The following is a 243,793-nucleotide window of genomic DNA, read 5'->3' as shown; positions in this document are numbered from 1 at the left end:
GAAGCCTAGCTTTAGAAATGAAGGAAAGAAAAATTTTCATAGAGCAAGATTCTGAAGCAAAAGGGCATATCAGAAATATCTTAATTTCACTTTCCATCGAGTAAGTATTAAAGTGTTAAGATAAAATGAGGTATATGTCCTCAAATTCTAATTATTTGAAATACTTGAAATGCTTCTCGCATCCCTTTCAGATTCTTAGCCATTTTTTTTTGCTGAAAGAAATTGATATGGAAACATTCGCGGGAGTCCAAGTTATGTGAATACTTTTTAAGGGAGATAATCCTAATCGTACATCCATTTACGTAAGTATAGGAGAGTTCGCCAATCTCATTAGTGATGTCATATTCACTAAATTTGCATATCATTAACTGTCAAATTGGTTGGCAAATAAACAACTAAATAAACATTTGACAATTTCATGCTTGTAATTCCAATTTTCAAAACTTCATAACTTTGTTATTTTATATCCTATTTTGGTTCTGTAAGATGATCCATTTAGCTAAAGCAATGCATATTTTGTATGTGAAGTTGTTCATTTGCTTTTGTTACTTTGTACGTATGATTTTAGTTACTTTATGTTCTTTGTTGTGTATGTATGTTTTCCATGTCTGGTCTTTGTCCCTGGATTACATTCTTTTGATTACCGCTATAACTTTGGTTCCCTTGATTACTCTTTATAACTCTTTTACTTTAAAAATAAATTTGTAATGATATTTATATGTAAACCTCTATTTTTTTTTTTATAAAATTATTATTAAAATTTTATGCTCATAAAGTCTATTTACTGAATATTTATTTGAAAGTTCCATGAATAAAAAGAGTTTTATTTGCAGTTTAGGAAACCAAAAGAATTATTAAATTATCTTTAAAAATAAAAAAGAAAATAGTTATGACGATTTAAAGCTGATGCCCATGTCACTCAATGTGTTTTTTGCCAACCAAAACCAAATCACAGGTAAGTGATGCCATCACGAAGAACTCTCCTATTATTATCTCATCAAATTAGAATTTGATAACATTTTTTGTATATTTTAGTAGACTTTCGCAGTCAAAGTATGCTTAATACTTGTGTAATTAGTCGTCGGCCAAAAGTATATTCCAATATCTTAAAGTAGTGCTCTAAATACCAGTACATATAAAATTCAGACAATGCCTAAATGGTACAGGTGATTCATGGTGTAGAAAATCCACGGAAGAAAGAGTAATCAAGTGAACCAGGATTATAGCGGTAATCAAAAGAATGTAATCCAGGGACAAAGACCAGACATGAAAAACAGATATACTCAACAAAGAACATAAAGTAATTAAAATCATACATACAAAATAACAAAAGCAAATGAGCAACTAAGACTCCACTAAAAACTGGAAGCAAGGACCAGGTGCAAACAATGCTTTTTCAATCTTCAGATACTATATTTGTAGAGAACATAAGTCTTTTTTGTATTGATATCAGTACTTTTGAGAAAATCGTATGTTTATCTCCAACTGAAACCTACCAAATAAAGCAAATCAAGAACAATAACTCTTGCAAAGTGCTTATTTCATGTTTAGTCTATTTAAATTTTATCTCAAAAGCGCAACACCCAAATATCAAACCAGGACTGGTTATGTGGTCTGTATCTTATTTTTAATAAGAAATAAAGGTGAATTTGGTGGGTTTTTGACAAGCATGAATCACCACCTGTCTGATTTTGTAAAGACTGCTACTTAAGAACACAAATATAATAAATAAAACTTATCTAGGATATAAAACCACTTTCATAAAACTTTGTATATAAATATTCATCTTCCGGCATATGTTCCTGTCTTTCATCTATATTTAAATAGTTGTCAGTCTCAAAAACTTTTTCCATTGTTAGTTTTCAGGTTGTCAATAGCTCATGCATTCAACCGTTTCCATCGCTCTATTCCAGAATCATGGTCATAAACATCTTCAACATTAATGACGTTGTGATCGATGATATATTTAGTCAATGGTACTTGACACCGCCATGATTACTGTTCCCTTGTATTTGGAACAATGCCATCCTCTCATATAACGATAAATTAATGATCGTGGCTAGATAACACATATTACTGTATAACAAAGGGTCTAGATATTTTACATTAAGCATACATCCACCAGTTGTATTTTCCAAAACCCTAATTTTGATTGTTATTGTTGACGCAGTCTGTATTTTAAAAGACATCAACAGGATTTGTAAGTGTCATTCTAGTTTCATTTTTCTTACCGAATTTCTGATGTAGAACGTATTGAAATTCGAAGACCGATCTGTATTTTATTGTTTACTTCCGGGATCTTGAAACGCTGTAGTACAACGCAAAATCTTCTATTTTACGCTTTTTATTAACACTTTTATCATGTGGAAATAGATATTTGTCATTTTTATTGGTATTTTTACATGAAAATATGTTTTGCTTTTATATACTGAATCCAACAGTCTGAAAATGACAAATGACAAATCTCTATGCATTTGAATACTAGACTAATACCCATTCACGTGAAACCAGGGAGTCACACGACGAGACTTGCAAACCCTATTACCGGTGCATCTGGTCCATGCTCCCAGCTCTTTTACCTATGTGTCTGCGTACATTGTTTTTACTCGACATTCAGTCCTATTGACGCCTCCTTATCTGAAATCCTGAATCCACCCATGTAAGCTTCATAGGGTATGTGACTCTCGTCATGTGATTCCGTGGTTTCACGAGAACAGGTCCTAATCTCCCATTCAAATGCATGAATCATTTAAAGTGCGTTGAGTATTAAAAGCAAAACATATTTTTGTGTAAAAATACCGATAAAGAAATGACATATATCTATCACTACATGCTAAAAGTGTTAGGAAAAGCAATAAACTGAAAATTTTCATGTTATGCAGCGTTTCGAGATCCCTAAAGTAAACAATGAAAAGCAGATCCGTCGTCGAAATTTAATGTCTACTACATCGAGAATTCTAATAACAAAAATGAAACTAGAACGAGACAAACATCCCAGAACCACTTTGGCTTTGTTATCTAAAAATGTAGCAAAAGGGAAACAATTCATATCATTGAGTGTTATTGACACAGTCTATATTCCATACACCTTTAAAATGTTTTATATTTTTTATTCATTTTTATGGACTGTGTAATCTTCTGTTAAGTGTGGCTTAAATAGTTGTACAGTAAATTGGTTATTTTTAATGGAACAAAATGAAACATGAAATTAGTTAAACATTCAGAGTGTATACATGATAATAAAAACATTATGAACCCATTGTGACCTAACGAATAAGGTATTGTGGTCTTACTATTTAAACTTAAACCCTTTCGATGAACCTAACATATTTGGGACTTCTAAAACTTGGCTATAAGCTACGTTTTACAGCGGCTACTCCGTTTTTATCTTTTTTCTGTGTCAATGTCTAAAATAGTGGTTTCTTACAATATTTTCCTAATTTCCTGGAAATCAGAGGTAATTTCTATTAACCCCTTTCACAACAAGGATGTAAATTCCATTAAATTAAGTTTTATCTCTCATCTTTAAAGCCGAACCAACAAAATTACTCCATACTTCATCATCTATAGCCATTATCTTACATTCCTTTTCTTCATCTATTGCATCCAAAAATTGTTAATTACAAAAGGATACTATAGGACTGAAGGTTTGACGACATCAAGGCTGAACCCCGGAATGTTCCTGTCAAAGTTCTCCGTTTAAAAATGGTCCATCGGTTCATGTCATAACGGGAGATTTATGTGTCGTAGATAATTAGTCTATTTGCAGGTTTCTAACTTAAGTAAGAGCCATCAACTGGATTTACAACCTCTTAATTCTCATGGATGCTCCCTATGCACTTTCTTAAAAAAAATAAATATCTTGAAAAATCTCGATTCAGCTATTTTATCGATATACACCAACATTTAGACCTCCGAATTCTGAACACTTAATTCTTCAATCTCCACTCCACACTTGCCTTCTACAGGACACGTCACGACAGACCGCTCGACCTAATATAAGAGACTGACACAGTAGGACGAGTCATAACTAAACTATACGATGAACGCGATGCCGTTATTTCTAAATTTAAAATTTAACATTTCACTAGTACAAGCGTATAAAGTGTCTACAATACAAGTACAATACCGCAAAATTATGAATTACGGCGTGGCCATCTCTACCGTGAGAACGGACTTGTTTACAGTGTCATTGTTCCCGTCGTTCATTTGTAAGCAGATTTGACATCATATCATTAACCCAATGGGTGTTTTTAATGCAGCAGAGGACGTTTACACCACTATTGCACCATGCCCTTATTGTAGTTATAACCTGGTTTACTATTTTATTTGTTTTAGTTTTAGTTGATTAGCGTTCTGTCTGTTTTCCTGGTCATACGTAACACTACGATCAAGAATATCCTGTTCCTCATTCTTGCCATCGTCTTGTGTATTTACGCTTTGAAATACTAACCCCATTATCCGTGCAATTCATTTAATTTGAAAAGTAGATAATGTAATACACATATTCAAAGAAATTCGCAATTGAAGTAGGTGAATACTTATTTAATGGCCATTTTTCTAGATAATATTTACCAATCGTCTCAGAGAAATTTGAATAACTCTGTATTGACACAAAAGGGTGACGGCTGGCAAATCAGAACTAATTTTTCCATGCAGACGCAACTGATATGAAGAAGATGATCCCTAATAGTTCATAAACCATAGTTTTATGTTTGAATTTTTTTCACCCTACGAATGATGTAACTTACAGTTTGTACTCTGTGACCCTTTTCACAAAAAATCGTAAGAGTAAAATTAGTCGTAAGTTATGACGTCACAATACTTTGATTTACTACGACGTAATAACTAACGACTAATTTTGCACTTACGATTTTTTGTGAATAGGGCCACTGGTGGCAAAAAATAGAACACTGGATATGCTGCCGATTGAGTTAATGCAACATTTATTAAAATAATAAAAATGTCATTAGATATGACGGTTATTTACTGAGGTAGACCTAGAGTAAGGGACAACATTCTTAAAAAAATCACTGGAACGTTTGTTTTCATCATTTTACATCAATTTCATGTAAGCATCTATGTAACTTGGATTAACTTTATTCAGCTTCAAATAAAAGCTTGAAAGGCGTTGGTAAAATTGATTATGATACAAACATACCACTGATTTCAAGAGTTAAGTCCCTTACCTGAGGTCTACCACCTTAAAAAAAACCCCAAATTGTCTATAAAGAGATTGCTCCAATTTATCGAAAACTAACATGTTCTTCAAATTTATACATGAAGCCGACTGCAAAACAAAAAGTAAGTAACTTTATGAATGATTCGACACGTATAACGGTCAAAGTAAATTACTAAAAATATAGTCTAACATCTGAAGTTTATAGTTCCACAAGTAAGACAGCCGCAAAGTAGTTATGGAATGAATTGCCATATCCTGGCACATTTTCACCTTGAAATCCTGAAAATGTTCTCACCCAAACCATATCTCCCTTTTCTAGAAGAACAGGCAGTGCTTTACTTTCAGACGAATAGCTGCTGTGTACCCCGGTGTCAAGAATGGCTAAAGTATTGCCGTTGTGGACAAGCTCCAATACAACGCGTTTTCCAGGGTTAGAAAAAACTTTGGTCGAAATCAAGTACACCCCTCTGACCGGCGCGATTAGGTGACCGTGTCGAGAATCATACGCATTTCCAATATTCAATTGCACGTTATCATATTCAATGGCCTGGTGAACACCCACACTAGCTATAGCCTTTGATAGACTGGCTCTGAATGCTACTATTGTTTTTGTAGAACCTGTAATAAAATTTGGTATGAATAGACAAAATTACCGTTTATTCCTGTACATATATTAAAAAAATAAAACTGAATACCATTTAAAACATATCAACAGTGAGAAAGTAATGAGAGAGGAAACCAAACCAAGCATTAGAATGAGTACAAAGAATGAAGTCTCAGAGAAGGTAAAGCGATCTTGAATTTTGTGATACTGTAATTTAAAGTAAACAATCTATGATACGATCTTTTCAAAATCGAGACTGAGAGCCCTGAACCGACGCAATTTTGCAAAGGAATTTTTCATTGTGGATGTCAGCTTTTGTTGTTTATTTAATTTTTGATTCACGGATTTATCAGAGCTTCGTATTCTTTCAATGGAAATTAGGAAACTAGGTTTGTGGTTTGACCGAAAAATAAGAAATCCACGAAAAAACTTTTCCTCCACAGTACCTGGTTTGCAACAAGTCAAGCCATTTAGACTAATTTCTACCGTACATTTAAAAGATACACAAAAACTCTAACCTTCGACCAGCAGCCGCTTAGCATGTTCTTTTTTTACCATCGGTACATTTATAGCCCCATCAAGCACTTGGTATTTCTGTGACGTAGCGTTGCCGTCGGGTATACACCCACATGTCGAGGACAACATATCTCTTATATTGTGGTTTTCCTCCTCCAGTTTTCTGTTTTTCTCTTGTAAAAACTTCACGTTTCTTTCTAAGGCATCTACAAAAATGATTGGTATAAATGCCAAATTATAAATATAAAAACCCGTAAATGCAAAGAATGGCGTGTTTGGAAAAAAACCCCAAAACTTGTAATTGAGATAATCTGGTATTGTAATTTGTATATTTACATTAAATAGATGTTTTTTCTTTCTCTCAGATAACTTTCACAAACCTAAAATTAAGGCAGTATATGTATTAGAAATGACGATCGACCTTACATCATACTTTAGTACTCAATGTGACATTGTCCATTAAACAGATTTCTTAAAGGTTTCTTACGTAAATGACCATTTTTGCAATAAAATGTAATAAACAAATGCCTTACATGGATGATAATGCCATCAATACGAAAGTCAATTTAACAATGAAAGCGGTATGTCGTAGGCTATGAACATGAAACATATATAACGATTACGTCACGTGCGATTTAGACTTCCGTAACTTAAAATTTCATGATCTCTGTTAGAAATGTTGGTAATTTGCTCAATCTAAAGGTAGATTGTATGTGATTTCAAAAGAATATTCGTCGCTATCAAAGAGTAATCAAGGAATCTAAGATTTTAGTGGAAATCAAGAGAATATTATCCAGGGACAACCAAGCAAAGAAAACAGACAAACACAACAAAGAACATAAAATAACCAAAATGATACGTACAAAGGTACAAAAAGTAAATGAGCAACGCTGGCTCCACTTAAAACTGGGAGCATGGACCAGATGCACCGATAGGGTAAGTTTCCTGTGCTTTTCTAGAAATATCCCCCTTGTTGCTCATAAAAAGTCAAGTCCCAGGTAGACGAAAGATATGAAAACATACATAGGTGCTGAAGGGAAGTTGCCACAGATGAAAGAAAATTTGAAAATACGGAATGAGAAGTCATCGCGTTTTTCCTATAGTTTGATCAATAGTTTCCTTTATTAACGATCTCTAAGTTTATGTCAAGATATGAGGCTGAATTCACAGTGTCTGTAGTATCGTTTATCTCAAGTTATACGATGTATGGAATCCCCGAAAATAGGATTGTTGAACGAATACACGTGATCAATATGGCGAAAACTGAGATCAAAGGATATGCCTAAATGATGTGCCTTCCTGAGGTCATGGATTTCACCGTATTCGTCGTATTTTTTTCAGTGAAGAAGGAAATCCTAGATCTTTATGCAGTCTTGTAGAATAAATCAAAATATTACTGTTCAGAAGATTTTGAAGAAAAGTGAAAAGCTTTAAATCATCTTCTTCCATTTCTTAACTGCTGTTTTCCTATATCATTTAAAACTCTAAAATATCTAAACTTCTAAATTTGAACAACAAAGGTAAAACGTTTTATATTATGATTCAATTTTTTTGATAACATCCAAAATTAAAAATTTCCTCCAATCAACTAATTATAAAGTTCATCCAAAATCTTTTCTTGATTACTTCTTAGTTTATTCATGGTGTGTAACCATTTCTTAGTCTGTTTCCATTATAATGATCATGCCGTCTCCGCCTATTTGGACACTGTATAAAACTATAAATTTCGCTTACTCACCGAGACGTTGGAATATGCTGGTAATGTCCAGGTCATGGCCATTATATCCAATAATGCCATCTGTAGGTAGATATCCAGATTCTACGACTTCAAACACAAATAACAGGACAAACACGACGAATATTTCTCTCATAGTGGAGACCATTCTCAATGTATTTGTCACTTTGTTATCTTTAGTCTAAATTATAGACATACGTGGACAATTCGGAAACTATTGAACGAGTGATCATATGGTAGTTCTAGTGTTAGTCTTTAGTAGTTAAGTGAAATTCATTTTACGTATGTATAGCTTGTTACAATAAATACCTCAACTGTAATTAATTATTGTATATGTAAATAAGAAATAAAACACAATCACATGTAAAGTAAATGAAATAATGTCCATATATATTTTGAGTTTTTGTTACCATTTTCTATGGAACGTCTGAGATACCGACCACTAGTATATAATCTACTTGTATTTTAATAATACTTTCCAGAAATTATATCAGATTTTATACAGTTTTGACAAGTATATTGTCTTCATGTATTTACAATATTCATGTATTTTAAATGACCGATGGGTTGCGCTATGGTTAGCGTGCTGCACTTCGGTCGCCGTACGGGAATCAATTCATATAAAGCAGTATTGATGTAGACAAGGCCGATATCTCTCATACCGCGCTATAGTGCATGATGCTATATGTAGTGAAGTAAAATAACTGTTTTATTACAAATATTTGTTATATTATCACAGTGTGAAATCATGTCATTTTAAAATTGCACCGTTGTGTTTTACTTACACGGTCTCAGGGTTACATTATGCATGTTGAAGTAGAAAACAAGATGGTGGTCGTTCCGACGATAGATGCATTCTCTAGATTAAGGAGATAGACCTAAGGTAAGGGATATAACTCTTACAAATCATTGGAACGTTTGTATTCAGCATTTTACATCAATCTCATTTGAGCATCAGAGTGACTACGGTTAATTACATTTTCAATGAAAGCTTGATAAGCTTTGGTGAAATTGAATATGATACAAGCATATCACTGATTTCAAGAGTTATGTCCCGTACCCAAAGTCTACCTCCTTAAATCGATTCTATTTTTTTTATGATTCAAAAATTACAATACAACACATTTACATCAAACAATAAACGGAAAGATTGATTATTTCTTTTAATATTTTGATATCTTTGTAAATCGAAGATGCAGGTGTTCTCGAGTGGAAATAAAATATTAAGTACAAATCCGTATAAAATTCAGACACTGCCAAAAGTGAGTGATGGTACAGAAAAAATACACACCGAAAAAAACCCGATGCTTTTTCATTCACGTACGACATTTTTTTTAGTATAGTCACTTCTGTGTACAGATCTGTATATTGGAAAAAATCATAAACTTATCTCCCATTTCAATCAATTGAATCAAGAACGATAATTCATATAAAGTGCCAATTAAATGTTCAATCCATAATTTTTTAATATGAGAAACGCAACAACCGAATGAAAGTCTAAGACTAGTTAATTGTCTTTATCTGTTTCTGAATAAAAAAAGCGAATTGTCTGTGCTGTTTTTTTTCATATATTAATTACATTCTGTCTGATTTTTAGAGAGACTTCTACTAAAAACGGAAATTTCTCCTAAGGTCAGTGGTAGACCTACTACCGTTTAACGTCCACAAAACTGAGCAAACCATGACATTTAATGTGCAATATCGTGAAATACGGTATTGATCGAAATATATTATTTCTTAAACGTATGGAATGTACTAAAATCATTTATAGAGGACGAAGTCCATAAAACGATAATAAACACGAATTTAAGATATAAAATTAAAGCACTGAGAGCCTGTTTTCAGTCTGGAACAACTCGGTCCACAAACAAGTCATAATACCGATAGGGCCGTTGTTGGTTAAAACTTGGGTTAATGACCATTCATACCATTATAAATATTGTTCTCTTGCATTTTGAACAATGCAATTCTCTCATATTACGACCAAATAATTATTTCATTCAGATAACATAAATTACTGGATCACAAAGTTATGCGCATCACACCTAACGTTGTCTTTTCTGTAATGTTAGAATGTAAATGACCATTCACACCATTATAATAATTATTCTCTTGTATTTTGATCAATGTAATTCTCTCATATTACGACAAAACAATTATTTCATTCAGATAACACAAATTACTGGATCACAAAGTTATGCGCATCGCACCCACCGGTTGTCTTTTCTGTAATGTTAGAATATAAAATCGTGAATCTTGGTTTGTATTACCACTCCCCACATCCAAGAATTAGTCGAAAAATCTACTCATACCAAATTAATTTATATTACGCAGATTGAAGTTTCATCTTTTTATTTGAACTTAATTTTTTCATTCTCTAGATTAAATCGTTTCTATTTTTTTATGATTCAAAAGTTATAATACAACACATTTTACATAAAACAATACACGATAAGATTGATTATTTCTTTTGATATTTTGATATCTTTATAAATCGAAGTTGCAGATGTTCTCGAGTGGAAATAACATATTAAGTACAACTCCATATGAAATTCAGACACTGCCAAAAGTGAGTGATGGTGCAGAATTTTTTTTTTTATGTATAGTCATTTCTGTGTACAGATCTGTATATTGGAGAAAACCATAAGTTTATATCCTTTTTCAATAGGGTTTGTAAGTCTCGTTCTATTTTCCTTCCGAAATTTTAGATGTAGAACGTATTGAAATCCGAAGGCCGGTCTGCATTTTATTGTTCACTTCCGGGAAATGAAAACGCTGTATCACTATGCAAAATCTTCTATTTCTATGCTTTTCTTAACATTTTTATACAATAGAACTAGATATTTGTCATTTTTTATCAGTATTTTTTCACAAATAATATATTTTGCTTTTAACATTGAACTCAATGCTATGTTAATGACGAATCACCAACTGAATGTAGAATAAGCTTGATTCGCATCTGAACATATGGAACACCTCGGCCCATCATACCCTAGTATACTTGCATTCGGTCATCATCGATAGAGCCACTGTAGCTTAAAACTTCGTCCTCTTGTAGATTAAACCTGTCAAATATTTGTTTTATTTTCATAATGTGAATGTCTACACAAAGAGTGGGGTCACTTTTTTATTTAAAAAAAAATCAGCAACTTAATCTTTACCCAATATTATTTCAAATGATTTTCTATATACAGTTAAGTTTCTTTTTCGATAAATATGTATGTTAAGCATGAAAAAAAGTCTTATATCAGGTATTCCTGATATAACAAATCGCCAATAAGATTAAATTAGGATCGATACGATCAAAGAGGTAAAGACACACAAATAAATCGTATTCAACGGAGACTTAAACAACCAAGAATATATAAGCAAAAACAATTAGAAACAAAAACAAAGAGATACAAAAGGCTATCGTCAAAATTATAAAGAAGTCTTAAATTGATTTTTTAACGAACCACCATATCAACAACTGTATCTTTAGACTATTGGTGGTTGTCCAACAGGTTAATTTATGATATAAATGACTATCCTATCATCAGCAACGAGCAGTATTGGATTAATATTTTATCAAAATTTTCATACAAAAAGGGAGAATCCTAGATCTTCCACTGCAAATGAGCCAGCGGATATTATATAAGTCCTCGTTCTCTTTGGTCTACTCAAGGGTCATCTTCATCATTAACATTATTGTGATATGAAAGAACTCGGCCCACAAACAAGTTACCATACCCAAATCTACTAAAAATGTTGGTTCAAACTTCGTCCTCTTGTAGGTTAAAACTGTCAAATATTTGATTTATTTTCATGATGTGAATGTCTGACTACAAAAAAACTTTGAGGTAATGTTTTTTATTTTTGAAAAATCAAGAAAATAATCCTTATTCCAAATGATGTTATATATACAATTTAAGTTTTTTTAAAAATAAAAGTGCATGTTAAAGCATTTTTGAAAAAAAGTATTAGGTATTCCTTATTTAATAAATCATCAATAAGATTAAATTAAGATCGATACGACATAAAAATGGAGACCCCTAGATCTTCCACTGCAAATGAGTAAGCAGATATTATATTAAGCATCATCCTCTTTGGTCTTCTTAAGCATCATCTTCACCATCAACGTTATTGTGATAGATGATACACTGGGTTAATGACACTTCAGACCGTTATGATTATTGTTCCCTCGTATTTTGTACAATGCCATTCTTTCAAAATAATTACTTTATCTAGAAATTTAATAAATTATGGGATGACAAAAGTCTTTGCATATTTCATATAAAAGTAGCATCTACCAGTTGTCATTTCTCTAATGTAATTATGTAAAATCGTGAATCTTAGTTTGTATAACAAGAATTAGTCGGAAAATGTACTTTCACCAAAATGATTATTTTGGACAGACTGAAATTACTTCTTTCTTATTTGTACTGAATTTTTATTATCTTTACTGATTATTGTTTCGTAGTAAACTGTTTTATTTTATTCCTGATAAAATTTGACTTAAAAAGTAACGCAGTAACTTAACTATTCTCCCGTGAATGAGTATTCAAAACGAGATTTGTTTACATATATCCTGTGTGTTAATCTGGTAAATCTGAAAGTCTTAATCTTTCTAAAAAAGCTTTATTTCTTAAGCCATTTAAACATTAAAGTCGTACTATTTTTTATGGAGAGAAACTACATCAAGAGCTCAGTGCATTTTAGAGAAATTGATTTGATCTCAGTAAAATAAATAACAGAAAACAAATTCAGTGATTGGAAACATCATTAATTCTACGACATTATAAATCTGGATTAAAATCGAAACCTTTAACTAAATATTCATTGCATACCGAGTAAAAACATATGTCTTAATAAAAAATCCTAAAAAATATTGAAGCATGTCTCCTGCAAACGTATCTTAGATGCCGAAATGTCTAATAGCAAAACAAATGAAACCACGAAGAACAAACATCATCACAAGTGCTATAATTGTGACCCTAATAAAACTATATAATACCCACAACAGTTTGTCTGTTATAACACTTGTTCACAACTAATTAATACAACCCCGTCTTCCCAGTTACTAAATCTATTCTGCTTTATGTTATCACTCACGTTGCTATTGAATGAACTCCACCATCTGTCGGAGTCATCTTGCTGAGTTATGTAATTAAAGAAAAAATCGGTGTTGTATCTCGCATCAGAACTTATATGTGAAGCATTCTTTAACTCATTGAACAGTCAGCATAGTGGGAATTAAAGAGGGCGAACGATTTATTTAAGCGTATGGAAGGTAGGTTATCATTAATTAACGTTGTACAGTGAAACAGTTCTAAACCGAACCCCGAATATACCTGAAAAAATGTCGTAACCAGACACTTTTTATTCCTTTTTTTCTCTTTAAATAGATTTTGAATTCGGGTAAACTGAACAACCGTCTAAACAAAACAACTTCAATAGTCAAAAGGGGTTCGGTTTAGACAGGTTTTACTGTATGAGTAATGTTAACATTAATGTTCTATAGATATTGGTTCACATCTTTTTTTATTATAAGTTCATAGAATCTATCAATATTGTCAGTTTTCTTCGAATTTGGTAACCTCTGAATTGTCACGGTTAAATAGTACATCAAACATTGGGAATTACTCTGCAAGCTTACAAACCCATATTATAACAAGTATGATTGACAATTAAAACACCCTTAAGTTGGCATTTATGTGAAAATTCCAAAAATAATGTCTTAAGAGCACAAAGTTCTAAAGCAGAATGAATCGATATAATCTAAATACTTTATTTCATCTAATGAAGTATAAAAGCGGAAGAATAGAGCAAACATTTTCTCTTTTCTCTAAATTTTTTTTTAGCCAAAATTAAAATTTTGATATGAAGTCTATAGCAATAGCGTCTAAAATCGAATCCTGAGAAGTTTAATGAGTGTAGAAGGATTAAAGAGAAAAGGGTTCCTAGGCTTTTAGTTACTTTTTGTCAAACGTTTGAATGAATATAAGAGTTTTTCAACCACCGAAGTCCTCCTGGATAATTTGCTGGCGTCTATAAAAATTACGATTTCATTGGTCCCATTTCACCATTGTTGATTGCCTACATCTGGTCATTCAATGTTTTATTAGACTTCTTACTTACATTAATGGCGGTCATTTTGTTCTTAATGAGAAGACTTTGTTTTCGTGCATATAAAAGCAGAGTCAAATCTCATAGCGACCATATGTATTCAGCAATTACCTGTCTTAAAAGACTATAATTATAATATCCGTATGTAGTATATGAAATTACCCTGTATTTGACTGTATGATAAAAAAAATATGTATTAAATATTTGAAAGGAAAATGTTAAACTGCATGCTAATTTCTTTAAAGTCGATTATGAAACATAACGTTGAGGAAAAAAGTCATCGGTTGAATATATACTCCAGAGAAAATATCAACAAAAAGTCCTGAACATAAGCCACAAAGCCAAACATACTGCAATCATCGCTTAATTACGTATCAAATAAATAGAAATATCTGTTTTTTTTTCAAAACGAACCGTTACTTTAATAGACTGTCCATTTAGAAACCAAACAGTTCCTGTGATATGGATGGCGCATGTTAAATTTTATTTAACATAAGTGTTTGTCCAAGGTAATGTTTATAACATATACATGTCCAACAGTACAAAGACTTTTTTTAAAAATCGACAATGGATGGCTCAAAAAATTATTTTACAGTTCCCTAACAATCAAATGTAGCACAAAATGAAATAGTTTTATCCCCTTTTTAATGATTGTCAATGCTTTCTATGTAATTTATTTCTCTTTAACTGTTGCATTAATCAAAAAACCAACATTCAACTTTGATGCATTTGCAAAATTAAATAGATGAAATTTTTTGGAAAACAACATTTTTCATGTGCCACCAACTGCTGGTTTTTACGTGGACTTCCCTTTCATAAGTACTTACTCTCTGAAATTCTTGATTATGACACAACACTGGTTGTTCAATGTCAGGAAAATGATATATCCTATGGATGAAAAGTGCAGACCAATCAAATAGTCTTTTTTTTGTAAAGAAAATACAATTATAACGCAACCACACAAGTTCTTAAAGGTTTTTAGTGAATGATTATGAAGAATTTAACTTGCAGTTAATTTTAAAATGATTTAATCGTTCACGCCTGTTAAATTTCTTCACTTTATTTCGAAGATGAGTTATTGTATTCGATTTGAATTCATCTTTCAAAATATGATATAATTGTTGTATGATGGACAAAACTTTATGTATAATGAACTACATCTTTTTGGATTACTTGAAAGTGTTGGAAAATTTATCAAACCACTAAGTATTATTGTGTCGGCTGTATTTCGCGGAGCCTTCAGTACTATCACAGATGAATGAATTCACAAGTGTCTTCCACTTTTCGAGCTACATAATAACATTTCACAGCTGTATGCAAACAAAGACAAAAACTACAAAAAACACGAAATGTTATTTTAAATTGAACTCAAACGTTACCAGGCGTTATTGCAATAACATAGACATTGAAAATAACTGATATGACCATCCGCAGCAGTTTATTGACCGATAAAAACACAAAAATGTCTCCAGCAACGCATTATCTGTCTACCAGAAATACATTTTGTCTACCACAACAGTGAAAAATGTTGCATCAGTCATATTTTGTCAATCTAAACAAAACAACATAGAACATTATCAATAACAACACAACAACAATAATGAGCGACCAAATAAAAACAAAACAAGATCAAATAACAGAAAGAATACCGACTACACAGAAATATCTTAAACCGGAAGTCTGACAGCATCTGGGAGTTTCTGTAATTGTTAAATAAAATATTTGTAAGGCCTGATTTTTAACCTGAAGGCTGACTGATAAAAATACATTTTCTTTATGTAAATTTTTGTTTTGTGTCGGTTTCAACTACGAAATTATATTTTTGTAAAAAAACTTCATATCATTCTGAACCATATGACACATTAATCACTTCGTACTTTAAACAGTTTCATGACATAGCATACTATTGAACTATTTCATGACATAACATTATATTAAAATGTTGCATGACATAACATACTGTAATTAATTTTGAAATGAACAATCTTTTCTCTCATCAATAAAAGACAAGTGCCTTCTTTAACGACGTTTTTCTCCTCAATATGAATTAGAATTTCCCGCTTAACTTTTTTTTGCGAGACAAAACGTTAAACTAATCATTAAGGGGATCCTGTACATTCATTTAAAGTCAAACTGAGTATAACAGTTGAATGGTCTACATGATAATATAAATACATTTCATGAAAAAAATGTAAAATTACATGTTTATTTTATCATCAAACGTTTGATGAAATATTGTTTCATCGTACGGTAATGAAGTTAAAAAAATCAAACTTTTCTATATAGCCTCTAATCCTGTATGTGTTGATAATTCACTTTGAATATGAATCTAACTTTGTTATTGCTGATTGTATATTTTCATTCAAAATGATATCAAATTCCTTACAAAACAAACGCAATCAATTGAATTCTTATCGGAAAATTGATTGCTGTAATAAAAATGATAATTTCTGTATGATCCAAAAAACTTCATTGGTGATTACATTGTTAACTACTAAGGATATGTCTTCGTTTAATTTTCAATCTTTCAAGAGTAATCAAGGGAACCAAGGTTATAGCGGTAATCAAAGAGTGATCAAGGGAACCAAGGTTATAGCGGTAATCAAAGAGTAATCAAGGGAAGCAAGGTTATAGCGGTAATCAAAGAGTAATCAAGGGAACCAAGGTTATAGCGGTAATCAAAGAGTGATCAAGGGAACCAATGTTATAGCGGTATTCAAAGAGTGATCAACGTAACCAAGGTTATAGCGGTAATCAAAGAGTGATCAAGGGAACCAAGGTTATAGCGGTAATCAAAGAGTAATTAAGGGAACCAAGGTTATAGCGGTAATCAAAAGAATGTAATCCAGGGACAAAGACCAGACATGGAAAACAGACATACACAACAAAGAACATGAAGTAACTAAAATCATACATACAAAGTAACAAAAGTAAATGAGCAACTCGGACTCCACTAAAAATTAGGAGCATGGACCAGGTGCACCGGTAGTGTGAACATAAATGTAAAGAATTCATTTTCAGTTGATGCAGGCGAAAAAAAATAATGGATTTTTTATAGGATCCTAAATATATCTTTTGTATTTTTCCTTTCAATATTGAAGATCAATATTTGAATTCACCGTTTCTCTTTGATTTGGGTTGGAAGTTGGTGTCTTCCACTCAGCAAATGACACTTAGGCCCTCCCCTGATGAGGGCAAAATTTTGGGCCTGTGTTTTTTATTTACTAGTATTAGGTTGTATTTGTATTTAGTTTCTTTTTTTAAAATGTGGTCTTTTCCCTAACTTTTATTAGTATCTTCTGCACTGTTTTGACTACTAATTTTACCCCACAATGCCATGTTGCATGTTTATAATGTTATACCTCGGTAGTAATCAACGTGGGATTTAGCGCTAAAAAACCTGGTTTAACCTACATCTCCGTTGGAGAATGTCGTCAGGATCAATGTGGCCGTTTCTAACTTTCAGGTTTTTACCTTGAAAATGCTATTTTTTTATACGGACTTTTCTTTTTGACTATTCCTTTTGACTATTGCTTAGAGATTATCCGTTCGGAAATTTTGTTATTACTGTATGTTTGATAGAAAGTTTAAATCTCTGTAAATTGTCTGGTAAACTACATTTGTTTTGTACCTGAGCATATTTCTCTCAGATGATTTTGATTTAAGCAAGAGTATGCTAATTATAATCTCTTGGGTTAACTAAATTACTCTCTGTAAAAATAGTAAACGAGCTGTCGTCATTGTAAAACCTACTCTAAAATACTAAATATAGTAGGCAGTATACGTGCAATAAAGTGTGGTATATATATACCTTACTCAATGTTGACGTGGGACGCTTAAATGTCCGGAGTTTTTCATTTCTCAAATACTAATAGTCTTTAATTTTCATGTTATATTACCATCAGTGTTTGTCTTTAAACACAAAATATTAAGTGTTTTTTTACCAGCTCGTACACAAGACCAGTTAATGAACCTTATATTTTATAATTAAAAATTACAGGAAATTTATTGTTAATATTAATTGAAGGCTTCGGGCAACAGCTTTGATACTTTTTACAGAATTTATGTTTACAATTAAGGAACTTCCTTTTTCCTTTTCTGGTGAAATTTAATTTGTTTTTTAAATGTTGATGGAGAATGCCACATGAACAACATCTTTACAGAAGATGTACTCTTCAGAGACACCCGTTAAAAATTCTGACGGGAATCGAAAAGTTTAAGAAAATCCAAGGTGTTGTATATTCTAAGTAATATTGGAGAGTGATATAATTACTAATTACCCGACTGAAATCTTGAGTGAATGGTTTATAGAGCTTATGATATGTGACATATCACAATGTTAAACCCAGATTTCACCCACCATTTCGTTTGAAATGCCTGTACCAAATCAGGACCATTGCGATACCAGCTGCTCCAATGGTGTAATGTAACGAGAATAGGTATGGTGTTTATGTCAAACAGATATATAAAAAAAATATAACGTTATATCTATTTTCCCAGATTTATTTTGAACTTGACTTGATTAAGGATTTAATGAGTGTCGGTTATTTTGTTGTTACTATTATTTATGTGACAAATTGGACGATTTGTGGTTAGGTGTAGTTAGATCTTAAGTAGCATTCCAGCTACGAATCATGCAAAAAGTGATACATGGGTGAAAAGCCTACATATTTTTGTTTTTGATATTTTGTTTAAAATGCTTCAGTAAACAGAAATTAACATTTCGTCTTTCCTATAAACCGTGCTCATATGAGATAGAAATTGTATAGAATGCACTGTAAAATTCAAAATTAAGGAGATAACTCTGTAAATGACACTTAAATACAATAGAATCTATTAGATTTTTAATGTTGATTATCTCTTAAGAGCAGGTCGATTTGAATGAATAATCACACATTTCATAATATAGACTCATAAAACAACTTAATTACAAAAATAAAAATATGTAGCCTTTTTGGGGTGTATCACATTTTTCAGATTTTGCATGATTCTTACAAAGACAGCTTCTTAATACTGACAGAACCTTTTGAGAAGTACAGTGAAACCAGTGTTAACCGAACTGAAAAACATTTTTGAAGTATTTCAATCTCAGTTGAAATGCATTTTGTACCATGATAAACCGAACACCTGTCTAATTGAACCAATTTTTAAGTCTAAAAGGTGTTCAGTTTCAGACACGTTTCACTTATCAATGACGCTAAAAACTTACAGATAAAGGACTTTATTTCATTACTACATGAAAGGAGGTATAAGTAACCCAAAGAGCAAATTAAACAGATATAATCGGAGTTGATCACTGACTTCAAGTATTTCAGTACATGACTGCAATGACGATGTCTTTAAAAGAGTTATTCCATGTCTGTTTTCCATGTCTGGTCTTTGTCCCTGGATTACATTCTTTTGATTGTCGCTATAACCTTGGTTCCCTTGATTACTCTTTCAATAAGAATATATAACAGATAAAGACATCGATCGATTTTTACTAAAAGAACTTAGCTCAATCATTTAAAAATTGTTTTTATAATTAAACTATATACATGAATGCCTGGATTTTCCAGTTACTATTCCAGTGCTATTTCTATGACATTTTGAAATTGATTGAAGATCGTATTGCGTTTTTGAAAGACAATTTCCCTTGCAGACTTTCTAAGAAAAAATATAGATGCTACGTTACAATTTCTCAAATTATTCGGTCTAAAAAGTCATAGTTACTAGTATCTTTCGTCGTAAATTGAATGGTAGCAGTAACTACATATATAATAATGTTATTGGTTGTGTAATTTAACTGATTTTCTGACTACTACATGTTTAAATGCGATCATTACGGCCGAACATAGTGAATGCCGTCTTGGTCGAACATAGTGCATGCCTCCTTGGTCGAACATAGTGCATGCCTCCTTATACTATTTTTTGTTTGAAGTCAACAACTACACACACATTTCAATTCGCTTCTTATAGGTTTTTAATGGGATAATAGTATATATTTTATATTATTAAAGTTGTAATTGATAGTTTTTGACTGGTATTTAACGTGTGAACATTAAACATATGCCCCCATGTCCAATGTAATTACAATTGAAAATATTCCATGGTAAGTCGTATAACGACTGTTGGGAATCAAAGTCACTTAAATGTTTCTTTTTACCAAAAACGATATTTATTTTGTTTTATCTGGTTTTGGAATAGCATGCCAACAGCTTTAAGGAAAAAAAAAAAAACTATGGTTATATACTAATACAGTAAAACCTGTCTAAACCAGGCACCTTTTGAACCTTAAACTTGATTCGGTTTTAGCAGGAGTTCGATTTACCATGGTTTAAAACACACGTAACTTGATGTAATGATAATTTAAAAAGTGGCTGGGTCAGACAGATTCTCGGATATCAGTGTTTGGATGAAATTGAATACGATACAAAGAAATCACTGATTTCAAGGGTTATGTCCCTTACCATAGGTCTACCTCCTTAATACATAATTATAAAGTAGATAAGATAACAGAATTTGTTGTTAAAGTCATTTGTATTTAATTGAAATATGGATATGACTTCATGTTAGAACCCGGAAATTGTCAAACCACAATCAGTCGAGTTTAAAAACGTCAGTTATTGGAAAGGACACCGCACATACCGAATAGAAGAACTTGGGCATATTTAGATATACCATGAAAGAAAATAGAGAGAAAAAACAAATAAGTAATATGATATGCCATATGCACTAAGTAAGTAGTGAATGTTTCTTAAATTACAAATAGAACGTATTTACTAAAGTGCAGCGTGCTGAGATTCTTCAAAAGTTGATTTTTAAAAGAACGAATTGATAAGATAATGTGACTGATATCCATCACGAAAGTTTTTAACTGAGAGTGACACGTTTTACCGCGTTGTGGTGTATTCATATGTAGTTTCCGAGAAAAAAAATCAAACAAAACAAACAACAAAAAAGCCAAACAAAATATTAAAAAACACGAACAAAACCACACACACACACACACACACACACACACACACACACACACACACACACACACACACACACAAACAAGCAAAAACAAACAAAAAAAAAAACATAAAAAAAAACCAAACCAAAACAAAACAAAACAAAATATGTCAAAACAAAATAAATAGTTTTCTCTGGAATGTATCTATTTAATTTAGAGTAACGTAAATATTACGATGTCATGTCGTATCCCTCAGTGCACATAAGTCAAACATAATAAAAATAGTTCTAAAATACAAATGTGTCACTGGATGCTTGATATGTTGATTAATGTTACATTCGCGTTATTTCTTGACATTTTTCTGAGGAAGGAACTATGTATACGTGCTAAATATCACATATTTGATAAAAAACGTACTGCGGCTAACAAGCTAATAATTTGTAAACATCGTTATGGTGTATCCATCAGCACCATGAAAACTGATTTATTCAATGGGTCATAGTTTTCCTTTCCTCGTTTTTCTACCCCGGACTTGACTTTTTGGGGGCAACTCGGCGGGTGTTTCTAGAAAAGCAGTGGACGCTTACCTTACCGGTGCACCTGGTCCATGCTCCCAGTTTTTAGTGGAGTCCGAGTTGCTCATTTACTTTCGTTACTTTGTATGTATGATTTTAGTTACTTTATGTTCTTTGTTGTGTATGTCTGTTTTCCATGTCTGGCCTTTGTCCCTGGATAAAATACTTTTGATAACCTTGGTTCCCTTGATTACTCTTAAACATGTGATTCGTGGAATTACGATACCCATTTTTTAAGTTCGATACAGTAATGACATGTCTTGTCGGTTCTGTTATATCTTTATGGCTTCTGATGATTCTGAAATAGCTTCTGCAACTAACAGCCATTTTTATCAAAGAGTACTTATATCTTTTCTGAAAATACTTTGGCAAAGATTCCAAAGAGCACACCAAGTCAGATATGATCTATTACCGTGCACTAGAACGATAAAGAGCATTCGTGGTATGATGACGAGCAAATTATCACCAAACAAAAAGGAAAATTACAAAATTAATGGAATGAATTCAGTCGTTAACCTATTTTATTAAGTCTGATATGCCATGATCTACTCTTGGTTAAAATGAAAAATCGTTTACTCCATTTGCAAATTTATCTGGTTCATAATTCAAAGTTTTATACCCCTTTTTTCAGTTTGGTCCAATTAATCATCATTCATTTTCCGGTAGATTGCTAATTCTATGTTTTCCACTTATGAATTTGTATTTTGATCAAGGACTGAATGTACACTGAAGAGCATTCTCTGTATGAATCAAAATCATTTGGAATCCTCAAATTTTCAAATTTCAAAAAAAAGGTCTATACGAGATATTTACTACGGAAATTTTAATTTTTGCCAAACTGTTTGCATGAAAGCTAACATTTATGATCTACTCTCACCAACCCAAAGTAAAGTTTGCTGTTTTTCATTCAAGGTACACCAAGAAAGTACGAATAATTGAGTAGTTATTTATTATAACAATACAAACAAAAACAAACAAACACATAACAAAACAAACATAACAATACAACAATATCAAAATAAAAGAAAAATATATATTAATATACAAATAAACAAACAAAAACAAACCAAATAAAAAAAATAACAGGAAAGACATAAAAACAAATGATTTTACAAGTTTACTTACGTTAAGTTAGACTTAGTTAGATAGTGATCTGATATCATATCTTGAAATTCTTTTTCACGTTTGTCGTGAAGTTTGGTCAATAGTTTTCCTTTACCATTGATTTCTAAGTGTAGGTCAAGATATGAGGCTGACTTCACAGTGTCTGTAGTATCCTTTATCTCAAGTTATTTGGGGTAGATGCGATGTATCAAATCCCAAAAATTAGGATTGTTTAAAGATAATACGGAAACTGAGATTAAAGGATCTAGCTAAACGATATTCTTTCTTTCGTATCAGATCAGCTATAAAGTCAGCCTCATACGAGTGAAGGAATAGGTAAGCAAGTAGAGGAGCACAATTTGTTTCCATTGGAATGCCGACCGTTTGTTGAAAAACGCGTCCACCACATTGGACAAATATGTTGTCGATTAAAAATTCCAGCATTTTGTAAACATCTTCTTCTGTATATTTGCAAGATGCTTTGGAATTATTTCTTGCAAAGTATGAGGAATCTCTACCAAGAACTAAATATTTGTATCTAGGTGTTTTTTGGAAAAACAACGACGTATAATGTTTTCAAGTCGGGATTTTAACTGAGTATGGGGAATAGACGTATACAGTTTTGAAAATTCATAGATTTTAATGCTATTATATTCTGATAATAGTCTTGAACTGACTGTCTCCAGAAGATCTTTCGAATTTTTCAGGATCCACATTGAATTATTACCACTACGGGAGTAACAAGTGTTACGGTATGACTGGAAACCCTCTTTGACAGTTGTAAGTGTAGAAATCAAAAGTTTTGAAAGAGGTTTGGTGGTACATGTTGCAGATCCAGCTATGTAACATTGTTTGTATGGATTCTTGTGGAGTTTAGGAATCCAGTACATAGACGGTAAATTACAGTCATCGTCCTTGGTAGAGAGACCAAAAGAGGATAGCACAGATTCATGGTTTCCCACAATCTCTTCTTTGGAGAGTGTGGTAGCAGTATAGGTCTTATCACTGCTATTATATTCTACGGCTACCTCTACAATTATCAAGTGTCAGTATCTATGAATCAGGCAGTGAGTAAAACATGGTATGAAAAAACCACCATTTTGAAAGTTTAATTTGACTATTTACACCATTAGAATCAAGAAAAAAAGGCAAGATCCTGCATATCATTTCGGTGAACTGAGTTATGATTTCTTTGAAATGCACTGAAAATTAATATTTCAAGGGCAGATAAATCTGTCAAAAACCTCATTTTTCCCACATTCTATCGAAAGATTTCTGAGCAGATACAGTGATACAGAGATCAAATAATGGTCTTTTCAAATGGAGATATCATCATTGACTGCCATTTTGTTGTCAGATAATTAGGGTTTTGACATCAATGTTTCTGATGTTTTTTTCATTTTGCCTGATTCTTACAAAACTAAACTTACACTTACACATAATTGCAACAAATTTAAAGGGAGGTAATTTCTTTCATCTTTCAAAGGCGTTCATTATAAATTAAGGAGCATCTAAAGGGAACTTAAGTTTTTATAATATCATAAGGAAAAGAGGACGGTGACCTCCCAATTTTCATTGTCAATAAATTGTCCTTTATATTCCTTTATAAGAAGTTCTATATAAATACTCTATATATATTCCAGTTTTATAATAGTTTGCGAAATATTCTCTACTTAATTCATATAAAATGTTGAACAAGGCTCAAATATCTCGAATACAAATTCGTTGACCTATGTTTTTTACACTGAAAATCAAGGTAATCTAGAGAAAAACTAGGAAAATAAATCTACCCGAAATATGCAGTATAATTTGCTTAAAGTTGAATTATTTCATAATATGTCATGACTTCGCTGATTTCAAACATTGGACTTTTCAAATGCGGTACATTGCGAAATTCAGATTTATTGCAAAATCACAAATTTTACTCGTCTTCGTTTCAAATAAGAATACAATTGAAGTTGCGTGAACAAATAATATCTGGATTTGCTAAATGTTAATTTTTTGTTATAATAATTTATCGTTAACATTATATGAAAATAAAATATAACACACTATATGTTCTGTTATAGAAATAATTATCTTCTGGATGAAACCTGATGTTCATTAATATTAAAATGATACATGTGTTTGTTACCACAAAAATTCAGTAATAATGAAACTGTATTTTTTGAATTTAAGAACCCTAGGTCGATACCGCTGCTGGTAGACCTGAGGTCCCAGGGAATATTCATCAACCCAGTGGTCAGACTTGTTTGACCCCGAATCATATCATATTTCATCTACCATATTTATGAAATCTTGCATTATTCCAAATTTAAGATAACGTAAAGCATTGAGTCTTCATTCTTGCATTGCGTATGGTATAACCTCTCGGTGATGTATTTGGCTTCTTCTTTCGATAAATTTGGTTTTGATACTTCGTGTATACAACTAATATTTTGATTATGATCTTCTTACATATTTGATTTTAATGTTGCTTGAAACACGTGTACAGCATATCGAAATTTACAATATATAAAACTGGTATTTTTTGTATTTAATTATCAACATTACTTCACCCATGTCAATCATGCAACCAGGGATCTACAGACTCGGGTTGACCATTAGTATGGATAACATTAATTGCCAGATAATCCAGAATGTCACATGCATCGATGAAATAAAGACGGAAGGTATCTTACAAGATCAATAATGTATTTGAAACCGGGCAATTAGGCTGACAAATCATCAATTCAAATATTTGTGTTATTCTTTCATGATGTAGTCATGATATAAACAGATGTCTTGCAACCACTTATCTTACTTACTTCCTGTTTCTGCAGGCTAACTACTGTTTCGGTTTCTGTTCTATTGACCTTCGAATAATGATAATAAACTTAAACTGGAATTCGAAAATAAACGTTGTTTCACTTGATTGTTCGGAAATTAAAGAAATGGCAGAAGTTCATGATAACGAAAGCGAGTTGTGCTTAATTGACGAGCAAGTTTATTATGACAAGTAAAAGCGTTCTTAGTATTCCAAAGCATCATTTAACTTTACAATTATACCACTTCAACTCATCGAAAACTACTTTAGCAGTCTCATGTACGAGCTTCGCGTGGGTAACTAATATAATTGGGCATGGGTGTAAATTCCTTCGACACAGTGCTGTAAGGCATGCCATTACTGACATTGATTATATAAGAGAGTTTCTGTGGGGTATCATTTGTCATATATTCATAGAGCAGTTCAGTTCAATTTATACTTTTTACAATAACAGATTCTTTAATAAAAGTATCAAATTAAACTTATATGACAGCAAATAATGACAAAATGGAAAAATCGTAAAATTAAAATCCAATATGAACCTCATCTTGATTTAAGGTAGCAGTCTTTCTAAAAATCAGACAGAAGATGATTCATGCATGTCAAAAAACCCATCGAATTCAGTTTTATTTCTTGTTTAGAAACAGTTACTGATCAAATAACCAGTCTTATTTTTTCATTTAGTTGTTGCGCTTTTAGATAGAATTCATTTAGATTCTTAATGAAATTGGAAATCATTACTGTACATCTTAAATGTATAGAAATTTCATATTGACCTGAGAAACTTTCGTCAAAGCGAAACGCTACACCTCTATCTATTGAAGTTTGAAATGTTGTTAAAACACCTGCTATACAAAACGTTTCAAAGACCCACATGTCATTTGATCGGAACTCATCGGTCATCATAAAAAAATCTTACTTCCGGTTGTGATAAAACTAGGTATTTTCGCAGGATTTGTTTTACCAATCAAATTACAAATATTGAGAATATTGTTTTAATAAATTTCATTCAAAAGGAAACTTACTAAATTCTTCGCTTTTCCTTGATTTGCCAGTTCATTTGCTATTCAGACTAATGAATATGAAAACAGTAATTTCGTAATTATCCTTATTTGCCACATTAATATGTCCTAGCATCAAAGCTAGATCATAGATGGTCTATGGCTGGATTGATGTCCATTTTTAGCTTAAACAGATTACTCCCATAAACGATAAATATTGGTCTCATTAGACCTTTTTCACATTCCCGACACTGATTTTGTTTTTTTTTTAATTTTGAGCAAGGGAAGTAGCTCCCCAACTCGACAAAGTAGTTTACTGCCAGATTGGACAGAAGTATACTTTAAATTAACATTTTTGACTTATTTGAGCTGTTGTAAGTACCTGGATACTTTAAAAAAACTTATTTTTAACCATTTAACTACTTACCAAAGTGCAAAAAGTAATCAAGGAAACCAACGTTCTAGCGATAATCAAAAGAATGTAATCCAGCAACAAAGACCAGACATAGAAAACAAGAAAGTTAAAGTAACCAGAATAATACATATAAAGTAACAAAAGTAAATGAGCAACTCGGATCACTGAAACCTGAGAGCATGGACCAGGGGCACCGGTAGGGTCAGCGTCTTCTGCCTTTTCTGGAAATACCCACCGAGTTGCTCATAAAAAGGAAAATGTTTGCTATAGTTCCTATCCCCAATGAAACCAGCAACAGAATAATGGTTACGTCCCTTTGAAAAACTTGCTGCAATGGCTTCCATTACGTAAATGTGATAAAGGATCATTAGGTAAAAAAAACCAAAAAACAAAAAACAAAAAACAAAACAAAAAAACAAAACAAAACAAAAAAAAACAAAAACAAAAACAAAAAAACAAAACGCTTATCTATTGGTGATGCAGTTGACTTAAGTGCAGTCGTCGTCGATCACAAGCAATGGGAATTTAAGTATAAGTCTTTGTAAGAATCAGTAAAAAGGGGAAAAATCAGAAATGTATATATATATATATATATTTATATAAAACGATCTGAGCATGTAAATTCCCTCAAGGATAATTTCTCTATTTGAAATGTTTTCTGCGTCACTGGATTTGTTCAGAAATGTTTCAATGGAATGCTAGAAAAAATAGGTTTTTGACAAAGTTATTTGCTCTAAAAATGGTCATATTCAGGGCATTTTCATGAAATTATATCTCAGTTCACAAAAATGATATCAAAACTCTTTTCCTTTTACCTTGACTCTGATGGGGCAAATACTCAAAATGGTGTGTTTTCGCAGACCATACTTCACCATCTGGCTAATTCTTAGAGGGACGGACACATACTCATCTTCTCAGCTGTTTATTAGCTATGGCATGTTTTAAAAAGAAATAAAGCATCAGACGTTGGTTTTACAAAAAGTCGTAAGTGGGAAATTGATCGTAAATCATGACGTCACAATGCTATTTTAGTTTATGACGTCATTACCTACGATCAACTTTACACTAACATCTTTTTGTGAAATCGAGACCAGGATAACATATGCAAATACCATATAATTTTGCAGCACGCAAAAGTTCTGAATCGAAGTAAGTCATTTTGTAGATGTACAATGTATTTATACTGTGAACGTTGATTTTTTTCTCCCGGCGGGTAAATTGGCGATTTGCTGTGGCAAACAATTCGCCTGTATTTATTTCGCTGACAAACATCCTAACGTCAAAAGACAAGCCAAGGAAATTTTCCCTTCGTGTTATTTTTGCGGATATTTCTTGACTGTGAATATTGCAAAGGTTTCCCAACGCAAAACTGTACACGCCTTCATTACTACGCTACAATACCCTAGGTAGTCATATATTTGTATATGAATAAATTGTGGTTTGTTCTAAGCTTCATCTCTTACACTTACACGTTGTAAAATCGAACATTAAAGTTTAATTTTCGCTTGTTTAAGAGCACACGTATATTAGTATTTTTATTCTTTTATGTTACTCCATAAATTAGAGAAGAAATATTTTTGTTGCACTTCTTTCGAAACTCATATTGCATTACTGTAATGACTCATCATGATGACAGCCTAATACAATTACCATATTAAACAAATCATTGACATTATTTGCAGGAATAGGCAATATTCATTAACACCTATATAACATTGTTACTTTAAACAGAACAGAATTGTTTTGTTCTCTTAACATTAACATCAAAATTCCAAATTGATGTATTTATGACCTATCCAACATGTTTAAAGATTATTTCTTTTTCATTTAGTCTGCCTAATCAAATTTCCGGTATTTATCAAAATACTTAACTTCTATTTACAACTGATACAGAACGTCTCAATCAAATGCCAAGAATAACATTTTTTTACCACTGTCGTACTAGAGAAATGTTAGTTATCAAAGCTAATGCGAAATTTGAAAGATCGTAATTGAATAGTACGGAAAGAAGATTTATTAAGCTGTAAATATTGATAAAACGGACACTTGAATATCCAGAAATAATTCAACAGTAAAAACAGGTTGGCATGTATGTTTATTGTTTATTTGTCTTGTACTTCAATTTGCCATCTATATTTCAATTCGATTAACATCTGTAGTCTGTTTCCTAAATCTTGTTTTCTCTGAAGCAATTAGAACTTTACATGAATAGTTTTTAAGGGTACTTTAGCTATATGCATAACATCCTAATACTTTAAGAATACAGTTCTGTTCACTATAATGCATTATACAGGACGAAATGCTACTAACGGTAATAAATTTATTTTTGTAATTAAGTTGTTTTATGGGTCTATACTGTGAAATGTGTAATTATTCACTCAAATCTGCCTGCTCTTAGGAGATAATCCGCATTGAAAATCAAGTAGATTCTATTGTATTTGAGTGCCATTTACAGAGTTATCTCCCTTAATTTTGAAATGTTCAGTGCATTCTATATAATTTTTATCTCCATAGAGCACGGGTTATATGAAAAACCACATGTTAATTTCTGTTTACTATGACATTTCAAACAAAATATCAAAAATAAAAATATGTAGGCTTTTTACCCATGAATCACATTTTGCATGATCCTTAGCTGGAGTACTATTGAATGAGTAGTATTGAATGCTTAAAATGATCGAATGATTGAAAAAAAGTACTTCACATCTGGAAATCAAACTTTAAAAAAAAGTCGGTAATATGTTTTTTTTAAATTAATACCAGGTTAGATTTTAAAAAAAATCACCTACCATAAATATATCAGAATGAAGTATAAATGATGAAAGTTGTGGTGTATTTATAGTTGTTTTAGGAATGCAATATGTTTAAAGCTCAGCATTACTTTTTTAAAGAATTCTTCTGAACTAAAATACAAGTTTAATGAACAACTTTGACCTGCAATTAAGCATTCATGTTTAATAAATTAGTTAGAAGAAATAATTCGTTGACTCTTGATAAACTTTCAATAGATCTTTATCAGAATGTCAGTTTAAGATAAACAAACACGTTTTTTTTTTATCTGAAATGCAAGTATATTTTGCTACGATTTGGATTGAAAGTTGAGGCTTAATTGGTAATTAACTAGCTATTCAAAATTGTGATAATGTCTGACTTCAATGTGGAAGAAGATCCTCCAGATATTATTGTGTTTGTAATGTCTTAATAAAACTATGTACAAAACGATATTTCATCATAATTCAATTTAAGAATTAATACGGATTCTGATTGGATATAAACATGGTCCATCATCTCATAGACAAATGTTGTACTAACTGTGATGCCAATAACTTTTTGAAATGATTTACTCGTTGCAATGTAATACTTTAGATTAAATCATAGGGAATTAGTTATAATTTTTTTCGGTCCATTTGAAATAACCTCAATGCTCGTGGTGCACAATTGAAAATAACCCACTACGCAGCTTATTTAGTTTGTACCCAGTGATTGCGATTATTTCTTCATAGACCATAACATTCGTTCTATAAAAGTACCAATTTTTGAATATCCTTAAGGAGGTAGACCTAGGGTTAGGGACACAACTCTTAAAAATAATTAGAACGTTTGTATTCAGCATTTTACATCAATTTATGTAAGCATCTAATTAACTTGGATTCATTTTATTCTGTTTCAAAAGAAAGCTTGAGAGGCTTTGACGAAAATGAATATAATACAAACATATCACTGATTTCATGAGTTATGTCCTTTTCCCTAGGTCTACCTCCTTAAGTATCAGTCGTAGTTTTTTGTTCTTTTAAATCATTCAGTTCTTTGATAAAACCTATTATTTTATATGATAATGAAGTGTTGTTTATGGACGGCTATTTTTCTATATTGAAACCAATTCAAAGATTTAGGGTCAAAGGTATAATATTTGACAAGTTTCAATTAGCAGACAATGTACTGTATATTAGGTTTTATTAAAGAATTTTGGGGTAAGGAAAAGCTGAAAGTAACTTTGCAAATAAAGCTGAGTTTGGTACGTCCCCTAGAGGCCTCTATAAACAAACTCAAGTAAATACTTATATTCCAGAATAAATTTACTATACATAAACCCCTTGGTAAAAGATGCATTCAATTTGAAAACGAAAATTAGCAGGGATGGCTAGTACACTTGGCCAGCTGTGGGCCCGCAATGACAAATGAAATTAATCTAGATTAAAAAAATGACCTTGAGAATGTTGACACAATTTTTCAGGAGGTAAAATAAATTAATAAAACGTGAGCAAAAGAAGCTTATAAAAACCTTATAATGCACTTACTTTAGAAAAAAAAGAAAATTGATGTCACTCCATAGTTACACTTGTACAGTAAATTGAATACAGATTTAGATCAAGCAGACTATTTGAAACTAAGTACATGCATAATTGTAATAGCCGTAGATCATTAACAGAATTTGAAACCTGCCACCACAGTTAAGCGATTGAGTGTAGATGCTATAAAAAGATACCCTGCGAAGGTAGTACAATGCAATATACGCATTTCTGAAAGATATGAGAACCATTCCTTCCTCGACCATAAAGTCAAAGTATAACTACTAAGAGAATTTATCAAAAACCAGGCAGTGGGTGCAGATGAATAATTTTGCTTTCAAAATATTTTCACCTATTTCATATCACAAATGCATCCTTTCTCAAAGTTGAATGTTGGGTTGATTAACTGCTGTGATTGAAGAGAAATAAATTACATGGAGAGCATTGGATTTTATTGAAAAAAATGGAGATAACTCTTTAATTTGAGCAAAATTTAGATGTTTGATGAGGGAACTTAAAAACCATTTTCCGAGCCATCTATTGTCGATTTAAAACAAACTTTATACTATTTGACATACATATGATATATATATATATATATATATATATATAAGGGTCTGAAAAATTCCCAACGATGTTAGAACTGTCAAATTTTTGTCGTTCCCTCCGCGGGACTCGAACTCTTACCGCTATGACATCTATGGCAACACCGCCTGCACTAAGTCCAGCGCCCTAGACCACTCTATAGCCTAGCTGGCCGAGTTTTCGTTATCTTCCCTGTATCAATTTGATCCGATGGAGCAGTGTAGAGAATAGAGTCGTCACATTCGGAGACGTTGTATATATATATATATTAAATTGGAACAAAAACAGTCAGTGGGATTAAATTTACCACGTGTCATGCACATCATAGAATCTACTTGATGTTACGTGGACAATTTCTTAATAATAACGATAACATTTTTGACACACTTGAAAATAAATTCCATATGGAAGTTTTATGCAGTCTTATAGATCTTACAACACAATCTTTGGAGTTGAACACGTTGGACATGTATATAATAGTTTGATTTGTTCATATTTATTAGGTTGTGGATTTTGTGGTTACAAAATTGTTGATGATTTGTGTTTGCTTTGATCAAGTAAAGTGGAATTCAGTTCATCACAGATAACTCGAGTCCAGTCATGTCCAAAAAAAAAAAAAAAACAATAAACAAGATAAGCAATTAAGTCGTTTTCTTTAGATCAGTTTAGATTTGTTCTGATCAATTTTGTTGTCTGATACTGTGAGATCGACAATTTCGTTGTACGATACTGTGAGATCGCATCAATATGATATTGGTAGTAGCCTCTCTTTACTTTTATTTCTTAACTTCGATTCTAATTATAGCATTCGTCAAAAGTTTGTTCAGTGGATTCATCTGCATCATGAATCACCTCAACCATTGGCATTACCAGAATTTATATTGATTTGTACTTAAATGAAAAAAAGTCATTTCGAAATTCAATTGAATAAAGCAGATGCTTTTGTCTAAGTTTTTGTTTAATTTTGATTACCTCATGTTATGTTCAGTATGTCACATTTAGTAGTGAATGTACCCAGACTCGCATTGTCAAAGATATAAACAGAGGCAATTATAGAAGTCTAATTTAGAAGATGTTAGACATAAATATATATCCCCGCTTTTAAAGCAAACATCAGCCTTACTTACGCTAGGCTGCCTGGTCTTGAATTAAAAGCCCACTGCTTTTAGACAAAATCAAGTTAAAGAATTAAATACAAAGAAAAAGCAAAATTATTGCAATAAAAGTTCTCACAGCGCAACTGAAACTGGAACTCTTTATAGTTGTATAATTGTATAATTTATAACTTAGAATTTTTTGCAGTTACTTTTAGTAGGTCATTTAGTTCGTCAGAGACAAACAATTCTTCTTCATCAGGATTGGTGAGATCATTTAACCAGCTGTTGCATATTAAATGTTTTTTTGTTAAAATGCGTAAACTGCAATTGCGAACGCTTTATATAAAGTAAATTGGAAATTCGTGTAAATTTGTTTAAACTTTCTCAGCCATGCATAACGCTACAATGTGCTAGTTGCAGAACGAAGTCGTTAAATTAATCTGTGTCAACAACGGCATAGTTTATTTTGTGGAGTGGAGTTTTGGAGTGGGGTCTTTTGAATTTTGATTTGATCTTAGGGTTTGAATTCAATATTTGACCTGGGATATATTATAAAATATACGAGGATTACATATAGCTTGTTGGAACTTTATATAGAAATATCTATCTTTGTATTATATTCTGTAACAAACTTCATGTATTTGCTTAGGAAGTTAATGACTGATTCTGAGGCGGTTCTAAACACGTTGAAAAGGAGGGGTGCTAACTGGGGTACCTCAGAAAAAGTTGGGTGCAAGGATATTATTTGTCATTTTTTTGGTCAAATTTACACATGAAAATGACACATTTTCCAAAAAAAGAGTGGTTTCAACCCCTTTCACTCTCCCCTGGATTCGCTACAGCTGATTAAAAAAAAATAATAAAACACACACACACACAATACCAAAGTACCACTCGAAAATTCTACCCTTGGAAGCCACTCCGCATCTCCAGTCCACGATTCTACTCCATAAAATGAACAATGCCGTCAACAACGTCAGGTAGGCATTTTGCTTTTCAATCTGCAACACAATATTTTATATCACATTAAAAGACCTCTAATGTTTAAAATTTTAAGAATAGGAAAAAAAAAAAACACTGAAGGGTGTATATCTTTAAACATTACTTAAAATATCAATCAACTTAGATTGGGAAGTTGTTATTCATTCTGGCATGAAAAAATGTGATTTAATTTTTGTACTTACACTTCATGAACTTAAAGTTTTTTTCATACATGACTACAACCGGTGGATGAGAGAAATCTAAGCAGTTTGAAAAGGTAAAATAAACTATGGTAACTTCTAGGATAATGTGCTAAATAGCAACTCAGTCGACCATCGCAAAATAACGAAAAGGTTGGTAAAGTACGAACGTCATAATTAAATAGATTTATTTAAGAACTACATACAGTTAATTTATTGAGATATGTACCAATAGATTTAAAATTCGGACAACTTGGCGGTTAGTGGTGCAGGAAAAACCCACCAACGATAGCTGCAATTTTGAGGTTTTAATATGATATATGTTTACGTATGACAATCCCGTCTAGCTTAGATCTGTATTTTAGAGAAAACTGTATATGCATTTCTAACATATATCAACCAAACATGAAAGAGTAGTCTCGCAAAGTGGTGCCGATTTCAGGTATAACTATATATAACTTGATCTCAAAAGTGCATTTATCGAATGACAGATAAGTTGCGTAATCTAATTTGTAACTCTCTCTCTCTCTCTCTCTGTTAGTAAGGAATATGAGTTTGGTGGGTCTTAGACATCAAATCTTTTCTGATTTTTTAAAGACTGCAACTCAATAATTTCTGCAATCTATTTTGTTGGTGCTGAGTTATACATTGAGTTCCAACTGAAGAATACATTATGTTTCAATCAGACTATTCCAACCACCTGCGCGAAATAGTTGTTTGCATTATATAATGTTTTAATATGGAATTACAGAAATTATCGAAACCTTCTTGCCTTTAGTAATGTGAACCGATTCAAATACTAGATTTGTTTGTACAGACAAATTATTTTCATTTATCTAATTACATTTTTACAATTCAATCTGATCGAGCGATCATGACAAAACCCAAATGTATTTTGTTATGTAATTTTCGGACTAAGACAAAAAGCTTCATATTTCAGTCAGTGGCGAATAATTTGGTGTCTTATGATTATGATATACCACTTTGTTAACCTGTCAACTTATTTTCATTTTGCGCTAAGATGGTGACTTCTTTTATGCAGAGGTGCTCTTACCAACACATGCACAAAATAGTCTGAAAAATAAAAAAAGATACTATTTTCAACAAATGTTTTGATAAATGATGTATGATTTATGGTGATTTTTTGTTGCCTTAATCTACGTTTGTCGATTTGGGATGTTTGTACACTATTTCCAAGTTTTCTGCTGCGCTTGAAGTATGATACTTGGTTGGAAATTATTTTCGCCCTAATATTAAAAAGGTTTTGACAATGGTGGTCATTTATGCGTGTTCGCGTCGTTATCTGACTTTTAAGTTTATTTTGAAGAAGTGTCATCGTTCTTGTGCCGTGGATTGTATTACTTTTGTTATCGGGCCTTTCCGAGGCTACTTGAATATGTGTTTGTACTTATTGAAGACCTTTTGGTGATCTATATAAGTATTTACTACTTTTATAAAGGTAATAAGATTCGATACGTTTCACCATACCTGTTTCTTTTTCTATAATTACTAAATCACTACATAACTGTACATAATTTGAACAATACATCCGTAACTAACTCACATAATAATAAAGAGTCTTGTCAAACCACGAAATTTTAAATATTTTTCTGTCTAAGAATCAGGTAGAAAATGTGGCATATGAAGAAAAAATCCACAGAAATGTGTTTTACATTATCCTAGTATTTATACCTCACAACCTCCAGAAAAAACAATCATAGTGTTTGTAAAGTTTTTGATAGGTAAAATTTGATTGAAAAGCACAGTTGAAAAAAAGGTTGGAAAATTTCCCCGCACAAATTTCGTACATAAGCAGTAAAAATATCTATGACACAAATGATTCAGGATAAATTTAAATAGCTTTTTGTTTCTAAATGTATTGATTATATTTAAGAAAAAAACAAACAGTGATAAAAATGCCCATTGCCAGAGTCTTATACAGAATAGTATTTAAGCTTTCAAATATCAATCCATTTTCTTTATTAATCAAATTATTCGAATTCAAACACAAAGTATTTTAAATTAAAATCAACATACAATTACACATGCTATCTTCACAAGTTCTACAGGGTAATCTGATTGAACGATTTCGTAACGATAAAAATTTGAAATCCAACATCAAAGACCAACAGTACTTTGTTAAAATGCATGATATCAAAGTACAGTCATACAAACAAGATATTGGTATTTAAGATTGTGTGATTTTTCGTTTTTATTCATATATCATTCTACATCCCCGCACAATATTTAACCAATCCATCATAGTTCGTTCGTTTTATTGTCCTCAGTGGAAAGAGAAATTACTCTAATATTTAGAAATAACTACAGTTAAATTCTCCATCGCTATGCTCTTCCGAATTTAAAATATTTCATTCTAAATTCATATACATGACAACTACCCATATTTCTACTACATTTGTTGTATTTCAATATCCAAATTCATTTATATTTTGTGACATTCAACCATATCTATTTTCCATCCTTCAACCATTGCCATATTCTAAACTTAATAACGTTTCTATTTCATTAGAGCAAAGAGTATTACACTATGATTAGGTTTAGTTGCTCACAGTAACTTTTCTTATTTTTTCTTGCGATAAAACACATTTATTATTTAAATACACCCAACAACAATCTATTCAATAAGGTTATACACATCATATAACCTTATATTACATTATATATTTAAAAATAAATAAATAAATAAATAAAGTATATGACAGTTGTCTCAAATGTGACATTGTATCAATGTGACCAAATACCGCCAAAATTTTCTTCATGCTTAATTGTGTATGTCAGACACGCAATACTAATTTGCATATCCGCATCTAACTTACAAACTTGTATATCAAGTTTAAACTATAACATAGCAGGACTATATATATAACGGGAATACCCCTTATTCAAACATAACGGTATATATTTGATACAAATAAAGTAGACTTTGTCTGTCAAATCTCTTACATTATACAAGTAGCAGTTTTGTACAACATGTACATGATTGGGTGAATGATAGAGCACTGACATTATCAAATACAGTCCCCTTTGTTTTTTTTCCAATTCTGTTTTTGTTTTGCTTTGCAATTGATTCTCACAAATCGTCTCGAGAACACGGTATAAGAACCCAATGCAAATATACGAATATACAGGAGAACAGTACCTCCTTTTTTTTAAACCCTCAAGGACTTGGTATGTTCAAAGATAAAATTAAAAATAAGTGAGAAAAGCAACTTTTTAATCGACCTGATATCGTGAACCAGATTGAAAGTAATGATTTGTATATATACCAGTGGAATGTTGTGGTCAAAATATAGATTGAACATTTTTTTTTCTAAAAATCGGGTAATGATAAGCTTTATATATTTATAAAACACTTACATGATTGATTTACATTTGTACTTATTGCTGGAATTTGTTGGCTTATGACACATGGAATTGCACATCATTTTCATTTTTCTGTACATTCGACTCTCATTACTGTCTTTCTTACATTTACAGGTGTCTTCCAATCAATGATAACTTACTAACAATCTCCCTCACACTACATTCATTCATAGGAACATCAAACACTCCAAGTGTAGTATTAGAAAGACCATTAAATTGGTGTCAACTAACATACCCTTTATTTTTCCCACTTTTATTGCTATCTTAAATGACCCATATTCATTTATGTCAACGTACAACACAACGTACATTTCTAACGTCGGTTGGACACTTATCTACGGACTGAATCGGCAATTTTACATTATCACCTATATTAAGGACATGGAAAACAAACAAAGAACATAAAGTAACTAAAATTATACATACAAAGTAACAAAAGCAAATGAGCATGAACCAGGTGCACCGGTAGGGTAAGTAAGAGTGAATTGGTTAGCCCATAAGGTAAAATTTAGGGAACGATTAATCATATAAACTAAGTTATATTGGTTACGGTGAGCCATATATAAATTTAGGCTGCGCCTCAGTCCAATATAGCATACTTTGGAGATTAATCTGATATATTATCACTAATGCAGTGATATGTTAGGTGGGTTTTTCTTTGAGTAAACAACAAATTCCTCTTGGATATCTCGAATGCTATATTCTATTGAAATGTTTTTAAACCAGAATACTTTTTCCAGTATCATATCTTTTTTTTTCCAATTTAATTTTATAAAAAAAACCACACAAGGTCGAATTTACGCTCATTAATAACTCTAGATTTTTTAGTTGCGCTATTGCTTCATATTGTGTCAAGTTGACAAACTGATATTTCAGGATCAATTGCATTTTTCACTCCATTTAGTATGTAATTTATATCATACTCCTTTTTATTTGCTTATGTCCCTTTCTTTACAAATGGAAAAGTTATTTACAGTGACTTTCCTACAACCATGACACTCTTTTATTACCAATCTGCTGAACATTATAAAGGATTGACAAAGTATTGGGACATTTAAACTGACCAATTGCTATTGAACGAGTTGATTAGTACTCAACTATGAATCTTTTCACAGCCAGCTCCTAGTTATTTAAATCTGAAGCAGCTACCTGGGCTATTCTATTTTTCCTTGGTGAGGGGAGTTAAAATTTAATAAATTACATTTTGTTTTGTATTTTGCTGACAAGGTTGAAAAACATGATTTAGAATAGTATATAAAAGTATTTACATTATTTTAACTGCATTGCACAGAAGTCTTTAATACATTATCATAAAAATGAGACCTCAATATTGATATTTATCCCCTCCTTCATAAAACTGGAATAGGCCTACCAACGTGCCCTTTTAATGGAAATTATGTGATTCATACCATAGTTATGGAACAAGTGTTATATCATATGCTAACAGTTTGAGGGTCACGTGAATTACAATTTTTGAAATAGCGCTACGAGTTTATTTTGACTACGAATATGCTTAAAAGTGAATTAAGTGCTTTATTAATTGTGAAGGATTTCCTTTGGAATTATGATGTTCCGGATAAACTGCACTGGTTTTCATTGTTTGGGATCAAGTATCATGTTAATAATGATTTAATTTGTGTTATAATTTGGATTTTAGAGCATTGAGTTTGATAGCATTATAATTTGGGATGATAAGTGCAATGATTTTCAATGAAATTTAAGGTTTGTAATAAGTGTTATTGACATTGAAACTTTGTTTTGGATTAAGTGCAGTTCATGGAATCTATAGCTTTGGATTTAAATGCTGTTTTCCTTGAAACTTTTGTGGATTATTAAAGTGCAATGATTTTCATTACCGTAAAATGTAGTTTGGGATCTAGTGCAATGGTTATTTTTAAATTAAAGATTTGGATTAATTGTTTTTTTCACTGGACGTACACCTTGGAATTACATGCAATGATGTAACTAAAATTACACAGAAAATATTTTTTAGTTTTATTTACATTGTAATTTTTGTTCTGGATTAAGTGCTATGATTTACAGCTCTGATTTGAGTATTTCATGTGAAAAAAATGATTTTATTGGAATTATGCTTATGGCTGAAGTGCATTAAATTTCATCAGAACTATATATATTATATACTTTTTGTACATGTATATTTTAAATAGTATGATAACATGTGCAAGAAATTTATACGAATCCGAACTATTGTTAAAGTAGATACTTTGAAGGAGTCTATTTCAATGCATATATTTAAAAAAACGGTATTCAATGGATTCAGCTTTGAGATGTGACAATTCAAATAAATAGTAGCATAACATTGTAACTTCAATTTATTGTTCATTCCATGAAAGTGTTACAATTTTACTTTAATGTGCCATTTCATACTTGCTATCCACTCAGGGACCTGTGGGTTTAAAACTTTTTTTCTTGGAAAAATATAAACAATATTCACAACCAATAGTTTTCCACATTAGTACTTTTCCTGTGTTAGCAAGTACAAAAAAAAAAAAAAAAAAAAAAAAAAAAAAAAACTCAATTAAATTCCCTCAAAACACATTGTATAATAATATTCACAAGCTGAGAAAACTTGATGTGAAAATGATGTGAAACATAGCCAGTATTAACTGCCTTACACCTGACCAGGTAAATTCTCATGGGTGAGTGGCTACCTATTCATCAACCAACTCTTTCAATACCAACTAGTCAGTTTAAATGTCCCAATAGCTTTATCATTGTTCAGCAGAAACAAAAGAGCGTCATGGTTATTGGAAAGTCACCGTAAAAAAGTCCTATTAAATCAAGGATAATAACATAATTACCGAACTGATAATTTTAAGACGGAGTCCTTATAAAAACCAAAAAGTCGGTTGCAAATGAAAATTTAAAAAAAAAAAGTTTACCAATGTCATATCGCAAATGCATCTTTTCGCAAAGTTAAAAGTTGGTTTTATATCACCTTCAACGATTAAAGAGAAATAAATTTCCTAGAAAGCATTGAAATTCGTAGTAAAAAGGGAGATAACTCATTAATTTAAGCAACAGTTGGTTGCTTTGTGAGGGAAGTTTTCAGTCAAAATCTGAGTCGTCCATTGTCGTTTTAAAACCGCTATTTGACAAACATATATACATATTCATTACATTGGAGCAAAAATTCAGTGGGATGAAATTTACAATGTGTTACGCATTTCATAGGATCTGCCCGATGTTTTTATGGGCAATCTCTTAATATGGAAATAGCCAAAATGTGTAGTAAAAAGAAAGAAATTAATATAACCAATCGCAATATTAAGGAGGTAGACCTAAGGTAAGGGACACAACTCTTACAAATCATTGTAACATTTGTGTTCAGACTCTTTATATTAATCCCATGTAAGCATCGAAGCAACTTGGATTGATTACATTCTGCACAAATGAAAGCTTGAAAGGCATTGGTGAAATTGAATATGATACAAACATATCACTGATATCAAGAGGTATTTCCCTTACCCTAGGTCTACCTCACAATGTGACAACCACAATTCTTTTTACCATTGACAGCTACGTGTACATTTAGCATGTGCTTGGAGCATATGGAATTCCCCCTTAAACAATATAATCATCTTTGTCGTCCTGTATACCTGAATAATTCATAGCACTTAAGTACCTATCAAAAACTTAAAACCAATCCTATTAGAAGCAAGATAAGAAGTCTTCCAGAGGAAGTTTGAAATGATTTACCAGTTGTTTCAGCTACAATTTGAAGCATCTATTTCTAGGTATTCATGTTTGACAATATATTGTTTATACACCCATCAACCTAGTTCATATAGAATATCCTTATCAATGAACAAAATCAAAACCGTTAAGCCGTTCTTAATAAATAGCTAATTGTCTACCAATATAAATACGAACAGAAGTGATTTCTGCTATCTTTTTTCACTCATATGTCAAGTCATAATGTTCATCTTAAAGGAGAAAAGATCAATCTTTGCATCTGTATACAATGCCACTACTATTCTAGATTTACCATATGACGTTATGATCTTAATCGAATGATTTGTGCATAGTTATGTAATATTTTTTTTCTCAGAAAGCAGGTAATTGAGATACGGAAACGAACAACCGAACCGCCTAACGTTAGATGAGAAACTTATCGATATTAACAAACTTTAGAATCATTATAAAATATATTGATATGTCTCCAAATAAATATCTTCTGACAATTTATGATTGATCATCTGTATACATTATCAGGTTTTTATTGTCCAGGGATCACTCCGTTCGTGTTACATAAACTTTATCACTATAGGTTAATCACAACTATAAAGGATATTTCTATGAGGGAATATACTAAAACATACACGGGCACGGTAAGTTATTTTCTTATTAGCAGCCCATTTGTTACTGAGATTGCTACACATTTGAACTATATATACGCTTGACGAGAGCAAAGTCACCGATTCGGCTAATTAGATCCGATTCATGGCGAGATGCAGAATGAAAACTAACTTTTTTATTCAAATTATTCAGGTTAAATGCGATTAATTATTGATATTTTAATTCATCAAATAATTTTCTGTGATCTGTTTGATGTTGAATGGTTGATATGGCCATACGTATAGTAATTAATAATTATACTGTAACAAACCTGAAAGGCATCGGATGTTGTTTCTGTCAAGAAACATAATGTCAGCTAAAGACGTCTGGTCAAGATAATTTCTAAAAATTCAAAAATATTTGAAAATATCAGACGATTTCACACAAAAATTAATTAATATTTTGAATGTACTTAATTGGAAGAAAATTTAAACAGAAAATGAAAACTACAAATATGGTCATATTTATTAAAGACAATCTAAACCTGTTCAAAAATGAAATAAGCATAACAGAATGAATGATGCCGTTCTATGTAAAAAATACAAAAATATGATTTTTCTCTGAAGAAGTCATACATTCGAATTAAAAAAAATCATGTTGTCTTGACAATATCCATCAACTTATGAAATTAAATCATATCATGTTTCATAAGATAAAACAATATCAGTATTGACTACTTGTCGATAAGATATTTTTATCATTTCTATAATTAAATGCATCACAATATATTGGCATGTACACATACTTCAGGGCTTGCTGTATAGTCTTAAGTCACACAGGAATGAATGATATCATTATTTAATGGTTCGATGCAACTTTAGAAAAGCAGAGGATGCCTACCCCACCGGTGCATCTGGTCCATAATCCCAGTTTTTAGTGGAGTTCAAGTTGCTCACTTGCTTTTGTTACTTTGTATGTATGATTTTAGTTATTTTATGTTCGTTGTTGTGTATGTCTGTTTTCCATGTCTGGTCTTTGTCCCTGGATTACATTATTTTGATTACCGCTATAACCTTGGATCCCTTGATTACTCTTAAACATAAGGCATACTCATGCTAACAGCCTCTCTGTATCAACGTGTAAGCAAAAGATACAAACTTACACTGTCAATGTAACCTTTACTATTCACATGCAGTATTGATCTAAGTGAAGACTGAAGGCGAAGCCTGTGGGGTGCTACTAAACTAATCCTTTAATAACAAAATGTTTATATAGAAAATAAAGTATGTCCAATGGAATATGAAAGCCTGTGAGAAATTATTGGTCCATGTTTTCTGTGAGGATCAAGAGTAAATTATACATCTTAGTAAAATAACCAAATGTTGTAAAGTCGTAACAATAAAATGGTACCGGCTGTTATTGAAATTACCTATATCAACTCAGCTCAAAGAGGAATGAACTGAATCAATCTTGTATATCTTTTTAAATTAACTCCAGTATCATTTTGTAGCTATTATTAACATGAAGGGCAATAAAACCTTGTATTATGCATCTGTATGTGTATTGCTGATATTTTCACTGTACCGTTCTGCGTTGCAATGTTTTATTCACAGATAGAAAAGCAAACTTAAATTTAACAGAAACTGTTGTTCTTCGAGTGTTTCTAGAAAAGCAGAGGACGCTTACCCTACCGGTGCACCTGGTCCAGACTCCCATTTTTAATGGAGTCCGAGTTGCCCATTTGCTTTTGTTACTTTGTATGTACAATTTTAGTTACCTTATGTTCTTTGTTATGTATGCCTGTTTTCCATGTCTGGTCTTGGTCCCTAGATTATATTCTTTTGATTACTGCTATAACCTTGGTTCCCTTGATTACTCTTGTAAACAATATATATTACCACATATTTCTCAATATGCATGCTTCTAAAGTTGAACAATATTTAATTGATATTTGATTGACAATAACGCCAAAATAATTCATTACAAGGTGTTACAATTATAATTCACCTCCTAAGATGTGATTGATCCCGTGTCAGCTTGTCGTGATAATAAATATAACTTAACCAATGATTAACCCTTCCTTGTTCACCGCGTAACCGAATTATTTGTAGACAATATTTCAAATGAAGTAAATATATCATTAAATGTTTGTCTGTAACCTTTGTTACTGTAAAAGTACTATTGTTCGTGGGGAACCAATTTTCGTGGTTTTCGTGGGTAGACCAAACCACAAAATTTGTTTACCAACGAAAGAAGATTCTCATTGATGTGTATACTGAAAACCTCAAAACCACAAATTCAACAATCAGACATGTGTTTCTGTTTATCGTAGGTAAGCTTCCAAAGGACCAAACAATTAAAGCCTTTGTTGAAATAAAAAAAAATGCTTAATTTAGGACCATGTGGATCCAAAACTAGATTTTTAAAACACACGGTTCAATTATATCATATAATTTTTTAAATGAAATTACACCCATTGGTAAACTAATTCATGACCCTAATAATCAATAGCAATATTTGTATGTGAGATTGAATTTGGTGATTCAATTTCGTATAGATCAAGGCATCTTAATTAAGTATTTACCTCAAAACGATTTAAATGTTCAGCAACTTTATGATTAGTTATTTCAAAAGATTGAAAACCATTACCTTAACCGGGCTACATTTATATGAACTTAATAGCATGGGCCTTGTGGTATAATTTTATAGAAATGTGTATACTATTATCAATATTATTGGGGCGGAAAACAGCAAAAAGTTTATTCCCAACCGCTTTTTGTGTTCATATTCCCGAATTTTGTGGTTCATTAACCATCAAATGGAAGCTCAGTCCAACTTTTGTAGTATGATACCTTGTGATGCAGTTTCTTATAGACTCTAAGACTTTAACTTGGAGTTTTTCGCAAAAAACAAGTCAAATGTTGATTATTGGCATTCACCTTTTAAAGTCCTTATTTCCAAACAGTTTGTGTCATAATCATGTATCTTATGGCAGCTTCTGTTTCATAAACATCAATATACTTCAATACAAGTCTACTATTTAGCGGACACCTTATGTATATAGCCGTCGACGACAACGACGACAACGTCTTAATATCATGCGTCCTGATCGATACACAATATCATGCGTCCTGATCGATACACAATATCATGCGTCCTGATCGATACACAATATCATGCGTCCTGATCGATACACAATATTATTCACACGCAATATTCTTATAATGATTCAAAACGCATGAACTTATTCAATGTCTACTCATTGCATGCAGTAATACCTGGCTAAACCAAACCCCTTTCGTATTGAAAATCTTGAGCTAAAGGTCGGTGTACGGATTATACAGGTTCAAATGCACTAAAATTGATATATAGCTAACTTTAAAAGATGTCTGGTTTAGACAGGTTTCCAGTTTTTTCAGGTGTCGGTTTAAACAGGTATCGATGTATTTGCTCTAAGTGTCTAAGTAAACGAAAATATTGCAGAAATTAACTAAGTATAATTTTGTACCAGACACAATGATTAGGGGAAATCCCTAGATATGATAGGTTAAGTTGCTTGTTAACTACTATTTAGCAGCTTGTATCAAAGCCATCGTTCATCACTCACTGTTATCGCTAATAAATACAACATAATTTGTACGTTTAAACCTCCAGCTGTAGATTTTATCATTATCTTTTTTGATTAATTGTGTTTACGTTAAAAGGTTTTTTTAAACGATCTTATTTTAATGCGTACTAATCGTGGTTGTTCTAAAAAAGATAGAAATAGTTTAATTTATGAAATACGTACAGTTCCAACATTCAATAAAAAAGGAAAAGGATGCAAAATATATCGAAAGATGATAAACAGTTACTGTAGATTAAAGGAACTGACTCTATGATATGTTGACATATCAATTTTAACTTGAAAAAATCCAACAATACTGTATATATCGGAAGTCAACTCGATAAGAAAGAAAGAATCCCCTGCTTCTAAAACTCTTGCCAAACAGTTTTTAGAGCTACATGAATACCTGGCAAGTTACTGTTAAGTTTACGAAGAATATTAAACAGATCATAGATCATTATCGCAAGATGGTGCCACGGTATGGCTAATATATATATCATGTTAGCAAGAACTTCCTAGTTGTATAATTTAGTGTTGAAATGTCTATAACATTTATCAATTTTGAATCATAAACAAACTACAGTTATTTCTTTGTCAGAAATTTTACAAGTTCTCGAAAGATGTTTGAGTTGTGCTGCTTCGAAATTTAAATCCGATGATAAATATCTCTGTATGGTTCTGTGTAAGTTTGATAATATCTGTAGTTTATTGCTATTTTACTGCATACTTTATACATCGTTTTTAAAAAAGTATGATTTAAACATGAACATTCATCACATAAGTGTGGTTCTTGAAAAAAATGATGTTATGACATAAAGCTGGCTATAAATATTATCTACATGGAAAACGCAAACAAAAACGTACAATTTACTTTGGAAGACTTTTATATAGTCGCATTAAGTAATTCAGATTCAGTGGATGAAAAAAAAAAACGCAATGCGAGACCTGCATTTTATTGATCATTAAAATTCTAGAAGAGCAGATGACGCTTACCCTACCGGTGCACCTGGTCCACGTTCCCAGTTTTTAGTGAGTTGCTCATTTACTTTTGTTACTTTGTATGTATGATTTTAGTTACTTTATGTTCTTTGTTGTGTATGTCTGTTTTCCATGTCTGGTCTTTGTCCCTGGATTACATTCGTTTCATTACCGCTATAACCTTGGTTCCCTTGATTACTCTCTCTAATACTTGCTATTACCTGTCGATGCCTGTATTAAAGGAAAACAACTATGATTATAACTAGAAGCAGGTTATTTATGATACTTTCAAAAACAAAAAACGAAAGTAACATAGAAAACAATACTAAAACGAACTCCGAATTCATTCAGACACTTTAGAAGAAATATACAATACGGACACAACAATAAACTAGATGTTCGGATCAGGTGCAACGGTGGGCAAAGTGTCTGCTGTTTTTCTACACAAGACCACGGAATTATCATATGATGTCAAATTTTGGTTAAAGTAAAATTCGAACCAACCTGTTTTCATTTCCTCTTTCGTCTACTCTGGACTTGACTTTTTATTAGCAACTCCATGCTCCCAGTTTTTAGTTTTTGTTACTTTGTACGAAATATTTTGATTATTCTGTATTCTTTGTTGTGTGTGTCTGTTTTCGATGTCTGATCTTTGTCCCTGGATTATATTCATTTGATTTCCGCTAGAATCTTGGTTCCTTGATTACTCTCCATTGAATGAAGTATTGATCGATGTAAGATTCTGGCACTCCTTCATGCTGGAGTTAGTCACAATAAAAGGAGCTAAAAAATATGGACTGCAGCATTATAATTCACTTAAGAAAAACTAAGTCAATGCTGAAATTAAAAAAAATTAAAGAAATTTATAACAAGAATGGATAAGGTTAACATGTCAAAGAGACAACAATCCCACCGGAATGAAAAATGTCAGCTCTATGCCACCGAAATGTCTTCAATGAACGACGAAGAAACCCTCACATCGCAAGGCAGGCTGCAGCTTTCCCCAAAATAACTCTACTTTGATAACTTGAAATCTGGCAGTTCCAGATATTTTTTTATTGTATTGTAAAGTAAATGTCCACCGAGTTCTTTAAAAGAAAATCAAACACCATTTAAACCATGAACAGAACTACTGAATCCCCTATTTCATAATAATGAATCCAGATGAGTCTAATAACCAGTAATTTAACCCTTTATATAAAAAAGTGTTATTGACAATTTCCAACGTAGCACAAGAAAGAAGAAAGAAGTTTTACCAAAAAGGGAGGATTAGACTTAGATAAGGAAGTCTGCATTATCATCCCATACAGCAATTTGTCCGACAGAATGAAAAAAAAGCCTGAAATTTGATATAATGAAAATATGAAATTTGTTCCTACGCAGAATGAGTAATTCATTGTGAAATCTGAAGAACAACATATTTTATGCTTATCTTTGTCTTCAAGACAAACTGTATTCTCTTGTTATATTGGAATTATCTTGTGATGCTATTATTCTAAACTTAATAAACTGAATTATGAGACGGATAAATCTCTTTTTCTGTGAGATAAGTACAGCCTACTACCGAGTATCTTAGGTTTGTAAAATCATTAAAAAGGGCGATAGCTGGAATGGGTGAGATATGAGAAGTAAACGTTTGTCTATTTAATAAAATCAGCGTAGAGGATCTAGATACTGTTAATATTTGTTTAAAAGTTTTTTCTTGTTTTTGTGAATTGCATATTTTAATTTTAAATAAATTTAGAGGCTACTTTCACTTTGAATTCACTCCCCTGACCCATATCTGCGGGACTGTCTGATACCTATTCCGGTTTGACTGAACGTCTGTCCTCAGCCAAGCACGCGATGCTCAGTATTATTAAATTGGTAATTGGTTTGAAAATGGTCAAAAAGACTTTTAACATATATCTGTAGGACAGATTTATATGTGTAGATTATAAGACCCATGATTTTAGGTTAATAATTCATTTGTTTAAAGTTTGTGTTCTTATACTTATAATTTACATTTCGGTCAGTAACGGCATCAATACAACATTATATATTTTACTTTGGGGTCACTGATATCTAACGTTTTAAGTAGCAGCCTGTCTAAAAATCTGACAGAAGATGATTCATGCATGTCAAAACCCCAACAAATTCAGTTTTATTTCTTGTTTAAAAACAGTTACTGGTCGCATAACCAGTCTTAGTTTTTCATTTGGTTGTTGCGCTTTTAAAATGAAAATTATATAGATTGCACATGAAATTTGCACTTTGCAAGAGTTATCGTTATTGATTTGGCTTGATTGGGTTAATTTTAGTTGGAGATAAATGTGTGCTTTTCTAAAAAGTGCAACTCTGGATGCAGAAAAGATTGTTTTTATGTGGAAGTATAGCATATGTAGACTGAAAAAGCATCATTTGTTTGGTGGGTTTTTCTTGACCATGAATCACTTTACCATTGGCAGGGTCAATACGTAAACATTGAATATCACATCATAAATTTGAATATTGCTATAATTTAGTAGTTTTATGTGTTTAAATACTTTAAATATTTTCACTGAAATATTATTATGTAGTGCTTGTTAAGCAACCTCTGAACAGCGTTTGCGTCTGACGGTAATGTTGCTACAAGATTTAAGTCATCACTACAGAAGTTTTATGGTCGTCATCATGAACTCGTGGATCGTTATGGTGTATCCATCAGCACCATGAAAACCAATTTATTCAACGGGTCATAGTTTTCCTTTCCTCGTTTGTCTACCCCGGACTTGACTTTTTATGAGCAACTCGGCGGATGTTTCTAGAAAAGCAGAGGACGCTTACCCTACCGGTGCACCTGGTCCATGCTCCCAGTTATTAGTGGAGTCCTAGTTTCTCATTTACTTTTGTTACTTTGTATGTATGATTTTAGTTACTTAATGTTTTTTTTGTGTACGTCTGTTTTGTCTGTTTTCCATGTCTGGTCTTTGTCCCTGGATTACATTCTTTTGATTACCGCTATAACTTTGGTTCCCTTGATTACTCTTTCGCAACTTACTCAAGATGTCTTCGCTGATAATGAATTTTATTTTGCAATTACAGGATTAAAAGAGTGTTTCATACAACTTTTTTTTTTAATTTCAAGCGTCGTTTGATTATCATTACATTAAAAAAGGGTAGAAGGCCTTTCACTTTAGCTTAAAATGGGAGTGAAAGCCTGCTGCTGCTTGGAACTTAATTTTTAGCTGTACAAAACAAACTTGTGCTTCGAATATGTCAATATATTTTCGAACTGCTTAACTTCAAAATTTGCATTTAACACACTCTTAACACGGGATATCCTGCATTTTTTGTTTGACTTGGCCTTTGATTGGTACTGATCGAATAGCGGCTCAACAAGCCTTATCCACGCCTTTGGCTTAAAGTTCCATATAGAAATTGATTCTGACCATATTTCAACATTTATACATATAAAATGAAATTCGGAAAAAAGTTACTGCTAATCTGTATTGTTTATATACTGTCTAGACCTTTAATAATTACGGAAATTTAAGAATGCTATATTGACTGTTTACTGAGTGGTTTTCTTTGAAAATGGAATAATCTTTTGCTGATTCAGTCAGAAATGTTTTATTGAAAGCAAAAAGAACTTATTCTATTAGAAACGAATAACGTTGTTTTCGGCAATGTGTTTGGCACAATATGAATTTCTTCTTTAAACTTGCTATTTTCATTTATTGGCAGACATGGTTCACTGACATTTTTGACATTTATAAACCTTTAGTGCCAAATAATTGGTATATAATTTAGAAACCTGATGTCATACTTGTCAAAACCGAGGCTAAGCTATTTTAAGAATTGGCAAAGAAAGATTTGAGTGGGACCTAATTAGAATACAACTGGTAATACGAAAAAAGCATGTAATATGATCAATATTTACGTATGTTTAATATCACCAAAAGATGGTAAAATTTACATTCAATATTTCGGATAACCGATATCCTTCTTCAGCATAAAGCTCATAAAATTCAAGATCAAAACAGATTCAGAAGCTGAATCACGTACGCTGTGGGTGATTGTACCTTTATCAAAGGCACACATAAGCAAATGATAAGGAACCTGAATGAAAATAACAAAGGGGATCTTTTAATCAAAATTAAAAATAAGAATTAACTGTGGAAAACAATTTAAAAAGTCAAAATATAGTAGTTCGGCGTATTGCTGTGTCAGCCTTAGACCAAGACATAAAAATGGATTATCAAAATATAAATTTCATAAAACGAGTTTTCATATTATAAGAGAGAAAAGTATAGCTTTTGGATTCACTATACTCTTCAGGATATTACCTTCACAACTTAAATGTGATGGAAATACTTTTACTTGTAACTTGTTATTTTATCTTGAAATTGACGCGCCTTCCTCACAAAGTGCAAGACATATTTGATTAAAGTTCATAGGAACTGTATGTACCAAGTCAGGATCATTGCACTTGTTTCCAACTATCCGAGTTTTAGCTTGATATTGCGATTTGTTGAAGAGAATCTTCTTTCTGGCTATTGTTTTGACTATTGTCTATAGTTGCTTAATCAGTTCATAAATGTTGCTGAAGAAATTATTTTTTTATGTCATAGGCAAAAGTAACCACATGTTAATAGGCATAATTTACTACGACCACATTATAATACAGTTATGGATAGTGTTATCAGAATCATAATTCTGCTGTAGGTATCAGTCTTGTATTACGCATTCCTGAGAGGGTGTACGTCAAAACATGGAGGGTACAAAATATAGTGCGTTTCCTTCTTGCCTTTTCCTGTTTTTGGTTCGAGGCAAATGACTGTCACTTTTCATTACAAGTACAGGGTAAATATCAATCTATAACACACAAAAATTTTCATGAAAAATAATGCTTCAGAAAAGGGGTCTATTGTATGAACTCAAAATAAAAGTGAAAGTAGAAAAGTCTATTTTAGTTTAACCTGTCCTGGTGTACCAAAGTTCGTGCCTTTTTATTCTGAAATGGACCAAATATTATTTTTGACATTTCCATAATTGATTTTTGATTCGTCGAAAAACATGGTCGCCGTTACTAAAAATAGAACATAGGGGTCAGACAGTAGTTTTACGCATATATCTCCAAAACCGATAAGTTTAGCCAAATTCTTTCAATAGTTGAAATGATCCATATTATTAGGACTACAAAAGTCTTTAGGGATAAAAATCGTCAGATGACTCCTTGTAAGAGTTATTGCCCTTGAAAGGGGAAAAATGACTTTTTTAAACAATTTTCAGTCAATATCGTGAAAACTATGATCGATTAAAAGAAACTTTTAATTGTTGAAAAGATCTTATGATAAGTCCTACCAAAGACTTCTTGAGTCAAAATTGTTGGACAACTTCTTGTTAAATTTATTTATTGCCTTTGAAAGGCAAAATTCAACCAGGTAAGCGATTCAGGCTCCTGGGAGCCTCTTGTTTTTTTCTACTTATACTGTTTTAACATGAAAGATCTTAAAAAGTTTTCACAACCGTTTGAAATCCTTTTTATTTTTAACAGAGCAAAGAACACACTTAAAGCTACCTTAGAGCAAAAGAGATACATCAATCTAATTAAAGACCCCAAGTATTTTGATTGAATTGCGACTTTACTATCAGTATATTATCTTGCCAACTTACATAATATTTATGTTGACTATAAAATATGCATATGTGTCCTGAAAAGCTTGTTTGTTCATATTTGAAATAACAGCTTATTTTTTGAACGACACCATAGAGATTTGTGTACTGCTTTAAGAGATGAAAGCTCTTGCTTTTCTGTATGTCTAATACAAAAGTGCATTAAGTTAAATTTCCAACGAATCATAACACGGATTAAATCAAAATCTTTGATATCAAGACGTGGCAGATGAGACTCGTTCACAGTCGTATATCTATGTATACAGTTTTTTTTAATTAAATGGTTCACGGTAGGTGGAGAGGGAAAATTATTGCAGTGTCATCCTTTGAAAATCAGCAATATCAGTAAATCTAAATGCTTGTAGAAAATGAAATCGACGTATATATAATACGTGAACATGTGATCTTTAACTGACCTAGAGTTGTCAACATTAATCCTAGACAATTAATATCCCTATTATGAAAACAAATCATAGCTTGAATCTCATTGAACGCAAATTAATAGGATAATACGTAGTAATTGCAAACATTTTTCATTCACATCAAGCATGAACTATTTGTCAATATGGCATTCTATGTTTTGCATAAGTTAATAGTTGACAAACATTTCATTGAATTTAAATGTCCATTACATGAATTTAATTTAAAAAGCTTATATCAATGGTATAATCGATGCAGAATAAGATTTAATATCATGACAATTCATTTATAGGATACACTAAAGCTAAAAGAAGGTTAAAACTTTGTGCATAACTTTCATTAATGAAAAAATAAAGAGTAATAAAATAACTAGTTACACAAAGTTGCATAAAAAAAGAGGATACACTCAGTGCGTTCAACGTGATTGCAATTTCTTTGTATTAAAGTAATTTCAGAAAGTAGACACATGAGTACATGTACATGTACATGGTATGAAGTGAAAGACATCAATTGAAAAGAAAACAGAAAATAAAAATAGTAAACCTGTAAGCACTCTTAGAAAATGAAGATGATGGTCAAACTATACGTGGACATGTGCTATTTAACTGACACCAATACGTCTACAGTAATCCTAGACAATATATATATATTTCAGAAACAGAGAAGAGGCGAAGGTTATGTTATTTAGTATACATGTAATACAATTTAAGAACGAAATATTCACAGGAATTTCGATTTTAGTCAGTAGTCAAAGGGAAATAACTCGCATAGTAAGAGCAACGACGTCGTTTTTCCCGAAATCCGCCAGGGGCGTTCATTTACGCAACTCCTACATTAAGCAAAATAAGATGTCGTTTTATATATATTTTTCCTAATATAACTCTTGATTGTTGGAGTTCATATTGCAGGCATCTTTTTGTGTGTCGTCTATTTATCTTATCTTCAGTTTTATGCATAAAATTCTAATTTTACTATGTTGAGTTCATTGTGTAAGTACATGGTCTGTGTTTCCAGTTTCCACTTTTTTGTAATATTGACGTCTTTTATTTCGATGATTCGATTTTTTTGGCCGATATTAAGAACGAAACCACATTGTATGAGAAGAAGTTTATATTAATGTTTAAAAAAAAGAAATTAAAAAAGTGTACCAATTAGAAAAACCTTCTGAGAGAATGAATAAAGTTTTAAAGCGTGTCTTTTACTATGAGGTATATCTATATACATTTTCACTCACTCTAAGTATATTTCTGCAAAATATCGATGAAAGCCTTGTTGTAGTAATATAGGGTAACAACAAAATTACAGAAATCATAAACTCTAGGCAATAATAAAAGGAATAGATAAAGGGAAAGTCAGTATAACAGATGGAAAGATGTGGATAGAAACTAGTAAGTTAAAAACCAAAAACGAAATGGTCCAGACTTGGTACATGTATTTCCGATAAGATTGGTGGGTTAAAGAGTAATCAAGGGAACCAAGATTCTAGCGGAACTCAAAAGAATGCAATCCATGAACAAAAACCAGACATGGAGAACAGACACACACAACAAAACTGGGAGTATGGACCAGGTGCACCGGTAAGATAAGCATCACCTTTTTTCTAGAAACACCCACCGAGTTGCTCATAAAAAAGTCAAGTCCAGGTAGACTAAATAGGAAAGGAAGAATATGACCAGGTTTTATCGCACGCTACATCATCTGCTGTAACTATTAGAAAAATACTGACAGTAAGTTGTTTCTTATCGATCCTAAATAAATTGGAATGATTTAAATATCCTTGTTTAACATCCTTGTTACATCATCAATATTAGGATGAATTACTCTATATTAAACAAGAATTTAAGTTGCATACATTACTTCTCTATTAGATATGCAGTCTTGATTGGCATTTGTTGTACAGTTTCTCCATCAGTTGATTACATTGTATCAGCACTGTATTATGAATTATTTTATTTGTCGTCTAATTACACAACAAGGTACCGTTGTCATTTCTTTTATAAATCCTTTATGTTGTAATTTTAGTGAATAAAGCCTAGTCGTAAGCAAATATGCATTATGGACAAATGTATATTATTATTATATTATTTCTATTATTTTTTCTGGCAATGTGGAAAAAAAACATGCGCTACTCAGTTGTAACAAATTGATTGTGAAAAGAAAAAAGTGAAAAATATTTAAAAAATGAAGTAAAAAATAAAAATATAAATTCCACTTATCGCAATAGGAAATTTGGTACAAATAGGTTGTTTGTTTGTCTGTTAACCGAGGAATAAACTGATCTTAAAGCCCAGTGCAATATTTTATTTTGTCTTTAAATTTCTTTTTGTCCACAAAGCAGATTATTTAAAAGTGTATATATATTTAGTTTTGACACAAAAGATGTAGACATATTAAGGAGCTCTATTTCTGTTTTCCATAAGGAATTGTTAACTGATATAGTTCACTGGAAATGCATACATCTTTCCGTATTGCAAAGATTAATTGAGCCTCCTTGTCTTCTCTAAATTGACAAGAAAATAGGATTTTAAAATTCGATAATACTTAAATAATTTCTTTCTTCAAAACTGCAATACGTAAGCGTTTTAAACGTCATTTATATATAAAAAGCATCATTCGATTACATCTAAATAAACAGCAGTTTACACTTCTAACTGTCATTTTTATAGCTTGTTTGATAATAAATGTCATTGAAGGCGAGGACGTTTCCGTATTTAAAGGGGAAAATCAATTTATTATTAATTGTAATATCACATGAACCATTGTAACATTATCTTCATTTTCTAACTTTAGGTTAAAACTATTAAAAGGTTTTTCAGTAGTAATCTTTGTAATAATCATGCAAATTCTGTTACATGTGATACATCCAAAAACAAAGGCTGCACATTTTTATTCTTGTTATTCAGTTGCTTAATAAGTGTTTATGATGAAATATATAATCATTCCAATCTGTCTGCTCTAAGATGATAATCCAAATAAAAAATCCATATGAATTCTACAGTATATAAATAATTTTATAATTTTATTCCCTATGAACTGGTGGTATATGAAAAGCTACATGTAAAGTTTTGTTCACTAAAATATTTTAAACACAATATCAAAACTGAAAATATGTAGGCTTTCCAACCATAAATTACATTTTGCATGATTCTTAGCTGGAGTGGTACAAAAATATGTAGTCGTTTACATCATTACAGAAGCCCCCCTACTAAAAAAATAGTAATACGCTCCCGTAGGAAGCGTAAATGGCTGCATTATCAACAGAGCCCTGCATACATATGGGCAGAAAAAGCATCAATTTCCGGTTTGTGCATGTAAAATCGGGAGGTTGAAAATAGTTTAATGCAGCTTCATTTTCATATACTTGGTAAATGCAAAAACCACGAAAATTACGTAAACAACACCGGACAATTCGACCCCAAGACATTTCGGACCATGAATACCCACATTTTATTATGAAAGATCCATATTTCGCATAACAAAAATTATGAAAGGAATTAAGTGTTTGAATTCATTTGTTTCTTGGGGAACGTTTACGGTTCCACTTTCCTCGTATTAGCAATACAAAAATAAAATATGAAAACAAACACAACTTTCAGTCAAGTGACAAGCTTATGGAAGCTTTAACTGATATATCCCTATGCACTTAAACCAAATAACATTTGAAGCCAAACGGCACTTTTCTTCATCGTATCATTATATATATATATATATAGCAGTGATTTATCGAATGTTCCTTGTGTTAAAAACTTCGATTAGTCACTCTCGGACTCTCGGAAGAAGACAGGCCAGATAACTTCATCGAATATCCCAGCCGAGATTGCCAAAAAATGAGCAGTGCAGGGGAAATAAAGCATATTGCCTATTTATATAAGGCGTCGGGAGATTGTATTATGATAATTAATTGAGAAGAATGGATTACCAAAATATGATCACGAGTCCCGAAGAACGCTTTTAGCTGTATTTAACAAATGTACGTGCGCGTTCAAATTAATTTTTTAAGCGTTATTTACGCAAGTAAATGTATTTTTGTTATTCACGATAACCAATTGATTATCCCTTTATATATAAATTTTTCCAAAATTTTCTGCTCTTTCCAAAATAAATTAAAATTTGGAACGGCGATCGATATTCGTCATATGACGTTTTGCGGTAGAAGTGCCGCGGTACTAAATATAGGATATCATTACAAAATCGCCATATATTCACGTTTTTTGCCGGGAAATATATATGTGGTATTTCATACTTGCATTCAGTCGTGATTTTCAAATGTCTCCATATTTATAAAACGCGATTACAAGTTTTGTTACGTGCCAGAAATACAAGTGCTAATATTGTGAGAGAGAAATCAAATGTGTATTATTAGAAATGGTTTGAAAGCATCGGTTGTCTAAAAATCGTTTGACTACAGTTTTATGTGTAGACCCTTGCAACTACATTTGCGTTAAAAAAGCAGCCTTACTTATTATAATCAATGGGCATAGAAGGTCGAGTATTTTGTTATATATCTGGCATAGCATTGTGGGAAACCCTGAATGGATTCTGTAGTACTTAAATAGTATTATTAATCTGAATCAGCACGAAAACTGGGCTATGCAGGAAATACAAATAGTCAAGAAAAAACAACACTGAACATATAAGTAAAGATTGGATATATTTTCACAAATTGGTAACATGTTGTAATACTATTATGTTTGCCATGTACTTGAAATAGCGTGTGACCACCTGTAAAAAGTGATTAAGAACAGTTCGTTAGTGTTAATGAAGACTGAGTGTGATTTATTAGCTTAATGCCATTACATTTAGTCACAAAATGTTTTGGCATTTAGACTAATTAATCTCAGTGTATTGAAGCCCTGTTCGTTAAAACATTTCAGCGTATTTCATTGGCATCTAAAATGTGCATGCCACTAATTTTTACTACTATAATATCTATTGTCTTCATCTATTATATTTTAAGAAATATTTCATGAACTGCATATGCAGGTGCTATTCTAGATACAATTTTCAGAACGGTATTACAGTGTCAAATAAAATGGAAAATAACACTTACAGGGTAGAATAGGCTATGAACCTATTGCGATCTTAATACAACAACGGCAAAGTATACATTAAGTATATAAGGTTCTACGTATTTGTATTTGTTGATGCAGTTTGTTGTGTAAGTACCTTTTACTTGTAACGTGATTTGTTACAAGCTCTCCGATTTGTTGGTTATCTGTGAGCAAACTAGATTATTTTGTATAACATGGCTTAGTACCATGACTCATTAACTTTGATTGGTCCGCGCTCCGTGATTCAAATAATCCCAAACAAAATTACGTTTTATTACGAATAAATTAAATTTGGACTGTCATTCATTAGAAATGAAATCATAGGTGCTTCTAATTTTTGAACAGTTGTCAGGCTGCCCAGTGGTGTTAAAGTTTCCTCGTCGTTCCTATGCGTGGCCCTGAACTGACATTTGTCATCCCGAGGGTTTTTGTCTGTTTCTTTGAAACATTCACCATTTCCATTCTCGCTATATTACATTTCGTATAACTTTAACTTTTGTAAAAAAAATAGGAACATCCCTTAATTATTTCTTTTAGTGCTGCATAGACCAAATGGTCTTTCATCTTATCAATTTTAAATGTTGAATTTAACCATACATAGTTATTTTATTTCATTTGGAAACAAAGTACACAACTATAGGTTTTGATTGTCGTATATCCGACAGAAATCGGAGATCAGCATTTTGTATATGTAGTTCACTCTTTATAATTAATGATACAGCAGCTATAAAAAGCATATTATCTATCCAGGATATATTTTTTCATGTCACTAACCGTTTCTTCAAGTTTTTTGTTGTAAACAAGTGCACAAGTGCAAAAGTCAGGTTTTGGAATCTGTATGGTATTGCTGAATGACTTGCTTACCAAACTTAAGCAATATGCAACTGTTCAAAGCGTCCTGTGATGTTAAATTTGTGAATCATTGTTTACGAATTTTCGACGTTGAATGTCAGTCATCGATATATTTAATAATAAAAGATTATTTGTTTACACGTTAATGATAAATGTACTACATTAAAAGGACATTTATGAGACAACGCTTCGATAAAAATAGTTGAAACAATCTAAAGTATTTTAATCTCTTTTGTGACTGATAATATACGACATAATGTTGTTATTAGTTTTTACACAATTTAGCTGACATAATAAGTCTAAATTAGATATAACAAATTAATATACTTTCATCGTGTCATATTTTCTTTCCTTTTCGTTTACATCGTACTTGACTTTTTATGAGCAACTCAACGAGTGTTTCTAGAAAAGCAGAGGGTGCTTACCCTACCGGTACAGCTGGTCCATGTTCCCAGTTTTTAGTTGAGTCCGAGTTGCCCATTTGCTTTTGTTACTTTGTATGTATTATTTTAGTTACTTAATGATCTTTGTTGTGTATATCTGTTCTTCATGTTTGGTCTTTGTCCCTGAATTACATTCTTTTGTTTTGATTTCCGCTAGAACCTTGGTTGCCTTGATTACTCTTTCAATGAAATCTTTAATATGCAGTGATCATGAAAACTACATTATCAACAACGATATATTGAAACGCCGTATGATATGATACAAATCAAAATACATTTAACTAGATATAACTCAGATCAACAAATTATCAAATTATAACGTTGATTACATTTTGTTTCTTTAAAGCACAGGACGCTTACCTTACCGGTGCACCTGGTCCATGCTCCCAGTTTTTAGTGGAGTCCGAGTTGCTCATTTACTTTTGTTGCTTTGTGTGTGTGATTTTAGTTACTTTATGTTCTTTGTTGTGTATGTCTGTTTTCCATGTCTGGTCTTTGTCCCTGGAGTGCATTCTTTTGATTACCGCTATAACCTTGATTCTATTGATTACTCTTTAACGAAATGGTCTGTCTTAATGAATAATGAAACAATCTTTTTGCTAATGTTAGTTATTATTTAGCATTATGACTAAGCAATCCCTTCTCGAATGAAAGATCCCAAAAATAACGTAAAACGTTGTATATGGTATAATTTTTGGTTAAATATAGTTACTAAAAAACGTTGCAATATCTCTTAGAAAAAAAAGAAATATAGAAAATAAACAAACTTTCCGGTATGTATTCATATGAGAAAAAAACGCGCTTATCTAAGCTACCTGCTTTGTTTGTGTTTGGCACAATAACCATTGTTTATTCCGGTGGGTCAGTTGTCTCTTTGACATATTCTTGTTATAGACTCCGAACGTAACGCTGACTTTTAACGATATTCAAATAATAACAAATTTACCGAACACTAATCCGATCCATTATCTAGTCAAGTCCAAATAAAATCTAACGAAATAGATATTAAACCTGCAGAGTAGCTGGTAACGCAATGATCCTGACTTGGTAAGGCATTTCAAATGAAAAAGTGGGTTAAATCTAGGTTTTACAGCGCGCAAAACCTCCCTCTTCTATCATTATCGATTACTATATGTGTAATAAAAGTGTTATTATCTTTCATATAACGATATTGTACGTATGTCTATATATCTTAGAACCTGACCATTTCATTTATATGAATTTCAGTAAATCTTCTCATTTGACTGCTAGCCATGCACCATAAGAATTCAACAAAGAGTTCATAGCGAAACAGTTTTCTTAAATTTGTTCTTTACTATTCATCAAAGGGTTTGAAGGCAAGCAAAGGTAGACAAATCCTGTGACACTCAAAAGTTATTAGTTCTCATGAAATAACGATTTTCCATGAAGGAGAAAAAAGATAATGGTATTCTAATTTTGCTTAGTCATGTATCGGAAATGCAATAATCTCTTTATAAAGAGTAGTTCAGTATGACATCTGGCATTAGATAGATATCTTCCAATAACAATATCATTGATATAATCCTCTCGTTAATTACGATTGTATCAGTCTGACAATTACATTGCATTATAGAATACAATGACCTAACATGTAAACAACACCATATCTCCTTCGAATGAAGTCTTTGTACGATACATGTAGTACATAAGTGCATTTATTGTCTATGGACAACTATAGCAAATGCCTTATTTGACATCATTTGGAAGAGATTTTATCATCATTAGACCGTCTTTACCGAGGTGCGATGTTTTTGATAAAAAGGTAAGATTAAAAGTTTCATTCTGAACTAATTATTTTATTTTCCTTTGGCTTAGAAATAGATGCAAACAAGTGTCAGTTTGTCTACCGAATGATTTAGCGTTTCGTAATTTATTTCGTGTCTCTTTTATTAGATTTTTGATTTATGATGAAACGTTCAAGTAATGTATGCAAATATTAACAAATACTTTAGCTTTAAAAACCTTATTCAATTGTCTTGGTCACCATCAGCCCATTTGTCAATCAATATCCGTGGAAAACGCGTATATAAAAATACTACGACAAAAATACCTTTACATAACCTGTGTAGAATACAAACCAGCATCGTTAACCGAAATTATGGAAAAATAAAATGCCAGAACCATTGCACAGGTTTCAAACTTTCAAGTGTTTCCATTAATATTGTTATGCGCACTCTATTTTTTTTTACTATTCCCTTTAACTATTGCTTAAAGTTTATCAGTTCGGTACATTCTACATATAATTCTTGTTTTTTGCGTTTCTTAATAAGTTAATTTCGAAATTTTGATGTTTAGAGTGTTTTTATACGACCAGAAACAGCTTACCGTCATACAAAATATGTATAATGGTATGATGGTGTCGTCACCTGTTTAATTGTTGTTCGCGGATACTTCGTTTTCGTTTGAAAACTGTTAATAGATAAATCACAATGAAAGTTTGCAAAAAGGTTTGAAATTTTAAAAAAAGAAGTTTGGTATTGCTTTTGTTGGTAACTGCTCTAACAACCTTTGGAAAAATGGGCCAAAAAAGGGACATAAAGAAGGAATAAGATAGTTTTACAATTCCACGTAAATAAATGCAATTATACCACAAAGTTACAAACCACATAATTAATCGACTGGAATCGACTATTGGCGTTGTGATTTGATATGTTAGTAAAAACAGGTATTTTTTTGAATAACAAAGAGGGTCTTATTCTACAAAATAGTACTATGAAGTTCAACCCCACAAAAGGAAGATTAATTAGCATAAAGGATAATGGCTGTATCTAATTGCAATGTCGTGCCAATACTTGATCCAACTATTCAGGGTTTAATCTCTGCTGTCGTATCAAGTTGTACCTTGCGATGCTGTTGATAGTTATTAAAATGCCGGTTCAAGTTCTATTTTTTTCTCGATAGGACAACGCGTCGGTAAATACCGAAATGACAAAATGAAATACCGTAGCTAAGCCCCGTTCTTTAAATGGATACCGTATTAGTGGTTTTACCCGCGGTTATTTAATTTTCGCTTTATTCGCAAATATAAAATCACGCGAAATATTTCGTATTTTGAGAGCAGTATTATTAAAAATAAACAAATAAAATTTTACTGCCATTTAATAATTGTTTTATCCTCAGTGGCATTTCATGGTTTCAACAAATCATAATAAGCTTCTTATTTTTCTCTCAAAACGCGCCATCGTAATTCCTAAATTACAACTTCTGTCACCTGTGTGTGGTCGAGCGTCAAATACACAATAATGGATGTGTCAACCTGTCCTCGGACCAATTGTCATTTGATTATCAAATAACAAAAGCTCAATTACAAAGGTGAAAACAATTGTCAACTAATCCTTTAAGGCTAAAAACCACTAATTCCACTTCCCATAGGCTTCTATGCTAATTTCACAATATTCAATGGCTTCTCTGGACTTTACCTTAACTTTAACCTGCAGAGGACTATATATCAGCATGATTCTACATATGTCAGCTCACAATCCTCAGAATGGCATGTGGGGTTAGCAGACTTGCAGTGCAGTACTGGTCACCGGAAGTGAAGTGTCTATAAATAGCATGGGAAATCCCAGTGTTTTCACAAGATAGGGGAATATTTAGAAATCATGATGGAGATTAGGCTTCACATCACAAGAAGCAAAATGCACCTATAAAATGTACAGAAATGTTTTTCCTTTCAGAAACTGTTTAAATTTTTTAAATAAGATGAGAACTTTTTTCACAGCACTATGAGGAACAGGGGTAATTTCTGTGTAGGACTATTTTTGCGTACGTTCCAAATGCTCATTGGTTGAATTGGTGGTCTGTAACCTAAAGGGGTCACTTTTTGTCTTAGAAAAAATAAATAACTATACAGATATCTTCCTACACACATACTGAATGCATTTGTAAAGTTTCAGTGAAATGTGACAAGCACTTTTTTAAATATTTGATTTTTAAATATAGGGTAACCAAGTTGCGCGAGCAAAAAAGTGACAATATTCTACCATACTTAAATGCATTAAATATTTGCAAAGAACTTTTTCTGACTTTTCAAATAAAAAAAATCAATCACAACTTGTTTTTTAACAATATTAATAAAGAGATAGATTTAAAAGTAATCATTTTCTGAGAAATTGGTCTATTTTTAAAAATTTATTTCTGACATGCCTCCCCCTTTTTCTTGATCACATGTCAAAAATCCTAAATCTTTAAATTTTCACAAAAGGTGATATATTTGGCTTTAAATTTGTAAATACAGTGTTTTCACATTAAAACATGACCAGTAAAGGGCACCTAAAGCAAAAAAGTACTCAATAATGGATTTTCCATGTTGCCATAGGGGAATGCTTATTTGGCCTTAACCGCAGTAATGAAAGTGAGTTTTTCCTCATTTCTAACCTAATTTTTGCTCAAATTTACACAAAACTTGATTTCAAGTGCTGATTACCACAATATTTAAGTAAATATAGCCCTCAAAGTTAAATATTTGACATTTTTACTAAATTTTCTACACTTTTCACAAAATAGGACATAAAATTCAGCCAAAAAGACCAATTTTCCATAATTTGGACCTATAACTTAAAAAAATGCACATTTTGAAGGATTTTTGTAGTGTATTCCTCTCATAGCAAAGTTAACAAGATCTTCAAGTAGTTTAAAGCTATTCCAAGAAACTTGTCATTTTGCCATGGCCTCAGCTTAAGGCTAAAAACCACTAATTCCACTTCCCATAGGCTTCTATGCTAATTTCACAATATTCAATGGCTTCTCTGGACTTTACCTTAACTTTAACCTGCAGAGGACTATATATCAGCATGATTCTACATATGTCAGCTCACAATCCTCAGAATGGCATGTGGGGTTAGCAGACTTGCAGTGCAGTACTGGTCACCGGAAGTGAAGTGTCTATAAATAGCATGGGAAATCCCAGTGTTTTCACAAGATAGGGGAATATTTAGAAATCATGATGGAGATTAGGCTTCACATCACAAGAAGCAAAATGCACCTATAAAATGTACAGAAATGTTTTTCCTTTCAGAAACTGTTTAAATTTTTTAAATAAGATGAGAACTTTTTTCACAGCACTATGAGGAACAGGGGTAATTTCTGTGTAGGACTATTTTTGCGTACGTTCCAAATGCTCATTGGTTGCATTGGTGGTCTGTAACCTTAATCCACTTGATGAATTGTTTCCAGATGTAAACAATTAATACACTAGCTTGGCAAATTTAAACATTTTTTTTATAAACGGTCAGAGTTGAGACCATTATTTTAGTGAAACCCCTGGTTGTATACGAACAGGAAATATATACATTTTAGCTGACTCGTTGAATCAGGGACATACAATATGAACGATTACAATACATTGCAGTAATCCTATCAATAAATGGCTTTAAAAACTTTTACTGAAAATATTAATAATGAATAGATACTCATTTTCCACACCTCAGTGTGGATTTCTGTTGGCGATTTTTTCTCATTAGTTCTTTTCGTCGATCACCGGAGAATTCGGTATTCATTGAACTGCGTTTTCCGCGAAAATTAGATTACGCTAATAAAAAAGGCACTCAGTTTTTAAAGAAAAAAACGAAAATTTTCCACACTCATTTTGTCTATATGATGTATTTCGAAGTATTCCACAGGGAGCGACAGTTTGATGTATTATTGATTGAACTTTATGGTGTGTTAGTTCAGTTTGATTTTTACCTGGCTCTAAAAGGGATGGTTAACCCCACCGCGCTGTCCACAGCCAGGAGTTGTTTTTATTGACCTTGAATTACCAATAAGTTTATAACATTATATCTACCCACGTCATTTGGACCAATTTAAAAATGAGTCGATTGATTAAGGTTGGCTTAGTCATTGAAAAAAAAAAACAAAACAAATCAACAAAATATTTATTACAATATCAATATGTATAAAATACTTCTTGACATATCTTAGTTAAAAGATATTGAATTCAATTATTATTGCTGTTCGATGACACCCACGTCAATCTTCGTTTTTTTTTTTGGTTACATATTTAAAGATCCACCAAACTTCAATTAACAATGACATAAATATTATCATGGGATATTTAGTTTGAAAAGTTGAAACATTATTTTAGTCGTAAAGTCCGAACATACCAGAAAAATGGCAAAGTCAGAGTAGCTAAAATGAGAAAACAAATATCTTGTACAGATTGTACAAAAGAAAAAAAAACGCAACTAAAATAGTATTCAAAGCTTAAAGATAAAAAAAGGAGCGCCAAGTTTTTTTTTATACTAATCCGTTTTGTTTGTGTCTTTATGCTTGAACTCCTGGTTACAAACCGTTGTTTAAACGTTATTCTTTGTCAACATTATGAAATTGCAATGACAACTTGCAGAAGAAATCATATTATTTGCTATTCTGTTAATTTCCATTTTCGATAAATAAGACATAGTTAATTATAATATTTCCCAAATATTAGCATCATCCGTACATACATAATCTTTGATACATAACCACACCACCCATAATATAATTAGATGTCTCGAAATGTCCATTTCATATAATATAGTTGTCACTCAAAATAAGAATATATAGTCCCCAGACCAGTTAATAATATTCATAAGTTCGTATTTTATTGTCCAAGCTACGACTATTCTGACATTAACAGCTAATGAAAATATTAACTACTATATCACAACCGTAACAAGATATAATGTCATGGAGTATGATTAAGTAGTAGTCTTTGTAAGAATCATACAGAATCTGAAAAATGTGATACTCCCCATAAAGGCTACTTATTTTTATTTTTTTAAATTAAGTTGTTTTATGGGTCTATATTGAAATTTGTTATTATTCATTCCAACCTGTCTGCTCTTAGAAGATAATCAACATTGCAAATCCAATAGATTCAGTTGTATTTGAGTGTCATTAACCGAGTGATCTCCCTTTATTTGAAAATTTACGGTGCATGTACCATTTTTATCTCCTACGATCACTGGTTATATGACAAACCGAATGTAAATTTCTGTTTACTATGGCAAATCAAATAAAATATCAAAAACAAAAAATATGTATGTTTTTCACCCATGAATCTTATTTTGCATGATTCTTAGCTGGAGTGCTACTTAAAATTAACCATACATTATCAATAACTATATATCTATTGAAATTACTGTTTAACTTGGCTTTGTTCAGTTGATACTTTTCTCTTGTTAATTCTATATATTTTCAACTATAAGAAAACATTCGGATATTATTTATATCATTAGATAGTGTAAACGTATTTATTTTCGTGGTGTATTAATTTTCGCTATTTTCGAGGTGCGCAGAAAATGCAAAAATACTACCTGCGAAATTATTATAAAACGTTTATCGTTTTTTTGTAACCGCAATTGTTAATACCCGCTAAGATTTGACAGAATCCGTCGTGAAATTTAGAAACCGCGAAAATGAATTGTTTACAGTAATTGACATGATATTGTTTATTTGTAATATTTCCCATTTGTTTTTTTTATTTTGCTTTGCGACTTAAATAACAAGCAAACTCCCACTTTGTGTTAATGTTATAATAGCAATTTTCATATCATCAATCCGTTTTAGATATGTATGTGAATACAATATGCGTAGTTTTGGTTTGTTTGTTTGTTTTGTTTACAGTTTTTACAACTTAATAAGTCATCATTTTAACTAGAGACTTTATTTGAGCCATTTAGAACAAAAATTAATAACACATGGTCAAATTGTTTTTGAAAAGGGCAGTTAATTTTTGTTTTTATTGTAACGATTGACTGATTGATTAACTGATTTTGGCCTTTTATTAGATATTTCACGCATTTAAGGACAAAAACTTTTTGCCAAATCGAATAGACTCTATGCTGAAGTAGTCTGACATGCTGATCTGATTTATTAGAGACGCGAAATAAAGCAAACAAAAACTCAAATACAAAAAAACAAAAAGGAATGATACAAATGCATAATGTTTCAGGACGTAATCAATCAACGCACGACACTACCATTGGGAAAGGAAGCATAGTAAACATTTTCTTGGCAACTTTAACAATTAACTCTGTGGTAAATGGTTTATAACAAATTATTATTTAAAAGTATTCAAGTACTTACCACAGCTACAGTAAATAAAATATTTTAATTGGGCGTCTACTGCTGTCCATATGTCGGGTGAAAAAGTTACTTTTTTTTATCGAACTTAAAGTCTACCAATAATAGACAACACCTTTTTTTTTTATTGAAAATGTATAATATCATAAAAAAAATCCCAGTATGCAAAAAATAAACCATCATAAACAAAACATCATTAAAATTTGTTTAATATGTGCTATAATGTCACATTTAAAGAAAATATTCAATTATTCAGATAAAAATAAAAACAAAATTTTCCCGGAAGCATAGATATGTCATCTGTGAACAGTACAAAGTGGGGATCGAAGATCTATGAGGGTTTTTAAAAGTCAAATTGTGGGACTTGTCCGGTTCGATTAAGATCATAGATTATATACCGACATTTCAGTGTTATAAAATTCAAAACGCTAAATCTCTGAGGTTCAATCCTTGTATTTCAATGAGTAAAATTTTTAAATTGCTGAATTGAGTTTCATATTTCGATAATTTTGTTTTTTTAAGACTTCTAGTATCCAAGTTATTTTTAGAAATAGATTTTCCTATGTATTTGATTTTTATGCCGTTGATCAGAGGTTACTCTTTGAAACATTCATACTTCATTCTGGAATTTGTCATATTAATATGGGTGGTATTTTTGTATTTTTGAACAACAATTATGTTAAAATGATAATCTTTATTTTCATGTTTGTGTTATCAAAAAATTCGGTTGTTTCTATTTTTGTAATGATTTAAAATAGAAACATGATATACATTGCGGATTCTAAGGAAAGAGTGCAATGTTTAATGATTAATGTTGTAAATGGGGAGTTTTTACAATTCAAGAGTTACATATTGAAATTTGTCGAAGTTGAAAATAATAATTATTATGAAAATTATTTCTACGTTTAAACTCAGGATAATCTTTTTTTAATAACATATTAATCATTTAATTCATATGCTACAAAAAAAAATCAGGATTATTTGTGGAGACGTGATGTATTGACAAAACGAAAGATTATCTATTGTTCGTGTTTATTCAACGATATGAAGGGGATAAAAAGACGAACACAATATCATTCTGTTGTTTTTCGGAAATGGGATAAAAATGAAGATATCGGAGAATTTTTGTAATTATGGTCATCAAAAGTATTTTGAAGACAATGAATGAATGTAAATACCTCAAATTATGATCTCAACGTTTTCAAATTTGTTTTTCTTGCAAAATATGTCTTTGTAACTTTGAAATTCTATGACGCAAATGTAATAATTCAATGCCCAAGAGAAGGATAAAGATTACTACCTTACGTATTTGGAATGTTTGACATTGGTTTATTTCAATACAAAAACTCATTAAAGTAATATGCACGCAACGAAGATGAAAGGAGACGGGAAAACAGGAAAGGGTGGAAGATTAGTTCCTGGCTATGAAGACAAAATAAATTATATTTAACAATGATACAAGACATAAAAGCCCTGCCTTCTAATTGATGAATTGACTGATTTGACCAATAAATGAACTATTGATTGATTGTAATGTTCTTCTTATATTAGAGATACAAGTTGCTATTGAGATATTGTGATATAAGAGGGTGGATGCTTGACTTATTTCTTTAAGCGGTAGGATCTATTTAAATTTTTTAAAAAATGTTTTACTACTGATTCGTTTTTAACTCGTTGATTGGTTCACTTACGATAAAAAAAAGCTAAAATTATATTCAGTTTTGTTGTAAAGCACGAAACAGTTTGTTTGAAATTAAAAGTTTGCAATACTTATAAAATTGAATAAAGTATCTCGGACCTTTAATCATGGAAAACATTACGATTGTGATCTTTATAAATTTTGTAGATCTTTCTTGTATATATTTATTATTAAGATTATCCAATCTTAGAAAAAATACAAAACAGGCTTCGATTTCACAAAAAGTCGTTAGTGTAAAGTTGATCGCAAGTAATGACATCGCAACTAAAAATAGCATTGTGACGTCATAATTTACGATCAAAATCACACTTACGACTTTTTGTGAAATTGACACCAGGATGATTTACAAACTCCTTAACTTGCAGGAATATTACACATATTGCAGAACGTTCAATATGAGAGTCACAGAAATATCAAACATTTATACACAGGGGAGAGGTCAGAAAGTTATGTGAGGGGTTTCTAGGCTATGTTTTTATATCAATGGGAGATAGGTCCAACATACGGGACTTACTTGACCCGCCCCTGATTGTGTTCTACATTCTGCAGCAAAACATTGTTTAATGTAGTTTTGACAGTTTTCAGCTAACCTTTAAAGGTGGACTTAAAACATTTACTTCAGAAGTAAGACAATTACATTGTCAATAGACATTTCATATTGAGAATTTACTTTTAACTTAGGCTTACAGCAACTAGATGGACATATTTAAGAGTAATTTTGGGGAATTTTCCACAAAAATATATTATTTATGTAATTTCGTTGTTTATGATATAGCCATGCCATTTAATTTAAAAAAAAAATTTCATGTATATTTTATCTATATCTCCATTTTTAAAAGGAAGGAAAAAGAAACATCATTACAGAGCCCATATCGTTTTTTTGAGTACAGCATAGCGCACATACATTTTAATTTTATTCCACTATCCATTTAGAATTATGTAAGAGTAATCAAGGGAACCAATATTCTACCAGAAATCAAAAGAATGTAATCCAGGGACAAAAACCAGACATGGAAACTAGACAAACACAACAAAGAACATAAAATAACCAAAATAATACACACAAGGTTACAAAAGTAAATGAGCAACTCGGACGTCACTTAAAACTGGGAGCATGGCTAGTTGCACCGGTATTGTAAGCGGCCATTGGTTTTCTAGAAACACCCGCCGAATTGTTCATAAAACGATAGTACAGGGTAGACGGAAGATGAAAGGGAAACTTTGACACGCCTAACAAATAAATTTTAATGATGCAAATGGAAACACCGTAACGATTTACGAATTCATGGTGACTTCAATCTTGTAGCAACATAACTATGCTCCAGAAGCATGATTGTAAAAGGTCCAACGCGAAAAATATCTGCGTAGTTACGGCAAGCTCTGGCATATGAAAACAAATAAAATTATGTGTACCTTTAACTTTGCCAAGCGTGTGGATCGAAGAGACCACGTGGTTATTTATATGATAAGAGTTACTAAATCATTTTCTAATTGTAACTCAATTCATGACCAAATAGCAACAGATTATAACGAATTTGTAATAAAAGTAATTAGAAGCCTTTTGGTATAATTGTTGTATCATTGTTAAAGAAATAACGAAATAATATAGTTACCAATCTATTTATTAAACACTTAGGTAAATTAATGCTTTTGACTAACTATATAACCAAGTATTAGGTCCATATATTTTATTACAAAGTATGGGACGTGCATATTTAGCTACCGGAGGTAAAAACGGTACAAAGACGTTTCTGTCGCATTTATGCAATTCATTACATACGTAATATGCCTTGAAAGTCTAGTCAGGTGGCCCTTCAATTTTTATCAGATTGGTCCACAGTCCCTAGCGTCCATTCAAAACCATAAAAAGAGCATTGTTATAGAGAAAAAACTAAAATCCTATCAATTCATACCTCATATGCGTTAGTACGATGAGAAAATACGAAGCCTAAATATTTTTATACTAATATATCGAGTAAATCGAGTACGAGACTTACAAGGCCTATATACAAGTATTCAAACGATTGTTAGATTGAGTACTGATGCATTAATCTACTCAATTTGTCGGAGCACGTATTCATTTGAATGTCATCGCGACATTTCTGTGTTCTGATAACACTATCTATAAATTAATCAGCTTGTCTGGCGAATTAGTATAGTAGTCAGTTGATTTCGAGCATCAATAAACATCAATCTTTCAATACTTTATGCATAGTCAATATTTATATATCCATCATTTGAAAGAAATTGTAGTAAGTATCGTCTCTTATTAAAGTCACACCACATCGAGAAAAACAGTTAACAACAGGGGATTATTAGGTTGGTCTTCCCTTAATAGTTGTTTTTCATATTTACGGAATGCAAGCCATCTTAGCAAGTTTTTCAAAGGGACGTAACCCACCAACAACCGACAACCTGGTTGCCGGTCTCATTGGGGAAAAAGAACAACAGTAAACAACTTTCTTTGAAAGTTAAACTATTTACACTTCGGTAAGTAGCTAAATGGTTTAAAGTTAATTATTCAAATGTAACCAAGTACTTAGTACGTTAATATATTTAGATCCTAGCTGTTGGGTACAGTAAAGCTTAACTATCAATTCTGCTAAACAGAGCAGGTGTTTTGATTTGAATGGAAATAATAAACCTATATAGAGTACAAAATTTTAGACGATCTCGTAAAAGTTATATTGACATTTTTGATTGGAGATTTTCCAGCGTTTTTTATAGAGTGACAATGTCCCTGTTTTGCATGTATGTAAACCAATGTTCATTCCCATAGGATATTTACAATATTTGCTTTGTCATATTTTCCATATTTAAGTTAAACTACACAGGCAAATATTTTCCGCGTGAAGTTCATGTTAATCGAGCTTCACATATGTTTATGTGAACTTCATATAAAATATGAAATTCACGTGAACACTAGATTCTTCCAAATTTCACGCATACTCTGTGACGAAGTTTATTTGCTCAATTCGTTTGAAAATCATGCCTATGTCCATGTCTATGTACACATAAGTAAACACGTTGGCTTCTTATATCATTTGTCAATTGTTGTTTTTTTTAACAAAAGAGATGGACTTATTTACCATTTAAACACTAAAATTTCAATTGCATTTTCCGAGCAGGGCCGATGGCTCATAATGTTCAATATTTGATGAAAAATAATTCTTTATGGAAAAATCCTCTTTGTCTTTACAGCACATTGATTCAACAATATACATTTTTCAGACTTAGGTATGATTCTGTCTAATAATCAGGCAGGGATATAGGAGATAAAAATTGTATAGAATGCACTGTAGAATTCAAAAGTAAGGGAGATAACTCTGTGAATAACACACAAATACAATATAATCTATTGGAATTTTAATGTTGATTATCTCCTAAAAGCAGGCAGACTTGAATGAATAATTAAACATTTCATAATATGACCCATAAAACAACCTGATTACAAAAATAAAAATATGTAGCCTTTTTTGGGATGTATCACTTTTTTCAGATTTTGCATTATTCTTACAAAGACAGCTACTTAATAATTCGAGATAACTTTGTTAAGTATAGCAGAGATCTACAGTTCCAATCACTCGGTGTTTTTGCTTTAAATTAACTGTTGCTATTTTCCTTCGATTGTTTCTCCTTGATTAAATTGCTAATCATTTCTATCTTAAAGACTCCTTAGTAAGTTATACCTGTTGCACACCATTTTTAGGGTATCTTTTGCAATGCGTATGTGATTAAGCATAAAAATAAAGTCAATACAATGAGTTAAGTACCAGTCCATATAAAATTCAGACAATGGCTATGGTAAGGTGATTTATGGTGTAGAAAAAAACCCATGGATCAGATGATGCTTTTTTGCTCTACACATGATACATTTTTATGTGGCAATAGTCCTTTCTGTATTTAGATCTGTACTTTTGAGAAAACTGCACTTTAAACTCCCTCTAAAATCAACCAAATCAAGAACGATAACCCTTGCAAAGTGCTAAATTCATGTAAAATCTATATAAATTTTATCCCGAAAGTGCAACCCCCAAATGAGACTGATTATGTGGTCTGTAACTGATTCTGAACAGGAAACAAATATAAAGTTGGTGGGTTTTTGAAATGCATGAATCACCTCCTGTCTGATTGTTATAAAGACTGATACTTAATTGTTGATTGACATTTTTCTTGCTTTAAAATATATTAGGTCTATGGTTTTGTATTTATGTAGTGTTTTTGCATAAAGATGATGATATATGAAATCATATCGCATATCTTTAAAATTTTAGTTTTCAGTTCCACCATTATTACTTTTCTTTAGGTTTGGAAGAACTTGATTGTCCTAAAGTTAGAAAAAAATAAGGAATGGCTGTTCTATTTTTTCGGTCTATGTGTAAATGACCTAAATCACGTGATGCACACTAAATAACCTGCGTACATGTAGTACTGACAAAAATATAATAGCTATTCCTTATAATTGAATTTTAGAATCACAATTTCACATTATAAATCTTGGTCTATGGGAAGATGTTAAAAAATTGTTATCCAATCAGAAAGCGTGTTTCATCTGAAATTAAATTATTTAGTTATACTTTCTGCAAAGCACGATAAAAGCACAATGCAAAGATGTTATGATATAAATCCTTCCGTCGATTTACATGAAACGGGGATTAAAACTAAAACTCCTCCATTAATATAGTACAAGAGATGTTATATCATGCAAATAAGTAAAAAGAAGTTTTTGGTCATGAAACCTAATCATGTGGTAAAATATTCACAAACGTTTTAATCATTTAACGAATATGATACATTTCATCGCACAATTGAAAAAAAACTTCCTAGCCTACCGGTCATCCGAAACACACTGAGCCGATATGAAACGTAATTTACATCTATGCCAGTCCAGTCAACGCTGATCTAGAGGGGAATTTATAACGTCATTTTACTGAAGGTCAGTTCTGTCATTATCAGTTAGGTTGTTAATGGTAATGAACTAATTATTTCTACTAGTGTCTAATATAGTTTTTACAAAAAGTGCTAAAATGGTTGTTATCGAGGTATAATGTTTTATATCTGACAATGTCACCGGAAACAAAGTCCCTAAGCGACATTTTTCATCGGTCAAATAACGTGTCTTTGTATGAAAACCTCGAAAATGTGTGTTAAAAAGCGTATGTTTGACGTATGATGCTTGTAACAAGATACTTCACGATGCTACACGAACAGCCAATATGTAGACTCATTTATTGGCGAATACAGTGCAACAATATACAAAAAACCTGAGATATAAGGAATATTTCATAATCAATTAGCTATATCTTTAATGACATTATTCCGTTTTGGAGAACAAGTTTTTATCTAAAATATCCAAATTAAAGATTTATTTAACAACAATTTTGTATACAGCATAACAAGAAAGAAAATGCTATTTTTAAATCAACTGAAGTAAAGTAGATGTTTGCATAGGATGTTTTTAATCAGTGTAGTTGATGAAATTGATATTAAATATATATGTATATCGAGAATCGACCAATAAAATGAATTAATGTGCGGGCGCGTATGTCGTAGTGATTTTGTCCGCTGCATTATTTGTAAGCTGGATTCGCGATGGTAATCAGGTGTCGAATTCACAAAAAAATCGTAAGAGTAAAGTTGATCGTAAGAAGTGACGTCACAACCTCAAATAGTATTGTGACGTCATAATTTACAATCAATTTCACACTTACGACTTTTTGTAAATTCCAGCACAGGATTCCACATTACAATAAATATTTTTTCCTGACAAAGAAAAAAATCATAGTACCCAATAAAGTGAAAAAAAACCGATCTTTTTAAACAGGAAGTAGATGGCCTTCCAATCTGAAGAGGGCTTGCATGCTACCATTTAACATTACCAAATATCAAATCACTTCACTAAAAGTTAAAAAAACAACACGCAATTAAGTAGCATGTAGTGTTGTTAAGTAGCACTCCAGCTATGAACCATACAAAATGTGATACAAGGTTGGAAAGCATACATATTTTTATTTTTGATATTATTTTTAAATGCCTAAGTAGACAAAATATATTGTGTAGCTTTTTATAGAACCCTTGTTTATAAGAAATAAACATTATATAGAATTTACTGTAAAATTCAATATTAAGGGAGAGAACTCTGTAAATGACACCGAAATACAATAGAAACTTTTTGATTTTCAATGAGGATAATAAGAGCAGACAGATTGGAATTGATAATTATACAATTTGTCATACAGACTGATAGAGCATCTTAATAATGAAAATGAGAATATGTAATCTTTTTTTGTGTGTATCATATACTACATAATTTGCATGATTCATACGAAGAAGCCTTCGTTAATTACAACAAAAAGACATGTTTGCGTACGCGTTATTGCAAACTATTCAATTAAAATAAAAATTAGTACGTCTTCCAAATAAACAGTTAATTATTATCTAAAAGAAAGAAACATCAAAATGATACTTGCAAGTAAACATTGTCATTACTATGATGTAATAATGTCAACCGAATAAGCCTTGATTGTCTGGTACCCATTACAGCTTTTAGCGAAGTTCCGGTCCGGATAAGACTTTACTGCAAAATGAAGGATGAATATTAATAATTCATCAAATTCTTCAAGCGGAAAGATCTTAAAGTATCTTTGATGGTTTTCCTTTCATACATTGCGGTCATCAATGTACCTCAAGTATCAATTCAGTACTAATATTTACATATATGTCTAAATATAACACAACTAATACGAGTCGAATTAGTGTCCATCAGTGATCCTTGATTTTGATTAAATATCAATTATAATGAAACAGTACTACAGAATTAAACTACTAATAACCTTGACCCTTTTGAATTTCTTTGGTCTTGTACTTTACACGTTATACTATGTCATCTTACAAGTATACTTATTTGGCAGATATTAAGAAGGAGGTAATCGATGACCCATACGCCACAATATCTTACTCATGTTAATTCCAATTAATTAAATTTTCAGACAAGTACTGGACGGTAAAGGCGGTCAAAGTACAACTAAAAGGATGTGAAAAGGTCAGTAAATATTTTTGCATTTGTATTTGTGATGGTTGATAACTTATTTGGCATTTTTTATATGATGGTACTGGTTTTATTTCATTTTTATTTTAGAAAGGCGATAACTATTTTTGCGTTTAACTTGCAAGTAATCAAGCAATAAATAGTGGGCAAAACAGTTATTTTTACACTCAAAAAATCATATTTTTCGTCAGTGTTATTGCAGGCATATTAATTGGATTATTAACTGAAAGAATAAATAACCACACTATGATCACGAGTGCCGAAGAACGCTAAGATGTAACAAGTGAACAGGTTTAAGAGTTCTCTGCAGTGTATTTCGGTTTATCACGATAACCACTTGCTATCCTTCCTAATAATGTTGTCAATAAGTTATTTGTTTTTAAAGAGTAACCAAGGAAACCAAGGTTATAGCGGTAATCAAAAGAATGTAATCCAGGGACAAAGACCTGACATGGAAAACAGACATACACAACAAAGAACATGAAATAACTAAGATCATACATACAAAGTAACAAAAGCAAATGAGCAACTCGGACTCCACTAAAAACTTGGAGCACGGACCAGGTGCACCGGTAGGGTAAGCGTCCTCTGCTTTTCTAGAAACACCCGCATTTTATTTATGTTTTCTGATTGGCGGATTGAAATTTAAAATCACCACTTACGTGTGATAATTTTAACGCTACATAACAAAAGTGTCGTTATATTTTTGCGATAAAAATTCAGAAGTAAAATTAAGGTTATTACACGTGGAACATTATATGTTTCACTGCTATTTACATAATAAACGAGTATTCACCGATAAACTATCTACAAGAGGTTTTATTAAAATGCAAGTCTCGTTCTAGTTTCATTTTCTTTACCGGAGTTTCCAATGTAGAACGTATTGAAAACCGAAGACCGATCTGCATTTTATTGTTTACTTCCGGGTACTCGAACCGCTGTATAACATTGCAAAATCTTATATTTTCTGTTTTTTTTATTAATACCTTTATCATGTAGAAATAGATATTTGTTCTTTTTTACTGGTATTTTTTACACAAAAAGATGTTTTGCCCTTAATACTGATCTCCATGCTCTCTAATGACAAATTCCAATGCTTTTGAATGCATGGTAGGCTAGGACATATTCTCTTGAAATCACGGGGTCACATGACGAGACTTACATATCTTATTACACGTACACGAAACATTCGTTTTCTGTGATCTTGCAAAATCATACAGACATATGTATTTTCTAAAAACATATAGTGTTTGAGCTGTAAAAATAAAATGTTAAAATTATTTCAAATGATTTTGCGACATAGAAATAAGTATGATGAAATATAAAGATTATTTTTAAAAAGCTCCTTCAAGGGGAGATACATGGCGAGAAAATTATGTCAAAGGAGAGATAATTGGAAGGAAAATGTTCTACTGAAATGTATAGGGTATTCAAGTTTTGAAATATGAAATAATGTCAGTTTGGCGTTCTTCATATAAAATTGTAAGAAATTTTATCTACCATGTTTTAAGAAGTTTGCGAAATATTGACATTTACCTAGATGATTTATATAAACTGTGGTAAACTTTTGGCTTGAATAAAGCTCAGTTATCTCAAGATCAAGTTTGGTGACAATTTTTTTCCCTTGAAAGTTTAAAGTATGCTTATTCAGGGTCATCTTTGAGAAAAAAAAACAAGGAAAATTAATCTACTGCTAACATTAGGTATGATTTACTTTAATTCATTAAGATTTTTATGTTGTTTATTTTTCAATCTAATATGACGTGCTTCAAAGCCCTTTGAGAAAAACCATGGGAAAAAGGTGATTAACAAATGACCGACATTTCGTGCAATACAGAGGCTGCTGTGTCTATTGAAAAATAAAGAAACTTGTCATATTAGAATCGAAATAAATCACTGAAACTCCTTTTATCATTATTTTTCCATCGGCTGGCCATTTATGCCTTTATTAAACCTCTCCTATCGCTCGGGTTAAAACAGTGCGACATAAAGTGTCAGCTCGTGGTAAAACAATGATAAAATGGAGTTACCGTGATTCATTTCCCAATTTTACAAACATTTGCAAAAATATAATAAGCTACGAGACAAAAATAATAGTAATTTAAATGTTGGTACAAGTAAGTATTCAATAAGCGAGTTACAAGTCTGGCAAGCAGGACAAATGCATATTGTCATATCTCAATATAAATAATCTATGCAATGCGAGTAAACGTAATTGATATGATAAAGTCATCCACATCAAAAGTTCGGAATACCTCTTTAATATCCATTAAGTCATCGAGATTGTTTCCCAAATATTGGCTAAGTAGTGATTTAACTGATACGAAAATTTTACTTTAGGAATGTGGAAATACTAAAAATGGGGTTGACTTAAACCAGTATTGTGAAGCACAACACATGTTTAGCCTTTGCAATTGATCTGTCTACTAAATCTAAAGGTCCATCTGCGTTATGTAAATGTCTTGAAGGAATAAGCCTACGACGAACTAAGCAGAACTAATTTAAACACGCACAAGAATGATACAACAAAATAAATTGTCAACATAAATATTGTTCAGTTTCCATATTGTCATAGAGACATTTGTGTAATTTTAATTTACTGTCATACATCATAAGGAGTAGACCAAAGAATAGCTCAGTGAAATGAAATTTATCACAAATAGAGGTATTTTTTCCCATTATAAAACATGATTAATCTATTTATCAAATGTTGTCTAGACTATTTCAACTACTAGGAAATAAGCATTTTGATGCCAAATTCGAATTAAAATTCAATAGTTGCACGTTTGCTCGAGTATATTTAAACTTGCAAGTTGTTCAAGGAACTTGAGTTTTCAAATATACTGGATTGATTGATTGATTATTGGGGTTTAACGTCCGAGCAGCAATATTTCAGCTATATTCAGACGAAGATATACTTGAAGTGGAATGTGAAATCGTGTTTTCTAATATATATTGGTAAAGTTAGTTTCTAACAAAGTACTCAACTAAGGTTAAAGATAAATTATAATTGTTGTATAATTTTCATTTAAAAATGTATTAAAAATTATTGATCAAAATATCAATATATTTTAGCAGTTTTAAAAATTCATATTTATGGTCAAAACGAAAATCGAAATATCATGTCCTTAATGTTCAAACATTGTTCCATTTCGTGGACAATGTCAAGATGAATTACGCCGCTTTTAATATGTCTTTGATTAATATGTTTTTGAAGATATAAACTTTATTATTCTCTTCGTCACATTTATTAACCGTATTATTATAAGTAATATACGATGCATTATCATGAATATAATATTATGTCATGTTGCAACAATGACAAAAAAAAAAAAAAAAAAAACCCTTCGCACATTATAAGCGTCATTATCATACGTAAAGTGTAACACAATTATGTGCGACGCTTTGAAGGGGATACAAGAATACCCTTCAAATTGGTGATGACATTTATAAACTCGAACAAACAGTGAAACCTGAATGAGTCGAATACCTGTCTAAACCAGACACTTTTAAAAGTTCCTTTATATCAATCAATTATTATGTATTTTGAACATTTAAAAACAGATTTCTTTCTGGGCCGAACACCCTTTAAAGCCCAAAAAGGGTTGGTTTGGACAGATTTGACTATAAAATATTTGTTCCAAAAAATGTTTAAACTAAAGCGTAAATATTTGATGTATTTATTAAAAATGAATTTAATAGAAATAAAATGAATACAGTTTAGACAAGAGTGGGAATAAGCGATATGTCCAAAACACGGCGGCTTGATCGCTGTCTCTTTTAATTTATGATAAGTACCACAAGTTTTTTTTAATTGTCTAATAGATTAAAGGCAGAGCACAATAATGTCCAAACTTTACAATACCAGACGTACGTAAATCTCAAATGTGTTGTCTAAGAGGGCGTGGGTGACACACATGACAAATTTTGATTTTAAAAATATTCATCAAAATTTCATATCGCAATTGTATCCAATCTCAAAGTTGAAATTATATAAAAACATTGTAATTCATTGAAAAGGGGAGGTAACGCTTTCATTTTGTGCAAAATGTATTTGCTTTCTCAGTAGGAAACTTTAAAATCATTTTCTGAGCCGTACGTTGTCGATTGAAAAAACATTTTGTAATATAAACATACATATGATATAAACATCACATTGGAACAAAACATTCTGTAAAATAAAATTTACAATGTGCCATCAATATCACAGGAACTGCCTGGTTTCTACATGGACAGTCTTCTAAACATTTGCTCCGGTGCAAGTTTAAATCAAATGTAACATTGTTCTAGACACAAACCTATATACGGTGATCAAACTTCGTTTTTGGTGCTGATGATCGATTAAAGGTTTAAACATAGATAATGTTTTTGGAACTTTTTGTGGTGAGTAAAGTTTTTAAAACAAACAGTGCTTTTGTTTTGAAATTCTCCGAAAGAATATAAAATCTATAATGACTTTTATTAGTGCGTGTATTTATTTTCGCGTGGTATTTTGGAATCGAGATTGTCTACCGTTATGCTTCACGATTTTGTCCTCATTATCCTGTTTTGTACGATCCACCAAAGGAATGTGTTCAATAAAAATAGAAGATTTCATTACTGCTAGTACAATTGTAGATCGGTGATATTTCTTTGGATATTCATAAAAATATTCAAGCTTTAGAAACACAACCTGCAAGACACTGAAAAGCAAGAAATTCCAAAGCTCCACGAAGCTGCATAACGACGTGTAAAAGTATTTCCTTCGTACCGGCGATGCAATGTTCTTGCACATTTCTGCATATTTTCATATTGATGTCCACAGCGTCCAGAGTGAGTTTCGAAAACCACTCACTCTTCAGAGTTGTAAAAATCTATTTGTGATATTCTTATGTTTTCTAGTCACAAATTCATTTGTAAAGCCAGTGATATCAATTATTTTCAAACGAGAGAAGAACAACTACTTACACTGAATTTCAGTTGTCTAGATCATGATAATGTTTGCGCATACTCGTTGACCATTATATATGTTAAAAAGTAATGTTGATCGAGCACCAAACGTATTTATGCAAAGTTCACATAAACAAAGCATTTCATTGAGCATCTGGAACACAGACAATAATAATTTATATGAAAAAGTCAAACAATTGCCGAATTTTTCGTAAACTATTCCATTTATTAGTTTGATGGTGATTGGCATTTATTTGATATATTCAGATTCAATGTATGCACCGTTTCCAACATAAAAAACCTTTGACTTTTGATTTTTACTTCTATAAAGACATCCCAGTAATTTAAGTTCATAAGATCTAAAGAAGCAAACAACCATCAAATAGAACATGTAAATTCTTGAAAGGAAAATTGAAATTTATTCCATGTGGCATTTACGCACATTTAACGGTTATTATAAAATATATAGGACGTTCCATTATAAAAGGTATGTTAAAAATAAACGCATTCATAATAGCATCATGATTGTTGGACTGCGATTTATGAATTGATAGGCAATGGATGTTTATTAAGTTAGTAATTTTTTTTGTAGTATTTGTATTTAATGTTTATAACTGAGGTTCGGCTTTTTAGTGGAGTAACTATAAAAAACCACCACTTCCAATTAAATCCTCTGGTCTAATGTTAGTAGTTGGTAGTGCCAGTAATTGTACAAAACAAGATTAGGAGCACAAAATCCCACCGGAAAACTTCTTTGCAAATGCATATTCATTGAGGAAACAAAATTTTATTTGTGACATGAAATGTACAATCCTTGAAACGTTCACGTTTCCCATTTTAGCGTTCGTGCATCGTTTATCGTGTGTTTACACATCATTTTGCGTTCGTTAAACGCACAATAAACGCACAATAGAAGCGTTCGTTTAAACGGACGATAGGAGCGTTCGTTTAAACGCACGCTGGGAGCGTTCGTTTGTACGCACGATTGGAGCGTTCGTTTAAACGCACAACACGAGCGTTCGCTTAAACGCACGATTGAAGCGTTCGTTTATTTTTGTACTTTGATTATTTCCTTGATTCAATTGATATTTTTTATATTTTTTGTTATCATCAATTTGTATATTTTCATTAATTCAATTTCCTATTTTTACTTTCGTCATTATTTGTTAATATTATTATCGTTTATCGTCGTCTAACGTGCGTTTAAACGCTCGCTGTAAGCTTTCGTGTATCGTGCGTTTAAACGCACTCTGTTAGCGTTCGTTTATCGTGCATTTAAACGCACGTGGCAAGCGTTCGTTTATTGTGCGTTTAAACACACGATAGAAGCGTTTGTTTATCGTGCGTTCGGTGAGTGTTTAGGTATCGTGCGTGTGGGAAACCTTAACGTCTCAAGGAGTGTAATTTATTTCGATATATTCCAAATCAGGTAGTTAAAGGTAGTCCTACTCAATTATCTGTCTTTTTATTAAGTACAAGATATACCAATCATATTTACTGCAAATTTTGATCTGCTGTACACGTGGAGTAACTTCCCATCAGCAGCTATAAAATAACAAAATGTATCTAAATCCATTAATTATTTGTAAACTGGATGTTATTGTTCATGACGTTTTGTTGTATAAAACGCTGAAGTATATCCACTTTATCGTTGTATAGACAGCTAAATGTGCCACATATAATAATCGTATGGTGCTCGAATCAAATGAAAATCATATGGTAATGAAATGAAAAACATATGGTATTCAACATATGATACTCATGTGATAATCATATGATTCTCATATGACAATTTGCAAAATTTGAAAAAAATATGATAATCATGTGTTTGTGAAAAACATACATGTATGATTATCATATGATAGTCATGCGATACTCATAGTGTAATTGAAACATAAGGTTATCATATTATGCTCGATTCATATGACAATCATATGATGCATACCATGTGATTCTCATTTGCCTGTGAAATATATATATATATATACAACGTCTCAGAATGTGACAACTCTTTTTATCTAGCCTAGCTGGCCGAGTGGTCTAGGGCGCTGGACTTAGTGCAGGCGGTGTTGCCATAGATGTCACAGCGCTACGAGTTCGAGTCCCGCGGAGTGAACGACCAAAAATTTGCTTCGCAAATTTGACAGTTCCAACATCGTTGGGAATTTTTAAGACCCAATATATATATATGTATATTCTTTGCATCGCAATGTTTCTTTCAAACATATTGTTACTTTCGTGCCCAGTAAAATAAATTTCAATAATTCACACTGTGAAATAAATTCGGTAATTTTACTCTCGGACTTTCTCCCGCCAAAACGTCACAATTTTGATATCAATCACCAGTCACAAAATTGAAAATTCATGTTGAAAATATCGATAAAATTGGAAGAAAATCAATATAATAAATAGGATATTCAATTTGTTATCGTGAAGAACCAAAACATTATCACTCGTGCCAAGAACGCTTGGGGATTTAACTCGTGCTCGGAACAAGTTCTGCACACTGGTTAAATCTAGGAGTTCTTCGGCACTCGTGATAATATTTCAATTATTCAATCTTTCCAATTAATTATCGTATTATTCTTACACCTTCTTATTTGGATTCACAATTCAGATATAATCGGTAAGAAATAAATGAAATATTCGTATATTGGAAAATCTGAATATGGAAGCTAAAATACGTATTTGATAGAGGGAAATGTTTACAGATTTTTGCAACATTAATATCTCTTTTATTCTATACGTCATAATATCAACCAAATTTTGTCGGATAAAGATGTCGTTATCGTAGATGGAAAATAACCGAAAAAAGTTTAATAATTGAAATAAGACTCAAAGACAGATAGATAACTCAACTGTATATGTAATTTTGAAATACAGGTAAATATTACTTCCGTCGATTGTACTACAGATTTTTTGCACTAAATTACTTTTCAAATGGTCCTCATTAACACTTCGGATTATATGTCATAATGAATATATGGAATAGATATCCTCTGTTTTAAACTGTAGTCCAGTCGCGAAAATTAACTATTTGAAGAGATAATTTAAGTACAGCTATTTAAAGCAATAATTAATTTGTACTCCATTAGCAAAATTCGTATATATAAAGTTCAAGTTCATGTTTTAAGGCTGGTGGTGAATAGTGCCATGACATTCACAATTAAAATAAAAGCGCAAGGGAAATTAACAAATCGACGAGACATGTTTGCACCAATCAGTCAGTCTGATTGCAGGTTGAAGCAATACACTTCATCACGTTCTCAATATTAACCTTTATATATTGCGCCTTAAATGTTAAAATAATTTAACTACTGAGAAAAAGAATGGACCATGATAAAAATTTTCCCTCTGTAGATGACTTTGTCTTCGGGGATTTTATACATCGCATCTACCTCAAAGAACTTGACATGAAGAACAAAACTGATACTTTGCGGTAACGTCATATATTGAACTACACTAAGAGATCGATTGAAATAGAAATCTCATGACCAAAATTTTCAACACTCGCAAAAACTTCTCATTCCGTATTGTCAAAATTCTTTTCATCTGTGGCAACATCCCTTCAGTACCTGCGTATGGAGTTGTCATATCACAACTCATACCTTATGCTAAAAACTGACGGCACCAGGGATTTTGGAAAGGGGGTTCCAGATGAGACAGATCATTATAAGTTCTTATTGTCTTTTTTTGTGCACGAAATTAACAAATATTTCCATCAAAACGATTTAAACCTCCGGAATCCTCTTTTCATACCCAACTGAAATTCCGTCTATTTACGTGCAAGAATGTGCTTTGCAAATTTTCGCTGACAAGTACTAAGAACATCAGAGATTTGATAACACAGCTAAGTGTTATATAGCGGTCCTTTCCAGTATTTCAAATAACAGCCGGAACCATACAAAGATGGAATTGTCATTCTGCCGTTGAAAGAGTAATCAAGGGAACCAAGGCCATAGCGGTAATAAAAAAAATGTAATCCAGGGACAAAGACCAGAAATGGAAAACAGACATACAAAACAAAGAACATAAAGTAACTAAAATCATACATACAAAGTAACAAAAGTAAATGAGCAACTCGGACACCACTAAAAACTGGGAGCATGGACCAGGTGCACCGGTAGGGTAAGCGTCCTCTGCTTTTCTAGAAACATCCGCCGAGTTGCTCATAAAAAGTCAAGTCCGGGGTAGACAAACGATTAAAGGAAATATATGACCCGTTGAATAAATCAGTTTTCATGGTGCTGATTGATACACCATAACGATCCACGAGTTCATGATAACGACCATAAAACTTCTGTAGTGATGACTTCAATCTTGTAGCAACATAACCATGTTAAGCCTATTTGTTAGAGTTCTAGAGCGATACAAAAAGCCTGCGTAGTTTCGGCTAGGATAACAATAGGAAAACGATAGGAAAATCTTTTTATTGCTACATATTTTCATCTTGTAAATATATTTCCAAATAATTTCTTGAATCGCTATAGGCATTCCAATACTGTTGATTTAACACTCATTTTTTTCGTAGTAAACATTGTGAATTACGTCAAACGTCAGTAACCCATTACCTTTCATTACCTTTAATTAAATAATCACTCATCAAGTCTGGTTAGAATTGTTAATTGACACTTGAAGGTTACAAAAGTTGCCATAACTGTTGGTTATTATTTCTGTTTCCCCTGCTAAACATTCTGCTTTCTACTTGCTTATCGTTTCTATTTTGGAAACATGCACTCGAGTGAAAGCTCGGTTCTTGTATAGCTTTTAAGTGTTGGTATAACCGGAAATCTCCTTACTTATAGAATTATCATTTTAAATCATATCATACGTTTATAGCCTATACAATTACCTATTGACTCAAGTGAAAACAAATAATATGGATGAATCAAGTATGTAGCCCAAAATATTACTGATAATAACAGTAAATAAATAAACAAATAAGTGAAAGACTTCAGTCAAATGCATCACATGTCAATGAAATTGGATACAATATATTACCGACGTTTTGTTTTAAGTTAGACTGTAACTGACACCTACGTCTCATAGTACATATCGTCAACAGTGATATTTGATGTGACTTTTATTGAGTTTATCGAATTTTGTTCGTGCTGTATATCAGTCGATATTTCTAAATTAGCAACTCAGATAGTTCAACAAATACTTATTCAGGATAAAATATAGTTTGAAATTGAAATTTCTGTTATTAAATAAAGCTTATAGTGGCCAAAATTGGTCAAAGGCGAAAAGAAGGAGGGCAGCCCCCCCTCGCCCCCCCCCCGAAAAAAAATATCTTCTCGATATGTAGGGTGTCTTTTAGAAGAGAAAATATTATAGATTTGGTGGTTCTTAATTGGGTTAAACGTTGCAAGACAGCTCCGATACAACGCAGTTAAGGACGAAGGAAAATCAATTACACTTTTAAAATAAGTACAGGCTTGATAACAACAATATAATAAAGAAGAAAGTAAGATTAAGAAGGAAAAGAAAGTAAAACAATTAAAGTTCCACAGTGTATATTGATAATATCTAAAATAATGAAAGTAATGTTTTTTTTTCAAATTTACATACAAGCCCGTGGCATTTAGGGTTTTTGGGTTACAATGTAATAAAATAATGGTAATAACAAAATTACCGGACACTAATTTGATCCATTATAAAGTCAAGTCCAAACTAAATATGAGAAAATAGATATTACATCACCGGAACAGCTGGTAACGCAATAGTCCTGCCTAGATACAGGCATTTTAAATGAAATGGTGGGTTAAAAGGAAAGTTTCAGGTCAAATTTTAAAACGTATAAAGACGCACCAGTTTATTGGCTTGTCAGCATAAGTTCTTTTTGTTTTTCCAGATAGGCTGATAACTATCTGTATTAACCTGTTTTAACAGTTCAAGAGCATTCTATCATCACATTTTCTGGATTATATTATAATCGTTCTTATAATAGTCATTATCATTAACCTCGGGTAAGATTCAGATTCAATATAAATATACGTAATCTATTATGAGAAAGAAAAATAACACTTATTTAGAAAGCAAACAAGAGATTGCCTCTTGTTGCCTGTTTGAAATTTGTTGATTTGTACAAGTGGTCGGTTTTGTGAGTTATTATGTGTTTATCAATGAGAAAAAAATATGAAGTAGGCTTTGATAACCGGGCGCCGTGAGCGTCAAAATATTTGATTTTTTATATTAACACTTATAAAAATCTCAAGCTATATACTTCTCAGTTTTATTTGGCGGATTCATACTTTGTACAAATTCCTGAAATAAAACAGTTTTCCACGGTTAACAGGTATATTTTACACAAGTTCTGATATTAACTAATCCAATCCAACCAACACAACGTATCGATTTGCATCAATTAAAAAAAAACAAACAAAACAAACAAACAAACAAACAATCGAACAATCCAACGAACAAAAATGATTGTCTTAGAACAGTATGCTTCGATTTGAACAGTACTCTCGGAGCTGTTTGCCGAAAGCGGGGTTATCTTAGTGCATCCAACTTTTTCCGAAGTTTTAAAATCCCGAAAAATGGCATTTTTATCTTTTCTTGGAACTTTCGTTTTTCCTTTTTACCGAATCGCATCGACTATTGATTATAAATATCACTATGGTCCATCTAACAAATGTTATAATAATGCACACGTACATTGTTGGGCCACCTTACTCGTTGGCTTGCTTTAACAAACATGCATTTGTTGTCTCTCTGACATATACACTACACCTATTCTTGTTATATTTTTTTACTTTTCTCAATTTCCCGATATCCACTTGGATATCTTTTTTTTGTGAATTTCGCCGAAATCGATATGCATATAAAACTGTTTAAAATAAAAAAACATGTTCAAAAGTGCCTTTACCGCAAAGTTCGTGCATGTTGAACATATGCCTGTGTTCTCAAAAAAGAAAAGTTTCAGTCTCATGAAGGTTCTGTTTAATGCAATTGTTTTTACAGAAAACGTCACATTTAAGTCGGACGCAAATAAAAAGAAGCTTCATAAATTTTTTTACTGTAACATGAAATATCAAGTATAGATTTTGGCCTTGTCTGTAAATATCTGAATCACGGAAATCTAGGTAACACATTTTGATATTAATCGAACGATACGTTTTGGAGTCGCATCAATCATGCAATAAACATGGGGTATTTTCATTTAAAAGTTTAAATTCAATAAAACCTGTTTGCGTCAAACATTAATATTGAAATCAGTTTCTGAGATACCAAACGTAAGAAAAACTAACATATGGTTATTTTCAATACAGACATTAAACAAAGATTGTCAAGTAAAATCCTGTCGAACCCAAACCTTTTTATACCTTGAAATTGGTTTAGTTTAGACAGGTTTTCGATTTATCAGGTATCATTGTCTATTTAAATTAAAATAAAAAAAAACCTTTGGAAGTGTCAGGGTCAACGTCTATTATAATTCATATGGAGAACTTTCGGAAAGTGTGTGGTTTAAACAAGTTTTCAGATTTTTTAGGGTTTGTTTGGACAGGTTTTAATTTATTTTCCGATGTAACTTGTTTACCTTTACATACATTTACAAACGACAGACGACACTTGTTTAAAAAATCCTTTTGTTGAAGACATGTTGATAGTGTGATCATGGTCACCAGTTAAGTAACCTTTTATCACGATTGAGATGATCACTGATGTGATTGTAAATAGATTCGACGAGTGCACAATGGGTTTCCATTTATTTTAGAAGAAAACATCTCCCTTTAAACCAATTTTATCGTACAATTTCAAATAGAACTTTCAAACAAACATATTTAATTTAAGGTTTAATTTAAATGCAGGTGCTTGATTATCGTTTCTTCTGTGCTAACCAAGTAATTTAACGCCAATGATTGTGCTATTTAATAAGTATAAATGGTGCTGTTGACGACAAAACCCTTTCTCCCGGTATCGTGAAATACAGTACGATTTGAAATATAAGAAATCATGGGAATTCCAGTCGGTCACATGACCGCTGACCATTTCCTTTGCTTTTAATATGACATGCAGTATACAATCTCTTCACTAGCATTTAAGATAACGCATTTGTCTACGCCGGACTTGACTTTTTATGATGCACCTGGTCCATGCTCACAGTTTTTAGTGGAGTCCGAGTTGCTCATTTGCTTTTGGTACTTTGTATGTATGATTTTAGTTACTTCATGTTCTTTGTTATGTATGTCTGTTTTTCCATATCTGGTCTGTGTCCCTGGATTACATTCTTTTAATTACCGTTATAACCTTGGTTCCCTTGATTATTCTTTCCATATTAAGAATGGGAACTATACAAACGTTTTTACATGATTTATCTGTCAATAAATGTCAAGCTTTAAGATCAACGTTAAAAACTGGACGTCATATCAAATCACAAAGGTCATGCATTGTTCATTGAAGATCAACACAACCTTAAATGACTTTTCAAGTAATACTTTACCTGAAAACATGTCTGAAAGGATGTAAAAGCGCATCGAGAGTCCTATTTGTCAACACAATTGCATGTACAACAATATTACCTGTACTTTGATACAACGCTGCATCATTATATGATTTACATACCTCGTTAGTTCTAATCAACACTTAAGAACTTTCGGTTCGGTTCAATGACTTATTAAAAAAAAAAACAATGTGGAGTTTACCCTATTAACATTAAATATTTGAAAAATTGTATAGGCATGCTATTTGTATTTTTCCCATGATATTAAAACTTTATTCTCGAACGGATGAAAACGGGTACATTTTCAAACATCAAAGCAGTCATAATTATCAAGCCACTGATTACGTCTACACGTATTTGTTGTTGTATTCTTCAAAATGTCACGCAAAAGACGAATGGAAGCATAACAATTTCCTGTGGTTGGGGTTTTAATTGCTTTATAACATATCATGGAAAGATAACTCAAATGTACTAAAACGGTTATTCCAACGTTAATTGCGATTAAGGTCGCGTTAATTTGTAATCTGCTATATACGTGGCCTTTAAAATGTTTTTCTTTTGTTTCTGATAAAGATAAAAAGTCGTTAAGAGCTTCTAAAGAGTGTATCAACAGGTTCAACTGTTTTTGATTACCAATTCGTTTTAGTTGTTATCGTACTTAATAACAATAGATATTTTTTTTATCTTACTCGATTGCATTATCTATTACATTTCTAAGTTTGGTAAATTGCTAATGAAGCAATGATTTGTAAATTACATCAAAATTAAGATTTGTTTGCATTGAATTTATATCTAATTAGAAGAAGAAACACTTTGAATTTTCTGTATTAGAAATACATGGTGTTTGTAGGACATATGATTATCTAAAAAATGTTTTTGGTTCATTATTGTTAACGTGATGCATATTACGTTATTTATTAATTCAACAGGCCCTGTAATTAGGGGGTAGAACTAGGGTAAGGGACAAAACTCTTGAAATCAGTGATATGGTTGTATCATATTCACTTTCACTAAAGCCTATCAACCTTTTATTTGAAACAGAATATAATCAATCCAAGTTATTTTGATGCTTACATGAGATTGATATAAAATGCAGAATACAAAACTTCCAATGATTTCCAAGAGCTGTGTCCCTTACTCTAGGTCTACCCCCAATTTCTAGATCATTCAATAAATATTGCAAGTAGTATGAAGGTTATTCCAATTCTTTGTTTTATATTGCATAGCAAAGTAAGATTGGGCATTGTCTTTCAAATTCGAATAAACATGTAATTCAAATATTTATTGATAAAAACATTATCAATAACCATAGCAAATTATCAGGACTTGTAGTTATTTCAGCGTAAAATATTTGTACTTATTCATATTTTGAATTTCAATACAAATTTTGATATCTCACAAGAACTATGCTGAATTCCATTCAGATGATCACGTTTTGAAATATTCAGGCTTAAATTACATTTAATTGTTTTTATGAAATAACCGAAACTGTACAAGATCTTAATTGCCCTACTGCTTTAACTGTACGAATGACCATACGTCTGTACGAATATCATGAATGGCATTGATTAGAAAATATCCATTCGCAATGTACATCTGGCAGTCAATCGAATATTTTACTTAATGTTAATCCTTGTATCATTTGGAATTCAGTTTCGAACTGGACAGGCTTTCAAAGGTTATTCCCGATAGGTCTTCGACAGTGGATACGGTGTTCAGTATGTTTCTTAAATGATTATGTCACTAATTAAGAAGCCTTGGAGAAAAGTCAATACATTTACGGTAGTTTATCAATGATAAATGGCAACACAGTTGATGTAATCATCTGCGAGGTTATTGTAGTAACAAGGTAAGAGAAATTATAGTATTTTTACTTTTACGAAACGGAGGTTTCTAGTAGCATGAATGGAATACAAATTAGAATTTAAAACAAATATTTAAAAGCATAATTTAAATCGATTTCCTGATTCGACGATCTAGACAATTTAATGCTTAAAACTATTAATTTCAATAACATTTAAAAATATTCATGTTTTTTTTTGCCTGAGATATTTTATAGTAATACCATTTTCTATTAAAGAAAAAAAGATACATCATACAAGTATATTATCATAAAAAGGCAACGAATGCTATGATTCCTCTGTATCGTATTTGATCTTTCGTGATTAGCTTTGTGTTTTTGAAATATTTGATTTGGTGTTATTTCAATTTTTGTTGTAACATCATTCATGTGCTAATAATATTTTCTTCTCATCACTTCAGTGCTCATTTTATGATTATGATTTAAAAGAACTTCTTACTATAAACACTGCACACACTTTAATAACTAAGTATACTTGAGAGGTTTATTATATATACCCTTCGAACATGTAGGTGCATCTTACGAACATGTAGGTGCATTTTAGCTTCTATTAGACAGGAACATAACACGCCAATGGCCATAAGCCTAAAAACCTATCGTTTTATACAAAAATATAACTAGGATGGTGAATATGTCAAAGAGATAACAACAACAGCGGGATGAAAAATTTCAACTCTAAAAGAGACTCGTTTACCGTGGCATCATTTTTCTTTTCATTTTTACTACCTGAATATGACGTTGTATAATCAAATCGGCGAATGCTTCAAGGAAAGCTTAGGGAGCTTACTTTTACCGTTCACCTGGTCCATGCTCCCAGTTTTTAGTTAAGTCCGGGTTAATAATTTACCTCTGTTATCATGTGCCTGTTATGTTTGCTATTTTATGTTCTTTGCTCTGTTCTGTTCTTGGCTATTTCCGTTTTCTATTTCTGATTGTTGTCTTTGGATTGTATTCTTGTTGTTTAATGTTATAATTCTGGTTTCCTTGATTTCCGTTTCGAAATTCCTAGATTGTATTTTATTGGCTTACGTTAACAAAGATGTTTTTTATTGGCTCTAACCAATAAAGACAAAAGAAAAGGTACGCGTTTCTTTTGCTTAGATAGCTTTATGTTCTTTCCCAGGAGCCTTAAATTATGTAATGTTTTGTTTAACAATTTCACTTTCTTTTACGTTTTGTCAGATTTTTATCTCTTGACGTGCTATAACATAAGCTTAAAATATTTTAAGTTTTACATATTTCTAATTGGTTTTCAATTAGCTCTCTTCAAACAATAATTTTTAAATCACAAATGAAACTATTCTAAGCCACTTGCACGAATGTATTAGCTGTAAGGCGGAGAAAAATTTTGACGTTCGAAACAATGTTCCAATTTTTAACATTGTTTTTACGTTGGTACAATAATTAAGTGTGTCTTTTATTCTCTATGGAGAAATTACAGAAAGTTACTTGTTTTTGATAACAGGCTTCAGATACCATGCTATAAACTTCAGTAATTTTACCAAGTTTGTATCAGTTAAAATATTAGGAAATTGAAATTAAAAAAAAAAGAAATACAGAATTGAAAATTGACATTATAAAAGGGACACCGGCATATGTTGTTTTGACTTAAAGGGAACTTAGTTAGTGATTTTATGTTTCCGTCTTTTGTTGTCATTTCTATTGCTTTCTACAAATCTGGTTCAAACTAATTTCTTTTTGCCCTCTTCTAATATGGTTTAGTGATATTTGCACTTTTGTTTTTTTTTGGCCAAATTAGGCCATCTTCTCGAAGTCAATATATCAGAGGCATATCACATGGAAGTTTTCATTGTTACAATTAACACTGAATCCATGCCGTGACTGGTTCTGTTACATCCTTCCTGTTGTAGTTATCGACAGCATCGGCGAACAACAAAATGATTATATTTCCCTAAACATCATTTGTTCATTAAATAAGGAAGATTTTTTATAGAATAAGATTACATGTATGAAAAATGGGTCATTGGTATTTCAATGAATTTTCAGTTTATGATTTTGTATTCTGAATCGTTTGTAAGACCGATTATATATTTGGATGAGAATTCCACATGTATATTTGAATGCATTTAAAACAAGCGTTCTAATATGAGTAACACAGTGAGTGTTTCTAGAGTTGCAGAGGACGCTTGCCCTACCGGTGCACCTGGTTCATGCTCCAAGTTTTTCTTGTCCGTCCCTCATTTCTTTTGATTTTGAATCGTTGTTTCCTTGATTAGTCTTACAAAACCCATCGAAGAGAAAACATACCATAAAATATCCTAGTAGTCTTATAGCAACTTGACATTTTAATAGTAAAATTATCAAAGACTGTTTACAGTTAATAATAAAACTAGTATTTTACGATCTTTTACCGATTTTTCTAACAAACTCTGTATTTGGTCACTCTAGATGTTTAAAAGGCACGTATCTGTTGCAACCAAATTCACTTTAAATTAAAATGTCTGCTTACAATTACAAATATCCATTATTTGCAAAAGTCAGCCGTGTAAATACAAATATTGTGCTATTATTTCAATGAGGGAATAGCTAAAAATTAAAAAAAAAAGAAATAAAACTGAGCAAAAAAAAATAAGAATAAAACATTAAAAATGTAAAGATATGTACGTTATAAAAGTAAATAATGATAATAATAATAATAATGATAATAATAATAATAATAATAATAATAATAATAGTAATGAAAATGCTATATCCAGGGCTTATCTGCCTAACCTCATTGCATTTTTATGTATTGTTATCGTAGATTTTATTACTTTTACTGTCGGAGTCTTTTAGAGTTGAAAAGAGTAATCAAAGGAACAAAGGTTTTCAAAAGAATGTAAACCAGGGATAAAGACCAGACATGGAAAACAGACATACACAACAAAGAACATAAAGTAACTCAAATAATACATACAAAGTAACAAAAGCAAATGAGCAACTGGAGTCTACAAAACAAAACTGGGAGCATGGAGAAGTTGCACCGGTAGGGTGAGCGTCCTCTGCTTTCTAGAAACACCCGCCGAGTGTGTTTACTTTGCTGAAGACCTTTTCGTGATATCTGTATGTATTCACTGTTTTGTATTTAGGTTATCGCTGTTACTTTTGTTGCGTTTCAAAATGTCCGTTATTTATCTATCAACTCAACAAGGTTTTCTTTCAGATTTCAAAGAAAGTTTTAATCTGTTTTAAATATATTAGTATTATATAACATTGGAAAGACCCTTCTTGACAACTAGTTTTTTTATCATGTGACCCTGACATTTTTCTGATCATTTTGTGATAGTTGAGTTGAGTTCTCCATAATAAAAATTTTAAAAATGACGTCGCAGACAAAACGATACTCATATCTAAACAGTCTAAAAACAAAGCAACGAAACAAGTTTTAAGTACTTTTCTGTCTAACAAACAGACAAAATGTGTATAAAGTGTGGTATATAAATAAAAAAATACACAGAGATGCTATTGCATTGTCCAAGTATTTATACCTAATAACCTCTAGTAATAACCATCAAAGTGTTTGACAAAATTGCATTTTTATGATGTTTTTAGGTGAAATTTAGTTGAATTGTATTATGAAAAATGGCTGACAAATTTTTCCACTTATTTTCCCTGAACAAGCAGTCAAAAATATCTAAGTCACAGATGCTTCAGGGTAGATTCAGAAAGTTGTTTTCTAGAAATATTGAATATGTTTGAGGTCAAAAATGACCGAAGTGAGAAAAATAATGTACCACTCATTGCCTGATTCTTACCACAGAATTGAAATTAACGGATACTTACAGCATGACCTGGGTACTGGTAGTGAAAGCGTCTTTGATATTTTGTAAGACAGCATTTAGTTCCGTCAAATCTTTCTGTTTACTAAATATAAATGAATTTTTATTGACATTTTATGTAAAAAATGAATTACAATAACATATAAGGTCTTTGTAAAGTGTCAAGCATGATGTTCCAATAATTTAGGCACAGTTATTTGTATTTACATATATATACTAAAATAGATACAGACATATTGCGCGTTTTTTTTTTTTTTTTTTTAATTTTGGCTTTTGGCAAACATGAACAAATGAAAATCCTTCTGGAATCCCTCTGGCACCCCTTTTCACATACATTCTCTGGATCAACTCCTGTGGTAGCGTATGTTAATACGTACGCAATAAAAGTAATAAACATGTTTGTAAAAATTACATACTCTCTACATCGTGTTAACCACACATCTGCTAGATCGGACAGATAACGGTACTTAACAAAACATTTATATAGGTTTCTGTTAACAAAAATTAAATTTAATATTGTCTCCTTAATCAAATATAATAAATTTATTCATATAATGCATCAAATTTATTGAAAAAAGTGTCAAGGTAAAATAGCAAACATTGTTAAGATATTAGGCATTATTGTTCATTATTTGTGAATGTAAAATTGACATGATACGTTCCTATTTTCGTAAGAGGTAGGTTTGTATACTCAAAATTGTTATTTTATCAAATTGTGTAGCTTTGTAATTGAAAATATAAACATACCGGGTAAACCTCTGAACTAATTTTGAACATCTACAGTGACAGTGACCCTGCACGGTCTTGTTTATTTATGTATACAGGGAAAATTACATCAACATTACATGAAATCAACGTGACTTCACATGAAATTCATTTAACAGAAAATTACATGAAAACACGTGACGACTCAATTCACATGAATTTCACTTGAAATCTGTTGCAAGGTTAACTTGCTCATTCGACTGAAAATCGTCTGAAGTTTATGAAAATCAGGTAAAACAGGTTTGCCTGTGTAATTGACGATGAACAACTTTATGTAATAAATTAAGATTAAAATATATATTTTTTTGTTGATGCATTATAAGCATTTGTTAAAACACTATATCGTTTACCCTATGTCTCAAACCTTATATCACACCTCTAGACATATATCGCATAACTAGTTTCACACTTCTAGACCTATATCGCACCACTCCACAGCCCATACTTGAAGAATTGTTAAAATGTATGATATAATAACATGGAATGTCAAAACCAGTATCACAAGCAATATCATCCCTCGACCTATATCATCGCAGCTTCTAAGGAGATGAGGGAGTCTCGGGTTGATGCAGCATATGATACAGATTTTGACATGTAATATTCAGTATATATTCGTTACCTTATATATTGTATACACTATATCGTACCCTTTCATCTATAATGCATACCCTGTATCACACCTCAAGACATATATCGTATACCCTATTTCACACCTCTACTCGAAACACAATTTATTTATAGTTACAATATATTATATATAAGAAATGAAATATTAAATTATGTATTACATGCTGTATCATCCCTCGACCTATATCAACCTCGGTCCTGTTGTGCTTGGTGTGATACAAGAGTCTCGGGTTAATATGCATATGGTACAGATTTGGCTTGTTATAATCAGTGTATCTCCGCTTCCCTCTCGAGAATGTTCTCAAATGAGTACATTCTTTATCAAATAATTTTTCAATTGAATAAGGTTAAAGATCAAACACATCTAAATCTAACATATTAAAACCATTTTCAGTGATGTTTGTTATTTTTTTCTTTCTTTAACTTTATATCTTTAGACCAAACGATATAGCATGATATAGCACTACATTTTATATCTGTAGTTCATTAATCGTAATGAATTGCCTTTTGATCCTGACCTGCCCCGCACTGACATAAATTTCCATTATATTATTCAATACAAGAGCAAATTAACGGATTTCTTTGATCAATGTTGTTCATTCCGGTAAGTCTAATTACTATGTTAAAAACTTTGAATTTAACTCATTAACAAGTATCACTAAAGTTTACGTAAATGTGATAAATTATTGGACCGTTTTTAAAAGCACGCTTAATTTTCTATTGGATAATATCATTTTATTCAATGTAAGCCTCTGAATATGCGACATTTTGACTTATAGTCACTAAGCGAAATATCACAAATTTGATATTTGCGTAAATGCAGTGAAAACCGAAAAATAAGCCAAGAATTCATAAAAGTAAAGTTTTGAGGGTACTGAACTTACCATACTAATCTTTGTGGACAGATTAATAATAGATATCATGAATCGCAGCATGATCGTGAACGGAAGATAAAAAGGATCTTGAAATTTTTTTTCGACAATTTCAGAATTTCTAAACTTAAACAAACAAAGGAAAGATCTGTCAATATGATAACCATATATAGAGGATAAATGGATAGCTAAGAAAGTGATTTTAAAGTTTCCGAACCAACCAACAAAATTTTGATCAAATGAAATAGCTATCTCCCTTTCTTCAATAAATTTCATTGCTTTCTACGTAATTTATTTCTCATTAATCATTGAAATTAATCAAGTACCAACATTCAACTTTGAAAATGTTTGCATTTATGATATGAAAAGGGTGAAAATTGTTTGAAAACAAATTTTTCATGTTCCACCTATCGCCTGATTTTTGCATGAGCACCCTCTTATAATGTAAACTCCTATGTATTTCTATTGCCTGATTGGTTCATGTCAGATACGTTTCTGATTCTTTGTTTGTATTACGGAAATTTTCGTCTTTTAGTGCATAGTGAATTACTTGTCCATCATCTTTTTCAAACTGATGATGTACACTGATTGTTATTTGGCGTGTACAGTGTTTAAAAAAAACCAATCATGTCACTAATTAAATGTCACTAATTAATAGAAAAATTGTGTTAACTATCTTGACATTTACCATCAGTTATGTTTAACATACGCATACTGGTTTGACTTTAATGTAGGAATTGTGACAGTTATTACCATTTTATATAAAAAAAAAGTGTTATATACCATCGGTTTTCAATTCGCGGTATATTTCACATCCGTTTTGCAAAGGATTCTGATTACAGAGGCATCTAATTACAAAGAACGATCAAACACGGTTAATTCTATTTTTTAATATTTTCATGTAATATATACTTGTTTTTTTCCTTCATCGGAATGATTTTTTCAAAATCAAAATAATTTTCCTGGTTTTTATGTACTGTAATTATAAAAAAAGGATCACCAAATATTCAAAGCTAGCTAGATATCTTGTTATTGTTGTTATAATTGTAATTCAGAATATGTATTAAGCATTTACTACAAAACATCCGATTACTACTCAACACAATTTATTCCATTTTCCATCCGCTTAAGAAAAATGACTTACCCGTTAAATGTTCATTATACAGCTTCTTTTTGAATTTCAAATGTTTTAATGAAGAAAGAAATTAGACTAAACGGAGCATTTATTACCATTTTATCATTTCTGATTGATAGCCTTTAGTTGTAAGATTCATAAAAAATGTATCGACTCCATGCGGAACTGTCGCTTGTGATACACTGATTGTGTTATCGACTTGCTTGACGATGTGTTGTTCCAGTCTTTAGCATGATCATCATGGACCTGATAATAAGATAACTCAACCTATTACTACATGTAATAACAATTAACATTATCGCAACGGGAGTTCTTTTGATGATTGAATGAATGTTTTTTTTTTTCATGAACACCAATCTTTATGCACTAAAATCCACGAATACATGTGCAATACATTTTTGTATTATAAACCTGCGATATCATGTAATGTTTAAGACAATAATCATGATCAAAATCTACTTATTAGGACAAAATGGCTGTAAATATCGTGTTATAAACGTATTAATTAGAGATTGAAACACGTATACATTTGTTTATATACAATGAAACCTGTCCAACGGAACCTTTATTAAAGCAAAACCCTGTCTATACGAGACACAGTTGAAGTCCTTTCCTCTCAGTTTAAATATATTTTGAACCTGGGTAAAAGCGAACACCTGTCCAAAACAAACAAATTCTACAGTACAAAAAAAGGTTCGGTTTAGACAGGTTTCACTTCACTTTACAATTACGTATAATGAGAAAAATTATATAATGCATCAACAAATTACATTTTCTCATAGAAATGATATGCTGCAAAAGTGACGACTACTGCAAATCATCATTTTTTTTTTGTCTTCTTAGTCGTTTCTACTTTTTATTTACTTTGGCGCGAATTTTCAAATTCGCCACACAATTCATGTAATAATGTTCTTCGAAAAAAATATTCACAATAATTCATTTTTTGTGCATTTTTATTGCGAAAACAAAAGTGCCACGATCCATATTTAAAGTAACATATTTATAAATCAATGGAGCACTTCAGAAATATTTCTAAATTGAATCTTCCGGAGACTGAAGGAATTATTTGGTTTAGGGAGCTGTTCAGTTTGTAAATGTTAAAAATGTATTGACATTGATATGAACATACTTCACAACATTTCTTGTTTTAGCAAATCGCCAGTTTATGTAGGATCGTTTTAGAAGGTTGTACTGTAGTTAGAATTAAAATAAGTTTATACCGAAAACGTACCAATTACGCGTGATTACAAAAGTTCAAAGTTTGTAATCGAACTATTAAGCTCAAATAATTTGCCCAAGGTAACCAGTAAACAAGTCGTCGAACATATTACAAAAAAACTTGAAATTGAGATTGAAGTTTTTGTACAAAAAGTATAACGTAGCTCACTAATCAGGATGAAAATGGCTTAATGCTCCAGTGTCAGGAGAGGAAATTATTTCATATTGGAATTTCAAAAACAGCGTTATACTTACAGGATTTTCTTTCACATATAATGAACTGTCACCTTTGTCAAAATGAAATCCAATTCTAAATAACGGAATTTAGTATTTAAAATTAATTGAGTTCATGACATATTTGCTTTATATCTGAGTAGGTTTTCATCTGACATGACATAATGTTCAGGCGAAAACGTTTTGCCCTTGAAAAAAGACACCGTGATCTCCATTTGCTTCTACCATTCTATTAAGAATATTTATAACTTTTATCGTCTACTGAGGAAATTACTTGGTTGCTCCAAAGATTGTGAAGCAGAATACACTGGTCGACTGTCATTGTTCCTGAATTATCATCGATGACAATAAACTATTTAAGATGCAGTCTTTCTACAAATCAGACAGAAGATTCAAGCATGTCAAAAACCCATCGATATTCAGTTTTATTTCTTGTTCAGAAACAGTAACTTATCACATGACCAGTCTTAGTTTTTCATTTAGTTTTCGCGCTTTTGATATAAAAATTATATAGAATTTTACAAGAGTTATTGATCTTGATTTGGATTGATTTGTTTAATATTAGTGGGAGATAAATGTATGATTTTCTAAAAAGTTCATATCTGAATAGGAAAATGGTCGTTATGTGAAAGTAAAGCATATGTAGACTGAAAAAGCATCGTTTATTTGGTGGCTTTTTTCTACACCATGAATCACTTTATAATTGGTAGCGTCTGAATTGTATATGGACTGGTACTTCATTAGCGTAAATGATATAAAACAAAGATGAATATATATATATATAGAAGGGTCTAAAAAATTCCCAACGATGTTAGAACTGTCAAATTTGCGAAGCAAATTTTTGTCGTTCCCTCCGCGGGACTCGAACTCGTACCGCTGTGACATCAACACCGCCTGCCCTAAGTCCAGCGCTCTAGACCACTCGGCCAGACAAAATATAGCTTTAGCTGGCCGGGTGATTCCTCCTCGTATGATTAATCTAGGGCTGTAACTTAGTACACGATGTATGGTAGTACGGGACAGTTCATCTAGGTGTTATTATGTAGGATAGAGGATCAAATTAATGATGCATGTCACAACCAATCAATATTATACAACATCTCAGAATGTGACGACTCTATTCTCTATGATTTCTAAATACACATGTATCTTGTGAAAAGACTGGGATTTCCAAAACTACTTATAGACCCTTCACTTCCGGTGGCCAGTGATGCACTGCAAGTCTGTTAACCCCATACTTTATTCTGGGGATTTTGAGGTGACACTTGTCGAATCATGCCGATATATAGTCTTCTGGAATTTTTATTATTGAAATGAACAGCAATTTGATGAATATTTGTCAGAGTTTTCAATTTTGCGTTACATGTATAACCAAACTGATCATAGTGCAGAAAAAAGTTATGCGTTTCTTATTATTGTTAGTACGTATAAAATATTTCATTGATAAAATTGTACTCCTTCCTCTATAAACAGCAACTTTTTTGAATGGAAGTAAGATACCTATTCTCGTGAATTCACATTGACACGTCACACGTCACCTTTTATGTTTTTATATTGTTACTGATGTTTGAAAGAAGGATGTAGCCGGTATAAGCCTTTATTTAACTTTCTGATTTAGTGGCTTTATAGTAGATAAACGATCATTACCATAAATACAAAGATCATACAATAAATACTGTTTTTTCACAAAATAACTTATTCTGAATAAGGTAATACATTCTGACTTGAGTTCAAAATATGTAGTCAATTATCAGTCTAAATTACTAGAATCAGCAATTGCGTATTAGTTCGTAATCCTATTATGACGTCATAACTTATGACTAATTTAACACTTACGATTGTTTATGAAAAGGACTGCTGGTTCCGGGGGGGGAACATTGATAAGGAACTACAACATAAACGTAAATATCTAGGTAATTTGCAATTATAATAATGTTTTTATTTTGTCAAACCATGAGCAAAACTTCAACAAAGGACGTGTTGTTTATAATAAGAAAGGAATAAACATGAGTATTTAAAAGTACAAACGAATCACATTTAAAATCTTATTGACACAAATATTGCAGTAAATCGTAATTGATATTTCTCGTATATATCTATACATGTATGGAGATGTTGATTACAGTCTGTGCACTTTTATCCTCCAATTATTCGGCAGGGTGCCCTTAGACTATCATTTTAGTATAAGACTTGGTAAGAATCAGGAAGCGATTGAAATATGGTATGGAGTATCCCACCACTTTGACAACGCAATTTGCCTTTTTTCACAAATTGATTCAAAGAATAAGTACAGGTTTACCAAAATCAATTTATAAATAGTTTTAAACATTAAAATGTACTATAAATGAACATTTATGCAGCCAATAACTGTTTCCAAACGTCAACTTTTTAACGTTCTGATGAAATAATTTAAAACATTTTCAGATGCATAGATAAAATAACGATCATATCGAATTTAGGGGATTTCTTGGTGAAAAGCTACTGACTGATTGGTAGGATAATGACGTGCATGTTTCATATTTTTCAAAATGTGTCTGATTCTTACAAAATGTTGTACTTATATTTTTATGTTTTGTCAGTAACAACAATCAATTACGCAAAATTGCCAAACAAATGCTGATTTTACGCGTTTATTCGTGTCTTTGGTATTTTTCTATTAGCAAACATAAGACATAACATGACTTAATTTCCTTATTAAATTATGTTTATCGTATTTATTAATAAATAGATCAAATGTACTTTTGATACTAACGAAAAAAGAAGCGCGAGTTAAACGTGGAATAGTAAAACATCAATTTTCCGACGGCAATTTTGATGTCAACCGATATCAGTGAAAAGATGACAAAGGCTGAGGCCACTGTCCATGAAATATTATTTACTTTCGATCGCTCGAAATAGTTTCTTTCCTGTTACACTTGAACGTAACCGAGATAAAACTATCTGAGTGAAGATTTATCTACGGAAAATTACTGTTTGTTAGTTTTTTTTTATTTCGTGGTTCAACACTACCTACAAAGGCCACAAAAATTATCAACGAATAAAAACGAATCCAAAGTACTTTCCATTATAACATATAGTGATTTAATATGTACGGATTAACAAGAATAGATATATAACATTCTTTTAAAAAGTATTTGTCCTATCTTTCCTGTAAACGTTGATCAGACTTTTTTGTATGAATGAATGATTTTACCATTATATGTATTACTGACAAAACATTGTATTGGCCAAGTTCATGGTTGAAAGTTGTATTTTAAATAAATAGAACAGTATCAGTTGTAAAATCTCTTGCCTTATTTCAAATGCATATATTCGTGAGCTGATTACCATGTATTGTACATTTGCCGAAAATTGCAATCTAAATATGATTGATATTTTTGAATTTTTAGACCACTGGGACGATGCGTGTACTAATAAACTATCGGCCCGAAGAAATTAGGGAATTCATCATTCAAACTATAAATATCATATATTATTTAATGAAAGAGTAATCAAGGAAATCAAGATTCAAGCTGAAATCAAAAGAATGTAATCCATGGACAAAGACCAGACATGAAAAACATATTATAAAGAACATATAATAACCAAACTTAAAGATATAAAAAAATAAAAATAAATGGGCTTCTCGGAATCCAGTAAAAATGGAAGCACGGACCAGTTGCATTGCAAGGCTATCGTCCTCTGAAAATTGCACTAAATTCGAAACCTTCAAAACGCAGTCTTTTTTACTTGTATAAAACACGGGACTTCAATAATTTAGTTACATTGTACTTTGGTAGAACTTATCGTGGTTGATCTGGATTCCTATTTTGATATATTTTGGTTTTGAGATTCTTATTCACTTTCAAATTAGAATCTCCCTACGTATTTTGGTTTTAATACTGTTGATGGAAAGTTACTCCTTGAAACATATATGCAACGTACCAAAAACAATATTCAAATTGTTGGTGTTTTTATTTAATTTTGGCTACATTCATCATACGCCTATATTGTTATTGCAACAATAAAAATAATCCGTGATATTCTATTGAATCAAAAATATTTTATGGCGCCTGGATGTCAATTCATCTTGTCCCTCGTGAAAATAATTGGAGCATTTTCACAGTTCAATTTAAAACCGAATATGCAGAAGTTGTTGTATCAATTGTTTACTGGAATATTCTTCATCACACAAGCTGCAACAGGGTAGATTAAAATGAATTTTCCTTTTATCAGCAGTTAAAACATCAACATAAGAATCTGATATTGCCAGAAAATCTCCAATACTTTGATTGTGGAGAACATTAATTAGCTTGTGAAATGACTGTCTTTAATATATAAATATATCTATATCTGGCATTAGGTCAAAATTGTACTCTTTGACAGTGTTATTCCAACTATATCTTACTGAACCTAAAACAAGTTTACACTCGCTCATAGTGAAGCCATTAAGACTGTCTTAGACAATGCAGAAATCGGCATGTTGCTTTATTATCATTTTTAAATTTTTTTACATTTTTTTATTGTGAATTCACATTAATTCTTTCTAAAGGATACATGTTAACTGTGTTTTTAAGACAATAGCACGTCTACTGTATATCTGTATTGAGGTGATTTAATTTCACACACACTCTTTTACAGTGAAACCTGTCTAAACCGAACGCTAAAAATGCGAAAACCTGTACAAAAAGACATTTGTAAAAGTTCATTACATCAATTTTATTGCATTTTGAACTTGGTTAAGCGCACAACTGTCTAAACCTAACCATTTTAAAAGTTCAAAAGAGGTTAGGAATATACAGATATAACTATAATAAATACATTTTGTATAATAGTGTAACTTGTTTGCAGTAGATTTCCGTAAAGTGTGGATTCTTGATCGCGAAATAAGTAAACATAAGTAGATTGGACAATAATCAAAGCGTACAATAGAAAAAGGTACGGATATGGTGAAGTACAACAATTTAACCTTCGTATAACCTAAATACAAAATAGTAAATACTTTCATGGATCACCAAAAAAGGGGCTCCAACACATTAAAAGCTCTGAGAGGCTCTGAGTAGGGTTTATAAGTCTTGTCACATGACGCTGATAATTCACGATAATAGGTCCTAACTTCAAAGCGTAGTATGTGGTTGTTTATAGAGAAAAGAATGGTTAGGGGTTTTGAATGTTTCCAACAGTAAAAATCCCGACCAGTTTCCAACCCCTATTACAGTATAGTACATCCAATATTGCGAATGATATAATTTTAATTATGAAGATGTCTTCTAATTATGACATATTGTTTAATTGTTTTTCTGATGATCGATCACAGTATAGTGTGGTTGATCGCCGGTTGAGTCACGCCAATAACGTTTAAACTTGTTGGCGCTACTACTTTGCCGAAAACGCAGCATAAAGGAGATAGAATGAGGAACTAGAATAATGTAGTCAAATATGATTACATTAGTATCTGTGGGCGTTGCTTCTGTGATCTAAATGTCTGACTAGTACAAAGCATGACCTGTTACCTGTTCGGTTGGTCAAACGTTCTTGCATTAAATATTTACTCTACCACATTACTTATTAATCAATCAATCAATTTCATACATGCATGTAGGAGATAGGTTTTACATGTTGGAAATAAGGAATCCATTATTAAATTTGCTCAGTCGTGATACTATTTTGTTTCTTTTTATCTGTTCTATGATTTATCGATGACTGATTATCACACATATTCTCTGCTCTCTATATCACGACAACCGTTCCTCTAATGCACTTTTAATATTGTCTTCGATAGAACCTTTCAGTGATGGATTTGGCTTCCTCCTTCGATAGATTTAGTTATGAGTACTTCTTGTCTACACCTAATATTTTGATTATGATCTTCCTACATATTTGATTTTAATGCTGCTGATGAGAGGTTACTCCTTGAAACACGAGTACAGCATATCGAAATTTACAATACATAAAACTGGTATTTTTTTGCATTCGATAACAATTCATCTTTAAGGTTTTTTTTTTCATTTTATGAGGTTAACACGTTTCTTTTTAGTTATTGCTTTATTTAATGGTAGCATCGACACAATATCACGTTACGCTAATGGAAGGCGCAGTCAACTTTTGCCCTCGATTGTTCATTGGGGATTTAGCTTAAATACATGGAACAGATGAAATTGGCTTTCCTTTTTAGTCTTGTTTTGTTCTAAATGCTTTCACGATTTCATGGCTTGCTCTAGGGCGTGTAGACACTTTGAAGGAAGACATAAGCTACAAATTGCATTTGCCACTTACATTTTGAAATGTAACACTGGTGTCTATTGTCAATGAAACACGCTATATACTGCACTTCTTGTAGACGGTGACTTAACAAAGAGACAAAGAGAGAATTAGTAGTCATACGATGGTTAAACAAAAACAAAGTTGTCACTCAACTACCAGACTATAGCAAACATCAACTGAAAATGAGGGGTTAATATCTTTACGATCCAAGAATAATTTTTGTATAAAGTCAAGTTATTTAGTCTGAAAATATAATATAAAGTAGACAATGGAGCGTTTTGAGTTTTAAGTTATAAAACGGTATAGCAAACTCATAAATATATACTCTGAAAGCAGACCTGATTTACTAGACACTTCAGCTTTTCTGTCAACGGTCCATACCATTTTTAGTAACGTTTGTATGCTGGTATTATCACACAAAAGCTGTGATATGTATTTCGATTGACTGATTGATTGGTTAATTAAGGTTAAACATCCTGTTGAAGATATTTCATGCATTTCAGGACAAGAACTACTTACAAATCCAAAAGATCCCGCTTTGCTTTAGCCCGACACGCTGAGCCGGTTTTTTTTTATTGTGCTTGCGCACAGGAATAACACCCCGCAAGTAGGCCGTCACCCTACACCGAGCTATCCAGTCGTCACTTTATTCTCTTAAATGCCGCTTTCTTGTTGGAGAAGCAGGAATTACCAATTTGAAATTGACCGGAAATAGAATCCGAGACCTGCACCTGAGAAGGGCACGCTACCTTAAAAACATCGATTGGGTTTTTGATGAGATAACAACTTTTTTCTTTAAATACAGAAGGATTATGAATGTTTTGTTAATGAAATTTGTATTAATTACATGTTTATCCTCATATTCAATTAATTTTTCGTCATTTCAAAGATTATGATAAGGTATTACTGGAATACAAATAATGAGTATTTCGTAGTTTTTTTATGCAACGATCTCGAGATGTAATTACGTACCAATCTATTTAACATTCTGACGTTGTCTATGGTAGAGGTGATTCATTGGTTGGAAAAAAACGCTCAAAACAAACAATTCTATTCGATTTACGTATGTTGCTTTTTTATTTAAGTAACAATAGTTCTTTTTGTGTTCAGTTCGGTAGAACAGACAGAATTATACATTCATCTCCCAATAATACCAACCAAATTAAGAACAATTACTATGCATATTTGGAAAAATATATATGGGATCAAAAGGGAACACCCTAAAAATTCCCAGTCCGATTTTGAATTTTTCTCTATTGAATCTTTATGAAAGTTCCTGCCTGCATTTCTCAATCTGATTTCAGATATACCGTACGGTTTTTAATTGGAAGGATCCAAAGGATAAATTTGTGTTCCAATTTTGAACTTTTTTGTAAATGGATTCTTCTTTTCGGAAGTCAATATCAATGTCAATATCAGTATTGGAATATTTCTAACCGTTTTTGAGTAACAAGGGTTCAATGGGGCCAGGCACCTCATTTATGGAAGACTGTATTTTAAAAAATTTTCATCTGATTTCATGACTTTTTTTTGTAAATGGATCCCCTTTGCAGGGATTTAAGAAGTATGCTTTGCAAATTTACTCTATCATTAACTGTTTTTGAGATAACGCGGTACAAAATGACCCATGAAATCACTCTGAAAGCGAAATTCTTTCCCTTAATTGAATGTCAAAATATTGTGCAATTCTGCATCCAAACCAGTCATTGTTTTCATAAAGTCCCTATGTTATAGTGACAAAAATTGATATTGTGTCCACATTTGCCCAAAGTGAACAGAGTTCAACTAAATTGTTGCGGTCGTATCTTGCAGCGCTCAGCAAAGCTTTTTATATTTAAATTTGAGAGCCTTCATCCCGATCTTCTGAAAGCCGGTTTCAAACAATTTACATTTTCCAAGATCAATGTAAAAACTCATTTCCGGGTAAGTACATCATATAGTTCGTGATGGGCAAATAAATTTCTTTCACACTCTTAAACGTAAAAAAAAATCTGAAAATGTTTGACTGTTTTTCATTTCGATCAAATCTTTATAATGATCAATGATGACGTCAGAATTGCACAAATGGATCTTTTATTCTTGATGGGACATTAGTTAGGTATAGACAAATTCTTCTTGTAATTTTTACGTATCCATATCACTCTGTTATTGCAGATAAATTGTCATATACAGGGAAATATTCATCGACCGCGGAAAATTAACACGCTGTACGGTGATTATATAATTCATTTCTTTACACCTTCGGAATCAAGCATGTTACTAGAATGAAAATCCGATCAAATATTGCATTCAATATGATAAATCAGCAAGTCGCCAATATGTAGAATGGCCATTATGAGTAAATAATGGGGTTGTTTAATTGGTAGTAATATAATTAAATTTGTATGTGGTCGGTATGTTTATCTTTTTCTATTGCTGATATGTAAATTAGTTTCTGTAATGCTGCAGGTTTTCCAGTGCTTTTGTAGAGAATATTTCGTATTCTGGGTACGTGTACAGGAATATTGATTCTTTGTTATTTCTGGCATTTTATCATTTAAAAAAAATTATTTCAAACACTGTCTTGGTTGAAAATTTTGTAAGGGAAGATAAATGTTCAATACATCTGTCTGTATTACTCCAATATCCGATACTCCTTAAACTCGTACCCGCTAGTATAAGATTCTAGTACACACTGGAACTTTTGAAACGAAAGCTTCATCGAAAACATTTTAGGAATATTCTATGACAACAATGCTAAGTAGTCATAACTGTCAAAAAGTAATCTCGAATTTTATTTGTTGTCATTTTTTGATAGATACAATTTCCTTGTTAGATCAAGGCCTGCTTTCATAAAGAATCTTAAATCGTCCTATCCTCAAATCCTTCCTGAACTCAAAATTCGACCAATCAGATCACTTGAAATTGAGGATATTTTTTTTTGTATTTCATATACTTTCCTCAATATCTGGTCGTTGTTCAGGATAGTTAGGTAGAGCCCAGGTGGATTATTTACCTTCAGGCTACATTACATGTTTTTTTATTTTGCTACAATTACCCCTTTGGTGCATGTACGCAACTATAATCCTTAAGATTTAATTTGCGTTCTTGAGTATTTGCTGAAACCTAATTGGCCTTTGTTTTCCTAAAAAATACAACGGACGAAATAGGAATTAACACTTGTTAAATATTGACACTCATTTTTCTTTAATTCAGATTCATTGCCGTAGTTTGAGAACATATTTACCACACGATCCAAAAAGGGGGTATTTGCGATTTGTTCATAAAAAATTGCCCTTCCTGTGTTGCTGACATAGTTTCGTTCATGGAACTATTTTATGCGGTCTGTAGTGTTACTGCAATTTACTAAAACTAAAGATCTATTCGCAAAACTTGATATTAAAACCACCATTTTTCTTTTTTCAACTTTCAGTTTAAGTCTTTACAAACTGGAGGTCTATTAACTGTTTGAAACTTACCAATGTGTTTTAAACAATTCATGAAGTACTTATTTCTATTTCATTAAGGAGAAAGACCTAGGGTAATGGACACACTCTTACAAATCATTGGAATGTTTGTATTCAGCATTTTACATAAATCTTATGGAAGCATCAAAGTAACTTGAACTTATTTCATTCTGTTTCAAATGAAAGACGGATAGGCTTTCGTGAAATTGAATATGATACAAACATGTCACTGATTTCACATGTTTCTAGTGTTATGTCCCTTACCCTAGGTCTACCTCATTAAATGGAAATAACATTTTGTATGTACGAATTAAAAATATTCTTAAATAATTGTTTTATTAGTAAATTACGCAGCACTGAATGATTTCGGACGTGTGACGTTCGAAATTCACTCTAGAAGCTTTATACACTCCTCTCAGAAAATACATTCGGTAAAACGATTTTACGCTACGTGATAAGATTTTCAGACAATGTTTGATTTGGATAATGTCCGAGAATTTGGAAAACTTGTCTGTTGTGTAAGAGAGAAAATAAACGCAACGTGGAGTATGGTAACTTACCATCACTATCCTAGAAATTTGAATTCCAGACAAAATGATAGATACAGAGATAATTTAATTTCTTCTTTAATATGATATATATTGCTATAAGCATATGTCACGTATCATAATCATAAAGATCTAATTTACAAACACTTAAGTAGCAGTCTTTCTGAAAATCAGGCAGAAGGTGATTCATGCATGTCAATAACCCACCAAATTCAGTTTTATTTCTTGTTCATAAACAGTAATTGATCACGTAACCAGTCTCAGTTTTTCATTTGGTTGTTGCGCTTTTGAGATAAGAATTGTATAGATTGTATATGAAATTTGCACTTTGCAAGAGTTATCGTTCTTGATTTGGCTTCATTTGGTTGCTTTTTGTGGGAGATAAATGTATGATTTTCTCAAAAGTGCAAATCTGAATGCAGAAAAGGTTGTTGTTATGTGACAATATAGCATATATAGACTAAAAAAGCATCATTTGTTTGGTGGGTTTTTCTTGACCATGAATCACTTTTTGAGTTTAAACAGTATTTTATTTAATATAAAGCTGAAATGGATTGGGCAGCAGTCTAAACCTAAATAAAGATCTCCATGAAACAAGGTACAGAATTACAATTATCAATATAACACAATATTTGATATATGAATTATTAATCAATAGACATGTGGCAGCAGGCCATGGCCATTTTGGACAATAGATTTTAGAGTAACATTTGTAAACACAAGTAGTGCAATAGAATATAAATGATTTGAATTATTTTTGATTATTTGTCACTATATGAAATGACCTATTGCCACTGCCTTTTATTACATGGAAACTGTAAATTTCTGAATTAAAGTACCTAGGTAAGTACATAGGCCAACAACAGTTATCATCATCAGTATATTAATAGTGTAAATATTGTGAGATAGAGAGAACAAAACAAAAGAAAGAAGAAAGGAAGTTTCAAATGAAATGAAAAGGACCAAATACAAGAGAGGGAAAAATATAGATATTACTGACACTAGAAATGTAAATAATAAACTATTTGGCAATAGCAGGAAATTCTCATTTTGATGTAAATTGTAAATGGAAATAAAAAGAACAAAGATGCAAAGTATATACAAATAGTAGGCATAGTTGATGTTTTGAGAAAAAGGTTTACAAAGTCACAATATCATTTAACTAGATAAAAGAGTGTCAAACAAATCTATTTGAATCTCTTTACCATTGGTAGTGTCTGAATTTTATGTAGACTGGTACTTAAGTAACTAAGACAAAACTGAAACCGGAACACAGAATCGAAAAATTCCAATGTGTCGGTTATAGTTATAAGGAAATGATTCACATCATAAATCCAATAGTTCTATTGTAAAGTGTCTTTTATAGAGTTATCTCCCTTCAATTTTGAATTATATAGTACACTCTTTATAATTTATATCTCCTAAAATCAGAGTTTACGTGAAAAGACATATATTAATTTCTGTATACTATAACATTTGATAAAAATATCAAAAATAAAATGTGTAGGTTTCACAGACATTACTCACATTTTGCATGATTCCTAGCAGAAGGGCTACTTAAATTCTTATACTCATAAATTCATGACAATATGTATTAATCGTTAGTGTTATCTACTGTCGTATGCTTTATAATCACGTCCGTACTGATTTAAAAGAACCTATACAGTACCTGAACCGATCCGTGCAACAAAAATTGCGATCGGTCATCGATCAGTTTCAGGTCAGTCATCGATCATTCAAGCATATCCATTAAACTGGTGATCGTATTACGTGACTACAGAGCGGTCAATGCATTTTACGGTTTTTGTTGTTTTCCTTGTGAATTTTGCACATATTTACATAACGCAATATATTTGAACATCAATTTATACTTTTATTTTACATTTCTTTTATTAAAAACATATATTACGTCACTTTGCATAATAAAACTGTGATCAAATCGGTCACCGGTCATCGGTCATTGATCAGTCAGCGGTCAATCAGTCACGGTCATCGATCCGTCAAATCGTTGCGCGGATCGGTTCTAGGACTATATACTCAACTAATTATCTTATAGTTGACCAGTCACAATCTGTTTGACACTACCATATTTATGCTTTGCGACGATCAGTATTTTTTTTTTATATCTCACAATTTATAAAATAGAAAAAAATATACAAAAGATATAAGATGGGACCAATTCTAAAAAGAAGTTATGGTTGCTTTATAAACTGTTTATGACTAGCAATGAAAAGGTCATAAGTTGACTGAAAATTCTGCACTTTAATATTCTCTAATAACAACTTTATCGATATCGTTGTACAATCCTTCAGACTTATAATATAGTTTTTGTTTGTTTGTTTTGTATCGTCATGACTGGACGATCCGATACCTTCTAAATTAACTGGTTGGTAGATTCCTTTTTTGGTATTTACTGAAATGTGTAACCAATATTAACTAAGTAAACTTTGGTCATGTTGACAAAAATCATCTGAAAAAACTGATTCAAAAGCACACGGGGAAGTTTCCAATCGATTTCCTGTACCCGATGCAGGTAGAAAAAAACTGTGATCACTAGTGCATTGTTCAAGTATTATATTGCCAAATAGACTATGGTGCGTCAAACGCGTGATACTATAGGTTAAATTATACCTCACCGTTACAAAACTAAGTTACTTAGCGTTTTATTAAATAACCTTCTTGATCACTTTAGATACATTGATCACTATATAAACTCTCCTGTATTATGAACGGATGTTTAATACGCTGAAGTTAATGCTAGTACAACGTACGCTGTGGATTATTGGGATTTTATACATTTCATGAAGCAAAGAGTTTGTATTGTTTTTTTGTTAATAATATTTTTTTATTTTTGTATATAAATCATCTAATATGTTTTATTTTATATCATTCTGTCTATCATTTAATTGAGGCTGATATACGTAGTAATGAAATCTGACTGGCTCCTATTTAATTATTTCTTAAAGCCTTTTAACACAATGTTTTGTTTGACTTTGAATGTCATTTAAAGAATGTTGTAAAATGTATGACATTATTACATTTCATAAGAATTGGATTTTGAAATGTATGATATAGAATTTCATACATTAACCCTACATTAGTGACTTTGAATTAAACTAGGATAACTCTCTGTCGTAGAACATAATTTTAATCTATTTAATCATGGGAACGTTTGTATTCAGCATTTTACATCAATCTTATGGAAGTCAAAGTATCAAAGTAACTGGAACTTTTTTCATTCTGTTTCAAATGAAAGCTTGATAGGCTTTGGTGTAATTGAATATGATACAAACATGTCACTGATTTCACATGTCATTAAAGCGGTATTTGAAAATGTGGCTATCAGTCCTGCTATATCATATCTCTTGTCTAAATAGTGTAATTAAATGTTTGATTGTTTTATGCCATAGCTGAACCCAAGTTCATTTCAAAGTGAATGGCAATACGTATAGTAAAACTCTATCTTTGGTTGGTTACTATGGTTTTACATAAATATGATGTCTTATGATGCTTACTGATTTACAAAATTGAGAATTTGCATACCATATTTCATAGGTTCTTAACATACGTAATCAATTTACGTATCTTTTAAGCTAGACATAAACTACTATTATAATGATAAAAATAAGAATTTTTATGTATTTTCCTGTACCATACTAAAAAAGAAATGGATATAAACAATCATCAATCGTTGTCTGTTGGACACAAATTAACTAGGTTACACTGAAGAACGTTAATATGTCACTATTAATCATATGCAATAGTCTGTATATACCACTAATTGGAATATTTACCACAATATTTTGTTTACAGATTTCTACATAGTAAGATCTAATATCCGTTGATCCGCTTTAATCTGTAAACAAATGAACATCTCAAAGATCACATTTCTTTGGTTATTTCTGTAACTTGATCCATTTTAAAAGATCATTAGGAACAGCTTTACAATTAACGGTCAACTTTTATAGAATGTAACTAAAGCGTGAAACATTTGATTTTTTAGTGCAAATAGGTAAGCTGTAAGTTAAATATTTTCGACATATCACAAAGTGTGATTTTAGTTCTTCTCCTGACGTCTACTTCTTAAATCAATTGTAATTTGCCTTATGTTTAGATTAATTTGATTCGTGGATTTTATCGGTGTTTTAAATAAATTACTTTTAAATATATGATTAGATATGTTACATTTCGTCCTCTTTTTACTTAGCATCTTCGGGTAAACATAATTCTCATATGGTTTCCTTACTAACACTGCCCCATCGTCTAAATGTACATGTAAGCAAATAAATGGGAACATTCAAGTTAAATGTCCAGTTTATATTAAATCGTACGATAGTAAACTCACTATACATAATATATCAAGAAAAAATTTGAATATCGTTCTCTTTATATAAATAAATGTTTTAACTTTTAAGTTTGTAACATCAGACCTAGTCTGTAGATAATTACCCTGTGTTAGATATTTGAAATATTTTAACATTTTTTTATATTGATTGTCATTTAAACAAAAAAAATAAATAAACACAAGGCCACTTCAATGGTGGTTTAAGACTGAATGGTAAAAAGATAGTTTCATATTCGGTAATTTTATACTCAAACAAACACAATGTTAAGACTACTAATATTTCCCTAACTTTTAGTCCTCTGTATGGTCTAGTTACTTGATATATTGACAAATCCCCATAAATAAAGATGAAGTGAGTATCAACTTCAGCCTTCTGTTAAATACTTGATTCAATTTAAAAAAATTTACAATATTAATTTGAATTAATGTTAAAAGTATGCATCAGCATTTGACGACATATCTCTAGGCATACTAAAGATAATATGTATATATAATATATTTATATAAGACCTTTTTTGTACAAGTGGCTACTTTAATCTTCTTAGAGCTACAAGCTAAATTGTTTGTTTGTTTGTTTGTTGGGGTTTAACGTCCAAGAAGCAATATTTCAGCTATATTCAGACGATGAACATGAAATGGATGATAAAATGAACATGAAATGAAAAAAAAAGGATGGGACACAAGGACAATAGGGTCGACAAATTTTGATTGCCACTGGAAAAAGGGGGGATGGATAAGGTCGGGCAATTTAGCCTCCTGTGGCGGAGCGCAAAGGTTCCTACTCCTATCGAATACCACAGCAGGGTTCTTCAACGTGCGAGGAACGTGTCATCTTTACCAACACGGTGCATCACTATGGTTTGCGGTCAGATTTCCGTATTATAGCCTGACAACCCCAGCATGTAACACGCCAGGGGTACCCCATTCCACCACCTGGGGCACACATCCCAGTTGCTCTGTGGGCAGAGCGCCTAGCCCCCGGCTAGGTTTCTGAGCACTATTTAGTCGCCTTATACGACAAGCTTAGAGCTGCTGCAGGCCTATTCTTTTAACACCCGGACCTGCACGGGGCCAAGCTAAATTGACTGATTGCTCGGTTAACGATTTAAATCGTTTTACTTTGTTTTTGATTAGAGGTCAAAGAATTATCACCATGTTTGATTAATGGAAATTCAAATTACTATTTTGTAATCGTATCGAACACCTTAATCAAATTTTAATCATGTTGTTATAAAAATCGTTGACTTTCAGTGAATGTTTGTCTCAAAACCTGTTATAAGATTAGACCATAGTAAGATGAGTCCTTATGGTTTGTCCAAGAGTTTAATATATGTTATTTTTGAATCATTGATTTAAGTACTTCTCTGTCTAAGAATTAGGCAATATGGTTTTAAGGTGTGGCATATGAAGAAACAAACAAAACGCAGGAAAATGCTTTTAAGATGACATTATCAAGAATTAAGCAGTGGGTTAAGCATGATATAAAAAAACCGTGTAAGTCCCTGTAAGAATCAGGTAGAATCAGTTGAAACATGGTATATGACTATTTGCACCATCGGAATCAAGTTGATGCATTGACTTATAATTTCATTGAAATGCACGGAAAATGACAATTTCAAGGGTAGATAACTCTGTCAAAAAACTTCATTTTTCTTATATTCTATTGGAATTTTTTCTTAGCAAAGCCAGTGATGCAGAGATTAAATAATTGTCTATTTAAATAGAGAAAGTATCCTTGAGTGACATTACATTGTCAGATTGATGCGTTTTTGACATGCATGTTTCTGATTTTTCCCATTTTGCCTGATTCTTAAAAATACTCAAACATAAACATTAATAAAACATGACATATGTATGATCCATTGATACCCACTGGTCAGTTTTGAGAAATTTAAAACTATAAATAAAATGTTTTTCTTGACCGTAGTAAATATCTGATACTACCGAGTTAACTACTTTATGTATAACATGCCATTAGGCAAAATAAATTGTGTGTTTCCTGGTATCCCACCCTTTTTTGTCAGCAATAAAATTGTACCCTAAGTTTTTTTTACATTTACATTTAAAAAAACTGTCAAAGTCAGAATGTTTCTCCCATAGACTCGATGTAAAAAAAAATTAGAAAAAAAATCCCCACCTACGTAAATTATCAAAGGTGTAACAGGAAAAACACAAAATATTTATTTAGCCTTATCAGTTTTAAATGACATCTGTATCCTCATTAGTGGACATCGTCCCGTAAAACCCTCATTATCAATATTATGTTTCTTTAACAGCGAATCCAGTTATTGTCATTTTTACCATTATAACTGTTATCATTTTACAGAGACAAAATTGGGTCACTACATTAGATGTCCAAACAATTTATGTCAATAGATAGTAACAGTTAAGCATTAGTTAGAAAAAAAACATTTGATTCTTTATTTTTTTCTGTTTGATACCTTGTATTTTTTAGAATTTCCTTTAGAATTAAAAAAAAAAGTAATTGTATGCAAGAAGTACTAAATACAAAACTATCAAAACCGATAGAATCTATTAATCTTTGTGATAATTCTTTATGTTTAAGTATCAGTATTTCTACAAATCAGACAGGATTCATGCATGTCAAAAACTCACCAATTTCAGTTTTATTTCTTGTTAAGAAACAGTAACACAAAACCAGTATTAGTTTTTCATTTAGTTGTTGCACTTTTGAGATAAAAATTACATAGATTGTACCCGATATTTGCACTTTGTAAGAGTTATCGTTCTTGATTTGGCTTCATTTGGTTTGTTCTAGTTATAGTCTAGTTCTAGAAAAATAAATGATTTTCTAAAAAGTGCACATCTGAATGCAGAAGAGATTGTTGTCATGTGAAAGTATAGCATGTGTAGACTGAAAATGCATTGTTTGGTGGGTTTTCTTTACCATAAATCACTTTACCATTGATAGTGTCTGAATTTTATGAGGACTGATACTTAAGGAAAACTTATGTTCATACTAATGATCACTAATATGAAATATAAATACGTATACTCACTTATACTTATCGGTGACGACTCTAATTATCCCAATATAAAACCAAATGAGATAGATATAGAACTATGACGATAATTATTTACACATTACAAAAAGGTATAAGAAAATGAAGTTGATTCGAATTTACAATCTATTGTTTGCTATAGAACTGTAATATAGTAATTAACGTTTTCTTTTCAATTGCAAATTTTGTATGTTTCAGGGACTAGTTATGGATTAGGTATTGAAGCCACAGATAGAATCGAATAATCAGGAGAATTGTTTACGGAATCGTTATGTATGGATTACTAATCGGGTCAGTGTCGAATTACATCAAAGATACGTACGGGGAGGATAAATGGAATGAAATTAGAAAACGAGCAAATATCGGGCACTGTGATTTTGCAACACACGAGAGATATTCAGAAAGAATAATTCCGGATATAGCACATGCGGCTTCCGCAATTTTAAATGTGCCTGCTGATGATCTGATGTATAATTTTGGAGTCTGTTTTGTTGCGTTTGTAGGTCAATATGGATATGATCGAATTTTAAAGGTGTTAGGTAGACACTTACGTGATTTTCTAAATGGTCTCGATAATTTACATGAATATCTTCGGTTTAGTTATCAGAAATTACGACCTCCTTCATTTTACTGTGAAAACGAAACTCGAAATGGGTTAACGCTTCATTATAGAAGTAAACGGAGGGGTTTCTTACATTATGTCAGAGGTCAAATTAGACAAGTAGGAAAGCAGTTCTACAACACGGAAGTAAATATTGAAGTTTTACTCGAGGAAGATGATGACATCACAATTCACGTCGTTTTCCAGCTCCATTTTGACAATACTGCATTTGTGGAAACAATGGAAAACGAAAAGCGTATCATACACACAATGGCCATGCAACTCCGATCAGACTTCGTCTTCGATTTATTTCCTTTTCACATTGTATTTGACCGCAATCTGACCATTAAAAATATAGGTAATGGTCTGCTTGCAGTACTACCGTCCATACTTGGTCGTCGTGTAAACAGAATGTTTGCACTTGTACGCCCTCTAGTGGAGTTTAAGTGGGAGAGCGTAAGTATGAATCAAGTCAGTATCTTTATCCAATTATATATTTTATTGATATAGATAGTTTTTGATATGTACATGGTGGATTTTGAATGTTTTCAGTAGTTACTGAAGGAAAATGGTGAAAGTGCGTTATATTGACGCTTTTACCAGAATTGTCATAATGTAAAAATGCTGCATTTTTCTGTGACGTCATAGCTTATGACTATTTTACATTTAGCTGTTTTTGTGAGAAAAAAACCTACTTATTCTCAACTGTTTTTCTTTCAAAAGTTAATAGTCATCATAAACAATGAATGTCTGAAAGAGTAATAAAGGTAACCAAGATTCTAGCGGTAATCAAACGAATATAATCCAGGGACAAAGACCAGATATGGAAAACAGATATACACAAAAAAGAACATAAAGTCACTAAAATAATACATACAAAGTAACAAAAGCAAATGAGGAACTCGGACTCCACTGAAAACTGGGAGCATGGACCAGGAAACACCCACCGAGTTGCTCATAAAAAGACCGAAAAAAATCTGAAAAAATGGATATTTGAAAGATCATAAAATAAAGCTCTGTGTGGTGTACTGTATCAATCAGGGTCTAAGCTATTTGGATAAAACCATGCATGCTATATTTCGCAGTTACATTGTTTTCGTACAAATGCAATAATATTGTAACTTTGACATCAGTTTTCAACGCTTTTGTAATCATTGTTGCCCCATTGATTAATTTGGTTTTTGCATATATAGAAGATTTTTCAAGTCACAGAGTCTATAATTTTCTGCAGAAAAAAACAGCAAATAACTATTGTATTGGTACAAAACATTCATCCCGAAAGAAGTTCCCTTCAAGGATTTGTTGTTATCCATAAAAAGATAGTAATTTAAAAGCCTAAAGTGATATGGAAAGACCTATAAAGCACATATAATTGATTGATACAAATTCAGAGACCAAAGTACGCAATCCAGTTACTTAATTGCAGTGCGGCCAGGTAATTAGATGAACACAGAACCCCCGAAAATAATACATTTAGAAAACAAATAAATATTATCTATTTTTGGTTTTAAGTATTAGTGATGACAAAGTCCAAGATTTTTTTTTATTTATTTTTTTTACGAAAGTGAGTTATATATCAATTCACCCAACCAACTAGAGACGTTTTATTGGTTCCTAAATAACAAAGAGTACGTCCTTGTATCGTTCCTTCTTCTAAAACCATTTTCAATTTTTAGAAAATCAGATATATACGACAGTTTGGTATGTTCGTTCATATGTCCTATCGTATGTTCTTTTTGAAGTGTATCAACGCACTTTCTAATAGTAAATTCCCAATTTCATGATACAAATACGACTTCATGTCATAGATTAGGAAATATACTACCTTACTGCTTGATCAATGATGTAACAAACTACGTCAGATCCAATTATTTTGCAGTAAGATTAGTTGAAAGCTCTCAGACCATTCTACCGGAACCCGTCTTTGTATATTAGTATAAATCTGGTTGACAAATGTACTACATGTCATAAGTTGAGATTTATCAAACTATGTGAGGTGCGTAGTTCGTCTCTTATCGACTAAGATTTCTATAATAATTGACACATTCCCATTTATTGGTGATGTTAAATTTCATATCTAAGCCTACTCTTTTCAGTATAAGCTATAATTGGATTGCTCTTATATGTATAAAAATTTACCAAACTGATAGGCAAACTAAGAGCAATTGTAAAACGGATTATATATCGCGCTAAATCTCCTGCTTTCATAACGGTTTATTATTTCCGATTAATTGCATTACAAATAGGTAGTACGAAACTGCTATTGAGAAGTTAAAACCAGTTGTCAAAACATTACAGAAGAGTGCCTTTAAATTTGCAGATTTAGTACCTTGCTTCATGTTGAAATCAAGTCCATAATAACGCAAGAGTACAAAGAATATATTGAAAAAAATATGTTTACTTCTCTTGCCTTTTGATAGAACATGCATATCCTCTGATATTTGATTACGGACATGCTAAATATGTCCTCATAGCCGTAGGGAGCAAAAACTTATTCGTACTGTTTTTGATATAAGGACACGAGGCCTTACCGCGAAGATGTGAAAATTATTGGTACGGCATACCGTTACTGTTAAAAGTATTGGTACGGTCGGAGCAGTACCAACCTTACTGGTTCCTACGGCCATGCAAGGAATAATAAGTAGTACACTCTGTAATAATTTTTTTTAAACGATGGTTATAGAATGGTAAAGATTATAAATTAACAATACACTACATTTTAGTGTATATATATAGAGTGATGTCAATGGCAATATATTTAGAGTGAAGTTAAAAAGATTCTGCAGTTACAAAAACAAAAAAAAAAAATAGACTGTTTTATTCAGATTGAAAACATAAGAAATAAACATGCAATCATTGATTTCATTTTTCATAAATTAACAACTCCTAACTTACCTGAACATCTCGATGTTTTCGAGTTAAAGCGTAATCAAGGGAACCAAGGTTATAGCGGTAATCAAAAGAATGTAATCCATGGACAAAGACCAGACATGGAAAACAGACATACACAACAAAGAACATAAAGTAACTAAAATCATACATACAAAGTAACAAAAGGAAAGGAGCAACTCGGACTCCACTAAAAACTGGGAGCATGGATCAGGTGCAATGGTAGGGTAAGCGTCCTCTGCTTTTCTAGAAACACCCGCCAAGTTGCTCATAAAAAGTCAAGTCCGGGGTAGACAAACGAGGAAAGAAAAACTATGACCCATTGAATAAATCAGTTTTCATGGTGCTGATGGATACACCATAACGATCCACGAGTTCATGATGACGACCATGAAACTTCTGTAATGATGACTTCAATCTTGTAGCAAGATAATCCTGTTCCAGAAGCCTATTTGTTAGAGTTTTAGCGCGATACAAAAAGTCTGCGTAGTTTCGGCAAGCTCTGGCAATAACGTATGAGTTGTGATATGAACACTCCATACGCAGGTGCTGAAGGGATGTTGCCACAGATGAAAGGAAAGTTGTTTTAAAACATATCTATAACTTACTAGGGTATGTAAATGTCATTAAGTAGGACGTTCACAATGAGATGATCTGTTTGTTCTTAAATCAAATTGCAAATTTGGTTTATCATTTTGGCAATCCGTATTTCATTCAAGTCATGTTCGTCAAAGTGTAGAGCCCGTGTGAAAACTGGTATTAAAAAAAATAGACCCGGAGCAGTGTTTTGCTTGTCGTAAGAAGCAACTTTAAAAATGAAATCTGTTCGGGTCGGATGTTAAAGACCCTATCTTTAGTGTGCTGTTAGAGTATGTTCCTATAGGTCACTACAATTATCAAATTTGAGGCACCTACCCACTTCAATATTTTCAAGTGGTGGTCAAAACATTGCTTTTTTGTTAATTCCCAATCCTCAATATTTCATTTTCTGTTTTCCATCATTCTACTTGTTCTTGTTCTGATGATGCAAAAGCTGTTTGCAAATGGACGTTAAAAGACAACAATCAATCAAGAAAAGAGGAGATTTTCGTTCTTTTAATTTTGTGTTGTTCTCCGGTGTGAATACCATATTGGTATAACAAATTATAGCGAAAAGATGAGAGTGTAAGTCGCAGAATTAAATTGCCGCAAAGTTGAATTACATCCTTCGACATCTGCAACAACGCGTTGGTTCACAGTGTGTGAACTAATTACGAGGTTCATGTCGATGTCCGTTCACATGTCGTTTTTCTCAAACTACCTCTAGGATTTTGCCTTAGATACCAACATCCACAAATCTCGTTTGAATATTGCAAGATATTCACCAACACATTCGTTAAACAATGTGTGAAAGTATGATTTCCCAGTTTGTATTGATTCCGAAATTTAAAAATTTTAATTAATGGTATCAATGGTATCATCTTGAAAAATATAGACACAGTTAATTGGATGCACAATTTTGTTCCTTTCATTATCATTTTACTTCAGTAGTCAACTGTAGTGAACTAATTGTAACGTTCTGCGATGAAAAATGAATAGAAAACAAAGCCATTATTAGTCTCTTTATATTCTAAAAATTAAGTAGCACTCCAGCTAAAAATCATGAAAAATGTGATTCATGAGTAAAAAGCCTACATATTTTTATTTTTGATATTTTGTTTGAATTGCCGTAGTAAACACAAATTAACATTCATTTTTCATATAACCCGTGTTCTTAGGAGATAAAAATTATATAGAATGTAACCTTTTTTGGGGTGTATCACATTTTTCAGATTTCGCATGATTCTTACAAAGACAGTTACTTAAAATCGAGAACAAAAAGGTAAAAAAAGAAAGATATCCATTCTTTAGACTTTTAAAACAATCTTAACAGGCATATTTTACGATATTTAGTGAATAAATATGTAAGTAATAACGATAAAATGATACTTAGAAAGCGATATTGTCTGTTTACATAAAGAGGTATTAGACGGTGTAAATTCTACATGAAATCTAATTTCAATAGTGAAATCAACGATAGGTCAAAGATATTGAAATATATACCATGATAAACATGTTGGGTGGGATCTATGAAATATGACGTTAAACGTTACATTTACGTTTTAAGTAGCACTCCAGCTAAGGATCATGCAAAATGTGATTCATGAGTAGAAAGCCTACATACTTTTATTTTTGATATTTTGTTTGAAATGTCATACTAAACAGAAATAAACATGTGGTTTTTCATATAACCCGTGCTCTTAGGAGATAAAATTTGTATAGAATGCACTGTAGATTTCAAAATTCAGGGAGATAACTCCGTAAATGACGCTCAAATACAATAGAATCTACTGGATTTTCACTGTTGATTATCTCCTAAGAACAGGCTGATTTGAATGAATAATTACCCATTTCATAATATAGACCCATAAAACAACTTGATTACAAAAATAAAAATATGTAGCCTTTTTTTGGGTGTACCACATTTTTCAAATTTTGCAGGATTCTTACAAACACAGTTACTTAAATCGTCAAATATTTTTTCTCGTGAATTCAGTGTATAAAAGATTAAATCCTTTCTGTTGTCTTCGTGTAAAAATATGAATTAATGTAATTTTAAGAATCGAGAATCTAGCTATCATTTTACTTAAGTCAGATTTTTGTTTTTAAATCTTCGAATCGGAAAAATGTAAGATCACAATAACAACTTTATGCAAATCACTTTATTTTTCTGTGCAAAAAAGCTGACCTTTTTAGTGTTTAAATTCTCATAATATACGACATCTAATTTTATCAAAACAAAAATATTATCACACGTAAATTGTATATTTCCTCCACGTTTGTTTTTGTATAAAATTTGTGTGGATCGTTTTTAGCTCCATATGAACTATTGTCATCACTTTGCGTCTGTTGTTTGTCTTCGTTACCTTTTCTTTATAAATCTTCTTCTCTGAAACTATTCAGTGCATTCTTACCAATTTTTTGCACCAGCATTTACGAGATATCTACTCAAAAATGAATGAATAAAACAAATCAAGCGTAAATTATTGCTGCTGTTGCTATATTTAGACCACAGGGGTAAAGTCATGTCTACTATTTACACATGTATTTAAAAATATACTGGGTTATAAATGGGGACTCCTGCTTTTACGTAAAAAGCTCTACAAAAGGCCCAAATTGAATATCTATTCTTTATTCGAATAATTGCCCTTACAAGACCGCAAATGACCGATTTTTTGGTTTTCAGTTGATAACTTATAATCGAAAAGGAAAGAAATTCAATCGATGAAATGATCCTTTAGCTGGACCATTTAAAGTACCAAATAATTCACGTTGTACAATATGCCTTATTATAGAGTTATTCCACTTAAAAGAAAATGAGTACTATAAGACAGATTGTTTTACCAGGTTTAATGAATCAGGTTCCCTAGACCCTTAAGTTCTGATTACTATTTAGTTTTTCTTGCGATAGACGTTTTTATCTAGAATGGTTGTCTCGTTTATCACTATAGTGTTCACGACATCTTCTTTCAATAAAACTACAGAATTGTATAGAAACTAAAACATATAAACACTAAATGGCGAAAACATTTTATTGCCTTTTTTTCTCTTTGTGTTAGTAAGACTTTAATTATCTCAAATCCCATTACGAGGTGCAAGTTGTTTGTCCAGTATTCTGATTCACGACGATGATTTGTTGAAACAAATTATTTCCTAGAGAATGTTAAGCAACTTCTGTTACGTACATAATATCAAGCTTTGATGAGAATGAATAATAACTGGGAATGATAATTTCCGATAAAACAGTAGCGTGAATGATATCTGGATTAAAGTATAGAATATAATTTATTTTGATACTAGTATAATAAACTTAATGGATGGTTACATTTTAAGACAGAATTATGACTTTCGTGGATCGTTATGGTGTATCCATCAGCACCATTAAAACTGATTTATTCAACTGGTCATAGTTTACCTTTCCTCGTTTGTCTACCCCGGACTTGACTTTTTATTAGCAACTCGGGGGTGTTTCTAGAAAAGCAGAGGACGCTTAACTTACCGGTGTACCTGGTCCATGCTCCCAGTTTTTAGTGGAGTCCGATTTGCTCGTTTACTTTTGTTACTTTGTATGTATGATTTTAGTTACTTTATGTTCTTTGTTGTGTATGTCTGTTTTCCATGTCTGGTCTTTGTCCCTGGATTACATTCTTTTGATTACCGCTATAACCTTGGTTCCCTTGATTACTCTTCCGTCTATGTAATGTTCCACCTTCTATAGTTGTCGTACGTTGTAGTATTATGACGCAAATTTTCAATATTAAGTTCTGCCAAAGCCAATGACTTATGATTACCTATTCATTATAATTCACCCATTTGCAATCATCAATAGTCGTAAATGAAAGTTACAATATATTAGTAAAATAAGGTTCATTACAGGGTTATCTGCTCATGTAATGTTCATTTTCAGTGTATTTCACAACAGAGATGCTCGTAAATACCAATAAAAACCCACCTTCCCCTTCAGACTTCTAATAGAGTGTTGTGGTTTGCAGCATTCCAAATATATGTCATTGGTATATATACAAAGTTTATAGTACTATTTTTCTTCCAACTTTTAGTAGCACTAAACGCATCACCATCATCGAGACCAACGTCTGAATTTTAGTACTCGTTAAGTAATACACGACACAACAAGGACTCAGAAAAACTTATTATTACGTAAAAGCCTCATTTAAGGAAATCAGTTTCTAGTGAAGGTTTTTATCAAAGGGGATTTTTGGATTGATATATATCGCTTCAAAATTAAAGCCAGCCCTTATATAGGATAATCGGAAAATATTTCGTTTTTATTGCTATCCTATTTTATTCTGTTCTACTAGTTCCAGCTTACTCAATTTACTCAGCCGACCCATGCTCCGAACAGCGTCTGACGTTCGAAATTCACTCTAGACGCTGCCACCGGCCCTCCCAGAAAATGCAAGAATCTTACAAAGTCGGGAAAAAGAAAAAAAAGTGAAAAAGTGAATAATTTTACGCAAGGTTTTCCGATTGTCAAACGACCGAGAATTTCGAAAGGCCTGTCTGCAGCGATTAGTAAGAGAGGAAAAGCACATCTGCCGCTGTGTGGCGAATGCATTTCTTTCTGATTTACTACTATCTCTCCGCTTGTTTATTAGACTGGTTTCCGATCGCAATATTCAGTATGTTACACAAACACTCGTGAGAGTGTATAGCTAGTAGCTTATACCTCGGGCGTAGTCCGGGGAATTATGATACTTGCCTACATAGTCCCCCAATAAATTGACTAAACTGTTGAACTGGCTAATTAGTAGATGATATAGTTATGATATTGTCGTTAAATTGATAAAGATAGCGTTTTATATTTAGGTCGTTCAAAGGGTCTTTACATGGTAAATAACACCCTATATTTAAAAACATTCGGCATGACACGGATTGTGTCGTTATTGTATGACATACTGAATCGTAGTTCGCAACACTGCATGAGAAAATTGGTATATATAGTTGATACGGTGAGAGCATGTTTTTTGCAGATTAAAACTAGTCCGGAGCTGGTATGTCATATATTGCTATTAGCCTTTTGGTTTTACATTTGTGTGACGCTTAATCAGTCTCTTTTTGTCTATTTTAACTGAGGCTCAGACATTTGCCTTGATTTGATATTTTTCATCCCCGTGTGGTTGTTGTCTCTTTGACATATACACCATATCCATTCTTGGGTTATATCTGCAATGTAAGATGTGAAAGAGTAATCAAGGGAATAAAGGTTATAGCGGATCTAAAGAATGTAATCCAGAGACAAAGACCAGACTAGAAAACAGACATACACAACAAGGAACATAAAGTAACTAAAATCATACATACAAAGTAACAAACGCAAATGAACAACTCGGACTCCACTGAAAACTGGGAGCATGGACCAGGTGCACCGGTAGGGTAAAACATTCACAAGGCATGATAATTATAAATTTGTTTGGACGATTTTCAGTTTTTCCAGGTTTTGCCATTTGTTTTATTTCAAAATCCATATTTCTTCTTAACGTTACCTAAGGTTTCAATCTCCGAAACAGAGGTTGGTAGCTCCTTTGTCCCTGTGTTTGTTTGACGGAGGAGATACAAGGACCTCTGTTTCGGAGATTGCCAAGCTTTATTCCTGCTCCTTTTTGTGTTCTATTTGTGCTTACTTTACTACAGATTTTTGCCAAAGAATATATTTTGTTTTGAAGCAGTTCTTGCTTGATTTATATATGATCTTTCACCTCAGTCCTTCTTTGATGATGTTCACTGGTGGTATTCGCATTTTACTTTTTAAGTGTGGGATGTGGCTAAAGAATTAAGGAAGTAGACCTAGGGTAAGGGACACAAATCTTACAAATCACTGGAATGTTTGTATTTACCATTTTACATCAATCTCATGTAAGCATCAATGTAACTTGGATTAATTTCATTTTGTTTCAAAGAAACGCTTGAAAGGCTTTAGTGAAATTGAATATAATACAAACATATCATTGGTTTCAAGAGTAATGTCCCTTACCCTAGGTCTACCTCATTAAGTGTAAGCTTTTGTAAGAATTGGGTAAAATGGAAAAAATCAGACACATTCATGTCTAAAACCTACCTAATAATATAATTTCACTCAAGGATGCTTTCTCTATCTCAATAGACCATTATTCGATCCCTGTATCACTGGATGTACTCAACGTTTCAATAGAATGTTAAAAATTGAGGTTATTGACGAAGTTATCTGCCAACAAAATGCATTCCAATGAGAGTTATCAAGGGAACCAAGATTCAGGCCGAAATCAAAAGAATATAATCAGGAGACAAAGACCAGAAATGGAAAACAAACAATCGCAACAAAGAAAATAAAGTAAATAACCTAATACATATAAAGTACTATGAGTAAATGAACAACTCGGACTACACTATTAACTAGGAGCATAGACAAGGTGCACCGATAGGGTCCTGTGTGTTTCTGGAAACAACTGCCGAGTTGCTCATAAAAAGTTAACTCGGGTTAGACGAAAGAGGAAAGATAAACTATGACACGTCGAACAAATCAGTTTTCATGGTGCAGATGAATGAACCGTAACGATCCACGAAAATTCATGATAACGACCATAAAACTTCTGTAATGATGACTTCAATCTTGTAGCAACATAACCCTGCTCCTGAAGCCTAATTGCAAGAAGTCTAGTGCGATACAAAAAGTCTGCATAGTTACGACAAGCTCTGGCATAACGTATGAGTTGTGATATGAAAACTGCATACGCACGTGTTGAAGGGATGTTGCCACAGATAAAACTGACTCAATTTATCAAAATGATATGGAAAATCTTGTCTTTTTTACTTGAATCTGATAGTGCGAATACTCGATTAAAATTTTCCAAACGGTGGGATTTTGCATACCATGTTTTACCCACTGCCTGACTTTACAGAGTTAAAGATCGCTAACCGATTACACTGTGTAGTGACCATCTCATTAAAGAGCGTTTGCGTCTTTCCCTTTTGTATATAATTAAATTCATCATGGGTAAATGATATTGATATGTTGATTGTATGCTCAGTTGTGATAGATACGTCCTTTTTTGTTAAAGATATGGTTGACTAAAATACAGTTTCACACTAGTTTTATCACACTGTAAAAAGAAAATGTAATTAGCACTCCAGAGAAAAAAAAACAATGTAACACAGCTTATTGTTGTGGCGAATTAATTTTATGTGAAACCGAATACTTTATTCTATATTATATGAAGATAAACCAAAAAAAATAATTGGCTTTAGATTTTGGAATATTGAAAAAAAGAATTGGGTTGTTAACATTCTAGTCAGAGTTCAAAAGATTGTCCATATATTTTATGTAATTTTTTTTGCTTGTATAATTGAATGCATAATATGTACTAGAGGAAAATATATGGCATACTTTATATCATTATGATTTCTTAAAATACCTTAATGTGAGCTGTTTCAAAAGATAGAGTAAAAAATTACAAGTTTTCAGAGATTTTGGTGCAAAACCAAAAACTACGTGTAAATCTATGTGCAAACCAAGAACAGCAAATGTAGATGCTTCCATTCACATTCTGATCCCTGTGAAATACAAATATCGGCCTTTCTCTCGCCATAACGAATAACACGAATATCGATCCGCCGAAAACAAAATAATATGTTTTTTTTTAAATGGCAACAAATTATTGAGAAAAGCTAAACTACAAAGTGGATAGTCAAAATATAACAACGTGTGCAAAGAATATATATAAATATATATATTTTCCAATTGAATTAGCGTTTTTCGACATAGTAATGAAACAATAAATGATATACGCCTTGTATTTACGCCAATACATCTTTCTGTCATGTAATAAACGGATCTTAAGGCCAGCTAGTAGCTTTATTTCTCTTATATGCTTCGTTTCTGCATCATCCAAATTTCTTGTTCTATCGATTTTATAAAACAGAAAACGACTTTGCTGAACTTGACATAATACAGGTGCAGTCTAGTGTGTTTTGCATGTTGCAAGTGTCCACTTAGGCTACATTTTAATTTTTGGGAGGATACAATGTGTTATCTCCTCAAATCAGGAGTCGCTTCAAAATTATTTTGTGTCATCATTAACGGTGATGTCGTCATTTTGAGTATCTACCGTTAGCTGATGAATGACTTCTAGTAAATTAAAAATGCATTTATATAACAAAACGTAACTTCACATTATGGTTTGCAGAAACAAAGCCCATATTTGCAATCTATATTAGAATTCGGAGAATATTGTCAAGCTAAGTGAAATAAATTTCGCTAAAAATTGCCAAATAGGCGTTTTTTTATTGATCCACAATTCATTATGTTCATAGCAGGACAGTCTGTTTATCTATACGTTATATGAATATGTGAATATTTTTTTCCTGTAAGTTCTTTTGACATATAAACGCTGCTTTGTTTTTTCGTTTTGATAAAGATCCAAAGGCTGATCTGTATGCTGTCTTTTGCATTAACCGGTACGAGCCAAATTTTTCTAAACTATTCCGGTTCGTATTATTTCTCGTCTGAGACGAAGCACTGGATACTGGATACTGGATTCTACTTCTGGTTCGTCTGGTTCGTTGTCTGAGACAAACCACTGAGTACGACCCAACAATGGAACACGAATCTGTTCTCAAGTAGAATCTTCAATACCACATTGATGTACAGTAAAACCTCTCTAAACTAAATTCCTTTCAGACTGTAGAATTTGGTCGGTTTGGACAAGTGTACGGTATATCCAGTAACACATATAAACCGGCACAATGGGACTTCAAAAGTTGTCTAGTGTTGACAGGTTTTCGGTTAATTCAGGGGCCTGTTTAAACAGGTTTCACTATATTTGATTCTCAGGGAAACTATTTAGGATACATCGGGATAAAATGTGATTGTATCGGGTTGAGCTGACATTGTTCATCCCGGTGGGGTTGTTGTCTCTTTGACATATTCACTATATCCATGCTTTGTCATATCTGTCAATCAACAGTATTATTGAACTTGTTCAAATCACATGAATTTTTAATTATTTTAATCAGTTAAAATCGTGTATCATAATTTGATGCATACACTTCATACAATTTCATTTGTAACAACACTATTGGTAATTATATCATACGCACGTGAACACGTAATCTTACTTATCCGTTTCATGCTACTGGTTTCTTATAAATATCGTTTGTGGCACAGTTAATTAAACATATTTAAATGTCTCCATGAAATGAAGAAATTGAATTAACGATATAAAATAAAGTGTTTAGTACCATGTCGCCATGGATAACTAATTACTAAACCATGTCAGCTTTCATACATGTTATACATCTCAAGTACATGTAACTACTACAGATAATGAGATATAAACAAGAAGCGCACATATGCATCTTTTAAACAAGTGATATACATGTATATAATAGTATTACATTTGGGAGTTTCCATTTAAACAAAGTCTTTTTGAAGTGAAACTCACTATCTGAATGGGAAATTCTAAAAATATTCTACAGAGAAATGCAATGAAACGATTATGTTTGCTCGGTGTATGCAATACCATGTTTGATGGAACACTTTAAACAGAATCGTCCTCTGCCATGGACCTCAGACAATATCTCTTAAAAGTGTTATATAAATCATAATATCGCATGCACAGAGCTGCCATAATGTATGATATTACAACAATCATTATATGACTTTTTCACCCATCATACTATTTATGGTTAACAATAAAAAGTAAATTAAAATTTTGAATTGAAACATTTTATTAAAGATAATGCATATTTGTTTTCCAGATACAAACTCATACCAATAATGTGTTCGAGTTATTATCAGTGTTCAGTGTGACCAGGAGAAATGTCAGCGTCACTACCAAAGACAGCTTGAGTGTCATCAATGGAAGAGGTAATGTATGAATTTCGTCAGTGTCTAACCTTGGCGAATATGGAGGAGCATTGCGCCCCTCATATATCTGGGGTGGCCTTTGGTCCTCGAGAAGAAATAGGCAAAAGATTTCGGTTTTATTTCGATTATTGTTTATCTACACTAACTTCCCAATTAAAGCTAAGCAATACCATATCACATTCATTATTTCACTTGAAATATTCAGTATGTTCTTTTGGTTATAGCAAAATGTGAAACAAAGCTTTATTTCTATAATTGTTCCCCTCTCCAAACATTTCCAGAATGGTATATTGACTATACATCCCATATAACCATGGTGGAACCGGGTTTTGTGAGATTCGAGCTCTCCTTTTTCCTGTGTGTACTATTTGGTTCTTTTATATTGTACATTTTGATCTCTGGATGGTACTGTAATTGTCAGGTCAAAGTATACTCTCCTCTTTTACACCTGCAGTATTAATAATTTTTCTACAGTTACGATAAGAAACCTTCTGTTTCATCTAAGTTTTTTTTTTACTTTTACAGTTATAATCTTTAATTTAAAACATTTTTTCTTTTGCTATTTCGTCGAATTTGTAGTAAAAAATCGGTATATGTTTATTGTAAAGCAGATGACGTTTATCCTAACGGTGTACCTGGGCCATGCTCCTAGTTTTTAATGAAGCCCAAGTTGATCAATTTCTTTTTTTTTTTGCATTGTACGTATTATTTTGATTCTTTAATGTTCTTTGTTGTGCGTGTCTGGTCTTTATCCCTTGGTTACATTCTTTTAATTTCCGCTAGAATCTTGCTTTCCTTGATTACTCCTTCATCTAAAATCTGGTTGTTGAATTACATTTGATGTTTTTTTTTTTCAAAGTTCCGAACTCCACTAAGTCTTTACTACAAAATTGTATTAAAAGTCATTGATAATTTCGGAGTCTACAGCATCTTTCTGTCGTTGAGTCTTGTGGTCGATGACTTTTCAAAATATTTCATTTTTCTTAAATCGTGATATAGATTCCCTGATTAAAAGGCTATAAACCCATATGTAAAGACAAACTTCCATTTAAATGCTTGCTGGTCCATTTCCTATTAATATAAGTGTAGTTTTCCAAGGATTTGGTAAGGTCTTTCAAATTGAATTTGAATTTCATGTTTTCACAAATAGCATGTCATGCTTTTTAAATAGGTTTTATGCTATTACATTTATTTTGAAAAAAGATGTGTGCGTATATACGGGAAGAGTTATATAGATTTATGAGATATAGTTGTAACAAATCTACACAAAGTTGTAAGACTCCAGAAAAAATTGCTGAAACTGATTCTAATGTATTGTCTATTGTTACTGTATATATATAGAAATCGTCACTGAAGTACAAAGTGCAAAAGGAAATATTTTCTTGACTTGTTCACAGAAACAAAAACAAAACGCGCTAACAACACCATCATTTTAAGTATTAAATTGTTATACGGCCACAGAATTGTATTATGTAATGATGTTTGTCGTTGTCGTTGTCGTCGTCGGTGTTGTTATTTCTTCCGTCGCCTTGCGATAAATATAGTTTTAGCGAACCAAGTGTCATGGAATTTTTTACATATTGTTACTGGCTCCTTGAAGAAATTTGCTTTTTAAAATGGGGTAAATAACCTTTACTGTTCTGTGACCAAAACGTTCCAAATGGGTGTTTATTCAAAATTGTGGGGCAAAGTTTGGACCACACCTTGAAAAATGAAACCTTTTCTTTAATTTCTGGTTTGATTTTGAAATTTGTTATTTATTAGATGCTTCATGCATCCCTGCCTACGTTTTTAGTCAGATTTCAGATATATCTTGCAGTTTAAAAAAAAAAGAGTTATGAAGGACCAAATTTGGTCACGCCCCAAAACTGATTTTTTTAAATAATTGGTGCGATTTAATTTTTTTATTGAATTCCTAATGAAAATCCCTACCTAAAAGCAGGAGCTTTAAGACGTATGTTTAGCAATTATTTTTTACTGTTTTTGAGATAATGAGCTACAAAGTAATCCGTAAATGCACTCTGAAGTAGAATTTTGTACTTAAATTGAATTTCAAAGTATTGTACAACATTGTATCTAAATGAGTTATTGTGTCCATAATGAGCTGTAAGTCCCAGTTTAGTGTGTCATAAACTAATGTTGTGTCCACACTTGCCCCAAGTAATAGCGTTCAACACCTGCGGTCGTACGATCGTAGTTTATTCTACAATATATTTCAATATATTGTAGTGACTATGATGTAGTAAGCGATCTTTATATCATATCTCTTTAAACTGATGATCACAGTTTTAAACTATATTTAAGTTGAAAGCTTTTTTGTAAAAATCATGCAAAATAGGAAAAATCAGAAACATGCATATCAAAACTCAACTGATCTGACAATATAGTTTCACTCAAAGATGCATTTTGTATTTGAAAAGACTATTATTTACTCTGTGCATCATTGGTTCGAAAAAATAGGTTTTGACAGAGTTATCTTTCCTTGAAATGTACAATGATATAACTCAATTTACCAGAGTGATATGGAAAATATTTTCTTTTGTCCCTGATTCCGATGGTGCCAACAGTCATATTAAACTTTCAAAATGGTGGGTTTTTCGTACCATGTTCCACCCACTGCCTGAGACTGACACTTAATATCTGACTAATACCTATGGTTTCTAGCAGACATTTCGCATGATTGACTGCGCATTCTAAAAATAAAATTTAACATAGTTCGTTGCCTTATTTGCCATCTTTATGGCAGGTTGTCGGAAAGTATTTCTTTGTCGTTTTTTGCTAAATTTAATGGAAATCAATTAGATGTTTTTTTGTTTCAGATGCTATGTTAACACATGGAAATTCCGCTATGAACTCGTGATTCATGTATTAATGTATATTTGTTTAACTCAGAGCTTTCATGTTTTAAGCAATAAGGAGCTAAAAGCACGAACAATATTACTTTTAAAAGCATACGCTCACTTCCTTTTTCCTTAGTCTTTTTAGGAAATGTGGTTTTTGCAGTGGTAATTGCGTTAAAAAAGATTCTTAAAGAAGTCAACAAATAAATAGATGAATAAGTAATGAATAAATAATATTAACAAACAAATTTCTGTAAAAGGTGGCTATGACTGATTAAGGTACGTTATAAGCAAAAAATACCAATAACCGTCCATTTTTTGTCTGTTGTAACTTGGAATAATAATTCAAACATGCTAGGTAAAGTTGTCATTTTACTATTTGCAAATATGTGTGGCCTTCAAGAAGTAGTTTGACGAATCAGTTGGTGAACAAAGCTGGCAACATAAACTTAGCGTGAAAATAAATAAATACTTTGGCAAATGGATCAATTGCACCGGAAAAGTATTTTCCACTTTCTTAAGTAGTTAGACCTAGTGTAAGGGACATACTTCACAAAGTCAGGGATATGTTTGTATCATATTCAATTTCACCAAAGCCTTTCAAGCTTTCATTTGAAACAGAATAAAATTAATCCAAGTTACTTTGATGCTTACATGAGGTTGATGTAAAATACATGTTCCAATGATTTGTAAGAGTTGTGTCCCTTACCTTAGGTCTACCTTCTTAATAGAAACAACTTGACTACTATAGCGGAAATATTGCACTTAGCAAATTGAGTATGTCATCATTGTTAAGGTTGAAACATCAATATGATTGACAAATTGCAGATGGTTGCTGTAGATTTTTTAAAATATACCTTACGTATTGATATAACACTACTGGCTGCTATCGAATAAATGCGATGAAATGAAATATTGGAAACATTGCTGCAAGATAATTAAATTAAAATGACAAGAAATGAAAAAAAATGTGTTATATTACAATTTAAACAAGAACAGCAATGTCAGCGAGTGAAGTGGGAAAAGTATATTTTTTTTATTATTTCACTGCAAAAGTGCAAACAACATCGGAATAATCTACTTATACGTACACAACTATTTAAAAGCATAAAAATATATTTAATGATAAATCCATGTTCCAATAACACTTTAATCAAGTGGTAATGTCTGAAATAAAAACACAGCTAGTAGAGTATAAATTGTATCCCGTCGCAAAACAAAGATAGAATTTCTGTATTTAAAATTATTTCATAAAGGATAAATAAAGCATGAACGACATATCTAACCGTGTCATAATCTCAGAATGAAACGGTAATCTATAAATACCAAGAAACTAAAATAGGCATAAAATAAGCACCTAAGCGTCAAGACTTGTACTATTTATTACTATAATAGTAGTGATGTTACATAATATATATATATATGACAAATTTATCATCAATGCATTGTAGCTGCTTAACCTAGTCCAATAACTTTGATCTCAGTAATATGGTTTTTTTATTCAAAGGAAATTCTGTTCTCAGGAAACGATCCCCTTTTATCAATATCAATTTTAATTTCCTGCTACTTCTGTATCGAATAAAAATTTGGTATTTCCAGTAATTATGTTCTTGGTATAAAGGAAAAATTTTAGTACAACTACTTTTATGTCAAAGATACTGGATTCATATATGTTTCCAAGTACATAACTATATCATCAGTGTAATATGAAATTGATTTCTGGTGGTGATTGTTTTCGTTACAATGATTTGTTCAACTCACATACACAGCCAAATGTGCCATATATGAGAATCATATAGTGCTCGATTCATATCATTATCATATGGCAATCATATGACAATCATATGATATTTAACATGTGGTGGTCTTATGATTACCATATGATTCTCATATGATAATATAGGCTTAAAAACATATGATAATCATATGTTTGTGAAAAACATGTGATTATCATATGATAACCATGCGATAATCATATGTTAACTGAAACATATGATTATCATATGGTGCTCGATTCATATGATAATCATATGATACAAACCATCTGATTCTCATGTGTGGCACATTTGCCTGTGTATATCAATACTTAATGGAAACAAATATGAGATTAAAATTAAAAAAGGAAAAAAGATTTAACAATTGAACGATTACACAGTTACTGTATTAGAATGATCTGCGAAAAAAATTATATTAAGGTGAAAACGAAAAATATTTGAACTAAAAATTGGTTTGGTTTAGGCAGGTTTTCAGATTATTTTTAGGGTTTGTTTTAGACAGGTATTCGATTTACCATGGTTCATAATACATTTTAATTGATATAACGAGACTTGAAATGTATCTGCTTTAAACAGGTTCTCGGAGTTTTCATAGTTTGGTTTAGACAGGTTTCGCTAAAATAGCAAAAGTACTCCGTACAACCTATGTCAGTGGTTTAGATATTTACTGCAGTTCGGTATTTACGTGTTGTAAAAACCTGAATTGCGGACAATTTACAAGAAAATTGAAACTTTCTATCCGACAAAAACATTCACATGTTGATAAATTCTACAAGTAAAGATTATGTGAGCATTTCTCATAGTGATTTGTCGAGTTTTTTCTTGTTTTGATTATAATTAAAAAATGTCCGCTTTTTCAAGTATTATATATATATATGTCTTCTAAACACATTTGCCGTTGTAAACGGCTAATAACGACACAAAACCAAACTCCTGAATTTGATAAAAAAATTATTACGTAGGAATCCAGCTAAGGATTATGCAAAATGTGATTCATGAGTAAAAAGCCTACATATTTTTATTTTTGATATTTTGTTTGAAATGTCATACTAAACAGAAATTAACATTCAGTTTTTCATATAATCCGTGTTCTTAGGAGATAAACATTATATAGAATGTACTGTAGATTTCAAAATTAAGGGGAGATAACTCTGTAAATGACACTCAAATACAATAGAATCTACTGGATTTTCAATGTTGATTATCTCCTAAGAGCAGGCAGATTTGAATGAATAATTACACATTTCATAGTATAGACCCATAAAACAACCTAATTACAAAAATAAAAATATGTAGCCTTTTTTGGGGTGTATCACATTTTTCAGATTTTGCATGATTCTTACAAAGACAGCTACTTAAAAGCTATTTGTGTAGTAAATTCATTTTAACATGAACTGCTTGTTAAAATGCATGTATTTGTCTTGTCTCTTATTAAAAGCAATTTACATAGGTAGATATACTTTAAAGTAGGACGAAGAAAGAAGCAGAATTTAATAAAATTTCTTTGTAACTACAACTATTTAAATTGGTAAAGGTTTTGAAAAATTAAGATTAGGACAATTGTAACTTAAAATTGGCTCTAAGATATATATATAGTATTCAAATCACAAGAAGCCATCTTTATGTGCATTTTGCGCTGTCAAGGTATTTCCATCGGTAATACCGGAACTCGTATTTAATCATTATGTAACTAATAATTATGAGACGAAGGGGGTTACTGAAAAGAGTTTAATAGTATGATGACATGTTGTGGTCTCTTATTTCTTTCTTCTATCAAGTGTGTTAAATCATTATGTAAATATGATTTAATTAAAAATGTAAAGACGAAACAAATTATAATGAATAATAAAGATCATATTATCTTAAAATACAGAATTCTAATAACTTCATTACAGCTATGTTAAATTAAGATTAACAACAGTTTTATTAGAACAAAGTTTAGGTTTATCTTTAAAACTTCAATTGAATAATGCAATTTTGCAATTTTTTCCGTTCCATCATTTTCGATTTAACAAAAATTTTTAAAAAGTTTTAGAAAAGTTTTGGAAGTTTATTTTTACCATACCCTGCCTATAATCCGTACTTTTATATACAGCTGATGATGGATCAGATGACTTTAATGACGATGAAGATGGTAACTGTCTCCACTTGAAAGGACAGATGGTCTATGTCAAGGAATGGGACCAAATAATGTTTCTCGGTTTACCTGTGTGAGTTTACATTACTATATTGTCATGAATAGAGTCAAAATAGGTTTTTGGGTACCATATGTGTATTTTATGTAACATTCCCCATTATTTCCCACAAAATTTCACGATTAAACATCTCCGTACACAAACCCTATATATAAGCATAATACTGTGTAGCGGGTAATTTACGCGGAGTGTTAATTTTGCGGAATTTATTTTCGTGGTCTGTCTGAAACGCCACAATGAACTTTATGCACTTCTTAGCATCCGCCAAAATCAAAAACGCAAATTGTTTTTGTATTTATTTAACATCAAAATCGCTATATTTTATGCCAGCCAACATAACCCGCCATACGGTAATGATACTCCCACACTGTAAATATCCTCTCTAATATACAAACATTTCCTTTTAATCTTGCTTCAACTGTGCAAAGTTTATATAATCTAAATGCAATTGTTGTGATTGTTGATACTCTTTGATATCTGCAATCACTGACGGTAAATGTAAGAGAAATAAGGAGCAACAAAGATGAAGCTTTAATCTTTCGAACTTATAGCATTATCTATAAAATACCTTTCTCTTCAGTTCGTTGCTCTTAAAGATCATTTTATAAATAATACATCTATTTGATATATTACTTTATAAATAATATATCAAACAGATATCAATCTATTTTTGTTCTGTAAGAGGCCTTTTATAAGTAGCGAAAAGGGCACTATCATTTTGTATAATAATGTGAATAGGGTTTATAGTTTTCCACCGAGAAACCTATTTTTACATTCGCTATTTCATTGGTATAAAAAACAAAAGGTATGTTCCGCTTGTTGTAATTTGTTACATATTTCTCTGTTTTGAGGGTGAATACTTATCTGATGAAAGGTTAATCCTTTCAACACGTTTACAGCATAACGAAATTTGAATTATATATGAACGGTATTTCTGATTTCATAAATTGCCCCTAGATGTCATTTTGCAATATGTGCCAATAAAATAAATTGTGATAAAAAGAAAATAACGCATCTTATTTGTGATTCTATGTAAATGCAACTGACAGTAGTACATACTAGTGTAACTGGCAGCAGTACATACAAATGTAACTGACAGCAGTACATACTAGTGTAACTGACAGCAGTATATAAGAGAGTAACTGACAGCAGTACATACAAATGTAACTGTCAGCAGTACAAACAAATGTAACTGACACAGTGTATACAATTGTAACTGACAGTAGTACCTACAAATGTAACTGACAGCATTACATACTAATGCAACTGACAGCAGTACATACTAGCGTAACTGACAGCAGTTCATACTAGTGTAACTGACAGCAGTACATAGTAGTATAACTGATAGCAGTAAAACAAATGTAACTGACAGCAGTACATACTAGTGTAGCTGACAGCAGTATGTACTAGAGTAACTGACAGCAGTACAAACAATTGTAACGGACAGCAGTATATACTAGTGTAACTGACAGCAGTACCTACAAATGTAACCGACAACGGTACATACTAGTACAGGGAAACATGCCTTAACCGAACCCTGAATAATCAAGAAACTTGTCTCAACCAGACACTATTTAAAGAGGTAGGCCTAGGATAAGGGACGTAAATGAAATTAGTGATATGTTTGTATCATATTCAATTTTACCAAAGCATATCAAGCTTTCATGTGAAACAGAATGAAATCAGTCCAAGTTATTATGATACTTACATGAGATAAATGTAAGATGCTGAATACAGACGTTCCAATGATTTGTAAGAGTTGTGTCCCTTACTCTAGGTCTACCTCCTTAAATTCCCTGTATATATTGAACCTTGGTCATCACAACGAATATCAAAACCGAACGTCTTCTAAAGTCCAAAAATAACTTGGTTTAGTCAGATTTCATTGTTACTCCTCTTGTCCAGCGCTACTCGTCCCTGACGGAGGCTTTTTGTATATCTCATATCATTTGTAATTTATTTGAATTAAGTTCCTTTTTCACCTTTCCAATGTTTCTACTTTGTCTCATTCCTTATTCTTACAATTCATCTGTCAATGAGATTGTTTTTAAAACAGTAAAACAGTAAAAGGCCTTTTCAATAAAGTTGATTCATGTCTGTGTTGTCCTTTTTTTCAGTTTGGATTAAGATATTTCAGTCTGTTTTACGCTGTTGCTTGTTTGTTTGTTTGTTTACATTGCCGTTACATTTTCTTGTTATGAAATATGCTGAAGCCGTGTATTATTTAATTGCAGTCTACAGAACTTAGATTCCATGTTTAAGACTGGGCTTTATATCAATGACCTCAGTATGCACGATTCCAGTCGTGATTTGGTTCTAGCAGGCACCCAACAATCAGCAGAATTAAAACTGGCTCTTGACCAGGTAAGTGACACCGGTGAAAGCGTTTTAAGCTTTAGGTGAGAAATAGCAAATAATGATAAAGGTAAAGTAGAATTCTAAATCAATTCAGTCTTAACAATATTTGTATAAGTTATTAAAGATAATCCGTCTACTTGAAAATGTCAACCCTGAGGCCTGGGATTTAGAAAAAAAATAATGTTTTCCAGTAATTTAGATAATCCATTTGAAGGAGAATGTCATCACGATCCCATGTACTACCGTGAATCTAGTAACAGTAAATGTGTAACGATGTTTAAGGTCTTTCACTTTCAATTTTAAACCCTTTATGCAAAAAGAGCAATAAATTCTCCTTGAATAAAATTTTAAGCCATAATAAACATTTAAAGGCTGAAAGGAATGTGTTTAATCAACGTGATTGATTCTAAAATCAGATGTTAAGGTACCATAAATGCACCAACTTTATTTCCCATTAGTAGGATATTGGATACGTTATGCAACTTTGTGTCTTCTTAACTCCCTGGAGGCTCTTAAATGTAAGAATCAGCAAGATCAATTCCCTACTATAAACATATTGAAAAGGCAGTAAGTGCTTACCCTATGGAAACCATGCGTGTTATTGACTCAAGCTTACATCAGAAAGTGAAACTGTATTGATGACTAAAACATGTCGTTTTCATATGAAGTTGAATCATCAGAAAATGTTGCTTTAACTTGAATAATTTTTTTTTTTTTATCTTAATGGAGTAACAAGTTGATGAATTGCAATAAAATGAGCTTTTGAAGAAGGACCCTCAAGCAAGGAAAACTAATTTTTGCACTTTTTGAGATCAATTTTCAAATTTTTATTTGCGGGTTGAATTATCGGTGAGTTATTGCAGTATAGTTTACTAAAAAACGGGTTGATTTTCGCGGTTTCTGTCACGAGAATAAATTTTCGCGAATTTAAAACACGATTACCTCTTCATAGTGTTTATAATCAGTTTTGCAGGTACCATGTTTCGCTCTTATATGTCTACCGCAAAATTACGAAAATTTACATATTTACAGTACTAAATATAAACGGGTATTTATAAAATGATCTTGATTACTCGAAGATCATTTTATGAATTTACAAATAAATTTGAGAAAAAAAAAACAAACAAATTGGTTTGTGTAAAGTAACGACAAACAAAACAATAATGACAGTAACCGAATTATCTACATTATACTACCAACAATTTACCAACATTAGGCTCATACATTTATTTTTTACTGTAACTGTACTGTTGCATTGAATGTTGAAAGAAAGAAAAGGTGTGTTCTGGAATAAGTAGCGTCATTTTCATCATTCTATTATATAAAAGTCACCTTGCAATTTTTTTTGTCTTTTTTTTTGCATGAAAATAAAATCTATTTTGGTTTTCAAATGAGCAGCAACGAAACTTATGTTTTAGGCATTATTAAGACAGTTGTTACAATTTCAGCTTTTAATTATAATCAGAATTAATGTTACTACATTGAATTGCCCACTTAATTAATTAACTAATTAAATTAATTAATTACTGTTCTGGTCTATTTTAGGAGCAGAAGAAAAGTAAAATCCTGGAAGAAAGTATGAAAAAATTAGATGCAGAAATGAAACGTACAGATTCCCTTCTTTACCAGATGATACCCAAACAAGTGGCGGACAGACTCAGACGTGGAGAACCAGCAATAACAACATGCCAAGTATGTTTTATCTCTCATTATAGATGACTGTCTCTTTCACTTCCTCTCCGGAAAAGTTCTTTAATCATATCGAGGTCCATTGGTGTCAGCAGGCGTAAGACCAAGAGCGGGTGACGTTGTAATGGGATTCAAGGGAACAGAAATTTGATTACTTCTAGGAATTTTTAAATGATGCATATATTATTGAAGCATTTCAAATATCATAATGTTCGGAGATGTATTTCCACAAAACTATCACTGTTCTCATAGACTTCGATTCTGATATCCTTTATTTGTCGATATAAAACCGTAAATCAGTTTCCACCAGACTCGATGTAAATGGCGAATGTAAAAGTCATCTATTCTACTTGGTAACGGCATATATCTTATAAGGACAATAAGACGTAATACGTCAGTAGTAAAACAGCTTTGTCAATGGCGGATTAATGGGGTTCCAGGAGTTGTCACCCATTTTTGTTGCCGAAGTTTGTTCATTTATTCAAAAATATGACAAACATGGAGAAAATAATAGCCTAAACACCTTTTTCGAAATCTTTGGATGTGCGTCTGAGTATTTAAGATTCAAAGATTCGTAGTCAAGTTTACAGAAGGATAAAGGGGCATAACCGACATGTGGTGATATTGAACAAGTATAAGGAAAGTACTAAAGTAAAAAAGGCAAAAGAAAATTTATGTGCATTGAACATACTACTTGAAACCCCAAAAATCGAAATGGGGAGCCAAAATCCACTATCGAAATGTTCTACCAAGTGCAAAAGAAGTAATAAAGCTTCGGTTCTATTGCCATTTGAATGTCGGTATACTGCTAATTTTGGTGGATAATTTATGATATAAATCGGGTAGACTGATTACGGCACTGGAGGAAAACCTCGGGGAACTTGATTCACATTCAGTGGATCGACCAAGTGGTTGCTAAGTATAAAAGAACAATTAATATTTATATTGCGAATTTCGGATTGTAAGATGGGCGTTGAACTACAAATTTTACTCATTATATTTTAAGTTTTTTTGGTTCATATTCCATCCTATTTCATTGACAAAAAATGCAGTGAAATCTGACATTACCATCAGTAACGAAACACTTTTTGACTTTACAATTTCGTTGCATTAGAAAAGTGTTTGGTTTCCCAAGGTTCAAAGTACATTTCAAATGATGTAAAGAGACATTAAGTAGGTAGACCTAGGGTAAGACACATGACTCGTAAAAATCAATGGAACGTTTGCATTGAGCATTTCACATCAATATTATGTAAGCATCTAATTTACTTGGATTGGTTTTATTCAGCTTCAAATGAAACCTTGAGAGGCTTTGGTGAAATTGAATATGATACAAACATATCACTGATTTCAAGAGTAATATCCCTTACCATAGGTCTACCTACTTAAAAGTGTCTGATTTAAACAGTTTTGTCTTCTTGGGTTAGATTAGACAGGCTACACTGCATTAGTTAATATGTTTTACTAGGTTTTTGAGAACGTGACGATACTGTTTAGCGATGTGGTAGGATTTACGTCAATCTGTAGTCGCATTTCTCCGATGGAAGTAGTATCAATGTTGAACGCCATGTACACATGTTTTGACCAGCTAAGCGAGCGTCATGGCGTTTATAAGGTGAGTTACTAAAGGAATAATCAATTGGAAAGAGTAATTAAGAAAATTTTTTGACCATGAGTGCCGAAAAACGCCCACATTTAACTCATATGCGGAACATGTTCAACGCACGAGTTAAATTTTTGTGCGTTCTTTTTCTAATTTAGTTATGCACGATAACCAATTGATTATCATATTTAATATATAGATCTTTTCCATATTCTAATATGACTTCCTTAACAGATTTTGAGACCATAACTGTGGTCGATTTTCGACTGCTATATGAGCAGCACGCAACTTATTGGGCGCGGCTTGTGTGTGTGTGTAAATATCAGCGTAAATGGTCAGCCCGTGGTAAAACAAATATAAAATGGAGTTTCCGAAAAAAAAAATTTCTTAAATTTATCGCTATTTCAATGTAACTTTTAATGTTTGTGATTTGCGGATTGATATTCGTGTGAAATATCGATTTTTTTGTATTCAAAGAATATTCGATAAATCATTGATTTCTATATAATAAATAATAAATGACGTCGTGAATATTTATAACAAAAATGTAACCGTAGCTACAGTTCTACAAGAAAGTAGTGAAGTTCATACGTAATAAAGAAACGCACAAAGATTCACATACACACAATATAACATAAAAAAACACAAACATTTAACAATAATTTAAAGAGAAAAATAAATCAAAACAAAATATGCAAAAATGCAAATATACACCTAACAACCAATATCAATTTTGTTTCAAATGCATGAGTTGTTTCATCATTTTAAGCATTTAACAGAAATACCAATAAGGTTTTCACCTTTTGCAATTTGCTTCACGAAATAAGAAGTAAAAACAAAATATAAAAAAAGCCTCATAAATACATTAATACATTTGCTCCGCATTACCAATTACATACTGCAATTTACTGCATATTGAATGATGGTATTTAAGTGGCATTCTGTTCAAGAATTAGTCAATGGGCGGCACATAATTTTTTTCCGAATTTAATCATTTTTTGCTTAAAATATATTCAGTATCTCTAGAAACAATAGAAAAGCCTATTTGATTTTTTTCCTCAAGCATCTGTGATGTAGATATTTTTGACTGTTTATATAGAGAAAAAGTGCGGGAAAATTTTCCTGTCATTTTTTCATACTGCATTTCAAACAAACTTGATGAATCAATATCTGAAGATGGCAAACGTTACATGTACTTGTATTATTATTTGTTGTTATAAGATAAAAACAAAACTTAAAATCTCTGCGTTCATTTTCTTTATGTGCAACACCTTATACACATTTTGCCTGATTCCTATACAGAAAAGTACTTTATTATTTACTTAAAAAGTACAATGACATTAATAGCATTTAATGTATTCACCACGACCATCGTTGCACAATTCTCAAATGAAATACAATATCTATAGTGAAAGGGAAACGTATTAGCCAAGCAATATCAATACAGATAAAATATACGTAGGAAATGAAATCTAAATTGTTCTATATTGTTTCTTTGGTAAATTTTTCTTTTGGGACTTGCCTTATTAAGGAAAAGGAAAAAATAGTAAAAGCTTTTGATTCGTTTTTTTTTACAATCGCTAATGAATGTGTTCAGATTTAGATGTCTTTAGAGTTTAGAATGAAGGATGAATAGTTAGGTCAGAAAATTTTTTTTCTCACGGAATGGTAAAACACAATTCAGGCAAAATGTACAAGATAAATTAGAAATATAAGCACCTTATTTGCACATCAAATAAAACACGAATCATTATATCGTTCTAACTAATGGACCGACTTGCATTTGTATCAGCTTTCTGCGAATTTCTTTGAATATATCAACTATGAAGTGTCAGACGAAAAACGAAGTAATTCAGATTTAACTGATCATTGTTTTATCAGGTCGAAACCATAGGCGATGCTTACATGGTGGTATCGGGTGCACCGGAAGTATGTGATGATCATGCGTCAAGAATACTCGATATGGCACTAGATATGATCGATTCCATTGTCGATCTAACAGACCCTTCTACTGGTGGATCTATGAAAATAAGAATAGGTAAAACAAAAAGCAATAAGGTTTAAATATCGTATCTTTCTTTTTTCTTACATGAAAACTCTTAATATAATGTTTTCTTCCTTTTAAATTATTCCTTTATTAAATTTTGTTAAAGGTGTTGAAGAGCATTTGTTTTTCTTTGTGTTTTCGTCCTTTTCAAGATAATTTCACGAATAAATAATTATCAAAAGTTTCTTAAGTCAATGTAAGACTAGAAACAAGTATACTTTAAATTAAAACTATTTGTGGTTGATGAAATAAAAGAGTAAAAGAGTAATCAAGGGAATTACGATTTAAGCGGAAGTCAAAAGAATGTAACCCAGGGACAAAACAAGACGAAATCTGAAAACTAAAAGGATACTTAATTAATCGTAGTGGATAGCCAAACTATTATCAAGAGTTCAAATCTTCACACGTTCTCGGTATGAGTGATTAGAATTTTTTGTTATTCACAATGACCAATTGATTATCATATTTATCATACAGGTTTTCTCTTTTATGTATTGCTATTTTCAACATAAATTAAGGCTCTTTTATGATTAAAGAGTAATCAAGGGAACCAAGGTTATAGCGGTAATCAAAAGAATGTAATCCAGGGACAAAGACCAGACAAGGAAAACAGACATACACAACAAAGAACATAAAGTAACTAAAATAATACATACAAAGTAACAAAAGTAAATGAGCAACCTATAGGTAAATATGAATGTTAATGCTTTTCTTGTGTTGAATACTTGTATATAATTTAGTTTTGAATCTTGATCTTCCTAAGTGTTTGGTTCTAAAGCTGCTCATTAGTGTTACTCCTTAATGTACAACGTACCGGAATTTGCAATGCAAGATATATAATTGGTATTTCATATTTATTAGGTTGTCATACCGGTAATGCAGTAGCAGGTGTTGTTGGAATAAAGATGCCACGTTACTGCTTATTCGGAGACACAGTTAACACTGCGTCTAGAATGGAAACAAACGGAGAAGTAATTAACCTATACATTCATAACAAATAACTGTTTTTTTTATAATCGTTTTCAATTTCACAAATGGCAATACAAATACCGACGCGTCAATAATGGGACAATTCAGATGCAACAAAACCCAAGTAAATGGTCTGAACATGAAAATAAGAAACGATCTTTATACACGATGCACCTAAGACGAAAAGAATAAATTAGATTATAAATCAAATGAAGATAAGAAAAACAGACACAAAAAAACTAAAACACCATCAATATGAACATCCTAAAATGAGATCAGGTGCTCCGGAAGAGTAAGCATGGCCAGTTCCGCCAGCGGGACCCGCCACTTTGTAAGAGAGTATAATCCCGTTATAGTCTGGCAAAAATATATTGCACCTCTCCGACACGAGTCACAAAGAAGTATCATAAAAAACAACAATATTGAAGGTAAAACAAGAAGAAATCCGAAAACTAAAAGGATAATTAATTGGTAGAAGTGGATAGCCAAACTATTATCAAGAGTTTAAATCTTAATGTTCTTGATATGAGTGATTACATTTTTGTAATTCACAATGATCAAATTGCATATACTTTTGATCTTAGTGTTTCTCTTTTTACAGAGCATGAAAATACATTTGAGCGAACCAGTACATAAATTTGTTAGGGGCCAGACGTATATATTTCGGGAACGGGGCACAGTCACAGTAAAGGTATGTAGGCATAAGATCTCTATGCTAAGTTCCCCAAAAACAAACTGTCAAGGTATATAAGTTTGTAGGATATATTTTAGGTGTAGTTTCAGAAGGAATAACTTAAGAGCAAGATAAGAACAAGTAATATAAGAAAAATGTAGGAAAATTGCATCCATTAACGGAAAAAATTTTAAGGAGAGTAAAATTGTGATTTATTTTAGAAAATAAAGAGACAATTGAGAATGTGTATGCAAAATAATTTATAAAATAACTTTATAATTTATCGATATTTTCAAAATGTATTTTAATTCTGTGATTTTCGGATTGATATCAAAGTTGTGACGTTTTGGCGGGAGAAAACCCGAGATTGAAATTACGGAATTTATTTCACAGTGTGAATTACCGAAATTTATTACACTGAGAACATTCGATAAAACACTGTTATCTATATATAATAAAGTATCTTTTATCTTGACTTATTACCTTTTGTATATCCATTCCAGTATTCTTATGAGGAATTTTCCCTCAAATTATCTGTTTTTTTTTCATTTAATACACTTTTTTTTACAATACATAGGGTAAGGGTACTATTAAGACGTATTGGTTAATTGGAAAAGATTCCAAAGTGAATGAAGTACTGGATAGTGAAAAATCATTCACGCGTAACGACAACGTTCCTATGTGTCCTATGACATCTATTGTAATGGAAGAGATGGCCCGAAGGTCATCGTCACCCGATATCAAATTACATGGAGGTTTGAACATGCGGGCACTGTACTCACCCGTATCTTTTGAAGATGTAACACGGAACCGGACACCTTTGAACTTTAATGATGACCAGAATTCAAGACAAAGCAGCAGAGAAACATCACCTAAAAAGAGTCTATTATCCCAGGAACAATCTACGAATAAAAATGGAATTATGAACATTCAGGCAAGCCCTGACAAGCGTTCGAACAACACAATCAATTATACAAAAGTAAACAATTTGAACGAGAACAATTTAAATGGAAACCTTAGAAACGGAATCATATCTGACAAGGTGGCAAGTAAAACACCGCTCGAGGGAAAAAGGGACTCAAACTTAAAAATTGAAAGTAACTTGAAGAAAAGTGGGAACAAGGACAAAACGGACCAGAGCAGTACATGTTGTATTGTATGAAGTCTCTTCAGGGAATCCCTCCAAGCTAAAATAGTGGACCAAATAAATCATGTATTACTCATCAAAATTTGAAATCTCTGGGAGAACTATGTTGATCGTCCGTCCCTCGATCTATCTTTACACGGGATGAATTGTGACATATTTTTTCATATGTTTAAAAAGATATGGAAACATTTGTTTATGACTAGTATGGAAATATTTGTTTTGTGCATATTAAAATTCTCACTCCATACTTTTTTCAAAATTCATTCAACGTTCTAAACTCTTTTCATCATATCGTTACCATAACGTTTGAACTTATATTTTCTTTGGTGAATTATTGTGCTAGTCCTTACATATGTTTTTCATGGTAGTTCTAAACATATGAGAAACATATGTCAAGCATATGTTGCAATTTTCCATGTGTATCTTATGTACATTTATCGACACATTTTTTGAACCTCAGAAGTCGTGTTTAACGTCAAGAATGTTCTATCTGGGTTATTCAATGGCTACTCCGAAAATCCTTTTTCACAAATAATGTAAATGTTGAAATTATTCTCTTAATTATATCATTTATACGTATGTAATCATTAAAACAAACTCGGCTACGAATATTCATTCCGCAAAATCACTAAAGTTCTATTATCAGAAACCTAATCATTTGTCACGAGATTCGCCCAATGATTTTGTATAATATTCTACTTATTGAATTTATTAGCAGATTGAATAAACATTTATGGCTGTCCAAACGATAAACAAACTGCAAGTATTTATATCAGCACTTTTTAGCTTTACTGGATACGAGAAAATCATTCAAATAATAACAATATTAAAACAAACTGTCGGCACCAGTCTTAATAAACATCAGACAGGGGGTGATTCATGCATGTCAAACACCTACCAAATTCACTTTAATTTCGTTTTTCTAAACAATTACAGATCTCATAACCAGTCTTGTTTTTCATTCGGTTTTTGAATTTTCAAATATAAAAATATAAATTGTGTATGTAATTTGTATTTTGCAAGAGTTGTCGTTCTTGATTTGGTTGATAATACGATTTTCTCAAAAACAAATATGGTTAAAAAACCAAATATAATGTAAAAACCTAATATGTTTTTTTTCCTCACAGATCTATATATTCTATATACTAATTTTGTAGAAGTGGGGCATATGTAGAATGATAAAGCATTTTTGTTTGGAGTTTTTTTTTCCTGAACAATGAATCTCCTTGGCAGTGTCTGAATTTTATATGGACTGCCACTTAATTACTACAATGTTTCTTACTAGTCACTTCATTGTTTTGCCACTGTCTTTCAGATTGTTCTGATATTAAGGGGACAAATGCTTTAAGTACTATTCTGTGTAAGAATCAGGCAATGGGTGGCACATCATTTTCTCCAATTTAGTCATTTTTGCCTAAAATATATTCAGTACATCTAGAAAACAACCAAAAAGCTATTTAAGTTTATCCTGAAGCATCTGTGATGTAGATAATTTTAGACTGCTTTTATAGGGAAAGAGTGCGGTAAAATTTTTCCGCCATATTTGCATAGTGCATTTCAACTCAATTTGACCTACTAATGTCTTTAAAAGACAAATTTTACAAACACTTTGATGGTTATTTCTGGTGCTTATCAGGTATAATTAATTGGATTCCAAAAACATCTCAGCGTTTTTTCTTCATGTGCCGTACATTTTGCCCAATTCCAACGGAGAAGTACTTAATTACATTTGGTGTCTGTATCTGAAGAAGGTTATTTTTCAAGTATACTTGTACCCATAGATCTTCCTATATTAAGAGAACACGTCACCACTAATGTTGCTGTCATAAATACCAGAATACAAGCTATAATGGTAAAACATGGCTGAACCTAACCACACTTTCATACAACTAGATATATAACGTATATATATATATAGTATAGACAAAAGTATTCAATGGAAGAAAATATTTGACCTTAATTTTAAGTATTTTAGATTTGTATTTACATTTTAGAAAAAAATAGCCTGTGTCTGTCTTTGTGTGTTACTTTGTATGTTACTTATTAGCCTCTTTTTTATTGTATGGCAAAATACTCTTTTCAAATAATGCGTGCATACCTTGCGGAAAATAAAGTATGCAATATTCATAAAATAATGTAATTTGCTGCAAAACTATGCATGTCTAGTTGTCAACATAATAAACATGCATGTTTGTGATAATTATTTCATTTCAGACAAAAAGATTTTTTAATCATCTCATAGACTTAATTAAATATTTGACCGTGACATGATCGACCTTTTTTTAATGATTTACTCGTTAAACGTTGATACTAAAACTGAATTATATAGAATGGCCGTTATATTTTTCTGTTTCTTGAAATAACCTTAATGTCGTGGTGCATACTTAAAAATAACCAGCTTTGCAGGTTTTTTAGTGTGTTCCTCGTCATCATGAACACGTGGATCGTTATGGATGGTGTATCCATCTGCGCCATGAAAACTGATTTATTCAACGGGTCATAGTTTTCCTTTCATCGTTTGTCTACCCCGGACTTGACTTTTTATGAGCAACTCACCGGGTATTTCTAGTAAAGCAGAAGACGCTTACCCAAACGGTTCACCTGGTCCATGCTCCCAGTTTTTAGTTGTCCAAGTTGCTCATTTGCTTTTGTTACTTTGTATGCATGATTTTGATTACTTTATGTTCTTTTTTGTGTGTGTCTGTTTTCCATGTCTGGTCTTTGTCCCTGGATTACATTCTTTTGATTACCGCTGTAACCTTGGTTCCCTTAATTACTCTTCCACGTGATTATGGTTATTTCTTCATAGACAGAAAAAATGTAACAGTTTTATTACACTGAGTATCCACATAAATACTTGTAAATAATGTGTTCCTTCCTTCATTGAAAGCCTTTAATTAGTATATAAAAATGGAGTATTTTTTTTTGGGGATTTTAACAGTCTTATTTCTTGTGTTGTCATAAGATAAACGTATTTCATGAAATTTTAATATAAATCAATAATTCTCCTATAATCGTGCAATAATACTACAGCATTGTATATCATTCTCCTGAAACAATTCGGCTATATGTCGATAAATTGATGGATATTATGATCATTGTTTTCTATTGTCATTCATAAAATATGCAAATTTTCATATGTTATTTTTTTCTACTTAATATCCGGTGTTTTGCACTTAAATTCCACGCACTATGAAGTTGATGTCGTTATATGTACTATTCAACGCATGCTATGAATTCTTTTCATAAGCAGTCGATTTCATAAAGTTCATAAGTGGAAAAATAGTCTTTATTTGTGATGTAATTATAGAAAATAGTACTGCGAGATCATAACTTACGATATATTTTCTACTTCGACCACTGATATTTGTAATGTAATTTGAAGATAATTTTATATATATTAAATACGAGAAAACATTTACTATTGCGGTTGTCAATCGTAATCTACCTCTCCGAAATTTCAAATACTCCACGCTAATTATAATTTTGGATATTTGCATCTTTATAATGTTTATAATTTGCTTGATTTGAGAGGGCGTTCATGCAAAATCCAAGTACTGGGTTGAACACAACAAATTTTGTTTAAGAAGATGTATCACAAATGCATACTTTATCAAAGTTTAATGTTGGTTTGTGACTAAATAGTAATAAATTACATACTTGTTAAAAACATAAGATTTAATCGAAAAAGGGAGATAATTCTTTATTTCGTGCAAGAATTGGTTGCTTTTTAAGTGAACTTTAAAATCATTTTCTGAGCCATCCAATGTGGATTTACAATATTCTTTGACATACATACTTTTCGTATGATATATACATTGCAATTAGTAGGAACAATTTTATGTTGTGCCACTCATGTCTATTTTTTACATGGACAGCGTCTTAATTATTTTAGTGGCCCAAACGTAAACGTTCAGAAAAGACCGAGTGACTTATCTATATCATACTTTTGTTTACAATATTTTTTTTATATTACAAATAACATCTAATTGGTTGTGTTTTCTAATTGTAAAAATAAAGTTGGTCGAAACTAAACTTCAATCGATCTGTAAACTTTCGTTATGTAATTGTTGATAAGCATTGCCTTAATATTAATTATGTGTCTTGTTGCATTTTTAACATTTTATTGCATCTACCATTTCACTTTGTTGTATACATTTCGTTAAAGGTCATTCAATCGCGAATTGAATATGTTATTAAACTGATTTAGAATTATATCTTTAGCCTGATTATTCTTTTCATGAACAACTCGGTGGGTGATTCTAGAAAATCAGAGGACGCTTACCCTATCGTGCACCTAGTCCATGTTCTGAGTTTTCAGTGGAGTCCGAATTACCTAGTTACTTTTGTTACTTTGTATGTATTTTTTTGGTTATCAAATGTTTTTGTCGTATGTGTGTGTGTTTTTCCCTGTCTGGTCTTCGTCCCTGGACGACGTTCTTTTGATTTCCACTAGAATCATTGTTTCATTGATTAAAATCCACATCAGAACTTCCAGCAAAAACAACACACACACACGGTGAGTCATTTTCCTTAATAAATGTTGATTTCTTTCTCGTTTCGACTACTACATGGTTACATTTTTTGTGCATTGAAATCTTTTTGGTTATTGATTTGTATGCAGGGTTTTGAATGCACGAAAAGGGTATTACAAATGTGTCAACATCGAAGACCAGGACTTCAGACAGTTTGATATATACATACACAAAAAAAGTAGCATTAAATCTAGAGGAAAATTAGGATATGTCAGATTTAAAAGACATGATCAATACTTGAAAACAGACGATTGGCAATATTTACGTAATTGGTATTTTTGACTTGTGAAGATTGATGTATAACCTAAATAGAAAGTAGTAAATAATTTCAAAGATCATCAAGCGGTCTTCATACCAATTGTCAACACACCTTTATGTAAGCTCTGAAAGCCCCCGACAACAAAAGTAAAAAATCCACGGTAAGCGAACGATGATCAATTAAGAAGTAATATAAAGACACAAAGACGCGTTAGTGACCAAAATCTGTGGACATGCGCATGCAATCTGCGGTGGGGTTAAACTATAGTTTCAGAAACCCTTAACCATTTTCTTTAATGTTGGGTAAAAACTGAAATAACAAATATACACTATAAAACTCACTCAATAATACATTAAATTAACTGAATAAAATATCTCTTGGTTCCCTTGGTTACTCTTTTTCAATATATTGCTTATAGACAAAATGAGATATCCACTTAAATCATGCTCGCAGTTACTGAAAGTCAACTCAGAACACTTTGAAAAGAGACAATACTACCAGGATGCCTCAATTCCAGTGGACTGGATTTGGAATACTAACGTCAAATATTCGATGTACTTATAAGGTTATAGCGGTAATCAAAAGAATGTAATCCAGGGACAAAGACCAGACATGGAAAACAGACATACACAACAAAGAACATAAAGTAACTAAAATCATACATACAAAGTAACAAAAGTAAATGAGCAACTCGGACTCCACAAAAAACAGGGAGCATGGACCAGGTGCACCGGTAGGGTAAGCGTCCTCTGTTTTTCTAGAAACACCCGCTGAGTTAGAAAAATTAGAAAAAGTTTTCATAAGTTTTTGATATCGATTCCCCTGAAACAAACATTAAAATCTGACACTCCATCACGGAAAAAAACGAACAAAACAGTCAAGTTCTAATAGTTCTGGTAGTGAAATGTGAATACCACAGCAGTGTGCTTCATGAATATTACAATCTAGGAAAACTTTTGCCACATTAAATTTTCATATTGAAAACAACAATGAATACCAATATCACTTTGTAAACTATGACACGTGATAGAGCTATGTACTTACACACCAATATCACTTGGTAAACTATGACACGTGATCGAGCTATGTACTTACACACCAATATCACTTGGTAAACTATGACACGTGATCGAGCTATGTACTTACACACCAATATCACTTGGTAAACTATGACACGTGATCGAGCTATGTACTTACACACCAATATCACTTGGTAAACTATGACACGTGATCAAGCTATGTACTTACACAAGATTTTATTTTGAACAATCATTTCACTCGTAAACTTTGTATGTATGTGTACTGGCATTATTAATTTGTGTGTATAGTTTTCCAACTAATTCGTCATGTCTTTTGAGATTGTTGATAATATTCACCATTAAATCAAAGAGAAGAATAAAATCCAAATAACAAAGACATAATGAAGTATAGAGAATGCCATTTTTATTAACTAAACGTATATTACAGTGAAACCTCCTCCAACTCGTGGATTGTTATGGTGTATCCATCTGCACCATGAAAACTGATTTGCTCAACGTGTCATAGTTTCCCTTTCCTCTTTCGACTACCCTGGAGTCTGAGATGCTCAGTTGTTTTTGTTACTTTGTATGTATTATTTTAATTACTATATGTTCTTTGTTGTGTATGTCTGTTTTATATGTCTGGGGTCTTTGTCCATGGATTACTTTCTTTTGATTACCGCTAGAATCTTGGTCACCTTGATTACTTTCTTTTGATTACCGCTAGAATCTTGGTCACCTTGATTACAGTTGTCTAAACCAAACCAATATTTTTAAGTCTGAAAGAGGTTTGGTGTCACTGTGCTTAAAATGAAAAATAAGCAATTTTTTTCCAAAAAGTGTTTTATGTTGCAGTTCAAAATTTTTCTACCCATATTTCTTAGTTTTTTCTAATAACAAATGGTTAAGAAGTACTCCAGTTAAGAATCATGCAATATGTGATTCATGGTTGGAAAGCCTGCATATTTTTTGTTCTTGATATTTTGTTTAAAATGTTAAAGTCAACAGGAATTTACATTTAGCATTTCATATAAACCCTGCGCATATGAGATGTGCTATAGAATTCAAAATTAAGGAGGATAACTCTGAAAATGACAATGAAATACAATATAATCTATTTGGTATTTGATGTGAATTATCTCTTAAGAACAGTCAGATTAGAATATATACATTTGATCATACCAACCCAAAAACAACTCAATAACAAAAATAAAATGTGTACTTTTTTGAAGTGTATAACATAGTACAGAATTTGCATGATTCTTAAAAATACTGTAGCTTAAAAAGAAGGAACGTTGGTACTACAGGCTTTCAAGCTACAGTTTTTAAAGAATAAGGGCATATTTTAGGGCAATATTCTGTAAAAATAAAGGTATTTTTTAGAATTTTAAGGACTTCTTTGACAGATGATAATGTCTTCTTATCAATATAAAACAGCATCTCCACATAGGTGATTTCAGGATAGAAAAGTGAAGTGAGGCACAAAATATTTTTGATGAATTTTTTTCCTAAAATCTAAATTTTGAGCTAAAAAATTTTCCTCTTTTTGAGGGGAAGGGAGGCATTTTGCATCTACCTATACGAGTTCATAGCTTGTTCAAAATTTGAAAAATTTGTAGAATTTTCAAAGAAAATTTAGTGTTTTTTTTTGTTTTGTTTTGTTTTTTTTTTTAAGGATTTTGAGACTAAATATGGAAAATAAGGGTTGTTGTAAAAAAAAAAAGGAAAATAAATAACACATAAGCCCCTGAAAGCCTGGTACTATTACACAGATTCTAACTTCCATTATTAGTTTAACATATAATGAATAAATTCACTCAAATCATGAGATGCTTTTTCATTATAAATTCTTCACTATTCATTTCTATGACAAAAAACACAAAGAACCAAAAATCAACGAAATCGTCACTACCATATATCATCTTGTACCCTGTATCTATAGCTAAAAAAACAATTGCTTGGTTGTTGCACTAGTCATATCCCCCATTGGTAAGAGGCTTATGACATATGCCCCCTTAATACCATCCTACATTTGAAATTGATGCATCCAGTGGCTACTGAGAATTTTGTGACCAAAGTTTCCGGAATATGATATAGTGCATAATGGGCAAGTCCTTCAAAACAGGAAGTTGATATCAAACAGCAACCAAAATCTCTTATAAAGGCATATAAAAATTTGAAATTAATCTATCTGATAAGTGTTGGGTAGACTGCTAACAAATTATGACGGACAGAGAGCTGGATGGACAGAATGATGGAAGGACAAGATGATTCTAACAGGACATCCAGTTAATGAGGGCAGCAAAAGTAAGAACAGGTAGCATCAAGTGAAATTTACTTGAACTGTATAACATGTAGTTAACATCATATATATATCATACTACTAAATACTCCATAGACATAAATTTCAACTAATCCTTTCAAATTAGTACATTATTCAAATGTTAGTCTCTGCAATAATTAGGCAGAGGATGAAACACTGTACCAAACTCACCACTTTGACAGTATAATTTGACTATATGTACACTCAAAATCAAGAAATAAAGATACAATTTATTTTGTAAATGTACTTTCATTTCACTGAAATATACTGCAAAAAGAATATTTCAAGGGTAGATAAATCTGCAAAACAAAAAAATCCTCAATTTTCTAAAATCCCAATGTAAAATTTCCAGCATACGTAGGTGTGCAGAGATCGAAAATAGAAGACTTCTTAGTATTACAAAGTCAGATTGGTGAGTTTTTGACATGTGCATGTGTCAGATTTTTACCCATTTTACCTGGTACTCACAAAAACTTAAAAAAAAAAAAAAAAATAATTATTACAATTATGATTTGAATTCGTGTACATTATTCAATTTATATACAGTTATGGCATGTGTAGTGACCACATATAATTGCACATCTATTGATCGTTGAACACCTGTTATACTGAAACTTCTACTCGGCAAACTGGACATGTAGCATTCTCCTACAAATAAATAGCAATTAATTTACACAAAAAAAAAAAAACAAAAAAACCCGAAATTTTCTGTAGAAAAACTTTTCTTTCTGTTTGAGTGATTGTTCAAGATGTCATAGTTTTCTTTTTTTCTCTTTTGGCTACCCCAAACTTTACTTTTTATGAACAACCAAGCAGATGTTTCTAGAAAAGCAGAGGATGTTGATTCTACTGGTGCACCTGGTTCATGCTCTAAGTTTTTAGTGGAGTCTGAGTTGCTCATTTGCTTTTGTTACTTGTATGTATGATTTTAGTTCCTTAATGTTCTTTGTTGTGTTTGTCTGTTTTCCATGTCAGGTCTTTGTCCCTGGATTGCATTCTTTTGATTACTGCTATAACCTTGGTTCCTTTGATCTCTCCTGTAATTAAGCGGCTGTCCCTGGATTACATTCTTTTGACTTTTGATTCCCTTGATTACACTTTCTAAAGTGAAAATATTAAATACAGCATTTGATTGAGAAATGTGCTCTAAAATAGGCAACACCAGTTTTATTGTAAGCATGGGCAGCTAAGAAATGTCAAAACTATGCATTTACAATAAAAATTCACTTGTGTAACACACAGACAAAATTTTATGAAGCCAACAAAAATAAATGTGGACATGGAAGAAATCAGAAGTATATGGTAAAAAAAACATTACAGTAAATATATGAAGAAAAACTGAATTTTGTGGTATTGCAAAAAAATCATGTCTAAACACATACACTGAAATTGATTGAACAGCTAAGCAATCAACACCAGCCAGCAGTTTTTTTTATAAACTTTTGATTTGGTAAGAATTATGACCCTGATATATGAAACAATAGCAATCTCATCATTTTAATCACCACTGTCTTATACTATATAAAGTTTAATTTTTAACTTTTGACCATAGTTATGTAATACATGTGTATAACTTAAACTTCGGAGCAGACTACACTTTTTGAATGGCGAAGTCTTTAATGAACAAGTATAAATTATCAAAAAAATAGTTTTGAAAGCAAAACTTCAGGCCAAAATAAAAAAAAAAAAAAAAAAATCCTTTAAATTTAATGATTCCAAATCCAAATTAAGATTTAATCCTTTATCAAAACTCCTGGGGTAAGGGACACAACTGTTACAAATCATTGGAACGTTTGTATTCACCACTTTACATCAATCTTATGTACGCATCAAAGTAACTCGGGCTGATTTCATTCTGTTTTAAAGGAAAGCTTGAAAGTCTTTTGTGAAATTGAATATGATACAAACATATCACTGATTTAAAGAGTTATTTCCCTTACTATAGGTCTACCTCCTTAAGTTCAGAATTATTTGAATTGTGGATGTCACAGTATCAAAAGGGTAGGTCTAGTTCATATTAAATTTAGTCCTGAAAATAAAGTTTGTCAAATCACTATTGATGATGCATTATTTTAAAAAATGTGCACCTACTTTGTTTGGAATACTTTTTTTACATTAAATGCATGTGTAACATGAAAACCGATGTGCTAAATGCACATAAAATGTGTACATTTGACCTTTGTTGATGGAATCAGTGAATAATCCTTGATTTCTTGACATATTTCAATACAGGAAATATTAGCCAGTTGTATCAACAACTTGATTATTTCAACAATGAATGTCTATTGTACCAAAGACAACTATTGACAAAATACTTAGTCAAAGCATGTGGCCAATATTTCAAGATTAAAAAAAAACTATGGTAATCCTCCCAATTTCATCATAAATCATTGAAAACTGCATAGTAACAGTAATTTGTGATGTCATTTTGACACTTTTAAAAGTGACATAATAGCTTGTAACTATTTTTGTATATAAGTTGTAAGTGTTATAAGTCATCTTTTTAAAACAAAGATATGCAAAAGAACATTTAAGTGGTAAAGCCTGAATTTCACTTAATAACAGGGCTGAAAATGGGTAAAAACACATATACCCAATAGTATATTTAAAATAATGTATGTTGCTTTAAGGATGTAGACCTAGAGTAAGGCAAACAACTCTTGAAATCAGTGATATATTTGTATCATACTCAATTTCACCAATGCCTATCAAGCTTTCATTTGAAACAGAATGAAATCAATCCAAGTTACTTTGATGCTTGCATGAGATTGATGTAAAATGCTGAATACAAATGTTCCAATGATTTTTAAGAGTTGTGTCCCTTACGCTAGGTCTACCTCCTTAAGAGACCCGAACAATAATAAAGCTTACTACAAATTAAATTAATTTATTTAAGAAATAAATCACAAAAACTCCAATTTATCCTTGCTTCACCACAGGCTGTCCATTTATGTTGCATTGTATTACTCCTAGCAATACTGAGGTTAAACAACGAAAAAATGGAGTTTTCCTGATTTATTTTGATTCTAATTTGACTAGTCTCTTCATATTTTTTGATAGACGCAGCCTGTGTGCTGCAAGAAATGTTGGTCATGTGTTTAACACTTTTTTTACCATGGCTGTGGTCTACAAAACATTGAAGTACATCATATTATTATGTAGTATAACTTACAATAATCCATTTGTCTATACAGGGAGTATGGAACTCATGAAAGCAAGGTAGTATCCTCAGGATCTCCTTGTCTTCAAACTCAGACATACAGATGTGACATTCTTTAGCCTCCTCCCCGGGAATTGTCTGGTACTTTCTCTCTGGTAACTTGGTTACTTGGTTCTTAGATAAACCACGCTTTTTAACCTCTCCCATCATTTCTGCTAAGTTCAGTAATTCCTAAAATAACAAAAAGCATAATAAAAAAAAATTTCTGAAAATTTCTGTATAAATCAAAATCTAACTGGATATAGTATATGCTTCCCAACACTCCACTTTGAGGATTGATGATTAAAGCAGTATGAATCATCTCTTTCCCCATCAGCTTCTACTAGTAGAAAACTTTCTTTTTGTCTACCTACGGTAAACTGTAAACATTTCCATGCAGTTTTATTCTCGAGGTAAGAGCTTTAATTTGAAAATTAAGGAGCTAGGCCTAAGGTAAGGGACATAACCCATGATGTCAGTGATATGTTTGTATCATATTCAATTTCACCACAGTCTGTCAAGCTTTTCTTTGAAACCAAATGAAATCAGTCCAGATTACTTTGATGCTTATATGATATTGATGTAAAATGCTGAATACAAACGTTCCAATGATTTTTATGAGTTCCTTAAACATCTTTCTTGAAAAAAACATAAACATAATATTTGGGATGAGATCACAAACTTAAAACTGTGGGAAAAAACTTCCTGGGAAAGTAGATTGATCACAGAAATCAGGGGAAAAAAAGACAACACAAAAACTTCCTGGTTTACAATAGTACATCTTTACTCGAAGCTGCATTAATTATAACACCTCTGGTCATACCAGTACAATTATTAGATCATTAAATCTAGTTCATTTCTTTAATTTCTTCGGTTTTTTTTTCTTTCCAACAGCAATCAGTGTTCTAGGATTTTTCAGAAATTAAGGTTTCCTCGGGAAAAAAAAATATAAAATCAACTTTCCCACAGTCAATGACTGCTTTCCTAACAAAACAAATCCTTACAGCATATTAAGTTTTCAACTTGCCACAGGAAGTACCTAACTTTCCCTGACCCAAATTTCACTTGCCCCAGGTAACAGGAAATAAGAAACACTGAGCCATAATCATTCTTGATTCTACAAAGACTTCAAGCTGACAAAAAAAATGTGGAAATTCACAAAATTGGAAGTAAACATACTTTAAAAATGAAATACGAGAGTAATATCCATATTTGAAATGAGGAAGAAAATCATGTCTGCATACTTAATGAAGCATAGGTGAGGACTACTTTTATAGAGTATACCTCATAATCCTGGCCGTCTCCTGGAGTGGAAACTGAAGGGAAAAATCTCCTTCCTCTTCTGTTTCTACCTGCAGCCTGTACAAATATACAATACAAACATAAGCACATTATGGATGCAAAAATTATTAAAGTTATTTTATACAAAGATGTCAATTTTCAAAATGTGCAAAATTAAACTTGTCTACCAGTGGTTAATTTGTAGAATTCTTTTTGCCTACTATTCTGAATGAATGGAAAATTTCAATATACTTACGTATATAATTTTGTATTTTGACTACCTTGCTCAGTAAAAAAAAAAACAGGAATTTGACAATGTGGGCACATACTGTAAACATGTTAATTTTTGCAGATTCTGTCGAATGAACACATTCTAAGGTATTTATTTTCATGGTATCAGTTAAGATTAGTGATATATAGTGTTAAAAAATTCATTTCATGGGTTTCTGTCCACTGCAAAAATAGCAAAAAATATTACAAGAAAATACCTTTCCAGTAATTTATTGCCTATTGAAGATGCATTGACATTTTTTTTATCTTAGAAGTTTCCAAAGATGCAAAAAGTGAGCTAAAATAATAATAGAGAAAAGTGAGTTATCTCCCTTTGACGATGAAAATTGAAAATGCATTTCATATAATTCTTATCTTGAATTACTGACACATGAAAAAGAAATGAATGCCAAATCTGCATTTCAGAAACATTTTGAGTAAGATTTCATGGAAAAACTTGTATCTTTTTTTTTTCACCATGATTCTTCTTATAGAGAATAGCACTTACATGTAAAATTGTGTAGTTTGACCTTTGACCTATACCTTACAATTACAATGTTATTACTTACAGTGCTACTTCTATCAATGATACTCATTAGGTGAGCCTCCATCCGATCTGAAACAAGTAAATATATAACAGTGTACAAGATGTTCACAATACTTCTATACACTCCTTTCATTTGTGGATATCAATTTTTTGGGATTGTCAATAATTCTAGAGTTTGTGGGGTTTTTTTTAATTTGAAGATTTCATTTGAGCACTAAGTTCTTACTTAAAGGTACATTTGGGATTTTTAGCCACTACTAGTCTACATTTTCATTAATCTTCTTGAATTATCCCTTAGATAAAAAAAAATCATTAAAACAATGATACTTGGTGCCCAACTCATAATGGCCCATCCCGAGTATTCTGAACAAACAGAACTACTATACTCTATTGGCATATACTTGAGTATGTAATTTCTGTTAAAATCACTCATCTGTATTTTATTATGAGGGAGGCATTCTTCCTTATTATAGCTAGATTGCTAATTTGAAGAAGGCATTAGCCTTAAATGTGAGGGAAGAAAAAAAGCAGGTTCCCAACAAGGTTATCAAACAGTGTCTGGTTTTATCACAACTAAAGTAGGTTTTTTTTTAAATATCCCAGGAGTTCTGATGAAATAACAAACACATCTTTGAAACGTTTTGTCTAGACAGTGGTTTTGACTATATTCAAAGCTTCAATAGATAATGATGTGGAGTTTTGTTTTGAAGAAAGGTTCTAAAGCAGTCAATATGGTGAATTTTTAGATAAATTTCAATACATTTAAAATTGAGCTTACTCGTTTATAAAATGCAGCATATTAATAAAGAATAGATACTTACATTCATCCTTAACGAAACTGAGATTTTTAACACTTGTAAGAGAAATTCATTGTTTTTTTCAATAATTCTGCTGTCCTTAACTAATCTTAACCTTACTACAGAGAGCAGAGAAAAAAAAACTAAATCAAGAGTATGCTGCAGGGGAAGCAGTTTCTCCCATGAAAACTCAGAAAATGTAAAATGGCAGAAAAATTTGCAGAAATTCAATCACTGCTCGATGGTTAATAAGACATGTGGATTTTTAATCATTGGCTTAAAATGGGAGAAAATCGAGTTCTGATTTGCTACATACTTAAGGCCTCAAGGCTACTGTTCAATCTCTGTCTCCTTGTAACTCTAGTTCTTGACCTGACACGAGGTGGAGTCACCATACTTGCTCTTAACATCTAAAAAAAAGCATACTAAAATTACTATTAGGTTTAGAAGTGACACCATGTGCCCTGAATTTCATGTTTACATTTGGAACAGATACATACCTATATGATCATCCGATTGATTGATTATAATTTTTATGATTGATGGACTGATTGTAATTTTAAGTCCATTGTCATTGACAGGTAAAATAAGGTTTGAGACAAGACAATTCTACAGAACAACATGCTGTCAAACTTAGACACACTATTTTGATGCTAAGTCAATGGTACAATACTCTATCACATGATTCATATCACGTTTATACATGCCATATATACCCCGTTCCATATATTATTACTCATGGTTAAGCCTATACTGTGAAAGTCTTTTAATTCGTTTTAATTACAAATTTTCATGGATTAGGGAAGAAACACAAGTTCATGGATCCTTAAATTTGTGATTTTGAGGTTTTCAGGATACACATCAATGGAAATCTTTTTATTGGTAACTTAATTTCGTGGTTTGGCCTACCCACGAAAACCACGAAAACTGGTACCTCACAAACAAAAGTACTTTCACAGTGTATCATCATTATCCTGTGGTAGATTTCTCCAATAAGGTAAGACTAAAAGTACGCAAAAGTTACGATATCGCAACAGGTTATTGCATTGTGTAAGTTGTGACTCAAATAATTACAATGAGATTTTTCAGTTAATCTTCTGTTGAGGTACCTAAATTCATGGTATATATTTTGGGAGGTTTGTCAAATCTTAACAAGAGAATTAAGAATTTGTGGGTTTAAATTTAGGGTAGCTAAAATTAATTACAATTACTTGAATCTCAGGCACTCTTTTGGGGGTCCTCATTACCCATTTTTATTAAAATATCATTAAAAACCAACTCCTCCCTCATAGTTTTTTCATGAGCAATGTATATAGTACTGTCATCACTTTCTTTGCGTTTGGGGGGGGGGGCAATAATAAGAAAATGCCCCCTCCCTCCTTCTTTATTTGTTATCACAAAAAATGGTCTGAAAACCAAAGAATTCAAATGTCCTTAAATGGAAATTTTATATTTCTACAAGAATTGCCCCATGAACAATATTTCTAAAACAGTGCTACAAATTACTTCCAAAATGAAATTTCTTCAATACAAACAATATTACTGACGAAGGGTGTAAGATATAACTGCACATAACAGTTGCTATAACTTTTAGATTGATATCTGTACCTCCAATGTTCCTGAACTTTCTTCTGGATGGTTAAGATAAGCTTCTATATCTAAAATAATGAATACAAGGTAAAAACAAGTAATTTACATGTAGTAATCCTTAACTTTTAAAGATTATTTTCAGTATATATTAAAGACACAAGTTTTGATTCATTGAAAACTACCTTTAGAAGAACTCCATTTTATTTTGCTAAAACATTTTAAATTATTTTGATTGCTTTTTTTTTTAAACATAAAAATGAAGCAACTTTGTCACACTGAAATCTTTCAAAAATATAAACCAAAATGACTTTACTTCATATCCTTATATTACAGAATATACAATTACCAAGTTGAGTTTAGAATTCATATAAAGAATGGCAAATAATTTAATACAGTGAGCTACCACAAGACGGTATAGAACTCAATAGAAAAAAAAACTAAAATGTTTATGGAATGTTATCCATGCATGCAGTAGTTGAACCATGGAAGGAATCAAGTGTTGGACCCTTTTTCTGTTGGAAAATTTGGTTAATTATGTGTAAAATTAGTGAAAAATAATTAGTAAATGTAGACTGGAAATATCGTTTTTTAACTTATGGATCAGAATACTCCCTTTCAGGATCCATCCCCGGTATGTACATTGTATGTGTGTCATCTGAATGTGAAGGACATTTATTAAGACCCTAGTAATAATTCTGCATTTTAGATGGGATAACAACATTTTTAAGATATCAAAATTACCCTCTAAACCAAACATTCTAGCCCTGGTCTGTTGACTTCTCTCATTTTCAGTGTCATTTACTAGTGTACTGCTATCTCCTGTGGCGCCATCTGTAGAATACTCAGAAGGAGGCTGATTCTCCATGTTGTGTAATGACAGGGCAAATTCCATGTCCATCTCTTCCTGTGATATACAGCAGTAAAAGTGACCAATTTTTTTACAATTAATTATGTACTGTGATGTTTCATGAAAGTTTGTCAAAACCTACTATGATAAAAACATTTTGAAGATGCCTTCCTTTAAAGTTTAAAAAAAATATACATGTACTGTCACAATTCATTACTATTTAAAGAAAGAAAAAAAATATGAAGTTGCAAATGTTCTGCTACATGGTACATGTATACCCCCATTTACTCATATAGCATCAAAAATGGGAAAGTCCCACGAATTACCACCCATTAATCGAGTGGGATTTAATGCATAAATTTAATCTTTATTTCAACTAATCTTATGTGGCTAGTACCTTAACACTTAAATAGTACACACTAAAAATGTTGGTATAATCAATACTTTTTTTGTGGGCACAGGTTTTACACCAACACACATGTAATTGTTGAACAAACATAAAGGTAAACTGGGCATGTAGGATAGTTGACTTCTAGAAGAATAGAATGAGGTAATTCTTTTTTGGAGAATGGAAAGAAGTAATTACCTGTTTGGAGAAAAAAATGAGGTGATTACCTCTTGAAGAAAGAAATGAGGCAATTACATCTTTGAGAAAGAAATGAGGTGATTACTTCTTGGAGAAAAAAAAAATGAGGTGATTACCTCTTGGAGAAAAGAAATGAGGTAAGTACTTCTTGGAGAAAGAAATGAGGTGTTTACTTCTTAGAGAAAGGAATGAGGTCATTACCTCTTAGAGAAAAGAAATGAGGTCATTACCTCTTGGAAAAAGAAATGAGGTCTTGAGAAATCATTAGAAAGGAATGTGGTAATTACCTCTTAAAGAAAAGAATAGAATAACTATACCTGCAGTCTTCTAGCATAGTCTTCATCAGATTGTTGTTGAGTGATTTGCTGAGCAGTATCCCTAGACCTGGGAGTCAATAATGAGGTAGCAGTGGTAAAATCTGTACCATGAGTGGATACTCTCTCTCGACTCATGTTCCTTACTCTGGAATGTCTTCCTGTAAAAAATCCTGGTAGTTTTAAACAGCAAAAGTATAAGTATTTACATTAGAAAATCTGTCAGTCACATTCTCTCAGAGTCTACATGTATTTACATTTAGTTTGGAGTAAAAATTTTCTTGTACAAATACATGTATAATCATTGTAAGCACAAACCTGATATATAACCACAGCAAGATACAAAATGTATCTATGTCATAAAACAGTACATACAACTTTAAACAGACACTGAAGCCTTAGGAGATACTTAACTATACAGTGTAGATCTTTTAGTGATGTCAATGTAGTATTTTTTCACAGAAATACACTACTGTCAAGTAAAATTTTAATTTCTCCGCTCTTCACAGTGGAGTCACCCATGCCCTCCACAAATAAATTGCTCCATTTCATTACTTTTCAGTATGTTTTTCTGTCCATAACTGAGAAACATTATTAAACTACTACATGTAGAACCATTAAATATACTTTGGTATAAAGAAATGAATAGTAAACTACAGACAATTTTTGAAATGGTGACTCCACTGTGGAGAGAGACTGGAGACACTGTGACTCCACTCATAATATCTCCACTGTGGAGAGTGGAGACACTGTGACTCCACTAATAATATCTCCACTGTTGAGAGTATACACATATACTAATATTTTTGTGAGATTTAAAGACACACATGTACATTTCAATATTACAAACATGTATATACTTTTTACAGACAATCTTCTCTGAATACTGTGAAAGCGCTTTTATTTGTGCCCAAACTTTAATGGAATTTTAAATTAATTTTGTTATTTTGTAGATTCTAAATTCATTTTTGATTGCAATATACATGTATGGAATTGTACATGGCTTAGGGACAGGGCAAAATGTGTGGATTTGTCCTGCCCCTGCAATAGCAGGATAAAATATTCAAAGCATCAAAGATGTAACATGTACATGTATATTCTTACCCTTGTGGCTTCTAGAAGTCCTTGATCTACTCAACATGTATGGTGACAAGGATATTGGGTCTCGAGGTGATACAACGGTCTGAATGTGATCCACAGGGACAACTTCCTCTGGTCTCTCTTGTCTTGTTCTCCGCTCCCCAAGTCTTCCTCTTCGTACAGAATTAGGAACTGGTACTCTTGGGCTGATAAATGGACCACGGACTGCGCCAATTGAATCAGGTGATGGAATAGCCTGATCAAATTCTATGTCCATGCTATCATCAAAATTAATGCCATCAATGTTAGGATCTGGGGAAGTAGTACTGGAAATGCATATTACAGAATCATCATCCCTGGATTCCGGAAATTTTGAATTTGACCACCTATGATGAGAGTTTGCAGTAGATGCTCCTGAGTTTTTCTGTAGGTTTGATTCTTGTCTGGTATGAGTTGGTTTTCCAGAATCAGAATTTTTCATACCTCGGATACCATGTGAAGTTGATGCTCCAGAGTTTTTCTGTATGTTTGAGTCTGGCCTTGTCTGAATCAGTTTTCCAGAATAAGAATGTTTCATACCCTGAATATGATGAGAATCCAAACTACTTTGCCCTGAAGTTGAACCTGATTCTGATTTTTTATTAAACTTAGGAGAGTTGAAATATTTGTTCTTTCCATTGTTTTGGGGATTTTGTGAATTATTTCCTCTTGGACTTTTGCAGAGAAGTTTATCCATGGAACCATTTGTTTTTTGTGAATTATTTCCTCTTGGACTTTTGCAAAGAAATTTATCCATGGCACCAATTTCTTCTTCAAAGCTTACATGAGCAGAAGTTGGAGAATTGTCTTTTGTACTTTTCCCCTGAGAATTTCTAAAGCTAAAAAGTTTTTTCTTTGATGATGAATTATCAAGAAGTTCTTTTAGTGGAACGCTGTCATTAGTGTTATCAGAATCTGATTCAGAGTTAGAATCTGACGGCCAGCGTAAAGTATCAAATTTGAATTTTTTATTTAATGGCTGATCATTGCTTATTCTACTTGAAAATAAATCATGCTTGGATGGTGATGGCAGCTCTGTATACTCCTCTGAAGACAAACTATCAGAACTTTCAAAGTATCTGTTCAAGTTCTTGTTTCTTGCTGTTTTGGCTTGTTTTGTGATATTATCAGAGAAATACAGACCATTTGTTCTTATTGTATTACTCCTGTTACTTAATGCATCCTTTGCTTCTTCTCGAACTACATCACTTTTTTCCACAGTTTGACCAAACACTTGATTATTAATTCTTTGTGAATCATCCCTTGGTTCTGAAGCACCAAATAACATAACAGAACAACTGTCTTTCGACTTTTTTCCTCTATCAGGCACTGATTCTAGACCATCCTTGTACAAAAATTCAGCGACATTATAAATATCTCTAGAGTCAGAATCGCTACTTTTGTTTCTATGAGATTCAAAAGTTTTTTTACCTACTAAATCTATCAGGCCTTTTGAATCTACTCGTTGATTCTTGCCCAAAAGATAATCAAACAGAGCAGGGTTGTTGTCTTTCAGTCCGTATTTTCTTGTTTTTAATGAATTAACTGAACTCTTACCTAATAAATTACTATCAAAATATTTTATATCATGCCTGTTGCTTTCTTTTTGTGCACTACTACTCGGCAAGTTGGAATTATTTTCATGTAGATTGTCTTCTTCTGTCCTTATTTTTCTCCTGATACCATTGAGTGCATTGATTTGTTGTGAAGTTCTATCTTTTCTTCCAACAAATCTTGAAAACACTGGACTGGAAAATGTAAAAAAAAAATTATAAAAAATGTCACAGTGGCAAAAACAGCAGTGCCAATAGACTTGTAAAGTCATGAACCTTGCAAAAAAATACATAAATTACATGCTGTTCAAAGAAAGTGTAGTTAGTGATTGTGTCGGGCAGTTTAAAATTTGCAATATGTTCACTAGTGATTGTTCATTTTCTTATTTGGTATTGGGACCATTAATTTTTTTTATTTGTATTTTTAAATTTTGATGTTTCATTAGCATGTAAAAGTATTGACTGTAGCACATTTTCAACAAAGCGGGCTAGCACTTCATGTCCAAAATGTTGCGACAAGTAGATATATACATAGAAAGTATACAATACATAGTGATCAATGAAAGTAGTCCACTTAATTGGCTTATATAAATAATGTGTTTCATCGCCTCATGAAATATCATGTGTAAAGCTAATTATCCAATGAGATTATTATATTGTAATGACATGCACAGTAAATGTTACTATTGAAGAAGGAGTATTAAGGGAACCAAGGTTATAGCGGTAATCAAAAGAATGTAATCCAGGGCAAAGACCAGACATGGAAAACAGACATACACAACAAAGAACATAAAGTAACTAAAATCATACATACAAAGTGACAAAAGTAAATGAGCAACTCGGACTCCAGTAAAAACTGGGAGCATGGACCAGGTGCACCGGTAGGGTAAGCATCCTCTGCTTTTCTAGAAACACCCGCCGAGTTGCTCATAAAAAGTCAAGTCCAGGGTAGACAAACGAGGGAAGGAAAACTATGACCCGTTGAATAAATCAGTTCTATGGTGCTGATGGATACACCATAAGGATCCACGAGTTCATGATGACGACCATAAAACTTCTGTAGTGATGACTTCAATCTTGTAGCAACATAACCCTGTTTCAGAAGCCTATTTGTCAGAGTTCTAGCGCGATACAAGAAGTCTGCGTAGTCCCAGCAAGCTCTGGCATAACGTATGAGTTGTGATATGAACACTCCATACGCAGGAGCCGAAGGGATGTTGCCACAGATGAAGGTTAATAAATGCATATTTAAGTAATAAAATTCCTTTCTATTCTTTTTTTCTAAACTTGATTTAAAACAATTGTAATTTACATGCATTGAATAAATGTAAAAAAGAATGTTCAGGTGTCAGAAACTAATATGGAGTAGGCATTGCAAGCACAGTGTTTTGATGAGAATGTATTACATGTATGTTTTTAAAATGGCACATGCAGAGCAGAACAGAGCATGCATGAGGAGTACATTGTACTTAGTCAGCAGATATCACTGAATATTCATACACATGTATACAATGAATATATTTGAAATAAAATTGCTCATTAAAATAAATAAAATATTTATGTGTGTTTGAACCATAAATGCATTTGATCATTTTATCTAAAAGAAATTAGTATTTTCATATTTTCTGTCTTTGGAACTGAGTTTGGAACATGGTAAAAGTGATGACAATGATTGCAATGTAACATTGTCATAAAGTAAACATTGTAAATGTATTTACTTCCAATCCTCTTTTGCTATTTAAGTTATATTTTTAGATATCCAAGACATTGTTCAAGTTCTTAACATAATTATATGAGAGACTTATTGTTAATTTGCATTTTTTCTGTGACATGTCACTTCCGGCTGATGATTATTTGTTCTCAACATTCTGCATCCTGCTAACTAGCACATGGATGTTGTCGTAGAGCTCTCTGCTCTCCCTGCAGATTTGCTGAGCTGTGCTCACTATTACGAATTGTTAATGATGACCTTATTTCCAACACTAACTACAAAATGTATATCCTCACAATGAACAGACATACACTGTACAAATCATAATTTAGATTGAACTATGGTCATGAAGGTTTGCTAGTGACTTTTACCTTGGTGTATCTGGAATAACTATAACATCATCATGTACCAAAGGTTGCCCAGCAGCCTGTGGTTTAGATACTGTATATGTCCTGTTGAAATGTCTTGTTTGAGCTGACTGATCATCTGGCTCAGCTTCCATTATAACTGAAAATACAATTGACAAACATGCATTGCAGAAAAGTAACAGTGATTTTTCAAAGTGATAGCATTAAGGTTATAATTGACCTGTCTCTGGATATAAGTTGACCATGAATATCATACTCAAATTTTATAAATGAAAAATTAAGATTGAAGTCTTTATTGATACATACAGGTGTAATGTAGCAGTCCGTCAGAGCCTGTTTCAAGCAGAAGACAAGTTTGGTTGAAACAGAGATTACAGACCTCGAAAGTGGGACCAGTCGACCAGCCAATGCTGGTAAAAATATGCAACAAGAACAAATTAAACACTGTTTCAATCTACTGCATTGTCATTTAGGAGAAAGTTTGGTAAGGACCACTTTTGGCCTCATAATTTGTGCTTAATCAAATATTTGATTAAAGCTGATTTCTAGGTAGTAGTAGTATAGTGAAATGGTTGCATACACTGAATACAAGGAGGTTTGATGAGATTTATGACGCTGTTCCAGAAATAACCGTATGAATTTAAGAACTTTTATAAAAACCTTTTAATATTTCTGCAATTTTTAAGATGGTTTATGAGTGAACTTAGAGGGCGACTTCACTTTGCATTCTGTGTCATCTGAGGGCAAGGTAAATAACATCATGACTTTCGCTGGGGCATTTTTTAATTGGACGTTTGTGAAGGGAGGCAATCCTAAATAAAAATCAGCCTCCCAAGACAGTCTAATTATTTGTAATCCCTTTTAGAACTGGAGGTGTTCAAAACAAAAAGAAATAAAAATCCTTTAGCGTGGAATTCCAAGAAGTATTAAATTATTTGGATAAAGTGTTGACAAACCATCCACTGATCAAGAGCAGAGGGACAGGTTTATGGAGTGAATTGACAAGTGCGTTGTTGTATAAATTCTTATAGTCGCGTGATTTACTGGAAAGCAAGATAAAAGTCAAACCTAGCTGTGGTCGCAGAAATAGGGGAAAAGGGGACAATTGTTCTTACAATATTGATGAAACTTTCTCTTTCAGATTCAATTTTCTTCAAACTTCAAATAGACAATGACAAAGTGCAAAATTGACTAAGATGAAAATATTTATCATTTCCGGTTTTGTTTCCGAGTGCAGTGCGTGCTTGGTTACGATTTTTTTTTTAGATATTTGGCAATTTACTGTGGTAACGAACGGATTCACAATTCTTCTAAATTATCAACCCCTCTATACATATTCAAATAATATCGAAAGTGGGTAATTTTTAAAACGGGTCTCAAATACGTCTACTTGTAAAAATAATATATATATATGATAATGGTGATATAAACTCAAGCCATTCAAGGTGAATTACAAACTGCTTGTCAAACCATCACACGTCTAACTAAATTTGTGTATCTGTTCATTTAAATCACATTTGATTCCTCTGTTATTCTTGATATTTCTTTGAAGAAACCGCCATTTAATTGATTGACACGTAAGTCACGCCCACCAAGTTTGTCTTCCTGGATACATATCAACAAATTGATAATTGCCTCTTTCATTATAGGTTAAATGTGTATCCTGCTATGGTGATATGAACTTGAATTATAGACCTAACATAGCAACTTGAGAAGGGTGCTTCCTGTCACCCCTGGGAATTATTTACTGAATGGGGTTTACCTTATAGTCAATTAAGGTAAGTTAACTGGTATCAGTCAGACATACTAGATCTAATCTAATAAGATAATTGAATGATAAATCAAAAAAGTAATGACCAGTTTGATTTGTGTATAATAATTCAATTCTGCTATTGTTTATTCATGAGGTCATTAATACATTTAAATAACTCAGGAAATATGCACATTTCTGAATTTGATATTGTTTGCACAATGACAGTTGCTACACTGTATGTCTTAAACATGTTGATTTGGTCATATTTATTCGTTCTTAAGTTTTAGCTGGATGTCATGTGTAGGATGTAGTCCAAATGCTTCTGCATCTTGTATATAATACATGTATTACATTATGTTTGCATACATGATTATTTATGTGCAGTACCAGGGATGAAGTTGCATTATAGTATCAATGACCTCAGTACATAGAAATGGAGAGATTCTGCACCCACCCTTAAATTAAGATCTGCACACCCTCCTAGCCTCCCTGTATAATTCTGTGTTCATAATTTCAATGTTCATTTACTTTGATGAAATATTAATCAACAGTGCCACCAAAGTCTTCCCTATATCGAATAAACTTGAGCATTACATGTAGCTTGGTTAGTTAGGAGGAGGAAGACCATATTTCAACATTTGGATGTGGAGTTTATACATAACAGTAAAAATGTGCTCATAGACAAAATAATTTTTTATCCTATTTATTAATTTGTGGAGCTACATGTACTTCAGGGTCCCTCTGTGATTGATTTTTTAAAACATGTCTCTCAAATTGAAGATGTCATCTCCCTACAAATGCTGTGGGAAAAAAATAGTACACATCTTTTTCTTACAAAGCTGTCCCAATATATATAGGGTCAATAGTGTAACTTCATGGTAAATTTACAATGTATGTCCATCATTAAATTCAAATTTTGTCATCATTGAACTGCCATGCAGTATCTTAGATTTGTATTTCTGTTTTCAGCTAATTGAGCAAACTTGAGCAAATTTGGTCCTTAGTTGTCAAACACATTTTCCTTTCCTGAATAAAAATGGTCCATTTTATCACTGAATACCATGAAAATCATTGCAAAATATCAAAAATATGCAGGAAAGAAAGTTACAGAAAAAAAAAAATAGACAAAGATCCTGATGTTACATTTGAATTTTAATGTCTACTCCTGCAATTGCACCAAACTGTATAAAATTCAATACAACAAAAATCTTATTTGTACATGTACTTACACATAACAAATATACACTGTACAGTGTCCCACTAAGATCTTTTTTCACATCTGTTGGCTAAAATTGAGAAAAAAGAGTACAAAGATTGAGTACAATGAATGTAGTTTAACATGCATGCATAGAGTCCATCAATGTACATTTGTAGCCAGTTATTCTTTTAAATCAAAAGTTGGATAATTTTGATGGTCATTCATTTTACGAAGGTTCTGTGCATTTTTTTCTGTGACTTTCTATCATTCAATCAGCATGCTTAGCAGTTGTTGTTGATGAAAAATAGGAGTATGAAAGAAGCCACATCAGTTATAGAGGGATTTGTAGAAGTTTTTATCACTGTGTGAGATCCATTGTAGCATATCAAGTATAATTCTTTGTAAGAATCTGGCAATGGTTTTCTCAATTTGTTTTTTTTGTCTCAAATATATGGAATACATGCAGGAATCAACAAAAAGCTTTTTGAATTATTTTAATTGTGGTTACCATCTATGACGTATATATTTCTTTACTACTTAAGGATAAAAGTGCATTGTAAATTTTCCAGCCATTTTTCTATATAGCACATTTCAACTAAACTTGATCTATCAAAGTCTTAAAAGGGCAAACTTTACATACACTTTGATGGTTATTTTTGGAGGGTATAATGTATAAATACTAGGTTAATGCCACAAAATATCTGTTTTTTTCTTCTTCATGTGTCACACCTTATAAACATTGTGCCTGATTCTTAAACAGAGTGATACATAATGAGGTCTATACCTTCATTATCAAAGAATAATTCCTTGTTCATGTGTAATGCACCTTTGATTCACTTTATCATTAGATAAGTATGTTTTTATAATGTCAGTTAAGTTTATACTGTAATCATATGTATTGAATACACATTCAAATACATATTAGAATTTGCTTAGTGTTCTAACCTGGTCCCAGTGCCACAAAAAGGAGAAAATATTTAAGTCTGAGAATATTCTTAACATCCATAGTACATGTAACTCCAATCAAAGTCTTTGAAATGGACGACATCACAAACAGTTAAGAATATTCTCGGACTTATGTAATTTTTCAAGTTTTGTGGCACTGGGGCCTGATGCCCATTAACCAAATTAACCAAAAATTTATCTATGCTTGTGCCTACATGTATTGATTAAATTACACATATAGCTTACAGAAATGTAGAATAGACCTAATTTTTAGTGGAGTCCAAGTTGCTTATTTGCTAATTTGTATGTATGATTTTAATTACTTTATGTTTTTGGTTGTGTATGTCTGTTTTCCATGTCTGGTCTTTGTCCCTGGATTGCATTCTTTTGATTTCCACTATAACTCGGTTCCCTTGATCACTCTTTCAATGTTTTTAAAACAAGCACACTGACCAATCATTTTTTTGACTTATATTGTTCTAGCATGAAAGATCTTAAAAGATTTTACAACCCCTTTGAAATCCTTGTTATTCTTAAATAATTTAATTTCAGAAGTAACATGCTTTCTGATTGGATAACAAAATTTATCCATCACCTTATTGACAAATTTTGTATTATGACTGTGATGTCATCAACTTTTTTAAATGGTTTACTCTTTGAATTTTTTGTTTTTTCTTTTATGGGTTTTGCTGTGTCATTAAAGTTTTCAGTTAAAATTTAAGTAGCACTCCAGCTAAGAATCATGCAAAATGTGATTCATGGGTAAAAAGCCTACATATTTTAATTTTTGATATTTTGTTTGAATTGCCATAGTAAACAGAAATTAACTTTCAGTTTTTCATATAGTCCGTGTTCTTAGGAGATAAAAATTATATAGAATGCACTGTATATTTCAAAATTAAGGGAGATAACTCTGTAAATGACGCTCAAATACAACAGAATCTAATGGATTTTCAATGTTTATTATGTCCTAAGAGCAGGCAGATTTGAATGAATAATTACACATTTCATAGTATAGACCCATAAAACAACTTAATTACAAAAATAAAAATATGTAGCCTTTTTTAGGGTGTATCACATTTTTCAGATTTTGCATGATTCTTACAAAGACAGCTACTTAACCTTTTATTGACAAAATAGTTTGACTCGTGGTTTGACTTAACTTAGAAAACCACAAAATTTGGTTTCCTACAAAATATAGTTCTGTCGAACATGTATGTATTTTGCAAGGTACATTGTAATGATTTTCTTAGAAAATTTTGACCTGAATTGGAATAACATCTTAGTTGGTTTATCATCTTGTATATTTAATGGTACATGTACATGTATGTATCAAATGCCTGCTCTCCCCTTTTTTGTCTATGATGAAATTGCCTATACTAAGTATGAGAACACTTGATTCATACAGGTTGGCCAGGACAAGTAAAAATTGCAATTCAGACAAGTGAAAGTTAAATAATACTTGCCTGAAGGACAACCAAATTTGACATATTTTTCAACATGCATTAACTTTAAGACAACCTCGTATTCATTTTGAGCAAGTAAAATTTTCATCAACTTGACCATTAGAGGAAGCTTCATAAGTGTTGACCTCATACCCGGGGTACTGGAACACATGAATTGTAAACAACTGAAAAGTAGTCATCATTTCATGAGTTCTACTACATAAGGACATTAGATACCTGTACATATATACAAAGTGTAGGGGATGACCTCAAATGATCTACAAATCAAGACTATGAGATAACTGAATGGGTCATTATTGCATGTTTACTATACTGTGAAAGTACTTTAATTCGTGGATACCAGTTTTCGTGGATTAGGAAAGAAACACAAGATCATGAATTCTTGAATTTGTTGTTTTGTTGTTTTCAGTATACACATCAAAAGAAATCTCCTTTTCCTTGGGAACAAAATTTCTTGGTTTGGCCTTCCCATGAAAAACAATTAACTTTCATTATTATCTTCTTTTTGACATAGAATATTAAATGTATTGCATAAAGTAGAGCTTCCATAAACCCATTGACAGTCAGTACATTATTTAGTTATTAACAAGTCTATATAAAGTAAGTATGTGTCACTGTAGAAAATGCTTCATCAAGTAATTACCCGAAAGTAAAATCCTTAGGATGAGCTTAAATTTCTGTATTTTGTTATGTGAGCATGGAATCAATAGAATATTATATAACCCAATGTGACCTAAAAAAACTATGGAATGGGAACTTTAAAACATAACCAGAAAATCTTACAGAGTTTAATTATAAATTACAAGTGTCCGACTGTTGAAAGATATATAGTAGTGGACAAAATTAATTGACAATATCTGAACAGCATCTGTTGTTTTGTTCCTATTTTGGTCATCGGGCCATGATATTTTTTAGGGTAAAAGTATCAGAATTTTTAATAGTGGTCTCGACCTGATCATGTTAAGCTACTGAATCAGTGTGTTACATGCAGAGAGTGTCATGTGGGTCCTTAGAGATCGTTCTGTCAAAGTGATAAAAAAGGGTAAAGAATTCCTATATTGATTTGGTGTAAGAAAGTTCATTAAATTACCTTGTAACTGCTATATATTATTTTATATTGAAATCATTGTTTATGCATATTCTTGTGAATTTGTTTTATATAAATAACTATAACAAGGCCATTTAAAGAAAGATTTGTTAGAAATCAATACCAAGTCAGCCTTAAGTATTCATGTTAGATAATCAAACATCAAAAGGTTTTAAATCCTATCTCATATAAAATTCTTATGAAAATTTGCATTTCTAAAGACTTAATTCAGTATATTTTGTTTTTATGCATAGTGTTAAAGTTCTGGACAATATGCTATAAGTCTTTGTCAATTTGGATAAAATTGAGGGCTCATTATCACAAGTTTGGCACTAACAGATCTTTACAGTTGGTGGACAAAAAATAAAAGGGGGTTTTAATGAGTTTGGAAGTTTAAAATCCAAGGACAGCACTACTTTGACGTCGATCTGTTTGTCTTATGGTTACTAGCAGGGATTAACAAGCCTCCAGTCGCATTGAATGGAAAGGTTTGTCACTTCACGGCTAATGTGAATCTAAAAAGGAATTATTATCCACTGTTTGCTCACTGTACCATTTAATAGCACTTTTTTCATGTATACCATACTTTTTCTATAGAGGATAAGTTTATGCTTGTAAAATCTCAAAATTTGATGGAGGACTTCATTGCAAAATATGCTGTTTTAATTTATGGAAAGCAATTCTAATCAAAAGTAAGTTAAGCTTCAATACTGATGAGAGTTTTCAAAAATCTTCCTCGGTTTAGTAATAGAGTGATGGGGATTTCCTATTTGTTTCATATTCAAGGATATTAGCTATGGTTGCTTTCACACACCTGTAAAAACTTCTATGATAGGTTATCGATATCACGATTTTGCAATATTTTTTCTGTAATATTTTGATGTGGTTAAATAGTAGTTTTCATAGTTTACATGTTAACATTTTCCTCATCTACATAGATGAAACAAACATGCCGGTACTTATTTTTTCCAACAAATTATTTACATGTGTCTTTGTCTACAGCAACACATCATGTCAAATTAATTATAAAGCTGACAAGTTGTTCAGTACATTTCATTTGCTTAAAACAAAAAATCATCCCCTGAGTACTCAAGGGAACCAAGGTTATAGTGAATAAAAGAGTGTAATCCAGGGACAAAGACCAGACATGGAAAACAGACATACAGAACAAAGAACATAAAGTAACTAAAATCATACATACACAATAACAAAAGCAAATGAACAACTCGAACTCCACTAAAAACTGGGAACATGGACCAGGTGCACTGGTAGGGTAAGTGTCCTGAAAGAAATGAAACAGAAAAAGGCAATCAAATATACTCTAATCATACTTATGTCAGTAGATCCCTTTTTTTCACCATGGGTGGTTCTCACATTGTTTTGCCTTTATTAAAATTTGGGTTATATTGAAAGTTGCCACGCTCAAAGGCCTTTAAAAAAGGCTGTATACTGTAAGTGTATTAATTTTCCCTGATTCTGTCAAGTGACCACATTTGTGATTATCAATCTTCTAGGTTTAAAAAAAAATGATTAGTGTTAATATTGTTAAAAAACAATTTCATAAGTACCATTTTTTGCACTTTTCAGTCCATTGCAAAGATAGCAAAAATTAGTACCGACCACGAAAATTATATGTTTATAGTATATGAATTTCATGAATAGTAATAAAAAAACTGATCATGATATTTTTAACATATTTACATCACAAAAAAGTACAATTCCAGTAAATTTGGTCAAGAATGGTATTAAAAACTACAAGCTGTAATTTTTAGTAAGTTTCATCATGTATAGCCTTAATGTCACTGCATGATTCAATACTGTCTTGCAGCAGTTTAAAAATCTTACGGTTAAACCTAAGCTGGTTACCTTTATAAAGTAACCTTGTGTGTAGTAAGTGTATTTTAACTTATTGTTAGTCATAAGATTTTAACTGGTTTTAAATTGACTGATTAAGTACCAGGATTAATATCTGTAGTTAATTTTATTGAACCTGGAGACCAAGAGTTATCCTTCTTGACTTGGAATTCAATTGATGTACTTGGTCTTTTCTTAATGTGACTTAAGAAAAATACAAAGCTGTTAATACAATGGGTAACTTGGCATTTAATTTAAAAGTTCCTTTCAGAAATCACAATGTAAATGTCCATCAGAAAAAAGAAAACATATTGTGATATAGTGCTAACCCGAATAATCCAGCCATTATATTACGCTCCCTACAACCGCTCTCTTAGTAGAAGAGAAATGGATACGGAGAGGGTTAAAATGGTGCTTAAAAATACATCATGAAGACTTTCAGAAAACAGTCATTGTGAAAGTCAGTTTTAAAAGAAAACATATTGTGATAGCCCCTGTAAAACACATTGTGAAGGTTCATGAGAGAAGACACATTTCTAAAGTCTATTAGAGAAAATTTGAAATTCTGTTAGAAAAATTACATTGTGTAAGTCTGTTAATACATGTAGAGAAGTCACATTGTGAAATTCTGTTAGAAAAATCACATTGTGTAAGTCTGTTAATACATGTAGAGAAGTCACATTGTGAAATTCTGTTAGAAAAATCACATTGTGTAAGTCTGTTAATACATGTAGAGAAGTCACATTGTGAAATTCTGTTAGAAAAATCACATTGTGTAAGTCTGTTAATACATGTAGAGAAGTCACATTGTGAAATTCTGTTAGAAAAATCACATTGTGTAAGTCTGTTAATACATGTAGAGAAGTCACATTGTGTAAGTTTGTTAATAGAGAAGTCATATTGTGAAATTCAGTCAGAGAAACTTTATTGCAAAAGTCTGTTAGAGAAAATGTGAAAGTCTGTCATAGAAAAATCACATTGTGAAAGTCTGATGGAGAAATCACATTGTGAAAGTCTGATAGAGAAAAGACATTGTGAAAGTCCCTACAAAACAAAAAGTGAAAAAACAAAATACATTACTTTTTAAAATCTTTTTATTCGTGTAAAATAAAATATGAGATCCATTCGTTATTCAATAGAAGCACTGTGTTTTACAATTTACAATTTTAAGATCTTCCAAATTCAAATAGGGTTTGAATCAATTTTTTATTCTGAAATTCAACTGTTGGATTTTGTTCGATACTTATCAAACTTATTACGGTGTAAACAAATTATGCATAACACTTCAACTATTCCATTTACAATAATGGGTTTTCGTAGATATTGTTATGTAAGATATGGGGGTGGGGAAAAAGTAATCAAGGGAACCAAGGTTCTAGTGAAAATCAAAAGAATGTAATTCAGGGACAAAGACAAGACATACACAACATACATACAAAGTAACAAAGTAAATGAGCAACTCGGACTCCACTGAAAACTGGGAGTATGGACCAAGTGCACTGGTAGGGTAAGCATCCTCTGCTTTCTAGATACACCTGCCGAGTGGAAAGAGGAAAGGAAAATTATTCCTGTTTTTTTTGTTGGAAGATGGATATGAATACACTGAAATATTTATCCGTTTCACCATATGATGTTTTTATACCCCTACTCAAAGAGTGTGTGGTATATTGGAATCACTTCATCCTTCAGTCCGTCCAAATTTCCGTTTATCTCAGCTCCCAATGGATGGTTTGATTTAAAATTTAGTATGTGGCTTCATATAGATGAGGCATATGTTGTAAACAATGTTGGTTGCTCTCCAATATCATCTTCCTGTTTCATGGGTCTTTCCTCTTTTTCATGATATGGAATGTTAGAGTAAATTTTCCTCACAAACACAGTGGAAGATCCAGAGTTTTAGGCAGGGGATGGGGGGTGCAAAAAAAATTTCTTGACATGATCAAAGTGAGTGTTTTTCATAATTTAACACACACAATTTTTAAACAATTTTTTTTCTAAGGGGGCCGGGGCCCCTGTATCCACTACTGCAAACATCCCAGCTTCAAATGAATGAATTGATTTTAAATATGGTGTTTGGCTTCATATAGATGGCATATGTCATAAACAGTTTTGTTTGCTCTCCAATATCAACTTCCTGCATGAATGGGGGATGCATATTACGACAATGTGTGCAACTACATGTTTCTTTTGGAAAATGCAGGTCTTATGATTCTATCTCCGATTTCTTTCCAAAGAAGTTTTAAGTACCAGTCCACATAAAGTTCAGATGCTACCAATGGTAAAGTGATTCATGGTCAAGAAAAACCCACCAAACAAATGATGCTTTTTTAGTCTACATATGCAATTCTTTCACATAACAACAACCTTTTCTGCATTCAGATTTGCACTTTTGAGAAAATCATACATTTATCTCCCACTAAAAGCAACCAAATCAAGAACGATAACTCTTGCAAAGTGCAAACTTCATGTACAATCTATTTAATTTTTATCTCAAAAGCGCAACAACCAAATGAAAAACTAAGACTGGTTACGTGATCAGTTACTGTTTATCAACAAGAAATAAAACTGAATTCAGTAGGTTTTTGACATGCATGAATCACCTTCTATCTGATTTTCAGAAGGACTGCTACTTAAATACCTAGCTAAGTTGTATCTGTGTGTGTGTTAACAAACTTTCAATATTTGTTTAATTTTCTGAGTTATAATTGAACTAAGATTAAACTTTAATTTTCCTGACAATGTTACAATAGGCTTGAAATATAAGCTTCCAGATTGTTGTTTGATTAGAATCTATTTAGCTACATTGTTTCCTGTATCATGTTTTATTATTGAATTTTGTTACATATCTATGTAAATGTCAGGCATGAGTTGGAGATGTTTCAATTCAATTTAAACATGGACTTCTATGACCTTTTTGCCAGACTCTTTAAAGTTCAGTAGTTCAATAAATATCAAGAAAATGTAATTTCAAATTCAAATTGATTTCATTGAAAATATAATACAGTATCATTTAACAGAAAGTCGAACATAATCTGATTTTATACATTTTATTTCAATTTTATATAATTTTTACATAAATTAAATCTAGGTTTATATTGTAAGAATTCATTCTGTGAAAAATTGTGCTCGCATGTGGCTGTATTTTTCTGTATACATTTTAGCTTGATATAAATTTGTTGAACTTGCATGGATCATCTATGCATAGATATAGTTATGTCACCAGAGAGCAAGAATATCTATTTTCAATAATCTCATACTGTGCTCTCCTTGTTTAACCATTGTCACTTTGGCTTTCGATTTTGGAATATAAGTCTTCCATGGAGTTAATGTGCTTTCCTTGAAGAAGGTGCATAAGTTACTGTATTCAGATGTCTTTGTATCTATGGAGAAGTCTTGTAAGTGCTGAGTAGTTCACAGATACAATATAGATTCAAAATGTACATAAATATACATGTACATACAAGTACTTTACAACTGAGAACATGTTGATTTCTTGTAGCTGTTTGTGACATTATGTAAGGTGTTTTTTTTAATGTTATACTCTATTTATGTTTTACGGCTGTGTATAGGCATTTCATTTTTGATTAAGGAGGTAAAGTGTAGAGACATGGAATTATTGTTCTATGAGATAAATTAATCTAGTTTTCCATAAAAATTCATTGTATTATATCATCTTTTCTTAACGGGACTTGAAAAGATTGACATTTACAAATAAAAAATACCTATAAATTGATTGTGATGAAACTCTGCAGGATGAATTCCATAGTGTTTTAAACATATCACATTCATAAGAGTACTGCTATCACTTGGGTGAGGTGATCGATGATTAAGTGGACTACAAACGTTACTGAAGTAAATGACATAAAAGAAAGTAATGTAATAAATTGTGTACATCATAACATATTTATTACGGGGATTTCTGTTTACTTATGGATGTCACCATGCTATCTTGTTCTGGCAGATCTAACGTAAAGTGTTAAGTCTATTATATGTGTGACAATAGGTTTCACAGACTGATATTCTGATGATGGTTAATTCATGGGATTTTGATATTTTGATATCAGTATTTAGAAGGAAAGAAAGCTCTGAAGAATGAGAGTAGTTGCATAAGATTTACATTTGATAATCTTATTTTGTCATTTGAGTTTCAATATCTGTTTGTATTAATATATTTTTGCACTGGAAATCAACTTCTAGGAGCAGAGCTGTATTGACTTCACAGACAATCTCATTGTTTCATTCTGTTTGGAATTAGAGCTGTGTTCTAGGTTCTGAGGTTATAGAGCTGTGTTCTATGTTCCAAGGTTCTGGTGCTGTGTTCTAGGTTCTGAGGTTGACTTTATTCGATCAAAATTCCTCTGAATATCAAATGAATGTATGCTAAGTTGATCTAAACTTTTCCTGAAGGAAATCTAATTATTTTAATGGAATTCTCAATGGGACGTAAAAATTCTAATAGTAGAAAATCAGTCAGGTAAGAAAGTCAATAAAATTCTAATCTAATTTTATTTTGTCATTTTCTTACTTTGAACAATGAATGATGTATTGATTTTTTTAAAGGTATATATATCATAATTATTTGACATAAACTTGAGTTGAGAAGTTCTTGGCAACAGGGCTAAATATTGTAACTTTTTTCTACTTTCATATCCTGCTTAGGATTGTATTATACATGTATACTATGTTAAATGTTTTGTTCTTAGGTTGCCATGCGGCCATCTTGTAAAAAAAGTACATACAAATACTAATTCATGCAGTGATGAAATATTGGGGGTCCAGGGATCAGACTCAACCTTTTATTTGGAAAATGTATTAATATTGTACTTAATTTGGGTAGAAATGAGCACATGATAGCCTGGAATCACACTTTTTTATTGACTAAGTTTTTTGAATAGCCATTGTAGCGTAGATATAGTCCAACATTTAACTGACTTGTGTTGTTGCCCAAAACTTTTATTCCAACTGCTCTACAGCCAAGAATAGAATAGATATACCCTTACTTGTTTCTAGTTTCCTTATCCACCACATTTTATTGTGCTTATCCTTATGTTCTATATTGCCTTTTTTATTTTAGACCTGCAGCAATAAAAGCAAATTTTATTGCCCCATTAGTAACAAGGAAGAGGGAATCAGCCAGACAATTATTTTCCCACCTATCTATCCTTTCTGTTGAAACTTCAGAAAGCATGAATATGAAACATTAATAAATAGATGAGATAAATGAAGGCAAAAAGGTACACATAAAAATGTGGTGTTTCTAAGTTAGATGGTTGCTAAGTGGTATACACTCACTACTTATATGCCCAGAGTAATCATTTTTAGGATTTTATTTGGCAGTTTTAGACACACTGCAAAAATATGACAAAATTAACACCCTATTTATATTTACTTTTGACAAGACAGATTTACTTCGCGATAGAAGTATAATGTATTGTGACCCATTTCAATAGATTCATGGTCTTGTCACTCTTGTGTTAGCATCCCTACTTTAAATTCTGGAAGTCTTCAGGGGCTACCTGATGAACCATGACTAAAGAGAAGTGAGTTCAAACAAGGAGAAGTTTTAGCTCATTTCTCCCTCTAGAATTTAGGCCCTGATGAATACAAGATGACAATCAGACATGTTGTTTGTATGATTTTGCCCTGTTAGATCCTTACAGGAGTTGTAACACCTTCTGATATATTACCTTGGTTACAATACAATAAGTGTAAAAAAAAATTTATACTCATGTGCAAACTAATTACATGTTTATTGCCTTTTTGTGCCAGAAATGATGCAGACATTTGTACTGGTACATGCACTATTTAAAATTGGTATTGTAGATTAGTAGCAAATCAGAATTTAAACTGTAAATTAAAAATTAGCATGGGTCAGTATCTGATTAATTTATATATATTTTCCTTCCTTTAGATGTGAAGTATAATTACATATGACTGAGTGGTAATTATGAATATTACTTTTCTGATTATAATGAAATTTTGTGTGCTTGGTGATGTATTGGTTAAACCTTTGTATCAATCACACTTAATGTTGTGTACATATCTAGTGTTACTGTCTCTGTGGATGTTGGTGTAAATAACACTGTACACCTCTACACATTTATATTTCAAAATGCATGATTTTGCCATATTATTTTGCAATAACTGGACCTGGTGTTGCCATGTTACTTGGCAATGATTGATATTGACACATCACATTGCAATTCCTGGTGTTGCCATGTTACTTGGCAATGATTGATATTGCTACCTCACATTGCAATTCATGGTGTTGCCATGTTACTCAGCAATGGTTGATATTGCCACATCACATTGCAATTCCTGGTGTTGCCATGTTACTTGGCAATGATTGATTTTGGCACATTACTTTGCAGTTCCTGGTGTTACCACATTTCTTTCCAATGCCTGATATTGCCATATTACTTTACATTGCCTGATGTTGCCAATTTCTACTATAATGCCTGATGTTGCCATATTACTTTGCATTGCCTGATGTTGCCAATTACTACCATAATGCCTGAAGTGGCCATATTGCTTTACATTGCCTGATGTTGCCACATTACTTTGTATTGCCTGATGTTGTCAATTACTACCATAATGCCTGATGTTGCCATGTTACTTTGCAATGTCTGGCATTGCCACATTACTTATATTGCCATATATGTATTTTATTGTGTTTGTTGAGAATTGTATTTGTGCTGGTTGGTATATTTTTGTGTTACTTGTTTCCCAGTGTTTGGAAATGAGCATGTAATTATTGGATGATACAATGATTTGATTTTGGAACACTATAAATCATAAAATTTTGTGCAATATTCTTTTACTGATTATTCTTTTAATGAACATATATTTTTGATAAGTTTACTTTTCCATCATTAACTTACTGCAAAAATAATGAAAATGAAACTGATGTAAAATATTTTTTTTGTTTACAGGAGTTTTAATCCTGATATTGAACCTAATCTTTAGAACTCCTCCAAACTTATCATACCCTTTCCAATTAAACCGAAATTCAAGCATTGTTTAAACTTGCCCTAATTTTAAATATTCACATATTTATTGTTTGAATTACCAATAGATAAACAAATAGATTGACGTTAAACCTCAACAAAAAAACAAACAAACATATTTTGATTGAATATTTATAATTCACCTGTGACCATTCGATACACCAGAACACATTGCATGGTTTCAGGCTGTACTTGTGTTGTGTTGTATGATTTCAATATCAGCAGAATGAAAGGCAAATTTGGATTTGGTAATTGCACTTGTAATGTTTCAAAGGGAAGGTAATTTCTTTTGTATATTCTCTGTGGTTGGTTTATTCATGTTTTTTGGTTTTTAAATGACAAATTTTTTGTGTTCTTTAATCAGTAATGATAATAGCCTGCTTATTAAAAAACAACAATATATTGTTCATGTTTTAATTCAGGAATACCATATAGTTTAAAGTTCAAATGAAAATTCTATTGATGGAAAGGAGATTTTCAACCATTTAAAGGATGTCTTAAACAATAATTTTTTTACTGTTTTTGTCCTATTTTATTATCTTGTATATACTGCTACTCAACGAGTGAGTGTTTTTTGGAATCACTTTATTTTTTTGTCATTCCATACAGCCGTCCTTCCAATTTTGATCATAATTATCTAGACTCCCTGGGAGTAGCAATGGATGAATGGATTTCAAATTTGGTATTTCGCTTTGTATAGATGGGGTTTACATTGTATGCAGTTTTGGGTGCTATTTGGTATCAACTTCTTGTACAATTATGGGGGTACACCTGGAAAGTACTATTGTTCGTGGGGTACCAATTTTCGTGGTTTTGTGACTGATCAAACCTCAAAATTTGGTTCCCAACGAAAAGGTGATTTCCATTATTGTATATACTTAAAACCTCAAAACCAGAAATTCAAGAATCCACAAACTTGTGTATCTTTCCTAATCCACGAAAATTAGTATCCACGAATTAAATTACGTTTGTTATTATAATGGGTCTACCACATAGCATATTTGACCACATTTATCTTGACTTAAATTAAGCTGTATTTTTATGTGTTCTAGGTTCAGCGACAGTTTTGAAGAGGGTTTTGATGCACACCATATAACAGCACTGCACCTAGGTGACGGGGATCCTATATCAAGCAAAGAACCTGCACGTTCATCAAGCTCCCCAGAAAGCTCACTATTTCACTTACATATCAACCCACCTGAGAGCAACAAGAACCAGAGTACACTGAGAGAACTCACTGAAACCACTGATAAACAGCTCTCAGACTCAGAACTATCATTAGTTGGCAGTGAGTCACATTTCCAGCATGTGAATAGCCTCTGTTCAACACCATCCCAATTAGAAGAAACTACTAAATCACAGACTGTAGGCAAATCATTTGTTTCTTCAACTCATTACCTTAAAGACAAATTTCCAGGTCCAAGAAGTGCCTTTAACAAAAATATATACTACGTACGTTCTAGTGGCAACCCTAACATCAACATTTCTAACAGATACTCAGGGGTCAGTGCCTTTCAAGGCAGCAAGAAGCCTTTAACACCTTTTGAAAAGAAATATTCTCATCTAGTGTCAGCTAGAAGTACCTTACCTCAGTCAAGGGCACAGAGTGCAAATAGCATACGCAAGATAGACAAAAACAATCCGAAACCTGTCACCATGAGTGGATATACCTATGCCGGAGACATGTTTACCCTGACGTCTGCATCTATGTCAAGAGCTCAGGAGAAAGAAGAGCTGCAGAAGTTAAACGATAGGTTCTCGCAGTATATTTCAAAAGTCAGGCAACTCGGGCAACAGAGTGGAAATTTAGATGCATCAACTTTTATCAAATCAACCAGAGTTCTGGAAGAAGAAGTTCAGCATCTAAAAGGCCTGTATGAAAGAGAAATAGAAAGTCTGAGGTGAGAATATTTAAGAACTTGTAGTTTAATTATGGTATGAGATAATAGAGTATGTAAATCTCGTTATCTACATACTGTAAAGCAACTTATTTTTGTGACTACTTTCTTTCACGTTTTTGGTGTTGTTGGCTAATTTCGCGAAGATTTATTTTCACATTTTTAATAAAATAATTGCTTGAACATATCATGATAGTGTCTAGGTATGCTTTTTTGCAACTATTTATTTTTGCAATAATTCTACGTCAGTGAAAGTCGCCAAAAAAAAATCGCTTGTGAAAATAAGTTGGTTTACAGTAGTGTTTAGTTCAGTGTTTAAAAAGGCAAAACCACTTTCTGTGAAAAAATACACATAAAAAAGACAGAAATATATTTCTACATGATACAAGTATTAAGAAAAGCAATTAATAAAAAAATTGCGTTGTATTGCAGTGTTTTGAGATACTGGGAGTAAACAATAAAATGCAAATTGGTCTTTGGGTTTCAATACATTCTACATCAGAAATTCCAGTGAGGCAAATGAAACTAGATTTAGACTTTAAAACCATATACTATTCTGTCAAATTTATCAATTTTCATATCCTGCCTCACGAAGTCACCAGGTATAATAATCCTATAATGAACAAGTATACTTGTATCATTTTAACAGTATACAGTTTGATGATATTGTATTATACATCGTATTTGCAGAGTACAGTTTGATGATACTGTATTATACGTCGTATTTGCAGAGTACAGTTTAATGATACTGTATTATGCATACAGTTTGATGATATTATATTATACATCATATTTACAGAATACAGTTTGATGACATTTCTAGAGAGAAAATCGCTTTACAACAACATTGCAACAAACATCAACAACTAGCTCAGGACCTGGAGGATAGGTAAGTCAATGATCTTGGGAATTGTGACAAGTACCATATGGTGGGTTATTTAGGGGGTGTAAAATTTGTTGATTGTAAGGCAAAAAAATATACAAAAAAATTGTACTGAGTAACTTTTTGGTGGGTTATTTTGGGAGTGTAAAATTTGTGGATTGTAAGGCAAAAAAATAGACCAAAAATTATGCTTAGTCAATTTTTGGTGGATGCCAAGGGCTGCACTAAATACATAAGCTCAAGGTATATATTTTGTAGAATTCATTTTGGAGTTTTAAGACAGACTGCTGAAACACCTTAAAATTAGCACCCCATGAAAATTACACACTATACTGTATATATTTATATCTAGCCGAGAGTCTGCTAGAAAGACTGCTTTTATGCAGTAAGAAAAAAAAATGTTTCCACAAGTTCAAAATTTGATTAAAGAGTTATCAAGGGAACCAAGATTCTAGGGGAAGTCAAAAGAATGTAATCCAGAGACAAAGACCAGTTATGGAAAACAGACACACACAACAAAGAACATAAAATTACCAAAATAATACAAAGTAACAAAAGTAAATGAGCAACTTCGACTCCACAAAAACTGTGAGCATGGACCAGGTGCACCGGTAGGGAAATATAAACAACTGAGATAATTTTTGTTCACTTACCTAGAAGACAGATAAACATTTTTGTTTAAAATTTGCTATAAACAAGTGTACACTGAAACTAAAACCCTGAATAAATTGAATACCTGTCTAAACAAGACACTTTTTGAAGACCCTGTACATCAGAATCACTGTAAAAAGACAAGAGTTTCCATATCACTTATACAAATTGAGATATGATTTCATTGACATGCACTGAAAATGATCATTTCAAGGGCAGATTACTCATTTTTCTATCATTTTACTGAACAATTTCTTAACAAATCCAGTGATGCAGAGGTCATATAATAGTCTTTTCAAAAATAGAAATCATACTTAAGTGAATTTATATTGTCAGATCGGTGGGTTTTTGAAAAGCATGTTTCTGATTTCTCCCATTTGGCCTGGTTCTTACAAAACACTTACACTTAAGTTTTCTCCTTAAATGTTATATCAGGTGGGTACAAATGCTTATGATTTGTGTTAATGTGGTATTGAACTTTGAAAAAATAACCACATACAGGAAACTGAAAGTCTCTTATAGAATTGAATATACAAGGTAACATAGTAGAATTGCTGTTTCAACATGACCATGTACTGGTATTCAAAAAAATACTTTTTTCTTCAAATTGTAAAGTTTTAGCATTCAGCTTTATATTGTATTTTAAAATTCAGCGGTATTGTTAATGTTAAATTTCTAAACAAGGAAAGAAAACTTTGTAGAAGTGTGATACTGAACATTTGACTACCTGGTGTTCCCCTAATATGAACATACATACAATATGTCTCTGAATTTGCTTTAAAACCCAATAGATGTATTATCTCTGGTTACTGTTTTGCCAATATCAAGGCACTAAAAGTTTCAATCTTTGATCTTTGGACCATGATGATAAATATAGTGCAAACTCTTTAAAATCTGGTCTATGATATAAAAAATCAAAGATTCTAGGCAATAAATTCCCCATTTTTCATTTCATTCTGGTATAAAAAAGAAAAAAAAAACATGATTAGAGTTTTGAAAAAAACTGGTAAGTTAGAAAAATCTAATGCACAAGACCTAAAAGTAAGAATCTGGCAAAATAAGAAAATCTGAAGCATGCCTATCCCATAACCTGACAGTATTTTTTTCTCTCATTGGTGTCTTCTCTATTTGCATGGCTTTTGATAGAGTTATCTGCCTTTGAAATTGTTTTTTTTTGCAGTACATTTCAATGGCATTGGTCCTCATTTTACCAAAATTATATGGAACATCTTGTCTTTATTTTTTTATTCTAATGGAGCTAATAGTCAAAACTACACTGTATAAATGATGGGTTATTTCAGTTTATGTTTCTCCCACTGCCTGATTCATGTTCATTTTATCATCAATTTCATGTTCATCGTCTGAATATAGCTGAAATATTGCTGCTCGGACGTTAAACACCAACAAACAAACAAACAAACCCACTGCCTGATTCTTGCAGAGACTGGTGTCACTTAATGTTAAATCACTTTCTATCCATATTTGTTTGAAGTTAGAGCTATTGATAATTTGATTACTTCAGAGATATTTTCTTATGTTTGTTCCAGGTTATTGGTTGAAACAGATAAAAATAGAAAACTGGTAGACCAAATAAATAACTGCCAACAGCGAATTAGTAGTCTTGAACAAGACTTGATGCAAATTCGTACAGCTCCTCGTCCTATTGATGATGTCCCTCGCATGCAGAGAGATATGGACAATTTGACAAGAGAGAATGAAAATGTCAAAAGAAGGTAAACTTACTTTGACAAAGCAAGATTGCTAAGAACTTAGACCTGCATGAAGCTTAATTACAGTGAATAAAATGATGATGTTCAGGGATTGGAGTTGGTCTTTAATTGATTGAATTACAATCATCTGAAGAGCGCTCTGAAGTAGTTAACCGATCAATCGAGAATTCTTTGAGACTATTCAATAGAAATTGGTAGAAAGTTAAGTATTCTTTTCAATTGTCCAGTTAACTTGTAAACTACTATAGGCAGTTCATTGGATAATGGTCAAACTCTATTCTCTGAAGTTAATTGTTTCACTCACTGTAATATATTTGCTATACAAAAGGCACTTGCTTAGCTAGAAATATTTTATGATATCTTAACTACAGTTCTACAAATAAATAAAACTCTGTAATTGACACTTAAATACATTTGGATTTTCTATGTGAATTAACTCCTAAGAGCAATAATAGTTGGATTATTGTAATTTTAGTTTTCAATGTGATCTCTTTATGATGATTTTGAGGTGATAACAATAGCAAATTTAAGTCAGCCCCATTTTCTGCAATTATAAAAACTTAGTTGTAAGTTCTGAAGTTACACTATTTTATAACTAATAAATGCTAATAATTGCAAGAAAGTATATTTGATTAAATCAATATGTCTGCTATAATGTACATCTTATTTATGTGGTTGTCCATGCAAAAACCTGGCTGGGAGTGGCGCATGAAAAACTTTGTTTACAAATTTTTTTCACCCATTTCATATCACAAATGCATCCATTTTCAAAGTTGAATGTTGGTTTTAGATTAACTGCAAGGATAAAAGAGAAATAAATTACTTTGAAATTAATTGAAAAAAAAATTCAATTTGAGCAAAATTTTGTTGCTTTGTTTGGGGACATTAAAATCATTCTCTGAGCCATCTATTGCCGATTTAAAACAAACATTATACTTTTTCACATACATATAGTATATACATTGCATTGGAACAAATAATTCAATGGGATTAAGTTTACCCTGTGCCACTCATATCATAGGATCTGCCTGACTTTTACATGGATAGCCTCTTATATATCACAATCTTTATAGATGGGAGAAAGAACAGTTATTGCGACAGGAACTGGAAGAGAAGCTACATGCTTTCCATAAAAAGGCTGAGTTCGACCAACAAGTTCAAAATGAACAACAGTCAGAGCTAAGACAAAGGCTTGAGTCTGCCACTGCTACCATATTTGGATTGGAGGGTAAAGTGCTTGAGCTGAGTAAAACTGACTCTGCCATCCCTGACCTTCTGGCCAAAGTGAGAGAAGCTGCTGAGATAGAGCTTCAAAAGTACCAGTCTGAATCAGAGCAGCAGTATACTAGAAATGTAAGTACAGTAGAACCTAACATAAGGATGTCTGCTGCTCTGTTGAAAAATAAAAAAGATTTCAAAGGGTTGTGAAATCTCCTAAGCTCTTTTATACTAGAACAATATAAGATGTAAAATAAATGTGTCAGTGTGCTCATTTTTGAGATATAAGACCATCATCTATAATGTTACTCCTTAACTTTGAGTAGGTTTCCAATGATTTGTTGGATCAAACAACAGCTAAGAATCATGCAAAATGGGATACATGGTTGGACGGTCTACATATTTTTGTTTTTGATAATTTGTTTAAAATACTTAAGTAAACAGAAATTAAAATGTGGCTTTTCATTGAACCCTTGCTCATAAGAGATAAAAATTATATAGAATGCGCTATAGAATTCAAAATTAAGGGAGATAAATTTGTAAATGACGCTAAAGTACAATTGGATTTTCAATGTGAATAGGAGTGAATAACTATGCATTTCATTACATAGACCTATAAAGCAACTTAATAAAACAAAATAAAAATGTGTAGCCACATTTTACAGACTTCATGATTCTCACAAAGACTGCTACTTAACTTTTATAGATATCAGCTTTGAAAGTACAGATGGAAAATGATGCCAGTACCATTGATAGACTTGAGAGAGAGAAGAATCAAGTTCTTGGGAGTGTTGGAGACTTAAAGGCTAGGATAACTACATTAGAGGGACAGGTATGATTGGAGAGAGTAAGCAAGGAAATCAAGGTTAGGTGGTAATCAAAAGAATGTAATCCAAGGGAAAAGACCAGACATGGAAAACAGACATACACAACAAAGAACATAAAGTAACTAAAATCATACATACAAAGTAACAAAAGCAAATGAGCAACTCAGACTCCAATAAAAACTGAGAGCATGGACCAGGTGCACCGGTAGGGTAAGCATCCTCTGCTTTTCTAGAAACTCCTGTCGAGTTGCTCATAAAAAATCAAGTCCTGGGTGCTGGCTATAGTTCTTGTTTGTAATTTATAGGGTTCTTTTTATGGGCTATTTATAAGTGACTATTTTTTTTGTGAAACTTTGTGATTTTTTACTGTTTTTCACACTGCATTTAGTATGACATCTTTTTTAGAAGAGGGTAAATTAGATATTGTAGATTATATAACAAAATTGAGCCTTTTTTGGTCCTGAAGATTGCAGTATACTCTTTTGTGCTAAGTTGATGAACATGCTCCATTGCAATTGCAATCCTCATGACAAAAACAGAGCTCCATTTTTATTATAATTTACATTATCTAATTTACCTTCAGGCTTTTCTTCTAGAAAAATGTCATACCAAAATGCATACTCATTAACTATTCCACACTTTACATAAAAGGGTCTATAAGAACAATGACATTAACATGGATGTAGGTTCTTTTAAAGATAAGGTAGAGTGCAAATAAGATTTATTCTATTGATGGTCTGTTTATTGAATATTTTGTGGTGCTTTCTCTCTTATCATAAAATTTTTATTATGTTACCCCATTATTTTGTTGGGGAGACATAATGTGTTTGCCCTGTCTATCACTCTTTTGTAGACTCAACTCACTTAGAAACTACTACACAAAATTTCATGAAACTTTGTAGGTTGTTATTGTAAGACATGTTATGTAGTTGTCCATTTTACCAGGAATTTATTATCTGAATTTTGTGGGGTTATTCCCCTTTGAACTTTGGAACAGCAGGGGGCATACATTTTTGAAGGCAAAAACAAATTTTTTTTTCTAATGTTTATTTATATTATATATTTAAAAAATCTTTGAATATAATTTTGTACAATCATGGTGCATGCCAAGTAAATAAAAAAAATAGATACTGTATAACAGATAAACTTATTTACTCCTACTAAAATTTGGAAATGTTCTTTACAGCTGAAAGGAAAAAGGGATGGCATTAAAAATGGTCTAAGCTAATGATACTGTGAAGGTTGGCTCTGATGAACCAAAAATACATATAATATTTTAAAAGTGCTGTAGTTAAAAACAACTATCTGACAATTTTAATTTTCATACAAATAGACCTGATTGATTGAATTGAGATTGTTTTTCACTTATTCTAGATAAGAATGATAGAACACCAACGCCAATCGTTAGAAGAAACTTTACAACAGGAGCGTAGCAGGTCAGCTGATCAGTTACACAGTATGGAGAAACGTTTCCGTGAGGTACAGGAAGTATTATTTGTGAAGATGCAAGAGGCCAATATATCACGTGATACCAATATACCACTGAAGGCCGAAATAGAAGCACTTAAAGTTTTGTTGGAAGAGGAAGAGAAAAGGTTTGTTTAGAGTTATCTTTTCTTGTTTAATTTCCTTATTCTGGAAAAAGCTAGGTAAAAAACCCTTAGAAATTCCTGTTTTTAAAAATGTCAAAAAAAGATATAGATTTAAAGAGGTCCAATTTTTTTTTGCACCCACCTTCAATGCCATTAGTATAGCCTTTAATAAATTAAAAGTGCTGTTTAGTATCTTGAACATTTATTTACAGTGAAACCTACTTAAACTGAACCCTGAATAATCCAAAAACCTGTCTAATACTCAGCTTATTTTTTAAACACCATGAATTACCTCTGCCATAAGGATTGCCTGAATTTTATATGGATTGGTACTTGAATATTTAAACTGATACTAAACACTGTTAACTAGGGAATAAAAAATAATCATGATTAATTTAACTTTTTTTTTTACAAAAAGTTAAGAAAGGAAAATCATTTTATTATATTAATTATAGTTTAAATATACAATATAAATACACATCGATCTCACAATACCAAATTGCTTGACAGTCATGTCTGTGGTATACATTTGTATTTATATTCTTAAAATTTATGTTTTGCTTTTTTTTGCTTTTGACATAGTTTTTACCTTTTTTTTGTTACATGTACCCATGTTTCTTGCATAAACAAAACCTGGTTTTGCTTTTCCGTTGCTCACTTTTTGGGTGTTATATTTGTGCTTTTGCGGTAATTTTTTAAGGAGATCATTCATATTTTTTGTCCTAAAGGAGTATACAGTCTTTTTGCTGTTAGTCTGAGAATCATAATTTGCCATTCGTTGTTTAAAATTTGTGGTGATTCCCACTCTGTATTGGCAAGGGTTCTTCGCCACCCTATCTTGAAGTTTGTGCCATTTTACTTTAGGCATGTCTGTTGGTTTTCGGCTGTTACTCCTGTGTTATTATTATTCTGTAATATAAATTGTTTCAGCTACTTTAGCATAAAAACTTGAACAAGTAGAAAAAAGTAAATAAAATTGCATGCATTGAAATTCATGATATTGTTTTGTATGGCAAGCCAAACTGGACAAAAATCAATATTTCGTGATATTAGAAAATATTTTTTTAATATTAGAAATTCATATCCTAATATTACAAAGTCCTGATTTAGTCATATTACAAAATATCACACATTTAGTAATATTACAAATTAAATTTGCAATATTAGAAAATGAATTTGTAATATTAAAAAATTGGTCAGTATTCTTACAAAATCCGTGTTTTTTGGAGAATATTCATGCCGCCGTGGACTTGATACACTTACTGTGCCACATATATCGTCTTTATTGGAATTTGACTTCTCAATGTTCATAAAATCACAAATTTCTTCCTCCTGCAAAACAACATGACCACTACTGTGTTCCACCATTTTGATATCTGATGCCATTTTACTTTAGGCATGTCTGTTGGTTTTAAATTTGCAATATTAGAAAATGAATTTGCAATATTAAAAAATCGCTTTGCAATATTGCAAAATCAGTTACATTTTTTGATATTACAAAATGATTTTCTAATATTAAAAAATCGTAATTGAATAGAACAAATCCATTTTCTAATATTAGAAAATCAGTTGAAAAATGAATTTTTAATATTAGAAATTCAATTGAATTTTTAATGTTAAAATATGAATTTTTAATGTTAAAAAGTGAATTTTTAATGTTAAAAAATGAATTTTTAATGTCAAAAAATCATTTTTGTAATATTAGAAAACACTCATTTTTGTCCACTTTGGCTTGCCATAGTTTTGGTTTTAAACAAAATTTTGTGTTATACATGTTTTATATTGTCTATTCTGTTTTTCTTACACCCTATGTGGGGGTATATAGTGACAGGGGTGTCTGTCCTTCCTTAAGTCCTTCCTTAAGCTTCCTTCCTTCCGTTATGCAGAGGCAGACCTATCTCTTATCCATTACTCCCCCTACACTCCTGATCTGAATCAATTTGGGGGTTTCACATAGCAAAACATGGACTTTGTCATTTACATTTATGAATATGGGTCATATATGGGGGACCTATCTCTTATCCATCTTTCCTCTGACACTGCTGAATGGAATGTATTGAAAACTTTTACAGAATCTTTATTTAGTAATGAATATGTGAACCTTTTGTTTTAGAATTTTGTCTCGAAGGTCTTACATCAGCAAATATGGACTTTAATCATTCACATGAAGTGAATTTGAATGAAACTGTCATAGAATCTTTATTACAAATTACCATTGTGTACCTTCTTATTTTAGATTTTGATCCCAAATAAAGTCCAAATCTGGGGTCAGAAGTTGCATCAAATAGGGGGAGTAGGGGTATCTATTTAGTGAGCGTTGCTTTGGTTTTTCTAGTCTTAACCAAACTATTCAGTACCTTTTTTTTTTTTACAAAGACACATAAGTAAGATATTAATTTCATTGATTAAACTATGTATTGGATAGCAGAAGCAGCAAACTTATTTCAAATGTGATTTTGTAGCTGATAATGTCTTGATTTTGAAGCTATAAAGCACTCAGTGCAATATGAGATGAATCACATCCTTACTTTATAAATATTTTTCTATTCATTGAAAGTGAATTAAAGTACTATACCTTTATCTAAATAAATGGTATTGTGTTTTAAGTAGCTGTCTTTGTAAGAATCATGCAAAATCTGAAAATATGTGATACACCCTAAAAAAGGCTACATATTTTTATTTTTGTAATTAAGTTGTTTTATGGGTCTATACTATGAAATGTATAATTATTCATTCCAATCTGCCTGCTCTTAGAAGATAATCAACATTGAAAATCCAGTAGATTCTATTGTATTTGAACGTCAATTACAGAGTTATCTCCCTTAATTTTGAAATCTACAGTGCATTCTATACAATTTTTATCTCCTAAGATCACGGGTTATATGAAAAACCACATGCTAATTTCTGTTTACTATGACATTTCAAACAAAATATCAAAAATAAAAAGATGTAGGCTTTTTACCCATGAATCACATTTTGCATGATCCTTAGCTGGAATTCTACTTACACAGAACAATCAGTGTGAACAGGGCAACTTCTCTGTTTTCAGTACTATCTTCAGCTTAACTGTTGTCCAGATTAAACATACATTGCTTTATATACTCAATAGTCACGTGCTTATCTGTAAATTTATAGTTTATATTTTTGGATTATGACTCAGTTGCATTGATAATGGAAATATCAAAAAAATAAACTTTGTAAAACTTTAAACTTTATTGTTAACATTGCAGAAAGAACATCAGTATTAGTCATTCAATATAAAACATTAAACAAATGTTGAACTGAAAATCTTTAGGGTTTTTAAACAGAAGCTGATCCAGAGATTTTGAAAGGGAGGTTTCCAGAAAGGTTTTAGGAATAAGGGGGGTTGCAGATTATTATTTGTTCATTCCAGCTTTGCATAAAATTAGCAAAATTTTCAAACAAAACTGGGGAGGAGGGGGTACAATGGATTCCACTTAATTGCATACCTGTTAATTGCATTAAAACTCATAAACAAAAACGCTTCCCATTTTATCCATAACAAAAGTCCTCTTATTTGCATGCAGGGGCGTAGCTAGGCCTGTTTTAGTTGTACACAAAATTATGGCGAGGGGTCTTGGGGGGGGGGGGGGGTTGCTCAAGGCCCCTAGTGAGTCCAGCACGGTAAAGCCCTGAGGGAAACTCCTGAATTTTAACGATTTTGGAGCCAGTTTTTATGTATTAAAAAGGATGTGTCATTGCATAAAACCTTTATTTCATCTTTAAAATGTGTGTTTTTATTTTTGTTACTTTTTCCGAAAGCACGCAACTGCGTATTTGCGTATAGGCAGCTACACCCCTGGCATAACGTTAGGCCAAATATGAGAAAATTGCTCTTAGCTGCATAATTGTTTTTCAAAATTTCTTGAAATGTACCGATCAAATGTAATATGATGAAACTGACACGAAAAACATCGTGTTGATTATAACTATAAAATAGAAGGTTCATCCTTGAAATTTTCGGACACTATTAAAAGTACCTGGGTGTCAACATATCTTCCAACCTACGATGAAAAAAAAGTTGTCAGAGGTTACCAATAAGGCCAAACATATTCTCAGTATGCTTAAAAGAAATCTGTACTTTTTGTAACAGAAATGTAAAGGAAATGTTTGACTGATACTTGAGTCTGCTGGAACAATATGGTACCTGAGCAGTCAATATCTTGCACACGTTTTATTACGCATAACTACAACTTTGAGGAAGTGTCTTTGACAAACATTATGAAAGAATTGAACTGGAAATCTCTGACAGATTGCAGATGAGAGCATAGATAAATACTACTCTATAAAGGATTAAACGGATTGGCAAATATACCAACTGTAGATATTACACACAACACAAGACCAAATCGTAACAGACAACAGTCAACAGTTCTACATTCCATATGCCCGTATGGATGTTCTTAAATTCAGCTTTAATCCAGCACTTTTTCTGATCTTATTCAATCCACATGCCTGGACTAAATTTATTGATACTTGACTCATGTGCGGTGCATAAATGTCTTAGGATGTTGCACCTTTATCGTTGAAGATGAATAAGACCTAAATGGATAAAACGACACTACATTGTTAGTGAAATACATGAGTTTTCTTAAGAAATTTTTTTTTACAATAATATTTTCTCTTTCTTTTGAATAGACGCTAAAGCAATCTAAATCTAAATAGACATGAGAAAAACACCACATAAACATGAAAGGAGGTACACCTTGGGTAAGGGCCATAACTCATGAAATCAGTGATATGTTTGTATCACATTCAGTTTCACTAAAGTGCTTCAAGCATTCATTCGAAACAGAATGAAATCAGTCCAAGTTACTTTGATGCTTACATGAGATTGATGTAAAATGCTGAATACAAACATTCCAATGATTTGTAAGAGTTGTGTCCCTTACCGTAGGTCTTCCTCCTTAAAACATCAGGTATTTTCCTTTGAAATAACAATTTCTGTTATTTGCATAATTTTTTCAGACAAATAGTTATGTGATTAACAGGAACACTGTACTAAAGAAAGGAATTCCCCCTTTTCCAGATCTGCAACTGTTTAATGACAGGTGCATGTATGCATATGCATGTGATCTTTCTGGGTTGGACAGAAAATTCCATATGGTTTGGTATTTTGAAATTCTGATGGTTTTAGTTTAGAATATAGGAATATCATGACATAGAGTTTTAACTTCCTGTTTTTTCTTACAGAAAATCAAGGTAATCTCAACAATCCTTTACACTTTGATGTTTACCTCCTAAAATAATAGTGTGATAACCCCTAACCAGAATAATGTGAACTATGGACATTTTACACAAGTTATCTATAAAAAATATCCTGTTTCATAGATAGAGTTATTTGTAAAAATTCCATTGTTATTAATTTCCAGTATTCTTTCACATTTTCAAGCCTCAATGTTTAACTTATCTACTCAGTGGAGAATCCAGATAATGTAAAAGAGAATGAGTTGGAGGCTTTAATTTGCTCAGTTTTGCCAAAATTTTTTTAAATTAAGAAAATTTTACAGCAAAGAAGAGGGGGAGGGGGTGTTATTCCAACCCCAAATCATGTCTGGATCTCCACTTTGTAATGAATGCTGTGTGGCATTTACAAAAAATCATATATCTGCCTTCAGTTATCAAACAAAAATAGTGTCATCTATGAAATAAACAAGAATATTTTGAATTCCAAGCACTGTTTTAATCTTTGAATTTTTTTGCACTTCAATCATTTTTGGTTTCAGATTAATTTTCTTCAAGTTGTTTTCCCCAAATCTTTAAAAATAACTTTCACTTGACTAACGTATCACTATACATTCCTACTACTGTATTTGTTTTATCCTAAAATAAATGCCTTCGTATACAAATGCAAGGTGTGGATCGGGGTTTTTGAATTTGCCTGCCGATTTGTATAACAGTAGCTTGCAGGGAGGGCTATTCCAGGCAGTATTGGGATAAGGGAAGTAACCCAAAGGTGACATTGTGTTCAGAGAAAGCATGAATACATTGAATGCTATATTGTCTGTAATAAGAAATACATGTATACAATGGAATTATTGTAAACCTTTGTAAATGACAATTATTACAACAATAAACCATAGTTGAAATAACAAGTCCTATACACATGCATACAATTCTAAGATGATATTTACATGACGTGCTTGGTGTAGAGTATGTTATACTGGAATACCTCATGCCAAATAACAGAACCATATTTTAATAAAAAGTCTGTAGTCCATGTAAACTTATGATAAATATGACTGAAATTGCAAGAACTTCTATATATGAACATGAAGTAAGTTACATTTAGCAAACCAATTTAGTTCAGGAAGTTTTGTCTTAACATAATTGTGTTAAATCCTACTTTCATTTCAGATTGAATGCTCCAATAGACGAGAACAGTACCAGTCAAAAACAGAAAAGTCAACAAGTGATCACAAGTACAGATCTACAGACCACAAATCAGCCTGTCACTGATGCCCGAGCAACACCTACTTATGTCAGTTCTCCGCCTCCAGTACAAACTTCCAATATCTTCACAACTTACCCTCCTCAAATGTCTTCATCTTACCAAATACAGCCATCAATGTATCCTCCTCCAACAACATCCATAGCGTACCCTCCCCAGACTTCTGGTTACTCTGTAGAACCTCTACAGATGACCGATCCAGTCTACAGTGGTGTCCAGAGTGAGTTTGAAACATCTGGTCCACCTGACTTCCCCATCAGTGCTACCAGATATCAATATGAGACTACACCCAGTGTTAACAAGTTACAGATTGAACCATCACCTCCAGTGACCCCAAGACCTGTTGGACCTGTTGTCAGGGTCAAATCTGCTCCAAGTGAGTGAAAATTTTATGTTTCTTTAGAAAACGCATTGGAAACCCACATTAATTACACATTGCCTGGTAGGAAGGCAGTGTAGCAGAACCAACTGTGGGTTTATGATGATGTAAAAAAAATTATTTCTGTGTAACATGATTTAAACCTTTTTACGGTACTCTTAATGATATTGTTGTGTTCTTTTTTATTCTGGTTTTGTGGTATGAACATTTTTGCAAGATATTTGTATTATATAATAACATTACACTTGTATATTGTTTTTTGTGAACATAGTTTCATATTTTGGCACTGTTTTGGTATTGTAATGGGCTCACATTGGATATTTTTAGTACCATTCTGTGTAAGAATCAACCAATGGGTGGCACATCCTAATTCTCAATTTGGTCTTTTTTGCTTCAAATATATTTAATACATCTAGAAAACAACTGAAAAGCTATTTAAAATTATCCTGAAGTGCTGTGATGTAGATATTTTTTGACTGCTTATAGTTTGAAAAAGTGTGGACAAACTTTCAGGCCATTATTCCATAGTGCATTTTTCAAGTAAATTTGACCTATCAACATCTTAAAAAGGCAAATTTTACATTTTGAAGGTTATTTCTGGAGGTTTTGAGGTATAAATACTTGATTAATGCAATAAATTCTGGTTTTTTTCTTCATATGCCACACCTTATACACATTTTGCCTGATTCTTAGACAGAGAAGTACTTAAGTTCGTGAAATGAAAAATCCAATGTAGGACTTTGAATATGTACATAGGATAAATTAAAAATCAAATTCTTTTTCTACAAGAAAATAATACCCCAAAAATAATGATTTACCAAAAACAGTACTTTTTTTACAATATTGTGTTGAGAAACTGATTGATATTAATCCTTAAGCACAGATTTTAAGTGTCAGTTTTTGTAAGAATCAGGCAAAATGGGAAAAATCAGAAACATGCATTTCAATATCCCACTGATCTGACAATATAATTTCACTCAAATATGCTTCCTCTATTTGAAAAGACTATTATTTGCTTGAAAAATTTTCAATAGAATGTTGGTAAAATTCGGTTATTGACAGAGTTACCTGCCCTTTAAATGTTCATTTACTCTGCATTTCAATGAAATTATAACTCAATTTACCAACATGATATGGAAAATCTTGTCTTTTTTTCTTGATTCAGATGGTGCAAATAGTCAAATTAAACTTTCAAAATGGTGGGTTTTTTCATACCATGTTTCACCCACTGCCTGATTCTTATAGAGACTAAAACTTATGAAATTAAAATAACGCTTACCATGAAACAAATTACTATGAACATAAACATTTTCACAGATTCTTTCAAATGATGGGTACAAATGTTCACAGGTTTAAAAATTAAGTAGGCTTTGTTAGTGAAAAAAATTTTGAGATACAATTTTTTCATACTTTTTGACCAACACATAAATAGAAAAATCACAATGTAATAGGTATACTGAATTCAGTACATTTTGTTGTTTTTTGTGCCTTAGATGAACGGCTGAGAAGAAGTAAAACATTTAGTGGAGGAAGAGGTATAGATAGCCCTGTCATATAGACACAATCCCTTCATCATCATTACATTTTAGAACCTCACCTTCCACGATATTAATGCACTGTCAACATTCTCAATTAGATTTTTGGAAAATTATGCCTTAAATCAACAAGTTGATGTTATACGGAATCATCTTGTCCGTCCGTCATTCTGTCTGACTGAATTTCGTCACGATTTTCTTGGCTTCCGATGGACGGATTGGTTTCAAAACTGATATGTGGCTTCGTGCTTCATATAGATTGAGTTTAAGTTGTAAACAGTTTTGGCTGCTGCCCTATATTAACTTCCTGTTTTGTGGGACTTTACATTTTTTGCTAAATAGACTAATGGAGAAAATTTTTTTTCAATATAATCTTGGCTCCCAATTGATAGAATGATTTCAATTTTTTTTTTTTTTTTGAGGCATACATTTGTAAGTGATTTTTGTTGCTCTCCAATGTCAACTTCCTGTACAAGTGGGGGTATGTTTAACATGAATACATGTGCAGCTTCATATTGTTTTCATGTTAGTCATTACAATTAACTTGTATTTCTTGTTTCACATTCATGTTGCACAACTGTTGAAGTAATTGTGATTGAATACATGTGTGTTGTTTTACAAATCTAATAAAAAGACGTACCGCTATCAATGCATATGATAAGTGAATCCTTAAATTGATGAATGGATAAAATCAAACATGTTTCAAAGAGAAGAAACAAAAAAGAAAATTGAAGTAGAAAACTAAACACAGTAGGATAAATAGCCAACAAAAGAGAAAATATAACTCTTCAATAATTTTTTAAGGAATGAATTCACTTTTGATTAGAATTTTCATACTGGAGGAGATGTGCTCAGCTGTAACGCACCTTAAATCAGTACTCATAGGTGATTTAAAGGCAGTCATTTCCTTTTTTTCTTCAACACAGTTGGTATATTTTCGCTTTTTACCCTTTCACTTTAATGACTTAATGGCCTTAAAAAAAACTGAATCGAAAATTAAAGTTATTTTCTTGAATGAGATGTTGAAAATTTTAAGCAAAAAGAACAAAGATTTACTGTGTCAGCTATCTTTTTTAAACACAGTACTTGTCTTTTTTTTTAATCTATGAATAGTTCATTGTACCCAATTTTACTTTTCCTTATCAAATATAAATGTTTTTAGAATGTTTATTTTACATTGTATGTAACTGCATGTAAGATGGTTACTTATGCACTGTTGATACAAATGACAGTATTTGCATGACTATATCTAAGATTTGAAGTTCATACATATGTTCATACATATATACTTAGCATTATTTTTTTTCTATGAAAATTTAACTGAATTCCATGCATCAAAGTCAGTTCTTTTTATAACATCAAAACTTCTCTCAAACTTCAGAACAGAATTTCATGAAACTTGGTATGTAGCAATAGCACAATATGTAGTTGTACATATTATAAGAAAATTTTCATTCCTAAAATTATGTTGGAGTAATGTCCCTTGTAACATAATTTCCTGATCAGAACTTGACTTCTGCAGCCTGTTGTTTCTCTTGAATTGCTATAAAAGTTGATATACAGGATGAACACTACATACGTCTAACTGCACTTAAGTATTTTTTACTGAAATAACCTTGGATTTATTTTAATGAAAATTAATAGTTTGCATGCTAGATTTTTTGGCATGGGACGTCTATCTGCATGAGTTATCTCCCTTTTTAGACTTTAAGCAGTATAGAATCATTAGACAAAAAGTGGAAAGTTGTAAGGCTTTAAAGCATGTCCTTTAAATACTTTGATTTTTTTCTAATATAAAAGCAAATACATCTTTTTTGTACTAAATGTAATTTTTTTTTTCTGACACAGTCAGTATAGTTTCGCTTTTTACCCTTTGACCTTAAAGATGCTATATCCATGGAAACGTAAGTCACCTGATCAAATTTCTCGATTGGTCAGATATTGGTAACTTAGGGGCATTAAAAAAAACTATCGAAAATTGAAATTGCATGCCATGAGTTATTTCCTGAATGAAATGTAGAAAATTTTAAGTAAAAAGAACAAATTTTAGTGTGTTGCCTATCTTTTTTAAAGATAGTACTTATTACTGATGCTGCTAAAACTATTATAGAAGAGTGGTAAAGAACCTTTTTGATTGGCTTAAGCTTAAAGTAATGAGTATTGTCTTTCATGGATAAAATATTTGAATTTGCTTAACTGACTTATCATGCCGACTTCATAGAACTGTCAGTCGTTTGGTCTGACAAACTATAAAAACACGATGGTACAATATTTTGTTACCAGATGATGTAAATTTTCTTTGTTTAAGAATAAAATATCGATCAGACCTTTAGTTAGAAAGATGTTACCTACAAGTGTTTGGTTGTACAGACAGACAGACAGACACCGAATGTCTGATTGTGTCACAATAAGTTATTCTTGTACTTTACTGCTTCTTACAGCAAGTGGAAGAAGTGGACAAGTGTCTCTAGGTCAAGGAAAAGATTATTTCGATGAAATGTTCCGTGACCTTACTAGCCAGACGATAAACACCTACACTCGCCCAAAGAGCAGTCCGTCAGACCGTTATCCCACAACAACTCATGACTACACAACAGCTACTAATAGGTAAGGGATAATGATTATTAAAAATAAAGATTGTTGCATAATAACTGAAGCGTGTCATTTATAGAGTGTGGTTATCTAAATTGAAATTTACTGCAAGTATTTTACATAGCTAACTTCAGGGAACAGAGTTGGTCTTCTTTTGACAGAATTACCATTACCTGATGATATGTCTTCCGTAGTTTACTGGGCAACTAACAGATTAAGTATCCTTGGGAATGATAGAAAGTTTAAATCTCCTTGTCAGTTATCCGGTTAAAAACTGAAAGCAGTACATCAAGTAATGGTGACATTGACCAACTCTGTTCCATAAACTTACCTATGTAACTCACTGTAAATATGGATGAGTGTATATTTTTCCTGAATTAACAAATTGGAATTTCCTCTTTTATAAGGACTAAAATTTATGAACAGAATACTGATATTGTCCTTTTGAGATGGGTCCTAAATGTTTTTTCCCCATTTTATTATGATGAGGTGATTTTGAAAACAAACAAAAATGAATCTCATAAAAAGTTAAATGGTTTCTTTTAAATCTTTTTATGGCAGGCCATGCTTAGTTGTTTTATCTCTTTGTTTTGTGCATTTATTATTTATTGATAATCTGTCAAAGTAACAAACAAATTCCTTTTGATGTTCCAAATATTGCCCCAAACACTATATTTCTTGGGCACAGACCATTTTCTTTTCTGGGGGGGTGTAGGATTGTATGTTGAGTTAGAATTTTTTTTTCACTCAAACACGAAAATAATAATTTTTTTCTGTGGCAACTGAAATTAGAAAGTTTTTTTCTTGAAAATCTACAATATTATGTAATGGGGGAAATATTGATTCATTTTTTTTCTGTCCATGGCTGAGAAAAAAAAAATTTGTTGGGTCGAATTTCAAATTTTGAAAAATTTTATCTTTTTCAAAATAATCCCCGTCCCCCCCAGTATAAAAATGGTCAGTGCCGTAACAATTCAATCAATGGGAATAATAATGGTAATATCGGTACTATTGCATAAGTAATAACAACTAGGTAATAAATTTGTTCAACATTCAGAAAGTCACGTCGTATTGTTTGGCGAAGAATGTAAGTTTGAATTTTGTAGTTTTGGTATCTAATATTTACTGTAGTTGATATTGCCAGTCTCATATACATGTACATGTAATTTTTATTGAGATATAAAAATGTTTTTATGTTCATCTGTAGCTGCGTGTAGGGATTTCTTATTAACAAAAATGTATCAAGATAAATTTTAAAAAAATATAAACAAAATGATGTAGAATAAATTTTGGTGAAGCCATTTACATGTATATATTTTTGTAACTAAAGATGAAAAAAATTCTACAAATTGCCTTTTGTCTTAAAGCTGAGATTTTACATTTGAAAATTCAAAGGGAGATAACCAGAGAAAAATATATTATTGACTTTCAACCCTGTGTAGATAGTTGGATTTGGTGCTCCAGTGGTTGGGTATTTCATTGTTTGATGGAAAATTGTGTTCATTTCACACATGCTTCCAATTTATGCAGGAAAAAAACAATAAAAGCCTTGACCCCTTTTTTTCTTCCTTCAGTAAAAATCAGATTAAGTTATGCCCAAAGTTCATCCATTAGTCTTCAGTTCTTTTGTTACATTTTTTCTGTGTTTGGGTATCGCAATATTGGTATGAAACTTCTACATTGGTCTTTGATTTATTGAAACCAGGCACCTTGCTCTTCTACTTCCCATATTCCAACAGTAAATTTACAGATACTTGATTCAATAATAAAAGTAGTAAGTTTATGCAACAGGGGCTCACATCTATCAAATTTTAAAGTGACCCTCCTCAGGTAAGATTCATTTAGGTTTTCCATTGGTACATCTACCTATAAATTCCTACTTTAAATCTCAGAATCAAGTTCCATGACTTCACATAAAGTTCTCAGAAGTTTAATTAGTGAATTTCAAGATAAAATTAAAATGAATTTTATCATATCTTTTTTAAGGCATTGGTTAGTATATGGCTAAGTAATCAGATCACTGCATATGCACTTTTAACATTGCTGCAAAAACTCTCATATGATATCTACATGTATAGTGTACAACTCAAATCATATATCTATACTAGTCCAAAACTAATGAATGGTTTAGTATTACTCAAAAGTATACTTTTGATTGAGGGATACAAATTTTCATGTTCTACCTGTGTTGTTCTAATCATGTATGTAAAGGACTTGGTATGATAAGACCCAAATTTGGCCCCTACCCCCTTTTGCACGTTTGGAAATTAGAACTTTGATATCCAATTGTTTAGAATGTTAAATGAATTACTTGGTATGTTCAAACACATTTATAAGCATATTATCTTACAATGATTGAAAATATGATGTCCAAAATTTGGCAAATCTGCTAATTTTCTATTCCAAAATTAGGCTCTTTATGGAACATTTTTGCAATCTTTTTAGTGCCTCCACCAACTTCACCAAAATTATTGTTAATAATTTCTAAATGCCACTTTTAAAGGAGTCCAAATCAGTTATTTTATTACAGTTATCCATGGGTCATGTTGGCAGAGACCTTTGAAAATAACAAATTAAGCATAGAAAATTGGTATTTTTTCCTATTTTTTCCAGATTTAGGCTTCCACAAAACTGAATATTAATGGAATTGTGAAAATTTAAAACAATAATAGGAAAATCTTATTATCCATTCCACATATTACATTTTTTTCACAGCTAACATAAAATTTTCTATGGTAATGTCACAGCTAACGTCAAATTTCCTGTGGTAATGTCACAGCTAACGTCAAATTTTCTATAGTAATGTCACAGCTGTCGTCAAATTTCGTGTGGTAATGTCACAGCTGACGTAAAATTTCCTATGGTATTGTCACAGCTTAAGTCACATTTCCTGTGGTAATGTCACAGCTAATGTCAAATTTTATACTTAAGACATTTCATGCATACAACTGGAAACAATAACGATTTTGGCTAAAACCATGAAAATTTATATACTTACCTCAAAATAAAATTCTTTCTCAATGTCTTAGATTCTGGTATCAAGTATTTAAAAATGTACTTCAAACTTATTTTTTTAATAAAAGAAGGGGCGAAATTATATGGCCTCTATCATACCTTATTTTTTCAACCTCAGTTATCATTTAAGTAGCAGTCTACAATAATCAAACTGGAGGGGTTCATGCATGTCAAAAACACACAAACTTACTTTTATTTCTAATTCAGAGAGAGTTACAGACCACATACATGTAACCAGTCTTAGTTTGTCATTCCAATGTTGCAATACTGAGATAAAAAAATAAAAAAAAATTATATAGATTGTACATTAAATTGGCATTTTGCAAGAGTTATTGTTCTTGTTTTGGTTTGTGCTAGTATGAGATGACTGTATGATTTTCTAAAAATACAGATCTACATACAAAAAAGACTATTCTTATGTAAAATCAGTGGGTTTTTTCTACACCATAAATCACTCTACCATAGGCAATGTCTGAATTTTATATGGACTAAAAAACATGTACTTAATCATAGAAGGAAATCCACAAATTAAAAATTTCAAGTTTTCATATTCACAAAAAATGAAGGAAAAATTAAATTTTTGACTGAAGTTTTATTTCCTATAGTAATGTCACAGCTAATGTCAAATTTCCTGTGGTAATGTCACAGCTAACATCAAATTCCTATGGTAATGTCACAGCTAACATCAAATTTCATGTGGTTATGTCACAGCTAACATCAAATTTACTTACCTCAAAATAAAATTCTTTCACAATGTCTTAGATTCTGGTATCAAGTATTCTGTCTATAGTATAGGCTATCTCAGTACTCATGTAGTTGTTTACCAATTATGGGATTTTTTGTCAGGTTACACTTGTGCAATGGTGAACATTGGTCGGGAAGGCAGCGGGCAGGGAGGGAAAATATTATCTTTACATTTTTCTCCTTCCTGTTTACAGCAACCCGGCCATTCCTGTCTTTTATCCATTTTTTTTGGGTAGCAGTTGAGTTTGTTCTGTCAAAAAGGTTACTGAAAAACATATAATATTTGTGAGCCATTTATTTCCACTAATTTCGCAATGCAAAGTCGGCACGATTTCTCTTCTTTATGAAATTTATATCAAATGAGTGTTAGTGCCCAAAATATGTTGTAGTGAAATTGAATTGATATCCTAAAATATGAAAGTAAGAATCAGCATAAATACAAATGTAATAAATTGGTTTACAACATATTGTATCTATGGTTTTTGAGAATATATGTATTTTCTATAATTTATGAATGCATTTTTGATACACCAGGAACCCAACAAGGAAAAAATCTATGAGAATACAGAAAGATTATGTATTTAGGTATGGGTTAATTACTCAAACCCTGTTTTCCTTGACGAACCCAGTTAGTTGTTAGAAAGTTTAAAAAAAATTGTTGTTTTTGTTAGAATTTACTAATACTTGTTGAATTTAACCAAAATCTTCATGAATGTGCCTTCCTTGTTAATAATTACCTGACAATTTTTGTATTTTTTCAAAGCTACCAGATTGATTTTAAGTATGACTTTTCTCTGCTAATTTGTGTTGTTATATTCTTCACTAAATTTTTCATGCACAAATTAAGATTGAATTGTCTCCCTTTGCTTGCCTTTTCATAACTTTTAGAGTATTTCAAAGCTCTGACCATGACTATATTGACAAGAAATTTAGAATGAAAAACATTTTCAGACACAGTTCTTTAATAACTAAGAGCAATGTTCATTATACTTAAAAATTTGCTTATTTTTTTTCCAAATTGTTTGTATCGTGATTTTTTTTTACTTAAGAGACTGTATCTTGTAATCAAATGTCTATATTACATGTACAGTATTAGTTTTTTTTTCTCAAAAGTACATAGCAAAATAATTTTGATTTGAATTGTCTTTTATTCATGCTTTATACATTTATACATGCTCAAAATACAGAGTTGAAATACCTGTTTCAAGCATGCTTCCTTGCATGATAGACTTCTCGTATTTACTCCCTTACCAATAGCAAACCCACTATATATTATGCTGTTCATATACCCTAATTCTTAAGCAGCGCTTCAGCTAAGAATCATGCAAATTAAAGCATTTCAAACAAAATACCAAAAATGAAAATATGTAGGCTTTCCAACCATCACATTTTACATGATTCTTAGCTAGAGTGCTGCTTAATCACTGTGTGCACATAATATGTACATGTACCAGTAGACACATACACTGCTACATACATTGAGTATAGTATCTTACTGGTATAATGCAATCATTTGTAATGTTTCAGAGAAATTTGTAAATTCGAAGAATTTTATTGTTGATTTAAAAAAAAAAAAGTATGGGTAAAATATAATCATAAGCGATGATATCATACTCTATAAGTATATTAAGTCCTGGATACCAATTTTTCATGGATTAGGGAAGAAACACAAGTTCATGGATTCATGAATTTGTGGTTTTGAAGTTTTCAGTATACACATCAATGGAAACATCCTTTTTTGTTGGGAACCAAATTTCTTGGTTTAGCCTCCCCACGGAAACCACGACAATTGGCACCCCATGAACAATAGTACTTTCACATTAGTTGAAAATCATATCTTATGACACATTTTACATTTTCAGCATATGACTTTTTGTTGAAAGGACTATAAATATATGTACATGTATTTCAAAGCATAAAGGACAAGGTATTTGCATAATACATGTACAATAATTTTAAGTTATTTTTCAGTATTATTATATTGTGGATGTTGAATTGAGTATTTTAAAGTCAGTGCAGGTGTTCTGTTACCAAATGGGTGCACTTGACTTATTGGTTATAAAATTTAGAAACTTACCATAAACCCTTCTTAAAGTGCTGTTTTGCATAAAATTTGCAACTACTGTTCAAAACTGTGAATGATTCTTTGTAGTTTAAGGAATACATTGCACTACCATTTGCAGATCTTTTCATGGAATTAAGATTGATAACATAAATTCAAATTTTAAACTGACCCTACTGGTGCACCTGGTCAATGCTCCCAGTTTTTAGTGGAGTCTTGGTTTGTTCAATTACTTTCATTTCTCTCTAGATGTTATTGTAGTTGTTTCATGTTATTTGTTGTGTGTGCCTGTTTTCCCTGTCTAGTCTTTATCCTTGGAATATATTATTTTGATTTCTGCTTGAATCTTGGTTCCCTTGTTTTCTCTTACAAATTGTGGGACCCTTATTGACGACTTATATACAACTCTTGCTCCTGTGTTTAGTTCAAGTCATTGGTTTAATTCTTTTGAAAATTAAACCCTTAATGTTGGTAAATACCCAATTTTATATCAATTTAATGTTTAAAATTTACTGTTATATTAGAGTTGGAAAAATAATAATACAAGGAGGTAGACCTAGGGTAAGGGATACAACTCTTAAAAATCAATGGAACGTTTGTATTTAGCATTTTACATCAATCTCTTGTAAGCATCAAAGTAACTTGGATTGATTTCATTCTGTTTCAAATGACAGCTTGATAGGGTTTGGTGAAATTGAATATGATACAAACATATCACTGATTTTCAAGAGTTGTTTCCTTTACCCTAGGTCTACCTCCTTAAATGACTAGGAAAAAAAGCAGTGAACTGTTTTAACTGATTAAACTGTATAAGGGCCATATAAGACCTATTTTTCTTTTCTTCAAACTAACTTATAATCTTATAATCCCAGTCCAAAGTCGAGCCGGGTTATATATTGTTTTACACCTTTTACTGTCTATCTGTCTGTCTGTCTGTCAAAACAGTTTTCTCTGCAACTACTTGTCACAGTCACCTAAAATTTTGACACATTCTTTTTATAAGTGTCTTTTATCTTGAGATTTGTTTTTTTACTTTGGTAATAACTTTTTGTTTGCCGACTAAGCTTATATTTTAACCATATACTAAAACTGACATGCGGACATATCACTAGTGGGCATTGATGGTTCATAAACATCGTTTCCATGAATTCATCAAAGGCCTAGCACTTACTTAAGTAAATCTGATATTATTTCAAAAAAAAAGGTAGCTCTCCTTTCAATTGGTAAACTAATTAGTTGAAAAAAAAAACCCTGATTGATAAAACACTGTTCAAATGTTGAAGTAAACTTTCAGTTCTTTTATCTAAAAGACTACTGATTTCACATTCTAGTTTATTTAAGTAATTGATTAATGGCAAATCAATGAAGGAAAATACAAAATTCTTCTATACCTGGTGGGATAGCTGATAAATTATTGAAAGTTAACAGGCCAAGATTATTAAGGCAGATGATTAATCTGACTAATACAAGACATGGGAAGATATAGCTGGACAAATGTTTTTTAACTGGCCATTTTGAAGGAAGTATTATAGTGTTTCAAACCCATTTGTTCAAATGCTTTGTCCACTGGGCAATAGGTATCCACTGGCTATTCAATTTATCCAGTTGATAGGTATTTTGAGTTTTGAGCAATTGGGTCCTGTTATCCATCTATTATTATGTCTTTTGCTCCATACATTGTAGGATAATGTAAGGACCCTTTTTTGTATTTTGTACTTTTATGGTATTATTGGTGTTTTGTAAGAATCTTGTTTAGACAGGTTTTCGGTTTACTCAGGGTATGGTTTGGACAGATTTCATTATACATATATTTAAGAAATAAATCAAGGAAACTCCATTTTATCATTGTATTATCATGAGCTGACCATTTATGTTGCATTGTTTTACCCTGAGCAATAGCTAGGGTTTAAATAACGACATTAATGGCCAGCCCATGGTAAAACAATGATAAAATTACCAGCCTGTGGTAAAACAATGATAAAATTACCAGCCTGTGGTAAAACAATGATAAAATGGATCGAGTTTCCGTGATTTATTTCGATTCTAATAGGACTAGTTTCTCCATATTTTTTAATTGATGCAGCCCATGTGTTACACAAAATGTTGGTCCTGTTTTTATCACTTTTTTTTTACCATGGCTGTGGTCTAAAGAGCTTTAAAGCACATCATAATAGAATATACTTTCTATTTTGAATTCATCAGTAATTTTTTAATTTTTATTTTTGATTTGCACTTTATGGATGTGCAAGGATGTGCAGGTTTATTTTGTCACGTCTTTCAATTAATCAATACCATATTTTGCTAGCTGTAATCTTTTATAACTTGCTTTTAGATAATCAGATTTAAATTTAATTTCATTGAATAAAAATAGTATTTAAATCTCTGGCGGTAGAGATTATGCCAACTCTACACCAAAGTTAATTCAATTGTTATATGATTTTATTATAAATAAGCTTTCAAATGTGAAGACAAATAATTGTTGAAATTGATAAAATCGGCTGTAGTTTCCCTTTCTGGATTATCTCATAGAGGGGTTTAATGAAATAAGTCGACAAATAGTTAAAATAAATGGCCTATTTCAGTCATGTAATCAATAGGGGAGTTTACATAGTAACGCTGAGTACGACTCGGGTCGTAGATATACAATACATGGAGTTGGATATTTAATTCTTTTTGCTTATAGACCCTTTGTAAATTTTGAATTCAAATACTCATTTAGTTTTGATTCCAGGGAAAATATTTTTATTAATTATGAGTGATTCTATTGGCAGTGCCGTTGGAGATGTGAAAATTCTTGAAGTAAATCAAGAAGGGAAATATGTGCGACTTGTCAACGAGGGAGGAAAGGTAAGCTCTTTGGTAGTTTAAATTTAAACAAAAGAGGACTGGTGTTCGTTGGAATGATACTATCATTAAAATTATCATATACAGTTGTATGACATGATGTTTTCAAGTGGTAAATGTTTGTTTAAATCTTAACAATTGACCACAGTAACACTGTATATTACGTGTATCTTTGGAAACTTCAGATTAATGTATTAGAAGGAAAAATATGAAGTTATCATTTGTTGTTGTTTTAGCCTTTGTAAAGTCTGGTTGATATTTTCTTTGAAATTTTTTTAAAATTTTTTAAGTAAGGGGGAAGGCAAGTCAGATGAATTCTAAGAGAAACATTTCCTCAAACATGCTAGGCATGAATTTGTTTATTTTAATTGCTGTCTACAAATTTAAACACATTTATCAAACTCATGATAGATACTCTCTTAGAAACTGGTGTTTACATGTATAAATCTCAGGATCAAGTCTCTATCCTTGTGGTAGTTCAGGAACATATACTTTATGACGAAAGCCATAATAGGTTTTTCAATATTCGTAAGACCCATAATCAATACCATATTTTGTACATAGAGACAGTTGGATATTTCAATATTTCAAAAATTATTCTATTGAGCATTTATTGAATATGAATTAGGTATTATAAATGATTAGGTAACAAAAGCACTTTAAATTCAACATTTTAAGGGGTATTTAGTAATCAATTTACATCTAGATAGATCAAGTAATTTCTTCTAAGGAATCCTATATCTTTAGATTAGATATGCATCTGTGATCAATATTTTAAAACACCAGTGATAATTCACAATGGCTTTTGTGGCCCATGTTAGTCAGAAGACAAAAATTTCTGTAGTCTGAAATTCTATGTACCAGTAATGGTGTGTCTAATATTGCGAGATTAGGGGTGGGATTCAGATTTGTTTATATGACTGTCAATGACGACTTTTCATTTTAAACTTGGTTTCTGTTATGAAAACTGTTTACTGGTTTAGTTGGTTAAATTTTTTGTAATTAAGAATGATAAATTTTTACTTACCATCCTAGAGTTTGTGAAAGGATATGGTACGGTAAGGCCCATATTTGCTCCACCCTTCCTCCTCCATAATTGGAAATTTGATATTTTATATGGAGAACTTTTTTCTGTTATTAAGAATGTTTTAATGTAAGGTTTAGCATATTCAACCAATTTTATAAGCATATCATCTTTCTTTGATCGAAAGTATCATATACCAAATTTTGAAATCTGCAAATTTCTATCAAATATGCTGGAAATGGGCACTTTTTGGAACATTTTTGCAATTTTTGAATGCCTCTGCCAGCTTGACCCAAAATTATTGTTTATGATTTCTAAATGCCACTTTAATAGGCATCCAAATCAGTCAATATGTCCTTGGGTCATGTTGGCAGAGACCTTTGAAAATAACAATAGTAATTCCATAATTACTGAAACACCCAGGGCTTTAAAAAATCCTTTCAACCTAATAAAACATTTCATTTTGTTAGACCTTGGACTGACATTGTAGGTAATGCATATATGAAACCAGTCTAAACCAAACATACTTTGGACAGATATTTTTTTCAGCTAGGAGGATGCTTGGTTTACACAGGATCCTGAGATATTTTTTTTAATCTGATTTAAAGGAACTTCTCACAGTATCTTGTTTAGACAGGTTTTTGGTTTATTCATGGTTTGGTTTAGACAGAACTGAACTCGGCCATCCGAACAAGGGTACAATGCAGAATTAAATTTCAAATAAAGATTACCCAATTTTTACTTAACCCCCCCCCCCCTTTATTTAGGTTTACTCTTTCTATTAATTTCTGGTATACATTCGTTCAACTTGCCTGATTTGAGGCTTCACCTATGTGGGACGAAGGTATTTGTACTTAAAGCTATTTGTACACAAAACTATTTGTACTTAAAACTATTTGTACTCAAAACTATTTGTACTCAAATGATGACTTTGTTTATGAATCACTGCTATGTTGTTAAGATGCAGATATCTTGACCAGTGGGAACATGCGAGACATTATTATTTATATAACACATTATGCGTCTACATTTAGAGTTCAAACAGCCACTTCCTAACAAGATACATCCTTACCAAAATCAGTAAATTTCTGACAGACTGATTTTGAGCCATTCATTTTTTGGAGCTTCTTCATACATGTATATAAAAAAATGTGAAAAAAAACTCCAAAAAGATGTCCTTAATATAAGACACAGGTCTTTGATTTTTCTTGTTTGTTCTTTTATCATGGTATTTAAGCATAAAAGAACTTAGTTTTCCATTTAAATATGAAATTACAAATCTATCCTTTTACAGTCTTTAAATTGTTTACCTCCATGTTTTTCTCTTTTATTAATATTTGTCATGTAAAATGAACAAATGCCCATAAACTCCAAGGTCTACTTTCAAAAATTCATATAACTCATTTTTAAAAGCAAAGTACAATTTTATAATTCAATATGCCTATTCACATTTTGCGATCACTTGTGATGTATTTTCTTGATAAAGTACAAGGTACAAAGAGCACCACCAATTTACCAAATCTATAAAACTGTCCTTACAATTTCAGTTCAAGGAGATTTTAAAAAAATTGGTATTTTCTTGATCTAGACGATTTATTCTTACTTTATATTTACTCAGCACTTTACCTTAAGTTGAAGAGATCAGTTAAGGTACATGGTATTGATATATTATTTGGAAACATGTGTTTACTTAAAAGAAGTTCTACAAACACTAACAGAGTATTTACTTATGAGTTGATCATATATAATGAAACCTGTGTTAACCAAACCATAGATAAAAACTAGCAGTCACTCATTAGCCCTTGGATACTAGATTATGATCTGGGCTACTAAAACTTTGGGTAAAATTTAGTTGAACATATAGCAAATACATGTACTAAGCAAAAATAAGGTCTGGGCTGCTAACTTGTATTTCCTAATTTTTACCCCTGCAAACTCATTTTGGACTAGAAGTTTTTGGTCTGTTTAGGCAGGTGTTTGGTTTACAGAGTTTCAAAACACATTGACTTTGGCAGAAAAGGATTTTTAAAAATGTTTGGTTTACATTAATGCTCCATTTGTTCTGGGTTCAGATTAGACAGATTTCACTGTGTATATACATACATTTGTACATGTATCAAATATTTGTCTTTTCCTTAAGTCTGGTAATTACTCAAGATCCTTATCCAGTTAAATTTTAAAGGGATATAAAGAACCTGGATTTGTACCTAAACAGGCAAGGATTCAGGGATTTCGGAAAATGGATGAAAAAAGGGGGTTCTGTTCTATTATTTGCTCAGTTTTGTAAAAAAAAATTGCCCAAAATTTACAAAATTTGAAAATAAAAAAGTGCAAGACATGAAGTTGAATTTCAGTGTCATTATTTATTCTGTAATCACTGAAGCATTCAAGGTCTTATTATTACTGCTTAAGTTTTTGTTTTTTTTTTTCAAAAGTAAATTCTGTCAGGAATGTTACCCTATTGACAAGACTATATGTATAAAAATGCTACAGTACTGTGAAATCTGTCCAAACACAGAACCAATCCTAAAACCTGTCAAAACCAAATACTGAATCCTAAAGCCTGTCACTACCAAACACTAAAGAATCCAAACACCAGTCAAACCCAAACACAAAATAATTCTAAAACCTGTCAAAACCATACGATAATCCTGAAACCTGTCAAAACCAAACTGAATAATCCTTAAACCTGTCATAACCAAACTGAATAATCATTAAACATGTCAAAACCAAACTAATCCTTAAACCTGTCAAAACCAAACAATAATCCTTAAACCTGTTAAAACCAAACACAGAATTATCCTTTACCAGACAATGTTGAAAGTTCCTTTATATAACTTTAAATCGATTATTGAACCTTGTTAAACTTAATACCTGTCAAAACCAGACCAATTTTGAAATCTTGAAAGTGTTTGGTTTAGACAGGTTATACTGTATTTGTTGTTGTACATATCCATATATCTTCCATTCATAATGTCTTAATTGTTACAGGAGATAGAGTTTGGAGGATACATGCTGCAACAGAATGTTGGAGGTCATCCTGTCGCTGTTTACCGATTCCCTCCAAGGACAAAGTTTGCTGGAAATAACACTATTACAATATGGTCTGGAAACAATGATCCAATACTTCACCAGCCACCAACAGACTATGTTTGGAAAGAACAACAGAAATGGGGTACTGGACCTGAGTGCACCACCATACTGTGTAAACCTAATGGACAGGTTCGTTAATTTATCTTCAGATTATTGGTTTTTTTTCCAATGTTATTGCTACCTAATAATTTTTAGTACATTGTATTGGCAATTATATGACAATATTGTGTCAAACTGACTTTAACATCCCCTGTAAAAAGAATAAAGTCAGTTTAGATGGTCTAGACAGAACATCATATCATGCCCTGTCAGTCTCGCTGTGATTTTTTCAGTCTTGACTTAAGGAGGTAGACCTAGAGTAAGGGACACAACTCTTACAAATTATTTGAGCGTTTGTATTTAGCATTTGACATCAATCTCATGTAAGCATCACAGTAACTTGGATTGATTTCATTCTGTTTCAAATGAAAGCTTGATAGGCTTTGGTAAAATTGAATATACAAACATACCACTGATTTGAAGAGTTATGTCCCTTATCCTAGGTCTACTTCCTTAAAAATTGTATTTGTTCTGTATTTAATGGTAAAACATTATGATGTCCTTGTCATTTGATGTGCATGTATTTATTTTGAAATCAGTTATATCCATATCGTAACAATCAATTGCAGGCTATAGCATGGACAACAGCAGCACACAGATTTACTAAGAATGCATTTGATGACTCTAAACCACCATCTGAGGCTGATCAAATATTAGGTTGGTATCAGTACAAAACATCAGGGGTTCAAAGTAACACTGGCCATAGGTCCTGGACCCTCAATTTCTGAGGCAGGACATTTAAAATTTCATCTACCTAAGTATCGGAACCTACCATACTTTACATTAATTCTTATTTTGGACCTTTCATTGTGTACGGTTTAACGGATCGATTTGACATATCGATGACAGATCACAAATTTAGTTGAACGGATCAGTTCAGTTACTATATTAAGAGTTTTTAAAAGAAAGGAATAAGATGTTTAGCATAAATAAATGTAATTAAGGAGGTAGACCTAGGGTAAAGGACATAACTCCTGAAATCAGTGAAATGTTTGTATTATATTCAATTTCACCAAACCTCTCAAGCTTTTGTTTGAAGCAGAATAAAATGAATCCCAAGTTAATTAGACACTTACATAAAATTGATATAAAATGCTGACTACAAAAGTTCCAATGATTTTTAATAGTTTTGTCTGTGGAAAATAATATGTAGTTTAATAATATGGGCTGCATTTAGTTTAGTGAGGCAAAAAAAGAAGATATTAACTAAAATCCTGCCTCTGGTTTTGTCAAAGTTGATTTGTATATAGTCTACAAAATCTTTTATTGTGTTGTGTTGCAGTTAAAAATTCCAATAAACTTACTCCTTTTTCCTTTTTTTTTAATATAATGAATTCATTTATCAAGTTGATTTTTTATATTCCAATTTTGAAGATATAAATGATGACCCTGACCAAGATCCTGCTCCAAGTGATGGTGATGTACTCACAGAAATGACAGTAAATATCAACGAACAGAAACCTGATCCAGTATATCTAAGGAGGTAAGGAAATGGTAGTCTTATTTTAATTCTGTTTAAGCGAATAAAATCGTTTATGGAATACATCAAATTTTTATGATAAAAAATGTTAAAACAATGATTTATGTATGTAGAATAATTATATAGATAGCAGTGACTTACTTAATTTTCCCTGTGTAAAAATTTTCTCAGGCTGTCAAGACTTTAAACATGACAGCGAGACTGATAATTCATGTTGTGAAATAAATTTAGTACTTTCAATCTCAGTCTTTCTCCTGCAACAACTTCACGACATGAATATCAATCGGCTGTTAACAAAAATTTATGTTGAAAATAGCAACCAATAATGAAGAAAATCTATACAATAAATAGGATGATTTATTGGTTATCGTGAATAACCAAAATAGGACAACTCGTATCAAGGATGCGTAAAGATTTAACTCCTGTGCACTTGCTTGTTCCGTGCATTCGTAAAATCTAAAATAACCAAAAGATATAATCTCTCATGCCAAGAATGCATTAAGATTTAACTTGTGCTTAGAACAAGTTTCACACATTCGTCAAATCTTTGCGTTCTTCGGCACTTTGTGATCATATTTTGGTTATTTACTCTTTCCAATTTATCATAATTTGTAAACATACTTTAGGAGTTCTACCAACACTAACAGAGTTTTTACTTATGATTCGAAAAACAGTGAAACCTCTCTAAATCATATCCCTTTCGGAATAGAAGTACCAGTCCACATAAAATTTAGACACCGCAAATGGTAAAGTGATTCATGGTCAACAAAAACCCACCAAACAAACAATGCTTTTTCAGTCTACATATACTATACTTTCAAATAACAACAATCTTTTCTGCATTCAGATTTGCACTTTTTAGAAAATCATACGTTCGTCTCTCACTAAAATCAACCAAATGAAGCCAAAATAAGAACGATAACTCTTGCAAAGTGCAAATTTCATGTACAATCTGTATAATTTTTATCTCAAAAGCACAACAAATGAAAAATTAAGACTGGTCATGTGACTATTTCTGAACAAGAATGTGGGTTTTTGACATGCATGTGTGACCTTTCTGTCTGATTTTTAGAAAGACTAATACTTAAGTACAGTAAAACCTGTGTAAACTGAACCTGGACATTTAAAAAAAAAACCTGTCTAAACCAGGCACTTTTTTAAAGTCCCTTTATATCAATTTAAATGTATTTTGAACCTGGATAAACTGAACACCTGTATAAACCAAACAAAAAACCAAAAGGTGATTGGTTTAGAGAGGTTTTACTGTGTATGATAATCCATGCTAAGATCAAGGACAGTAATTTGCTATTCACTAGAGTTGATGTAGTACATGTATAAAGTTTAGTCATGTTTTAGTTAATATGTATTTTATTCAAATAATAAGCAAAATGGATAAGACATAGATACAGTAACATACTGTGAAAAAAACGTTTATTTTTGGGTACCAATTTTTTTGGTTAAGGAAATTTTGTGAATTTTGTGAATCCACAAAAACCACAAAAATTGAGACCTAACAAACAATAATACTTTCACAGTACTTCTGAAGTATTCTTACGAAATAATAATATGGACGGATTGTTAGCCACATCCTATTTATGTAGAATTCAAGACCAGAACTATGAATGGGTAAAAAATATTCTGATGGAAGTGACAAAATTTGTTGACACAGATGTAGACAATTGCACAAGTGCGGATGCACTGATTTGTCATTTAGTATGACATTGAGCTCTGTCCATCATACATATAGCCTAAAATCATATCAATTTGCGATAGTCATACAATAAAGTTCGCCGATGTTATTTTTAATTTTCAATGACACATTGAAATATGAAAATACCAAACATATAACTATTGCAGATTTTTGTATGCTGTATACATGTTCCAATGAGTAACCTCTCATCAGCAGTACTATAGGAACCAAATATTCAAAAAGTTCAAGATTAAAAAATAATATTTATACAAGATGTACTCATACTAAAAGTATTTGAGGAAAAAAACTCAATGAGGAATTATTTGTAATATCTAACAAAGATGTATACATAGTCAAACAGAGCTATTGTTGTCAAATTACAATATTTTGGCAAAAATATCGAGAATTCTGAAATATTGCTGCTCGGACGTTTAATCCCAACAATCAATCAATCAATGAAAATATTATGATGGAGTTATTTTTTTTTAATATGAAATGAATTCTTGTCATTCATTCATGTTGTTTTACATTGAAGTTATGAAAACTTGGCATTGTAATAAAAGAAAATATTTAGTAATTTGTAATCTTGAGGTTCATTCATTAAACAGTTCATTATATTGTGTTTGTAAATACTGTAAACTTACTAATTTTCGGTATTTTCACAGTGGACAGAAAACCGTGACAAACAGTCCCCACCAAATTGAATTTTAAGACTTTATAACGCTCACCATTTTTTGAAACCGCAAAAATTGATACCCACAAATATGTTCACTTTACATAATTCTTGAAAATTAGCCACCGTGAAAATTAATATGTTTACAGTAACGTATATACAAAACCAAATCTTGGTAACCATGCATTTTTGTCTTTTGCAAATTTGTTAATATTTTGATTTCATGAATGATTAAAATAACATTCTGTTCCTTTTTCAGACAAAAACAGCAACCACCTACACTGTCACCCCAGAAACACCCTCATGGTACCAGCCCGGAGAAACATGTACACCCTCACACAAGTCAGCCACGCCCACTGACATACGGGAATGATAATAGCAGTGTGAATAGACAGTCAAGGTCACAGACAACACGTCCTGACCCTATACCAGGTAAAAGGGAAATAACTCTAAGGTTTATAACTTAGAAATCACAGGCAGTCCATTCCTAAAAAAAATTTTGTTTAAAATTCGTCAGACCTTATGACTTCTTAATACTTGGAATGTGGTCATAACTTTTGACTAGTTTTAAACTTACAACTTTTTGTTAAAATCAACTACAGTCATGGGTCAGGAAAATGTACTAGAATTTGTACTTAAAAAAATTTTAAGTGAGATGGTTAACTTTAAATTTGGTAGGTTCAACTGTACAAATATTTTTAGAGATACTACACTTTTGACATCAGCTTGGAAACACAGTTTATTATACTTTATGGTATGGTTATCTCCAGTATGTCCTAATGTTTTTTTTTCTTAAAAAATTTCTTCTAATATTGCTTTTAGTACATTTTTGTAAATATGATTTGTCAGAGTAGGGTGACATTGCCTATCTGAGGTCTGTTGGTTTGGTCAGCAGTACATAAAACTTATCTGGTATTCTTACTCACAAAATAACTACCATAGCCCGTTAAACTTTAATTAATCAATCAATCAATATAGTAATTATTTGAAGTGGCTTCGATCATTTTAGGTCAACCTTATGCAGGAGCTTCGGGTCAAAGAATGGGAAGTGCTTCCCTTAGAAAATACAGTCCTACACATAATATACGAGGGAATGGTACTATAGTTAATAAAAGTGTAAGTCATCCATACTGTAATGATAGCTTATTAACAGTCCTCCACTAATATGTAACATTCTTAACCATATTTAATTAGTAGCTCTTTTCTTTTTTTATTGTATGCTGGGTAGCAGAAAGTATGCTTTAGAAATCTGTCTGCAAGAACAAATTTCCCATAGTTTTCACTGAGAAGTGAAATGATAAGAGATTATACTCTTACTAAATTAAAAAAAAAATTTTACAGCAAATAATCTAGTTAACTTCACGGACTGGATTTTGTTTAACCTGGATTACCTGATTACTACCTTTGGCAGTAAACTGTACAGTTGACAGAAATAATTAAACTTAAAATTAGATTTAGCTAATGTGAAAGTACTATTGTTCGTGGGGTATCAATTTTCATGGTTTTCGTAGGTAGCTCAAACCACTAAATTTGGTTCTCAACGGAAAGGAGATTTCCATTGATGTGTATACAAAACATCTCAAAACCACAAATTCAAGAATCCACGAACAAGTGTTTCCTGCCTAATCCATGAAATTGGTATCTATGAATTAAAGTACTTTTACAGTATTAAACCAACCAATGAAATAAAGGTTAAAATCTCCAGATTAATACTTCATTCATTTCATCAGGTAACAGCTATTTAATTGAGGGAAGACTAACGTTATTCCCTGAAGTTGATTGTGTTACTTGCTGTAAGAATTTGAATCAATTCAAGATCATTTTAGAGCTTTATATTTTATTCTGATGCTAAGTCAGTAAAGAGCTTTATGTTTCATTCTAATGCTATGTCAGTAAAAACTGTTTGCCGGTGATTAAAACCATACATTTTTATGATCCAATCCTTTATTTTTAATAGTATGAGGCATGTTTCTGTAGAAAGTTTGTTTTTAAAATTACGTTAACGCATTTCAAACTGAAAATTGTGACCTTATTTTTCAATGGTGAAAATGCTTGTCTAATAGTTGCTTGTATATCTTAAGTAGCACTCCAGCTAAGAATCATGCAAAATGTAATTCATGGGTAAAAAGCCTACATATTTTAATTTTTGATATTTTGTTTGAATTGGCATAGTAAACAGAAACTAACATTCAGTTTTTCATATAATCCGTGTTCTTAGGAGATTCTTATTTAGAATGCACTGTAGATTTCAAAATTAAGGGAGATAACTCTGTAAATGACACTCATATACAATAGAATCTATTGCATTTTAAATGTTAATTATCTTCCTAGATTTGAAAGAATAATTGCACATTTCATAATGAAAACCCACAAAACGACTTAATTACAAAATTAAAAATATGTACCCTTTTTTGGGGTGTATCACATTTTTTCAGATTTTGCATGATTCTTACAAAGACAGCTACCTTAAAATCTGTAGAATTGAAACTTCTACCTGTAGTACTTGTACTGTATCAGTATTGGTCTGTACAAAGGCATTATTTGAAGGGTTTCCAATATTCTCATCCAATTAATTGGCAAAATTTTAGCCATTGTTTGTTATGAAGCCAACTTGATTAGGGGCTTTTAACAGGAAGTATTTCAACTTCACCATTGGCCATTCTAAACGTCAACCTTGGCATTTTCCAGGGAAGTCCAAATTATGTTCTGATTTCACCATTGGCTTGATGTTATATTATAAAACTGTAATCTCCATGAATGAGAAATAAGAATTTTTTTTTTTTTTGAGGTCTCATAAGGATTTGTAAGTGGTTTGAATCAGTTTGAGAGAATTGCTTTAATGCTTTATTCACTATATTTTTACAATTTGATTAGACCACAGTGTCCAGGGGAGATAAATCAAGCATCAAAATGGACATTTTGTTTTAATGTTGATTTTAACTATATTTTTTATTATTAGGGGACTTTTGATAGGCAATCAAATTTCTTCCCTTTAAAAACTATTTTGTTTGAAATTTTCATAACTCATTTTATTGTTCAGATAGTGAAAATGAAATATGAGGTAACAAGTTATTAACAATTAAAATAGAGTTTACATTTTTTATTTTTTCAATGATTTTGGATGACCAATTGAAATTTGTCCATTGTCACACCCAATAATATTGAAAGGTGAGGTCTAGAAAAACTTGGTTTTAACAGTTTGATCAATTGTCTGCAAAATTTCTTCCTTAGTTGGACAAAGCACTCTGCATGGACATTTTAAATCAACACACTGCATGCACAAATGTTTCACCAACTCACGATGATCTCATTCTATTTTTTTTTAATCTATCAAGTACCATTCTGTGTAAGAATCAGGCAATGGAGGGCATATCATAATTCTCTGTTTGGTCTTTTTTGCCTCAAGATATATATAAAAATATATTCAATACATCTGGTAAACAACTGAATAGCTAATTAAATTCATACTGAAGCGTCTGTCGTGTAGATATTTTTTGACTGCTCATATAAAGAAAAAGTGCAGGAAAAATTTTCGCCATTTTCCCATAGTGCATTTCAACTAAATTTGACCCATTAATATCTTAAAAAGGCAAATTTTACAAACACTTTTATTGTTATTTCTGAAGGTTAGGAGGTAAAATTACTTGGATAATGTAATAAAACTCTGCATTTCTTTTCTTTATATGCAACACCTTATACACATTTTGCCTGAAAAAAGTTCTGGTGGGAAGTTTTCCCAAACTTTCCTGTAGTAGAACGCAACCAAATTTTAAGTGTTAATATCTCCAGTGACCAACTTTCATTCGCACTCTTTTTGGTGAAAAAACACTATGAGGCCTACTGAAGGATTTCCAATAAAAAAAATTTAAGATTAAGAAATCATGAATCACCTGTCATAAGCTTCTGCCTACTTTTTAGGCAGAGTTGTACTTAATATATACCTTTCATATATGAAATGACATATTACTCTCTCTATTTGTTGGAACCTAAATCACATGTAGTCTACCCACCTGCACAAAATTGTGTAATTTTAGTTTGTAATGCACAATTCCTAATCCTAAATGTTTACACTAAATATTGTTTGAACACATTGTTGTGAAGTTTTTACATGTAGTTCCAATTTTCTGATCAGTTTGTTGCTTCATTTATCAAAAGAAAAATTAAATATTTTTTCCTGTCCATTTGATTTTAATTTTCATTTCGTTATGTTTTGAATATTTCAGAAATCGAGTTTCCTGAATTACCTTCTAGCTACTCCAGAACATTGATATAAAATGTAAAGGTTTACACAAAGGCATTTAATTGTGTGTATGTTGACTTTATTCCAATATTGGGTAAAATTTTGGTGTTGGCTCTTTTTTAGGGGAGATAATTTAGAGGAATGTAAAGGGAGGTAATCCATGTTTATTTATCTACTACTGGTGTAGCTGCTGTAAGTTGGATCATCCTAGTCTTGATAATTCAAATGTTTATTCCTTAAGCTTATGTACAAGCTTTTGTAAGAATCAAGCAACATAGAAAAATTCTAAAACATGCATGTTGAAACCCCACTGATTCGACAGTTTCATTTTACTCAAAGAAGTCATCTCTATTTGAAAACCAAAGCTTCCGGTACTATTTTGTCTCTGCACCACTGAACGTGGTTGGAAAAATTTTGATCCTGATTGTTGCTGTCTGGTGGACACAGTTGCACTGATTAAAAAGTTGTTTAGGTTAAAAATTCATACTGCCACGGGGGCTGTGAAGGCAATGAGCCATTGACTACTTATCCATTTTGGCTGTAAATGGCTCCATCTAAAAGGAAATTAAATAGATTCTTAACAAATGACTCCTTCAATGTGTGAATATATTGTACAAAATCCTGAAAATTGGTTCTTTTTAAAATTTTCGTTCTATGCAACCACTGTTGCCATCTGGTGTCTGAAAAAAAAAAACAATGAATAAATCCAGACCATCTGTTCCCAATCAAGACTGAATTATCAAGAGTAGAGTAATTCTACTTAATTTGAATATTAGAATAAATATAGATTTTGGTATAGCTAGATTTTTGCAATATTGGAATAAAGGTATGACATTGTGTTTTGATTTTCAAATAATGTGTGGAGCTTACATATCAAGTTACCATGTTTTGGTCCTAATTCTATTTGCCTGTCTTTTAATGAAATTGAGATTTATCATTTTAAAATCAATTAACAAATTTGATTATTGAATTAAAGTGGAATTAACATTTTGAATAATAAAATTTTCTATATTGGTGAATTGGTCAACTCTCCATGTAGTTTCCACATTATTTGGGATATTTTTTAGGAGAAAAAAAATTTTTGTGAAGCATGTTATTTCAGTAGATTTAAGGTATAAACTAAGAATCTCATTTTCATTGAAGGGCGAAGGACATACCATATATATAGCAGGACATTTTTGCAAGGTTATAATTTTTCTATAATGGTTCTTAACAAATTCTAGTTCTTGTACACAGCCAGAGAAGCCAAATAAGAATCATAATGAGTGTAACATATGTTTATCATATGAATTGAGCATGTGATTAACAAATGTTTCAGATGATAATCACATCTAAGAAAGCCAATACTTACATATGAGAATTATGTGATAAACTTATGATTATCATATGAATCAAGCATCATATGATTATCATATGTAGCACTTTAGGCTGTGTACATGTTTATGACTGGACTTTTTTCTTCATCTCATTATATCAAGTGTGGAAAAAATTATGACATCTAAAAATTGATACAAATTTTTTTTTTCAAATTTAGAACCTGCAAAAGTGTTCAGCTACACAGTTCCTCAGCACATAATGTCCATGCATGGAGTGCCTTTAATGTATGAAAGTAATTGTCATTTTTTAGAACTGATCTATTTTTAGGCTGGATCAATCCGAATTGGACAACCATCACCCTTTTTTTCTCCTCTGCAGCAAGAGTATGCCCAAGCTTACGACAACCGACTGACTTCTCTTGTACGATTCAGTTCCTAATTTGATAGGTGTGTGTTTTCACTGTTAGTTTTGGCATGTGATTCTACATATAAATAAATAAATAATAGATTTTCTGTACCTTCAGAATGTCTTCTCTTTCTCTCTCTTGCCGTTCTGTATATTCAATGTACATACAACTCATTTTTTATATATTCATATATACTGTTTCATCCCTTGAAATCTTGACCTCCTAGTTCGAAACAAAAGAGAGGAAAGCCATGTTTATCAGAGAGTTTAAAAAAGCATTAAAACCAAGCTAGCTTCTAAGGTATTAGCAATTTTTCATACATGTATATAATCATTAGATAATATGGATTTTAGGCTTATCAATTTAGTATATGGCATTGGAACTATTATGTGTGGCTCTAACATATTGTTTTTAAATCATTAACTACACATACAGCTGTGTTTAAACATGTCACCAGTCATGTGATAATCACATTTTGATGTAACTACGACTCTTAGAAGTTCTTCGAAGTTTATACAGATAAATATGTGGAAGACTATGTTAACTATGGAGTTTCTATAGAGAAAATTCATTCAGAAATATTTTTAGACGTTCAATGATTGAATTTACCAGTAGGAATATTGAATTGATGCAGATTGCATTAGATGAAAATGCAAAAGATTTTTAGTTGTCTGTTTATTATTTCTGCATTCAGTGTTTTCTTTGTTCATATTTTTGTTGTTGTAGAGCTTAGTTACTTTTAAATTTATGCATGTTTTTGTTTATCTACTGTTTTTAACCTACAGAAAAAAAAAACGTAATTCAGATATTGAAATATTGCATTCTACACCTGACAAATTTTACCACACATGGATTTACTCCCTCCTTCCCAAAATGCAACATGACAACATGCCAAAGGGACTTAGAAATGTTGGGGTTATTTCCCTTTGAATTTGGAATTGTTTAATTCTGTTCTTCGATAACTGATGTCTTAGGGTAAAAAGATCGTGTAAAAATATAGTGGTATAAAATTTGTATGTCTTTATATTTTTTTTTATAAATGCACAGTAAAATAAGATATTTTTATTGATAATTTATATGCAGATGATAATTAGTGTTTTTGAAATCTTGTATTTTCTACCTACCTAGTTAAATTTTTAGGAATTAATTTATTTTATAAAATAGAAAAAAAAAACAACATTTGTTCACATATGTTGCAAGGAATGCCTTATTTCCTACAATATATAGAATTAGTCCAAGATATTAGTGCTAAAAATATGAAGAAGTTGTAATTGTTTTCATTGACATTGGCTAGAATAAGGATTTTACATTAAGCAAACTCACACATAACATTTTAATATTGTAGGCAAGGTTCGTTTACATAATTCATATTGGGGAGGGAAGGGGGTCAAGAATAAGGAAAGCGAATTAAATTTGTAAAGAAAATTTAAAAATCAAATTTCATTAAAAAATATATATGCATTTTACCTGATAACTGTAATGGTTGCACAAAATTGTTAGAGTATTAAACTTGATGTCTGGTACCACTGTCGGTTCAAGTCCTTTAAATCTCTAGGTTTCAATAAAGGAACCAATGATTGCTTTGAGTTTTACAAATTTTTGAACATGATAATTGTAGAGTCCCCGAACAATGATAAACCCAAATTTACTGTCAATATGTAAAAACATTCCCTTCCAGTTAGTTATCAATTTACTTGCTTCTTGATTTTATCACCTGCTATTAAAACAGTGAAACCTGTGTAAACACGATACAGGGGATCTATTATAATTTATACACTATTTTTATGGTTCACTGGAATAGTTTTGGGCATATATAGTTTTGGTCTAAGATGAGTCAGCTGCTCATGCTCACCCTATTTCCTCCCTCTTTGATGTTGGAGCTCTTCCTGTATATGATATAAGGATGGGTCTTCTATTCATTAAAATTTATACATCCCTGGTTCACAGAAACAAAAAAGTGACTTATTTTGACAATACCAGTTTAAATATATTTAACATTCTTGAAAGAGTAATCAAGGGAACCAAGGTTATAGCGGTAATCAAAAGAATGTAATCCAGGGACAAAGACCAGACATGGAAAACAGACATACACAACAAATAACATAAAGTAACTAAAATCATACACTTTCTCTATGGCATGTTACAACAGTCGTTTATTACAAAAAGTAGCAACTTAAGATAGACTTTGTTTTGTTTAAATTCCTGGGTTTCATAAAAAAAACTCAAATTGAGATTTTCCTCAAATCTTCAATATTGAGTGATTTGATTGGTCCAAATTTGACTTGAGAAATGATTTAAGAAAAATCTTAAATCTGGGTCATTTTTTTTTAAAAAAAGAGCCCTATTGATATAAATACTAGATGATGATTAATTTTCTTCAATTTAATATACAAATGTATATTTTTTTTTACCTTTATAGCAAGCCAATGAACCACATGAGAGAACATCTACTCCGCCAAATCCTTTTATGACACCTCATCAGAGAAATGAGGCAGGTTTGAAACAGATTCAATCCCAACATAATGTGGACTTCTTGCCTCCTATGCCAAGACCCCCATTGTTTTCAACGTGGTAGTGAACCAGTTAGCTAGAGAGGATGCTCAACACTTACTCTTAATAGGTCATTTTATCAATTTGTCATGTGATTTAATTTTATCCATTGTAGTATTGTAGTTGAGATGCTAAATGATTTTTTTTTACTTGTAAATGGAAGAATGTAGTACTTTGAATTTTGAAGTTTAGCACCTGTCACAATAAGAATCAGGCAGTGGATGCAACATGGTCAGAAAAAAAACAACCATTGTGGCAATGTAATTTTACTTTTTTAACTATCAGATCTTAGACATAGATGTCAAATTTGCCCAATTTTTTGGGTAAAATGAACTTAAGATCTATTGAAATTGACTTAAAGTTACTTTAACAGGGGCAGACAACTGTCTTGTCTATTGAAAATTTTCAAATTTCCTCAAATAGGTAAGGACAATATAATGCTCAAGGTATGTGCAGGGGACCATTATGTGTATGAAAGTTTTGTATCAAACAGGGTTAATTCTGACATGCCTGATTCTTTTGAAGACTTGTAAATAATTAGGCTTTTAAACTCCATAAAGTATGTATATATATATTTTTTTTTTTTCATTTTTAAAAGATTAAAGTTATGGTAATCTGATTATTTATGTGGTGTACTAATTTGCGCCTATTAAGTGATGGTCATAAAATCATGAGAAGTACACGATTTTATGACCACCACTAAAATAAAAATTGATTTTTAGTACTGTGTGAAATATTGAAAAATGATACACAAAAATATGTTCTTTTGACAGATTTCACAAAAATTAGTAACCGCTAAAATTAATAGGTTTTCAGTAATTAATGCCATCTGATGTTTATTTTATCATGTGGCTATTGTCTTGCTTATTTCGAGCATTCTTTGATTTTGAAGGGTGAAAAATTTGTAGTGTGTGATCTGTGAAATGTAACAATGTTGATTTAATTGTTGACAATTTATGACAATTCTAAAAAAGAGGTTAGAAATGATCTCCAGCTGTACTTTCAGGTATGTATCCTGAAAAAAAGGATAGTTTACAAGAAGTCCAACAAAATTGTGTTCTTTTTTTTTTTCTTCACATTGGTTTAATTTTGTAATTACATTAGAAGTAGCTACAGGTTTGGCTACAGGGTATTTTGAATACAGGGAAGATTTCTAGAGAGAAATTTATTAAATAATTTCTATCTACTTGTGTTGTAGTAATAAACGGTCATTTAACTACTTCTCTGTTTAAGGATTAGGCAAAATGTTTATAAGGTATGGCACATGAAGGAAAAAAATCTGAGATTCTATGGCATTACCCAAGTACTCATACCTCCTGACCTCTAGAAACAACCATCAAAGTGTTTGTAAAGTTTGCCTTTTTGAGATACCAATTTGTCAATTTAGTTAAAATGCACTATGGAAAAATGACAGAAAAAAATTTCTGAACTATTTTCCTGTATAAGCAGTCAAAAATATCTATGTCACAGATGCTTCAGGGTGACTAAGTAGCTTTTTGGTTATTTTCTAGATGTGTTGAATATATTTTAGGCAAAAAACACCAATTTGTGAAAAATGATGTACATGTACCACCAATTGCCTGATTCTTACACAGAATGGTACTTAATGATTCTGAAGAAACTGCTTGACAAGCACATGTATTAATTTTGTATTCTCTCAGTGCCTAATTATATTGTAACTGTGCTATTGTAAAGAGAGCTAGGGCTGGTGTATATTTAAATCTTTTCATTGATAATATCCAATTAAAGATAGAATATTTCTCAATTGTCTGTACATTTTTTGCATACATTTGAAGTATTGAAACTTGATTTTTATGCATAATAGTATGGTATAGATAGTAAAATTGCATTGCAGTACATTGTAAATTACTGCACTATATAAAATATTGTTCAGTCTCACAATAATCATAAATATAATATTACGACATTACAATATTATTATGATGCCATTATTTATGATCAGTTTTATACTTATGACCTTTTTGGGAAATTGATCACTGGTATTTACTGAGACTTGTATGTAGTTGTAAATAGCTTGTTTAGCTGCAAAAAAATTGTCAAATTTATAGATATGCAAATTTTTCTGGTGGATTGTTATGATGTTATGTTTTTGATGTTAATGTTACCTAAGGGTCCATTAACTCAGTGGCAGGTCCAAGGGTGGGGTTATTTGGTGGGTTATACCCCCTCCTTTTGTTGCAAATTGCTAAATTTTTGCAAAAAGGAGCAAACTATGGGCTGGAACACACCCCATCCTTTTCAAATTTGGATTTGCCTCTCCATTGATTGCTTTATATAAACATGACATTGATGTATAAAATCAAATACCTATTTCGCTGTGATTATTGTATCTGTGATAGTATAGAATTTGAAAAATTAAAATATATTTTTTTTAATTATTTAATTTTAAAATTAAATGATTTTTTTTTTACATTTATATTGTCATCTTCAGTGTAATCAGACCACATTTTGTAGGAAATAGTGATTATTATTATTATTATTTAATTTTTTTTATGAATGCTTAGTGACTGTTAGCTTCTTTTTAATTTTTGGATATTGCCAGAAAAGTACTTTAAACATTTTTGTTTTCCATGATTTTTTATCTGTTAATGACAAAAATGTGGTGAGATAGAGAAAAAAAACATTTGAACATATTGTAGACTTTCAACAAGGTGCATTTATTCTTGGGCAAATTTCTGTAACTCAGGAAATGTATAGAAAGCTAAACTATTTATTTCTTAAGTTGCATAGGTGAGTGAAAGTCAGAAGTTTTACAGGGTTATGTACAATTTATTTGTTATAAGAAATTTATTGTTTAGTTAAAAATTTCTAAATTTCAACATTTAAATTGTTTGGTAATGTAAAAAATTTGAAAATAATATTTATTTCCTGTTTATTGAATTATTTTATTTCACAATAAAGTGTTGATTTTGCTTGTAAGTTAAAGTGTTGATGAGAATATGTCATTGTGCTCTATTTATGCTTACATTTAGATAGAACAGAATTGTTATAACTAAGTGAAATTTTGAATTTCATATTAAAATATATTTATTTTACAGTGTTTTATTGTGTTGTATTTTATGGTCTAAACCAGTTGTCACCAATCTAAATCATTCTCTCCTGAAGTGCATGAAATATTTGTCTTAGGATGTTAAACCATAACCAATCAATAGTTTTGAATGAGGTTAGCTTTCGATGGAATGTTAAAATTAAATGCATGTTCACTGTGAATTGATAAAACTGTAAACAAAAGACGCTTAGTATTTATGAATAGATAATCTTTCCTTGGAAACAATTTAAATATTTTTATGGGAAAAATAGATTCACTTTTTCTATCTATGTGTCAGACTGTTTTTTGTTCATACATTTAAATTACATTGGAGAACATTAAGAAATTTGAGTTTTATTTCTTTCGTTATTTTTTTTTATTTTTTTGCTATAACCCTAATTAACCGGAAATACCCTTTTGCCAAGTCAAATTCTAACACGCCAATCCAATAGAAAAAGACAAAGTAAAACTATAATATGTGAAATTATTATATCAGCTATTTGAATGTATCATTTGAAAGAAAATTTGTAAGAAAAAAAAATCAGAACTATTGGTCGCTTCTTTGCAACACGAATGCCAATTTAATAAAACATCATGATTATCTGAAGTAACTTATCTTAAATAGTAAAATTTCCGATGCCGAACACTTTAATGATGATAATCTAAATAGTAATTTGTTCCTCAAGTCATAGTTACATCATTTATATGGAGAAAACATTTAAACATAGCTGATCAACATGATTATTAGTACATAGATTGGACCGCCACGGGCCGTGTGCAGTTTTTTTTTCGAGTCACGTGATCTAAAATACCGCCTACTTTCGCCATGTGACGCATTTTGTCGATGTTTCGAAAACACCACGGCATGTTGACAAGGTAGTTATTTGGGTACACCAATAAACCATGACCGTGTTATTTTGCTCTCACATGCTTTGTTGTATTCTCCATTCGTCCCTTTCTTGAAAATTTTGATACCAAAGAAAATCGTTGGTTTGGGCCCCTCTATGCCAGTCAGCAGCCCTTCTATCCCTATTCACTAGGTAAGCAACTGTATAATAAATTGTGGTGCAGTAACTATGAAATATATAGAAGATTTATTTAAGTGCAACCTGAGTTAGTATAACATATGAATGTGTACATATTTAAATCTCCAGCCAGCCAAATAGGCTTACAATGTATGATGCACTGCTAAATCATGATATTTTGAACAATAATAAATATTTAATTAACTTTAAATTGTCGGTGTCATGTTAAATGAACCATTTATCTCGGATTTCAAACAAGAAATATTATCAAAGTAAAATTTTGAAAAATATTACTAATTTATATTGTGTCTGAATTCTGATATGATAATAATTTACTATAAAATTTGCTAAGAGCTTGCAAGGTTTATTATTAGAAAGAAATTCACACAGCTTTTATCAGAAAGACCAGAAATATTAATGTTACGACAAACTTTTGATATTTATTCAAACAGCTTTTTTATACAAGTATAAATTATGCTATATTGAGTGATTATGCCATGTGCATTTCTGAATTCCAGCTGTTATGATTTCCAACACAGATAAAATAATCTCACATGATTTTCTAAACCTGTGTAAGTTGACCGACCACCTGCCTCAAGCGAAAACATCTGAAGTCCAAATTTAGGGGTTTATATATGTACGTACTGCCTGAAAACATTGCAGTTACTCGATAACTTATATCTCAGGCCATGTTTCGTTGTGAACTCTGAACGCCAATCATGCAGGACATCAACGTCGTTGGTCATGCTTGGTAGTCATTATTTTCCAAGATACCATCTCTAGCAGTCTATATAAAGTAGCGTTTCTCTCGTGTTGTTTAGTGACTGAAAGTTGTGATTTTTTAAAAAGTGCTTTATATTACTTGTAATTCTAATTAACAATATGGTATTAACTTACACTTGTGGACTTTTTTATCTCATAGCTGCGAGCATTGCTATACCCATGTCATTCCCAACAAATCAAGCGAAAATGAACGAAGCTTTTCAAGGTGAGAAAATATTATTTCAATTCCAGTGCCGAATCGGTTATTTTTTTCCCTCTCGCTTTTACCCACTCTAAAAGCATATTTCAGATGTTTTGGAGTGAATGTACTTGCTCATTTGTAATTATAGTAAAAGTGAGAGTTACATAACGGTAATCGCATGCTTTTCGTTTTGTTTTTTGTTGTTTTCACATTTTACTTCGGTATTAAATACTCCCGTCACTTTTAGAAACATAGTTAAAAGCACTACTTCCTGAATGTATTTTTAAAACAGATATATTAAGAAGAAATGACGACTGCAAGAACATGTTACCGTACGCCACGTGTGCTGGGCTACGATATCTATGTACAGACGAGACTGTCGGCAACGATATATTTTCCATGTGTTGCCAAACTTGCTCAGGCAATAAACGGGCTTCATTGAAAATGAAAGGTAATAATTATTGTCTGTATGCTATTAACACGCCAAATATCGAAAAAAAATACCGAAAGGTTAGCAGTGGGGTGGACAGGTTGTGTTAAAGTATTGTTTCCGCCTGCTACATGTAATGATTCCTCCTCTTTTTTATAGAAATGTGAAAGATGTGGTTTGTACGTTTAGATGTAACTTTGAATTTTCCTCAACCTGTAAACTTATTACACGTAGTTCTCAAATGGACTGTTGATGCAAAGCACAGTCTGCTACATGTATGAAAATCAATAATGTGAAAATTATTGATTATATAATTGACAGACTTTCAAATATTTTAGACTTAGATTAATTAATCTATTGACATACATGTATCTATTTTGTTGCAGAGCTATATAGATCGACTGACACCTGCACTACCGATACACTGCCAGGAGCAACCTGCCATGGATTAAAGAGTTTATGTGACGATCCCGATGTCGGAGCGGAAGTTGTGAGCATGTGCTGCCAAACATGCAGTACAAACTTATCGTAGGTGTACAGAATCTTTTTTAATGTTGAAACTGGAAACAAATCTGAGTAACAAAAACGAGTAAGACCAAACAAAATTAAAGTGTCTTTCAAAATTTATAGAAAAAATACAAGTAAATAAAAATTGAAATACTGTATGCAAGCTCACAAAGTGAATACCTCTCACTTTCAATGAATTTAAATGTAAAACGCTTAATTTGAATTGTCTTCTTTTGGAGTGCTCCAATAGTAATTATATTCCTTCATGAACATCTACAAATAGTACCTAACCTTCCTATTATATTTCATCAAGCCTCATGAGAGGTTTAGGAGGAATTGCGCTTACGAGGTTTTAACATGTAAAACCCTTAATTTGGATTATCGCCCTTTGGAGTCATCCGCTCGTAATTATTCTTCATACATATCTACATATGATACCCAGCCTTCCTATTACATTTCATCAAAATCCCTTGAGCGGTTTAAAAGGAGTTACGCTAACAAGAAATTTGGACAGACTGACGGACAGAAAGACATAAGACCTTATTTTCAGTGGTTATAAGTAACTTATTTCAAATTTTACCTTTGAAAGAGGGAAACTCCGGTTTTGAACATTACACAGTTCAGAACATATACCAACAAAGAAAGTTGAACAAAAGCGAGTCTGAGTTCTATAAAACTGATGACAAGCAAGTGCTCCAATATGGTTTAGTTTCTCTACAAATCTAGGAACACTAAAGTACATAATATAGATTTAATATTTTTCAATTTGTAAGTTACTTCGAGGACAAGACCAGGTTTTAAATTGTACCAATTAGACATTCTGTACAACATTGTACTTATCTTGGATATTCTTTGCGTTAATAAACTATAAGTTCGTAAATGACATTTAAAAAAAATGTGGATTTTTTAGTATAATAATATGCATTTATCATTTTCAGGTAATTAAAACTGTACCATAGATGAACAGGAAATAAAACGTTACAAAAAATTTACTTTCTCATATTTAAGCCAATTTTAGTTTAATTGAAATTTACTGAACAGATTCATTTTTGATAATGTAATCTTTGACACAATGTAGGGAGAAATTCAAATGGAAAAAGTATCCTTGGAAAAAATCGATGCATGACTATGATCGAATTTCTTATGTTGATTTACATATAACAAAATGAATAAAATGCATCGTCGAGCGGAGATAGATACGCCCGCAAAGATCGAACCCAGAAAAGATGAGGCCAATGTATATTGAAATCTTTCAAGCCTCCTCTTCTTTTAACGTGGCCGTCCCCTTATTGAAATCCCTGATTGAACATGATATGTAAATTACAGCTACTATAGTTCTATTGTAAACCAGTTTTATTTCAAGCAATGCTATATACTAAGCAGAAAAGTGATTTCTTGTTTCCTTCGACTGGAACGTACTTTTATTATTATAGTTCACATTTATAGAAAATGTGAGAAGAAAACACTTTTGAAGTAAGTAATGCCTTAAGAATCGGAAATTGTAAATGAAGCAATTAAAACAAACAAACGAAAAAAGTGTAAAAAAGCTCGTTTTAGTGTAGCACTGTTAACACAAGGTGCAGAGTTATGTTCCGTTTGTGACGCGTTTGTGACGCTGCAGTCCGTCCTTCTTAAAGCTGTAATGCAGCCTTTCATCGCCGTTCCCAGACATCTTTTTGTTTTATAGAGAAGAGTCCCAACTCTATATCAAAGTGTCGGCCAAACACCTTGTATAGATAGGCCCTCATAACTTGCACATATGCGGATGCAAGAGGTACACTGTCTACACGAGACTATAAGTAATATGCTTCGATCGGTATATATATTGCTGATTTAATGGTGCAAACTTTTCTTCGGTATGAAAAAGAAAAACATCGCTTAAAAAATGAATGTTGTGCAGATTGCTGTTAGAAAATAATTTTCCGTCTACTTTATATTGACAACTTACCAGGTTTGTATTCAAAACTGCGAATTGAATTGTAAAATAAACATAGGAAAGGCAAACTAATAGACTTCATTAAAAAGGGAGATAACTTGTTCATTGGTGGAATGATGGCTGAGTAATACAAGTAGTGCTTGACGTGAAAAAGGAGTTTTGAAAATTATTTAAAAAAAAACTCCGGTTAATGGTGTTTCTTATTATCCACAAAGATGTCATTAATTTCGTAAATAACTAAATCTTGAATAATATATGTTTTATTATAATCAATACAGACTAGATTTTTTTTCATTTGTTTGTGTTTGATTATAATCATTATTATTATTTATGTCTTAAGTAGGTAGGCCTAGGTTGAAATCAGGGGCGGACTCAGACGGGGGCGTAAAACTTGTAAAGCATGGGTTGTCAGGGGTAGATTTAGGCGGTTTTAGGTTGAAACTTTAATTTCTCGCTAATTTTACCTCAAAAGATATTTACATTGCACCCACTCTAGAAGAATATTTCAAAAATGTAATCTCAAAAATATTTAACTGTGCGCCCCCCCCCCCCCCAATCTAGAATCCTGAATCCGCCCCTGGAAATTAGTGATATGTTTGTATCATATTCAATTTCACCAAAGCCTATAAAGCATTCATTTAAAACAGAATGAAATCCATCCAAGTTACTTTGATGCTTACTTGAGATCAACGTAAAATGCTGAATACAAACGTTCCAATATTTTTTAACATTTGTGTCCCTTACATTAGGTCTACCTTCTTAAGTGTTTTTCGGGGTTCTCCAAGATGTATTCAAGGTTATTAGCACAGTCTTTTATTATATATGGAACAATTTTCAGGAGAATATTTTAAACAGCTTGAGAAAGTTCCTCTTTCAATTCTTGTAATAAGCCATTTCATTTTAATAGCTTTTAACTGTATCTTTTCCTTTTGACTTGCGATTTGATCTAGACCCTTGAAATATATACCGATCTCTATGATGTGTACCAGTGTTCATTTGGAAATTGATCCTGATATTTTAGAAATAACGCGTATCTAAATGTTAAACTTAGCATTTGATGTCAATGGAACTATTTTTCTACAGCCATGTACGAGATAGTTGCCAGATGCTAACTACATAATTGAACTACAATCTACTAGTTTGCTTTTACAAGATTCAAAATTTTCAAGTCGAAAATCAATTTAGCAAATCCCATGTCGAACTGGGTGTCAAATCATTCAAACTTGAGCAACAATCGTTGAAATAAGTCCTGCCTTTATCATTTTCAATTAATTTATGCAGTTGAAAAGCTACAAAGTTCTAAAAACTGCCGCATAGACACATATATAGATTATTACAAATATCAATTACACCAGACCGACATCATTCCTTGGAAAATTGCATTGTCAAAATTGCTATGCCACCGTCTATACAAAATTCTATGTTTATTCGTCTTTTCTTTCCGATGTCATGACCTCGAGACAATAACTGTATTAAAATCTATTAAGATCAAATCGGAACAGGATTGGTTTTCAACCTTGCTGTCTGTTTTTAGATCGTTTGATTCGGCGTTTTCGTTGCTTTATTTATTTTGTTTTCGTTCAGAGGCATATATATATAGGATTTCTGTGGCCATAATATAAAGAACACACCCTTTCAGTATGACAGTCTCGTGCAAAGACAGGATATTTTTTTAATGTTCCTGTTCTGAAATGCACGAATTAGTGTGGTTACATCGGGATGGTTTCGGGAATTGTGTCATTCTTTTGTTTATAAATTTGGCCAAACTATTTTTATCGGAATCACTGCCCACTTTTTGTAAATATTTGGATTAAACCCCAAAAATGTGAAGACAGCTGTTTCGATTGGTATTCAGCATCCTTTTTATGTTTTCCTTTCTAGGATCATTGATGTTTCCCTTCCCAGCTTAACATCAAATAGCTTATGCGCCGTCAACTTGAATATTAAAAGTAAACTACTGGTCTTATCGAGTAAATGCATAAAAATGAGCAATAGGTACTGATGAGAAGTTAGATATTAAGTAGCACTCCAGCTACGAATCATGCAAAATGTGATTCATGGGTAAAAAGCCTACATGTTTTTATTTTTGATATTTTGTTTGAATTGTCATAGTAAACAGAAACTAACATTCACTTTTTCATATAACCCGTGTTCTTAGGAGATAAAATTTACATAGAATGCACTGTAGATTTCAAATTAAGGGAGATAACTCTGTAAGAGTAATCAAGGGAACCAAGGCCACAGCGGCAATCAAAAGAATGCAACCCAGGGACAAAGACCCGACACGGAAAACAGACACGCACAACAAACAACATAAAGCAACCAAAATCACACACACAAAGCAACAAAAGCAAATGAGCAACTCGGACTCCACTAAAAACTGGCAGCATGGACCAGGTGCACCGGTAGGGTAAGCGTCCTTTGCTTTTCTAGAAACACCCGCCGAGTTGCTCATAAAAAGCCGAGCCCGGGGCAGACAAACGAGGAAAGGAAAACCATGACCCGTTGAATAAACCTGCCTCCACGGCGTAGACGGACACACCATAACGATCCACGAGTTCATGATGACGACCATAAAACATCTGCAGTGACGACCTCAATCTTGCAGCAACACAACCCCGCTCCAGAACCCCACCTGTCAGAGTTCTAGTGCGATACAAAAAGTCTGCGCTGCCCCGGCAAGCTCTGGCATAACGTACGAGTTGTGATATGAACACTCCACACGCAGGCCACGAAGGGACGCCACCACAGACGAAAGGAAAGCCGACAACTCCAAATGAAAAGCCACTACGCCTTTCGCAAAGTCTGGCCAACAGTTGTCCCCTAACATCGATTTCCATGTGTAGGTCAAGATATGAGGCCGACCTCACAGTGTCCGCAGCATACTTTATCTCAAGTTCTTTTGGGTAGATGCGACGTACCAAACCCCCGAAATTAGGATTGTTTAAAGATAATATGTCATCTATGTAGCGGAAACCGAGACTCAAATGACACTCAAATACTATATAATCTATTGGATTTTCATTGCTGATTATCTCCTAAGAGCAGGTAGATTTTAATGAATAATTACACATTTCGTAGTATAGACAAAAATAAAAAATATGTAGCCTTTTTTGGGATGTATCACATTTTTCGTATTCTGCTGGATTCTAACGAAGACAGCTACTTAATTTTTTTAATTAGATCAATTCAAACCACATCAACCAACATACATGTATTTAGTTTGGAGTAAAAGTTGCTTTTGTTTATTGGCGAAAATAACACGAAATTGATCCTGATAATTAGAAATAACGGTAAATGGTATCTTACTATTAAACTTGTCATTTGATGTCAATAGAACTATTTTCCTACAGCAATGTAAGAGATAATTGCCAGATGCTAACATGCCTTACAAATCCTTAGGCTCCGGCGACTGCTATGTCAATTCTGATCTTCGATCTAAATTGATAAAAATCTCATTTTATTTAAAAAAAAAAATAGCTGATGATATCACATTTCCCTCGGAGAAGGAAATGATACATGTATAACATGCGATTATTGTTAGTAATATATCGGCACCTGGCAAACATAACCAAATTGAAGGCTCCCAAACATACCAAATTTAAACCGTTACATGTAAATGAACTTGATATACTTGTATCTGGTTTTCAGGGGAACAAAAATTGTTGAACAACCGGGCCATTGATTTGTTTTCTGTCACGAACATTTTACTTAAGTCACATATCTAAGTTTTTAAGGTTATTATTGGTATGTCTGATTTATCCATATACGCAGTTAGTAATCTCTAGCTTCAATTTGTATTCTACTTCTGTTTGTTTTGACTGTTCCATGTTTTTTTGGAGTGCACTTTAAATAATAGGGTAATTAATTGGAAAGAATGAATAACCAAAACATTATCACGAATTTTGTGATTGGCGGATTGATAAAAAAGTCGTGACGTTTTTGGCGGGAGAAAGTCCGAGAGTGAAATTACCGAAGTTATTTCACAGTGTGAATTATCGAAAATTATTACACTGGGAACATTCAACAAAACACTGCTCTCATATATAATAAATTGTCATATTGTTATCTCTAAATTCGAATGATTATAAAACTTATTTCATGTGACTTTCACCAGAATGGAGCAAAACAAATTTGTGACATGGTTCAGGTTTACTTTCAACAGAAGTTTCAACATTTAAATCAAGTGAACCTCACATAGATGTAATGCAGAAATTCTAAAATTTAGAATAACAATACTAACATCCTTGAATGAAAACATTGCATTCAAACGTGTTTTGAATAATAGAGTTTATCCTTAACTTGAAATCCACTATAGAATTAAGCATTTCAGCTATAAGTTCAAGGTTTTATATTTTAAATAAAACAGGATGGATTAGCTTTAAAAAGGGCTAACAATATCACTGAGTAGCATGGTAAAGTGACAATATGGAGGACAAGAAACATCGTTGAGAATAAACGACACATACTCCACAAAAATACTGTCACTATGGACTAGTGCACAGTAAGAATAAGCATCTCCTGTTTTTTTTCTGGAAACTCGGGCCAGGATGGTAATAAGGAACATCGGCTTCCGCTCGATTAAACAAAACAAAACAAAACAAAAATAAATTAAAAAACAAAACAAAAAACAAAACAAAACAAAAACAAAAACAAAAACAAAACAATGAACATAATTTATATACACTGAGAGGGAAAAAATACTTTTTTTTTTAGTCACAGTAAGACTGATTATTATTTTACTAATGGAACTTGTATAATATTCTATCATTTTATTCTTTTTCGATTAAACAGTGCCTTAAAGAACCCCAAAAGTGTATTACTTTTATTTAATATTATCTATGTTAATATGCATAAAAATGTATTTCTTTAATTTCAAATAAATCACTAATTAGTCTTTATTA

At 31.8% G+C, this 243,793-nt stretch overlaps 4 protein-coding genes and 2 long non-coding RNA genes across 21 annotated transcripts; 2 read left to right on the top strand and 4 right to left on the bottom strand.

Moving 5' to 3' along the window:
* Positions 1 to 4,918: 4,918 nt before the first annotated feature.
* On the bottom strand, positions 4,919 to 8,230 carry LOC148610401 (uncharacterized). The gene is made up of 3 exons (XM_088543028.1): positions 8,041 to 8,230; positions 6,305 to 6,508; positions 4,919 to 5,800 (listed from the first exon to the last, which is right to left on the bottom strand). The coding sequence occupies exons 1-3, from the start codon at positions 8,183 to 8,185 to the stop codon at positions 5,382 to 5,384; spliced, it is 768 nt and encodes a 255-aa protein (XP_088399154.1). The 5' UTR covers positions 8,186 to 8,230; the 3' UTR covers positions 4,919 to 5,381.
* A 2,587-nt stretch (positions 8,231 to 10,817) lies between these two features.
* LOC148610400 (uncharacterized) lies at positions 10,818 to 13,259 on the bottom strand. Its single transcript, XR_015914826.1, has 2 exons — positions 13,129 to 13,259; positions 10,818 to 11,102 (listed from the first exon to the last, which is right to left on the bottom strand). It is a non-coding gene; the product is annotated as an uncharacterized LOC148610400 (long non-coding RNA).
* On the top strand, positions 13,190 to 152,553 carry LOC148610399 (soluble guanylate cyclase 88E-like). 6 transcript variants are annotated; one of them, XM_088543027.1, is made up of 12 exons: positions 13,190 to 13,306; positions 75,580 to 75,632; positions 117,308 to 118,166; positions 130,932 to 131,040; positions 137,751 to 137,865; positions 140,085 to 140,214; positions 141,754 to 141,900; positions 143,366 to 143,512; positions 145,382 to 145,538; positions 146,409 to 146,518; positions 147,118 to 147,207; positions 147,767 to 152,553. In XM_088543027.1, the coding sequence occupies exons 3-12, from the start codon at positions 117,381 to 117,383 to the stop codon at positions 148,349 to 148,351; spliced, it is 2,376 nt and encodes a 791-aa protein (XP_088399153.1). In that variant the 5' UTR covers positions 13,190 to 13,306; positions 75,580 to 75,632; positions 117,308 to 117,380; the 3' UTR covers positions 148,352 to 152,553. The 6 variants fall into 6 exon arrangements, with proteins under 6 accessions (XP_088399153.1, XP_088399147.1, XP_088399148.1 ...); XM_088543021.1 differs by having other exon boundaries at positions 117,308 to 118,181; XM_088543022.1 differs by lacking the exon at positions 13,190 to 13,306 and adding an exon at positions 41,623 to 41,868 and having other exon boundaries at positions 117,308 to 118,181.
* A 2,688-nt stretch (positions 152,554 to 155,241) lies between these two features.
* Positions 155,242 to 171,908, bottom strand: LOC148610398 (uncharacterized). Its single transcript, XM_088543020.1, has 11 exons — positions 171,770 to 171,908; positions 170,658 to 170,793; positions 167,008 to 168,770; positions 165,907 to 166,064; positions 164,898 to 165,060; positions 164,175 to 164,224; positions 162,883 to 162,976; positions 161,792 to 161,838; positions 160,956 to 161,030; positions 159,645 to 159,863; positions 155,242 to 157,120 (listed from the first exon to the last, which is right to left on the bottom strand). Exons 2-11 carry the CDS (start codon positions 170,786 to 170,788, stop codon positions 157,076 to 157,078), a joined length of 2,745 nt encoding a protein of 914 aa, XP_088399146.1. The 5' UTR covers positions 170,789 to 170,793; positions 171,770 to 171,908; the 3' UTR covers positions 155,242 to 157,075.
* Positions 171,909 to 172,255: 347 nt separating this feature from the next.
* Positions 172,256 to 234,039, top strand: LOC148610396 (uncharacterized). 11 transcript variants are annotated; one of them, XM_088543013.1, is made up of 18 exons: positions 172,256 to 172,432; positions 184,869 to 184,898; positions 187,017 to 187,865; positions 188,662 to 188,751; positions 190,944 to 191,129; positions 192,200 to 192,479; positions 193,051 to 193,176; positions 194,546 to 194,766; positions 201,142 to 201,611; positions 205,591 to 205,756; positions 210,264 to 210,281; positions 214,334 to 214,409; positions 218,422 to 218,652; positions 219,192 to 219,279; positions 219,997 to 220,105; positions 222,725 to 222,897; positions 223,475 to 223,581; positions 230,848 to 234,039. In XM_088543013.1, exons 2-18 carry the CDS (start codon positions 184,888 to 184,890, stop codon positions 231,001 to 231,003), a joined length of 3,357 nt encoding a protein of 1,118 aa, XP_088399139.1. In that variant the 5' UTR covers positions 172,256 to 172,432; positions 184,869 to 184,887; the 3' UTR covers positions 231,004 to 234,039. The 11 variants fall into 11 exon arrangements, with proteins under 11 accessions (XP_088399139.1, XP_088399141.1, XP_088399138.1 ...); XM_088543014.1 differs by lacking the exon at positions 172,256 to 172,432 and adding an exon at positions 183,091 to 183,431; XM_088543010.1 differs by lacking the exons at positions 172,256 to 172,432; positions 184,869 to 184,898 and adding exons at positions 186,102 to 186,243; positions 228,350 to 228,468 and having other exon boundaries at positions 230,848 to 230,985.
* On the bottom strand, positions 195,186 to 197,897 carry LOC148610397 (uncharacterized). The gene is made up of 2 exons (XR_015914825.1): positions 197,771 to 197,897; positions 195,186 to 195,672 (listed from the first exon to the last, which is right to left on the bottom strand). It is a non-coding gene; the product is annotated as an uncharacterized LOC148610397 (long non-coding RNA).
* Positions 234,040 to 243,793: the final 9,754 nt, after the last annotated feature.

The sequence above is a fragment of the Perna viridis genome, chromosome 8, assembly GCF_037379345.1.
Source record: "Perna viridis isolate PV_CMFRI_1.1 ecotype Kerala chromosome 8, ASM3737934v1, whole genome shotgun sequence".
Taxonomy (NCBI): domain Eukaryota; kingdom Metazoa; phylum Mollusca; class Bivalvia; order Mytilida; family Mytilidae; genus Perna; species Perna viridis.
Note: the sequence above shows the minus strand (reverse complement) of the source record. Positions and strands in the feature narration are given on the sequence as shown.

Bases quoted from the DNA above. Each gene is read 5' to 3' on its own strand.
- LOC148610399 (XM_088543021.1), top strand. From the start codon at position 117,381: ATGTATGGATTACTAATCGGGTCAGTGTCGAATTACATCAAAGATACG. The intron at 131,041-137,750 runs GTAATGTATGAA...TTTTATATACAG, and splicing joins GAGTGTCATCAATGGAAGAG to CTGATGATGGATCAGATGAC. The intron at 143,513-145,381 runs GTGAGTTACTAA...TTGTTTTATCAG, and splicing joins AGCGTCATGGCGTTTATAAG to GTCGAAACCATAGGCGATGC.
- LOC148610396 (XM_088543008.1), top strand. From the start codon at position 186,140: ATGGTTTCAGGCTGTACTTGTGTTGTGTTGTATGATTTCAATATCAGC. The intron at 191,130-192,199 runs GTAAACTTACTT...CAATCTTTATAG, and splicing joins AATGAAAATGTCAAAAGAAG to ATGGGAGAAAGAACAGTTAT. The intron at 218,653-219,191 runs GTTCGTTAATTT...AATCAATTGCAG, and splicing joins TGTGTAAACCTAATGGACAG to GCTATAGCATGGACAACAGC.
- LOC148610401 (XM_088543028.1), bottom strand. From the start codon at position 8,185: ATGGTCTCCACTATGAGAGAAATATTCGTCGTGTTTGTCCTGTTATTT. The intron at 6,509-8,040 runs GTGAGTAAGCGA...TCATTTTTGTAG, and splicing joins CAGCATATTCCAACGTCTCG to ATGCCTTAGAAAGAAACGTG. The intron at 5,801-6,304 runs GTTAGAGTTTTT...ATTTTATTACAG, and splicing joins TAAGCGGCTGCTGGTCGAAG to GTTCTACAAAAACAATAGTA.
- LOC148610398 (XM_088543020.1), bottom strand. From the start codon at position 170,788: ATGGAAGCTGAGCCAGATGATCAGTCAGCTCAAACAAGACATTTCAAC. The intron at 166,065-167,007 runs GTAAGAATATAC...GATTTTTTACAG, and splicing joins GACTTCTAGAAGCCACAAGG to GAAGACATTCCAGAGTAAGG. The intron at 157,121-159,644 runs GTAAGTTATACT...ATTTATTTGTAG, and splicing joins GTATAGACAAATGGATTATT to GAGAATGCTACATGTCCAGT.